The following is a 288358-nucleotide window of genomic DNA, read 5'->3' as shown; positions in this document are numbered from 1 at the left end:
CTATGTAGCGTTTAATCTCAGTGAATACAGTTGGGTATGTAGACTCAGAGCTGTCCATGACAAATGCCATATCGATGTCCACGTCTGTGGTGAAAGACCGCTTATCCCGACTGGTTGTTGGGGGTACATAGTCACATATTTGGTCTGGAGCGCAGATGTCTAGAAAAGGAGAAGACAGAATTTTGATGTAGATATTTTATCATGATTTCTATTATGTCTAAATGGATCAGTCTGAAAACTTTTTTTTCAGAATGCATGAAACTTTCAGGATCGACTGGGGTCATCCATATTTAAGCCATTGTACCAGGGACTTTTTCTATTAACTACGAATTTTTCACAGATATTTTTAAATAGAAACAGCGGTTGTAATACATCAGATCACAGCCACCTGTGAAAAGTACAAAAATTAAAACTCAACTATAATGTCACTGTTACTGCAAAAACATAGAGCTCTTACCGAGGCAGACATGGCAGTTCATAATCTTTTGGAGGACTGAATTGTACTGTGCACCTCCAGGGCTGGGAAGAACAATTACCTGGGCCAGTGCAGTGTTGTTGACCTGGTGTGTAGAAAGTATTTTTTCATTCAATCATGACAGATACGGTAAATATGTCTTTAAAAATATGTGTACTGTATTGTACCCTTTGAGATATGTTATATTTTTACCCGCAATGCTCTGGCAAGTGATGAGTCCTCACGGTTGACTAAGAACAGAGTGGCAATTCCAGAATCATGGAGGCGGAGAGCTGCGTTTGTAACTGCTTGCGTGTCCTTTAGTTCGCTGCCAACAAAGAAGACGGCTACCTTCCTTATGAGGAAACCACTGCGCACCCTCTTGAAGGTGTTCTGGGCCACGAAGCTCATGGCCGAATCCAGTTTGCGCTCCTTGCGGGTCTGCAGGGGCTGCAATCCCTCGATGCGCTGCACCAGGTCACGTTTCTTCATTCTATCAGCGAACCGGACCTCAGTGGTCACTTCGTTGTTGTACAAGGTCAAAGCAACACGAGCTCCTCTTGGACAGTTGCTCTCAGTGATGGTGATATCTCGGACAATACGCAGGACTGTGTCACGCATGTTGTTGAAGATAGGGCGGCCAATACCCTGAGAGGCATCCAGGGCAAAGGCTAGCTCAGTGGGGTAGAGTGGGCATTCCTGCTGACCTAATGGTGAACATACAGAGGATTTAGTTGTCTGTAGAGCAGTGGATGCACATGAACAGTAAATGAACAGTTATATTCTTATTACATTATGACTGTTTTTTATGTACTTACCATAACAGCAAGCTGATGAAGAGAGGGACACAAAACTTGGTGAGATATTTTGTAGCATACAAACACATGACCAGTATTGCTTATCATTTCATCATTTTATTAAATTGTTGATAGACATTGAAATATACTTACGACAGTTGTCTCTGATCTTCTTGACCAGGTCACATTGCTGTGGACAAAGACACATTTTAAGACAAATGTTGAAAGAGACACACAGGCCACAGGCTTGAGCTCTTATGAGCCCTGTTCATCAAATTACAGAAAGATGAATCTATGAGTACATACCACAACACCTGGTCCTCTCGGCCCTTTCTGACCCTGAGGAAACAAAAAGAGATGTGTTAACAGCTGGACAAGACAGGACATATAATAAACTTTGTTTTTTGTAGTCCTGAAATACGATTATTTATGTCAAATGTTGTGCAGTATAATTAATATATAATGTGCTGTGTGTACTAAGTTTGGAATCCATGAAAAGACATCAGCATGAACAGCCCACTCAAGATAGTATATATTGTAAATCATGAATGAACATATTTTGCAATGGTGGCACTTGTCATTTATAAGGAATGCACACTGTTTATAAGATTTTAAGTTGCTTACATTTGGTCCGGAATATCCAACCTCTCCTTTCTGTCCAGATGGACCACTTTCTCCAGAGACACCCTGAAAAGAGTAAATGGTTAGAAAAATATAATTCACTTTGAGAACTATTCAACTGTCAGTAGAACTTCAAGAGACTTTAAAGATTCACTCTCTTCAAAGAATAAACACAGGCAACATTAATGCACATGCTTATTCAACTCACTCACTGCCAAGAATCCACACTATATTTGAACCAAAACATCAAAACCAGTCCTCTAGAGTATCATGCATAACAGGTGTCCAGTGTTGCTCTTGAACAAGCTGAGTGTTTAAGGACTTTGCAAAATTTACAACATACAATCTGCTTTGTAGCATTTAGAATGTACTCACGTTAACCTAAACTAAAATGGGTCTCAAAGCTTACCCTCTGGCCATTATTTCCTTTACGTCCAGGTCCACCCTTGGTGCCGGAGTCACCAGCTGCTCCCTGCAGTGATGGAAGTAAAGACAATCAATTAAAATGAGGATGTAGGTCACTCGTGAACAAAAAAAATATATATATTTGATGATTCTGGGATTCTGACAATTAGCTGCTTTTCCTTGTCTTACAAATAAGTAATTTTTTCTTTTTTTTAATTGTTGTTTTGATATTTATAGAGTTAGTGTTTTCCATTACCTTTAGTCCTGGGAATCCTGGGAAACCTTCATCACCCTGTAGAGAATCCATACATACTTTAAGTATTATTATAGTTGTCCCACTGAATGAGTCTATAACAGTACATGTCTTGAGATTTGTAATAGTGAAAGGATTCATTAATAATTCTATCTTTAAATGAGCCAAAGCCAGGGCAGTCTTCATAATACTATTCAGTAGCATTGAAGGTGTGTGTGTGTGTGTGTGTGTGTGTGTGTGTGTGTGTGTGTGTGTGTGTGTGTGTGTGTGTGTGTGTGTGTGTGTGTGTGTGTGTGTGTGTGTGTGTGTGTGTGTGTGTGTGTGTGTGTGTGTGTGTGTGTGTGTGTGTGTGTGCGCGTGTGTAGTATAGTTTACGTTAACCTTAATTAAAATTCACTTGCCTTTCTTCCATCAGGCCCTGGAATACCAAACCCATCTCTGCCATCTCCACCCTATAAGGAAATGAAGATAAGGTTTCAGGACTCATATGTTTTTCTTCGTAGAGTGTTAATTAACTCAGCTGCATGCACTTTTGGTAGTAAAAGGAAAACAAGAACAACACCCCACTAACACCACCACCACACCATCCCATCTCCCTCTTTGTCCCAACATAATAGTGTTATGTGATACTATGCTTTGGTATGCTTTAAAGACAGAATACATGGGAGAAGGAAATAACAATAAAAAATACCAATGATTTCATTAAACACATCACATATACATTTTCAGATAGCCACAGCCACATAATTCTTGCTTCAAATCATCCATGATGGTGCAATGCAAACAATAGCTTCTTAAGCTTGCAGCCTTAAATCTTAAGCTTCCATCCAATGTCATTCTTTTTCTTAAGAACAACTATCAAGAAGATAATCATCCTTCGTATTATTTTTTATTATTTTTCTCATTTTCACCAGTTTTACAGTATGGTACATGCTTAAAAAAGGGTTTCATTCTTACAGGCTCTCCACGGGGGCCAAGGGGTCCAATAACACCTTTAGGTCCGGGATCTCCTGGCTCTCCCTACAAAGACACAGACATAGCCATATACAGAGAATGAGACAGAGACAGAAATAGTCAAAGCCTCAGAGAGGATGTCAAAGCTTTAAATTAAGAATGGAATATTTCTTGAAGCTATCACGTCAGTCTCAGTAGAGTTAATTAGGATCATATGCTTTTTTTCCCCTTCTTTTTTGCAGTAGATCTCGAGCGGAACCTTGATGTTTTCTTATAGTGCTTTCATGTTTGCTCAAATAGGCTACACATGTGTGCCCAGTAATGTGAGAGATCTAGGCTTAAGCCATTGTGTTTATAAATGAAACACGCCTGTTATGGAAGAACATAAGCCATGGCAAATTTTGTTCCACTCAATACCTTGCGACCAAGACCGCCTCTTCTGCCGTTTTCTCCAGCAGACCCTGGTTTACCTCCAGGACCCTGGAAAACACAACATCAGGACATTAGAAGATATTCCTTTACTCACAGTAAAGAATATTGTTCACATGACTTTCAGCAGGTTAAACCAGTGTGTGCCCCATTGCTACTGCAATGTGTGGTAGGCACAGTGATAAATGTTCTGTTTCTGCTTTGCTTTTTCTTTTCTTTTCTTTACATTGATTTAAAAGTGATGCTTGTTTCACATGTGCTTTGTAAATATACATGACTACACTGAGTTATTATGTGTTAAGTACGTGACAGACAAACAAAAAGATTTAAGAGGTTCACTCACTCTGGGTCCTGGGTTCCCATCTTCTCCTCTGGGTCCGGGTGCACCATTCGGTCCAGCTGGACCCTTGAAAATGACAAACCACACAGAAATGATGAACCAGTGTCTACCAACCCTTGAGTAAAATGAACACACTTTTATAGATGTATAAATAGTCCAGTCACAGTCCAGTCAAAACAATGTGTCATATGGCAACTGCAGCCAAGAAAAGTGTTAACAGTGAATTCTTATGACAGCATTTGGTATGCCGATGTTTTGGCAAGTGTATTTGTAGATTGAATAAACCCTGAAAAGAGTGACAAACTTACTCTTGATCCTCCAATACCAGGTTCTCCTGCTTCACCATCAGCTCCTGGCTTTCCAGCATTTCCCTTCATGAAATGCAAGAAGCAAAATGTTAAAATGACCATAACCACTGCAATAAAAATTAGACACTGAATGTTATCACTTAAAAAAAGCTTACAGCTGTTCCAGGTGGGCCTCTTCTGCCATCATTTCCCTAATGAAGTCAGAGAATAAATAAGTCTAGGTTAATTTAAAAAAACAGTGGAAATTAGTATACAACAGAGATAATGTATACATAGAAAAATATTTTACCCTTCTTCCAGGTTCTCCAGGTGTTCCCTTCTTTCCATCCACACCAGCCTCTCCCTATAATTTCAGAAAAGACATCTCAGTAAAACAAACTATGACAAACATAAACAGCCATGTTGAAATGCCTAAAGCCTCTGGAAATTTGGCTTGCAGTAGTAAAAATACATGATATTAGAGTTGAATGTGAATGAAAATAAACAATTTTAAACATTACAAAACCAAGCTCAAAACAGCTAATTTTGCTGTTGGTGTGGAGCCATGCTTCTAACTCACTGAGCCTCACTTTCATCACAGTAAATATACTACATTCATTATTACATATACATGTAATAGCTAAATATAAGACACAATGAGCAAGAGAGAGCAAGAGAGCAAGAGGCAGAGAAAGAAGCTAACTGCTAAGCTAAAGTAACTAGCAGATCTGAAATGTTTTTTTACATTGTACATTTAAATGTACAGCAGGTAATTAGCCACAGTAATGAAGAATATAGGAAAATTATTTGGGTTAAGATGCAGAAATTTTACTGTATCATTTTACATGGTAAATGTCCAAGCATAACCATGCTCACTTCAAACCCAATATCAGGAAATGTTTACAAAAACTTAAATGATAAATGTATGTGATGAAATATATTTCGAATTTGGATTGAAACTAATTTCTAATTCTTTTTAGATGGTTAATATTATGCACATCAATCCCTGCACTACATACATGTACATACACAAGGCTATTATAGATATGGGTTTCCAGTGTCTTTAAAAGTAATGCTGTGAGATTTTTCTACAGCAATACTATGTGTGAAGAGGGGCATTACCGCTGGACCAGCATCACCAGGGTCTCCTTTAGGTCCTGCTTGGTTGTTATTCGGTCCACTTGTACCCTATAAAACAGAAATTACTTGTTCAAATTCAGTTACAGTCACAAACCCTGAAAAGAATAAATGAAAGAAAGCTGTCTGGCAGCATGTTGTACATGTTGTACATGCTGCCTGGCAGACTGAGGGACAGTTATATACATCTACATTCTCATATACTAAAGGATCACACACCACTATTTACTATTAGCCATTGTTGAAAGGAATGAGTAGTAACTTAGATTAAGAGTAATTTAATTAATCTACTGACATACAAATCTAATCTAAACTGGTAATTTATAACAGGTGATTAGTAACAACCTGCTTCCCTGATTTTATCACTATCATGTACTGATTGTGCATAATAAATACTCAAGTAATGCATAACACCCCTTTATAATCAGTTGAGAACACTCCATGTTTAAACCCACACTAAGTTATTTTTTGGCCACTTGGGGGTTGTAACAAGTTGCAAATGCAACATTAACACAACATCACCTTTTAAGCTCCTTTGTTGAACTTGTTAGCAAATAGTTGCTTATTTCCACATCCAGCAGTCACAAAGCAACATTATCATTCATTTAGAGATGTATTTTTGTTCACCTGGTGAATGTAAGTCCAATATCAACGCTATTTTAGCTTTGTTTCTGATCTATACAAACTCTAAAGGGAAATATCTGCTAAATACTACATTGTGTTCACCAGCTAGTTGGTCTGTTTCACATTTAGTACTGGGCAGTTATTGTACACAGTGGGGTTTAGAGATTTTCTCTGAGGACGGCTATCTGCTGCAACCAAAAACAACACTAAAAGTACACTAAAAAATGAACCACAATAGTAAAGTTGCAATCACAAAGCTGAACAAGGTGGTGAAACTTGCTATTATGCTTTGTAAAGCCATGGGGAGCTGCAGAGTCGCTGCTAATTCTCTGTAGGTTTATCACTATGAGCCATACCTGGTATTACTGACTTCATTTGATACATTGTTATTATTAAAAATATTGACTATAGTCTCTTTAAAGCAATATGTGATTTTATAAAGTACTATTAATTTGGACATTAAATGGCACTATAATCTGTTAAAGAAAACTCACAGGGTCTCCTCGGATTCCTGTATCTCCTATGTCTCCTGCTTGTCCTTTGGCACCTTTAGGACCCTAAAAGCAAATACAATACTGAGTGAGCATTAATCAGCACTAACACAATGACATAAGAATAGGCTGAAAAATGGAAAAGCTAAAATCACTCACCCTTCCGCCAGGGTTTCCTCTTGCTCCTGGGGGTCCAGCCACTCCACCTTTGCCCTGAAAACATTACATGGATACTACTTAAAGCCCAAAATAATGAATGAGCAACAGCATGTTCGTATGTCCTTGCCACATGAAAAAATTGGTGGAACTCACTTGACACACTGCTACTTACAACAAGAATATTTTATGATGTGTTATATTAAAAGTTCATGACTGAATGAGAAAAAGCTAATATAAAACACACTTACCTCTTCTCCGTTGATGCCGTCAAGGCCAATTTCTCCAAGTTCACCCTGCAACATGGTAGCAGTTGGTTAGGTAGTCAGTTCATTAGACACTTTTATCTGATAATAAAGATTTAAAAAAGAGGAAAAAACTCACCTTATCTCCTGAGTATCCACGGGAACCCTGAACAAAGGTAAAGAATAATCTCATATTAAAATAAAATGTCACTAAAGATAATAGACAGGTAATCATATTTTCAACTTAAATTAGCAGATATGGATGAGGTGAATGTTAGAAATAATATAAACGCCTTTACCTTGACACCCCTTTGTCCAGGACATCCCTGGAAACCCTGAGTTCCATTTACACCAGGGGGACCTCTCTCTCCCTGTCATTGCAGGACAAAACAAATATGTTGACAAAATACAACAAAGGATGAAATCAGAAGGAATATGAAAATGTGGAGAGAAAAACAATGAACAAATGAACTGCTGTAGAGAAGACTGTTTACAGCAAGAGCCTGCAGGTCTTTCATAGAAATATGTCAGATTAGGACCACACAAGTAAGCAAGGTAATCAAACTCACAGGTCCACCCTCATCTCCAGGATGCCCTTGGCTTCCTGATAATCCTGGACTGCCCTGAAAGACAAAACAACCAAGTCTTAGCTTCTGTTAACATTTCATTTCTATTAAAAATTAAGGGCTCTGAAAGAAAATGTATTTTATTCTTTTGACTTTGGATACCTTAGGCCCTGAAGTTCCAACTCCCCCTCGGACTCCTCTGGTGCCAGTACATTTGCATGGCACTGCACAGCACTCCCTCTCTGCAATATTGTCCTACATAGCAAAAGAAAACAAACATGAAGTAATTCATTGGAAAAAAGAAGAGTGATGAAAGTGTTCTGTCTGACTAATTATTAACTCACCAGTTCTTCCATCAGCTCATAGTCCAATTCCATGATATTGATTTGTAGGGGTCTTGTGTACCTGAAACCTCGCCCATATCCCAATAATGAAGCCTCCTCAAATTTGGCCACCCGCTCCATTCCGACAAGAATGAAACTGTTCACTCCTGTTTAGCAGATATAAGAGTTATGGGAATATATTACTCCTCACAGATTACTTATGGTTATGGCATTAACGTAATTTGTTTAAGGGCAGTTTTTCTACATCATCTCCTTACCTGACAGCCGCAGCTCATCAACTCGCCTTTTCATTTCAACATATGGGGCATCAAAGCCATCAGTCAGATGAATGACAACCTTCATGGGAGAAAAACCATATAGTTTAACACTTCCTCACATTTCCACAAATATTTTCAGTATTTTAAACTGTTTTAGTAACCAACCTTCACAACATTATCCGGTCTGCTTTTGAACCTATTTGTGTAAGCTGCGATGGTCTTGCCATTGAGGACAAAGGGGCCACGATTGCGTAGGGCTTTGAAGCCCTCAAAGAGCTCAGCAGCATTGTCTGTGAATTCCAGCAGGACAGGTTCAGAGGCAGAGTCCAATGCCAGCATGCCTACTTGCACGGTGGGAATCTGGCCTGATGAGCAAGTGATAGCTTCCATCTTGGAAATCCTCCTCAGAATGGCATCCATCTTGCTCTGGAGGCTGGTTTGAGCATTGAAGATATTCTGGGCATTAACATCAAAGCCCACCAAAACCTCTACGCTGCAGGCTGCAAAACAGACCATAGTTATGTGTCAAAAAAATCTGCATTTATTGTGAGTCACATAAAACATCTAAAACTTTTAATTCAGTCACAAATTTAAAAAAACATGTGAAGTTGCTGAGGGAAAAAGTCCATTAGCAAGAAGAAAACATTTGTCTCTTACTTTTAGCAGGTTCTGCCGTACCAACACACAGCTTCCCCTTCACTTCATCATCCAAAGTCTCCAGGATTTGCTCATTCAGCTCTGAAAGCTCCTGAAAGGTGCTTGCCCGAGCCACAGTGGACGACTCGCTTGCTATGTTTTCTAACTCATTCCCAGTGTCACCCACTCCTACAGCAAAGATTCTCACACCAGTATTCCTTAGACCAAGTGCTGCTGTTTTGCTGTCATCAGATGAGCGTCCTCCAGTGATAACCATAAGGATCTGAGGAGTACCCTCATCCTTCCGACTGCCCTTTTCTTTGGTGAAATGAACATTTTGAATGTGGCGAATGGCTGCACCAGTATTGATTCTTCGTCCACCTTTGTAATCCGTTCGGCCAATAGCGCTAACAATATCTTGCCTGTTTTTGTAGGTGTTGAGGTAGAAGACATCAGTCACATCTGTGGCATAATGTGCCAGGCCAATCCTCAGGTTGTCTCTCTCATTGAAAAACAGATCAATCAGGTTGATGATAAATGACATCACTTCATTGAAGTTTTCCCTGCCCAAGTTAATGGAGCCATCCACCAAAAACACTATATCAGCCTTTTTAGGTGGAGGAAGGGATGCTATTACAGAGAAGATGAGACATTGAAGAGGACATGATAGAGAAGGGTGGGAACAAAAAAAACAGAAAATGTGACTCATTAGATACTTAAGACATACTTAGGACAGTTGGTTTAGGGTAAAATCTGTATTTTAGTATCTGTAATATGGTCCAATATTATGCACATTTTGGGCACAACTTACTTGGATCCTCATAGTCTGTGGGAAGTTCATCAGGGATAGTCCCACTCAACCTTGCAATAAACCTTTCCTTGATTGCTGGCAGGCCAGGGAATGTAGGAACCTGAAGGACATCCTCTGAGGTAGTAGAAATCTGGGTTAGCTGCCTTGCGTCAGCACCACCAGCTCCAATACCAATGCAATTGACCCTGGAGCCCTTCAGCAGTGGTCCATAGATAGAAACATCTTGGCGGGAGCGTCCACCTGTGAGAACCACAAGATGCTGGGAGGCCTCAGCCATACGAACACCAGCAGCGGGTTTTAACTCATTCTGTATGACATACTCGATGGCATCAGCCAGATCTGATGACCGGCCACCCCTCTGGCGAAGTCTTTTGATAGCAGAGATAACAGCTGGCTTGTTGTTGTGTGAGTTGAGAGAGAACTCAGTTTTAACTTTGTCTGCATACTGGACAACAGCCACACGCACTTGATCAGGTTGGACATCGAGTTGTTGGACAGTGTTGACGATGAAATCACGGATATGAGCAATACCATCCGGACCTGTATTGTCTGAGCCATCAATTAGGAAAATAATGTCCTTTCTCCCGAGATTTGAGAGATCTGCAAAATAGGCACAAGAGACAGAGAAATATATTGAATTGTGAAATACATAAGAAAAAGTATTTGTTGTTTATGTTTGTTTGTTTTGTTTTGTTTTGTTCTTTCTTTAATTCTGTCAAATAGAATTGAAACCTAGAGCTTTGCAGTGGTGTACAGAAACTTTAACCCCCTCACCACCCATGCACCCTGAATCATGCACTTTAATTTTCAGTTATATGAAGAATGAAAAACAAAGATAGGAACCAAATGATAAACCCTGAGGTGTTCCGTTCTCATTTTAATTTTATTTTCTTTAAGTATAGACTTATGCTTAGTAATTATATGTGACACCAACATATACGTCTTATATTGTTTTTTCAAGTTAGGCTATTAGTAAATGCATTTGCTCATTTTGCATGTCAGTGGTACTATACATGTTCTAGGAGAGGTTTTATGAAAGAAAAAAATGTAAATTGAAAAAATGTTTCTGTCCATATGTTTTAAATGCAGGACAAATGTATTCATATATGAATAGATAGAGGAAATTGTCAGTGTTTGATAGCAAGTCATGATATCATGTTTTTGGAGTTTTTTCCATCCCAAAGGTATGATTTTCGATACTGTAAAAAATAGAGGCAGAATGTAATCACCCCTATGACTACAATGTAGGTTGCAATGGCAAAGTGGGAAGTAGGAAGTGAAGACTGCAGAAGAAGTGACTCAGTGTTTCTAACTTAGCAGAAAACTTTAGCCAAAACATGAGCCATTCATCTCTTATGAGTGAATGAAACTCACTAGACTTTTCTTTGTTTGAGCTTATATTCATGGTGGTCTTCAGTGACTTTGTTCCTAATGACTATTTAGCTGTGTCTCCACTGTGGTACCTGATGAACAGGTAGACAAAGTGTTAATTGTTTTCTCTCAGAAGTTTTGCCTTGTACCTCTACCTATGTGATCATATTCATAACACATTTTCTGCACAACTAGCAGTTTGTGGGTCTGGTTGGTATTGGGTGCTTGACTGACATTTTTTTGCAGGTTGGGTGGTGCGGACTGGCTTTCATAAGGTGTGAATATAAAAAAATATTGCATCACTACAATACTGTATCATACATGCTACAATGACCCCTATCTTCAGCAGCTCAACTTTGAATAATGTTAGGAATGTAGGTGAAGGTATAGAGAAACAGATACCGCCCAATCCCCAAGACACAGGCATGGATGTTGCCTTAAAATGACTGATTGTGTTATGTTTATTGAAAAAAAATAACACATTTGATGATGATTATGAACCAAAAAGTTACAAGGTGCCTATTTGTTGTATGATTTCTAAGTGGATTTACTGATGCTTATACTTTTAGATTATGGGGGTATGGATTGTCACACAAATTGCTCCAAAAACTGTATTCCTTTAGTTCTTGAAGTTAGCTAATGAAAGTGTTTCTTACTTGGTTCCACAGGTGCAGGAACGTAGCTACTGATGATATCAGCGGTGGATATTGTTGTGACTGAATCAATGAGCTTCTGCTCCACACTTGGAAGCTGCTGGAAACTGTCAACTGTATATACAAGTTCAGGCTTCAGGGAAATCTGTCTCAGTTCATTAGGGTCAGCATTCCTTGAGCCAATAGCAAGAGGTGCAATGTAGTTTCTCTTAAGTTGGTCTGCTGGAGTGGATACATCATCTGTAGACTTGCCACCTGTAACTAAAATGAGGAACTGAGGCACACCATCTTCAATGCGGCTTCCTGCTGACCTCTGGTAAATGTTTCTGGAGACCCATTCAAGAGCACGACCTGTGTTTAGACTGTTCCCACCTTTGCTACGGAGTCTCGCCACAGCCTGGCGTACCTCCTCTTTGGTGGAGTGTTGATTCAGAAGAAATTCTAATTTTGCATCATCACTGTACTGTACCACTGAAACTCTGACTTTTTCCAGGCCTACATCCAACTTCTCCACAACTCTTCTTATCATTTCAAGGATTGAAGGGAACTCTCTACGCCCTGCTGTGGTGCCATCAATTAGAAACACGACATCTCTCTTTCCTCCTCCTGTAGTGACTGTTGTGATTACTGTTAAAAAAATGTAAACACAGAAACAAGGTATGAATACTACTGAAATCTCAATATATGAGGACATAAGGTAAACATCCCTATTTAAGCCCATGTACCATATAGGCCCACTTGCAACTGTCACAACATCATTTTTTTCTGTGTGATGTTTCTTTCAATGAAGCTGCTTGTTACATAAATAAACACTTTTCATTGTAATCCAATGAGATTTGTTGACATTCAATTATCGGAGTACGTGTGACATGTGCCTGCTGGTCACAGAAGAAGTTGCAAAAAACTTTTTTTCATTATTTCCAGTCCTGCTTTTGGTAAATACTCATTTGATATCAAAATTTAAAATATTATTTTTTTGAATAAGGCATGTTAGAATATTATCTGAATTATAAATATTGTTTATTTTTAAATTAAAATATGAATTTTAGCATGCCAGCAAAAATACCGTTATGCTGCATCAATACAGTAGCTGCATAGTATGGTTCAATGCAATGACATAAAGCATGATAAGAATCTATAGTTTACATTTTCGTATGCAGTTTATATTATCATACCGCTAAATAGATAATAAATGTGTATGTTTATTTTTTTATTAATATTTGAAGGGGATACTAGCATAAAGAATCATGCTCGAGTCTGAGATGGACATAAATAAGTATAAGTGTAGCTAATTATTTCTCTGCACATTTCATGTTATGTTAGTGCACCATATGTAAATATGTACATTTAGTTGTTTTTTTATTTAATGTGCATAAAATGTCATGCATAAAAAATATCCTGTCCTAACCCTTCCCTTTAAACCCACCTGCTCCCTTTAAGCTCACTTGACTGTGTTTCAAGGGGATTTTCTGCCTTTTGACCTTTGAATCAATTTCATCCCTAATGAATGAGCTCAATTATTCAGATAATTAATACCTATATTTAAATATCAATGATATTGCATAGGTCAGTTCCTTCTGGATATGCATATGTTCTAAACTAACATTAGCCATGGTAGAGACAAAATGAGAACACATAAGTTGAAGAATTGAACAGTACGTTTTTGTCATTCCAAAGGAGACATGTTGTCAGTTTAGCTTCTTCTGTATTGACAACACAGCAAAATGGCCAGTCACACACACAACAATTGAAAAGCTAAGATTTGAATAGACGAAACTTGTTCTATCCAAATCTGTAATTTCTTAGCTCCCAATAGCTATTTAAATATATTGCAACAAATCATGAAGTGGGCTTATTTGGAACACCCAAAGGCTTACAGGGTACATTAGGCCCATGCCAGATGTTTGACATATTTTGAAGAATTTAACAAAAACAACATTACAAATTGGTATAAATCAATTATTGACACTTTAAATGAGAGATTAGACTTTCATTATAATCAAAAGGTTACCACATAAATTGAGGTATTATATATTAAAAATGTCTGAAAAGTGGATTTGGTGGGCTTAATAGGGATGTTTACCCTATAGTATGACTGAGAAATCTAATCATGTAAAGAAAAAGTCATGTATAAAATGTCAATCATGATTTAAACTATTTTAAATTAAGTACTTAGGGTGTGAGAATATGATTAGGTTATAAATCAGTTTGTTAGACATCATTTAATTACGTAAGAGTAAATATAAAATGACATACAATTATGATTATAAATTATGTAAATATATGAGTAAAATTACCATCAATTTCTGGATATACTGGACGCATCCTTGCGATGTCTTCATCCGACATCTCAGTGAGAGTGTTGATTAAGTTTTCCTGTACTGTGTATAGGCCAGGGAGGTCATCTACTCTGAAGGCAAAGTTAGGCACATATGACACCACCTGGAGCTGTTGAGGATTAACATCCCTGGTCCCAATGCTGAAGGGAAGAACTCTAGATTTTTTGAGGGAAGTTGCTGCACCACTGATGTCATCTGTAGAAGACCCACTGGAGACAACGATTAAAAACTGTGGTACACCTTCTTGCTTCCTACTACCTCGTGCTGCTGTCAGAACATCCTGACTGACAAACTCCAAGGCCTGACCCAGGTTCCGTTGTCTTCCTCCCCGGTGCCTCATTTCCTTGACGGCATTCAAAACACCTTGTTTGGTTGTATGTGTGTTCAGATGCATGTCAGCCTGTGCTGAGTCACCATACTGGACCACTCCAATCCGGATCTTATTCTCGCCCACATTGAGACTCTCGACAACACGGCGGATGAACTCCTGGATGATAGGGAATTCCCGTCCAACACCATCAGATCCATCAACAAGGAAGACAACATCCTTCCGGGGACCCTGCGACTCAACTAAAAGAGAAGGAGAAAATATAATATTAACTTCTGTAGAAGAAATTACAGCTGCAATTACACACTGAGATTTGATATCCTATATCAAACATTGGGCTCTTGATATACAACAATGAGTGAAGTCAAATTTGTGGGCTGACGTTGGATGATGATACTCTGTAGTCATTGTTTCCACAGTAAATCCCAGCCTTCAATGATGAGCTAATCATGACACGAATACATAACTTAAATTCAATCCTCTATATTATAACTGCTTGTGTTGGTTTATAGCATATTGTTGTCACTGCAAGCTCTTGTATTTCAAATATTCCATGTACTGTACCTTTGGGCTGCAGCTAATTCTTCGGAAACAAACATTATTTGCAAAGTGTCTCCAAATATATCTGTGGTCCTAGAGTTTAGAATATCCTGCCAATGAAGATAGGTCGAGCGACTCTGTGTATGCAATGCTCCTTTGAATACTTTTTAAACCATCAGCAGAAAACAACACAAACCCAATTCAAAATAAATACTAGGCAAAATGACATCAGGTAGACACAAAATAGTTTCAATACCACACTTCGGGGGGAAATTATCTTACTATGGGATATTGACACATATTTTGGATATGAATATAAAAAAAAATGATCAAAAGACAAAATATGAATTTGATTAGAAAGGACTCATGAACAAGAATAAGATTAAAAGAGAACCAGCGATTGCTGGCAATGGAAAGAATTCAGGTCAAGATGTCTGTAGGAGTTTGTGAGATGAACACCTGTTGCCTTTGTCTTTAAGAATCAAAAATTGACTCAGAATCAAGAATGTCCTTGTCATTCAAAGAGTGCTGATTTTTGAATACAACTGGCTTCATCTTTTCGCGACCACAAGAAGGAAATAATACATGTTCTTACTTTAAAGAAATACAAGTAGAAAATGTATTGCAATACATTTACCAGTGCAACACATTTATGGAAAGAATGGTCTTGACTCAACATGTTAGGTATAGAAAAAGGACAAAAAGTATTACTAAATGAATAGTGAAACATTAGAGGCAGTATCATGACCAGCTAACAGAGAAGAACAACAAACAATATCCTTATGTACTAAGAATTATCAGTGGACATTGTTATCTATATAAAAGTATGCCACATCCTCATTTCAATTGCAAACATAGATCTCCTAACTAAGGCTGAGTGAAGCTGGAAAAATACGGACACTTTTTGTAATGCAATACAGCATTTTCAGATGATGCATTTCAAGAATAAAACATAAGACGTTGCTTTTATTTAAAAATTTGGAAAGGATGCCATTACGCAAAATCAACCATCTCTTGCATTAACGTTGCAATACTAATAACTGACTGATCTCATTAACTTAAAGTGTGGATATTTTGTTGTTTGGATAGTATGTACATAAATGTGTTTGTTCACGATTTTTTACAAATGTTTTATGATATAATTTCTTGTCATTGGTAACAGAATCATCATCATTTACAAGTGGAAGGATTTTGAAGGAGAAAACAAATCGCCAAATAATTGTTGTGTGCTGCCTTGTTTGATTGAAACATATTGGAACGTCTCCCACCATCGCTGAAAAATGACTAGTTGTAGATAACGGAGGTTATATTTTCACGGTAGGAAGATGTGTTAACATACCGAGGACAGTTGGTGATTCTGGGGTTAAGTCAAAAACCACATAATCCATAGAAGACTGAAGTTGCTGTTGGACACTGGGAAGGTCAGTAAATTCAGAAACAAATAGAGCATAATTGGGACTGTAGGATATTTTCTGCAGTTCGCTTTGAACAGATCTTCTAGATCCAATTGCAAAGGTAAAGACGCCCAGCTGTTTGAGAGCAGAAGCTGGCGCCTCAACACGGTCAAAAGATCTTCCACTGCTTAGTAATATTAGGACCTGAGGGACTCCTTCCAGGAGCCTACTTCCAGCAGAGGATGTGAAGATATTATCCCTCAAATACTGGAGAGCTGCTCCAGTGTTGAGAGGTCTTCCACCCTTGTGCCTCAAGCCTCTGATAGTATCAAGGATCTCACTCTTTGTTGAATACGTGTTCAGATAGAACTGGGCAGCTGGATCTCTGCTGTACTGAACCACTGAGACACGGTCCTTGTTGTCATCCAGACTGAGTGTCTCTACTAATCTCTGGACAAAGTCTCTCATAGCTGGGAATCCAGTTCTAGTACCATCAGTTCCATCCAACAAGAACACAACATCCATTCCTCGTGGCTTTCTGCCCACTAGAGAATACAACATTTGAGACATATTTACCTTAGGAAGATAATGAACTTTTGTGCATGTTTCAAGAACATTCACTGATGTCCCAGTATTAGAAGTGTACTCTATTCTTACTGCCAAGTGGTACTGGATAACACAAACACAAAAATATACACTACAATACTCTTCAATTTGTGACCAACCATGATTTTTGATCGAAAAACTTGTAACATTCTTACCAGTTACAGTTGGTGTCATGGGTGTGACCCTCACTAGCACTTTGCTCATTACAGAAGAGAGCTGTTCTTGAACAGTGGGGAGGTCAGTGAACTCAGATACAGATAGAGCGAGACTAGGGTCATACGATATCTTCTGCAGCTCTCTACTGTCAGAGTTCCTTGTTCCAATGCCAATGGCAAAGACGCCCTGCTGTTTGAGAGCAGAGGCTGGGGTATCTACATTGTCAAAAGACCTTCCACCATTTAGCAGGATCAGTATCTGTGGAACACCTTGCAGGTGCCTACTCCCGGTGGACGTTGTAAAAACATTGTCCCTGACATATTGGAGGGCTGCCCCGGTGTTGAGGGGTCTGCCTCCTCTGTGTCTCAGCCCTCTGACCGAATCCAAAATGTCCTCTCTTTTGGTGTACTTGTCTAGAAAGAACTCGGCAGCTGGATCTCTGCTATACTGAACCACTGAGACACGGTCCGTGTTGTCATCCACACTGAGTGTCTCTACTACTCTCTGGACAAAGTCTCGCATGGCTGGGAAGCCATTCCTTGTGCCATTGGAACCATCCAACAGAAATACGATATCCTTTTTGGTAATGTCAACTGAGAAAACAGATGAAGACAAACAATATAAACCTCTGAAAACAGTCCCTGCATTGACTAATCATTGTGAGGTGGCTATTTTTGATATCATGTAAAGCTACCTGCTCACAATTTTAAACACTTGGAAAGCACAACACCAAAACTCTTTAAATACACATATGGAGCTAAGCAGTCCTAAGATATCATAAGTTTCTTCCCTTCATTAAAGGTTATACAAGCCAGTCGTGCCTTAAAGATAGCGAGCCAGTTTACATACCAGGTAAAGTTGGTGATTCTGGGATCATGTCAACAACAACAGCCTCCACAGAAGACTGAAGTTGTTGTTGGACACTGGGAAGGTCAGTGAATTCAGGCACAGAGTAAGCATAACTGGGGTCGTAAGATATCATCTGAAGTTCTTCGCTATCAGAGCTCTTAGTGCCAACTGCAAAGGTCAGGACTCCCAGCTGTTTGAGAGCAGAGGCTGGTGCATCAACACTGTCAAAGGAACTTTCACCACTTAACAGTATTAGGATCTGTGGAACTCCTTCCAGACGCCTGCTTCCAGCAGAGGCTGTGAAGACATTATCCTTCAAATACTGAAGAGCTGCTCCAGTGTTGACGGTTGTTCCACCTTTGTGACTTAAACCTCTAACAGACTCAAGGATCTCGCCCTTTGTTGTGTACGTGTTCAGATAGAACTGGGCAGCTGGATCTCTGCTGTACTGAACCACTGAGACACGGTCCTTGTTGTCATCCACACTAAGTGACTCTATTACTCTTTCGACAAAGTCTCTCATTGCTGGAAATCCAGTTCTACTACCATCAGATCCATCCAACAAGAACACAACATCCCTTCCTGCTGACTTTCTATCCACTGGGGAAAATAAAACATTATTAGATTTATGGAACTTCATGTGTCAAACATTTCACTTGTCAACGTCAGCTGATGAAAGCTAACCCCTGGGTTAAGGCATGCTCCTATAATACTGGAACACATATTTTATTATAACGAGTACTGGTTGACGAATCAAAAAAGATAGGTTTCAAACACCTCAATTTGTGTTCCAACATATTACTGTGATGGACAAAATTGGTGTTTTTCTTACCACTTAATGTTGGTGTCATAAGCATGGCCCTTACTAGCACTTTGCTCATTACAGAGGAGAGCCGGTCTTGCACAGTGGGGAGGTCAGTGAACTCAGACACAGATAGAGCGTAACTAGGGTCAAACGATATGTTCTGCAGCTCTCTACTGTCAGAGTTCCTTGTTCCAATGCCAATGGCAAAAACGCCCTGCTGTTTGAGAGCAGAGGCTGGGGTATCTACATTGTCAAAAGACCTTCCACCATTTAGCAGGATCAGTATCTGTGGAACACCTTGCAGGTGCCTACTCCCGGAGGAGTTTGTAAAAACGTTGTCCCTGACGTATTGGAGGGCTGCCCCGGTGTTGAGGGGTCTGCCTCCTCTGTGTCTCAGCCCTCTGACCGAATCCAAAATGTCCTCTCTTGTGGTGTACGTGTTCAGATAGAAAAGGACCTCTGCATCTCTGCTGTACTGGACCACAGAGACACGGTCTTTGTTTACTCCCACATTGAGTTTCTCCACCGCTCTCTCAACAAAATCACGCATGGCAGGGAAGCCATTCCTTGTACCATCGGAACCATCCAGAAGGAATACGATATCCTTTTTGGCAGTGTCAACTGAGAAAAGACAGGAAGACAAACAAGATAAACCTCTGCAAAAAGTGTCCTAGTGGCCTATTCATCAAATGGTGGACGTGTGTTTTTACAAACAGCCTAGCACTGCCTACTTCAATTTTAAACACTTGGAAAGCACACCACCACCTCTCTTTAAGTGCACACATGGAGCTAAACAAGTATTGCACATAATTTATTCCTTTCCTTCATTATTGGATAAAACAAATCAGGCAGCCCTTCAAGCCAGCAAGAGGCTGTGCTTGTTAACATACCAGGTACGGTGGGTGCTTCTGGGGTGACGTCAACAACCACAGCCTCCAGGGAAGACTGAAGTTGCTGTTGGACGCTGGGAAGGTCAGTGAATTCAGACACAGAGAGAGCATAACTGGGGTCGTGGGCTATCGTCTGCAGTTCTTTGCTATCAGAGCTCCTGGTTCCGATTGCAAAGGTCAAGACTCCCAGCTGTTTGAGAGCAGAAGCTGGTGCATCAACACTGTCAAAAGACCTTCCACCACTTAGCAATATTAGGACCTGAGGGACTCCTTCCAGGCGCCTGCTTCCGGCAGAGGCCGTGAAGACGTTATCCCTCAAGTACTGGAGAGCTGCTCCAGTGTTGAGGGGTCTTCCGCCTTTGTGCCTCAAACCTCTAATAGCGTCAAGGATCTCGCCCTTTGTGGTGTAAGTGTTCAGATAGAACTGGGCAGCTGGATCTCTGCTGTACTGAACCACTGAGACACGGTCTTGGCTGTCATCCACACTGAGTTTCTCTACTACTCTCTGGACAAAGTCTCGCATGGCTGGGAATCCAGTTCTAGTACCATCAGATCCATCCAACAAGAACACAACATCCCTTCCTTGTGGCTTTCTGTCCACTAGGGAACACAAAATTTGAGACATTTTTAGCTTCATGTGTCAAACATTTACTGTGTCAACGTCAGATGGCGAAAGCTGAACTCAACCTTTACAATCTGCTCTATTCTTACTGGCGCAAATGTTTTGCCCTAAGTGGAACTGGCTGACACAAACTCAGTAAAAGTACACTTTAATACACTTCAGTTTGCCTCCCACCATGATCTTGGGATGGAAAAATGGGTGACTTTCTTACCAGTTACTGTTGGTGTCATGGGCGTGGCCCTCACTAACACTTTGCTCATTACAGAGGAGAGCCGTTCTTGGACAGTGGGGAGGTCAGTGAACTCAGACACAGATAGAGCGTAACTAGGGTCATACGATATCTTCTGCAGCTCTCTACTGTCAGAGTTCCTTGTTCCAATTCCAATGGTAAAGACGCCCTGTTGTTTGAGAGCAGAGGCTGGGGTATCTACATTGTCAAAAGACCTTCCACCATTTAGCAGGATCAGTATCTGTGGAACACCTTGCAGGTGCCTACTCCCGGAGGAGTTTGTAAAAACGTTGTCCTTGACGTATTGGAGGGCTGCCCCGGTGTTGAGGGGTCTGCCTCCTCTGTGTCTCAGCCCTCTGACCGAATCCAAAATGTCCTCTCTTGTGGTGTACGTGTTCAGATAGAAATGGACCTCTGCATCTCTGCTGTACTGGACCACAGAGACACGGTCTTTGTTTACTCCCACATTGAGTTTCTCCACCGCTCTCTCAACAAAATCACGCATGGCAGGGAAGCCATTCCTTGTGCCATCGGAACCATCCAGAAGGAATACGATATCCTTTTTGGCAGTGTCAACTGAGAAAAGACAGGAAGACAAACAAGATAAACCTCTGCAAAAAGTGTCCTAGTGGCCTATTCATCAACTGGTGGACGTGTGTTTTTTACAAAGAGCCTAGCACTGCCTACTTCAATTTTAAACACTTGGAAAGCACACCACCACCTCTCCTTAAGTGCACACATGGAGCTAAACAAGTATTGCACATCATTTATTCCTTTCCTTCATTATTGGATAAAACAAATCAGGCAGCCCTTCAAGCCAGCAAGAGGCTGTGCTTGTTAACATACCAGGTACGGTGGGTGCTTCTGGGGTGACGTCAACAACCACAGCCTCCACGGAAGACTGAAGTTGCTGTTGGACGCTGGGAAGGTCAGTGAATTCAGACACCGAGAGAGCATAACTGGGGTCGTGGGCTATCGTCTGCAGTTCTTTGCTATCAGAGCTCCTGGTTCCGATTGCAAAGGTCAAGACTCCCAGCTGTTTGAGAGCAGAAGCTGGTGCATCAACACTGTCAAAAGACCTTCCACCACTTAGCAATATTAGGACCTGAGGGACTCCTTCCAGGCGCCTGCTTCCGGCAGAGGCCGTGAAGACGTTATCCCTCAAGTACTGGAGAGCTGCTCCAGTGTTGAGGGGTCTTCCGCCTTTGTGCCTCAAACCTGTAATAGCGTCAAGGATCTCGCCCTTTGTGGTGTACGTGTTCAGATAGAACTGGGCAGCTGGATCTCTGCTGTACTGAACCACTGAGACACAGTCCTTGTTGTCATCCAGACTGAGTGTCTCTACTACTCTCTGGACAAAGTCTCGCATGGCTGGGAATCCAGTTCTAGTACCATCAGATCCATCCATCAAGAACACAACATCCCTTCCTTGTGGCTTTCTGTCCACTAGGGAACACAAAATTTGAGACATTTTTAGCTTCATGTGTCAAATATTTACTGTGTCAACGTCAGATGGCGAAAGCTGAACTCAACCTTTACAATCTGCTCTATTCTTACTGGCGCAAATGTTTTACCCTAAGTGGAACTGGCTGACACAAACTCAGTAAAATTACACTTTAATACACTTCAGTTTGCCTCCCACCATGATCTTGGGATGGAAAAATGGGTGACTTTCTTACCAGTTACTGTTGGCGTCATGGGCGTGGCCCTCACTAGCACTTTGCTCATTACAGAGGAGAGCCGTTCTTGGACAGTGGGGAGGTCAGTGAACTCAGACACAGATAGAGCGTAACTAGGGTCATACGATATCTTCTGCAGCTCTCTACTGTCAGAGTTCCTTGTTCCAATGCCAATGGCAAAAACGCCCTGCTGTTTGAGAGCAGAGGCTGGGGTATCTACATTGTCAAAAGACCTTCCACCATTTAGCAGGATCAGTATCTGTGGAACACCTTGCAGGTGCCTACTCCCGGAGGAGTTTGTAAAAACGTTGTCCCTGACGTATTGGAGGGCTGCCCCGGTGTTGAGGGGTCTGCCTCCTCTGTGTCTCAGCCCTCTGACCGAATCCAAAATGTCCTCTCTTGTGGTGTACATGTTCAGATAGAAATTGACCTCTGCATCTCTGCTGTACTGGACCACAGAGACACGGTCTTTGTTTACTCCCACATTGAGTTTCTCCACCGCTCTCTCAACAAAATCACGCATGGCAGGGAAGCCATTCCTTGTGCCATCGGAACCATCCAGAAGGAATACGATATCCTTTTTGGCAGTGTCAACTGAGAAAAGACAGGAAGACAAACAAGATAAACCTCTGCAAAAAGTGTCCTAGTGGCCTATTCATCAACTGGTGGACGTGTTTTTTACAAAGAGCCTAGCACTGCCTACTTCAATTTTAAACACTTGGAAAGCACACCACCACCTCTCCTTAAGTGCACACATGGAGCTAAACAAGTATAGCACATAATTTATTCATTTCCTTCATTATGGATAAAACAAATCAGGCAGCCCTTCAAGCCAGCAAGAGGCTGTGCTTGTTAACATACCAGGTACGGTGGGTGCTTCTGGGGTGACGTCAACAACCACAGCCTCCACGGAAGACTGAAGTTGCTGTTGGACGCTGGGAAGGTCAGTGAATTCAGACACAGAGAGAGCATAACTGGGGTCGTGGGCTATCGTCTGCAGTTCTTTGCTATCAGAGCTCCTGGTTCCGATTGCAAAGGTCAAGACTCCCAGCTGTTTGAGAGCAGAAGCTGGTGCATCAACACTGTCAAAAGACCTTCCACCACTTAGCAATATTAGGACCTGAGGGACTCCTTCCAGGCGCCTGCTTCCGGCAGAGGCCGTGAAGACGTTATCCCTCAAGTACTGGAGAGCTGCTCCAGTGTTGAGGGGTCTTCCGCCTTTGTGCCTCAAACCTGTAATAGCGTCAAGGATCTCGCCCTTTGTGGTGTACGTGTTCAGATAGAACTGGGCAGCTGGATCTCTGCTGTACTGAACCACTGAGACACGGTCCTTGTTGTCATCCAGACTGAGTGTGTCTACTACTCTCTGGACAAAGTCTCGCATGGCTGGGAATCCAGTTCTAGTACCATCAGATCCATCCAACAAGAACACAACATCCCTTCCTTGTGGCTTTCTGTCCACTAGGGAACACAAAATTTGAGACATTTTTAGCTTCATGTGTCAAATATTTACTGTGTCAACGTCAGATGGCGAAAGCTGAACTCAACCTTTACAATCTGCTCTATTCTTACTGGCGCAAATGTTTTGCACTAAGTGGAACTGGCTGACACAAACTCAGTAAAATTACACTTTAATACACTTCAGTTTGCCTCCCACCATGATCTTGGGATGGAAAAATGGGTGACTTTCTTACCAGTTACTGTTGGTGTCATGGGCGTGGCCCTCACTAGCACTTTGCTCATTACAGAGGAGAGCCGTTCTTGGACAGTGGGGAGGTCAGTGAACTCAGACACAGATAGAGCGTAACTAGGGTCATACGATATCTTCTGCAGCTCTCTACTGTCAGAGTTCCTTGTTCCAATGCCAATGGCAAAAACGCCCTGCTGTTTGAGAGCAGAGGCTGGGGTATCTACATTGTCAAAAGACCTTCCACCATTTAGCAGGATCAGTATCTGTGGAACACCTTGCAGGTGCCTACTCCCGGAGGAGTTTGTAAAAACGTTGTCCCTGACGTATTGGAGGGCTGCCCCGGTGTTGAGGGGTCTGCCTCCTCTGTGTCTCAGCCCTCTGACCGAATCCAAAATGTCCTCTCTTGTGGTGTACGTGTTCAGATAGAAATGGACCTCTGCATCTCTGCTGTACTGGACCACAGAGACACGGTCTTTGTTTACTCCCACATTGAGTTTCTCCACCGCTCTCTCAACAAAATCACGCATGGCAGGGAAGCCATTCCTTGTGCCATCGGAACCATCCAGAAGGAATACGATATCCTTTTTGGCAGTGTCAACTGAGAAAAGACAGGAAGACAAACAAGATAAACCTCTGCAAAAAGTGTCCTAGTGGCCTATTCATCAACTGGTGGACGTGTGTTTTTTACAAAGAGCCTAGCACTGCCTACTTCAATTTTAAACACTTGGAAAGCACACCACCACCTCTCCTTAAGTGCACACATGGAACTAAACAAGTATTGCACATAATGTATTCCTTTCCTTCATTATTGGATAAAACAAATCAGGCAGCCCTTCAAGCCAGCAAGAGGCTGTGCTTGTTAACATACCAGGTACGGTGGGTGCTTCTGGGGTGACGTCAACAACCACAGCCTCCACGGAAGACTGAAGTTGCTGTTGGACGCTGGGAAGGTCAGTGAATTCAGACACAGAGAGAGCATAACTGGGGTCGTGGGCTATCGTCTGCAGTTCTTTGCTATCAGAGCTCCTGGTTCCGATTGCAAAGGTCAAGACTCCCAGCTGTTTGAGAGCAGAAGCTGGTGCATCAACACTGTCAAAAGACCTTCCACCACTTAGCAATATTAGGACCTGAGGGACTCCTTCCAGGCGCCTGCTTCCGGCAGAGGCCGTGAAGACGTTATCCCTCAAGTACTGGAGAGCTGCTCCAGTGTTGAGGGGTCTTCCGCCTTTGTGCCTCAAACCTCTAATAGCGTCAAGGATCTCGCCCTTTGTGGTGTAAGTGTTCAGATAGAACTGGGCAGCTGGATCTCTGCTGTACTGAACCACTGAGACACGGTCTTGGCTGTCATCCACACTGAGTGTCTCTACTACTCTCTGGACAAAGTCTCGCATGGCTGGGAATCCAGTTCTAGTACCATCAGATCCATCCAACAAGAACACAACATCCCTTCCTTGTGGCTTTCTGTCCACTAGGGAACACAAAATTTGAGACATTTTTAGCTTCATGTGTCAAACATTTACTGTGTCAACGTCAGATGGCGAAAGCTGAACTCAACCTTTACAATCTGCTCTATTCTTACTGGCGCAAATATTTTGCCCTAAGTGGAACTGGCTGACACAAACTCAGTAAAAGTACACTTTAATACACTTCAGTTTGCCTCCCACCATGATCTTGGGATGGAAAAATGGGTGACTTTCTTACCAGTTACTGTTGGTGTCATGGGCGTGGCCCTCACTAACACTTTGCTCATTACAGAGGAGAGCCGTTCTTGGACAGTGGGGAGGTCAGTGAACTCAGACACAGATAGAGCGTAACTAGGGTCATACGATATCTTCTGCAGCTCTCTACTGTCAGAGTTCCTTGTTCCAATTCCAATGGTAAAGACGCCCTGTTGTTTGAGAGCAGAGGCTGGGGTATCTACATTGTCAAAAGACCTTCCACCATTTAGCAGGATCAGTATCTGTGGAACACCTTGCAGGTGCCTACTCCCGGAGGAGTTTGTAAAAACGTTGTCCCTGACGTATTGGAGGGCTGCCCCGGTGTTGAGGGGTCTGCCTCCTCTGTGTCTCAGCCCTCTGACCGAATCCAAAATGTCCTCTCTTGTGGTGTACGTGTTCAGATAGAAATGGACCTCTGCATCTCTGCTGTACTGGACCACAGAGACACGGTCTTTGTTTACTCCCACATTGAGTTTCTCCACCGCTCTCTCAACAAAATCACGCATGGCAGGGAAGCCATTCCTTGTGCCATCGGAACCATCCAGAAGGAATACGATATCCTTTTTGGCAGTGTCAACTGAGAAAAGACAGGAAGACAAACAAGATAAACCTCTGCAAAAAGTGTCCTAGTGGCCTATTCATCAACTGGTGGACGTGTGTTTTTTACAAAGAGCCTAGCACTGCCTACTTCAATTTTAAACACTTGGAAAGCACACCACCACCTCTCCTTAAGTGCACACATGGAGCTAAACAAGTATTGCACATCATTTATTCCTTTCCTTCATTATTGGATAAAACAAATCAGGCAGCCCTTCAAGCCAGCAAGAGGCTGTGCTTGTTAACATACCAGGTACGGTGGGTGCTTCTGGGGTGACGTCAACAACCACAGCCTCCACGGAAGACTGAAGTTGCTGTTGGACGCTGGGAAGGTCAGTGAATTCAGACACAGAGAGAGCATAACTGGGGTCGTGGGCTATCGTCTGCAGTTCTTTGCTATCAGAGCTCCTGGTTCCGATTGCAAAGGTCAAGACTCCCAGCTGTTTGAGAGCAGAAGCTGGTGCATCAACACTGTCAAAAGACCTTCCACCACTTAGCAATATTAGGACCTGAGGGACTCCTTCCAGGCGCCTGCTTCCGGCAGAGGCCGTGAAGACGTTATCCCTCAAGTACTGGAGAGCTGCTCCAGTGTTGAGGGGTCTTCCGCCTTTGTGCCTCAAACCTGTAATAGCGTCAAGGATCTCGCCCTTTGTGGTGTACCTGTTCAGATAGAACTGGGCAGCTGGATCTCTGCTGTACTGAACCACTGAGACACGGTCTTTGTTGTCATCCACACTGAGTGTCTCTATTACTCTCTGGACAAAGTCTCGCATGGCTGGGAATCCAGTTCTAGTACCATCAGATCCATCCAACAAGAACACAACATCCCTTCCTTGTGGCTTTCTGTCCACTAGGGAACACAAAATTTGAGACATTTTAGCTTCAAGTGTCAAATATTTACTGTGTCAACGTCAGATGGCGAAAGCTGAACTCAACCTTTACAATCTGCTCTATTCTTACTGGCGCAAATGTTTTGCCCTAAGTGGAACTGGCTGACACAAACTCAGTAAAATTACACTTTAATACACTTCAGTTTGCCTCCCACCATGATCTTGGGATGGAAAAATGGGTGACTTTCTTACCAGTTACTGTTGGTGTCATGGGCGTGGCCCTCACTAGCACTTTGCTCATTACAGAGGAGAGCCGTTCTTGGACAGTGGGGAGGTCAGTGAACTCAGACACAGATAGAGCGTAACTAGGGTCATACGATATCTTCTGCAGCTCTCTACTGTCAGAGTTCCTTGTTCCAATGCCAATGGCAAAAACGCCCTGCTGTTTGAGAGCAGAGGCTGGGGTATCTACATTGTCAAAAGACCTTCCACCATTTAGCAGGATCAGTATCTGTGGAACACCTTGCAGGTGCCTACTCCCGGAGGAGTTTGTAAAAACGTTGTCCCTGACGTATTGGAGGGCTGCCCCGGTGTTGAGGGGTCTGCCTCCTCTGTGTCTCAGCCCTCTGACTGAATCCAAAATGTCCTCTCTTGTGGTGTACGTGTTCAGATAGAAATGGACCTCTGCATCTCTGCTGTACTGGACCACAGAGACACGGTCTTTGTTTACTCCCACATTGAGTTTCTCCACCGCTCTCTCAACAAAATCACGCATGGCAGGGAAGCCATTCCTTGTGCCATCGGAACCATCCAGAAGGAATACGATATCCTTTTTGGCAGTGTCAACTGAGAAAAGACAGGAAGACAAACAAGATAAACCTCTGCAAAAAGTGTCCTAGTGGCCTATTCATCAACTGGTGGACGTGTTTTTTACAAAGAGCCTAGCACTGCCTACTTCAATTTTAAACACTTGGAAAGCACACCACCACCTCTCCTTAAGTGCACACATGGAGCTAAACAAGTATAGCACATAATTTATTCATTTCCTTCATTATGGATAAAACAAATCAGGCAGCCCTTCAAGCCAGCAAGAGGCTGTGCTTGTTAACATACCAGGTACGGTGGGTGCTTCTGGGGTGACGTCAACAACCACAGCCTCCACGGAAGACTGAAGTTGCTGTTGGACGCTGGGAAGGTCAGTGAATTCAGACACAGAGAGAGCATAACTGGGGTCGTGGGCTATCGTCTGCAGTTCTTTGCTATCAGAGCTCCTGGTTCCGATTGCAAAGGTCAAGACTCCCAGCTGTTTGAGAGCAGAAGCTGGTGCATCAACACTGTCAAAAGACCTTCCACCACTTAGCAATATTAGGACCTGAGGGACTCCTTCCAGGCGCCTGCTTCCGGCAGAGGCCGTGAAGACGTTATCCCTCAAGTACTGGAGAGCTGCTCCAGTGTTGAGGGGTCTTCCGCCTTTGTGCCTCAAACCTGTAATAGCGTCAAGGATCTCGCCCTTTGTGGTGTACGTGTTCAGATAGAACTGGGCAGCTGGATCTCTGCTGTACTGAACCACTGAGACACGGTCCTTGTTGTCATCCAGACTGAGTGTGTCTACTACTCTCTGGACAAAGTCTCGCATGGCTGGGAATCCAGTTCTAGTACCATCAGATCCATCCAACAAGAACACAACATCCCTTCCTTGTGGCTTTCTGTCCACTAGGGAACACAAAATTTGAGACATTTTTAGCTTCATGTGTCAAATATTTACTGTGTCAACGTCAGATGGCGAAAGCTGAACTCAACCTTTACAATCTGCTCTATTCTTACTGGCGCAAATGTTTTGCCCTAAGTGGAACTGGCTGACACAAACTCAGTAAAATTACACTTTAATACACTTCAGTTTGCCTCCCACCATGATCTTGGGATGGAAAAATGGGTGACTTTCTTACCAGTTACTGTTGGTGTCATGGGCGTGGCCCTCACTAGCACTTTGCTCATTACAGAGGAGAGCCGTTCTTGGACAGTGGGGAGGTCAGTGAACTCAGACACAGATAGAGCGTAACTAGGGTCATACGATATCTTCTGCAGCTCTCTACTGTCAGAGTTCCTTGTTCCAATGCCAATGGCAAAAACGCCCTGCTGTTTGAGAGCAGAGGCTGGGGTATCTACATTGTCAAAAGACCTTCCACCATTTAGCAGGATCAGTATCTGTGGAACACCTTGCAGGTGCCTACTCCCGGAGGAGTTTGTAAAAACGTTGTCCCTGACGTATTGGAGGGCTGCCCCGGTGTTGAGGGGTCTGCCTCCTCTGTGTCTCAGCCCTCTGACCGAATCCAAAATGTCCTCTCTTGTGGTGTACGTGTTCAGATAGAAATGGACCTCTGCATCTCTGCTGTACTGGACCACAGAGACACGGTCTTTGTTTACTCCCACATTGAGTTTCTCCACCGCTCTCTCAACAAAATCACGCATGGCAGGGAAGCCATTCCTTGTGCCATCGGAACCATCCAGAAGGAATACGATATCCTTTTTGGCAGTGTCAACTGAGAAAAGACAGGAAGACAAACAAGATAAACCTCTGCAAAAAGTGTCCTAGTGGCCTATTCATCAACTGGTGGACGTGTGTTTTTTACAAAGAGCCTAGCACTGCCTACTTCAATTTTAAACACTTGGAAAGCACACCACCACCTCTCCTTAAGTGCACACATGGAGCTAAACAAGTATTGCACATCATTTATTCCTTTCCTTCATTATTGGATAAAACAAATCAGGCAGCCCTTCAAGCCAGCAAGAGGCTGTGCTTGTTAACATACCAGGTACGGTGGGTGCTTCTGGGGTGACGTCAACAACCACAGCCTCCACGGAAGACTGAAGTTGCTGTTGGACGCTGGGAAGGTCAGTGAATTCAGACACCGAGAGAGCATAACTGGGGTCGTTGGCTATCGTCTGCAGTTCTTTGCTATCAGAGCTCCTGGTTCCGATTGCAAAGGTCAAGACTCCCAGCTGTTTGAGAGCAGAAGCTGGTGCATCAACACTGTCAAAAGACCTTCCACCACTTAGCAATATTAGGACCTGAGGGACTCCTTCCAGGCGCCTGCTTCCGGCAGAGGCCGTGAAGACGTTATCCCTCAAGTACTGGAGAGCTGCTCCAGTGTTGAGGGGTCTTCCGCCTTTGTGCCTCAAACCTGTAATAGCGTCAAGGATCTCGCCCTTTGTGGTGTACCTGTTCAGATAGAACTGGGCAGCTGGATCTCTGCTGTACTGAACCACTGAGACACGGTCTTTGTTGTCATCCACACTGAGTGTCTCTATTACTCTCTGGACAAAGTCTCGCATGGCTGGGAATCCAGTTCTAGTACCATCAGATCCATCCAACAAGAACACAACATCCCTTCCTTGTGGCTTTCTGTCCACTAGGGAACACAAAATTTGAGACATTTTTAGCTTCATGTGTCAAATATTTACTGTGTCAACGTCAGATGGCGAAAGCTGAACTCAACCTTTACAATCTGCTCTATTCTTACTGGCGCAAATGTTTTACCCTAAGTGGAACTGGCTGACACAAACTCAGTAAAATTACACTTTAATACACTTCAGTTTGCCTCCCACCATGATCTTGGGATGGAAAAATGGGTGACTTTCTTACCAGTTACTGTTGGCGTCATGGGCGTGGCCCTCACTAGCACTTTGCTCATTACAGAGGAGAGCCGTTCTTGGACAGTGGGGAGGTCAGTGAACTCAGACACAGATAGAGCGTAACTAGGGTCATACGATATCTTCTGCAGCTCTCTACTGTCAGAGTTCCTTGTTCCAATGCCAATGGCAAAAACGCCCTGCTGTTTGAGAGCAGAGGCTGGGGTATCTACATTGTCAAAAGACCTTCCACCATTTAGCAGGATCAGTATCTGTGGAACACCTTGCAGGTGCCTACTCCCGGAGGAGTTTGTAAAAACGTTGTCCCTGACGTATTGGAGGGCTGCCCCGGTGTTGAGGGGTCTGCCTCCTCTGTGTCTCAGCCCTCTGACCGAATCCAAAATGTCCTCTCTTGTGGTGTACGTGTTCAGATAGAAATGGACCTCTGCATCTCTGCTGTACTGGACCACAGAGACACGGTCTTTGTTTACTCCCACATTGAGTTTCTCCACCGCTCTCTCAACAAAATCACGCATGGCAGGGAAGCCATTCCTTGTGCCATCGGAACCATCCAGAAGGAATACGATATCCTTTTTGGCAGTGTCAACTGAGAAAAGACAGGAAGACAAACAAGATAAACCTCTGCAAAAAGTGTCCTAGTGGCCTATTCATCAACTGGTGGACGTGTTTTTTACAAAGAGCCTAGCACTACCTACTTCAATTTTAAACACTTGGAAAGCACACCACCACCTCTCCTTAAGTGCACACATGGAGCTAAACAAGTATAGCACATAATTTATTCATTTCCTTCATTATGGATAAAACAAATCAGGCAGCCCTTCAAGCCAGCAAGAGGCTGTGCTTGTTAACATACCAGGTACGGTGGGTGCTTCTGGGGTGACGTCAACAACCACAGCCTCCACGGAAGACTGAAGTTGCTGTTGGACGCTGGGAAGGTCAGTGAATTCAGACACAGAGAGAGCATAACTGGGGTCGTGGGCTATCGTCTGCAGTTCTTTGCTATCAGAGCTCCTGGTTCCGATTGCAAAGGTCAAGACTCCCAGCTGTTTGAGAGCAGAAGCTGGTGCATCAACACTGTCAAAAGACCTTCCACCACTTAGCAATATTAGGACCTGAGGGACTCCTTCCAGGCGCCTGCTTCCGGCAGAGGCCGTGAAGACGTTATCCCTCAAGTACTGGAGAGCTGCTCCAGTGTTGAGGGGTCTTCCGCCTTTGTGCCTCAAACCTGTAATAGCGTCAAGGATCTCGCCCTTTGTGGTGTACGTGTTCAGATAGAACTGGGCAGCTGGATCTCTGCTGTACTGAACCACTGAGACACGGTCCTTGTTGTCATCCAGACTGAGTGTGTCTACTACTCTCTGGACAAAGTCTCGCATGGCTGGGAATCCAGTTCTAGTACCATCAGATCCATCCAACAAGAACACAACATCCCTTCCTTGTGGCTTTCTGTCCACTAGGGAACACAAAATTTGAGACATTTTTAGCTTCATGTGTCAAATATTTACTGTGTCAACGTCAGATGGCGAAAGCTGAACTCAACCTTTACAATCTGCTCTATTCTTACTGGCGCAAATGTTTTGCCCTAAGTGGAACTGGCTGACACAAACTCAGTAAAATTACACTTTAATACACTTCAGTTTGCCTCCCACCATGATCTTGGGATGGAAAAATGGGTGACTTTCTTACCAGTTACTGTTGGCGTCATGGGCGTGGCCCTCACTAGCACTTTGCTCATTACAGAGGAGAGCCGTTCTTGGACAGTGGGGAGGTCAGTGAACTCAGACACAGATAGAGCGTAACTAGGGTCATACGATATCTTCTGCAGCTCTCTACTGTCAGAGTTCCTTGTTCCAATGCCAATGGCAAAAACGCCCTGCTGTTTGAGAGCAGAGGCTGGGGTATCTACATTGTCAAAAGACCTTCCACCATTTAGCAGGATCAGTATCTGTGGAACACCTTGCAGGTGCCTACTCCCGGAGGAGTTTGTAAAAACGTTGTCCCTGACGTATTGGAGGGCTGCCCCGGTGTTGAGGGGTCTGCCTCCTCTGTGTCTCAGCCCTCTGACCGAATCCAAAATGTCCTCTCTTGTGGTGTACGTGTTCAGATAGAAATGGACCTCTGCATCTCTGCTGTACTGGACCACAGAGACACGGTCTTTGTTTACTCCCACATTGAGTTTCTCCACCGCTCTCTCAACAAAATCACGCATGGCAGGGAAGCCATTCCTTGTGCCATCGGAACCATCCAGAAGGAATACGATATCCTTTTTGGCAGTGTCAACTGAGAAAAGACAGGAAGACAAACAAGATAAACCTCTGCAAAAAGTGTCCTAGTGGCCTATTCATCAACTGGTGGACGTGTTTTTTACAAAGAGCCTAGCACTACCTACTTCAATTTTAAACACTTGGAAAGCACACCACCACCTCTCCTTAAGTGCACACATGGAGCTAAACAAGTATAGCACATAATTTATTCATTTCCTTCATTATGGATAAAACAAATCAGGCAGCCCTTCAAGCCAGCAAGAGGCTGTGCTTGTTAACATACCAGGTACGGTGGGTGCTTCTGGGGTGACGTCAACAACCACAGCCTCCACGGAAGACTGAAGTTGCTGTTGGACGCTGGGAAGGTCAGTGAATTCAGACACAGAGAGAGCATAACTGGGGTCGTGGGCTATCGTCTGCAGTTCTTTGCTATCAGAGCTCCTGGTTCCGATTGCAAAGGTCAAGACTCCCAGCTGTTTGAGAGCAGAAGCTGGTGCATCAACACTGTCAAAAGACCTTCCACCACTTAGCAATATTAGGACCTGAGGGACTCCTTCCAGGCGCCTGCTTCCGGCAGAGGCCGTGAAGACGTTATCCCTCAAGTACTGGAGAGCTGCTCCAGTGTTGAGGGGTCTTCCGCCTTTGTGCCTCAAACCTGTAATAGCGTCAAGGATCTCGCCCTTTGTGGTGTACGTGTTCAGATAGAACTGGGCAGCTGGATCTCTGCTGTACTGAACCACTGAGACACGGTCCTTGTTGTCATCCAGACTGAGTGTGTCTACTACTCTCTGGACAAAGTCTCGCATGGCTGGGAATCCAGTTCTAGTACCATCAGATCCATCCAACAAGAACACAACATCCCTTCCTTGTGGCTTTCTGTCCACTAGGGAACACAAAATTTGAGACATTTTTAGCTTCATGTGTCAAATATTTACTGTGTCAACGTCAGATGGCGAAAGCTGAACTCAACCTTTACAATCTGCTCTATTCTTACTGGCGCAAATGTTTTGCCCTAAGTGGAACTGGCTGACACAAACTCAGTAAAATTACACTTTAATACACTTCAGTTTGCCTCCCACCATGATCTTGGGATGGAAAAATGGGTGACTTTCTTACCAGTTACTGTTGGCGTCATGGGCGTGGCCCTCACTAGCACTTTGCTCATTACAGAGGAGAGCCGTTCTTGGACAGTGGGGAGGTCAGTGAACTCAGACACAGATAGAGCGTAACTAGGGTCATACGATATCTTCTGCAGCTCTCTACTGTCAGAGTTCCTTGTTCCAATGCCAATGGCAAAAACGCCCTGCTGTTTGAGAGCAGAGGCTGGGGTATCTACATTGTCAAAAGACCTTCCACCATTTAGCAGGATCAGTATCTGTGGAACACCTTGCAGGTGCCTACTCCCGGAGGAGTTTGTAAAAACGTTGTCCCTGACGTATTGGAGGGCTGCCCCGGTGTTGAGGGGTCTGCCTCCTCTGTGTCTCAGCCCTCTGACCGAATCCAAAATGTCCTCTCTTGTGGTGTACGTGTTCAGATAGAAATGGACCTCTGCATCTCTGCTGTACTGGACCACAGAGACACGGTCTTTGTTTACTCCCACATTGAGTTTCTCCACCGCTCTCTCAACAAAATCACGCATGGCAGGGAAGCCATTCCTTGTGCCATCGGAACCATCCAGAAGGAATACGATATCCTTTTTGGCAGTGTCAACTGAGAAAAGACAGGAAGACAAACAAGATAAACCTCTGCAAAAAGTGTCCTAGTGGCCTATTCATCAACTGGTGGACGTGTGTTTTTTACAAAGAGCCTAGCACTGCCTACTTCAATTTTAAACACTTGGAAAGCACACCACCACCTCTCCTTAAGTGCACACATGGAGCTAAACAAGTATTGCACATCATTTATTCCTTTCCTTCATTATTGGATAAAACAAATCAGGCAGCCCTTCAAGCCAGCAAGAGGCTGTGCTTGTTAACATACCAGGTACGGTGGGTGCTTCTGGGGTGACGTCAACAACCACAGCCTCCACGGAAGACTGAAGTTGCTGTTGGACGCTGGGAAGGTCAGTGAATTCAGACACCGAGAGAGCATAACTGGGGTCGTGGGCTATCGTCTGCAGTTCTTTGCTATCAGAGCTCCTGGTTCCGATTGCAAAGGTCAAGACTCCCAGCTGTTTGAGAGCAGAAGCTGGTGCATCAACACTGTCAAAAGACCTTCCACCACTTAGCAATATTAGGACCTGAGGGACTCCTTCCAGGCGCCTGCTTCCGGCAGAGGCCGTGAAGACGTTATCCCTCAAGTACTGGAGAGCTGCTCCAGTGTTGAGGGGTCTTCCGCCTTTGTGCCTCAAACCTGTAATAGCGTCAAGGATCTCGCCCTTTGTGGTGTACGTGTTCAGATAGAACTGCGCAGCTGGATCTCTGCTGTACTGAACCACTGAGACACGGTCCTTGTTGTCATCCAGACTGAGTGTCTCTACTACTCTCTGGACAAAGTCTCGCATGGCTGGGAATCCAGTTCTAGTACCATCAGATCCATCCAACAAGAACACAACATCCCTTCCTTGTGGCTTTCTGTCCACTAGGGAACACAAAATTTGAGACATTTTTAGCTTCATGTGTCAAATATTTACTGTGTCAACGTCAGATGGCGAAAGCTGAACTCAACCTTTACAATCTGCTCTATTCTTACTGGCGCAAATGTTTTGCCCTAAGTGGAACTGGCTGACACAAACTCAGTAAAATTACACTTTAATACACTTCAGTTTGCCTCCCACCATGATCTTGGGATGGAAAAATGGGTGACTTTCTTACCAGTTACTGTTGGCGTCATGGGCGTGGCCCTCACTAGCACTTTGCTCATTACAGAGGAGAGCCGTTCTTGGACAGTGGGGAGGTCAGTGAACTCAGACACAGATAGAGCGTAACTAGGGTCATACGATATCTTCTGCAGCTCTCTACTGTCAGAGTTCCTTGTTCCAATGCCAATGGCAAAAACGCCCTGCTGTTTGAGAGCAGAGGCTGGGGTATCTACATTGTCAAAAGACCTTCCACCATTTAGCAGGATCAGTATCTGAGGAACACCTTGCAGGTGCCTACTCCCGGAGGAGTTTGTAAAAACGTTGTCCCTGACGTATTGGAGGGCTGCCCCGGTGTTGAGGGGTCTGCCTCCTCTGTGTCTCAGCCCTCTGACCGAATCCAAAATGTCCTCTCTTGTGGTGTACGTGTTCAGATAGAAATGGACCTCTGCATCTCTGCTGTACTGGACCACAGAGACACGGTCTTTGTTTACTCCCACATTGAGTTTCTCCACCGCTCTCTCAACAAAATCACGCATGGCAGGGAAGCCATTCCTTGTGCCATCGGAACCATCCAGAAGGAATACGATATCCTTTTTGGCAGTGTCAACTGAGAAAAGACAGGAAGACAAACAAGATAAACCTCTGCAAAAAGTGTCCTAGTGGCCTATTCATCAACTGGTGGACGTGTGTTTTTTACAAAGAGCCTAGCACTGCCTACTTCAATTTTAAACACTTGGAAAGCACACCACCACCTCTCCTTAAGTGCACACATGGAGCTAAACAAGTATTGCACATCATTTATTCCTTTCCTTCATTATTGGATAAAACAAATCAGGCAGCCCTTCAAGCCAGCAAGAGGCTGTGCTTGTTAACATACCAGGTACGGTGGGTGCTTCTGGGGTGACGTCAACAACCACAGCCTCCACGGAAGACTGAAGTTGCTGTTGGACGCTGGGAAGGTCAGTGAATTCAGACACTGAGAGAGCATAACTGGGGTCGTGGGCTATCGTCTGCAGTTCTTTGCTATCAGAGCTCCTGGTTCCGATTGCAAAGGTCAAGACTCCCAGCTGTTTGAGAGCAGAAGCTGGTGCATCAACACTGTCAAAAGACCTTCCACCACTTAGCAATATTAGGACCTGAGGGACTCCTTCCAGGCGCCTGCTTCCGGCAGAGGCCGTGAAGACGTTATCCCTCAAGTACTGGAGAGCTGCTCCAGTGTTGAGGGGTCTTCCGCCTTTGTGCCTCAAACCTGTAATAGCGTCAAGGATCTCGCCCTTTGTGGTGTACGTGTTCAGATAGAACTGGGCAGCTGGATCTCTGCTGTACTGAACCACTGAGACACGGTCCTTGTTGTCATCCAGACTGAGTGTCTCTACTTCTCTCTGGACAAAGTCTCGCATGGCTGGGAATCCAGTTCTAGTACCATCAGATCCATCCAACAAGAACACAACATCCCTTCCTTGTGGCTTTCTGTCCACTAGGGAACACAAAATTTGAGACATTTTTAGCTTCATGTGTCAAATATTTACTGTGTCAACGTCAGATGGCGAAAGCTGAACTCAACCTTTACAATCTGCTCTATTCTTACTGGCGCAAATGTTTTGCCCTAAGTGGAACTGGCTGACACAAACTCAGTAAAATTACACTTTAATACACTTCAGTTTGCCTCCCACCATGATCTTGGGATGGAAAAATGGGTGACTTTCTTACCAGTTACTGTTGGCGTCATGGGCGTGGCCCTCACTAGCACTTTGCTCATTACAGAGGAGAGCCGTTCTTGGACAGTGGGGAGGTCAGTGAACTCAGACACAGATAGAGCGTAACTAGGGTCATACGATATCTTCTGCAGCTCTCTACTGTCAGAGTTCCTTGTTCCAATGCCAATGGCAAAAACGCCCTGCTGTTTGAGAGCAGAGGCTGGGGTATCTACATTGTCAAAAGACCTTCCACCATTTAGCAGGATCAGTATCTGAGGAACACCTTGCAGGTGCCTACTCCCGGAGGAGTTTGTAAAAACGTTGTCCCTGACGTATTGGAGGGCTGCCCCGGTGTTGAGGGGTCTGCCTCCTCTGTGTCTCAGCCCTCTGACCGAATCCAAAATGTCCTCTCTTGTGGTGTACGTGCTCAGATAGAAATGGACCTCTGCATCTCTGCTGTACTGGACCACAGAGACACGGTCTTTGTTTACTCCCACATTGAGTTTCTCCACCGCTCTCTCAACAAAATCACGCATGGCAGGGAAGCCATTCCTTGTGCCATCGGAACCATCCAGAAGGAATACGATATCCTTTTTGGCAGTGTCAACTGAGAAAAGACAGGAAGACAAACAAGATAAACCTCTGCAAAAAGTGTCCTAGTGGCCTATTCATCAACTGGTGGACGTGTGTTTTTTACAAAGAGCCTAGCACTGCCTACTTCAATTTTAAACACTTGGAAAGCACACCACCACCTCTCCTTAAGTGCACACATGGAGCTAAACAAGTATTGCACATCATTTATTCCTTTCCTTCATTATTGGATAAAACAAATCAGGCAGCCCTTCAAGCCAGCAAGAGGCTGTGCTTGTTAACATACCAGGTACGGTGGGTGCTTCTGGGGTGACGTCAACAACCACAGCCTCCACGGAAGACTGAAGTTGCTGTTGGACGCTGGGAAGGTCAGTGAATTCAGACACCGAGAGAGCATAACTGGGGTCGTGGGCTATCGTCTGCAGTTCTTTGCTATCAGAGCTCCTGGTTCCGATTGCAAAGGTCAAGACTCCCAGCTGTTTGAGAGCAGAAGCTGGTGCATCAACACTGTCAAAAGACCTTCCACCACTTAGCAATATTAGGACCTGAGGGACTCCTTCCAGGCGCCTGCTTCCGGCAGAGGCCGTGAAGACGTTATCCCTCAAGTACTGGAGAGCTGCTCCAGTGTTGAGGGGTCTTCCGCCTTTGTGCCTCAAACCTGTAATAGCGTCAAGGATCTCGCCCTTTGTGGTGTACGTGTTCAGATAGAACTGCGCAGCTGGATCTCTGCTGTACTGAACCACTGAGACACGGTCCTTGTTGTCATCCAGACTGAGTGTCTCTACTACTCTCTGGACAAAGTCTCGCATGGCTGGGAATCCAGTTCTAGTACCATCAGATCCATCCAACAAGAACACAACATCCCTTCCTTGTGGCTTTCTGTCCACTAGGGAACACACAATTTGAGACATTTTTAGCTTCATGTGTCAAATATTTACTGTGTCAACGTCAGATGGCGAAAGCTGAACTCAACCTTTACAATCTGCTCTATTCTTACTGGCGCAAATGTTTTGCCCTAAGTGGAACTGGCTGACACAAACTCAGTAAAATTACACTTTAATACACTTCAGTTTGCCTCCCACCATGATCTTGGGATGGAAAAATGGGTGACTTTCTTACCAGTTACTGTTGGCGTCATGGGCGTGGCCCTCACTAGCACTTTGCTCATTACAGAGGAGAGCCGTTCTTGGACAGTGGGGAGGTCAGTGAACTCAGACACAGATAGAGCGTAACTAGGGTCATACGATATCTTCTGCAGCTCTCTACTGTCAGAGTTCCTTGTTCCAATGCCAATGGCAAAAACGCCCTGCTGTTTGAGAGCAGAGGCTGGGGTATCTACATTGTCAAAAGACCTTCCACCATTTAGCAGGATCAGTATCTGAGGAACACCTTGCAGGTGCCTACTCCCGGAGGAGTTTGTAAAAACGTTGTCCCTGACGTATTGGAGGGCTGCCCCGGTGTTGAGGGGTCTGCCTCCTCTGTGTCTCAGCCCTCTGACCGAATCCAAAATGTCCTCTCTTGTGGTGTACGTGTTCAGATAGAAATGGACCTCTGCATCTCTGCTGTACTGGACCACAGAGACACGGTCTTTGTTTACTCCCACATTGAGTTTCTCCACCGCTCTCTCAACAAAATCACGCATGGCAGGGAAGCCATTCCTTGTGCCATCGGAACCATCCAGAAGGAATACGATATCCTTTTTGGCAGTGTCAACTGAGAAAAGACAGGAAGACAAACAAGATAAACCTCTGCAAAAAGTGTCCTAGTGGCCTATTCATCAACTGGTGGACGTGTGTTTTTTACAAAGAGCCTAGCACTGCCTACTTCAATTTTAAACACTTGGAAAGCACACCACCACCTCTCCTTAAGTGCACACATGGAGCTAAACAAGTATTGCACATCATTTATTCCTTTCCTTCATTATTGGATAAAACAAATCAGGCAGCCCTTCAAGCCAGCAAGAGGCTGTGCTTGTTAACATACCAGGTACGGTGGGTGCTTCTGGGGTGACGTCAACAACCACAGCCTCCACGGAAGACTGAAGTTGCTGTTGGACGCTGGGAAGGTCAGTGAATTCAGACACAGAGAGAGCATAACTGGGGTCGTGGGCTATCGTCTGCAGTTCTTTGCTATCAGAGCTCCTGGTTCCGATTGCAAAGGTCAAGACTCCCAGCTGTTTGAGAGCAGAAGCTGGTGCATCAACACTGTCAAAAGACCTTCCACCACTTAGCAATATTAGGACCTGAGGGACTCCTTCCAGGCGCCTGCTTCCGGCAGAGGCCGTGAAGACGTTATCCCTCAAGTACTGGAGAGCTGCTCCAGTGTTGAGGGGTCTTCCGCCTTTGTGCCTCAAACCTGTAATAGCGTCAAGGATCTCGCCCTTTGTGGTGTACGTGTTCAGATAGAACTGGGCAGCTGGATCTCTGCTGTACTGAACCACTGAGACACGGTCCTTGTTGTCATCCAGACTGAGTGTCTCTACTACTCTCTGGACAAAGTCTCGCATGGCTGGGAATCCAGTTCTAGTACCATCAGATCCATCCAACAAGAACACAACATCCCTTCCTTGTGGCTTTCTGTCCACTAGGGAACACAAAATTTGAGACATTTTTAGCTTCATGTGTCAAATATTTACTGTGTCAACGTCAGATGGCGAAAGCTGAACTCAACCTTTACAATCTGCTCTATTCTTACTGGCGCAAATGTTTTGCCCTAAGTGGAACTGGCTGACACAAACTCAGTAAAATTACACTTTAATACACTTCAGTTTGCCTCCCACCATGATCTTGGGATGGAAAAATGGGTGACTTTCTTACCAGTTACTGTTGGCGTCATGGGCGTGGCCCTCACTAGCACTTTGCTCATTACAGAGGAGAGCCGTTCTTGGACAGTGGGGAGGTCAGTGAACTCAGACACAGATAGAGCGTAACTAGGGTCATACGATATCTTCTGCAGCTCTCTACTGTCAGAGTTCCTTGTTCCAATGCCAATGGCAAAAACGCCCTGCTGTTTGAGAGCAGAGGCTGGGGTATCTACATTGTCAAAAGACCTTCCACCATTTAGCAGGATCAGTATCTGAGGAACACCTTGCAGGTGCCTACTCCCGGAGGAGTTTGTAAAAACGTTGTCCCTGACGTATTGGAGGGCTGCCCCGGTGTTGAGGGGTCTGCCTCCTCTGTGTCTCAGCCCTCTGACCGAATCCAAAATGTCCTCTCTTGTGGTGTACGTGCTCAGATAGAAATGGACCTCTGCATCTCTGCTGTACTGGACCACAGAGACACGGTCTTTGTTTACTCCCACATTGAGTTTCTCCACCGCTCTCTCAACAAAATCACGCATGGCAGGGAAGCCATTCCTTGTGCCATCGGAACCATCCAGAAGGAATACGATATCCTTTTTGGCAGTGTCAACTGAGAAAAGACAGGAAGACAAACAAGATAAACCTCTGCAAAAAGTGTCCTAGTGGCCTATTCATCAACTGGTGGACGTGTGTTTTTTACAAAGAGCCTAGCACTGCCTACTTCAATTTTAAACACTTGGAAAGCACACCACCACCTCTCCTTAAGTGCACACATGGAGCTAAACAAGTATTGCACATCATTTATTCCTTTCCTTCATTATTGGATAAAACAAATCAGGCAGCCCTTCAAGCCAGCAAGAGGCTGTGCTTGTTAACATACCAGGTACGGTGGGTGCTTCTGGGGTGACGTCAACAACCACAGCCTCCACGGAAGACTGAAGTTGCTGTTGGACGCTGGGAAGGTCAGTGAATTCAGACACAGAGAGAGCATAACTGGGGTCGTGGGCTATCGTCTGCAGTTCTTTGCTATCAGAGCTCCTGGTTCCGATTGCAAAGGTCAAGACTCCCAGCTGTTTGAGAGCAGAAGCTGGTGCATCAACACTGTCAAAAGACCTTCCACCACTTAGCAATATTAGGACCTGAGGGACTCCTTCCAGGCGCCTGCTTCCGGCAGAGGCCGTGAAGACGTTATCCCTCAAGTACTGGAGAGCTGCTCCAGTGTTGAGGGGTCTTCCGCCTTTGTGCCTCAAACCTGTAATAGCGTCAAGGATCTCGCCCTTTGTGGTGTACGTGTTCAGATAGAACTGGGCAGCTGGATCTCTGCTGTACTGAACCACTGAGACACGGTCCTTGTTGTCATCCAGACTGAGTGTCTCTACTACTCTCTGGACAAAGTCTCGCATGGCTGGGAATCCAGTTCTAGTACCATCAGATCCATCCAACAAGAACACAACATCCCTTCCTTGTGGCTTTCTGTCCACTAGGGAACACAAAATTTGAGACATTTTTAGCTTCATGTGTCAAATATTTACTGTGTCAACGTCAGATGGCGAAAGCTGAACTCAACCTTTACAATCTGCTCTATTCTTACTGGCGCAAATGTTTTGCCCTAAGTGGAACTGGCTGACACAAACTCAGTAAAATTACACTTTAATACACTTCAGTTTGCCTCCCACCATGATCTTGGGATGGAAAAATGGGTGACTTTCTTACCAGTTACTGTTGGCGTCATGGGCGTGGCCCTCACTAGCACTTTGCTCATTACAGAGGAGAGCCGTTCTTGGACAGTGGGGAGGTCAGTGAACTCAGACACAGATAGAGCGTAACTAGGGTCATACGATATCTTCTGCAGCTCTCTACTGTCAGAGTTCCTTGTTCCAATGCCAATGGCAAAAACGCCCTGCTGTTTGAGAGCAGAGGCTGGGGTATCTACATTGTCAAAAGACCTTCCACCATTTAGCAGGATCAGTATCTGTGGAACACCTTGCAGGTGCCTACTCCCGGAGGAGTTTGTAAAAACGTTGTCCCTGACGTATTGGAGGGCTGCCCCGGTGTTGAGGGGTCTGCCTCCTCTGTGTCTCAGCCCTCTGACCGAATCCAAAATGTCCTCTCTTGTGGTGTACGTGTTCAGATAGAAATGGACCTCTGCATCTCTGCTGTACTGGACCACAGAGACACGGTCTTTGTTTACTCCCACATTGAGTTTCTCCACCGCTCTCTCAACAAAATCACGCATGGCAGGGAAGCCATTCCTTGTGCCATCGGAACCATCCAGAAGGAATACGATATCCTTTTTGGCAGTGTCAACTGAGAAAAGACAGGAAGACAAACAAGATAAACCTCTGCAAAAAGTGTCCTAGTGGCCTATTCATCAACTGGTGGACGTGTGTTTTTTACAAAGAGCCTAGCACTGCCTACTTCAATTTTAAACACTTGGAAAGCACACCACCACCTCTCCTTAAGTGCACACATGGAGCTAAACAAGTATTGCACATCATTTATTCCTTTCCTTCATTATTGGATAAAACAAATCAGGCAGCCCTTCAAGCCAGCAAGAGGCTGTGCTTGTTAACATACCAGGTACGGTGGGTGCTTCTGGGGTGACGTCAACAACCACAGCCTCCACGGAAGACTGAAGTTGCTGTTGGACGCTGGGAAGGTCAGTGAATTCAGACACCGAGAGAGCATAACTGGGGTCGTGGGCTATCGTCTGCAGTTCTTTGCTATCAGAGCTCCTGGTTCCGATTGCAAAGGTCAAGACTCCCAGCTGTTTGAGAGCAGAAGCTGGTGCATCAACACTGTCAAAAGACCTTCCACCACTTAGCAATATTAGGACCTGAGGGACTCCTTCCAGGCGCCTGCTTCCGGCAGAGGCCGTGAAGACGTTATCCCTCAAGTACTGGAGAGCTGCTCCAGTGTTGAGGGGTCTTCCGCCTTTGTGCCTCAAACCTGTAATAGCGTCAAGGATCTCGCCCTTTGTGGTGTACGTGTTCAGATAGAACTGCGCAGCTGGATCTCTGCTGTACTGAACCACTGAGACACGGTCCTTGTTGTCATCCAGACTGAGTGTCTCTACTACTCTCTGGACAAAGTCTCGCATGGCTGGGAATCCAGTTCTAGTACCATCAGATCCATCCAACAAGAACACAACATCCCTTCCTTGTGGCTTTCTGTCCACTAGGGAACACAAAATTTGAGACATTTTTAGCTTCATGTGTCAAATATTTACTGTGTCAACGTCAGATGGCGAAAGCTGAACTCAACCTTTACAATCTGCTCTATTCTTACTGGCGCAAATGTTTTGCCCTAAGTGGAACTGGCTGACACAAACTCAGTAAAATTACACTTTAATACACTTCAGTTTGCCTCCCACCATGATCTTGGGATGGAAAAATGGGTGACTTTCTTACCAGTTACTGTTGGCGTCATGGGCGTGGCCCTCACTAGCACTTTGCTCATTACAGAGGAGAGCCGTTCTTGGACAGTGGGGAGGTCAGTGAACTCAGACACAGATAGAGCGTAACTAGGGTCATACGATATCTTCTGCAGCTCTCTACTGTCAGAGTTCCTTGTTCCAATGCCAATGGCAAAAACGCCCTGCTGTTTGAGAGCAGAGGCTGGGGTATCTACATTGTCAAAAGACCTTCCACCATTTAGCAGGATCAGTATCTGAGGAACACCTTGCAGGTGCCTACTCCCGGAGGAGTTTGTAAAAACGTTGTCCCTGACGTATTGGAGGGCTGCCCCGGTGTTGAGGGGTCTGCCTCCTCTGTGTCTCAGCCCTCTGACCGAATCCAAAATGTCCTCTCTTGTGGTGTACGTGCTCAGATAGAAATGGACCTCTGCATCTCTGCTGTACTGGACCACAGAGACACGGTCTTTGTTTACTCCCACATTGAGTTTCTCCACCGCTCTCTCAACAAAATCACGCATGGCAGGGAAGCCATTCCTTGTGCCATCGGAACCATCCAGAAGGAATACGATATCCTTTTTGGCAGTGTCAACTGAGAAAAGACAGGAAGACAAACAAGATAAACCTCTGCAAAAAGTGTCCTAGTGGCCTATTCATCAACTGGTGGACGTGTGTTTTTTACAAAGAGCCTAGCACTGCCTACTTCAATTTTAAACACTTGGAAAGCACACCACCACCTCTCCTTAAGTGCACACATGGAGCTAAACAAGTATTGCACATCATTTATTCCTTTCCTTCATTATTGGATAAAACAAATCAGGCAGCCCTTCAAGCCAGCAAGAGGCTGTGCTTGTTAACATACCAGGTACGGTGGGTGCTTCTGGGGTGACGTCAACAACCACAGCCTCCACGGAAGACTGAAGTTGCTGTTGGACGCTGGGAAGGTCAGTGAATTCAGACACAGAGAGAGCATAACTGGGGTCGTGGGCTATCGTCTGCAGTTCTTTGCTATCAGAGCTCCTGGTTCCGATTGCAAAGGTCAAGACTCCCAGCTGTTTGAGAGCAGAAGCTGGTGCATCAACACTGTCAAAAGACCTTCCACCACTTAGCAATATTAGGACCTGAGGGACTCCTTCCAGGCGCCTGCTTCCGGCAGAGGCCGTGAAGACGTTATCCCTCAAGTACTGGAGAGCTGCTCCAGTGTTGAGGGGTCTTCCGCCTTTGTGCCTCAAACCTGTAATAGCGTCAAGGATCTCGCCCTTTGTGGTGTACGTGTTCAGATAGAACTGGGCAGCTGGATCTCTGCTGTACTGAACCACTGAGACACGGTCCTTGTTGTCATCCAGACTGAGTGTCTCTACTACTCTCTGGACAAAGTCTCGCATGGCTGGGAATCCAGTTCTAGTACCATCAGATCCATCCAACAAGAACACAACATCCCTTCCTTGTGGCTTTCTGTCCACTAGGGAACACAAAATTTGAGACATTTTTAGCTTCATGTGTCAAATATTTACTGTGTCAACGTCAGATGGCGAAAGCTGAACTCAACCTTTACAATCTGCTCTATTCTTACTGGCGCAAATGTTTTGCCCTAAGTGGAACTGGCTGACACAAACTCAGTAAAATTACACTTTAATACACTTCAGTTTGCCTCCCACCATGATCTTGGGATGGAAAAATGGGTGACTTTCTTACCAGTTACTGTTGGCGTCATGGGCGTGGCCCTCACTAGCACTTTGCTCATTACAGAGGAGAGCCGTTCTTGGACAGTGGGGAGGTCAGTGAACTCAGACACAGATAGAGCGTAACTAGGGTCATACGATATCTTCTGCAGCTCTCTACTGTCAGAGTTCCTTGTTCCAATGCCAATGGCAAAAACGCCCTGCTGTTTGAGAGCAGAGGCTGGGGTATCTACATTGTCAAAAGACCTTCCACCATTTAGCAGGATCAGTATCTGTGGAACACCTTGCAGGTGCCTACTCCCGGAGGAGTTTGTAAAAACGTTGTCCCTGACGTATTGGAGGGCTGCCCCGGTGTTGAGGGGTCTGCCTCCTCTGTGTCTCAGCCCTCTGACCGAATCCAAAATGTCCTCTCTTGTGGTGTACGTGTTCAGATAGAAATGGACCTCTGCATCTCTGCTGTACTGGACCACAGAGACACGGTCTTTGTTTACTCCCACATTGAGTTTCTCCACCGCTCTCTCAACAAAATCACGCATGGCAGGGAAGCCATTCCTTGTGCCATCGGAACCATCCAGAAGGAATACGATATCCTTTTTGGCAGTGTCAACTGAGAAAAGACAGGAAGACAAACAAGATAAACCTCTGCAAAAAGTGTCCTAGTGGCCTATTCATCAACTGGTGGACGTGTGTTTTTTACAAAGAGCCTAGCACTGCCTACTTCAATTTTAAACACTTGGAAAGCACACCACCACCTCTCCTTAAGTGCACACATGGAGCTAAACAAGTATTGCACATCATTTATTCCTTTCCTTCATTATTGGATAAAACAAATCAGGCAGCCCTTCAAGCCAGCAAGAGGCTGTGCTTGTTAACATACCAGGTACGGTGGGTGCTTCTGGGGTGACGTCAACAACCACAGCCTCCACGGAAGACTGAAGTTGCTGTTGGACGCTGGGAAGGTCAGTGAATTCAGACACAGAGAGAGCATAACTGGGGTCGTGGGCTATCGTCTGCAGTTCTTTGCTATCAGAGCTCCTGGTTCCGATTGCAAAGGTCAAGACTCCCAGCTGTTTGAGAGCAGAAGCTGGTGCATCAACACTGTCAAAAGACCTTCCACCACTTAGCAATATTAGGACCTGAGGGACTCCTTCCAGGCGCCTGCTTCCGGCAGAGGCCGTGAAGACGTTATCCCTCAAGTACTGGAGAGCTGCTCCAGTGTTGAGGGGTCTTCCGCCTTTGTGCCTCAAACCTGTAATAGCGTCAAGGATCTCGCCCTTTGTGGTGTACGTGTTCAGATAGAACTGGGCAGCTGGATCTCTGCTGTACTGAACCACTGAGACACGGTCCTTGTTGTCATCCAGACTGAGTGTCTCTACTACTCTCTGGACAAAGTCTCGCATGGCTGGGAATCCAGTTCTAGTACCATCAGATCCATCCAACAAGAACACAACATCCCTTCCTTGTGGCTTTCTGTCCACTAGGGAACACAAAATTTGAGACATTTTTAGCTTCATGTGTCAAATAGTTACTGTGTCAACGTCAGATGGCGAAAGCTGAACTCAACCTTTACAATCTGCTCTATTCTTACTGGCGCAAATGTTTTGCCCTAAGTGGAACTGGCTGACACAAACTCAGTAAAATTACACTTTAATACACTTCAGTTTGCCTCCCACCATGATCTTGGGATGGAAAAATGGGTGACTTTCTTACCAGTTACTGTTGGCGTCATGGGCGTGGCCCTCACTAGCACTTTGCTCATTACAGAGGAGAGCCGTTCTTGGACAGTGGGGAGGTCAGTGAACTCAGACACAGATAGAGCGTAACTAGGGTCATACGATATCTTCTGCAGCTCTCTACTGTCAGAGTTCCTTGTTCCAATGCCAATGGCAAAAACGCCCTGCTGTTTGAGAGCAGAGGCTGGGGTATCTACATTGTCAAAAGACCTTCCACCATTTAGCAGGATCAGTATCTGAGGAACACCTTGCAGGTGCCTACTCCCGGAGGAGTTTGTAAAAACGTTGTCCCTGACGTATTGGAGGGCTGCCCCGGTGTTGAGGGGTCTGCCTCCTCTGTGTCTCAGCCCTCTGACCGAATCCAAAATGTCCTCTCTTGTGGTGTACGTGCTCAGATAGAAATGGACCTCTGCATCTCTGCTGTACTGGACCACAGAGACACGGTCTTTGTTTACTCCCACATTGAGTTTCTCCACCGCTCTCTCAACAAAATCACGCATGGCAGGGAAGCCATTCCTTGTGCCATCGGAACCATCCAGAAGGAATACGATATCCTTTTTGGCAGTGTCAACTGAGAAAAGACAGGAAGACAAACAAGATAAACCTCTGCAAAAAGTGTCCTAGTGGCCTATTCATCAACTGGTGGACGTGTGTTTTTTACAAAGAGCCTAGCACTGCCTACTTCAATTTTAAACACTTGGAAAGCACACCACCACCTCTCCTTAAGTGCACACATGGAGCTAAACAAGTATTGCACATCATTTATTCCTTTCCTTCATTATTGGATAAAACAAATCAGGCAGCCCTTCAAGCCAGCAAGAGGCTGTGCTTGTTAACATACCAGGTACGGTGGGTGCTTCTGGGGTGACGTCAACAACCACAGCCTCCACGGAAGACTGAAGTTGCTGTTGGACGCTGGGAAGGTCAGTGAATTCAGACACCGAGAGAGCATAACTGGGGTCGTGGGCTATCGTCTGCAGTTCTTTGCTATCAGAGCTCCTGGTTCCGATTGCAAAGGTCAAGACTCCCAGCTGTTTGAGAGCAGAAGCTGGTGCATCAACACTGTCAAAAGACCTTCCACCACTTAGCAATATTAGGACCTGAGGGACTCCTTCCAGGCGCCTGCTTCCGGCAGAGGCCGTGAAGACGTTATCCCTCAAGTACTGGAGAGCTGCTCCAGTGTTGAGGGGTCTTCCGCCTTTGTGCCTCAAACCTGTAATAGCGTCAAGGATCTCGCCCTTTGTGGTGTACGTGTTCAGATAGAACTGGGCAGCTGGATCTCTGCTGTACTGAACCACTGAGACACGGTCCTTGTTGTCATCCAGACTGAGTGTCTCTACTACTCTCTGGACAAAGTCTCGCATGGCTGGGAATCCAGTTCTAGTACCATCAGATCCATCCAACAAGAACACAACATCCCTTCCTTGTGGCTTTCTGTCCACTAGGGAACACAAAATTTGAGACATTTTTAGCTTCATGTGTCAAATATTTACTGTGTCAACGTCAGATGGCGAAAGCTGAACTCAACCTTTACAATCTGCTCTATTCTTACTGGCGCAAATGTTTTGCCCTAAGTGGAACTGGCTGACACAAACTCAGTAAAATTACACTTTAATACACTTCAGTTTGCCTCCCACCATGATCTTGGGATGGAAAAATGGGTGACTTTCTTACCAGTTACTGTTGGCGTCATGGGCGTGGCCCTCACTAGCACTTTGCTCATTACAGAGGAGAGCCGTTCTTGGACAGTGGGGAGGTCAGTGAACTCAGACACAGATAGAGCGTAACTAGGGTCATACGATATCTTCTGCAGCTCTCTACTGTCAGAGTTCCTTGTTCCAATGCCAATGGCAAAAACGCCCTGCTGTTTGAGAGCAGAGGCTGGGGTATCTACATTGTCAAAAGACCTTCCACCATTTAGCAGGATCAGTATCTGAGGAACACCTTGCAGGTGCCTACTCCCGGAGGAGTTTGTAAAAACGTTGTCCCTGACGTATTGGAGGGCTGCCCCGGTGTTGAGGGGTCTGCCTCCTCTGTGTCTCAGCCCTCTGACCGAATCCAAAATGTCCTCTCTTGTGGTGTACGTGCTCAGATAGAAATGGACCTCTGCATCTCTGCTGTACTGGACCACAGAGACACGGTCTTTGTTTACTCCCACATTGAGTTTCTCCACCGCTCTCTCAACAAAATCACGCATGGCAGGGAAGCCATTCCTTGTGCCATCGGAACCATCCAGAAGGAATACGATATCCTTTTTGGCAGTGTCAACTGAGAAAAGACAGGAAGACAAACAAGATAAACCTCTGCAAAAAGTGTCCTAGTGGCCTATTCATCAACTGGTGGACGTGTGTTTTTTACAAAGAGCCTAGCACTGCCTACTTCAATTTTAAACACTTGGAAAGCACACCACCACCTCTCCTTAAGTGCACACATGGAGCTAAACAAGTATTGCACATCATTTATTCCTTTCCTTCATTATTGGATAAAACAAATCAGGCAGCCCTTCAAGCCAGCAAGAGGCTGTGCTTGTTAACATACCAGGTACGGTGGGTGCTTCTGGGGTGACGTCAACAACCACAGCCTCCACGGAAGACTGAAGTTGCTGTTGGACGCTGGGAAGGTCAGTGAATTCAGACACCGAGAGAGCATAACTGGGGTCGTGGGCTATCGTCTGCAGTTCTTTGCTATCAGAGCTCCTGGTTCCGATTGCAAAGGTCAAGACTCCCAGCTGTTTGAGAGCAGAAGCTGGTGCATCAACACTGTCAAAAGACCTTCCACCACTTAGCAATATTAGGACCTGAGGGACTCCTTCCAGGCGCCTGCTTCCGGCAGAGGCCGTGAAGACGTTATCCCTCAAGTACTGGAGAGCTGCTCCAGTGTTGAGGGGTCTTCCGCCTTTGTGCCTCAAACCTGTAATAGCGTCAAGGATCTCGCCCTTTGTGGTGTACGTGTTCAGATAGAACTGGGCAGCTGGATCTCTGCTGTACTGAACCACTGAGACACGGTCCTTGTTGTCATCCAGACTGAGTGTCTCTACTACTCTCTGGACAAAGTCTCGCATGGCTGGGAATCCAGTTCTAGTACCATCAGATCCATCCAACAAGAACACAACATCCCTTCCTTGTGGCTTTCTGTCCACTAGGGAACACAAAATTTGAGACATTTTTAGCTTCATGTGTCAAATATTTACTGTGTCAACGTCAGATGGCGAAAGCTGAACTCAACCTTTACAATCTGCTCTATTCTTACTGGCGCAAATGTTTTGCCCTAAGTGGAACTGGCTGACACAAACTCAGTAAAATTACACTTTAATACACTTCAGTTTGCCTCCCACCATGATCTTGGGATGGAAAAATGGGTGACTTTCTTACCAGTTACTGTTGGCGTCATGGGCGTGGCCCTCACTAGCACTTTGCTCATTACAGAGGAGAGCCGTTCTTGGACAGTGGGGAGGTCAGTGAACTCAGACACAGATAGAGCGTAACTAGGGTCATACGATATCTTCTGCAGCTCTCTACTGTCAGAGTTCCTTGTTCCAATGCCAATGGCAAAAACGCCCTGCTGTTTGAGAGCAGAGGCTGGGGTATCTACATTGTCAAAAGACCTTCCACCATTTAGCAGGATCAGTATCTGTGGAACACCTTGCAGGTGCCTACTCCCGGAGGAGTTTGTAAAAACGTTGTCCCTGACGTATTGGAGGGCTGCCCCGGTGTTGAGGGGTCTGCCTCCTCTGTGTCTCAGCCCTCTGACCGAATCCAAAATGTCCTCTCTTGTGGTGTACGTGTTCAGATAGAAATGGACCTCTGCATCTCTGCTGTACTGGACCACAGAGACACGGTCTTTGTTTACTCCCACATTGAGTTTCTCCACCGCTCTCTCAACAAAATCACGCATGGCAGGGAAGCCATTCCTTGTGCCATCGGAACCATCCAGAAGGAATACGATATCCTTTTTGGCAGTGTCAACTGAGAAAAGACAGGAAGACAAACAAGATAAACCTCTGCAAAAAGTGTCCTAGTGGCCTATTCATCAACTGGTGGACGTGTGTTTTTTACAAAGAGCCTAGCACTGCCTACTTCAATTTTAAACACTTGGAAAGCACACCACCACCTCTCCTTAAGTGCACACATGGAGCTAAACAAGTATTGCACATCATTTATTCCTTTCCTTCATTATTGGATAAAACAAATCAGGCAGCCCTTCAAGCCAGCAAGAGGCTGTGCTTGTTAACATACCAGGTACGGTGGGTGCTTCTGGGGTGACGTCAACAACCACAGCCTCCACGGAAGACTGAAGTTGCTGTTGGACGCTGGGAAGGTCAGTGAATTCAGACACCGAGAGAGCATAACTGGGGTCGTGGGCTATCGTCTGCAGTTCTTTGCTATCAGAGCTCCTGGTTCCGATTGCAAAGGTCAAGACTCCCAGCTGTTTGAGAGCAGAAGCTGGTGCATCAACACTGTCAAAAGACCTTCCACCACTTAGCAATATTAGGACCTGAGGGACTCCTTCCAGGCGCCTGCTTCCGGCAGAGGCCGTGAAGACGTTATCCCTCAAGTACTGGAGAGCTGCTCCAGTGTTGAGGGGTCTTCCGCCTTTGTGCCTCAAACCTGTAATAGCGTCAAGGATCTCGCCCTTTGTGGTGTACGTGTTCAGATAGAACTGGGCAGCTGGATCTCTGCTGTACTGAACCACTGAGACACGGTCCTTGTTGTCATCCAGACTGAGTGTGTCTACTACTCTCTGGACAAAGTCTCGCATGGCTGGGAATCCAGTTCTAGTACCATCAGATCCATCCAACAAGAACACAACATCCCTTCCTTGTGGCTTTCTGTCCACTAGGGAACACAAAATTTGAGACATTTTTAGCTTCATGTGTCAAATATTTACTGTGTCAACGTCAGATGGCGAAAGCTGAACTCAACCTTTACAATCTGCTCTATTCTTACTGGCGCAAATGTTTTGCCCTAAGTGGAACTGGCTGACACAAACTCAGTAAAATTACACTTTAATACACTTCAGTTTGCCTCCCACCATGATCTTAGGATGGAAAAATGGGTGACTTTCTTACCAGTTACTGTTGGCGTCATGGGCGTGGCCCTCACTAGCACTTTGCTCATTACAGAGGAGAGCCGTTCTTGGACAGTGGGGAGGTCAGTGAACTCAGACACAGATAGAGCGTAACTAGGGTCATACGATATCTTCTGCAGCTCTCTACTGTCAGAGTTCCTTGTTCCAATGCCAATGGCAAAAACGCCCTGCTGTTTGAGAGCAGAGGCTGGGGTATCTACATTGTCAAAAGACCTTCCACCATTTAGCAGGATCAGTATCTGAGGAACACCTTGCAGGTGCCTACTCCCGGAGGAGTTTGTAAAAACGTTGTCCCTGACGTATTGGAGGGCTGCCCCGGTGTTGAGGGGTCTGCCTCCTCTGTGTCTCAGCCCTCTGACCGAATCCAAAATGTCCTCTCTTGTGGTGTACGTGCTCAGATAGAAATGGACCTCTGCATCTCTGCTGTACTGGACCACAGAGACACGGTCTTTGTTTACTCCCACATTGAGTTTCTCCACCGCTCTCTCAACAAAATCACGCATGGCAGGGAAGCCATTCCTTGTGCCATCGGAACCATCCAGAAGGAATACGATATCCTTTTTGGCAGTGTCAACTGAGAAAAGACAGGAAGACAAACAAGATAAACCTCTGCAAAAAGTGTCCTAGTGGCCTATTCATCAACTGGTGGACGTGTGTTTTTTACAAAGAGCCTAGCACTGCCTACTTCAATTTTAAACACTTGGAAAGCACACCACCACCTCTCCTTAAGTGCACACATGGAGCTAAACAAGTATTGCACATCATTTATTCCTTTCCTTCATTATTGGATAAAACAAATCAGGCAGCCCTTCAAGCCAGCAAGAGGCTGTGCTTGTTAACATACCAGGTACGGTGGGTGCTTCTGGGGTGACGTCAACAACCACAGCCTCCACGGAAGACTGAAGTTGCTGTTGGACGCTGGGAAGGTCAGTGAATTCAGACACCGAGAGAGCATAACTGGGGTCGTGGGCTATCGTCTGCAGTTCTTTGCTATCAGAGCTCCTGGTTCCGATTGCAAAGGTCAAGACTCCCAGCTGTTTGAGAGCAGAAGCTGGTGCATCAACACTGTCAAAAGACCTTCCACCACTTAGCAATATTAGGACCTGAGGGACTCCTTCCAGGCGCCTGCTTCCGGCAGAGGCCGTGAAGACGTTATCCCTCAAGTACTGGAGAGCTGCTCCAGTGTTGAGGGGTCTTCCGCCTTTGTGCCTCAAACCTGTAATAGCGTCAAGGATCTCGCCCTTTGTGGTGTACGTGTTCAGATAGAACTGCGCAGCTGGATCTCTGCTGTACTGAACCACTGAGACACGGTCCTTGTTGTCATCCAGACTGAGTGTCTCTACTACTCTCTGGACAAAGTCTCGCATGGCTGGGAATCCAGTTCTAGTACCATCAGATCCATCCAACAAGAACACAACATCCCTTCCTTGTGGCTTTCTGTCCACTAGGGAACACAAAATTTGAGACATTTTTAGCTTCATGTGTCAAATATTTACTGTGTCAACGTCAGATGGCGAAAGCTGAACTCAACCTTTACAATCTGCTCTATTCTTACTGGCGCAAATGTTTTGCCCTAAGTGGAACTGGCTGACACAAACTCAGTAAAATTACACTTTAATACACTTCAGTTTGCCTCCCACCATGATCTTGGGATGGAAAAATGGGTGACTTTCTTACCAGTTACTGTTGGCGTCATGGGCGTGGCCCTCACTAGCACTTTGCTCATTACAGAGGAGAGCCGTTCTTGGACAGTGGGGAGGTCAGTGAACTCAGACACAGATAGAGCGTAACTAGGGTCATACGATATCTTCTGCAGCTCTCTACTGTCAGAGTTCCTTGTTCCAATGCCAATGGCAAAAACGCCCTGCTGTTTGAGAGCAGAGGCTGGGGTATCTACATTGTCAAAAGACCTTCCACCATTTAGCAGGATCAGTATCTGTGGAACACCTTGCAGGTGCCTACTCCCGGAGGAGTTTGTAAAAACGTTGTCCCTGACGTATTGGAGGGCTGCCCCGGTGTTGAGGGGTCTGCCTCCTCTGTGTCTCAGCCCTCTGACCGAATCCAAAATGTCCTCTCTTGTGGTGTACGTGTTCAGATAGAAATGGACCTCTGCATCTCTGCTGTACTGGACCACAGAGACACGGTCTTTGTTTACTCCCACATTGAGTTTCTCCACCGCTCTCTCAACAAAATCACGCATGGCAGGGAAGCCATTCCTTGTGCCATCGGAACCATCCAGAAGGAATACGATATCCTTTTTGGCAGTGTCAACTGAGAAAAGACAGGAAGACAAACAAGATAAACCTCTGCAAAAAGTGTCCTAGTGGCCTATTCATCAACTGGTGGACGTGTGTTTTTTACAAAGAGCCTAGCACTGCCTACTTCAATTTTAAACACTTGGAAAGCACACCACCACCTCTCCTTAAGTGCACACATGGAGCTAAACAAGTATTGCACATCATTTATTCCTTTCCTTCATTATTGGATAAAACAAATCAGGCAGCCCTTCAAGCCAGCAAGAGGCTGTGCTTGTTAACATACCAGGTACGGTGGGTGCTTCTGGGGTGACGTCAACAACCACAGCCTCCACGGAAGACTGAAGTTGCTGTTGGACGCTGGGAAGGTCAGTGAATTCAGACACCGAGAGAGCATAACTGGGGTCGTGGGCTATCGTCTGCAGTTCTTTGCTATCAGAGCTCCTGGTTCCGATTGCAAAGGTCAAGACTCCCAGCTGTTTGAGAGCAGAAGCTGGTGCATCAACACTGTCAAAAGACCTTCCACCACTTAGCAATATTAGGACCTGAGGGACTCCTTCCAGGCGCCTGCTTCCGGCAGAGGCCGTGAAGACGTTATCCCTCAAGTACTGGAGAGCTGCTCCAGTGTTGAGGGGTCTTCCGCCTTTGTGCCTCAAACCTGTAATAGCGTCAAGGATCTCGCCCTTTGTGGTGTACGTGTTCAGATAGAACTGGGCAGCTGGATCTCTGCTGTACTGAACCACTGAGACACGGTCCTTGTTGTCATCCAGACTGAGTGTCTCTACTACTCTCTGGACAAAGTCTCGCATGGCTGGGAATCCAGTTCTAGTACCATCAGATCCATCCAACAAGAACACAACATCCCTTCCTTGTGGCTTTCTGTCCACTAGGGAACACAAAATTTGAGACATTTTTAGCTTCATGTGTCAAATATTTACTGTGTCAACGTCAGATGGCGAAAGCTGAACTCAACCTTTACAATCTGCTCTATTCTTACTGGCGCAAATGTTTTGCCCTAAGTGGAACTGGCTGACACAAACTCAGTAAAATTACACTTTAATACACTTCAGTTTGCCTCCCACCATGATCTTGGGATGGAAAAATGGGTGACTTTCTTACCAGTTACTGTTGGCGTCATGGGCGTGGCCCTCACTAGCACTTTGCTCATTACAGAGGAGAGCCGTTCTTGGACAGTGGGGAGGTCAGTGAACTCAGACACAGATAGAGCGTAACTAGGGTCATACGATATCTTCTGCAGCTCTCTACTGTCAGAGTTCCTTGTTCCAATGCCAATGGCAAAAACGCCCTGCTGTTTGAGAGCAGAGGCTGGGGTATCTACATTGTCAAAAGACCTTCCACCATTTAGCAGGATCAGTATCTGAGGAACACCTTGCAGGTGCCTACTCCCGGAGGAGTTTGTAAAAACGTTGTCCCTGACGTATTGGAGGGCTGCCCCGGTGTTGAGGGGTCTGCCTCCTCTGTGTCTCAGCCCTCTGACCGAATCCAAAATGTCCTCTCTTGTGGTGTACGTGTTCAGATAGAAATGGACCTCTGCATCTCTGCTGTACTGGACCACAGAGACACGGTCTTTGTTTACTCCCACATTGAGTTTCTCCACCGCTCTCTCAACAAAATCACGCATGGCAGGGAAGCCATTCCTTGTGCCATCGGAACCATCCAGAAGGAATACGATATCCTTTTTGGCAGTGTCAACTGAGAAAAGACAGGAAGACAAACAAGATAAACCTCTGCAAAAAGTGTCCTAGTGGCCTATTCATCAACTGGTGGACGTGTGTTTTTTACAAAGAGCCTAGCACTGCCTACTTCAATTTTAAACACTTGGAAAGCACACCACCACCTCTCCTTAAGTGCACACATGGAGCTAAACAAGTATTGCACATCATTTATTCCTTTCCTTCATTATTGGATAAAACAAATCAGGCAGCCCTTCAAGCCAGCAAGAGGCTGTGCTTGTTAACATACCAGGTACGGTGGGTGCTTCTGGGGTGACGTCAACAACCACAGCCTCCACGGAAGACTGAAGTTGCTGTTGGACGCTGGGAAGGTCAGTGAATTCAGACACCGAGAGAGCATAACTGGGGTCGTGGGCTATCGTCTGCAGTTCTTTGCTATCAGAGCTCCTGGTTCCGATTGCAAAGGTCAAGACTCCCAGCTGTTTGAGAGCAGAAGCTGGTGCATCAACACTGTCAAAAGACCTTCCACCACTTAGCAATATTAGGACCTGAGGGACTCCTTCCAGGCGCCTGCTTCCGGCAGAGGCCGTGAAGACGTTATCCCTCAAGTACTGGAGAGCTGCTCCAGTGTTGAGGGGTCTTCCGCCTTTGTGCCTCAAACCTGTAATAGCGTCAAGGATCTCGCCCTTTGTGGTGTACGTGTTCAGATAGAACTGGGCAGCTGGATCTCTGCTGTACTGAACCACTGAGACACGGTCCTTGTTGTCATCCAGACTGAGTGTCTCTACTACTCTCTGGACAAAGTCTCGCATGGCTGGGAATCCAGTTCTAGTACCATCAGATCCATCCAACAAGAACACAACATCCCTTCCTTGTGGCTTTCTGTCCACTAGGGAACACAAAATTTGAGACATTTTTAGCTTCATGTGTCAAATATTTACTGTGTCAACGTCAGATGGCGAAAGCTGAACTCAACCTTTACAATCTGCTCTATTCTTACTGGCGCAAATGTTTTGCCCTAAGTGGAACTGGCTGACACAAACTCAGTAAAATTACACTTTAATACACTTCAGTTTGCCTCCCACCATGATCTTGGGATGGAAAAATGGGTGACTTTCTTACCAGTTACTGTTGGCGTCATGGGCGTGGCCCTCACTAGCACTTTGCTCATTACAGAGGAGAGCCGTTCTTGGACAGTGGGGAGGTCAGTGAACTCAGACACAGATAGAGCGTAACTAGGGTCATACGATATCTTCTGCAGCTCTCTACTGTCAGAGTTCCTTGTTCCAATGCCAATGGCAAAAACGCCCTGCTGTTTGAGAGCAGAGGCTGGGGTATCTACATTGTCAAAAGACCTTCCACCATTTAGCAGGATCAGTATCTGAGGAACACCTTGCAGGTGCCTACTCCCGGAGGAGTTTGTAAAAACGTTGTCCCTGACGTATTGGAGGGCTGCCCCGGTGTTGAGGGGTCTGCCTCCTCTGTGTCTCAGCCCTCTGACCGAATCCAAAATGTCCTCTCTTGTGGTGTACGTGCTCAGATAGAAATGGACCTCTGCATCTCTGCTGTACTGGACCACAGAGACACGGTCTTTGTTTACTCCCACATTGAGTTTCTCCACCGCTCTCTCAACAAAATCACGCATGGCAGGGAAGCCATTCCTTGTGCCATCGGAACCATCCAGAAGGAATACGATATCCTTTTTGGCAGTGTCAACTGAGAAAAGACAGGAAGACAAACAAGATAAACCTCTGCAAAAAGTGTCCTAGTGGCCTATTCATCAACTGGTGGACGTGTGTTTTTTACAAAGAGCCTAGCACTGCCTAATTCAATTTTAAACACTTGGAAAGCACACCACCACCTCTCCTTAAGTGCACACATGGAGCTAAACAAGTATTGCACATCATTTATTCCTTTCCTTCATTATTGGATAAAACAAATCAGGCAGCCCTTCAAGCCAGCAAGAGGCTGTGCTTGTTAACATACCAGGTACGGTGGGTGCTTCTGGGGTGACGTCAACAACCACAGCCTCCACGGAAGACTGAAGTTGCTGTTGGACGCTGGGAAGGTCAGTGAATTCAGACACCGAGAGAGCATAACTGGGGTCGTGGGCTATCGTCTGCAGTTCTTTGCTATCAGAGCTCCTGGTTCCGATTGCAAAGGTCAAGACTCCCAGCTGTTTGAGAGCAGAAGCTGGTGCATCAACACTGTCAAAAGACCTTCCACCACTTAGCAATATTAGGACCTGAGGGACTCCTTCCAGGCGCCTGCTTCCGGCAGAGGCCGTGAAGACGTTATCCCTCAAGTACTGGAGAGCTGCTCCAGTGTTGAGGGGTCTTCCGCCTTTGTGCCTCAAACCTGTAATAGCGTCAAGGATCTCGCCCTTTGTGGTGTACGTGTTCAGATAGAACTGGGCAGCTGGATCTCTGCTGTACTGAACCACTGAGACACGGTCCTTGTTGTCATCCAGACTGAGTGTCTCTACTACTCTCTGGACAAAGTCTCGCATGGCTGGGAATCCAGTTCTAGTACCATCAGATCCATCCAACAAGAACACAACATCCCTTCCTTGTGGCTTTCTGTCCACTAGGGAACACAAAATTTGAGACATTTTTAGCTTCATGTGTCAAATATTTACTGTGTCAACGTCAGATGGCGAAAGCTGAACTCAACCTTTACAATCTGCTCTATTCTTACTGGCGCAAATGTTTTGCCCTAAGTGGAACTGGCTGACACAAACTCAGTAAAATTACACTTTAATACACTTCAGTTTGCCTCCCACCATGATCTTGGGATGGAAAAATGGGTGACTTTCTTACCAGTTACTGTTGGCGTCATGGGCGTGGCCCTCACTAGCACTTTGCTCATTACAGAGGAGAGCCGTTCTTGGACAGTGGGGAGGTCAGTGAACTCAGACACAGATAGAGCGTAACTAGGGTCATACGATATCTTCTGCAGCTCTCTACTGTCAGAGTTCCTTGTTCCAATGCCAATGGCAAAAACGCCCTGCTGTTTGAGAGCAGAGGCTGGGGTATCTACATTGTCAAAAGACCTTCCACCATTTAGCAGGATCAGTATCTGAGGAACACCTTGCAGGTGCCTACTCCCGGAGGAGTTTGTAAAAACGTTGTCCCTGACGTATTGGAGGGCTGCCCCGGTGTTGAGGGGTCTGCCTCCTCTGTGTCTCAGCCCTCTGACCGAATCCAAAATGTCCTCTCTTGTGGTGTACGTGCTCAGATAGAAATGGACCTCTGCATCTCTGCTGTACTGGACCACAGAGACACGGTCTTTGTTTACTCCCACATTGAGTTTCTCCACCGCTCTCTCAACAAAATCACGCATGGCAGGGAAGCCATTCCTTGTGCCATCGGAACCATCCAGAAGGAATACGATATCCTTTTTGGCAGTGTCAACTGAGAAAAGACAGGAAGACAAACAAGATAAACCTCTGCAAAAAGTGTCCTAGTGGCCTATTCATCAACTGGTGGACGTGTGTTTTTTACAAAGAGCCTAGCACTGCCTACTTCAATTTTAAACACTTGGAAAGCACACCACCACCTCTCCTTAAGTGCACACATGGAGCTAAACAAGTATTGCACATCATTTATTCCTTTCCTTCATTATTGGATAAAACAAATCAGGCAGCCCTTCAAGCCAGCAAGAGGCTGTGCTTGTTAACATACCAGGTACGGTGGGTGCTTCTGGGGTGACGTCAACAACCACAGCCTCCACGGAAGACTGAAGTTGCTGTTGGACGCTGGGAAGGTCAGTGAATTCAGACACCGAGAGAGCATAACTGGGGTCGTGGGCTATCGTCTGCAGTTCTTTGCTATCAGAGCTCCTGGTTCCGATTGCAAAGGTCAAGACTCCCAGCTGTTTGAGAGCAGAAGCTGGTGCATCAACACTGTCAAAAGACCTTCCACCACTTAGCAATATTAGGACCTGAGGGACTCCTTCCAGGCGCCTGCTTCCGGCAGAGGCCGTGAAGACGTTATCCCTCAAGTACTGGAGAGCTGCTCCAGTGTTGAGGGGTCTTCCGCCTTTGTGCCTCAAACCTGTAATAGCGTCAAGGATCTCGCCCTTTGTGGTGTACGTGTTCAGATAGAACTGGGCAGCTGGATCTCTGCTGTACTGAACCACTGAGACACGGTCCTTGTTGTCATCCAGACTGAGTGTCTCTACTACTCTCTGGACAAAGTCTCGCATGGCTGGGAATCCAGTTCTAGTACCATCAGATCCATCCAACAAGAACACAACATCCCTTCCTTGTGGCTTTCTGTCCACTAGGGAACACAAAATTTGAGACATTTTTAGCTTCATGTGTCAAATATTTACTGTGTCAACGTCAGATGGCGAAAGCTGAACTCCAGCTTTACAATCTGCTCTATTCTTACTGGCGCAAATGTTTTGCCCTAAGTGGAACTGGCTGACACAAACTCAGTAAAATTACACTTTAATACACTTCAGTTTGCCTCCCACCATGATCTTGGGATGGAAAAATGGGTGACTTTCTTACCAGTTACTGTTGGCGTCATGGGCGTGGCCCTCACTAGCACTTTGCTCATTACAGAGGAGAGCCGTTCTTGGACAGTGGGGAGGTCAGTGAACTCAGACACAGATAGAGCGTAACTAGGGTCATACGATATCTTCTGCAGCTCTCTACTGTCAGAGTTCCTTGTTCCAATGCCAATGGCAAAAACGCCCTGCTGTTTGAGAGCAGAGGCTGGGGTATCTACATTGTCAAAAGACCTTCCACCATTTAGCAGGATCAGTATCTGAGGAACACCTTGCAGGTGCCTACTCCCGGAGGAGTTTGTAAAAACGTTGTCCCTGACGTATTGGAGGGCTGCCCCGGTGTTGAGGGGTCTGCCTCCTCTGTGTCTCAGCCCTCTGACCGAATCCAAAATGTCCTCTCTTGTGGTGTACGTGCTCAGATAGAAATGGACCTCTGCATCTCTGCTGTACTGGACCACAGAGACACGGTCTTTGTTTACTCCCACATTGAGTTTCTCCACCGCTCTCTCAACAAAATCACGCATGGCAGGGAAGCCATTCCTTGTGCCATCGGAACCATCCAGAAGGAATACGATATCCTTTTTGGCAGTGTCAACTGAGAAAAGACAGGAAGACAAACAAGATAAACCTCTGCAAAAAGTGTCCTAGTGGCCTATTCATCAACTGGTGGACGTGTGTTTTTTTACAAAGAGCCTAGCACTGCCTACTTCAATTTTAAACACTTGGAAAGCACACCACCACCTCTCCTTAAGTGCACACATGGAGCTAAACAAGTATTGCACATCATTTATTCCTTTCCTTCATTATTGGATAAAACAAATCAGGCAGCCCTTCAAGCCAGCAAGAGGCTGTGCTTGTTAACATACCAGGTACGGTGGGTGCTTCTGGGGTGACGTCAACAACCACAGCCTCCACGGAAGACTGAAGTTGCTGTTGGACGCTGGGAAGGTCAGTGAATTCAGACACCGAGAGAGCATAACTGGGGTCGTGGGCTATCGTCTGCAGTTCTTTGCTATCAGAGCTCCTGGTTCCGATTGCAAAGGTCAAGACTCCCAGCTGTTTGAGAGCAGAAGCTGGTGCATCAACACTGTCAAAAGACCTTCCACCACTTAGCAATATTAGGACCTGAGGGACTCCTTCCAGGCGCCTGCTTCCGGCAGAGGCCGTGAAGACGTTATCCCTCAAGTACTGGAGAGCTGCTCCAGTGTTGAGGGGTCTTCCGCCTTTGTGCCTCAAACCTGTAATAGCGTCAAGGATCTCGCCCTTTGTGGTGTACGTGTTCAGATAGAACTGGGCAGCTGGATCTCTGCTGTACTGAACCACTGAGACACGGTCCTTGTTGTCATCCAGACTGAGTGTCTCTACTACTCTCTGGACAAAGTCTCGCATGGCTGGGAATCCAGTTCTAGTACCATCAGATCCATCCAACAAGAACACAACATCCCTTCCTTGTGGCTTTCTGTCCACTAGGGAACACAAAATTTGAGACATTTTTAGCTTCATGTGTCAAATATTTACTGTGTCAACGTCAGATGGCGAAAGCTGAACTCCAGCTTTACAATCTGCTCTATTCTTACTGGCGCAAATGTTTTGCCCTAAGTGGAACTGGCTGACACAAACTCAGTAAAATTACACTTTAATACACTTCAGTTTGCCTCCCACCATGATCTTGGGATGGAAAAATGGGTGACTTTCTTACCAGTTACTGTTGGCGTCATGGGCGTGGCCCTCACTAGCACTTTGCTCATTACAGAGGAGAGCCGTTCTTGGACAGTGGGGAGGTCAGTGAACTCAGACACAGATAGAGCGTAACTAGGGTCATACGATATCTTCTGCAGCTCTCTACTGTCAGAGTTCCTTGTTCCAATGCCAATGGCAAAAACGCCCTGCTGTTTGAGAGCAGAGGCTGGGGTATCTACATTGTCAAAAGACCTTCCACCATTTAGCAGGATCAGTATCTGAGGAACACCTTGCAGGTGCCTACTCCCGGAGGAGTTTGTAAAAACGTTGTCCCTGACGTATTGGAGGGCTGCCCCGGTGTTGAGGGGTCTGCCTCCTCTGTGTCTCAGCCCTCTGACCGAATCCAAAATGTCCTCTCTTGTGGTGTACGTGCTCAGATAGAAATGGACCTCTGCATCTCTGCTGTACTGGACCACAGAGACACGGTCTTTGTTTACTCCCACATTGAGTTTCTCCACCGCTCTCTCAACAAAATCACGCATGGCAGGGAAGCCATTCCTTGTGCCATCGGAACCATCCAGAAGGAATACGATATCCTTTTTGGCAGTGTCAACTGAGAAAAGACAGGAAGACAAACAAGATAAACCTCTGCAAAAAGTGTCCTAGTGGCCTATTCATCAACTGGTGGACGTGTGTTTTTTACAAAGAGCCTAGCACTGCCTACTTCAATTTTAAACACTTGGAAAGCACACCACCACCTCTCCTTAAGTGCACACATGGAGCTAAACAAGTATTGCACATCATTTATTCCTTTCCTTCATTATTGGATAAAACAAATCAGGCAGCCCTTCAAGCCAGCAAGAGGCTGTGCTTGTTAACATACCAGGTACGGTGGGTGCTTCTGGGGTGACGTCAACAACCACAGCCTCCACGGAAGACTGAAGTTGCTGTTGGACGCTGGGAAGGTCAGTGAATTCAGACACAGAGAGAGCATAACTGGGGTCGTGGGCTATCGTCTGCAGTTCTTTGCTATCAGAGCTCCTGGTTCCGATTGCAAAGGTCAAGACTCCCAGCTGTTTGAGAGCAGAAGCTGGTGCATCAACACTGTCAAAAGACCTTCCACCACTTAGCAATATTAGGACCTGAGGGACTCCTTCCAGGCGCCTGCTTCCGGCAGAGGCCGTGAAGACGTTATCCCTCAAGTACTGGAGAGCTGCTCCAGTGTTGAGGGGTCTTCCGCCTTTGTGCCTCAAACCTGTAATAGCGTCAAGGATCTCGCCCTTTGTGGTGTACGTGTTCAGATAGAACTGGGCAGCTGGATCTCTGCTGTACTGAACCACTGAGACACGGTCCTTGTTGTCATCCAGACTGAGTGTCTCTACTACTCTCTGGACAAAGTCTCGCATGGCTGGGAATCCAGTTCTAGTACCATCAGATCCATCCAACAAGAACACAACATCCCTTCCTTGTGGCTTTCTGTCCACTAGGGAACACAAAATTTGAGACATTTTTAGCTTCATGTGTCAAATATTTACTGTGTCAACGTCAGATGGCGAAAGCTGAACTCAACCTTTACAATCTGCTCTATTCTTACTGGCGCAAATGTTTTGCCCTAAGTGGAACTGGCTGACACAAACTCAGTAAAATTACACTTTAATACACTTCAGTTTGCCTCCCACCATGATCTTGGGATGGAAAAATGGGTGACTTTCTTACCAGTTACTGTTGGCGTCATGGGCGTGGCCCTCACTAGCACTTTGCTCATTACAGAGGAGAGCCGTTCTTGGACAGTGGGGAGGTCAGTGAACTCAGACACAGATAGAGCGTAACTAGGGTCATACGATATCTTCTGCAGCTCTCTACTGTCAGAGTTCCTTGTTCCAATGCCAATGGCAAAAACGCCCTGCTGTTTGAGAGCAGAGGCTGGGGTATCTACATTGTCAAAAGACCTTCCACCATTTAGCAGGATCAGTATCTGTGGAACACCTTGCAGGTGCCTACTCCCGGAGGAGTTTGTAAAAACGTTGTCCCTGACGTATTGGAGGGCAGCCCCGGTGTTGAGGGGTCTGCCTCCTCTGTGTCTCAGCCCTCTGACCGAATCCAAAATGTCCTCTCTTGTGGTGTACGTGTTCAGATAGAAATGGACCTCTGCATCTCTGCTGTACTGGACCACAGAGACACGGTCTTTGTTTACTCCCACATTGAGTTTCTCCACCGCTCTCTCAACAAAATCACGCATGGCAGGGAAGCCATTCCTTGTGCCATCGGAACCATCCAGAAGGAATACGATATCCTTTTTGGCAGTGTCAACTGAGAAAAGACAGGAAGACAAACAAGATAAACCTCTGCAAAAAGTGTCCTAGTGGCCTATTCATCAACTGGTGGACGTGTGTTTTTTACAAAGAGCCTAGCACTGCCTACTTCAATTTTAAACACTTGGAAAGCACACCACCACCTCTCCTTAAGTGCACACATGGAGCTAAACAAGTATTGCACATCATTTATTCCTTTCCTTCATTATTGGATAAAACAAATCAGGCAGCCCTTCAAGCCAGCAAGAGGCTGTGCTTGTTAACATACCAGGTACGGTGGGTGCTTCTGGGGTGACGTCAACAACCACAGCCTCCACGGAAGACTGAAGTTGCTGTTGGACGCTGGGAAGGTCAGTGAATTCAGACACAGAGAGAGCATAACTGGGGTCGTGGGCTATCGTCTGCAGTTCTTTGCTATCAGAGCTCCTGGTTCCGATTGCAAAGGTCAAGACTCCCAGCTGTTTGAGAGCAGAAGCTGGTGCATCAACACTGTCAAAAGACCTTCCACCACTTAGCAATATTAGGACCTGAGGGACTCCTTCCAGGCGCCTGCTTCCGGCAGAGGCCGTGAAGACGTTATCCCTCAAGTACTGGAGAGCTGCTCCAGTGTTGAGGGGTCTTCCGCCTTTGTGCCTCAAACCTGTAATAGCGTCAAGGATCTCGCCCTTTGTGGTGTACTGGTTCAGATAGAACTGGGCAGCTGGATCTCTGCTGTACTGAACCACTGAGACACGGTCCTTGTTGTCATCCAGACTGAGTGTCTCTACTACTCTCTGGACAAAGTCTCGCATGGCTGGGAATCCAGTTCTAGTACCATCAGATCCATCCAACAAGAACACAACATCCCTTCCTTGTGGCTTTCTGTCCACTAGGGAACACAAAATTTGAGACATTTTTAGCTTCATGTGTCAAATATTTACTGTGTCAACGTCAGATGGCGAAAGCTGAACTCAACCTTTACAATCTGCTCTATTCTTACTGGCGCAAATGTTTTGCCCTAAGTGGAACTGGCTGACACAAACTCAGTAAAATTACACTTTAATACACTTCAGTTTGCCTCCCACCATGATCTTGGGATGGAAAAATGGGTGACTTTCTTACCAGTTACTGTTGGCGTCATGGGCGTGGCCCTCACTAGCACTTTGCTCATTACAGAGGAGAGCCGTTCTTGGACAGTGGGGAGGTCAGTGAACTCAGACACAGATAGAGCGTAACTAGGGTCATACGATATCTTCTGCAGCTCTCTACTGTCAGAGTTCCTTGTTCCAATGCCAATGGCAAAAACGCCCTGCTGTTTGAGAGCAGAGGCTGGGGTATCTACATTGTCAAAAGACCTTCCACCATTTAGCAGGATCAGTATCTGTGGAACACCTTGCAGGTGCCTACTCCCGGAGGAGTTTGTAAAAACGTTGTCCCTGACGTATTGGAGGGCTGCCCCGGTGTTGAGGGGTCTGCCTCCTCTGTGTCTCAGCCCTCTGACCGAATCCAAAATGTCCTCTCTTGTGGTGTACGTGTTCAGATAGAAATGGACCTCTGCATCTCTGCTGTACTGGACCACAGAGACACGGTCTTTGTTTACTCCCACATTGAGTTTCTCCACCGCTCTCTCAACAAAATCACGCATGGCAGGGAAGCCATTCCTTGTGCCATCGGAACCATCCAGAAGGAATACGATATCCTTTTTGGCAGTGTCAACTGAGAAAAGACAGGAAGACAAACAAGATAAACCTCTGCAAAAAGTGTCCTAGTGGCCTATTCATCAACTGGTGGACGTGTGTTTTTTACAAAGAGCCTAGCACTGCCTACTTCAATTTTAAACACTTGGAAAGCACACCACCACCTCTCCTTAAGTGCACACATGGAGCTAAACAAGTATTGCACATCATTTATTCCTTTCCTTCATTATTGGATAAAACAAATCGGGCAGCCCTTCAAGCCAGCAAGAGGCTGTGCTTGTTAACATACCAGGTACGGTGGGTGCTTCTGGGGTGACGTCAACAACCACAGCCTCCACGGAAGACTGAAGTTGCTGTTGGACGCTGGGAAGGTCAGTGAATTCAGACACCGAGAGAGCATAACTGGGGTCGTGGGCTATCGTCTGCAGTTCTTTGCTATCAGAGCTCCTGGTTCCGATTGCAAAGGTCAAGACTCCCAGCTGTTTGAGAGCAGAAGCTGGTGCATCAACACTGTCAAAAGACCTTCCACCACTTAGCAATATTAGGACCTGAGGGACTCCTTCCAGGCGCCTGCTTCCGGCAGAGGCCGTGAAGACGTTATCCCTCAAGTACTGGAGAGCTGCTCCAGTGTTGAGGGGTCTTCCGCCTTTGTGCCTCAAACCTGTAATAGCGTCAAGGATCTCGCCCTTTGTGGTGTACGTGTTCAGATAGAACTGCGCAGCTGGATCTCTGCTGTACTGAACCACTGAGACACGGTCCTTGTTGTCATCCAGACTGAGTGTCTCTACTACTCTCTGGACAAAGTCTCGCATGGCTGGGAATCCAGTTCTAGTACCATCAGATCCATCCAACAAGAACACAACATCCCTTCCTTGTGGCTTTCTGTCCACTAGGGAACACAAAATTTGAGACATTTTTAGCTTCATGTGTCAAATATTTACTGTGTCAACGTCAGATGGCGAAAGCTGAACTCAACCTTTACAATCTGCTCTATTCTTACTGGCGCAAATGTTTTGCCCTAAGTGGAACTGGCTGACACAAACTCAGTAAAATTACACTTTAATACACTTCAGTTTGCCTCCCACCATGATCTTGGGATGGAAAAATGGGTGACTTTCTTACCAGTTACTGTTGGCGTCATGGGCGTGGCCCTCACTAGCACTTTGCTCATTACAGAGGAGAGCCGTTCTTGGACAGTGGGGAGGTCAGTGAACTCAGACACAGATAGAGCGTAACTAGGGTCATACGATATCTTCTGCAGCTCTCTACTGTCAGAGTTCCTTGTTCCAATGCCAATGGCAAAAACGCCCTGCTGTTTGAGAGCAGAGGCTGGGGTATCTACATTGTCAAAAGACCTTCCACCATTTAGCAGGATCAGTATCTGTGGAACACCTTGCAGGTGCCTACTCCCGGAGGAGTTTGTAAAAACGTTGTCCCTGACGTATTGGAGGGCAGCCCCGGTGTTGAGGGGTCTGCCTCCTCTGTGTCTCAGCCCTCTGACCGAATCCAAAATGTCCTCTCTTGTGGTGTACGTGTTCAGATAGAAATGGACCTCTGCATCTCTGCTGTACTGGACCACAGAGACACGGTCTTTGTTTACTCCCACATTGAGTTTCTCCACCGCTCTCTCAACAAAATCACGCATGGCAGGGAAGCCATTCCTTGTGCCATCGGAACCATCCAGAAGGAATACGATATCCTTTTTGGCAGTGTCAACTGAGAAAAGACAGGAAGACAAACAAGATAAACCTCTGCAAAAAGTGTCCTAGTGGCCTATTCATCAACTGGTGGACGTGTGTTTTTTACAAAGAGCCTAGCACTGCCTACTTCAATTTTAAACACTTGGAAAGCACACCACCACCTCTCCTTAAGTGCACACATGGAGCTAAACAAGTATTGCACATCATTTATTCCTTTCCTTCATTATTGGATAAAACAAATCAGGCAGCCCTTCAAGCCAGCAAGAGGCTGTGCTTGTTAACATACCAGGTACGGTGGGTGCTTCTGGGGTGACGTCAACAACCACAGCCTCCACGGAAGACTGAAGTTGCTGTTGGACGCTGGGAAGGTCAGTGAATTCAGACACCGAGAGAGCATAACTGGGGTCGTGGGCTATCGTCTGCAGTTCTTTGCTATCAGAGCTCCTGGTTCCGATTGCAAAGGTCAAGACTCCCAGCTGTTTGAGAGCAGAAGCTGGTGCATCAACACTGTCAAAAGACCTTCCACCACTTAGCAATATTAGGACCTGAGGGACTCCTTCCAGGCGCCTGCTTCCGGCAGAGGCCGTGAAGACGTTATCCCTCAAGTACTGGAGAGCTGCTCCAGTGTTGAGGGGTCTTCCGCCTTTGTGCCTCAAACCTGTAATAGCGTCAAGGATCTCGCCCTTTGTGGTGTACGTGTTCAGATAGAACTGGGCAGCTGGATCTCTGCTGTACTGAACCACTGAGACACGGTCCTTGTTGTCATCCAGACTGAGTGTCTCTACTACTCTCTGGACAAAGTCTCGCATGGCTGGGAATCCAGTTCTAGTACCATCAGATCCATCCAACAAGAACACAACATCCCTTCCTTGTGGCTTTCTGTCCACTAGGGAACACAAAATTTGAGACATTTTTAGCTTCATGTGTCAAATATTTACTGTGTCAACGTCAGATGGCGAAAGCTGAACTCCAGCTTTACAATCTGCTCTATTCTTACTGGCGCAAATGTTTTGCCCTAAGTGGAACTGGCTGACACAAACTCAGTAAAATTACACTTTAATACACTTCAGTTTGCCTCCCACCATGATCTTGGGATGGAAAAATGGGTGACTTTCTTACCAGTTACTGTTGGCGTCATGGGCGTGGCCCTCACTAGCACTTTGCTCATTACAGAGGAGAGCCGTTCTTGGACAGTGGGGAGGTCAGTGAACTCAGACACAGATAGAGCGTAACTAGGGTCATACGATATCTTCTGCAGCTCTCTACTGTCAGAGTTCCTTGTTCCAATGCCAATGGCAAAAACGCCCTGCTGTTTGAGAGCAGAGGCTGGGGTATCTACATTGTCAAAAGACCTTCCACCATTTAGCAGGATCAGTATCTGAGGAACACCTTGCAGGTGCCTACTCCCGGAGGAGTTTGTAAAAACGTTGTCCCTGACGTATTGGAGGGCTGCCCCGGTGTTGAGGGGTCTGCCTCCTCTGTGTCTCAGCCCTCTGACCGAATCCAAAATGTCCTCTCTTGTGGTGTACGTGCTCAGATAGAAATGGACCTCTGCATCTCTGCTGTACTGGACCACAGAGACACGGTCTTTGTTTACTCCCACATTGAGTTTCTCCACCGCTCTCTCAACAAAATCACGCATGGCAGGGAAGCCATTCCTTGTGCCATCGGAACCATCCAGAAGGAATACGATATCCTTTTTGGCAGTGTCAACTGAGAAAAGACAGGAAGACAAACAAGATAAACCTCTGCAAAAAGTGTCCTAGTGGCCTATTCATCAACTGGTGGACGTGTGTTTTTTACAAAGAGCCTAGCACTGCCTACTTCAATTTTAAACACTTGGAAAGCACACCACCACCTCTCCTTAAGTGCACACATGGAGCTAAACAAGTATTGCACATCATTTATTCCTTTCCTTCATTATTGGATAAAACAAATCAGGCAGCCCTTCAAGCCAGCAAGAGGCTGTGCTTGTTAACATACCAGGTACGGTGGGTGCTTCTGGGGTGACGTCAACAACCACAGCCTCCACGGAAGACTGAAGTTGCTGTTGGACGCTGGGAAGGTCAGTGAATTCAGACACCGAGAGAGCATAACTGGGGTCGTGGGCTATCGTCTGCAGTTCTTTGCTATCAGAGCTCCTGGTTCCGATTGCAAAGGTCAAGACTCCCAGCTGTTTGAGAGCAGAAGCTGGTGCATCAACACTGTCAAAAGACCTTCCACCACTTAGCAATATTAGGACCTGAGGGACTCCTTTCAGGCGCCTGCTTCCGGCAGAGGCCGTGAAGACGTTATCCCTCAAGTACTGGAGAGCTGCTCCAGTGTTGAGGGGTCTTCCGCCTTTGTGCCTCAAACCTGTAATAGCGTCAAGGATCTCGCCCTTTGTGGTGTACGTGTTCAGATAGAACTGGGCAGCTGGATCTCTGCTGTACTGAACCACTGAGACACGGTCCTTGTTGTCATCCAGACTGAGTGTCTCTACTACTCTCTGGACAAAGTCTCGCATGGCTGGGAATCCAGTTCTAGTACCATCAGATCCATCCAACAAGAACACAACATCCCTTCCTTGTGGCTTTCTGTCCACTAGGGAACACAAAATTTGAGACATTTTTAGCTTCATGTGTCAAATATTTACTGTGTCAACGTCAGATGGCGAAAGCTGAACTCAACCTTTACAATCTGCTCTATTCTTACTGGCGCAAATGTTTTGCCCTAAGTGGAACTGGCTGACACAAACTCAGTAAAATTACACTTTAATACACTTCAGTTTGCCTCCCACCATGATCTTGGGATGGAAAAATGGGTGACTTTCTTACCAGTTACTGTTGGCGTCATGGGCGTGGCCCTCACTAGCACTTTGCTCATTACAGAGGAGAGCCGTTCTTGGACAGTGGGGAGGTCAGTGAACTCAGACACAGATAGAGCGTAACTAGGGTCATACGATATCTTCTGCAGCTCTCTACTGTCAGAGTTCCTTGTTCCAATGCCAATGGCAAAAACGCCCTGCTGTTTGAGAGCAGAGGCTGGGGTATCTACATTGTCAAAAGACCTTCCACCATTTAGCAGGATCAGTATCTGTGGAACACCTTGCAGGTGCCTACTCCCGGAGGAGTTTGTAAAAACGTTGTCCCTGACGTATTGGAGGGCTGCCCCGGTGTTGAGGGGTCTGCCTCCTCTGTGTCTCAGCCCTCTGACCGAATCCAAAATGTCCTCTCTTGTGGTGTACGTGTTCAGATAGAAATGGACCTCTGCATCTCTGCTGTACTGGACCACAGAGACACGGTCTTTGTTTACTCCCACATTGAGTTTCTCCACCGCTCTCTCAACAAAATCACGCATGGCAGGGAAGCCATTCCTTGTGCCATCGGAACCATCCAGAAGGAATACGATATCCTTTTTGGCAGTGTCAACTGAGAAAAGACAGGAAGACAAACAAGATAAACCTCTGCAAAAAGTGTCCTAGTGGCCTATTCATCAACTGGTGGACGTGTGTTTTTTACAAAGAGCCTAGCACTGCCTACTTCAATTTTAAACACTTGGAAAGCACACCACCACCTCTCCTTAAGTGCACACATGGAGCTAAACAAGTATTGCACATCATTTATTCCTTTCCTTCATTATTGGATAAAACAAATCGGGCAGCCCTTCAAGCCAGCAAGAGGCTGTGCTTGTTAACATACCAGGTACGGTGGGTGCTTCTGGGGTGACGTCAACAACCACAGCCTCCACGGAAGACTGAAGTTGCTGTTGGACGCTGGGAAGGTCAGTGAATTCAGACACCGAGAGAGCATAACTGGGGTCGTGGGCTATCGTCTGCAGTTCTTTGCTATCAGAGCTCCTGGTTCCGATTGCAAAGGTCAAGACTCCCAGCTGTTTGAGAGCAGAAGCTGGTGCATCAACACTGTCAAAAGACCTTCCACCACTTAGCAATATTAGGACCTGAGGGACTCCTTCCAGGCGCCTGCTTCCGGCAGAGGCCGTGAAGACGTTATCCCTCAAGTACTGGAGAGCTGCTCCAGTGTTGAGGGGTCTTCCGCCTTTGTGCCTCAAACCTGTAATAGCGTCAAGGATCTCGCCCTTTGTGGTGTACGTGTTCAGATAGAACTGCGCAGCTGGATCTCTGCTGTACTGAACCACTGAGACACGGTCCTTGTTGTCATCCAGACTGAGTGTCTCTACTACTCTCTGGACAAAGTCTCGCATGGCTGGGAATCCAGTTCTAGTACCATCAGATCCATCCAACAAGAACACAACATCCCTTCCTTGTGGCTTTCTGTCCACTAGGGAACACAAAATTTGAGACATTTTTAGCTTCATGTGTCAAATATTTACTGTGTCAACGTCAGATGGCGAAAGCTGAACTCAACCTTTACAATCTGCTCTATTCTTACTGGCGCAAATGTTTTGCCCTAAGTGGAACTGGCTGACACAAACTCAGTAAAATTACACTTTAATACACTTCAGTTTGCCTCCCACCATGATCTTGGGATGGAAAAATGGGTGACTTTCTTACCAGTTACTGTTGGCGTCATGGGCGTGGCCCTCACTAGCACTTTGCTCATTACAGAGGAGAGCCGTTCTTGGACAGTGGGGAGGTCAGTGAACTCAGACACAGATAGAGCGTAACTAGGGTCATACGATATCTTCTGCAGCTCTCTACTGTCAGAGTTCCTTGTTCCAATGCCAATGGCAAAAACGCCCTGCTGTTTGAGAGCAGAGGCTGGGGTATCTACATTGTCAAAAGACCTTCCACCATTTAGCAGGATCAGTATCTGTGGAACACCTTGCAGGTGCCTACTCCCGGAGGAGTTTGTAAAAACGTTGTCCCTGACGTATTGGAGGGCAGCCCCGGTGTTGAGGGGTCTGCCTCCTCTGTGTCTCAGCCCTCTGACCGAATCCAAAATGTCCTCTCTTGTGGTGTACGTGTTCAGATAGAAATGGACCTCTGCATCTCTGCTGTACTGGACCACAGAGACACGGTCTTTGTTTACTCCCACATTGAGTTTCTCCACCGCTCTCTCAACAAAATCACGCATGGCAGGGAAGCCATTCCTTGTGCCATCGGAACCATCCAGAAGGAATACGATATCCTTTTTGGCAGTGTCAACTGAGAAAAGACAGGAAGACAAACAAGATAAACCTCTGCAAAAAGTGTCCTAGTGGCCTATTCATCAACTGGTGGACGTGTGTTTTTTACAAAGAGCCTAGCACTGCCTACTTCAATTTTAAACACTTGGAAAGCACACCACCACCTCTCCTTAAGTGCACACATGGAGCTAAACAAGTATTGCACATCATTTATTCCTTTCCTTCATTATTGGATAAAACAAATCAGGCAGCCCTTCAAGCCAGCAAGAGGCTGTGCTTGTTAACATACCAGGTACGGTGGGTGCTTCTGGGGTGACGTCAACAACCACAGCCTCCACGGAAGACTGAAGTTGCTGTTGGACGCTGGGAAGGTCAGTGAATTCAGACACCGAGAGAGCATAACTGGGGTCGTGGGCTATCGTCTGCAGTTCTTTGCTATCAGAGCTCCTGGTTCCGATTGCAAAGGTCAAGACTCCCAGCTGTTTGAGAGCAGAAGCTGGTGCATCAACACTGTCAAAAGACCTTCCACCACTTAGCAATATTAGGACCTGAGGGACTCCTTCCAGGCGCCTGCTTCCGGCAGAGGCCGTGAAGACGTTATCCCTCAAGTACTGGAGAGCTGCTCCAGTGTTGAGGGGTCTTCCGCCTTTGTGCCTCAAACCTGTAATAGCGTCAAGGATCTCGCCCTTTGTGGTGTACGTGTTCAGATAGAACTGGGCAGCTGGATCTCTGCTGTACTGAACCACTGAGACACGGTCCTTGTTGTCATCCAGACTGAGTGTCTCTACTACTCTCTGGACAAAGTCTCGCATGGCTGGGAATCCAGTTCTAGTACCATCAGATCCATCCAACAAGAACACAACATCCCTTCCTTGTGGCTTTCTGTCCACTAGGGAACACAAAATTTGAGACATTTTTAGCTTCATGTGTCAAATATTTACTGTGTCAACGTCAGATGGCGAAAGCTGAACTCCAGCTTTACAATCTGCTCTATTCTTACTGGCGCAAATGTTTTGCCCTAAGTGGAACTGGCTGACACAAACTCAGTAAAATTACACTTTAATACACTTCAGTTTGCCTCCCACCATGATCTTGGGATGGAAAAATGGGTGACTTTCTTACCAGTTACTGTTGGCGTCATGGGCGTGGCCCTCACTAGCACTTTGCTCATTACAGAGGAGAGCCGTTCTTGGACAGTGGGGAGGTCAGTGAACTCAGACACAGATAGAGCGTAACTAGGGTCATACGATATCTTCTGCAGCTCTCTACTGTCAGAGTTCCTTGTTCCAATGCCAATGGCAAAAACGCCCTGCTGTTTGAGAGCAGAGGCTGGGGTATCTACATTGTCAAAAGACCTTCCACCATTTAGCAGGATCAGTATCTGAGGAACACCTTGCAGGTGCCTACTCCCGGAGGAGTTTGTAAAAACGTTGTCCCTGACGTATTGGAGGGCTGCCCCGGTGTTGAGGGGTCTGCCTCCTCTGTGTCTCAGCCCTCTGACCGAATCCAAAATGTCCTCTCTTGTGGTGTACGTGCTCAGATAGAAATGGACCTCTGCATCTCTGCTGTACTGGACCACAGAGACACGGTCTTTGTTTACTCCCACATTGAGTTTCTCCACCGCTCTCTCAACAAAATCACGCATGGCAGGGAAGCCATTCCTTGTGCCATCGGAACCATCCAGAAGGAATACGATATCCTTTTTGGCAGTGTCAACTGAGAAAAGACAGGAAGACAAACAAGATAAACCTCTGCAAAAAGTGTCCTAGTGGCCTATTCATCAACTGGTGGACGTGTGTTTTTTACAAAGAGCCTAGCACTGCCTACTTCAATTTTAAACACTTGGAAAGCACACCACCACCTCTCCTTAAGTGCACACATGGAGCTAAACAAGTATTGCACATCATTTATTCCTTTCCTTCATTATTGGATAAAACAAATCAGGCAGCCCTTCAAGCCAGCAAGAGGCTGTGCTTGTTAACATACCAGGTACGGTGGGTGCTTCTGGGGTGACGTCAACAACCACAGCCTCCACGGAAGACTGAAGTTGCTGTTGGACGCTGGGAAGGTCAGTGAATTCAGACACCGAGAGAGCATAACTGGGGTCGTGGGCTATCGTCTGCAGTTCTTTGCTATCAGAGCTCCTGGTTCCGATTGCAAAGGTCAAGACTCCCAGCTGTTTGAGAGCAGAAGCTGGTGCATCAACACTGTCAAAAGACCTTCCACCACTTAGCAATATTAGGACCTGAGGGACTCCTTTCAGGCGCCTGCTTCCGGCAGAGGCCGTGAAGACGTTATCCCTCAAGTACTGGAGAGCTGCTCCAGTGTTGAGGGGTCTTCCGCCTTTGTGCCTCAAACCTGTAATAGCGTCAAGGATCTCGCCCTTTGTGGTGTACGTGTTCAGATAGAACTGGGCAGCTGGATCTCTGCTGTACTGAACCACTGAGACACGGTCCTTGTTGTCATCCAGACTGAGTGTCTCTACTACTCTCTGGACAAAGTCTCGCATGGCTGGGAATCCAGTTCTAGTACCATCAGATCCATCCAACAAGAACACAACATCCCTTCCTTGTGGCTTTCTGTCCACTAGGGAACACAAAATTTGAGACATTTTTAGCTTCATGTGTCAAATATTTACTGTGTCAACGTCAGATGGCGAAAGCTGAACTCAACCTTTACAATCTGCTCTATTCTTACTGGCGCAAATGTTTTGCCCTAAGTGGAACTGGCTGACACAAACTCAGTAAAATTACACTTTAATACACTTCAGTTTGCCTCCCACCATGATCTTGGGATGGAAAAATGGGTGACTTTCTTACCAGTTACTGTTGGCGTCATGGGCGTGGCCCTCACTAGCACTTTGCTCATTACAGAGGAGAGCCGTTCTTGGACAGTGGGGAGGTCAGTGAACTCAGACACAGATAGAGCGTAACTAGGGTCATACGATATCTTCTGCAGCTCTCTACTGTCAGAGTTCCTTGTTCCAATGCCAATGGCAAAAACGCCCTGCTGTTTGAGAGCAGAGGCTGGGGTATCTACATTGTCAAAAGACCTTCCACCATTTAGCAGGATCAGTATCTGAGGAACACCTTGCAGGTGCCTACTCCCGGAGGAGTTTGTAAAAACGTTGTCCCTGACGTATTGGAGGGCTGCCCCGGTGTTGAGGGGTCTGCCTCCTCTGTGTCTCAGCCCTCTGACCGAATCCAAAATGTCCTCTCTTGTGGTGTACGTGCTCAGATAGAAATGGACCTCTGCATCTCTGCTGTACTGGACCACAGAGACACGGTCTTTGTTTACTCCCACATTGAGTTTCTCCACCGCTCTCTCAACAAAATCACGCATGGCAGGGAAGCCATTCCTTGTGCCATCGGAACCATCCAGAAGGAATACGATATCCTTTTTGGCAGTGTCAACTGAGAAAAGACAGGAAGACAAACAAGATAAACCTCTGCAAAAAGTGTCCTAGTGGCCTATTCATCAACTGGTGGACGTGTGTTTTTTTACAAAGAGCCTAGCACTGCCTACTTCAATTTTAAACACTTGGAAAGCACACCACCACCTCTCCTTAAGTGCACACATGGAGCTAAACAAGTATTGCACATCATTTATTCCTTTCCTTCATTATTGGATAAAACAAATCAGGCAGCCCTTCAAGCCAGCAAGAGGCTGTGCTTGTTAACATACCAGGTACGGTGGGTGCTTCTGGGGTGACGTCAACAACCACAGCCTCCACGGAAGACTGAAGTTGCTGTTGGACGCTGGGAAGGTCAGTGAATTCAGACACCGAGAGAGCATAACTGGGGTCGTGGGCTATCGTCTGCAGTTCTTTGCTATCAGAGCTCCTGGTTCCGATTGCAAAGGTCAAGACTCCCAGCTGTTTGAGAGCAGAAGCTGGTGCATCAACACTGTCAAAAGACCTTCCACCACTTAGCAATATTAGGACCTGAGGGACTCCTTCCAGGCGCCTGCTTCCGGCAGAGGCCGTGAAGACGTTATCCCTCAAGTACTGGAGAGCTGCTCCAGTGTTGAGGGGTCTTCCGCCTTTGTGCCTCAAACCTGTAATAGCGTCAAGGATCTCGCCCTTTGTGGTGTACGTGTTCAGATAGAACTGGGCAGCTGGATCTCTGCTGTACTGAACCACTGAGACACGGTCCTTGTTGTCATCCAGACTGAGTGTCTCTACTACTCTCTGGACAAAGTCTCGCATGGCTGGGAATCCAGTTCTAGTACCATCAGATCCATCCAACAAGAACACAACATCCCTTCCTTGTGGCTTTCTGTCCACTAGGGAACACAAAATTTGAGACATTTTTAGCTTCATGTGTCAAATATTTACTGTGTCAACGTCAGATGGCGAAAGCTGAACTCAACCTTTACAATCTGCTCTATTCTTACTGGCGCAAATGTTTTGCCCTAAGTGGAACTGGCTGACACAAACTCAGTAAAATTACACTTTAATACACTTCAGTTTGCCTCCCACCATGATCTTGGGATGGAAAAATGGGTGACTTTCTTACCAGTTACTGTTGGCGTCATGGGCGTGGCCCTCACTAGCACTTTGCTCATTACAGAGGAGAGCCGTTCTTGGACAGTGGGGAGGTCAGTGAACTCAGACACAGATAGAGCGTAACTAGGGTCATACGATATCTTCTGCAGCTCTCTACTGTCAGAGTTCCTTGTTCCAATGCCAATGGCAAAAACACCCTGCTGTTTGAGAGCAGAGGCTGGGGTATCTACATTGTCAAAAGACCTTCCACCATTTAGCAGGATCAGTATCTGAGGAACACCTTGCAGGTGCCTACTCCCGGAGGAGTTTGTAAAAACGTTGTCCCTGACGTATTGGAGGGCTGCCCCGGTGTTGAGGGGTCTGCCTCCTCTGTGTCTCAGCCCTCTGACCGAATCCAAAATGTCCTCTCTTGTGGTGTACGTGCTCAGATAGAAATGGACCTCTGCATCTCTGCTGTACTGGACCACAGAGACACGGTCTTTGTTTACTCCCACATTGAGTTTCTCCACCGCTCTCTCAACAAAATCACGCATGGCAGGGAAGCCATTCCTTGTGCCATCGGAACCATCCAGAAGGAATACGATATCCTTTTTGGCAGTGTCAACTGAGAAAAGACAGGAAGACAAACAAGATAAACCTCTGCAAAAAGTGTCCTAGTGGCCTATTCATCAACTGGTGGACGTGTGTTTTTTACAAAGAGCCTAGCACTGCCTACTTCAATTTTAAACACTTGGAAAGCACACCACCACCTCTCCTTAAGTGCACACATGGAGCTAAACAAGTATTGCACATCATTTATTCCTTTCCTTCATTATTGGATAAAACAAATCAGGCAGCCCTTCAAGCCAGCAAGAGGCTGTGCTTGTTAACATACCAGGTACGGTGGGTGCTTCTGGGGTGACGTCAACAACCACAGCCTCCACGGAAGACTGAAGTTGCTGTTGGACGCTGGGAAGGTCAGTGAATTCAGACACAGAGAGAGCATAACTGGGGTCGTGGGCTATCGTCTGCAGTTCTTTGCTATCAGAGCTCCTGGTTCCGATTGCAAAGGTCAAGACTCCCAGCTGTTTGAGAGCAGAAGCTGGTGCATCAACACTGTCAAAAGACCTTCCACCACTTAGCAATATTAGGACCTGAGGGACTCCTTCCAGGCGCCTGCTTCCGGCAGAGGCCGTGAAGACGTTATCCCTCAAGTACTGGAGAGCTGCTCCAGTGTTGAGGGGTCTTCCGCCTTTGTGCCTCAAACCTGTAATAGCGTCAAGGATCTCGCCCTTTGTGGTGTACGTGTTCAGATAGAACTGGGCAGCTGGATCTCTGCTGTACTGAACCACTGAGACACGGTCCTTGTTGTCATCCAGACTGAGTGTCTCTACTACTCTCTGGACAAAGTCTCGCATGGCTGGGAATCCAGTTCTAGTACCATCAGATCCATCCAACAAGAACACAACATCCCTTCCTTGTGGCTTTCTGTCCACTAGGGAACACAAAATTTGAGACATTTTTAGCTTCATGTGTCAAATATTTACTGTGTCAACGTCAGATGGCGAAAGCTGAACTCAACCTTTACAATCTGCTCTATTCTTACTGGCGCAAATGTTTTGCCCTAAGTGGAACTGGCTGACACAAACTCAGTAAAATTACACTTTAATACACTTCAGTTTGCCTCCCACCATGATCTTGGGATGGAAAAATGGGTGACTTTCTTACCAGTTACTGTTGGCGTCATGGGCGTGGCCCTCACTAGCACTTTGCTCATTACAGAGGAGAGCCGTTCTTGGACAGTGGGGAGGTCAGTGAACTCAGACACAGATAGAGCGTAACTAGGGTCATACGATATCTTCTGCAGCTCTCTACTGTCAGAGTTCCTTGTTCCAATGCCAATGGCAAAAACGCCCTGCTGTTTGAGAGCAGAGGCTGGGGTATCTACATTGTCAAAAGACCTTCCACCATTTAGCAGGATCAGTATCTGTGGAACACCTTGCAGGTGCCTACTCCCGGAGGAGTTTGTAAAAACGTTGTCCCTGACGTATTGGAGGGCAGCCCCGGTGTTGAGGGGTCTGCCTCCTCTGTGTCTCAGCCCTCTGACCGAATCCAAAATGTCCTCTCTTGTGGTGTACGTGTTCAGATAGAAATGGACCTCTGCATCTCTGCTGTACTGGACCACAGAGACACGGTCTTTGTTTACTCCCACATTGAGTTTCTCCACCGCTCTCTCAACAAAATCACGCATGGCAGGGAAGCCATTCCTTGTGCCATCGGAACCATCCAGAAGGAATACGATATCCTTTTTGGCAGTGTCAACTGAGAAAAGACAGGAAGACAAACAAGATAAACCTCTGCAAAAAGTGTCCTAGTGGCCTATTCATCAACTGGTGGACGTGTGTTTTTTACAAAGAGCCTAGCACTGCCTACTTCAATTTTAAACACTTGGAAAGCACACCACCACCTCTCCTTAAGTGCACACATGGAGCTAAACAAGTATTGCACATCATTTATTCCTTTCCTTCATTATTGGATAAAACAAATCAGGCAGCCCTTCAAGCCAGCAAGAGGCTGTGCTTGTTAACATACCAGGTACGGTGGGTGCTTCTGGGGTGACGTCAACAACCACAGCCTCCACGGAAGACTGAAGTTGCTGTTGGACGCTGGGAAGGTCAGTGAATTCAGACACAGAGAGAGCATAACTGGGGTCGTGGGCTATCGTCTGCAGTTCTTTGCTATCGGAGCTCCTGGTTCCGATTGCAAAGGTCAAGACTCCCAGCTGTTTGAGAGCAGAAGCTGGTGCATCAACACTGTCAAAAGACCTTCCACCACTTAGCAATATTAGGACCTGAGGGACTCCTTCCAGGCGCCTGCTTCCGGCAGAGGCCGTGAAGACGTTATCCCTCAAGTACTGGAGAGCTGCTCCAGTGTTGAGGGGTCTTCCGCCTTTGTGCCTCAAACCTGTAATAGCGTCAAGGATCTCGCCCTTTGTGGTGTACGTGTTCAGATAGAACTGGGCAGCTGGATCTCTGCTGTACTGAACCACTGAGACACGGTCCTTGTTGTCATCCAGACTGAGTGTCTCTACTACTCTCTGGACAAAGTCTCGCATGGCTGGGAATCCAGTTCTAGTACCATCAGATCCATCCAACAAGAACACAACATCCCTTCCTTGTGGCTTTCTGTCCACTAGGGAACACAAAATTTGAGACATTTTTAGCTTCATGTGTCAAATATTTACTGTGTCAACGTCAGATGGCGAAAGCTGAACTCAACCTTTACAATCTGCTCTATTCTTACTGGCGCAAATGTTTTGCCCTAAGTGGAACTGGCTGACACAAACTCAGTAAAATTACACTTTAATACACTTCAGTTTGCCTCCCACCATGATCTTGGGATGGAAAAATGGGTGACTTTCTTACCAGTTACTGTTGGCGTCATGGGCGTGGCCCTCACTAGCACTTTGCTCATTACAGAGGAGAGCCGTTCTTGGACAGTGGGGAGGTCAGTGAACTCAGACACAGATAGAGCGTAACTAGGGTCATACGATATCTTCTGCAGCTCTCTACTGTCAGAGTTCCTTGTTCCAATGCCAATGGCAAAAACGCCCTGCTGTTTGAGAGCAGAGGCTGGGGTATCTACATTGTCAAAAGACCTTCCACCATTTAGCAGGATCAGTATCTGTGGAACACCTTGCAGGTGCCTACTCCCGGAGGAGTTTGTAAAAACGTTGTCCCTGACGTATTGGAGGGCTGCCCCGGTGTTGAGGGGTCTGCCTCCTCTGTGTCTCAGCCCTCTGACCGAATCCAAAATGTCCTCTCTTGTGGTGTACGTGTTCAGATAGAAATGGACCTCTGCATCTCTGCTGTACTGGACCACAGAGACACGGTCTTTGTTTACTCCCACATTGAGTTTCTCCACCGCTCTCTCAACAAAATCACGCATGGCAGGGAAGCCATTCCTTGTGCCATCGGAACCATCCAGAAGGAATACGATATCCTTTTTGGCAGTGTCAACTGAGAAAAGACAGGAAGACAAACAAGATAAACCTCTGCAAAAAGTGTCCTAGTGGCCTATTCATCAACTGGTGGACGTGTGTTTTTTACAAAGAGCCTAGCACTGCCTACTTCAATTTTAAACACTTGGAAAGCACACCACCACCTCTCCTTAAGTGCACACATGGAGCTAAACAAGTATTGCACATCATTTATTCCTTTCCTTCATTATTGGATAAAACAAATCAGGCAGCCCTTCAAGCCAGCAAGAGGCTGTGCTTGTTAACATACCAGGTACGGTGGGTGCTTCTGGGGTGACGTCAACAACCACAGCCTCCACGGAAGACTGAAGTTGCTGTTGGACGCTGGGAAGGTCAGTGAATTCAGACACAGAGAGAGCATAACTGGGGTCGTGGGCTATCGTCTGCAGTTCTTTGCTATCGGAGCTCCTGGTTCCGATTGCAAAGGTCAAGACTCCCAGCTGTTTGAGAGCAGAAGCTGGTGCATCAACACTGTCAAAAGACCTTCCACCACTTAGCAATATTAGGACCTGAGGGACTCCTTCCAGGCGCCTGCTTCCGGCAGAGGCCGTGAAGACGTTATCCCTCAAGTACTGGAGAGCTGCTCCAGTGTTGAGGGGTCTTCCGCCTTTGTGCCTCAAACCTGTAATAGCGTCAAGGATCTCGCCCTTTGTGGTGTACGTGTTCAGATAGAACTGGGCAGCTGGATCTCTGCTGTACTGAACCACTGAGACACGGTCCTTGTTGTCATCCAGACTGAGTGTGTCTACTACTCTCTGGACAAAGTCTCGCATGGCTGGGAATCCAGTTCTAGTACCATCAGATCCATCCAACAAGAACACAACATCCCTTCCTTGTGGCTTTCTGTCCACTAGGGAACACAAAATTTGAGACATTTTTAGCTTCATGTGTCAAATATTTACTGTGTCAACGTCAGATGGCGAAAGCTGAACTCAACCTTTACAATCTGCTCTATTCTTACTGGCGCAAATGTTTTGCCCTAAGTGGAACTGGCTGACACAAACTCAGTAAAATTACACTTTAATACACTTCAGTTTGCCTCCCACCATGATCTTGGGATGGAAAAATGGGTGACTTTCTTACCAGTTACTGTTGGCGTCATGGGCGTGGCCCTCACTAGCACTTTGCTCATTACAGAGGAGAGCCGTTCTTGGACAGTGGGGAGGTCAGTGAACTCAGACACAGATAGAGCGTAACTAGGGTCATACGATATCTTCTGCAGCTCTCTACTGTCAGAGTTCCTTGTTCCAATGCCAATGGCAAAAACGCCCTGCTGTTTGAGAGCAGAGGCTGGGGTATCTACATTGTCAAAAGACCTTCCACCATTTAGCAGGATCAGTATCTGTGGAACACCTTGCAGGTGCCTACTCCCGGAGGAGTTTGTAAAAACGTTGTCCCTGACGTATTGGAGGGCTGCCCCGGTGTTGAGGGGTCTGCCTCCTCTGTGTCTCAGCCCTCTGACCGAATCCAAAATGTCCTCTCTTGTGGTGTACGTGTTCAGATAGAAATGGACCTCTGCATCTCTGCTGTACTGGACCACAGAGACACGGTCTTTGTTTACTCCCACATTGAGTTTCTCCACCGCTCTCTCAACAAAATCACGCATGGCAGGGAAGCCATTCCTTGTGCCATCGGAACCATCCAGAAGGAATACGATATCCTTTTTGGCAGTGTCAACTGAGAAAAGACAGGAAGACAAACAAGATAAACTTCTGCAAAAAGTGTCCTAGTGGCCTATTCATCAACTGGTGGACGTGTGTTTTTTACAAAGAGCCTAGCACTGCCTACTTCAATTTTAAACACTTGGAAAGCACACCACCACCTCTCCTTAAGTGCACACATGGAGCTAAACAAGTATTGCACATCATTTATTCCTTTCCTTCATTATTGGATAAAACAAATCAGGCAGCCCTTCAAGCCAGCAAGAGGCTGTGCTTGTTAACATACCAGGTACGGTGGGTGCTTCTGGGGTGACGTCAACAACCACAGCCTCCACGGAAGACTGAAGTTGCTGTTGGACGCTGGGAAGGTCAGTGAATTCAGACACAGAGAGAGCATAACTGGGGTCGTGGGCTATCGTCTGCAGTTCTTTGCTATCGGAGCTCCTGGTTCCGATTGCAAAGGTCAAGACTCCCAGCTGTTTGAGAGCAGAAGCTGGTGCATCAACACTGTCAAAAGACCTTCCACCACTTAGCAATATTAGGACCTGAGGGACTCCTTCCAGGTGCCTGCTTCCGGCAGAGGCCGTGAAGACGTTATCCCTCAAGTACTGGAGAGCTGCTCCAGTGTTGAGGGGTCTTCCGCCTTTGTGCCTCAAACCTGTAATAGCGTCAAGGATCTCGCCCTTTGTGGTGTACGTGTTCAGATAGAACTGGGCAGCTGGATCTCTGCTGTACTGAACCACTGAGACACGGTCCTTGTTGTCATCCAGACTGAGTGTCTCTACTACTCTCTGGACAAAGTCTCGCATGGCTGGGAATCCAGTTCTAGTACCATCAGATCCATCCAACAAGAACACAACATCCCTTCCTTGTGGCTTTCTGTCCACTAGGGAACACAAAATTTGAGACATTTTTAGCTTCATGTGTCAAATATTTACTGTGTCAACGTCAGATGGCGAAAGCTGAACTCAACCTTTACAATCTGCTCTATTCTTACTGGCGCAAATGTTTTGCCCTAAGTGGAACTGGCTGACACAAATTCAGTAAAATTACACTTTAATACACTTCAATTTGCCTCCCACCATGATCTTGGGATGGAAAAATGGGTGACTTTCTTACCAGTTACTGTTGGTGTCATGGGCGTGGCCCTCACTAGCACTTTGCTCATTACAGAGGAGAGCCGTTCTTGGACAGTGGGGAGGTCTGTGAACTCAGACACAGATAGAGCGTAACTGGGGTCATACGATATCTTCTGCAGCTCTCTACTGTCAGAGTTCTTTGTTCCAATGCCAATGGCAATGACGCCCTGCTGTTTGAGAGCAGAGGCTGGGGTATCTACATTGTCAAAAGACCTTCCACCATTTAGCAGGATCAGTATCTGTGGAACACCTTGCAGGTGCCTACTCCCAGTAGAGTTTGTAAAAACGTTGTCCCTGACGTATTGGAGGGCTACCCCAGTGTTAAGAGGTCTCCCACCTTTGTGTGAGAGCCTCCTAACTGTCGTAAGAACATCTTCCTTCTTCAAGAATGAGTTCAAAAAGAAATTGGCTAGTGCCACATTGCTAGACTGAACCACAGCAACTCTGTCTTTATTTGGTCCAATATCAAGCTTTTCTATTACTTTGTACAGGAAGTCTTTGATGGCTGAGAATCCACTCCTGGTATTATCAGATCCGTCCAAAAGAAACACTATATCTCTTTCTTTCGTATCACTTTGCTCTGTTATCAAAAATAGATACAATTCTTCATATTAATCACAGTCATCATGAATTAATTCATGTTCATAGTGATTTATGTATGATTATTAAAACAATCTGGGTTCTTACCTGATTTAGTTTGGTCTTCAATTCTCATTTGAGTAATATGAGTCATCAAATTTTGTTGAATACGAAGAAGGTTTAGAAAGTCGGGGATTGAGTAAGCATAATTGGGGTGAGAGGAAATTACTTGCATCTCAGCTAGATTGGACATTCTTGAACCAATTGCAAACATGACAACCCCTGCAGCCTTGAGCATACTTGCTGGGCCACGGGGCGAATCCCTAGATCTTCCACCAGCCAGTAAAACAAGGATCTGCTTGGCACCTTCGTGATGTCGACTTCCGGCATTTGAAACGAAGACATTATCTCTTACAAACTGCAGAGCTGCTCCAATATACTGAGGCCTTCCGCCTTTTGGTTTGAGGCTTGCGATTTGCTTAAGAACATCATCTTTACTGTTGTAAGCATTCAGATTGAAATTGAGTTCAGCATTGTTGCTATACTGTACAACAGCTACTTGATCTTTCCCTTGGTCCAGGTCAAAGCTGTCAACCACTTTTGCAAGAAATTCACGTATGGCATTGAATTTACTCCTCACATCATCAGATCCATCAATAAGAAAGACAATATCTCTATTCATAATGGATCTTGAACCTAGAAAAGTCCACAATCATGTAAATTGTGTTATTTACAATCAAACAGAACAGTCTGATTACTGTTAATGAAACTGAAATGCATACAGTTTGCAGGATGTGAATATATTTAGATATAATCATTAAAAATGCAAGTAAATTGACTTAATTTCACTCACCTATGTCAGGGCTGACAGTGCCTTTGTGAGATGCAATGACTGAGAGCAACTGTTGTCTCACAAGAGTAAAGTCAGACATCTCCTTGATAAAATAATCTGCTCCAGGTCTGTTTGCTATTCGCTGCATCTCCAACCTATCTGCATTATTCACTCCAACACTGAAAAGGACAATTCCAGCATCTCTCAGTCTGTCCACTGGACCTGAGACATCATCCTCTGACTTTGTCCCACTTAAGAAAATCAGTATCTGTGGGACTCCCTGCTGGGCTCTGCTTCCAGATGAAGCAGTGAACACATTGTTCCTCACATAATCCAGGGCTACACCAGCATTCACAGAGAACCCTCCTTTCAGTTTAACATTGCTCAAATGACTCATGACATCATCTTTCAGTGAATATGTGTTCAGGAGGAAATCAGTTGTAGGCTCTGTGCTGTACTGTATCAAAGCAACTTGTGCTTTGCTTGGCCCAATTTCTATTTGCTTTACAAACTCTCTGACAAAATCCAGGATTTGTCTTTCATTTGCTTGTATATCATCAGATCCATCAAGAAGAAAAACAATATCGGCACTCGGAAGTTCTAATTTTGTAATTGAGGAAGTGTCTGAAATGAACGCAAACAAACATTTTATAAAACCAATTACATCTGTGAATAAAATGTTTTTTTAGAATCTTGTGGTATATAATCATATAACGTTTTCGCACAACAACGTATTTGCATCTTCAGAGATTTCCATTTATCCTCAAAAAAGTTATGCAAATTTGTTTTCTACATCTTACCAGTAACAGTTGTATATTCCGTTGTTTCTTGAGCGCCCCTCAATGTGGCTTCCACAGACGGATGTATGCTTTGCAGAATGTTAAAGCTTGTGACATGAAAATAATGTGCTGGTGTGAAAGAAATGGTCTGCATTTCCAGTGTATCAGCATTTCTTGTTCCAATACTAAAAGTCTTAATTCCATTTTCTTTGAGTGACTGTGCTGGTCCTCTAACATCATCCCCTGATCTTCCACCACTGAAAACATACAGATATTGAGCAACCAATTCTGCACGTCTGCCTCCAACTGAAGCTGCAAAGACATTGTCTCTGACAAACTCCAGTGCTTTGCCAATGTTAAGGGGTCTTCCCAACTTATGTCTCATTGTTCTAATGGAATTGAGCACATCATTCTTAGAAGAATAGGAATTCAAATAGAAATTGACTGTTGCATCACGGCTGTATTGAACAACAGCCACTTGGTCTCTGTTCTCATCTAGATTCAAACTTTCAACAATTTTTTCCACAAAGCTTCGTATTTCATTAAAGCTGTTTCGTGAGTCATATGATCCGTCAATAAGAAATACCACATCACTTTTCTTTGAATCTGCAATAAAGACAAAAATGTAGAAAAAGAGGGAATGTGATTCTCAACATGTAATAGGTAAATGGCTGTAATGAAAGTCATCTAAAATTAAGTCAACCCACTCTCCTTTTTTTTAAGTAAATATTGTTAGCAAGAAATATAGAAACAATACAACGCCGGACATCTTACCAAAACCTTTTGTCGGAGCAGTTTGCTCTACATGGTGGGAAGTCTCTCCTAACAGTGACAATACATCCTGCTTAGCAGAAGGAAGCTCCTCATAATTAGTGATAGAGAGTGCATAGTTGGGTTTGTGAGATATTGTTTGGAGTTCTAAAGTGTCAGCATCACTTGTTCCAAGGGCAATTGAGATTACACCAATCTCATTCAGCAATCTGACAGGGGTTCTTATATCATCTGCAGATCTTCCACTGCTCAGTAGAATTAGGATTTGTGGAACTCCCTCAAGGAGTCTACTTCCTGAGCCAGAAGTAATCACATTGTCCCTCAAATACTGCAGAGCTGCTCCAATATTGTGAGGATAACCTCCCTGGTGACTTAAACCTCGTACTGCATCAAGAACATCATCCTGTGTCGAGTATTGTTTAAAGTTGAAATTGACCTGTGCCATGTTGCTGTACTGGACCACAGCCACACGATCTTTGTTTGCATCAATGTTTAGGTCCGCCACTATTTTCTGCACAAAGTCTCTTATATCAGGGAATCTTCGTTGAGAATCATCAGTGCCATCAAGCAAAAAAACAACATCTCTTTTGTTGTTATCTGTAATCAAAAATGTACATAAAACAAATTGGATGATGATGAAATTGTCAAGAAAGATGTTTTATTCGTATAAACATTCAATAACTCCATGTGCACAACTAGCTCTTCTGTTTTAGCTAACTGTTTTGGTTCATGCAATCCCCACCACTAGAATACCAAGTGGAGCTCTTTTTCAACAGAACTAGATAGAACCAGCAAAATAACACGGAGGGAAGCCTAACACAGTTTGTGCAAATGAGGTCAAAGTATTTTGTTTACAATGGTGCTCCCATCATCAACATTTTACTTCTTGTTGGAGTTTTGAAAAATCCAATGTATCCATGATCTGAGGGTCAGTGGATCGATTGACCACAAGGGGGCACTCATTCTGTCCATCATTCGACTGTCCATCATTCACTTTCAATAACAATGAACTACATGTCTACATTAATCAGACAACAGTTGAAGTTGTGCACAGGGTGTAAAGTCCTGTCATTACAGTCTTACCATATGATGCTGGTTTGATACCAGCAGTTTCACCCTTCTTGATTGCAGAAAATATTTGTTGTTCAATGCTTGAAAGGTCACTGAAATCTGCTGCAAAGAAAGCATGACTGGCTTCCTCTGAAATTGACTGAATCTCAAGGGTATCTGCATTCTTTGTTCCCACCACAAATACCACCACACCAATTTCTTTCAAGTTTTTTACAGCATTTCTGACATCGTCACTGGACTGTCCACCAGTTAAGAGAACCAAAATCTGGGGGACATGCAGGTGGTGCCGACTTCCAGAAGAAGCTGTGAAAACGTTATCTTTGATGTACTGGAGAGCTTCACCCGTATTGAGGGGTCTGCCACCTTTATGCCTCAGACTTCGCACAGCATCACTAACATTCTGCTGTGTTTTGTATGTGGTTAGAAAAAATTCAACAGAAGGTGCTCTGCTGTACTGCACCACTGACACACGATCTTTGTTCTCATCCAAATCAAGTTTCTCCACCATTCTCTCAACAAAGCCACGCATTGCTTCAAATTCATTTTCCATTTCATCCGAGGAGTCCAGTAAAAACACAATATCATGTTCAATGGATTCAGTTGTAACTGCAGAAACTTTGACAGACACAACGATGGTGATCAGTTAGTGTTATACATAAGGTAATCCAATTATGAAAGATAAGAAGATAGATAGATAGATAGATAGATAGATAGATAGATAGATAGATAGATAGATAGATAGATAGATAGATCTTACCTAATACATTTTGTGGTTTTAGTCTTGGCTGACGAGGCACCCTTTTCACAAATGACACAAGTTGTTGATGGATGCTCCCAATATCATCAAACCGAGGCACAGAGAAAGCATAGGAAGGGATATGTGAAATCATCTGGAGCTCAAGTATGTCTGCATTTTTTGTACCTATACAAAATGGAACAACTTTGTCCTGTTTAAGTGCCGCAGCAGCACTTGCAACATCATCTTGAGATCTTCCCCCACTCAACAGAATTAATATCTGAGGGACACCTTCTTGACGCCGACTCCCAGAGGAGTCAGCTAAAGCAGTTTTCCTCACATAGTCAAGAGCTGCCCCAGTGTTGAGGGGTCTTCCACCTTTATGTTTCAACTGCTGGACAGCATCAAGAACATCTTGTTTTTCTGTATAGGTGTTCAAACTGAAATGTGTTTGTTGATCTCTACTATATTGGACCACAGAGACACGGTCTTTGTTCTCACCAACACTGAGTGTTTCTACCACTCTTTGGATAAAACCTTTGATTGCTGGGAAGTCACTCCGTGTGTCATCTGACCCGTCCAACAGAAACATTATGTCTCTTTGAGGGGACTCTAATTCAACTAGAAAAGAAAAGGAAAACCTTCTTTAAGAATCAGATATAGATATCAATTGTGGTGCAATAGTTACACATTACATAGTTGGCAAAGCCATAGAAGCTGGCAATTTCTGAATGTACTGAACATTTAAGTTAGAACATTTAAGAAAACTGGTGAAAAGAAATCTGAATCTGAAAAACTTGGAGATAAGGACAAGATAAGGAGAATATTCCTCTTTCACAAATGAAAGGAGGAGAAAGCAGAAAAAATGACTTTAATATTCTTCAACTCTAAGTGTTCAGTCAATGATGTGATTATCATTGGCTCAAGGAAGAGCATTATAGACAGAGCATTTGCCGATTTGAGGCTGTCGAGACAGACTCTCCAAGGTACAAGAAGAAGAATGAGAGCCAAACAAGAGACAACATAACCAGGAAGTTGCCTCTAGCCAGTGAAGACAGTTTGAGGTTAATGAAACTGATCAATTGACATCCTTTAAAAGATGATGCAGTTTCATTGCAATTCAAACCATGAAAGAGCAAGTCCAAAATCACAAGCAACGAGTCAATTTGATTCTTGATTATGAATCATTGACACTTCTTACCTACAACAGTAGGAGGCTCAATTTGTATTTCCGCCTGGACAAATGCCGCTATCTCCGGCTGAATGGACAAAAGTTCACCAAAGACAGGCAGGTTGAAAAGAAATCTGGAAGAGAAGGCAATTTTCTGTAGCTCCTCCTGTTTTGCATGTTTCAGTCCAATGGCAAAAGATAGAACACCAATTTGTTTTAGGTCCGATGCAGCTCCTGAGACATCATCATTGGATTTCCCTCCAGTCAGTAAAAACAGAATCTGAGGGACTCCCTCCAGTCGTCTGCTTCCAGATGTAGCAGTGAATACATGATCTTGCACAAACTGTAGTGCAGCTCCAGTGTTCCGCGGTCTTCCTCCTTTATGGCGAAGACTTCTTACCGCATAGATGATGGCTCTTTTAGATTTATGAGTTTTCAGGTTGAAGTAAACTGTAGTGTCATTACTATACTGTACAACAGCCACTCGAACTTTATTTTCATCAATCTCCAGCTCTTCTGCCATTCTTCTAATGAACTCTCGAATAGCTGGTAGACCACTTCTGGAGTCATCCGACCCATCAAGGAGAAACACTATATCCCTCTTATTGCTTCCTGTGTCAACAAGGTGATACATGGAAAGATCAAAATAGAATTCACGAAATCCTGGCTCAAGACTTTTCTATGCTCATGCATACTCATCAGCATGAGAAATTAGAACCTCAGAGAGAAAAACTGAGCACGGTATGAAAGATGAGCTATTGCTCTGAAAGCATCACTTCAAGCAGAACTGATAAAGAGCCATCTTTTTTTATCAAAAAGATGTATGAGGTAATTTGTCAACTGATTTTCAAAGTAATATGAAAGTTCACAAGTGGAAAAAAGTCTGAAAGAGGACTGCGTTCTTGAAAGACTAAGAAACATAGAACAATCGAGTAGATTGTCTGGTGAGAGTAACCATTATACATAGTTATAGGTCATGCAAAGCAAATGTGCTAAAAAAAATTCATAACTGCTTGTCAGCTTAACATAAGCATATATTCAAATGTTGTATTCTTACCTATTAAATCAGAGATTCCAGTCATGGTCCCCTCAGTGTCTTTGTTTATGTTCAATGTAGTAACCAGTTGTGTTTGTATTGAGGGCAACATAGAGAAATCAGTGACCTTGTATGTGAAACCAGGTTTGAAGGCAATCATTTCCAAGTCTGAAAGCTTGGCATCTCCAACTCCAACCCCCACAGACACAATTTCGTGCTCTTTAAGAGCAAAAGCTGGGCCTCTTACATTATCAGTGGACGGTTTGCTACTTAACAGAATTAAAATCTGGGGCACATCTTCTAGTCTTCTACTGCCAGTGGAGGAAGTGAAGACACTGTGCCTCACAAATCGGAGAGCTCCCCCAATATTAAGGCGTCTGCCACCCTTGTGCTTTAAATTATCTATGGCATTCATAATGTCATTCTTTGTCTTGTGAGAATTCAGATAAAAGTTGACATCGGGGTTATCAGCAAACTGAACCACAGACACTCTGTCTTGGTTCTCACTGACAGAGAGACTCTCCACTATGCTCTTAACAAAGAGTTTTATCTCTGGGAATCCATTTCTTGTGTTATCAGAGCCATCCAGTAGGAACACAATATCTCTTTTTACAGCATCACTTTGTACTAAGACACAACAAACAAGATTCAGTTATTCTGAACATCAAAAACATCACTAGAAGTGTTGTTTTTTTACAGCAAGTTGAGCACATCAATAAGTAAAGAGATTTCACTTACCTTGCTGTAGGACGATCTGGAGCTCTTGACTTGGAAGGCTCACGTAGGTATTGAGTTTCTGTGGCACGGTGCTAAGCTCACTGAATTCGCTCACACTGAAGGCAAAGGCAGGGTTGTGTGAAATGGCCTCAATCTGCTTTCGGTCCGCATCCTTGACACCAACACCAAATGGTACGACTCCTTCCGTCTTCAGGGCACCAGCAGGTTCCTTCACGTTATCCCTTGATTTGCCTCCAATCAAGACAATCAAGAACTGGGGGACATTTTGTGCAGCCCGGCTACCTTGCCTTTCTGACAAGATGGTGTCCTTCATGTATCTCAGAGCAGCTCCAGTGTTTAGGCTACGTCCACCAGACAGTGTCATTGCATTAACAGCTCTCAACACCTCATCTTTGGTTTGATAACTGTTAAGGAAGAAACTTGGTGTTGGCCTCTCACTGTGTTGAACCACAGAAACTCGTACCTTGTCAATCCCAATATTAAGTGGTTCAATTACTTTAATGATAAAATCCTTTATGTAGGCAAAGTCTGCTCGAACACTGTCCGTGCCATCAATGAGGAAAGCAACATCCCTTTCACCTCCAGGAACAGTGACTGAAAGAAAAAAAAATTGTTACCAGAGAAACCTTTCTTTAAAGAAATTTCTTAAATAGAAAATGAAAAAATACAGAACTCACCAGGATCGCCTGGGAATGGCACTGTCACATCTGTATCGCCAACCACTGTTATCAACTTTGGCATGATTTGTTCAGCCATAGCTGGTAAATTAGCGAAGCTTGTGTCATGGTAAGCCAAATCTGGCACAAAGGCAACTGATCTCAGTAAGGTACTATCTGCTTGTCCAGAACTGACTGTGAAGGTCAAAACACCACCCAGAGCCAATTTATCGGCTACACTTTTAATCTCATCCTGTGCTGGACCACCTGTGATCAGAACCAACACCTGCTGGACTCCATCCCTCCTCCGTGACCCTGTTGATGGCTTGAACATGTTGGCAAGGGCATAATTCATGGCAGCTCCTGTATTCAAGACTGAGCCTCCAGTGAGACTGAGTTGTGAGATTCTATCCACAACTTCTTGCCTGCTACGGAAGGTGTTCAGATAAAATTCAATCTGTGGTTGCTCAGAAAACTGCAGGAGACCAATCTGGACCCTGTCAGGACGTATATCCAGCTGGTTGACCACGTTGATAATGAAGTCCCGCACATAGGGTAGGTTAGTGCTGCCAATGTAGTTTGACCCATCCACAAGGAAGACAATGTCTCGGACCACTTTTTGAGTCTGCACTGTGGTTATCTCTATCACTGAGGAAAAGCACAAAAACAAACAAATGTACATGTAATTCCAGGCTTGAGAAGATGTAAAACATTGTGTGACACATTAAAATGTCATATGGTGCCCACTGAAGCAGTTATCTGTTACTATTATGAAGCTGATTCTTTGTTATGGGCATTTGCAGATGAGTGAAAATTTAAAACAAAAACAACAGCAAGTGTCTTAGTAAAGTGTTGGCCCAGCATAAGCCAAGACAGCTACACAGGCACTTTGGAATGCATTTAGAGTGTGTGTGTGTGTGTGTGTGTGTGTGTGTGTGTGTGTGCGTGCGTGCGTGCGTGCGTGCGTGCGTGCGTGTGAACGTGTGAGTGTGCGTGCGTGTGTGTGTCTGTAGCTCTTTGTTTACCCAGCTATGGCTGTCATGTTTCATCATAGCTCCCTGCAATATTTACTTTAACTTACCTGCTAACTAAATGCTGACACAGTATTGTCAAAACTAACAAAACTTGTCCCCTGAATACATTGCATTTCCTTTAGCTACTTCACAATACAAAAATCCCAGTACTATAACATTACAAAGCTTTTAATGTGAAGCAGCAGGACATGTTTGGTTCACTTTAGCTGTAAATTAACCCAGTTTAAACAAAGAATTGCATTTGTATACAGAGATCCTGATACTTGTAAATGAGAGTTCAAAGGGGGAAATATAAATGAAAGTAAACAACAGAGATTCATTTACAAATTAGATAATACTGGCAGTTGAGCAGATACTTTAATAAAAAAAAGGTTCCTTGGTCACCAGCACAACCACATGTGTTAAGCTAATTAGTTTAGTGTAAAATGCTGCTTTTGTTGAAGGAGGAGGCATCATGGTTTGGACACAATCAGCATTTGCCTTGCTGTGAGGTTGAAGTGGAAATGAGTGTAAAGTAATGATGGCTATGACTACAGCAGGTTATACCAAGCCCACTGAAATATGCCAATAGATTGTAGAAGTCTTTAGGAGTATGCTACAGGGGGCACCATTTTTCCAAAAGACATTCTCCCTTTTGGTGTTTTGATGATGGTTTTGAAGAGCAAAGTCTAACATATTGGTCCAAAGTTACCCATAGTTGCTCAGTTGGGTTGAAATCTGTTCAGTTTTTACATACGTACATATCACAGAGTATAGGATGTCAATGATGTTAATGTTAAAGTATATCATGATGCAGTACACCTTTTTGGAAGCATCTGCATTTAATGTTTTTTCCACTCATTTAATCAAGTTTTTCCTGTAATTTGTCACCCATCTGTATACTTCCATTCCATCAAAGATAAGTCCATTCATTCACTTAATTAGTATTAAAATGTATTTGATGTCCTTAAAGGACAAAGCATTACCTGGTTCAGTGGGTACTTCAGGCGCCACCATCACTCCAGCTAAAGTAGAGAGAGCATCAGTAATTGCCCTTGGGTTGCGAAGCAGAATGCGGAAGTCTTTCAGCATGAACACAAGGCTGTCAGTAAAGGCGATCTCCTGCAGCTCCTGTTCATTTGCAGCCTTGGAACCTGCAGCCAGGGTCAGTACGCCTATCTGCTGCAGGGCCCTAGCAGGTCCTTCCACACTGTCACTGGACTTTTTACTGGTCATCAACAGAACAAGCTGAGGTACTCCCTGTTGCATACGGCTGCCCTTCTCAGGCAGCAGCATGTTTGTCCGCACAAAGTCCAAGGCTGCTCCAATGTTGACTGTCGGTCCTGGTTTTGGTTTAATTCTCCCTAAAGCAGCGGTCACTTCCTCCCTGGATCCATGGGAATTGAGGTCCATCTCAAGTCTAGGAGCATTGCTGAACTGGGCCACACCCACTTGAACTTCATCTGGACCAACTGGCATGGTGTCGACAAACCGTTTGATGAATTCACGCACGGAGTTGATAAGTGTTGAACCCATTGTACTGTCAATGAGGAAAATGATGTCTCTTTTTCCAACTGTCAAGACTGAAAAGAAAAGAAAACAATTAATATGAGATGAAATGCTGATTTTAAGACTAAAGACTGACATAGCCCACCAAGGATGTTTTATAATTAGATTTATAGGATATGGGATACATGTTTAAATGCTATTCATTTATTTAATATTGACATACTACAAAAAAGAATGAGGCCTTCTAAATTATCCATCTTAAAGATGTAGCTTCTTTGATGTTTTGACAGCTGTCACTAAACATAAGAAAATATTTGTTATCCACATGTACTATATAATCAGTTAATCTTAAAATATGAATAGAACAGCCCAATAACTTGTCTCTACAAACCCTGTTGTAAGTAGGCCAATTACTGAAACTGTTTCTTTTGTAAAAACGTGTTCCCTGTGGTACAATCTTTGTTGGAATTTCCAAGAAACTGTACTCACAAGAAAATGCTGTTCTTTAGGAAAAACATTATCAAGGAGTGTTTGATATGCTCACACAATACTGGCATATGAAATGGCTGCCAATTTCTCTAAAGATCAACAACCACCTTAGTAGCCCTATGCAACTATTAAAGTGCTTTCGGATTATTATCACGGGTTACCAGTCTGTATGGTAAGTCACTCACAAAACGCCCATAAAAAGACCTGTGGGGAGTAGGTCCCAGTACCCATGCTCAAACCAGCAAATTGTACCCTACCTGCCAGTGTGGAAATTGTGAACAGCCGGAATAAACAAGTGGCTGATTAAAAGAGTATTCTAGCAAGGCAAGCAGATCAAGATATTTTTTTGACAAATAAAAAAAACAACAACTATCTTTTTGATTTGAAAGTACTGTTTGGCAAGTATTTGATAACATGTTTGCGATAATAACTTGCTAGGCACCTATAGTATGTTAATGCTTGTCTCTGTGAGCTTGTTTTGTCCTTTAGTGACTCTTGTATGCAGCTTCAATTAAATGCCATTTAGTATTTCAAATAGGTCACCTTAAGATTTCATAGGCTTGCCAGTCTATCTATAAACTACACATTTACAATTTCAGATCTTGCTGTATTATTCTGATGCTATTTTTAACCATTTACACTGGCTGACATGATGTTGCATCAAAAAAGCTGTATAATAAAACAGGTTCTTATAGATATTGTTAGGTAGAAATGCATTTTTCAGAATTACTTTTCGTAGAATATCTGATACAATTGATCTGTTTTCTGTTTTCCTTAAAAATAATTCATGGAACTTTGTTGATCTATACATTTGCAGAGGTTTAATCAGCTGATTCAAGATGGACACTAACAAGTGTCAGTACTCCTAATTTTTAGTATACACATCTGTTACAACATGTATTTGGATTGTGAATATAGTTATTTCTAATTGAGATTCATTGATTCATTATGAGCTCTCTTGGGCTTTAAATGAAGTCCCCTTCCACAACTACAGTTTGTAGTTTGTAGTACATTTACAGAGAAGTTACATACCTTCTGTGAACTCATTTTGAACTATAATGGTGCGTTGGACCACCCCATTAATGTATGGGTTCAGCTGGTCACCCAAACTTGCCACTGTTCTGAAATCAGGAGCTGACAGGACAAAACTTTTATCTGTAGCAACTGTTTCCAGATCTGCAGTGGCAGTATCACCAATCGTCACACCAAATGTGATAACGCCAGCCCTCTTAAGGGCCCGGTCACCAGCGCCAGTATCGTCAGTGGATGGCCCAGCACTGATAACCACCAACATCTGGGGAACAGCCTCCTCTGCCCTGCCCCCAGCTGCTTGGCTCAAAAGGCTCTCGGCAACTTCCTCCAAAGCGGCGCCCAGGTTAGATTCATCGCCCCCTGAGTAGGAAAGTCCCTTCACAGCTTCCAGGACTGATGCTTTGCTGTCATAGCTATTAAGATAGAACTTTATCTCTGGGTTGGCGTTGTACAGGGCCAATGCCACCTGAATAGTGTCCCTGCCCACATCAAGGCGCTCAATGATTCTCAAAGCCAAATCACGCACAAATGGGAAGTTTGCGGCTCCAACGTTCTGTGATCCATCAATTAAGAGTACAAGGTCAGCTGAATCTTGCGCTTTAAGGAGAGAGAGAGAAAACAAAACAAAATGGAACTTGTGAAAGTGTTAACACAGTGAGACAGGGACAAAAAATAACTTGTGGTAGTGTATCATTGCATGTGGTAACATAAGGAGACAGAGACAAAAAAGATTTTTTGCCAGTATATCATTGCATGTGTCAAGTAACATTCAAAGTGAACAAATATATAACAACATTGAAAAAACACATCATACTGCATGTAGGCTGAACCAAGGAGATTTCCTGAAGTGATCTAATTTGCTAAATTCTGCTGTAAACTGCCATTTGATATCCTCTATCATAGAATGGATACTTGGTTGGATATGGATTACAGTAACATGAGGATTTATGATCAAGTATAGTAGTTTTGCAGTCAATAAGATTACAAACCATGTATACAACATGTAACTTAGTCAATTCTCTAGATGTCTTGATATGGAACAGTGAAAGCAAAACAAACAAAAAAATTACTGTAAATTCTAAAAAAAAAAAAAAAACTATGTTTTTCCCACATGAAACCCAGATTAGAACTCAGCAACAATATAACATTATGTCACTGACATTTAAAAAAATATATATATTGGAGCCACAACATGGGAAATTGTGAAAAGTCTGCAAAAAAGGCAGAAAACAAGGGTTTAATTGAGTTTAGTTAGATAAATTGATAATAGAAATATATTCCGGCCATGTAAAAGAATTAAAGTAATTAGACATATTGACTCTTTAGACTGGTCATACTGTAATAACAGCAGCAAGTCAGAAGAAAACAACACATAAAAATGTTGTGGCTGTTTTATCACTAATGTTTCTCATTGGATTTGTTTGATATGTCCCTTTTAAAAGCTCCACTGAGTTCAGCCATCCCATGCAGACTCTTGTTACGGACCTCAGATAAAGTGACCAGTCATGACCCTGTGGCCCATTCTTGGTGCCTATAAGTTCCTATTGAGAATGCATTACATGTTATTCCATATAAAATTGGTAAAATCCTTTAAATTGGTGATGCTTCCAGATCATTTATGATTTGATGAACTGAAATTCATCTTTCCCACTAGCTATAGACTGTAATGTATTTGCATATCATTTCTGGATATTTACATATAAAAACATTCTCAAAGTAGTTCCTGTATAGGTCAAGGATGAGTCCAGGCAGGTTCATCACTGTTTCAAATTCAGAATATTGCACATCTTTTACAAAGATAGACATTGTGACTGATAAAGACAAACATACATACGCAAGACACATAAGCAGTTGTGCATGGTTAGCTTTTGTTAAAAGCTCACTGACTGATTTTGAGATGTTAAGTAAGACATCCTTCAGACCATGTTCTCTTCCAAAGGCTTTATAAAGAATTGTTAATCTGAGGAGGCAATGTATGGATATATCGATTTTATTCAGTCACTGTCTATATGAGTATGTCTGCAAAATACAACTGTGTTTTATAATCCAAAACACCTTTTTCAGATGATGCCTACTAGTATGAATGTGATAATGTTATTGCTGTATGTGAACAGACCATTCAAATAACTACATATTTTAGGCCCCTTGGACAGAATGTTTATAATGCCTAAATATCTTTCTTTCAATTCACTCATTTTATTCAATCTGTCTTTGCGGAACAATATATATCTGTGTAGAAACTAAATACTCTAATCTAAGATGCAGTAGGTGTGTCAATCACATGCAAATTGTACTGTGATTTTTAAAGCATTACGGTAAAAAATAAATGTGGTAAGACAAAACAAGTGATGTTATTCTTGCAGGTGGAGAGAGAAAGGTTATTATGGTAAATTTGATTGTGTTAATAGTAAAATCCAGTCACAGCCACATATGCAGCAGTTTCTTCCTGCACATGTAGCCACATTAGTATGGTAGTCACACTGGTCCCATTTCATTACCTGTCCCTTCTCCAGCCACAGGGGCCTCATTTGCCACAGGAGAATCCCCTGACTGGGTCACTGCGCCGCAAAGCGCCACTACTAAATCTTGGATTACATCCCGCAAGTTCAGGAAAGAGTCTACACTAAAAACATAAATGTCATGGGGGTGGCTTGCCATCTCCCTGAGCTCAGAGTCCACTGCATCCTGAACTCCAACTGCAAACACCTCCACGCCTGCCAGCCGCAGCACCTGGGCTGGCTCAGTCACGTCATCCTGGGAGCGCCCGTCTGTTAGCACCACCACCACCTGGGCCACTCCTTCAACAGCACGGCTGCCCGAAGCAGTGTTCAAGTGGGTACGGATCAGGAAATCGAGGCCCAGGCCAGTCCGGGTGCCCCCACCACGATAAGACATAGCCTTGATGTGTGCCAGGACTCCCTGTGTTGTTGGGTAGCTGTTGAGCTGGAACTCAGTTTCAGGCCTGCTATTGTACTGCACAAGGGCAAATTTAAACCTGCCCCCTCCAACCTGGTGCAGTGCCTGTACGATGCTGTACAGAAATTGTCTGACATGCTCAAAGTTCTCCTCTCCCATACTCCAGGATGAATCCACTAGAAAGTATATATCAGCTGGCAACCCTTGTGCACAATCTTCAAAAGAGAAAACTTAGTGTTTGGAGGACGTAATTGAAGACCAGTAAAAAGATGCTTTGTGCTTGATATCAAAGATGTGTTTTGGTACCAAACATGAATACTGTTGCATAACACAACTGTAATGTTTTAGTAATTCATAAACAGCACCATTCTACTTTGTTTATCAAAAGCATCTAACTGGACTTGGCACTCTACTGTCTCCTAAGACCTTTACTTTTTGTCCCATTTCGAGATACAAAGTTTGATTTTCCTTTTTTTAAATAATAATGGAAAAAAAGAACCAGTTTAGCAACAACGCTAAAGAAGTGGAAAATAATTTATTTAGATTAATGTTTTTTTGTTTTTTTTTAGAAGAAGAATACTTGTTCCAATCCCGTTTTTCCTTGCAATATTTGAACAAGTGCAGATGTAGATTACATGGTTTTAGGAAAACAAAAAATAAAAAACATCCCACTGAGCATCGCTGAAAACTGGAAAAAACATTACTGGCTGACAGGTTATCTGCAAATCACAGGTCATCTGATTACAGCAGAGATTAACTTTGTTCAACTTACCTTCCTGAGCATCAAGTTTAGGGAGGAATCCTGTAAACAGGACACCCAGAAGGGCACATAGCGGTAACAACCGATGCCTCCTCATCTTCAGAGGAAAAAAAGAGGACACCTGTAAAAACCAGAAACAAAAAATTATATTCATATGAATCTAATACCACAAGGCATGTCCAGTGCTTTAGACATCAAAATGTATGAGTCTGCAAATAAAGGTTAAATGAGCAAATATTAATTAAAGTAAAATGTTATGATTTGATTCTTATTAAGTAAACATGCCCCTGAGCAAACATGGACTGCTTTAAGGTTTTTTAAAACATCTTATTTTCACAGCGACCGCACATATTGGTGAACACATTTCTCTTGGGAATATCCTAGTTTAAAATGTCTCACTGTCTATATTTTGCTGCACTGCCTCTCTAAATATAACACACAACATTGCATAAGCTTGTTTCATTGGCCAAGAGTGTAACATTTAATCTTCAACAAACCGCAGAAGAGAAAAAAACTACATGCCTCCAGTCTCGTTGGCAGTGTATGCAAGAATATGCAATATCCCACTGCTACTATTCTTTATTCTTTATGTGGATCACCATTAGCTTGTACAAAATGTTGCTAGTATTCCTGCAGCCCATCTTTAGAAGAAAAACAACAGTATAGGTCTAAAATGTAGACTTAGTTATGATTACTCCATCTAGTGGCCATAGTAATTATGACCTGGGGAAGTGTTCAGATAAGGTGATTCAATGTAATGGGACTTGATATGATTAAGTCTGTCAGCAGACTCACAGTGTCTATACAACACACCCAGTTTACAACATGACACACCCACTTGGATAGGTTTAGGTAAGAGGAGGGGAATAGTTAGGGTTACAGTTAGGGGTCAGTGGGGGGTTAGCATGCTGTCAGAGTGACAACATCAGGGGCATGTGTCTGTGTGGATGTGTTGTGTAAGTCTGCAAGACTGCAGATGGACCCTTCGCTGATTTTGCCTTATTATAAGGAGGTGGGTTGGGTGGATTGTTAGTTAGTTAAAAGTGGACTTTGATGCAGGTGAGTGTTATGTTTCCAACTTAAGGAAATATAAACTACTTTTCAAGTGATCGTTTTAACCCAAACCATGGTCTTTCCATGACCCTAACCTAAATGTTTTTATGCCTAAACCTAAGTGCTTGTGCCTACCACAGCATTATCATACCATAAAACATAATTATTTTTTTTAACAGTGACTTGTAACAGGTCTGGAAAGTGGCATATTACGGTCCTATGGGTTGTTCTGGAGCACATTACTATAGCAGCTAGATGGCACAAATGTAACTAAAGGTTGTTTTTTTGCCAGTTGAATTTTAGGCCTGTACAATCATTTAATTATGAAGATGTGTTGCAGTCCCCACACAAATAACAACAATTAAATAAACAATTAAAAGTCACAAAAAAACAAGCCAAATATAATGATTTTAATAAGTAAAATAACTCATATACATATATACACACACATACACATGAGCTGATATATATAGATATATACAGCAAGCATAGACATTTTGCAAAAGCAGACTTCTCTAACCTTTCCTTTTTGTGCATGCAGCCTGCATTACTACCTAGCATCTGTGTAAGCAAGGGAGCTGCAGCATGCATCGGTAGCAGACCTGAGGCACAGAGTGGTGATGATCAGAACCACCTGTTAAATCTACCAGCCAATGTGCTTTAGTAATTAACTCAGCTTGGCAAGAACTGAATTTTCCAACTCTCAGAATAATGTGTTCTTAAGAGGGGTGTTGGACTGGAAGGTCCAGTTTCACAGCAGGGGTATGTTTTCTATTTAGTCAGACTTTCCCCTATTGTGATCTCAAGTAATGTCACAGGAAATGAAAGAAAGGTCACACATGGCTCACCATTGACTTAGCACAAGGAGAAGGTGTGCAAGAGTATTTTGAATCTTCAGATGCCCTTGACCTAGCCCTTCTAGATATTTAATCACAAATATTACTAACTACTTCATGCATCCCCTGTTGTCAGATTTTCTGAATTCAGGAGATTTCTGCAAGTAGGTTATAAACACAATTGTTGATCAGCCATCCAATCTCATGACGTGCACATACATTATTGCTCTGCAGCAAAAAAAGAATGGAGATAACCCAAAAAATCAAGTTGTAGCTCTTTGACAGCTGACATGCACTCACTGTGGCACTCTAAAACCCAGAGAGGTTCTCATAAAGATAAATATATATACAGTACACACAAATACATACAAAGACATTAGTATCTGTCTTAACTGCTTAAATGTCCTCACTCTCATGGTCTAAAACTCAAATTGGTCCTCACAAAGATAGAATTCCATGGTGTGTGCGCACACAAACACACACACCCACACACCTAAAATGTCAGACCACCCTGAGGTGATAATATAGTTCCTGAAAATTACAAGCTGCACAGAACACAATAGCAATTACATTTAAACACAAATGTAAAACTGCAAAAACTCTCATCTGAGAAAAACAAACACCACCCAAATTAACCTAACATCCAACTGGCAGACAGAGCGCTTACCAATTAGGGAAAATTTACAGAGAAGTATAAACACTGATATGCCACAAAAAAAGTGCAAAAATAAAAAAGCCTTAAATGACACATATAGCCTATGACCAATGAAGTCTTCACCATTAAGCTAATAATGAGCAAATGAAAGTAGATGATTGTTTAAGTCCCAGAGGAGCTTCTTTATCAGCTCATGTGCCTGTTGGCAGACACACAATAAAAGCTCAGTGCTGAGTGCAGCTGTAATGTGTACTGTAATAAAATAAGGTAGGACTTGGATAATTAGAGATCTACTGTACAGGAAATAAACTTTTCGGAGAAAAACAAGAGCAAGAGTTTTGCATTCCAACATGAGAGAAAATATACAAGCACTCTTAATGAGAGTTGCACTTTTAGTATTCACAGTGCATTTGTAGTGATGGAAGAGGATCTGCAAGTACTGAAGTAAAGCTGTAACATCATGGAAAATTACTGCCCTCTGGTGGATAATTCAGAAATAACAATATGTAAAAGACCTGATTTTCTAGGATAAAGTGGCCAAAAACTTGTGCTCTGTTCATATATCTTTCATTATGGGTTTATCAAATGGGATATAAAGAACTCAAATGAGGCTTTTGTAATTGAGTAAATATGTTATTGTCTCAGTGGCAAATTTGACTTCCATAGTCCATAAATGAGTATTCCACTCATGAGCCTGCTTCTCTAAACTTTGGGCTACCTCTAGGAGAAACAATGTGATTGATATAAATGATAAAAATCAATCATCGGCATATAGGTTGCTACTGTTGAAGGAGTTTTTCTGCAACTGTTAATTGAGCTTATTATTGCAACCATTTAAAATGAAAATTTAGAGGGAGGAAATTCTGACAAGCAAAACACAGTCCAAATAAGACCAAGGTGTACACCTCACAAGTCTTAGATTGAAGAGCAAAAGGCAAAATAGATTATGCAAAAGTGTGTCTTGCTGATTCTAAACCTTTGATAAGTATTGCTGGCTCAGCTACATTTGAATCAAAGCCATCAGCAGAACACTGCAATAATGAATTATACCCATATAAAACATATGGCTGTTGGATTACATACAACATTGATGCATTGTGTTAACAGAAGTCACTGTGTTTATACATAGCTTTGTTCACTGTTTATGCAGACAGCACTTTACAGATGAGAAAAAAACTCTGAGAAACTAAACTAATGGCAGAAACACACTGACTAAACATAACTAGAGGAATGTTGGTTCAGTTGAGGAAAGTTACTGTACTTCATAAAAAAGGCAGGTGCAGAGTTGTGTCACACAAAATGTCAGTACTAGTTACTCTTTAAAAGCCATAGCAAACACATTCACCATCTTTGAACGCTACCCGAATGCCCAAAGGCCCAAAAAGATCATGTTTCCTGCACATTAATATTCTGTCATAACTTTAACTTTACAAAACAAACATGTAAAGTGCATGCAGAATACACTATACAAGTAAAGGTCATAAGAAGTTATCAGAATTCACACTTGCTGTGAGAAATGTGTCACTCTCCAGATATAAGGTCTAAATCACCAAGTTCTTTCATTTCAAGGAAATCTAAGCTCCCTTGGACACTGTAACAGATGTTTGTGTTCTCCACTCATGCTCATGTGATTTCAGGTCACTCAAAAGCCACTTCTCTCCAAAGTCTGCCAGGCTTGGCCACTGTGTCAACACTCAGGCTTCCCTTCATCGCCACAGAGGAAAACATAGTAGCACAGTGGAGTCCTGTTTGCTGAGATACAAGCAGCCAAAACAATGGCAGCATGGGGGAGAAGGTTGAGACAGAACACTCAGAGAGAAAGTAGAAATGTGCTGTCTGCAAATTAATTCATCCACTAACAGCTGGCTCCACAACAAGCTTAATATCACACACGTTCAAGTTATTATGGTTTTATAAAGTTGACATAGCTAGCTAGTTTGCAAACTGTTGCCTATTTACACACCCAACAGAAATGGATCAACATTAGTATTTGGACTAGTGTGAATGTGAGTCCAGTATTCATTCTGTATTGGTCGTCTCCTCAAAGAAATATCTTTAGATACTAAATGCTCCACTTTGTTCACCAGCTAGCTGCTAACCTGTCTGTCAGCTGCTATTGCTGAGCAGGTAGCATACAGTAGGCTAATCAGAGCTTTTGTACTGGCAACAGCGACCTGCTACTGCTGGAAATGCTGGAAAGTTTAATAACCGAAACAATGACCTGAAAGTTTAGTAGAGCTGAGGGGATTTGAAGGTTTTTCACTACAACCAGCTGCTTTCATTTTCCCAAATTGACACTTTGGGACACTTATTAGGTCTCGGTCTAAATCATCTGCACCAAACATGCTTCAGACAACCCGATACCCCCACTGATTTCACCCCGTTCAGTGTCCACAGATAAAAGCCACTGCTGTCTTTCAGTGGCTCACTGGAAGTCGCCAAAGTCTGAAATCCAAAGCTGCTGGTACACATCCAGGTATATCTGTATCTTATTATATGTCTGAGTCTATCCACAGCAGAGACAGTCATATATGTACATCATTAATGATTAAAAAAAGATGTGTAGAAGAAGTCCCCCCCCGCCCCCAATGTCAACTTGTGCGTGTTTCTCCAGTATGCTGAATCATCATTTCAGCAGCATATGATATCCAGTCACCACAAATACAAATTACAAGCTAAAGTGTCTAAATAGTTGTCAGTTTATGTTACACACTGAACAGAACATGCTGATTTGTACACCATGTATAGCCATAAGTTTTGGTCAGTTTTGTTTTATTTATAATTAACAGTGTCAGTTAGTATTCACAGCACAAGACGCTGCAGTCTACCAATGAAAACTCTAATGCACATTTGCAGCTGGACCTCACACACTCATTTATAGCTAAGACCACACACACACACACACACACACACACACACACACACACACACACACACACACACACACACACACACACACACACACACACACACACACACACACACACACACACACACACACTACCCCAATCAGACCTCCTGTTAAAGGAGGAGGTGCATGGCTCACTCCCTTTACAGAAACAAAGGGGGTCACCCAACTGCTTGGCTTTATATTCAAATTTAAAATTGCATTTTTGAAACATAAAATGAGCAAAATAAGCAAATGACCATAAACACACAGCCAGCCATATTTGACCAGGTTGAGTCTATGTTTTCCAGTAAAGAAAAAATCTGACTTTTCCCTTACAAACTGACACTGTCTGCAGCTGAATTATAGCTGTATCAACAATGAATTATGTAAAAATTCCGATTTTCTCCATTAATGATTTACGTTCAAAGGTAATACCAGATTAGTGACAACATTTTGCAGACACATACTCTCTGTCTGGAATTTGAAGAGTAACATCAATCCAGATACAATTACAATTACATTTCCCCCAAAACACATATTTTCCTAATACCAAAAAGTTGCCTATGAATACATCTGGTAGAGATCCTGCCACATTGGCAGGTTTGCATTTATTTTGGCAACAAACCTCTCAGACAGTGCAGGAGAAATTACATCATATCCCACTCCACAATTTAGGAGAAGTACAATTTCATTCTTTCCACTTGCAAATGCTGCTTATTTTGATGTCAAGCTTGCATACACACACGCACACACATGTGCACAGCGGAAATTACTGTATTGCTCAATTTTCACGCAGCAGTTGGAATTTGACCAAAATTGTATGCATCTACTAATCAACTATAATGTGCAAACCACACAGGATGCCCTGAGCTTAATGAGTCACATGTGCACATGGTCCCTAAACACTTATTAATACTACTAATAACTGACTTACAACCTTGTACATATTGCCGTCAACAATGCAGAAATAAATCATGACAGCCTGTTTTTCTCTATGCACAAGACATCTGTTGACATATGTGAAGCTGAAAGATCAGAAATATACATGAAGTCACAAGGGATGAGATTCCTTTCTGCATTGTAGAGCTGCTTCTTAGTGTGAAAAACCCCATGCTCCCATTCACTGGCATCATACAAGGAAATGTAATCTGTGGGACTTTGTGCCCATTTGCCTCCAAATTTACAAATCACAATCACATTTACAAGACTGTGTGGATCTGTACATCCAACCCTCAACTGGGAGAATGTGACATGTGTGACACAGATGAGAGAAGAAGCTATGACAAAGTTAAAAGAGGAAGGGGAGGCAGGCTGGGCGGGCAGTTCCACAGCTGGTGTGCATTAGTCCGTCTGACACCTAGCAGATGTGTGTTCAAGCATTATGGCCAATGTAAGCATTTGGGCTTGCTAAGATCAAGTATTGAACTTGACACTTATAAAGTATTGGTTAGGATGGCAGAGAAATACATGATGTAATAGCTTACAACAAGGAACTAATTGTTAACAGCTAAGTGAGGTCAGATAATTTATTTTTTTCCTAAAAAAAAACAACCTTAAATACCGTTCAACAGCTCTGTGGTCTAGTAGTTGTACTATGTTTTCTTAATCATCTCTTTAAAGAACACAAAAAATACTCAAAGATGACCAGTTATAATCACACACCCTGTCTGGATCTTTCAATGACCAGTTTGTGACAGTGTGAATGGTTTCTTCCGATAAACCTCCCCTTATTGATAGATGTTTCCTTAAAAAGAGAACTTTGCAGCAGTAGTTTTCTGTGTCTAGACATTTTTAAAGCATTGTTCCAACCTTCCAGACATCTGTGCTGCATCATAGAGAAAAAAAAGACAAAAATCTGGTGGGGGTGGAATGGCAATAAAAACCTACACATGTTGATTTGCACTATATTTCTGAATTTGAGATGCAGCTCTGCCAAAACTGATTAGATACCAGCTAACAAAGGGAGTTGAAGCATTGTGATAATGCTGACAGTAAATTATGTTAAAGAAGTACTTCATTCCAAATACCACATCTGGAGCACACAGGAGTGTGCGCTCCAGAGTTTCCCCCTGCTTTTGAACGAAGACCAAGTTATTGCTCTCTGTATCATAGCAACGGGTTACGTGAAAATATAAAGCTACGTGGAACCAGTAGCTCATGAGAATTTTGTCCGTTTCCAATGTAATCTCATTATGTTATGACTTGACAGAGTAAAATAACTTAATTTGTGCATCAAATCCCGCATGCACACAATAAAACATTGCAATGAAGACACAGCTGAATTCCTCTGTTTGGACAGTCAGAGAAGTGGAAGATTAATGGCTCACACCTGGTCCCCTAAATCCCACAGCCCACTACCACCACCACCACCCATACACCCACCCCACCTCTTTCTTTCAACGGACCAAAACCCTTCTGGTTCTCCTGGTTCATCTGGCCAGTAGTGTGGAAAACCTTTTCTTCACACTTTTCCACTCTTGCACTCATTTCAGAGAGGGTGTGGTTTTGGGCTACTGATGCAGTGGAAACATCTCCACATCCAACTACTCTTCAGTAGAAGTCACTTGTGGGTGTAGAGATTTTGAAACATGGATGCAGCTGCACTTTTGACCACAGATTCCCTCTTTCCATTTACATGTAACTGAGTGACCAACAAAGTGCACAAACAATATGATAATAATGATACACGATTTAAATAATCCACGGTATCTCATGATGCATTAATTACACAAAAGCTCAATTTTTTAATTGAAAGCAGACTGTGATATAGGCTAAGTTAACCAGTGCAAATTAACTCCTTACAGCTCTAATACTGATCTGGAATCACATCTTAAGACTACAGATGCAGCATATCAGGGATTCGACTTTTCACAAGAGCCAAAAATGTCAAACAAAGTAGGAGCATTTTAAGATATATTGAAAAGAAAGACAGAGCGCACACGCCCCTCTTCACTCACATGCATCACTCGCCACTTATCTGAGACATAACATTGCTGAGGTCTCCTCCTTCACCCTAACTGCAGCTCACCTCTTGCCCTTGCAGCACTCTCACCACTAAAGTATAGGTTTAGTTGTCGTTGTGGTTGTTGTCTGATATTTATGAGCTATAAGCCAAAAACTCTGTGTGACCCTGTGATTATGACAAGAATCATAGAGCTTACATGTTATGACTAGAAACTATGCCTTGGTCAGTGCATTATTTATATTCAACATGAAGTGCATGCAAGGGAATAAAAGCTGAGAAATTAAGCAAGCATGCATTTGTAAAAACAAAGAAACAAACTAACAAAAAAGCAGAAACTTCTTTCTGCATCATCCAACCCTTAGAGAACAGCATAGCAGATTTATGACTTACCCTGAGCTGAAGTTGCTGTACTCCACTGTATTTGTATTTGAAGAAAATCTCAGTTTTGTAAAATACAAGCTGGACTTTTGGTCATTATCCTCTTGGTAAATTCCCCTTGCTGGACTTTTCCAGCACCTCCCAAAGGAAGGCAGTGATAAGGTCACTGATATGAGATGTGCAGAAAGGGGGGTCCTGAGTGAAGGGGGAAATGGTTGAGACAGAGAGAGACAGACACCCTCTCGGTCTTAAACCAGAGGAGCTGTGGTGCTGAGTTCAAGGCTGGGATGGGACAAACTTCTAAAATTCTGGAGTTCTGCCACCTCTTTCTTCCTCCTCCCACTTTCTCTAAAGAAAGAAAAAAAAGAGGAGGGAGAAGAGAGGGTGAGCGGGGAAGAAAAGAAGTAAATGAAAACCAGACACATAGCCCTGTTTGGTCTGGATGTGAGCAGTGGGGAGGATGATGTCACAAAGAGCGGGATTTTCTCCTTACCTTTTCATACATTTTGCCATTTCTCCCTGTACCTCTGTAGAGCCCCTTTACAACAGGCAATCATCTCAGACATATGGATATTCTTTTTTTTTTGGCTCTTTTTTTCTAGGATTAGCATTTTTATTGAATATATTTGCTGTTGCATTAAAATGTCAATTGGGTAAAATCTTATAGTATGTAGGATTTTTTTGGTAACGTGATAGGACAAGCAAGCTCCAACTTCTTATTCTTCTTCTTCTTCTTCAGGCTGTTCCCATTAGAGGTCGCCACAGCGGATCCTCCATTTCCATCTCCTCTGTCCTCTGTATCTTTCTCTGTCACACCAACCACCTTTATGTCTTCCCTCACCATATCCATAAACCTCATTTTGGCCCTAATCTTTTCCTTTTGCCTGGCAGCTCCATTTTCAGCATCTTTCTCCTAATATAACCGACATCTCTCCTTTGCACATGTCCACACCAGATGAATCTCACCTCTTTTGCTGTGTCTCTAAACCGTCCAACCTGAGCTGTTCCTCTAATATTGTCATTCCTCATAACTCCCAACAACAATCTTAGCATCTTGAAAAACAAAAGTAATTTAGGCTAAGCAAGTTCCCACCAATTAAATAATAATTGGTTACATATTAAGTTTATTTACATCCCAGTCTGGACGGCTGATTAATATTATGTAGTGTCTGTGAACCTTTTTGGAAGTCCCATTGCATTTAATAAATTACCTCACAAATATCCAACAAAGAAATGTGTTAGAAAGTGTTCTGGCAGAGATTGAAATGCGAATGCTGTTAGAGAAAAGCAATGACACAGTGCCATGAAAGTAATTGTTCCACAACTATAAAATAAAATGAGGATTTGAGATGCTCAGCAGACTATAACGACATTGCTTATGAGTTCCTTTTTATTACCAGCCCCTCACAGAAGCACAGAATATATGGGCTCATGAAAAACTCCATATGCTTGAAGAAGTTCATAAGAAACTGTAGCTGTGTTTCAAATGCATAACAAAACCAACCTTGTATTGTATTGTTGAAAACAGTTGAAACAAAGAATAGGCTATATAAAGCATATTTAAAAATTGTAATCCATCAAGTGATGTATGATGTAACAGACCCACAGATAATTATCACCTGACACTGCACTCCCCTTAAGCTTATTATGAAGCATTTTAGTGTTTGTCAGTTCAAAGCTATGGCTCTAGGGACATGTTTATGTTCACTGCTGTACCAGTCTTGTTTCCAGTTGCAGAATGCAACTGTATTCAGCAAACAAGCTCTGACAAATGCAGTTGTTGGAGACCAAAGCAGCTAAAAGTAGAGTGGATAAACAGTGCATGTCAATAACATGAATATTAATGTTGGCTAAACATCTTTATGAGTTGATAATGTTAATGGCCCCTATCAGACAAAACAACTATCAATGTAGCCATAAATAGGACATGACAGGCATCTTTCCAGGTATATGTTTTTATTCTGGGGCTCTACTGGAATACCGTTGTCTGATTCACAGTAATAAACAACAACAACAACAACAAAAACCCCAAAAAACATATTTATCTTAAACTGGCCCATTATGCAGCCCCTCAGTTCAGCCTCTGTCTGAAACAGGCTGTTTTAGTTCCTGTCTCTTTAAGGCCTCCCTCCAGATTAGCCCACTCTGTTCTGATTGGTCAGCTTCCAGAAGCTTCCACTGACAGCACAATAGAAGTAGGATTTCACTTATCTTTCTTATTCTTTTATTTCAAATATGGAAACTTAAATACATCCGTACATGTTGGAGCAAAAATCCGAAACAACCCTAGCAACAACCTTAGTAACAAATACTATGTAATGAACAGCAATTTGTGGGCATGTGCACAAAAAAACTGATGTCAGTTTGATGGGGAAGTAAAAGTAATTTTGCAGCTCAGTTTGACTGTTTTATATAAACATCCAACATTATTATTGTATTACTAGTATATAAATGACAGAAAACCACAAAAAGCAAAAATACACGGAAGAGAATTAGAAAGAATTATCCCCAACTCTTAAGTTCCCCACAGCTTTACACAGAATTTTAGCCTCTTTTAGCCCACTGTTTCAGTTTTTTGTCCCCTGAAATTTCTGATGAAAACATATGATGAACCCACTATACGACCTATGCTACCTGCCCACCACAAAACAGCAGAAAGATACAGTTTGCAACTAGCTGGTGAACATAATGAAGCATTTAGCAGCTAAGGAACCAAACATGTCCTCAGGAGTTGGTTGTGACCAAAACATAACTGTAAGAAAAGATAATATTTTGCTTACATTTGCCAGGTGTCACTAAATGTCAAGAGGAAATACCCCTTATGTAGCACTTTGCTGTTGAATATTCAAAAATGCTTTAGCTCGAAGGCAAGTAGACAGAGGATTGCTGCAGCATTTTTATGTCAGTGAGCTAAGATGTACTATGTTCCCAGAGGTCACTATGCTCTGAAATTAGCCTCACTCCTCCACATGTGAGTAAAAAGTGAAAAGCTGAGCTCTACCAGCAGTTGACTCTCAGGCAAGCTAACCTCTTACTTATCCAGCAGACCCACACCTGCTATTACACTACATTTCTAAATGTATCAACTGCAAAAAAAGAGAAAGCCTCCAAAATGTTCCACATGGAAGTATTTATAACACTGAGTTGTTGCATTCATGTTCTGTTGTCTGCAGGTCATTACTCACACCATCATATTTCCTGCAAAGCATTGCACTGTTATGGTAATGCTAGGCAACCACTGTTAAACTATGTAGTGAGTTACAAGCTGTTATATGTTCTGGAAGAAAATGACGATCTGATAAGCAGCCAAATTGTCACAAAACACTGAATGAAAATGTTTCTTTAATGACAATTGGTGACTCATTTACTCGTTTTGTATCAACAATGTATGGTCAAATTCATTCAGCTAGCTTGTGATTAGGATCAAAGCGAGAGGTGAGCGGATCCAAATCTTTCGTCATCGTTTAGGAAACATGTCTGACATATATTCACTTGTGTGTGAGCAGTAACCTAACACAGACCTTTCAAAATTAAAACCTCTCACAGTCCCATTGTGACAGGGACTAATAGTTGTACTTTTTGGTGATGTTAATATCACACTCTTTGTCACAGCTTTGAACAACTGTCTGACTTGACATCTGTGGTAAAGGTTTTATTTGATGCATGCCACCAAGGTGACTTCATGTGGGTGGATGAAAGTAAAGGTTTCCTGTTGTGCTCTGACTTTTACTTCCTTAATTAATAACTGCCAGCGTTTATTACAGGAACAGTTGTGTGTGACAGAGGACTGATGAGATTAATTCATCTTTTTATCACATTAAATGTAAAAACTGGAACAATTGGCCATTTTTTTCAGCATCTAACTGATGTCCTGGGTGTGGCTGTAATGTCACCTACACTCCTAAAGTATTTGGAAATTATGAAAAGCATAGAAAATGTGTCATTAAGCCTCATAAAGCTATGAACACACATTCAGTGTTTATTTTATTCTCAAATAAAAGCATGTAACTCCCTTCTATATAACTGGAGTATTCAAACAGGTTTCTTGAGGTTGCTTTACCCGCCTGTGAAGACATTAGGAACAAACTGTTCACTGGCCAGTTTGAGGAAAAATCATGTGTTGATTCCACCAACTCATTCATTTCCACTGGATAATGAGCAAATGAATGGGTGGAGATGGATTTGCCTTAGCTCACTCCTATGTCTGATGAGGAAAGTATTAATATTCCCAGCAACGGTTGATGCTCAACAGAAGGAGGTGTGAATATGGGAGAACACTGAGGAGTCAAGGTTTATTTTTATCCTGAGCTTTTTGATGTTGCCTCCCTTCAGCCATAATCCCAGCATTCATGTGTCCCAATAGAAATACAAAGCGCACATGAGGTTAATCTGCATAACACATTCATTACACTGACAACAGCCTTTTTGTCTTTTTCTTCACCTATTTGATACTGAATGTGAATGAGAGTAGGAAAGTCATTGATTATTAATAAGCAGTGGTGGAAGAGGTACTGATTATTATGTAAATAAAGCAAATGTAAATGTACAAAAGTAATGACAACAAAGGTGTACTGTATCAAAAGTAGATGTGAGAGATATATAAAGTAATTATATTATTGGATTGCTATCGTTGATGCATGGCAGGCAAACAGCATTTTAATGTTAGTGGAAGTGTAGATAATTGTATCTGCTTTACATAGAGTTGGGAAGTTTAATCTGTAACAATGCCTCATCATTTATAAATGTATATGTTTTGTATGTAATATCTGAAAAATAACAAGTTACTATATCTGTCAAAAAATGCAATGGAGTACAACCGTGCAATGTTTCCCACTGAAATGTTATTAAGTCCATTCATTAACCAAAATACCACAAAACCAGAATATTTATTCTTCTAGATAGCTAAGGAACATGAGGAAAGCACATTTCAGAAACTCTAAATTAGCAGTAAGAAGGAAGCAGGATAATAGATGAATACAAAAACAGTGTTAGTTAAGTGCATCATAGTTGGTAAACTATATTCGGTTTACTTAACAGAACTAGACTAAAACCACATAAGAGTTGACGCACTGTACGTATTAGGCCTTAAATTACATCGAGTTTAAATTCAGCTCAGGATGAAACTTTGAGATTTTTTATAGAACCTTGAAATCTGAGCTTGACAGCATAAGTGAAATAACATCCAAGTGCAGTGACAAAGTGAGAAAATGTGTGCATACCGACCTCCAGCAGGGATGCGTTAACAGAGTACAGAATAGGAGGAAGAGGTCATATGTCAAATATTCAGTTCTAGGTTCACCAGGTTCAAAAGTACACCAGAATTCAGCAGAGACTTTAAATGAAAGCCACTGATAAGGCCGGTGAAGCAATCTGTCTTTGTTTTGTTTACTTTTGGGCTGGGATCATATAAGCATTACTGACTCTTTACATGCTGTTCATGATTTACAGTATGAACTGTCACAGACACATGTTCAGGTCCTCCTTGCTATGAGGTAACAGTACGGTACTAACCGTCAGGGAATCACACTGGTCTGTTGTGTTTGACAAATGACCAGCAAAATGGATGTGCTGCAACACAAAGTCATACTTACCATCCTTTCTGTGGTTTTCATATTCCTACTCACTGGCACATTTGCTGTACTTTCCACCTTCTGAATGACTTTGACTCAGTACCACCAAATGACTCATGAAAATATGAGACTCTCATGAAACAAGCTTTTTTTTTTTTTTTTTTTACACAAGGTTCTCTGGTCTCTCTCTTCAAGCCATCATCTACCATGAACCGTAGAAGTGATATTAGCATTGCATTAATACATATCCTCTTGACTTAATTATTGTAACACACTGTTCTCGCGCCTTCCTCACTACAGCATAAACACTTGTCCAGTTTGCAGCTGCCATAACTCATACAGGAATTTAAAAAGTCAAACACATAACACCAAAAGCTATCCCTACTTCACTGGCTCCTCATTTCACCCAGGTCAGACTACAAGCCACTTATTATCATCTACAGAACCTCTTCATGGAGTAGCACTGGTCCAATCCCTACATCCTCCGTGCACACTTAGGTCACAGGATGCAGGCTACCAAACAGTCCATTGGCAGCAGAGCATTTTTATACTGAGCTCCACTACTCCACACTCCTTCAGAGAGGCAAATACACAAAAACCTTAAACTAAAAACCAACAGTTAAAGTATTAAACCCCAGTTGTAAAACGTTATATCTGCAATGAGACTACTGTGATTTTACACTGTGTTCCTTGTTCTGTCATTTGCATAGTGGGACTTTGACTTTCTTCTTGGTGCTTCCAGCAGGTGGCCATTTCCAAAAGCCAAGCTACTGTTCATTTCCTGCAGTGGGATATATAGTGATCACATCTGGACATGCAAGCTGCGGCATCAGTCTAAATATGCAACTTCTCTGAAGACAATTCTTTTGAGCCCAGACTTTAATAAGTGGCTAGATTATAGGCTTCATTCGTCCACAGTAAAATGCTGAGTAATCACTCCAGGTTTGCTTAACACTGTGATGGAAGCCAAGCTAATACTTAGAAAGACAACAATAAAACAAACACTACCTCTATTCAATGAAGCTGTTTTCTAAATGTGTTATATCTGGCTAACAAAGTTGATGTTCTCTAACTTAGATGTCTTGGCTGGATAAATAAAAAACCCATCATAATTTGAACCCTTAGGTCCAATCAAAATCAGTAGGTTTCGAGGAGAGTAAATTAATTCTTCTCATGCATTCATGTGTGTGGGCAGCTCTTTATGCCCAAAAATGTGGAAGCCAGAGGAAGCCTGAAATGGCTTGTGCACCCAATGAGCAGCTTTAAATGGAATTTATGAGGCGCCATCTTGGAACATGTTATCCACTTCTCTTAATACATCCATGGGCAAAGCAGAACCACGTAAAAGGTTTATTGCCCATTAGCCCAAGCCCCCAGGAACAGTACTATTCTGTGAAACCAATATGACATATTGGCCAAATTGTATAATTACAACTTCTGGGTCCGTCATGTGATGCACATTGACCCGAAAAATCTTTTTCGTGCATACAATCATTAGAAAAGGAGCAGCTGTGAAACAGTGAATAAATATTTCCGAGTGTCACACCCCCTATGAAATGATCGTTTTACTATCAGAATTTGATCCATTAGGTCAAATAACACATAAGGTCTAAAAGAGCTGCATGATTTACTCCATACAAGTGAACAAGAAGCCAACCTGAAGTCAGCCGGCTTGGCTAGTAAGAGACTTGAAAGGACTCAAGTGCGCACATACACATGGCTGTCGTTTTACGGCTTCATGCACCACTGAAGGAAAGAATGGGTGCTATCTTTGAATGCGGTATCCAGTTCTTTTTTATACATCCATGCATTAGCCCCATGCATGCTGTCAACTGAGAAAACTGCATAAGTCTGCACTCAGGATACAAGATTTACAACTTGAATGCAATGCATGACAGTAGAACATTGTAAACCATATAATAGATATTGACTGTATTTCAAGACACTAGTTGGGAGTTTTTTGCAGATGCAATGGGTCACATTTAAAGGGCTGATTGCCACTTTGTTCTATAAATGAGTGGATCCAACATTGAAGTTGCAGTGTTATTAAATTCTTAACTTTTTTCATGTATTTTATCTTTTCTTATTCATGTTAATTGATTTGAAACATTTGACTATTTCTGTATCCATTTAGGCTATTTATTATTCCAATGTGGTACATGTTTATTTGTTTATATTTCCCTATATTTGGTCATTTAATTGATTCCATTCTTCCTGTTTCTTGTTTTATTTCCTAAGCAGAAAGGGTAAAAACCCTGTCACTTTGTTATTGTTGTTGTCATGGTTATGTTAGAGGGACTTTTGAAGTGCACAAGAAAAAAAGGGGCTTTTTTCTTGTTGGTTATGAACATGCTTTGTGTAGTTCTATATGAATAAATGTTTGCTATTCTAAAGTCATCTCCCTGAAAAGTATTGCATTAAAATGAGCACATGCATGGTGCAGCAGCAGTCAGTGGATGTTGTGCAGAAAACAGCTCCTGATTGTGTGCATAACTGGAATTTACGGCTCGATTGGCCATAAATCGGATTGCAACAACATATTTCTCCTATCAAGATTTTACAGAGTTGCTGAAATTTCAAAGGATACTTAATGACTGGTTGACAGCTTGCTGCAGTTTATCTAACAAAGATCTACTTGTTGTCATGCCGTAATCATATGATTAGTCACAGAAGTGGAAAAAGAAACATCCTGTCAGCAGACACACCCAAATGTCCAAAACCCACCCAGATCATTTTGTATACCATCATTGAGTCTGCTCTGTTTGATTGACAGGCCTCAAAAGCATATTGTGCTACATAAAATCAATAAATACAGTTGGAGCCAAAATGTGTTTCCATTAACTTCATTAATTTTGTTATGTTTGTCTGTTTATTTTGTCGTGTATGCTGTTGTATGTTACAAATACTCTGTTTAGGTTTAGATTTTTAGAAATTTTAAATGATAATAATACATAATAATAATAAAATATGCATGCAATAAAACAGACATATTAAAAACATAACAGAAACATTAAAAAGAGACTTAAAACGAGATTTTAAAAAACAAATAAAACTGATAATAAACAATCAGGAAATTCACATTGTGGATGATGTTGAAATATAGTAAAAGTGTCTAACTAAAAGCAATTAGAAAGGTTTTAAACTGGGTTTTAACAGTTGTAAGTGAAGTGTGCATGGCAGCTGCAGGGAGACCTTTCCAGAAGAACCACGAAAAAGGAAGAAAAGTATAAACATTGAATAAACCCTTGATTGACTCTATTAATAAATACAGTTGTGCAATAAAGTAAACAATTATCATACTTATAATTCATAGTTGAGTTTTTTTTTTGTTAAATATTGAATAAAATGAGAACACAATTCACAAAGTACACAAAAAAATTAAATAATGTGTCTATATTTCATGTTTCTAGATACACAGAATGGACACCGCCAAGCTGTATTGTATGTAACACTGTAGCAGTGTAAGTATTTCTCAATCAGCACTCCTACCAAGTTTATCCTAATGTCTCTTGCTTGGAGCTGCCATCTCCATTAGGAAGTAAATGCAGAATTACCTCATAACTCTGACAGATGCGCCAGATGTGCACCAGTGTTTGTGTGTGTGTGTGTGTGTGTGTGTGTGTGTGTTTGTGTGTTTGTGTGTTTGTGTGTTTGTGTGTGTGTGTGTGTGTGTGTGTGTGTGTGTGTGTGTGTGTGTGTGTGTGTGTGTGTTCAGGTGTTAAAGTAAACTGCTTACAGATGGCATTGGTAGGGAGCTCAGAGTGGGGATTGAGAGCGGAAGACAGTAGAGAGGAGACACATGGGTCCCTCTGAGTGAGGAAACAGAAACTTAACTCTGCTGTCGGAGAGTTTTCTTGAAAACTTTTCACAATCTACTGTGCTGTCCTGTTGTGTTGTCTCTTTAACTGTTCTAATAGATGTACTGAGGACTAGTGCTGAGGAGCTCTAATGAGTTTGTGTATCGGCTGCAGCTGAGTGTCCCCCAGTTTACGAGTGTTTTGTATTTAATCCAATTAAGGTTTTTGACCTTTGAAATAACATTTTTGTCAAGTGAGATCATGTTGCCCTGACCTTGGTGTTGAGAATAGAATTATGATAAGCCTTTCATTAACACAAGGTTCAAGAGTAGCAGCGTTTTCACAGTACTGAAGTCTGACTTAGTATCTATTTTTCAAAGCACATTGTACTTTTGCCTAAATAGTTTAGGATGTTCTAGATTAAGTCAAATTTGGTGGTTTAGATTTGCTATCTGAATTGCAATGGGCCACATCCTGTCTGTTGTGCAAGGAACCATGATAGGGCAGTAGAGTATCAAACATTCATAGAGTTCAATATCAAATCCAATAGCGCTGAATGTGAATTTTCCTCAAAACATATATTGTACTAATGGTATATCTTTGAAGACCAATTTAAACCATGGGCTTTTTGGAAAGTTTGACCAGAAGATTAGAAATTAGGTTAAGTTTGTGTTGGGTACAAGATGTTTTATCTCAAAAGGTAAAAGCACAGAGCGTATTTAAGAGCATGTACAGAACATGCTCTTACCATGTAAGAAGATCAGACTATATCAGAAATATAACATTACACATAACACATACGTACATCATACGTTACGGCTTTGGGGTTCTGGATGTCAATTGATTATCAGTCATTTATGTTAAATGTGCAAATTGCCACATCTTTGCTTAGGAATGTGAAAAAAAGCAAAGTGCCTTATTATATCTGCATTTCTGTCACTAAAATGGACATCAGCTCTTCGTCAGCTGGAAAACACAGAAAAGGGACTGTTGGAGTTTGGATAATGGCCTCAAAAAATATATGGACGTAATAGCAATAAAGCATCTTAGCAGCTTTTGCCCCACAACAAAATAATGGACAGGGTAACTTGTGGACTCATAGGACCCTAATTGGTAAAGAGAAAAAGTTTCAGTAATGGACAAAAAATTATTGTCTTGATCCAGGAACAAGGATGTGGACATTATACCCCACCACGCGCACACACACACACACACACACACACACACACACACACACACACACACACACACACACACACACACACACACACACACACACACACACACACACACATTTATGTCATAGCATAGGCATCTGATGGTTAGGGTTAAGTCAGTCACGGTCCTTGAGTGTGTGCATGTGACTTTGTACATGTGTGTGTGTGTGTGGTATTGAGGTATTTCTCATGTTGTGGGGACATAAATCTGTTTAAATAATCACATGTGGGTTCTTATCCTTCCTTTTGGGGGAGGCAAGTCCCCACAATGTAAAACACTCTTCTTTTTTTTTTTATGAAGACTTAAGGCAAGGTTAGGGTTAAGTAAGTAATGGTTATGGTAATTCTCCAGGAAATGTGTTGCCAATGTAAAGTCCTTTGAACTTACACGATACATGTGTGTGACTGTGTGTGTGTGTGTGTGTCTGTCTGTGTGTGTGTCTGTGTGTGTGTCTGTGTGTGTGTAACTGTCTGTTATTTTGTATGTTTATGACTTTTTTGCATTCTGTGTGAATGTGTCAGTGCGTGTCAGTGTTTTACCGTTGCTAAGGGACAAGAAACAAGGCCAAAAACTATTTATACAGACCATTTCCTCTGCAGGGATGAACCCAGTCCTTTAAATCTTCCAAAATACTTTGAGACATTAGGTCTCATCATATTGCGCATCTGTTTATTTCCATATCCTCCACAAACTGCACTTATCAGCAGTGTCGATCAGGGAGAGGCTTGTGGCTCGTCCTCTTTTCTGCTTTGTCATCTCAAGTTTCAAAGCATTTTCTCAGCATTTTAGCATCTGAGGACAGACAAACATTGAACCATGTAATCATTACTAAAGTAGGAGGAAGGCATAAAACAGTCTTTTATTTAACTATTTCTGCTCAGTGGGAGGCTTCCATCTACCTCTGCTTTTGGGTTATTATGTCTTTTATGTTGTTTTGTTTGGGAAATAAATAATGGCAACCATAATTGTAACAACATGGATGTTTATGCCTGGTAATTATGCTTTATTTGGCACTGCACTGAGCAGCTAGCCATTTGTAAACTGAATAAGCCTCAGATGCATTGTCACATATCATACTCGCTAATACAATATGATAAAGGGAAAATGGTATGGCACACTACTGAGAGCATTCAGCAGTTTTAAAATACAGAATATTCCTCATGTGATGCACAATGTATTTGCAAGTTGAGCGTATAGTCTACAGCAGGTGATCTTAATGATTTTTTTATCTATTATTTTTGACACCCTGTAAGGGATCAGGGTCACTAAAAAATGGAGGAATTTTGAGAAGACAAATGCTAAATAGGAAGCAGACAAGCATCACAGCTGGCCAAGAGGAAAAAAAGCAAAAGAAAAAATGTTTTGGGGCCATAAGGAGTTATAAAATGGAAATGTGCTGCACACATGAGGAGCACAGCTGCAGAACATCTTTTAGTGATCCCATTTCCTTTGATTTCCCTGACTCTTATCTGGATTAAACACTGATATTCTGGAATGATACCAAGCAGTCCAGATGATCCACACTGGTGGACATCATACTGACGTGGCTATTCAGTACCTGGATTTTCATCTGGCCGAGTGCGTTTGTGCAGACACTGCAAAACAGTAAAGTTGTAAAGTATAGCTAGAGGAAAGGCCAGTAAAGTCAGTTTGAATTTAGCATATAAGTGTCCTATTTGACCTTTTTTTCTTGCTGTGCACTGATGATTAATCAACAATATTTAAAATTATAAAGTGAAAGAGTTCAATCAAAATTATGACATTAAACTTACAAACACTTACAGCAACTTACAGCCTTTGAATGAAAGCATCAAAGCTCATACAAACAGCTGTTTCTTTCACCTCTGCGTGTGCAAAGGCCAATCCAAACAACGTTATGTCATTAGCCAAGACCAAATATCAACACTGTGATTTTAGTGAAAGCTCCAAGTTACACAGTCCAGCCAGTTTCTGAGCAAAAAAACAAAACTACAGTAAGAGTCAACAGCCATGCTAGTGACTCTGTGAGGCTGTCCTTTTGCACAGCAGTGCTTTGAGCTACGAGCTAATGATGGTATTTGCAAGTATCTAGTCATTAAAAAAAGAATTGGAAACATTTCATGGCAATCCATCCAACAGCTGTCAAGATATTTCAAACTGCACCAAACAAATAGACTGACATTACCATCTTTAAAGTCATGCTGCTAGCTAAAAATGGCTACAATCAGCTTTGATGATCTTGAATCCAAAAAGAGCAGCAAAAAGTTACAGGTTTAATTGCGGCTCCAGTAAGTTTTATAGCATCCTTGCACAAAACACTAATCTGCTGTAGGAGCACCACTCCCATCTGCTCTCTACTTTGAGCTCTCTAATAATGTGTGTTAATGTGTATGAACAGTAATCAGTAATATGACACATTCTCCATTGTGATAATTGCATGGTGCCAGTGTCTGGACACAGCAAAGAAAGCAATCTTGTATAAACTGCATATATGTTTTCCAGGATATAGGCAATACAATGAATTTAGCACATGCTATACACTCCAGTTGCTTTTTGAGACATTTATGTGCACATTCTGCATCTGTATTTGATTACTGTGCAAGTAAGCAAAAGGAACAGCATTAAGATATAAAATGAAGCCATTATCTAAAAACTTTTATTGGTATATAGTCCGGACTTTTATTTGGATGAGAGTATTAGTAAGGGCATAGAAAATACAAGCCTCTAAATGTAAAAGAACAAGTCATCTCTGTCCAAGTGTCATTACTCAATTATTTCTCTGAAATGAGTTCACATGGCTCCACTGTATTTTTTTTAACAAACCACTTTAAGCAAAACAGCTCACGAACATGGTTGGTCACATGATGCACACATATTTCCATACCCATTTTGGGTTTGGAGAGCTTTTCTGGAATATTCCCCTCTCTTAGTTTTCCCATGGTCAACCTCAAGCCCCCGTTACACCTCTTCCTACATGATGATGGAGCAACTGACCACACCTCCTTCCCACACCACCCACTCAATCTCACAGGGAGGTATATTCAAAAGTAAGACCAGATACTGCAATTTCGTAATCAAGAACATATTCCTCCAAGTGATCTTGTGGACTGCTTTGAAGAGTTTGCGCTATCATTGGTTTTCCATTAGGCTATTTAGCATTTGGGAAAGTGTAACTTATGGTTCTGATAACTCAAGGGCATACCTAGTTTTTTATACAGGCTTTCCACAAATGTCTATTCTGCAAAAAAAAAAAAAGTAGCTGTAGTTTTTTTGGCTTCCACTCATCCCCACAAAAAAGGGCATGGACTAAATGTCTTTCCAACACTTAACTGTTGCTGTAACTTGCTTCTGGTGTATCACATCTCCCTCTTGCTCTGCCAAGTACAGCCGCACAGTCCCCCACCTCCAGGGCTCGTCTGACTCACCAATCCAACTGAACAATGGCCACCATTGAACTCTCAATGGGTGTCTTTAATTGACAGCTGGAATCTATTAATGCTGTAGCCAGTAGCCATGGCTACTCCACAATAAATTGCCTATGTACATATTCATGAATGAAAATATAGTTTCAGCCGGATTGAAGATGGAAATATGGTCTGCCTCTGTCTCTTAATGCTAAACAGGGTGCGTTGTCCTGAAAAGGCCCTTCAGAGTTGCTGATGTTTAGGAGCTGACTCACTATACTGTCGCCTTTTCCACCCGTGGTCCATGAGTGGTATTTACCTTGAGAGGTTATAATTTCCATGATTTGGATAAGTGACTTGGCTTGTTTGACATCTGGGAATGATTTTTGTTCATCAGGTTTACAGTTTTGTTCTCTCATCTCCTTTAATGTCATGTACAGTGTTGATAGTGTTTCACACTACATAGGCAGGGATTAGGGGTAATTAGTTAACAAGACTTGAGTTCTGACATGTTGAAAATTGATAGTTGTGCAAATTGGCAGCATTACATAATTTTAGCCTTTATGTGATTTCGTAAATGAGCAAAATATGCTGCATTTGCTTAAAAATCAAACTTAAGTTGAGCCAACATGGCTAGTGAACCAGCTGTTTGCAACTGGATACATTTTGCAGCCAAACATGACTCATTTTAAAAGAACATCCAACTCAATGTCGTGACACAAGTGTATCTTACAGTCTTTACCATGTAATCATGAAAACCCATAACTATATACATTGTGGTGGAGGGGATGTAGCCAAGTGTTTGACAGAGTGGGGTTATGTTTAAGACTTTGAATGTTCTGCTTCACAGCTTCACATGGGGGAGCAGTTGTTACGTAATAGCAGAGGCATGACAAACACTTCAACATGGGAGTAAAGCAAACACCACTTTGAAAGGATGGATTACTATATTCCAAGACTGCATATGGCCTCACACTCAGCGCTGTATTTAACAAAGAACAGCCAGGGCCACTGGATAAATGGAAAACTGGACTCAGTAATTGAAACTTGGCCACTCTGAGTCATATAAAATGATTGATCCTAATTGTGGTGCGTACATGTGTCACTGCACATTAATTAGGCAATCAATCTTGAGTGAAGTATGTTTGTTTTCTCCAGCATGTTTCATCTTCCTTCCTTACTGCTCTACAGATGGGGTCTGGAAAAATTAGATATGAAGCACATGATTACAATAAGAGCTTTTAATAAAGGTGCAGTGACCAACATTTTGATATAAAGCATGTCTTCATCAGAAGAAGAAATGTATGGATGAGCTCTGTAAGAAACCTCCTTTCCTGTATGAGTTTGAAACTGATTTTAAGTGCTGCCATTTTTCGAGGTGGACTAATAGGAAAAACATTAAGTACCTTCAAGGTCTCTTTCTTGGAAACCCCTACTGCCATACCCATTAACACCAGGATCACATAATCACACCTCTAAACCTGTACTTTAAAGCTGAATTAAGCAATATTTCTAAACAATAAAACAAATGACTTCTGGTTATGCGGTAGGTCAAGTCCAGTCAGGTTTATTTAGAAGGCACCAAATCACAACAAAATATATCCTATGACACTTTGTTTAAATATAAAGCACGTCAAAACCAGACTTGAATTTAGGGACGTAATATTCCCCCTTGAGCAACCACTAGGTTTGATCATGCTGACAATCTAACAACACCCCATTTTACAGCTTTACACCATTTACAGCCAATGTCAGCTCATTGTTTTGGTTCGGTGAAAGCAAGACAAAGATATTTTTCTGATGGTGCACCAAACCAAGTAATTTTAGGCTAGAGTATCTTTTTTGACAGTGAGACTCCAAAAAGACTGCCTTCTGGCCAATATTAAAGCATAAGCCTAACTGTGGCTTGTAACAACTTGGACCTCATTTTGCTTAGCCTGCAAGTTTCCAGTAATATAACATTGTACTCACCAAAGAAATTCCTGAGGTCTGAAACCACTGCAACACCACAACAATACATTCCAGCAGGTTCTAAAAGTTTATCAAGATAATCTAAACTAATTGATTGTAGGTAAAAAAAAAAAATCTAATGTGAACACTCAAGCAAGTCCAATTGGTTGAAGTTGAACCAGAAGTTGGTCTGTAAACTGTAAGAGATATTTGCAACAAACATTTTAGGTTATATATTTACTGTTAACTTTTGTTTTCTCTTTCAAATAACTTGAGCAATCCTGGGCCTTTGTTTACAGTCCTTCTGGTCTCCAGTCTGCTGTTTCTTGACCATCTAACATATTTTTAGAAAGTTGTGGCATTTGCAGACCTCAGTAACTTGAGTACAGTGTTATCTTAAAATCTGTGAAAATAAGATCCAAGTTGCATTAAACTACCTAAAGCATATCAGCAAGATTAGGTTATTCATTTGCTCATGCTTGCATTTCTATCTCCCAGTATTCCTGACTCAGCAAGAGAAATGTCTCAATCCTGCAGCAAGTGCAAGAAGCTGCTGCCAACCTGTTCACACCCTCTATGAGACTAGATCATATTACTACTCTAATTCTTTAGAGTTGTAGAACCTTCACTGTTTGCTCACCAATTTTAGAATTGATTTTAAGAACACACACAGCCCGCTAGCACTGCAAGAGATCTGGCTGGGCCCTTATGCCAGACAACTTGGAAGGAACACGGTGATGCGCAGCTGTTGCCCTCCGTAACCCAAAGTTTTTGGAGCGAGCATTGATGGGAACGATGGACCCTGAGGACTTTTAGTGATGCAGTGGGTAGAGGGAACTTTTAATTCTTTAAAGACTTTTCCAGTTCGGATGTGTTGCCATAGCACCAGTGCATGCAATCATTTTCAAAACAAAAGCTGGCATAATATTGATATGTATCTGACTAGTCTGATATGCACAGATGTTTCTGCAGCTCTTTCACAGCAGCTGGTTCAAGGTATCCTCAGAAACCCTGCACATGTTGGTGCCCTGCTGTGGCTGTCCACTTCAAGTTCTGGAGATGACTCACAAATATTTGTGCTGCTGCCTACAGTTGGCCGTAAGGATTTAACCAATTGTTTTTGTAAAGTCTAAATTTTCAATTTTTCCAGATTTTACTGGCATTCTTGCTGTAATTGCATTATATGTTCAGCGGTTGGAGCATGTATATTTAAAGTAATAGTTTGACATTTTGGGAAATATGTCTATTAGCTTCTGCTGAGAGTTAATGAGAAGATAGATTCAATTTTATATCTCCAGACTTTGAGGTAAATATAAACTACAACCAGGAGACAATTAGCTTAGCTTAACATAAAGTCTGGAAGCAGGAAGAAACAGCTCTGTTGTGTCCAAAGCTAACTAAATCTTCCTACCAGGTCCTCTTAAATTCACTAATTCACACATAATATCTTGTTTGTTTAATCCATGCAAAACAGAGCAAAGCTAGCTGTTACCAGTCTGTATACTAAGCTAAGCTAACCATTGCCTAGCTGTAGCTATACAGACATGACAGTGATATTGATCTTCTCATCTAACTTTTGGCAAGAAAGCTAATCAGCAATATCTCCCAAAATGTCAAACTATTCTTTTAAGTATTTAAGGACAATTCATTAGCAGTTCAAAACCATTATTCAGCATAGGTACTTTTTCCATCTCATATTTTGCTTGCACTTGCTGATGCAATCACCTCATTGTCAATTCAGCAATTCTGCTTCTCCAGGCTGCGTGCCGGCCATTTCTTTTATACGTGAATTAAGTACGTTTACGTCTTTTTTCATCTCCATTTTGGACCTGACTCCCAAGAGTAATTGAATCAATCAACTTGCTCGAAAAGCGAATCCATACATGTGTTATTGAGATTTGGAAGGTGTGTGGGTTACCGCCTCAGCAAGCCTTTGCAAACCTACTATTGTGCATGTTTTGTTCATTTAACAGGGACATTAACACTCTTCTCTGCTTAGGTTCAAACAGATGTTAACATAATTCGAGCTTTAGATGTTTTCTAACCCAACTTGGTCAGGGCTAAGAAAGGATTGTGGTCATGATTCACAGAAACCAACAATGACCATCAAGTGGAAATGGAAAGTGGACAGTAGTCCAACATCTTACTGAACCATCCAACCACTTTGCTCTCCTCCCTCTACTGTCTGTCACACTACCGCCTCCCTTGGTCCTGACAATTGAGAGTCATAATTACAAAGGCCACTAGAGGGCTTTGTCGTGTATGAAAGTTTTGTTTTTTTAATGTTTAAATGTATGACAGACCTTCATTTCTCAGTATTTGTATCTTTTTCATACACAGAATGAAAAGCACAGAAAACCTTCCACACAAGAAAGGAAAGAGAGCTACAGTTTTAGTTTTTCCTCTATTGTAGGAACATGTGACACTGTAAAAGACCCATGTGTGTGCTGCAGCACTGAAGCTGTCTCTATAATAAGCCTTTGTCGCTCAGTCCAAACTGTTTCACATAAGAAAAAAATGCATTTGACGGCCAGCAGTGCCCAGCTGGATGTGTGAAAGGAAACTTTCTGCATAAAGCTACCAAAGTTTTAAAATGGGGGATTCCCATAAAACTGCTGGCTCTATAATCCACGTTACAAAACACACAAAAAACCTTTGAATATCAAGTTGATATCTCTGTTTCAATCCACATTCTTCACTCAGTGTTTTAAGAATGATTCAAGTACAGTGCAGGGATTCAAAAATGTCAGTGTCATAGCTTGTTGGACTCCAAGATCCAGTATATTTAGCAACAGTAGACAACTGCTACTTATATGAAAAATATGTCTGTAAAAGTACATGATATTGATATTGGCATCTAAAAAAACCCTCTCTTTTATGCGTGCATTTAGTTTCTTCTGTTTTATGTTTCTGTGAAGAATATGTGAAGAATACTGTTTACTGGAAACAGTAAAATGAAATTCTGAAGAACTTGACCACAACACTGCCAATTAATACAAAAAAACTGGTAACCACCTATCATCAAATGCTACATCCTTGAAACAGATTTATGACAAAACCAAGGAAACAGGGATGTTGTCTTAACTGCAAACTGAAAAGTCTTGCGTGATGGTTTGGCTCTGTGTGCTGGTTTTTTTAGTCAAAGGGGAATGTGACCATTTCCTGCTGTTATGGCTTCATCATAGCTTTGTACTAAAAGCAGGCCCTCTTCCTGCTTCTCAATGATTACTGGACGGGAGGGAGAAACTGCCAGTGATAACCCAGGAAGAGCCAATCAGCAAGTCAGTGAATGCTTATAATAGAGGGTCCTAATCTCACAAAAGGGAGAAAAAAATGTCAGGCATGAGAAGATGATGCCAAAACCACACGATAACTAGTCAAGAGAAATAATGCTGATAAAATTTGAGGTTGGGTTGAATTATTTTAGCCATTTGTTGAAATTGTTGCTTCCTCTTGGGGTCAGCGATTTAGTGTGTTTAGGTCAATGCAGCATGTACACCAATAGGGGGAGATTTAAACCGGAGAGCCAATGGTTTCCTGAGTACATGGCTCTCTGTCAGCTTTTTTGTTGTTGTTTTCTGCCAATCTGTTGTTATTACAGATCATTGTTGTGCTGTTTTTGTATTTGCATTACATTTTAAGAAATCAGCAATCAATTCACAACTGCAATTGCCTGACAGTAGTTTTTTTTCTTTTTAATGCCAAGTCTGTTTAAAACTATTAAAAACTGATATATACAATACAAACATTTTGTCCAACACTTTCTTCTATAATGTAATAGCATGTGGATGGGTAACACTTTAACCCTATCATACTATTCAGGCCAAATTAGGCTCAATTTACACTACAATTCTAAGATTTTTCCTACAGTGACCCAGAATATATGAAAAAGGAAATTGTTTAATTCATGAAGACTCGTGGACCTTGAAGGTTCATTCTTGACCCTGACATTTATTCAACATCCACTTAATAAATCTTTCCTGGAGCCTTTAACTGCATCTTTTGACTGCCAGGAAGCAGCCAGAGACACATGCAGGACTCAGGAGCAGCAGGAACTGAAGAATAACTCTTTAGTCACAATGATGCAGGCAACGCAGAATGCAGACAGACAGAACTGAGCACAGCAGTACAGAACAAAACTGAATAAGGCATCCAACAAGACTGAACTCAAAATCAGGATTAAAATAAAAACTGAGAGCTTATTGTCTGGGGAAGACAAAGAAATCAGGGCAGGACTAACAAGACTGATGCAGGTCAGGTGTAGAGAGAATATCAGGCAGGGGGTACAGGAGGAAAAACTCAGAGCAAACAGGAAACTTTACACCCAGAAAACACAATGATGCATATAATATATATTGTGCTTGCAGTGAGCAAAACTGTAAGCACAGTCAGAGTAGTTATAAGCAATCACATGCTTCTATACTTCTCAAAACAAACAGATTAAAGCCCCAAAACAACAGTATATAATGATCTAGTTCTTCTCACATGGCACACTGGGGCTTTAATGCAAATTATTAAAATCTATAGAAATAAATGTTAACAAACTTGTTTTTTCACGACATATTGACAATGAGTTAATTCCAGTCATTGAGCAAACACCTGTCAGTCTCTGGATAACAACATCTGCTAAATGCCCTAAATGTAAACACAGAAGACGTGTAAAATGAACTACCTTGTGTATTAATTGCTGCATCATTGATGTTTAACTAGGTGTGTCAAACTCCTCAGTCACATTAGTATGACTAGTGTGAAAGCAAATTTCAATTTCAACTACAAGAACCTACTGCCACTCACCCCAGTTCAAGAAACTGGGAAAAAGTCAGAGAGCATCTGGTGGAGGGACACAAAGCCAGACTGGGACAGAACCATGGCAGTGGATTGAGCTAGCTTGTGATAGAGAGTGAAAAAGGAATACAAATGAATGAATAAATACTAAAATAATACATATAATACATATTTAGAACTGTGTTGTGTTGTTAGTCATTAATTTTCTGTTCATACACTGTCATAACTGTTGAAAAATACAGCAATAAACCAGGTGGGGAGTTCCAGTCCTCTGAAATGATGCCAACGCGGAAGTGACTTAAAACTGCATTCTATCAAAAGGCCACCAGGGGGCGACCGTTTTGGTGTCAAAAGGACTTCCGTCTCTATACAAGTCAATGGAGAATTCACAAACTTCTCACTTGATTTCTAACCTCAGTAAACGTTTTCAAAATGTGTTTATCGTCTCAATCGCTAGTTTAAAGCCTTGTTCAATGCAGTATGATGTTCATTTGTGAAATTTTGGCCTCCCTAATTTTATATTTGACGATAAAGCAGGGTATGCATTGGGGCGTGGCTACGTCGTGATTGACAGGTTGATTGGTTCACAGGTTCAGGAGGGCGCCTCTTGCCCCTCCTGATGCCCATATAAGTAGAATCCGTGTTTTTTTTTTTTACCCGGCATGCACCTGAAATTTTCAAGATCTGCGCAGATCCGAAACTATTCTCTTCCAAGCAGCAGTCCACTAACCAATGGGTGACGTCACAGATGTTACGTTAATTTGTATATACAGTCTATGCAATAAACACTTCAAAATGTCTTTATATCTGCTTACAACTATATCATAGTGTGTTACAAACTATTCACCAAATGTTAAGTGTTAGAAGAGTTAAGTGGACGTATGAGTGGTGCCTTTTTAATCAATTGTTATTGTTCACCGTGTTATCTTTGCTTATCCGTGTTTAAGTGCACCTGAACAGGTAAGTTGTAGTAAAAGGTGACATTGTTCTGTGTCCTCACATGTTTGACTATTAAACTAAATGGAGCAAACAGGATGTGATGACAAACATGCACATAATGAACAATAAGAGTTCAATATCAACTCAGCACAGTTTTTATTCCATTATCATCAAGTTTTATGTGAGTCTGCAGCACATGCACAGCAAATACCAAAATGTACATTTAACAGAAACAATCAACAAATCCTCTTAAATAAGACCAGAAAATGTAGACTGACACAAAAGCTTATTAAACATATCCCTCTATATTCACCAAGACACCAAAGATAATTCATCAATACATAATCAATCATAACTGTAAAAATCTTTAAACAAAAGGTAATACTATTTCAATGAGCAGTGTAATATCCAAAAACCTAAAAATTATATTTTAGTACTGATTCAATACAATATTTTTGAACATTTTCATGATTTCACATGATTGTTTTACACATTTTTATTCGATCCTCAAGTTTGTTCCATAAATTCAGCAGAAAAACAGAAACACATCTGTTTTTCAAACCTTTTAAGGATCTGGTTGTCTTAAATATATTGGCCTTCTCTTCAAACATGTTTTGTACATTTTTGTGTGTCAGCTTGTAAGAATATCTCAGCAATTTTATAGTCTGCAATATTATCAGATTTCAATATCTGTAATTTTATAAACAGAGGTTTTGAGGGTTCTTGATAAGAACATCAGTTGATCATTCTTATGGCTATCAAAACAATTTGATTAGTTGATGAGTTTTACATTTCCAGAAACCTCAATAAGTGACATATGGAACAAAATTTGATGTTAATAGTTTAGATTTCACAATATTTCTGTGTGGTTTCCAGCAAAGCATGTGATCAATAATGATACCCATAAAATGTTTTTTTATTTACTCTTTAAAATTTCAAAGATCTATTTCCAAAATGAAATATCCACCTTTGAGAAATTTCACATGTATTTTACCAAAGTGAGAGAAATTCAAATATTAAATAGACTTTCAGGTAATTGCTATTGAATTGCTGGTGAATATTTTAGGAGCCATGCTTTTTGCATATATTACCACCTCAATTTGCCACAATTTGCTCTGGTAAAGAATGTAAACTCAGGCCAGAACCAAAAAAGTGAAGATCAAACATTCAAACCGGTTGATCGTGTGCTGTTCAGGATTTTGATACACACCAGTTTGTTTGCACTGGGTGTTATCCAAGATAAAATGGGAGGGATTTAATGTTAACATACGGTACATGGGAAGATAACTGCAGGAATTGACTGTGCTGAAGCCAAACCTTTGTTGTGTTTTTTTCTCTCTCTTTCTTCTGGGATTAAAAGACTCCACGGTTCTTGTTGTTTTGGGGGAAGTTACACCCACTTGGGGATTGAATTCATAGCCAGCTTTCTTCTTTGATCATTTTAAAACGTCTTCAAAAAACAGATATAAAATGTTGTTTGTTTGTATTTTCATCTCTTCATTTTGTAAGTGAATAAAATGTGAAATGAAGGTAATCATCAATGTAAAGCCATGAAAGGCACAAATAGGAGGTCAGTTAGTGTTTAATGTGAGTCATACTCAGTGATGTAACTGTCACATCCTGTCTGTGGTTTCTGTTACGTTTTAGTTGAATTATCCTTATTTTGAAAAATGTTCTCCTGTGTGTGTGTGTGTGTGTGTGTGTGTGTGTGTGCGTGCGTGCGTGCGTGCGTGTGTGTGTGTGTGGTTTGTTTTTCACTTCCTGTGTTTTCCTGCCTTAGTTGAGTTCCTCATGTGTTTCACCTGTGTCCAGTTTGTAATCTCCCCTTGTGTATATAGGTTTTGGTTTTTGGTTCAGTCACTGTTCGATCCTCTGTGTTGGTTTGCATCTGTTTATTCTCATCCTGTTTTGGTTCAGTTTACCCTAGTTTATTCGAGTCTTGTCCTGCTACCTTTTGTACTTCTCTGCCACTTTTTGTTTTGCCTTCTCAGCCCAAAATAAAGTACTTTTTTCAGCCTGTGCCCTATGCAGAATGACTTATGTGCAGAGTTTGTTTTCACATTCATGTGCTGAATGGGGAAATCTGAGTTTAATGAGCATGATTTGTGACATCACAACCAATTTGGAGCCAGTCATGGTCCAGTATGCAACTTTAACAAGTGTGCTCTGGACACTTGAAGCCTCCAGTCTGCAAACACTGAGAATGAAGTAGTTCAACTTTCAAATAAAAAATCTTTATGCATATTTATAAATTCTGGATTTTTTTAAAGAGGGGAGAAGGAGTAGCTGTCTTTTTACGGATATTGTTTACCAGTTAACTAAACTTTTTGTGGATAAACCACATGAGATACAAATTATTATTCCAAGCAGTATTTTATATGTCTTAAAAGTTGTCTGGATTTTACATCCATGTTTACTATCTTGCAGTCTTTTTCTTTGTCTTTGCTGGAGCATCGTTGCGTGTCTTTCTTCTGAACTAGTTTAAAACCAATGTCAGGGCTGTGCATCAAGCCACCCATGAGCAGTGCACATGCACCCTTCCGACAAACAAAACTGGAACCCACACATAAAAGACTGCTGAAAGTCCTCATGATGTCATTTAATATTGCAGGAAAAACATAAAGACAAACAAAAAAACAAGGAAAACACATCTGAATGAGTTGGTAATCCCCTTTGACACAGAAGTGTAATGTGTGATGTTGTGAAGTAAACATTGTGGTGAACATGTTGGACTGTTTGCCACACTGACAGCAACTAGTGGCAACATCGGTCTGTTGGTGCACCACTTTGGTCCAGACTGAAATATCTCAACAACTATTGAATGGATTCCCATGAAATTTGCTAAAGATATCCCAAATCCCCAGAGGATAAAATGAATGACTCAAGTTATCTCCTGACTTTTCCTCTAGCGCCACCAACAGGTAAAAAAATGTAACTTACCCAGTGAAATATCTTGACATCAACCAGACTGATTGTGACAGATTTTGAATGAATGTTCATGTTTCCCAGAGAATATAAATCCAATGATGTTACTGTTCCCCTGAATCTTTAACATGGTAAACATTACACCTGCTGATAGCATGTTAGCACTGACATTGTAAGGATATTAGCATGCTGACGTAAGCATTCATTATCCGTATTGTTGTAGCCTTATTTCAGTAAGAAATATTCTGGCCTTAGTGTTATGTGTAGTAATAATTAATAAATAAGCCACAAATATACAACAATAAGGACACAAGAAAATGTAAAGTGTAAAAAAAAATCTTAGTTACTAACCTACTCCAGACACTATTTGTGTTTATTTATTCCACAAAAAAAGATAACAAGGCCTGGTGGTTGAGCAAACAAGAAAATTGGATTGCCGGACGGGTCACATGGTTCAAATTGACCTCTTTGATAACATAAACCACTGAGGGAGGAGATGGGGGCAAATCCTTATGCTTATGAGAGTGAATAAAATAAATAAATTGAAGGAGAGTGGTCCGCTCAGTTTTTATTTTCACATTCAATTGGACTCAGTTTTCCACTTTCAGTTTTTGAGTGTCCATTTCTGTCAAAATTGATATATAGAATAGAATAGATTAGTTGTAATGATTTTGACACATTAAAACGCTTGAATCTTTTTCTTCCAAGTTGTGAGTCCAAGTGTAAATATCTAGTTAGAGGAACCTGACTCCTGTCCAACAAAGAAAGCTGGCTCACCCACTATGCAAACAACAGTCTTACAACTATACTGTGCTACTCACTACTTTTTAAAACCAGCACTAGGCTACATCAATTATTAACTGGCATGAGAGATGGAAAAAAGGTTTTATAGTCTTATTCTGCTGAGAAGAACTCCCATTTTTGCCCCTAAAAGACATGAATGCAGTATATCTAATAAAGAGGTGTCACTTGTGTTTGAGTAGCTCTGAGGTCATGCATCACCACCTCCTGTAGCATACTGTATGCCATGACATGTGACTCAGGAGTTAAGCCCGACTGACCTCAACATAACCTCATGATCACTGCACATTGGAAACTGTCCAAGCGATGAAATGTCCAAAATTATTGCTTCCAAACCAATTGATTTACAATTCATTATTTATCAAGCATGCAAACTAATAGCAGTTACAATGTCAGTAATAACACTTGAATGAGGCCTGTGTGTGGCAGGGGGGGGGGGGTGGTAGAGGGGGGAGGGAGAACACAGCCTGACACTTTGAAGTACAGTCAAGGAAGGCGGAGAGGAGGCTTGTCTCCAAGCCTTTTTCTTCCTCCTGGTTAACTAGACATGTGATTAGCATTGCTGTCTGCTACTTAGTTTGCCCTGCAGTCAGCCTGGAGCGCTTTCAGAGGAAATACTGTCTGCAGGCTGCTCAGTCAACAAGGTAAGGTACATGCAATACATCTGTCATTGATCTCCTCAGGATGCCAAGAGATGAAAATGTGATGTTAATGCCTACAGTACATGTGTTTATATCCCTACTGTACTGTATTTTAATTCTGTTTCTGCTTCTTTCATGATATTTGTGCTGGTTAAAATGTCAATTGGCGACAGTGGTTTGGCTCATTTCATTGGACCAAATATGAGTCTGATAGTGTTACAACTTATTACAGTACCTTGTTTTTTCTTAAACTTTTCTTAAATCTACTGATAGGAAGTCAAAGTTGCCGTGTCTAAATCCCCATATAGGAGTATGTGATGTGGTTTGAATTGGAATAAAGTAAAAATGTATTTTATAATTGTATTTTTAAGTGTAATTATTCCAGATTTTTGTGTTTCAATGCCTGTTATCAAGCCGTACCTTCCTTGTGCAAACACAAGGAGTCATCCCATTGTGCACCTGTTGAATTTTGTGTATACAGAGCAGATTTGAGACAGAAAATAGACCACATGCTATAAAATAAAGACTTTATTGGCTAAGGAATAAAGACTAAAACACTGTAAGGAATATTAGAATATCATTTTAAAGTGCTTGTTTTCTCATTGGTCCCTTATTACAACAGAACAAAACACCAAGTTGCTAACACCCGCTAAACAAATACAGATATAATGCTGTTTTAGTGTGTGTGTGTTTGACCGTGAGAAAGTTGTCCTCAATATTTCATAGAGCTGGAAAAGTCCAGTCCTAACGTTTAAATGGGACTTGTTGTTTCTTTGTCAAACTTGCTTGCTTGTTTTTTAACATTGGTGTGCGTTTGCAGAAATAGAAATTAGATTAGGCTACCCATTCATTAGAGTTTTTTTTACTTGGCCTGTGAAAAACAAGACAATTAAGTAATGTTCCTGAACACTCTTTTACGCCTCCTCAATTTTGTGAGACTCCTGAGTGTCTATGTGAAATTTTGTATTGGCTGTCTGTGTGTGTGGAGTTGTGTGCGCATGTCCACATTGCTCGGTCAGCTTGCACAGCGTTACCTCATCCTCTGAAACCAACACATTATGAAATTTGACCATGTGAATTATTTGGGCTGGCTCCATTTAACAGAGACCTGATTAAAATCCTGCAGCAATGTGATGCTTGAACTGTGCCAACAGACATGCCCTCAATGATAAACAGCAGCATTTGCTGTTTGTTAAAATATTAACTTGAATTTTTGTGTTTTTGGACAAGTGACCACTTGCAATTACACAAGGATGTCAACAGGATGGATGGTTGATCAATATTGGTTTCTTTAAGCCATAAAACAATGTGTTCCAAACCCTTAAACCTGCAGTAATTATTTTTGGCCACTTGGAGGCAGCAGAAACAAGTAGTGAACACAAAATTACATATAATATTAATGCATCATCGCCTTTTAAGTTGATATGTTGAACTTATTAGCAAACAGTTGCTTATTTCCACATCTAGCAGTTACAGGTCAACATTATTATTCATGTGAAGTCGTGTTTCTGTCCACCTGCTGAATGTAAGTCCAATATTTACTCTGTTTTAGCTCTGTTTGTGCTCTGTACCAAGCGGGTAGTTCCGGCCCTCTGAAATGAGGCCATAGCGGAAGTAACTTAAAACTGCATTCTATCAAAAGGCCACCAGGGGGGGCGACCGTTTTGGTGTCAAAAGGACTTCCGTCTCTATACAAGTCAATGGAGAATTCACCAACTTCTCACTTGATTTCTAACCTCAGTAAACGTTTTCAAAATGTGTTTATCGTCTCAATCGCTAGTTTAAAACCTTCTTCAATGCAGTATGATGTTCATTTGTGAAATTTTGGCCTCCCTGATTTTATATTTGACGATAAAGCAGGGTATGCATTAGGGCGTGGCTACGTCGTGATTGACAGGTTGATTGGTTCACAGATTCAGGAGGGCGCCTCATGCCCCTCCTGATGCCCATATAAGTAGAATCCGTTTTTTTTACCCAGCATGCACCGGAAATGTTCAAGATGGCTCTGCTCAGATCCGAAACTATTCGCTTCCAAGCAGCAGTCCACAAACCAATGGGTGACGTCACGGATGTTACGTCCATTTCATATACAGTCTATGCTCTGTACCAACTCCTGAGAGAAATATATGGCTCTTTAGCTGCTAAATGCTCCACTTTGTTCACCATACAGCTAACTGTATCTGTTTGCCAGTTGGTGCTGAGTAAGTAGTATACAGTGGCTTTTTACATCTTTTTCTCTGAAAACAGTTGCCTGCTGCGGCCAAAAAATAATATGAGAGCAGTGAGACAGAGCCAAAACAGTTAGAGCCAGATAGCTAAACAATGAGCTAAAACTCACTCTAAAGCTCTATAAAGCCCAGAGGAGCAGCAGAGTCAATTGATCATTTTCTCTGTGGAGTATTTTTGCATATTTGAGATTGTTTTACAGTACAAAACTATTCTGGTTCAGTCTGACTGCTCTCATCATCATAGTTTCCAGCAACAGTAGGCATCTGTTTCTAGCAAATAAAAAGCTCTAATAATCCCCTGTTCACTACCTGCCCAGCCCCAAACCGCAGACAGACACAGTTCACGAGTAGCTGATGAACAAAGTTGAACATTTAGCAGCTAAAGAGCAAAATATTTCCCTCAGGTGTTGGTGTTGGACTACAACAGCACTAAAAAGAGAGTAAATATATGGACAAACAAGACCAGAAATGAATGCTGAAGTTGCCCTGTATCTGCTGGATATAAAAAAGCCAACTGTTTGCTGACAAGTTTGCCATAACAACTTGTTGTTAAATGCCAATGCTGTTGTTGAAAATATGCCAATGCTGTTTATATATAGTATAATACCTATAGTATATAGTGGAGTCACACTAGGAATGGATGTCTTTGCTTTCAGACTGGAGAGGAGAAATGACTAATGGGACTAAAAACTTGTGAAAAACATGTGAATATTACTTGAATATAGACTCCAAACACATTCTTTATTTCACAGTGTTATTTTTAAAGAAATTGAGTGAGCAATACATGTCCTACAGGGCCTTTTTTAGCTGTTGATAAAATTGTCTTTGTTAGAAATTCAAAGTCCTTTAACGGCACGTGAATTTGCACCATGACGATGACATGACTATCCCAGATCAACAGATGAACACTCATGTCATGTTGTGAACTTCTGCACCTCATGTTGCTTAAAATTGTTGGCAGTTCAAAACTGATCAATTATTTGGGAAAAGAATGCCAGTGACGGGATTGTGAGTGACTTATTTTCTACCATTTGTTCAAACCATAGTGTTGAGAGTTTCACTGTGAAGAATGATGTATGTGACCCCAGAGGGTTGCTTTCATATTCATCTGCTAAAAGTGGGAACGTTTTTCTGTGTTTATTGAAAATCTTTGTTTAAGACGTGTACCTATGAGAAAAAAGCATATTTATAGGTTTTGAAACACATCCGAAGGGACTTTTTAAATATTAATTTTCATTTAAAGTCCTCCCCCTGTTACTTACACCGCTCTAAACACAATTTTATTTGATGTTTCCAAACTGTAGCCCAGCACCCGGCAGACTACCAGCTCGCAGGCATCAAACTCACAATAATGCCTGGCGCCACTACAGGCCAAAAGCTGGACCTTTCCAAGCTCACAGATGACGAGGCCAAACATGTGTGGGAAGTCGTCCAGCGGGATTTTGACCTGAGGAAGAAAGAGGAAGACAGGCTTGGGTAAGTTAATAAGATTGCAAATTTCTGTTTGATTTCGATTTGATATGGATGAGCCTGTCAGCTGTCTGACAGATAGTCGGCCCCTTAATGCTCACAGTGAATTGCCTGCTCGCTTGCTTTTTTTTCCTTCAAATTTCTTAAAATTTCTTAGGGGATGACATTTATAAAATAGTAACAGTGAATTGATTGTACTCTGTTAAAGTCCCCTTTATATTGTTATGAAAACCATACATTTATATCATATATTTCAGCTTTCTCAGGCCACTGTTAATCTGGTTTAATTTATTGTGGAAAGCTTTTCTTAGTTTAAGTGTTAAATCTCTACCAGCTGTGGTAATTCTGCTCCTTTAATCACCCTTTCTGTGAATTCAGGATTATATATCTAACATTATTGCAAGATTATACTTTTTTTCTCTAGAGTCAGAAATGTATGCAGGAGCATGCTGTTTTGTGTCACCTCAGCGGTTTTTTATTTGGTCATATTATTATTGTTGTTGTATTGCTTTTATTGTTGCTCCTCCCTCATTCTCTCTCAAACCGACTGGTAAAGGCAGATGGCCGCCCACCAGGAGACCAGTTCTGCTTGAGGTTTCTTCCCGTTAATGGGGATTTTTTTCCTTGCACTAAGTGCTTGCTCATGGGGGAATGTTGGGTTTCTGTAATTAAAAGAATACAGTCTAGACCGGCTCTAGAGAATGATTACAAAGAGGTACATTTTTCTAAGTTAATATACTAAATGCCAAAAGTTCCTGTTGCTGGATGAAACATAGAGATAATGGTTGCTTTAAAAAAGATCTTTAATACATTTATAGAAAATTTTATTTTCCATCTGGTAGTAAATATCAGAACACTTGGGTGTTCTATTCAACAGTGTAAACAAAGTTGTGGAGTCTTTAGTGTGGCTCTAGTGTCAGTCGGCCGAGCACTTTTTTCAAGAATGAAATATCTCAACAGCTATTGACAGGAAGGATTGCCATAAAAACCTGTAAAGTTATTTGTTGTTTCTAGAAGATAAATTATTGTGATCACTTGACTTTTTGTCTATCGAGCCTCACATATAGTTGCATGGTCCATACAACCTCCAATCGTGTATGTCAACGACCTATTTCTCTCAATATGCAATCGATATTAACATATGGCACTCATTCAGTCCAACAACAACAACACTGAGTTCTGAATTATGTTTTTTGTCCACTTTGATTTAACTACTTTCACTCACATTCAAAACATGTTTTGCAATGTATCATTATGGTCTCAGTTGCTAAATTCAGACCCCCTAATAAGTGAGTTGGTGGTCATTTTGGAAATGTGTTGCTCTGGTAATAAGCTTTGAAGACTTACAGTAGCTTGGATGTCTGCTGTGTGGACGATTGTTGACAGCTTTAACTGACAGTTCACTCACCTGCTGTTCTCCTCGGCACCAGGAATGAGTCGGACTATTGTTGCAAAGTTCCTTGATTATAATACCTGCCCTGTGAGCACAATTTAGCTAAAGGAGCTAACACTGGCCCAACATTGTGCACCACTTGTTGTTTCCATTAAGCTAGCATTCGCTTCAGTCAGCATGGCATGTTTCCAGAGCATGAAAGGCTAAACCCTGCACTCCTTATTTGGAAGGTCCTGGCTCCAAACGGAAAAGATGGTGCCAACTATAGGCTGCAACTGTGGGCTTCAAACTGGCTACAGTGCAAACTAATGGGTGACATCACACCTCGCTACATCTATCTCACTATGTCTATGGTGCAGAACAATATCTATCTATAATTAAGTAAATAGGTTTTTCTCAAATTAGTTATCATTAGTAATAAGCTTCTGATTACAACAGATCAAAGCTGTATAAATTCTAGAGTCTATTGTAGTGAGAAGTGGTGTGTTTTATTACTTAAGAATACAACCTTTCATTTGTAAAAGAGAGATGAATAAGTTTGTTCTTTTAAAAGTTACAGTCTCAGTCATACTGGACACTTAGAAAAAAATCCCACTTGAATGGAATTACAGTCAGGTATTTGTGTCACATGGTGAATTTTTGCACTTTATATCATCATGTTATCACGTCAGCCTAGACACAACAGCACCCTTACATTTTATAGTCAGCCAGTAATTACGTCCTGTCTTCAAAGCCTGTAATGCCAGGTAATTGGTTATCTGCTGGGTTTTATATTGAAAAAAAAAAGCCTTATCAAATTTGTTGGATTTAAATTTAGTACAACTGAGTAGAAATTACATACTGCACTCTATTCCTGAAGGCTGGGCTAATTGGCTCCACGTCATCAACAGATGATTCATTCAATTTCTCCTAACTCACTGAGCTACTGCTCACATGTCTCCCTGGCAAAAGTGACAGATGAATGATTTAGATATCAGGCTGGAGAGAGGAAGCAAGGTTTAGATGGGATTTCCCCTTGTCCTTGGCTGTAGATGACACAGCTGAAGCAATAGATGTCCCTTTAGGATATTAAGGATGGTCCACAATATGTATAAAACATTCAGTGGTACACTATTGAAGCAAGATTGACACCTACGACGTGCATCTCTTATCTGTCATACTTTCGTTACATATGCAAGCCAACTATAACGTTAGCCATTGCACTTTCTCACATACACTTAGTTAGAAAACAGAATATAATACAATAACAAAGTCCACACAGTGAGGAGGTGGGGGTGGATGAATGAATCAACAAATCATCAGACTTTAACACAGGAGATGACTGTTTTCCATTTCCAACAACAAATCCCCTAACCCTGAACTGCATTACCTGATTTTTGCCATTTGGGACAGCAGAAGCAAGTTGTGAGCACAACACGACCTATCATCTTGCTTAAATTCTTAGCAGCTTAGTTATGTATCCAGCAGTTACAGAGCAACATTATTATTCATTTGTGTTTCTGTCCACCTAATGAATGTAAGTCCAATTTTCACTCTCTTTTAGCTCTGTGGTCTCCACTAACTCCTGAGGGAGCTATTTGCCTCTTTAGCAGCTAAATGCTCCACTATGTTCACCAGCTAGCTGCCAACTGTGCCTGTTTGCCATTTGGTGGTGAGCAGGTAATATACAGTGAGTTTTTAGAACTTCTTCTCTGAAAACAGCTGCCTGTGGTAGCTGAAAGCATCATAATGAGAGCATTGAGAGTAAACCAAAAACAGTAAAGTTGAAGTTGCTGGGCAGCTAAACAATGAGCTGAAACTCTCTATAAACCTCCATAAAGCCTTGGGGAACTGTAGATTCTCTGTGGGTTCATCACTGTGAGTTACACCTCTGACATTACACATTGTTTAATTTTGGGGACTTGTAGGGTAAAACTAACATCAAGTAACTAGGGTCTATGTTGATGTGATGAATCTATGACAACTTGCTTTTGAAGTATTTTTCTAAAAACTCTGTCTGAGACAAATTGATTTCCTGCTTATTTGTACACTGTTATGATCTCAATAGATTTCTAGGGTTTTTTTCAGGACCGCATTTCTCATTTGAACCATTTTAAAATGAGTTTTTTTAATTCCACAAATGCTGCTTTTGCCTGTCTGCATGATGAAAGGGTAATTTTATCCAGATTTAATAACATTATCACTGGAACCTGCTTGTTTCTTTATATTTTCCAAAGAAGACATGGATGGAGGTATAATTTATGTAGATATAAATCTTTAACTATGTACATCAGATGTGTGAAACACATCTTCTTCTGTGCAGTCAACAGAGCATATCATGCATTAAATTAAGCCAAAAGCGACTTACATTTATAATATTATAATATAATATTCCCCCCAAGGGCTAGCTGAGGAGTTGTTCTTCCTATATGGAGCCATGCTGATAGTTTTCGTCTCTTTGTGAGCTTCCTCCACAAAGGACAGCACTGTCCTTCAATTTCCACCACTTAGGTCTAAGCCCCTGCCAAGGTTCCTCTCCAGCTATTTGTTTTCCATTTAAATGAGAAGTTGTTTTCAACCAAGGCCTCTGCAATCTATAAATAGGTACGGATTTTCATGTGGTTTACATACAAAACTGTCACGCCTAAATCCTGTGAAACCACATATTGGCTCATAAAGTGAAATAACTTGTCTTGGCAATAATTTAGACTTTGGTTTGCCATAGCATAGTAAGAAAGACACTTACGTTTCTACGTTTTGTGTGATTTGTCAAAAACTTCCTCTACCAGTTTTTTGTTTCATGTTTAAAGGTATGCTATGTAGGATTTTCCTAAAAATCAGTACATTCACTCATACAAAAGTAACGCCTCTCAATCATCACAATGACCTACCAGAAGTATGTGGCAGTGTATGTATCTACAGAGTCTGCCCTCTGCACAGGTATTTTCTTATTATTTTGCTGTGTTCAGGACGCTTCTAGGCATCAACCTTTGGACAGTGGGTGTGTAGCCCAGAACTAATAACAGCACACAGGTGTGAGGTCTGGACAAGTTACATAGCTTTCTCTCTCCTCTGCTCTGCTCTCTGTGTCTGTTGTATAAAGAGCTGCAGGTCTGTGTGTCTGCTTGACCAAGGGCGTTGCTGAGCTACACAGGCAAAGCAGAGAGGCCACAGCAGACAGGATGAAGCGCTGCATTCACACAAAGTCAATACAGCACCTTCCTGCAGGGCTATGTGGTGATGTGGGCATTTTTATTGGTGCTTTAGAATGTAACCGCCATGAAACAATCAGAAAATAACATTTTATTTATCTGAGTCACAGCTTTGTGGTTTTGGATCAAATGACTATGTCGAATGTAAAGGGGGGTAACATGACTCACAAAGAGCCAAGTCTTTGCAAACACAGCAACCATCAAAATATGTTAGGGTTATGTTTACAGGTTGTTCTGCTGCCAATTTAAGCAGCTTTAAAGACACATTTAATTACACGTACAAACACAGCGGTAACCTAATCCTGTGCTCTTTCTTTTATTCATCATTAAAAATTGCATTTTAAAATTCACCATTATGCATAACAAGGCTTTCTTAATATACTGTATATTCAAACATATAAAGGATAAAAGCCTGCCATGCCATCTCCAACTGGGGTAAGTCTGAAATGGAAAGAAGCTACAGTAGGGAGCGTTTGATTTATGTGAATGGACATTGAGAGATCACCATGTATGGAAACACTCTTACTTAGGTCCCAGCAGCTGTCTGTGAAGAAGTAATTGTCTGGCTGCCACAGTTGGATTCCTGAGCTTTGCTAGTTAAGCAAAACCTCTCTGGTACCTGGTTTTAATCAAATACCAAAGAAAGCGAGGATCTGTTAAAGTGTGCTATTTGTCTAGAACACATTTTTTCTTTCTGAACAAAGGAAATTAAAGTAAAGTAAAAACCTGTTATATGTTAAGAGTCAGGACACCAGGCTGCTTAGACAAGCCTCATTAAACACTTGCTAATCATTGCATATTCCTATATTAGATTAATAGGAACATGCAGTCACATTTGCTCTCTTTGAAGTCTCATTCACAGCGCTGTTGTGCAGTTTCTAGAGTCTATAATTCTTATATGTCAATAAATGTATGTTCTCACCTTGCCAATAAAATTATCTGCTGCACAGGAAGAGGTTTTACATTTACTGATGCAACAACAATAGCTTGTTTGGAAAAACCTGAGAAGGCACAAAAATTATAAGAGGCAGCAGTCTACATATAAAGCTGCACTTACCTGTATTTTATATCCCCAGTGGTCACATAACTATCAGTGATGTGAGAGGTGTTGCTTGTAGCAATTATCATCTAACTTTGCAGTTATTCTCAGCTTTATGCAGTGTTTCAGTACCTAGCTTTTTTTCTTTTTTTCTTTTTTTTTTTTTTGCTTTTACGGTCTGCAACTTTATTGTTTAGGTTCACTCTCAGTGCTCCAATCAATTTAGTTTCCAACAGCAGCAGGCAGCTGTTCTCAGAGAAAACACTCTAAAAATCCACCGTACACTACCTGCCCCAAAGCATAAAACATCAGAGGGACAAAGTTTGAAACAGGCTGATGAACACAGTGAAGTATTTAGAAGCAAAATATTTAAATATGTCCAAAACTTAAGAAATTGTAATCTCACTAAAACACAAAGCTTTCAACAGTCATTCATGGCTTACGTGTTGAAATCAAGTCCAGACCTGTTATTATTATTATTATTATTATTATTATTATTATTATTATTATTATTATTATTATTGAGAAACAGGCTCAGCAGCATCTGTCCTGACTATGTGAACTAAACTTCTCTGGAATCGGGTTAGGGTTAGAAAATGTTGACAACATTTTATTTCCTATTTTATTGAAAGTATTTCAACCTTTTCATTTATTTGCCAATACTGATCAAGAATTCTGGTACCAGAACACTTTAGGGCAAAGATCAGTGAGTTTTCATTGTGTCATTAGATATGCGGCCACATGTCTTGGACAGTTGGGTAAGGTGATGAGCAGAGTCATTAACCGATGACTCTGCTCATCCACTACCTAGTAGTGAGTTGGCTCAGGTGGCGAGGGAGGCTGCCTGTCAGACCTGGGAACGAGTAGTGAGAGTGGACTAGGAATCTCTCTCTCTTTCTGTGAGGTCTTCAACTATCACCTCTGGAGAAATTTTGCTCCAAGTTGTGGCTGGAAGGTCATTGGTGCCTGATGGGGCGGCAACTCAAGAACCCACTGGTGTACATCAGCGATGAAGGAGGGCATCAAGCTGAAGAAGGAGGCCTTTTAGATTTGGCTGGCCCATGGGTCTCCTGAAGCAGCAAACAGTTACCGAAGGGCCAAAAGGGCAGCAGCTCAGGTGGTTGCTGAAGAAAAAACCTGAGTGTGAGAGGAGTTCAGGGAAGCCATGGAGAAGTCTCAAGATTCAGCCGGTGGGAGGAGAATGCCCAGTTTTGGGACCTCAGGACTGCTTCTCTGCTTTTTTGCAGATGATGTGATCCTGTTGACCTCCAGCAGGCACTCGAATGGTTTGCAGCTGAATATAGTAGCTGGGATGAGAGTCAACACCTCCAAATCCAAGTCCATTGTGTTCTTCTGGAAAAAGGTGGACTGCTCCCTCTGGGTTGGGAGTGAGTTGATGCCCCAAGTGGAGGAGTTAGAGATAGGGTGAGGAGCTCTGACATCTGGGGGAGCATGGAGTAGTACCACTGCTGCTTAGCTTCAGAGGGAGCCAGCTGAGGTGGTTTGGGCACCTGGTCAGGATGCTTCCTGGATGCCTCCTTCTGGAGGTGTTCCAGGCACATTCAACTGGTAGGGGGCAGACCCAGAGCAGACTGGAAGGTCTACATATCTCTTCTGGCCTGGAAACCCTTTGGGATCCGCCAAGAGGAGCTGGAAGGCTTTGCCGCAATGAAGGATAAGTGGTGGAAAATGGATGCATGGTTGTTGTAAATTGTGTATATGTATTACCCACTTACTGGAAACATTCCTGAGTTTTCAGCCACATCCCATGGCCTTCATCAGCGGATAGAAAACAATTTTAAAAAACTGTAGCTTATGACATTAATATATCCTTTTCACAGCAGACATTTTGCCTTGTCAAAGCAGGAAAAGCACATGTGGGATTGATAACATTAATGATGGCTGCACTGCATTTAGATGAGCCAGTTCCAGGGCTTTGGCATTGAGCATGCTCTCTCACTGACATGGCTTACTGAGGCATTGGAGCCATTGTTAATGTTGTTATTTGCACCTTTGCTTTTCCTGCTTTGACAAGTCAAACTATCTGCCATGTCACAGCATACATCATCACATTGATAAAGGTGCCACTCAAGGCCACTCCTTGGTTAGCAATTGCACTTGTCTTTGATATTCAACTTTGCAAGCCATGTATCAGTGCTTGGAAGGCCTGGAAGCTGCCTACAGCACACATCTTACTTGAATCATAGAGGAGCATCTTGTATACCAGATCGGTGGGATTTGATGTTTCAGAGGAGGACAGATTTAACAGATATTACTTTTAAATCGCATTGCTAACGGCCAGCAGCTGTATCTGCAAAAGGTTATGGGATATTTACAAAGTATCCCATTTATACTGGGCCATAATTTAAAAAGCATGGCCTAAAAAAGCTTTAATAAACAATAAGCATCCACTCATCCCTTAGTGGGTGTCTTGCCAGACTCCACCCACACTGTGTGACATTTGGGACTTGTTATCTGAATTTTTCCTCTCTCCTACTGTCAGCATCTCCGGGTGCTGAGTGAGGCTGTTACTTTTCCAACATTCGTTGGTTTTCTTTGGTATATAAAATGGTTTGACTCGAAGCAATGAAGTTATTCATAACACACGTGTGTGCATCTGCCAAGTCATACAGGAGAGAGGAACGATGTGTTTGTTTGAAAAGGATTTGGCTTTACTTCTTGAAGCCTTTGAGTACAATTTTGCTCAGGTTATTGCTGCATTCATTGCAATGTGCAATTTCAGCACCCAGAGACATTTCTCTCATTCCAAAAAGACATTCTCTAAAATTAATCTTCTGGAACATTTCAATAGAGAAATTAACTTGTCAAATAAATTTTAGAACAAACATAAATAGTTAGCACTATTTGAGACTAACACACACAAGAGACATAAAAATGTTTTTTTTTTGTAAAAACTAACAAAAAAAAAAGGCAAAACAAAACAAAAAACAACAATAAAATGGATTAAAATAAGAACTACATAAAACAAATAAAACAAATTGACAAATAACATAGTTAAGAGGGAATAAAACATGAATTCAATAAAAATTGATGATTATATAACACAAATAATGCTGATAAAACAACCAAAGGAAGTTTAAACAGAAAAACACTTTCAGGTGCTCACCCAAAGTTTTTGTCCTGCACTTTGGAACAACTGACTCTAAAGGACCTCAGTGTCCTGGTACACACATTGAAAGGATATCAGACAAATAGGTTGGAGCAAGACCAGGAAGTGTTTTAAAAACTAGTAAAATCATTTTAAAATCAATACGGAAATTGACAGGAAACCAGTGTAAGCATGGCCAGATCTATAATACGGTCAATCTGGGCAAGTGCTCAGGGGCACTTGAGCAAAAAGGGCCCTCGATGATGGAAGAAGAAAAATATGTGCCCTTTTTTTGTTTGTTTTTTGTTTTCTTTGCAGGACTTTACAGAAATACAACATTGACCCATTATCTTGATGATGATAATTATGGTCACTGTCAGAAACCTAGTCTGTCCAAAACAAAATATGTGAGTTAAAATATGAGTTACAAGGTTTCTACCCGACAGCAGGGTTATCCAATCACACATTAGTGTCAGTGCCCAGGGGCCCGTAGGGGTACTGATGCAGCATTGAGTGCAAGGACTTCAAAACAGGTGTAATGTTGTCACCTTCTGGCCACAGTCAGCACTTGAGCAACAGAGTTTGTAACTGCAACTGATGAATAATTTGGGCAGACTAGGTAGGAAAACATTACAATAGTCCAGTCCACTGAGTATAAACACGCATTAGTTTGTAACTCTTTTTGAAGAGATAAAGAGCTGATTTGGCATTTCAGTACTTAGTCAAAAGTCAGGAGACAAAGCACAATGAAGCTATATCCTATTAATCTAAATAACTATAACAGAATGGTTCCTGGACAAGCACATCATAATTTTCTGTCTCTGCTGACTTTTCCATGTAACAAGGCTGACATAATATTTACACAAATTTGCCAAAATCAAGCCATGTCTTGCCATCCGTATGCCGACAACCATTCCTTCACTCATTTTTGTAAGCCAGCTCATAAAATCTCTGTTCAGTGAAATGGCATAAAGTTATTTTTTTTTTTTTTAGGCTGTAAAACAATAAACTGAGTAACAAGTTAGAAATTCACGTTCAAATGTTTTCCATGACAGCTCATGAAAATGTACTTTTTCTTTCTCCTTCGTTTCTTAGAGTGAAATGATCGAGTGATCAATCTCATGTCTCTCAATGAGAGTAAAGTATAGAGCTGGACATGTTTAGCCCAGCTTAGCATAAAGACTGGAGTCAGGAGGAAACATTTACCAACTAAAACTTTAAAGCTGTATCATTTGTTTATTTTATTTGTACATAAACAGAAATGTTATAGCTCCAATTTCAGGGTTAGTTTCATGTTGGAGCTACAGTATTTCATGACTATCCATCTGCTCCACACTTTTGTGTATCATCTGTCAAATTTCAACAGTGTAAATTATGATCATATTTTTATGGCAAACCCCTGAGCCAGTTTCTAATAGAAAACAAGCGCTTGCCTGTTGATGTGCATTCACAAACATGATTTACTATAACAGAACAGAATTGTTAGTGTGGATCCATCTGGGAACCACAGCCCTATCTTCTGTATTACTATACAAAATATATGAGTGAGGAGTAGATTTACAGTAAACAGCCATGCTTCAGTGTCACATATAGACATCGGTCAAAGGCCATTTGCAAATATTCAGTGTCAGTGCCACAAATCCTGTTCAAAAGACAATGTAGGGTCACTCTTCTGTGATGCTGTATGGGTTCTTAAAGTGAAATGTATTATCTTTTGTTTGCCGATATCAGCAGATAAACTAAAAGACAACACATTTAATCTCATTTCTGCTATCACAGCTCTGATGTTGTTTCATGCTTTATAATAAATGGTTTGTTTCTTCATAAATGCGCAAAAACATGACATGGCATGATTTTGGCCCTAGGCTATTTTATTAACTCCCTTTGGAGAGATAGAGCTCAATGATAGGATCCATTTGGGTAGCGTTTGCTGTTTATATGACAGCAGATGTTAGGGAAAGTTGGCCAAGAATATGTTTGTTCTCTTGCCTTCTTTAACTACTTGATAGCTTCCCTACCTTTGCACTGATTTATTGCAGTATTTCTAATAAGTGTATGTATCCTTTACGTCGTGTAACTTACTTAATCATTTCCTAAAAAGAATAATTTTGTGCAGTTGTTTAACCATGATCTTGCTCTTACTCTTCCATAGAGATCTGAAGACCAAGATTGAGAAGGAAGACACCAAAAGAGAGTTGTTGGGCAACCAGACCAGCCTGACTGAGTCTCACTGTATTCGATGTCTCGAGCCCTTTAAGTTCCTGGTCAACAGCAAGCGTCAATGTCTGGACTGCCAGCTGTACATCTGCAAGTCCTGCAGTCGCTACAACAAGAAGGAGCTCGGCTGGGTGTGTGATCCATGTCGCATGGCCAGGTAGGAAATTAAAAATATGAAAGATGAAGTGATTCAAAGAAAGGCCAGCTCCAAAGTCTTGCCAAAATATCTGTGGTTCTCATGGCGCTCGGGTCATCTAATGGTCAAGGCGCATACCACATAACTGCAATGTCCATGATTCAACTCCCGACTGTGGGACCCTTGTTATGTGTCAATCCCCTTTCTCTCTCTCCCTTTGTTTCCTATCTCTCACAACTAATGGACTTTGAAATAAAGGCAAAACGCCAAAAAACTCTCTTAAAAAAATCTGTGGTTCTGGTAGAGATCAATTCAAAAACTTCTTTCTCAAAACAAAAAGGCAATGTTGTTTTCCTCACATGACATTAGATGTTGGTGTCGAACGGAAAGAGACGAGTAAATCTCAGCAGTAGCTTTAGGTTTGCCAGTGGCTTTTTTTGATTGGTTGCATTAATGCACCATTTTCAATCTGAGACATTCTTTAAAGTTGCATTCATCTTCCAAGCCATAGTGCACAGCGCTGTAGTTCAGTCCTTTAGGATCATTGTACACTAAAAATATCACCCATAAATCTGAGGTTCCCTCCTCTTTTTGGCTTGGAAACACATTTCTTTCCTATGCAATCCTTCATTAATAACAAACAGGGATTTTACCTCTATGCAACTAAGGTCCCCATATGTTTTAAGACATATAAAATATATGTGTCTTATATGGGTTTTCCACATAAAACAGTGAATTTCTTTGAAAAAAAAAGAACTGTTAAAGTAAATACTTTCTCCCTCATTAAAAGACTGAGAATCTATGAATATGCAAAGTTTAAAAGTTTAAAGTTTAACTGCAGGATTCAAGATGTCTCCTTCCTCACAGAAAAGTCCATTCTCGGAGAATGTGCACTTGAGGCTTCAAGTTTCCACATTACATTTGTGTAAGTTTAATATTGAGCCACAGTTGTGATGTATCAAATCATGCTTTTACACTTCAAACTCAGATTTAAACAAGGAGAAACACATTTCTGAATGGAGGTAGACTTTAAAGTAGATGTCGTGTTTGCATGTCACAGTTCTGCCTTTGTCAGGGGTTTAATCTCATTTCATCTGCCACACACAGCCTGGACCAGTACTAAAGCGCTAAATCCACCTTCACAACATCTAAGAGAATGCAACCATGTGTTTTAAAGTGTGTCGTGACACCTTTGGTCAATCCACTGGTGCTCTGAACTTGAAATCCTTGCAGCGCTTGTTTACATGAAAGTTCAACCAGATGCTAGATGCGGCTGGTTTGCAAAACCACAGAGTTCACATAACAGCTGAATGAGTCACTCAGTCAAATGTTTTACCAGCTTGGTATCTTCCACTAAGCTTAAGGCTCAACATAATGCAGCTTTGTGAGAAGATACTTGCATATCAGTTCACCTCACATGGGGTCACAACCCCAAAACTGAGAAAGGACGACTTTAATCCATGGCCTTTTATACTTAAATTGTGATGCGGCCTTGGCTGTGGCTTATGCATTAAATATTTGCTAGACTGCCTTTAACCTTTCTAAAAAATAAAAAACAAAAAAAGCAATATAACTCATGAATGTTTCCTGGCTGTGAATAAACTGAAAATGAAACTTTAGAGGCTGATGGGATTATTTTGGGGGCTCATTGATCTATCGGGACAGTTTTAGAGCACTGTTGAGCTATACAGCTTGGGTGAAATGACCTGGGTCAAAGCTCCTCTGTGGTTTTTACTGCAAAACCTTTCTCCCTTTTTCTGTAATCATGTAATAAAATGTAATAAATATAAAATCATGCTGTTTCATAGTGCATCCACGTCCATTGCACCGTTAGGGTCTGAAGTAAAGTTACTGATGGCATTTTGATTTTAGTTACTGCGATGAAAAATGACAGCAAACTACAGTCTAGGTCAAAGTTTTTCAGTGCAGTAGTGTTGATTTAAAAAAAAAAAAACAATGTTAGGAACAAACTCAAGAAAGCAAACAGCTGATGTGTACCTTAATGTGAGCAGACTTCCTCAGTACATGTGTGAGCTTTCAGCTGCTTGTGAACAAATACTTTGACATTATGTCAACTGAAAACTATATATGTATTTAGAGTTCAGTATATGAGTCATGTGTTTCTGAAGCAGCCTAAACATGCTCAGCCTGGGTAGAATGAATCACAAATACAAGCTATAGATAACTAACACTGAGTTCCTCAAGCAAAGTGCTTTTCTGGTCCCTGCGTACATGAATGTGTTTATATTTTATGCATTAGCTATCATCTTGTCCAAACCAACTTATAATTTATCACCGGTAGGAGGTTCAGGGTTTTGCACAAACAGTATTTGATGGACATTTTGGCAAATGTAATCTCCTCCTTTATTCTTCAAGATTTGAATATAATTAAATGCATCCATCACATTCCAGCTCCATATGCAACCATTGCACTTTTGTTTTCTCAGATGAGGCTGAGTGCTGAAAAGGCCTTTTCCCTGAGTTCAGCCAAGGTCCAGAAAATATCAAGCTGTGAAAAAATATTCCATACTGTGTTATTAATTTCTTTCTCTTGCTACGTGGAAAAACAAGGTATATGAAGGCCTTGTTGTTGAAATATTTATATTCCCACAGGTATTTTCTCTATTACATCTGGTATGTGTATGAATTCATCAGTCTCTTTTTTGTCCCCTCCATTTCCTCCAACAGGGTCCTCAAGATCGGCACTTTGGAGTGGTTCCATGAAAACGTCCGTGCCCGTTTCAAGCGCTTCGGCAGTGCTAAGGTGATGCGATCACTGTTCAAAAGGCTGAGTGGAGATCACGACTGCTCTCCGGATGATCTTGGAGGTGAATTTTTTTATTATAAAGATGCCTTACGGTTTAGAAAGTAAATGTAAAGGTGTGTTAAATTAGTTTTTTGAAAGATTTGAAGGGTTTTGTTTTTTTTATAGCAGCCTGTCAAACAGCTTGTGTCTGGAATGTTTCAATCCAAGATCCTTCTGTGATAATATGTATTGGGATTACTTCACAAATACTGTCATGATGGTCTTTCAGCAATGATATTAAACCTCACTGATTGAAGCTCAGCAGGCAACAGTCAAAAAATGGTTATTCTGGGCAGCTGCCAAGCGGGAACGTCTTGATGAATGTGAAGCAAATCAAAGGTTGCGAACGTGCTAGAATGTCAGCTCCCAAGTCAAGGTTTCTTTGAACCCTCACAAATTTCCATCTGCTCCACTCATTTCTCCACGAGCCCTCTGGAGGTGCTGCAGGTCAGATGTGGAGTCTGCCAGAGTTGCAGAGCATTGCTAGAAGTCTGCTTGGGCTTACCATAAGAAATCCCCAATAAATGAAAGGCTTCAAGGAGATTCTACAGCTGCATGCTATACTGTAACTGCATGGAAAATATGTTTCAGCCTTTTGAATCACACTATGGCTTCTTCTAGCTGGCAAAAAATCTCCATGACAAGTGCATCACATGTGTGATTTGGGTGAGTTTTCAATTTCAAGTTAAAAAGTCTCCTGCTTTTTGTCTAAGTAAGTGAAGACAGCCCACATAATCTAATGAACAAAGGAATGCAGGCTCTTTAAGGCCATGCACTGTGTTTTGGACACTTTCAATGCTATGTCAAGATCTCAACACCTATGGGAGAATTTGGAGCGACTTAACATTTCTAAGAATGATGTTCACATCTCCAGTAGCGTTCACAGACTTAGAGACTCTTTAACAAGAATCACTGAAGCTGTTCTGGCAACTAATGGTGGAACAAAACTTGACTAAAAACACTTTAAGATCAGATTGAACTTCATTGATTCATCACCCAAACTGGTAGGTATAAATATATGTGTGTAACCAATACTGCAAATATGTAAAATACAGGTCAAAGTGGCATAGTAGGTGTTTGGAATGGATATTAGTAAAGTCTGTTAGCATGTGTGCATTGATTAGTATATATGCATATGTGATATAATGGATGCTATTGACCCATCCATTTCCTCGCCAGTTCAAATTCCAGTTTGTCTCCAAACCTCCAGTTGCTGTTGCTAGTTATAGTTAAGCAATAATCATCCTGATCAGGTCACACAGCCTGCAATACATTTCTTAAAGTTGGAAACACATGTCCTCATATTTGAGGAGGTCATACAGCCTGACACAACCACATCCATCACAGACATCAGATGAAAGAGACGATCCCATGTTGCTTAGTTTGTGTTGCTGTAGCTGTTTCTATGGTGAAAAGTTTCAGGAGTAACTAAATGATAACTAAACATTCTTACTTTATTGTTCTGTTATATGATTCATCCACCTTTACATTAAAACATTCAACTATGTAATATAGCATGAATGTTATACATGATATAAGTTTGAATAAATAGCTTGTTACACAACTAAAAGCCCATGCCAAGCCGCAGATGTCAATGCACACAACGTCTCCTGATGTCAACGTCTAGACATCAAGTTCAAAGAGAAGATGACAGAGATGAGATAATGGAATAAAACAGTTTAATAGCATATTATAAGAGTGACATAATATAAGATGTAATAGTGATGTAATAGTAGCAATGATAATATAATGAGATGTTCATGGTGGTTATAAAATTTATGTTGGTGTTTTCCTTTAATTTGCCTCCATCTGTCTGTGAGACCCCACATTTTTGTGATACTAAATCACAGGAATGAAGTTTCCTATCTCTTTTTCATATAGTAAGCCGTCATCAGCGGGCTGCCAGATCTGTCAGGGGGATTTAATCTCTTCCATTTTTCCTGTTATTCCGGCGTTGGCTCCTCACAGCTGTTGTCACAGACTACTTATCTCAGGCGTTGGATACAGCTTGGGCCAGGTCCTCCAATGGCAGGTTTTTTTGTCATGTAGAAACTCTGCATCTCAGGAAACATAATCACCCAGACCAGAGATACTAATGTGATGACTGCTCTTGTTTATGTTTGCTGCTTGTGTTTAAAGTCTGATGCAGTGATGATATGAAGCTTCATCAAAACCTTCCCAGAACTTTTTCTTCTCTTTTTGAAGTTGTTCATGAACTTCCCACAGCATTGCCATCATGCCCTGGCCACACCCAGAGCATATAAAACAAGGATCCTTGAGGCACACTGTATATTAGCTTTGAGCATTATTATACACAGCAGGTCTCCAAGTGAGATCATAGCATCAGGCGATCAATGAATTATGAGGACTCCTGGTACTGCTTACGTTGAGTCACCCTCAAGGATTTTGGGAAAGGATACAGAGTGAGTTGGTTTGCTGGCTTAGCCCAGCGGCCCTTGTGATCATCCAGTCACATGTCTCCCATTCTGTGCCTGGAATTGAAGGATCCAGAGCTGCAGAGACAGGGGGAGAGAAAGAGACAGAAAAGGGGGGAGGGAGGGAGAACAAAACCTTTGTTTGACGTGTGTGCATGTGGAATCCAGCTCGCAGAGTGCGCACAGATGCAAGTTGTAGTTATGAAACATGGCTATAAATATGTATGTTAGCAGATGCATTATGTTTGAACTGATCAGCAACTCATCACATGTAGGCTTTCATGTGACCACCTGGATTAAATTCAACATGCATGACTGGGCACACATTCACACACACACACACACACACTCTGAAACACACACACACACACACATTCTTTTGCTGTCGTTTTACTGTATGTATGCTGCTGTGGTCCGTCGGGCCCCCAAAGCTCGGAGGGTGTCATCATATGTGCACACTGGGAGATGTAACACTGATGCTTACAACTGGGTTTTTGTTCACATAAGAGTTGAGTTGGCTGACTCTAGCTCTGCTCCTCAGCCTTAAGCTGCTACGACTGCTTCTGCTTTTGATTAATATTTTATGTGGAAACTAAGATTGACCTGAATTATCTCAATTTGCTCAGCTATTTATTGTCGTTAATGCATGGCACAATTGCAAAGCTGACCATTTCTTTCATTGTGTAAGATGACAGTGAGAGGGTTATTAAAACAATCAAGTTCATTTCTGGATATAATTTACATGATGTTGTAATGAAACACAAATACATAACTCATCTCTTTCCCCCCTTTTTCTTGTTTTCCAGAGGGCCAGGAATATGACACCCAGAGCAACCCTGAGGTCCACAGTAAGTAGACTTTTAATTATCATCAGGAACGTTTCTTTAGCAAATCGTATCCTACAGAAAAAGACAATTGGAGGCCGTCTCTTGTTCTTATGTCTTACTATCTAATAATTAAGGGAGAAAAGATTTCATAATCACACAAAAAATGTCTCTAAATTAAGAAATATAACATTATGTGACTTAAATGTGAATCTCAGCTGTCAAATTAAGGCAAAAGCTGTGGCTTCATAGTTCTGTCTGTGTAGCGCTACCACTTCACAGTGTTAATCATTTTTGAGTTGACCTTTTATTACCACAGATCCTGGTCTTATTACATCCTTTCTTGAAATTGTAAGAATTGGAATTTTTTTTAAATCTTTAGTGAAGACAGTATGCTTTTCTAGTAAAGTAGCTAAAAGGCAATTAGAGTTTTATCCAAGTTTATCATTATCTATTATAGCTAACAGACAATACTAAAAAAATCATTTTCTGTTATCCACAGTCCTAAAGTATGCTTCCACACTCATCATCCTGCACACAAACCATTCGTGCAATAACTTTCAGAAAGTTGGAGCCCTTTTCTGTGAGTCTGTGTGGTCTAGGCTGGATTAGCAACCAGGCAAAGCTTTGGGGCCCAGAAAGCCCGCAGATACATTTATATGAGTTGGTCTGTTGTTTGATTAAATGCATAGTTTCTACCACTTTATAAGCTGCAAAGATGAATACCTGGTCCTACTTTGTTACCTATTTTGTTTAACAAATATTAATAAGGCTGTCAAAAATGAACCATATGTCAACCCCTGAATTAATTTGTTTTTTAACCAGATTACTACAAACAAACGTCAGCGGTGGACTCAGTTTAATTCTTTGCTCTGCAGCCCCTAAGAAGGTTAATCCAGCCATGTGTGTGGTCCTCCTCAGCATTATTTTACAATCAATGTTCCTTAGCTTATTCTTAATGCAGGTGGTGAGTGTCATGATAAATCAGGATCATTTGAAATTAAATCAGGGCATTTCATATAATCATTAATACACCGCATTATATTAAATTACATGATTAAAATGAACCCTTTGCACTCTGTAGCATTGGATGTCTCATACAGTGGTTGCAGTGGTTTGGGAAAAGAAGTTCTGGTTTAACTGGTGCGGTTTGCAGAGCCAGGGAAGTTTTAGTCAGAGACAGTCTCCAAGACCCCAGTTTAATTATTATCATAAGAGTTAGTAGTGTTCTTATAGTAGTATTGATCATAGTAATTGAGTGTTTTGTTCTCTCTGGAGATTATTCCTGTTGAGCGATGTGGAAAAATGAATGTTGGAAATTAGACAGAAGTGTTACTGTAACTGTTTATGACCTTAATCTGTTGTGTTGTTGTTCTGCATTAGCTTCAAACATCATCACTTTATCTGTTGATCTGAGAAGCTCATACTTGAACTTTTACTTCTCTCTGCAGCTTTTCTTGTTCCCAGTCTCCCCCTCCTCACTCTCACTCTCTCTCTCTCTCTCTCTCTCTCTCTCTCTCTCTCTCTCTCTCTCTCTCTCTCTCTCTCTCTCTCTCTCTATTACGAATAAACGAAACTCACTCATAAACACTCTCTTAAAAAGTGAAAAACACACAATGTTCCTGCTGTTGCCTTCCTGTGCTGTCTACTTGCTCTGCCAGGTGGAAATAAATGTGATTGCTGCAAGATGTACAGCGCGCTATGGGGAACTGTCACATGACTTCCTGAAATTATTCTTCATTTATTGTACAGTATGTTCTCATTCAGTGAAAAGCTGTAGTATAACACTAACATGTCTGTCTCCTTTATCAGCAGATGGATATGAGGAGCACAGTATTGATGCCACAGAGTCACTACAACACTACCAAGGGGTATGGAAAATCATTTTTTAATCATTTCATTTACAGTAAGTAGTATATGTGTTTCTTTCCCATGCTTATCTTTTCCTATCATACCTCATATTTATTTTTTTCTGCATCTTGCAGATATTTTTAGGTGCAAAAATGTTTGTTTGTGTTTGCAGCCAGCTGAGAGCATTAATCTGATAGTTATCATAAAATAAGAATCATAGATATCATATTCATTACTCAGACAGCAGAACATAAAGGGCTCTGTTTTTTTTCCCACTGCTAATTCATGTTGAGACCCTGACACGTGGAAACCCACAAACAAGAAGGGATTCACTTCAGTTCTGTTGATTTATTGGCCACACCTGACATGTTTCCTGTTCCTTGATTAAGAGATGTTTTGGTGAGGGAAATGAAAGCTCATCTGCAGGACAGACACTTCCATTCAAATGAAATTCAGCGTTTGTGCATGGATGTTTTCTGAAACAAGCCAGTGTTTGAAAGACTCTGCTGTGCTCAGCACTGATCTTTGTCATATTGACGGGTCCTTCCTCTGTTGAAAAGCAGAGGCCTTATCTACATGATCTCGACCAGCCTTCATGAACAGCTGGAATTCCTTTGACAGCTGGTGACGTCTAAGGTTAGGTACGGTCGAGCCGGCACTCACTCGCTGTGTATTGTGGGTAAATACCAGGCTGTCATACATAATTGTGCACATAAAAAATGTCAGAGCAAAGTTGAAAGAGCCTTTGGTTCAAGTCCTGAGATTGTAAACGAGGCACCAAGTCCACTGGAATTTGTCATAAAACCGAGGCTACTATTGTTTATACCACAGTCTCTGTGTAATTTAGGAGCTAAGCATTGTTTATTTTCAATCACTGCAGCAACTATTGAGGGGAAAAAATGTTGACTGCACTCGTGTGGGCTCTGGAAGACTTTCTTTCTGTTTCCAGTGTGACCTGATTAAGGTTTTATTTACATCTGCTAAGACTGAGACCTTTGATGGATGTTACAGAAAGACAGACTACAAGAGGGCCAAGTGGTGCTTCCTGCACCCCCTGTTTGTTTTACATTTAGACAGAGTGCCCCCTACTGTTCCACATAGAGTAGTGCCCTGTGAAACGCCTCACTGATTTATGTTGGGAAACTTTCCTGACATTTTTGCCCACTCAGAGATAATAAAATGGAGCTGCTGGGATTCAGGGTCTTACGTAAGGATTCTTGGGTCAGGTGCATGCTCTGATGACACAGAGACTGAGCATGAATCTTAAAGCCTTTTTTTTCCATCCAGTGGAGCAGAAATGACTTGATGCATAAATACAGTAATTAATTGTTAAATGACATTTGTTCTTGATACTTGAGGACATTCTGATTGGTTTTCCTCCTGTAACACTAAGAAGACAACTGTGTTTTTTTTATTACAGGTAATTTGCAGTGTTAAGAATGTCCTTTCTTGTCCTTTTTTTATATTCATAGTTTGTTTACTTCAGGGGCGATTTTAGACTCTTTTTAGGGGTGCTCTAGCACCTCTAAATTTGATCTCAGCACCCTTAAATATAAATAAATTGTGGTTTTGTTGTAAAATTTATGTCAAATTCTCATTATGAGCTGAGCCCCCCTAAAGGTCTGATCGTACAATCGCCCCTGGTTTAGTTACAAAACAAAATATTACATTATAAGTTCCAAAACATGAGGTGAACACATGTATAAAAAAAAGAAAATGCCACTTTCAAGTCAGAAGCCAGACTTCAGTCTGCTCTGAATGCTCTGTATAAAAAGTTACCTCTAATTCCCATCGAACTGGTATCAGATTATAGTTGCGTCCCCACAAACGGTTTATAATTTGTGTTGCTAAGTTTGTTCCACGGGATGTTTCATATTGTATTTGTGCTCAAATGTGTACAGATATATTTGAGAAGTTTCAATTTTGAGTAAAGAACAAGAAAAAGAAGCAAAATGTACTGTTTGATTACATAGCCTCTGCAGCCAGATGCTGAACTGAGGGGCTGCATAAGGACCCAGTATACGATAAATGATGAGTTTTTGTTTTACTGTAAATAATGTTTTCAGTCTGTAATACTGTTCCAATGCAAGCTGGATGGAGAAGTAGGCATTGGGCGCTGCACAAGTTAATGATCAATACATATTGGCAGCTGCACAATTGGCCATGTTCTGAGCCACAGGCAGTGGAAACAGAATCCTTCTTAAACATTCATGATAATTGTATGTAAGAAAAGAAGAATCAGTCAGACCAATTTGTTGTTTAATTTGTTCAAAAGTGAACATCATACAAGAACTTTTCAGGGCTGAATACTTCATCTCCTCTCTTCAAGTCAACTTAGTATTTATCTCCTCTGAATCCTCTTTCTTTCTCTTTCTTTACTGCCTCTTTTCTGTTGGTGACGGTGTTTCCTTTTCTGCCCTTCAAAGATGAAAAAGACCAAAAGGCGGTTAACTGTCGATCCCTTTGATTTGGATCTGGACTACTCCATCGACTCAAGAAGACAATCCCATCAGGTAGAAGCTGGACAACCACACAGAACCAGCTTTTCCCAGAACCAAACTAATCTGCATGCAGTTATGAAAGGAGCTGTCTGTCTGCCTCTTCTTCAGCTTGTCTCTGTTTTCATTCTTTGCTAAACAGCTTTGGCAAGACAATATTGTATTAGTGTTGAGCACAGACATTATCACATCGTTCAATCATTCTTCTTCAATATGGTCACAGTAGAGTCATTGTGTACATCCAGATGTTGATGCTTGCATGCGCAGACACTAACAGCACATTAACAGAACGATCAGACAATATTTTGTCAAATTCAAAGAGACTAAAGTGGCATGAAACCAAGTCACAATGGAAATCTTCAGTGTTTTATATTGTGAGTTATATTATCAAAGCAAATTTGATTACCGCTGCGACAATTGGCCAATTGACAAAAAATGAATCAGCAACTATTTAGATAATCATATAATCATTTTTGGGTTTTTTTTAAGCGAAAAAATGCCACATAGCTATTTGCTGGTTGGGGCTTCTCAAACAAAGGAGTTGAAGCTTTTCTGTGTCACATGATGGTAAACTGAATTTCTTTGGATTTTGGACTGTTTATCAAACCCAAAAGGACATTTTCTGATGTCACCATGGGCTGTAAGAAATTCCAAAGGACATATTTTCCTATTTTTTGACATTTATAGACCAAGCAAATCATCACTTAATTGACTAAATAAATAGGTCATTTAATCAATAATGAAAATAATTGTTAATGCAAAATGAATGCCAGTATAAAACCAAATAAAGAGGTTCTTGGTTTGAATTTTATGACCCAAAATAAATGTGGTCATAGTATTAAAACTGGACATTATCATCCGCTGCTGTGCCACCAGTGGAAGCAGCTCAACTGTGTATTGTATTGAAGCCCATAGCGCTTTATTATCTTTGTTTAATCACATTAGTGCTATCAAAAATAATTTAATTTGTATGCAGAGAATGTATTCCACCATTAATGATTTGATTGATAACATCCTTTACTTAGCTAACACATAACCAGTTTCTCTTGTACTTTAAAAGTTGTAGCTCGGAATAAATGATAAGTAACGGTAAGTTTGGAAATTCTTAAATTATTGTGTCCAGGTGAATAATGAATTAGTTATTATTTCTTTACTACTGCTTTCACCCCACTTTTTCTCAGAAATAGTGTTATATATTTTCCCTGTATGTTAAGTTTCTAGCAAACCTAAGAGTGAGCGGTTTAATAGAGAGCTGAAGTCATGATGTCATTTCCTGTCTAGCCTCTGTTCCACTTGCTTCTGTAACTCAAAGCAATCTCTCGTTCATCAGTTTCTTTCAACATCTGCCTTTTGTGAAAATATTGAAAACATTCTGACAAATTGGCTCGACGGCAGAACTCGCTCATGGACGAGTCATGATGTTTAACTCATGATGGTGTAGAGCTCATGGGAAATGCTGCTCTTTATAGGTCGCTGAAAAGACAGAGAACGCTGAGCAAAAAAAACCTTTATCGTCTTTGTCCTCCAATAAAGATATGGAGAAAATAATACAATAGGCTGTTGCGTTAGGCCATGTTTCAAGGCTGGATTTTTAGTTCTTTATATTATCACAGGTTTTTTCACTTCTGGATCAGAGCACAGACAGTCCCACTGGTCTTCAGCTCTCTGTAGCACTAACCTCTCTTCATCTCACTCTTAGGCCCCAGGCTCCCACGACATCACGGTCACGGATGTAGCTGTGAGGGAGTCGATGCTTGCTGAGGCTGACATGGCCTTTGTTTTCCAACAGATTTTGGACGATCAATGCAGAAGTCTGGAGTTCAATACGGATGTTGGACTTGACCTCAGCCGGAGGATGGACCTTAGATTGGCTCCGCAACAGGGTAAAAAAAAGGACAAAATCCCAACTTCTACAAGGAAAATCTTGATCTTCCAGCCAGTTTTCAATTGCTAGTTTAGAGAATGTGGTCTTTTTCCTCTCATAAACTTCCTCAACACCATCTTCCCATGGTAGCCTACTGTCAGTTCCACATTATAAACCAGCTTGGCCATGGTGGACCACAGAACCATGCCTGGCCGGAGCGTTGTAGCCAAAATGTCTGGGGGAAACACAATCCAATATTCTGTTAATATTGGATTGGTCTGACTCAAATGTGGTTTTATTATTTTTATTTTTGCCTATGATACATCTTTGGTTTTTTGTGCAGCCATGAAGGTATCTTTTGCCTCTACTGAGAACTCAGTTTATTTATCAAACACATTATTGTACAATTCTTTCTAGATGACCTTGTGTACCCGGACAACCGAACTATCCCATCTCGCTCCATCTCCCGACTCAGCTACTCTTCATGTGGCAGCGGAAGTGCTGGAGGCGCCCGAGGAAGCAGCATCTATCTGCCCGGCCCTGATTACTCGGAGGAAGAGGACGTCCACAGCCAGCTCTACCCGTTCTACCAGTCTCATCCTGGTGCTTACAGCCACACATCCCAGGAGAGCCTGAACTCAGCCAACCCTCCACCACAGGTCTTATTAATATCTCTCAGTCATTACATGAAATCCTTATTATATTACATTCATCTGGCAGATGCTTTGGGACAGTCATAAATCCAGTTTTGATGTTTTCTTTTTGATTGAATTTGACATTGAAACTTATAAAATGGCATGGTTACAGTGAAAAAAGTTCTGGCTTCTTACATAATCGATTCCCACCACTGCAAAAATATTATGTCTGATATCAATCAGTTTTATTGAAGCGCATACAACCCATATGGTTTTTAATGGTGGTTTATAAAAGTTTACTGTTCAGGATTATTTTCCCCTTGGCGCAGTTTAAAAGTCAAGACTTGTTGGTAGGGAACAAAAGAACTAAACATGTTATGATCATGAGACATTTTGAAATATTACTATATCACAATAGCACGATTGAACTTGAAGGTTTTGAAGTCCCTATCTACTCAAGAATGTGTTTTGCTTTTCATTGCTTCATTTGGATGTTTGAGCTTCACTGTGCAGAATAATGTATGTGCAGAATCTGTTCTCCCATTCATCTGCTGAAGGGGAAAAACTTTCCTGTGCTCACCTTAAATTAAAGATTAAGGCATGTACATACAAGCATGTGACATCACAACTAGATATTCCCTTCTCAGGTTTTTTACCTTCAAACCAATCAGAGGAAGCCAAAGTCAGGGGAGGAATATCACGGCTTTGAATCAATACATGAACGTACCTCTGGCCTGCTGCTCCTTTTCTACCAAAGCTCCAAGCTAGCATTAGAAGTTGGAAGATGTCACTATGGTTTAATCACAGGCTATAGCAAGCTCCCAAGATCTGCAGTTAAAGAGCTTCGTATTTCCAAATTAATACATCTGATGGGCAGGATCACGCTGGTTTTCGGGTGACATGCTAACACTGGCTTGATTTTAAGAACTTGAATATTGTGGCTTTAGCAAATATGATGTGGAAGTAAGAATTGACTTTTCATGAAGTAGCAGACATCTTGTGTCCAGCACTTAAACTTTTGAAATAAATATACTTGCATATTTACAGATGTTGTTTTCTTCACTAAGGAAGAAAGAGTAGATGTGAATCCATAGACTGTATATAAGAAATGGACGTAACATCCGTGACGTCACCCATTGGTTTGTGGACTGCTGCTCGGAGGCCAATAGTTTCGGATCTGAGCAGCGCCATCTTGAAAATTTCAGGTGCATACCGGGAAAAATAAAAACACGGATTCTGTTTATATGGGCATCAGGAGGGGCATGAGGCGGAGCGGGGGAGGTTGCGAGAGCTGGATCTACCACAGTCTACACCGGCAACCTGGTGATGCTAACCGAGTTAGCTGTTACGACTATAACCACAAAACTCAGGAGAAAACTGTCGGTGTGAAACAAGTTCACGGCAGACTATCTGTCCGCCCTGAGGTTAGAAATCAAGTGAGAAGTTGGTAAATTCTCCATTGACTTGTATAGAGACGGAAGTCCTTTTGACACCAAAACGGTCGCCCCCTGGTGGCCTTTTGATAGAATGCAGTTTTAAGTTACTTCCGCGTTGGCATCATTTCAGAGGACTGGAACTCCCCGCCTGTGTGAATCTAGAGATTTATTTAATGAGGTAATTGAACTTTTTTGTGGAGAAAAGAAATATATCAGACAAGGGGAAAAAGTTTAGACTTGTCTATTCACTAGATTTTTTCAATGTTTTTTGCTTTACCATATAACATATTCAAGGTATGTTCACCACAACATGGAGTAATGTAAGCATTTTATTATCATTTTAAATATAGGGAATAAAATATGAGACAATAAACAGTACTGTTATATATTGTATGATTACATTATTTGGTTTGGAGTCATATTTTTGAAAGCAGACTTATTTTTCGTTTTGATATTCGAGGCCAACACTCGAAGTGAAACACATACACACACACACAAAAACACACACACACACACACACACACAAGAGTTTATCAGGATGACATGTTGAGTGATGTAGGGGAGACAGCTGCAAGATCAGAGGGAGGTAACACACATCACATCATCAGTATCTATTTATGTGATAGCATACAACTCAGTCCCTGGAAAGGATCACAGCAACTGTTGCTGATCTGTTCACGAGGAGCAAATAAAAACCAGATTTTGTTTACCATTAGTTTGACCGACTTTTAGTGAGCTACTTCCCTTACTGCTTTCAGAAACCCTCATACATCCTCTAGTTTTGAGTTCAAGTGTCTCTGAGTGGATTCAGACACACTCTTGAACTCTATGTTATAACAGGAACTATTCGAATAAAAAAAACTCCCTTTGTTGTCGTTAAAGATAAGGAATATCAAAACAAAGGAGGTGATTAAGCTCGGTGGTGGAAGGCAGCCATGACAAAAACAGGACTGGTGTTATCAGCCCTCGCCTGGCCCCCTGTTAATTTACACCTTTGATATTTCGTCATGGTAAATTTGAAGCCAGGCAACACAAACAAGATACAAGAAGAAAACAAGCATCTCAGACATGTGCCTGTCAGACATCAAAAACAGCCGTGACATTTCTTGTTGGCGGCTTCATCCAAGCTCACTGCATGCTGGCTCGATTTCTGATTTGGAAAACGTTCAAGCTGACAAGTGAGTTTGATAGTCAAGTGACGTACATGCAGTTGGATAATGTTTGTGGAACGTGATGTCAAGATGAGTCAAAAACAAGCACAGACTGTGGACAAAGCCAAGACACACATGAAGCTAAAATGGAGCAGAGTGAAGTTATGTAGTATGTTTACTTGTTTGATAAACACATAAGTGAAACATTAAAGGAAAATGTGAATAAATGAACAGATTAATACTGCAAATGCGGATGCAACATCAGATTTTGATTGATATATTAATAAAATCTGATCTTTCTTTAGAAGGTGCTGAGTCCAAAACAAATAGACACTTTCTGTCCCTCAAAAGACTCCTAAAGTCAAACAAAACTGTAAAATAATTCTTTATTACATATTAGTAATGGAGTAAAGAAGTATAACATTTCACATCTTCATCAGTTACAATGGCGAAATGTTTATTATGGATTAAATTGTGATAGTGAAACAGAGCCACCAAACCTGCTCAAGAATATACAACGTGAGGACAAACTCTGCTTATAAACCTTACCACAATAATCAATAACCAATATAATCAAGAAATAAAGTTAAGGGATAAAATGTTATTGAAAGATCACTGAAAAAAATCACAACCTTTTTGACTTTTGACATCTTACAAAAACCAGTGTGTAGTCAGAGTCACATTTCAGATGTCTATGAGTTGTTAACAGCTCCACCAAATAGGGATTTTTCCCTCTAAACCTCTCACATGGTTTCTTTTCAATAAATGTTCCAGTGGGAATCCCAGGAAGGAAGGTAGGATTTAGAGATACTCTTGAAGGAAATGTTGTCTGAGAGGCGAAGAAAGTTTCTTTGAAATCAAAAATCATCAAAGATCAGACTGTCTGCCGTACTTCTGACTAGATTATGACTATTTCTGCTCCTAGAGGCAGCTTAGGAAAAGTAAAATTACATTACTGTTCTCTAAGTGAACATTTCTTACATTTCACATTTTCCTGAAAAAAAATTGCATAGTAATAGTGTAATTTTATTTCTTTTCTCCTTTTTTTAAACTTCCAGTCAGGATGGACTCTGTACTGTTGTGGTTTCATTCATTTCATTTTAGAGAAGAACCTCTCAATTATAGTGAAATCAGATTTGGGGATGAGGTGATTTGGCTCAGAGCTCAGACTCTGATGAGAACATGTGAAAGTGCAGCATGAACTTTATCAAGTGCAAAATAAATTGAAAGCCATCTGTGTTTGAAAGTCTTATTTCGGTGCCAATTTGACTTTTGATTTGTTCAGCATGAGTGAAATTTATATCATATGACATGCTGTTACATAAAGATCAAATCCTCCAGTGTCATGTAAACTATGGACTATACAGTACGTCATGTTTTTATTATTTCATCCTCCTCATTTTACAATAGTCTGTCTGTCTTTCTTCAGGTCACTGACTTGAACAGACGCATGTCAGCCATTGAGGCCCTCTTGAACCGCTTAGAACAGAAGGTCACCCCGACATACGACCAGGTAAACCCATTAAAAAAAACAACTTTTTTTTAATGGTCATCTTTATTTATATAAGTCAACATCACAAATTCCCCTCAAGGAATTTTATAATCTGTACAACATTCAACACCCTCTACCCCCTAGACCCATAATGCAATTTGGATAACGTGTGTTTCAGACATCTGTTCAATTAGTCAATCAAACTTGATTTGTACTGTACCATTCCTACAGGTTAGTGCAATTTAAAGTGTGTCACAGATGACTTACATACTGATAACAAGACAATATAAACAGTTTCAGACTAAAGCACATGAGAAAAAAATGAGCAAATTGTTATTATAAAACCAACAGAAAACCATAAAAAATAAAAAGTTGATAATTAGATTTAGCCAGAAACAAAACTCCAAACAAGTGGTATGCCACGTCTGCTAGATTTAAAAGGCCTAGTTTGTTAAAATGTCAGCCAGATGAACTTTATATCCTCCCAGTGTAGCTTTACAACAGTCAACAGTTCAATCTTGTGCATGCACGTGGCCCTTCCTCTAACTTTCTGGTAAAGATAAACAGGATGTGGGTTTTTTTAATTTATTTGTTTAGTTACTTAAGATTTTTCTATCCTAAAAATAAATTATTGTATCTGAAACTCATTGTTCAAGCCTTCTGATAATAAGGAGAGGCACATAGTTACTCCTACTCGTCCCTGCCTTAGCACTGGTGGTGTCTTATGTGGGTTTGATGTCTGTTTTTAATTGGGATGTGAGCTTTGAAATCCACACCAATACCATCATTATAATTAGTGGGTATTTGGCTTCAAATGAGAGCAATATTTGATAGAGTCATGGTTTTTTCGTCTCTCTTGCGGCGAACCACAGCTTAAATCAATTTCCATGTAGCGAATGTTGTGCTGGTATTGTCAGAGCAGAGTCTGCACACAACACAGGTCTGTGTTAATGTCCATTATTCTCATCATGCTTTTGTGTATCTATCTACTATATGATCTATTCTTCTTCCATGTATGCTAGCTCTCAAGATCACAGAGATCTCAGTGGCATGGTGGGGAGAGAGGTCTATCCCAGCATACATTGGGCAGAAAGTAGAGCAACACAGCTGGACAATTTAACAGTCTAACACAGTTGGTCACTACGGGCCTATTCACTATGCCCTGCCACTGCTAGTGTTGCTAGCAGTAGCAGTTTACAAGGCTAACAGTAGCAGATTTACCACTCGAAAAGTTTAAAACCTCTTTAAAACAATGGGTCTTCTTCAATTTCATAATTAAACAGAATAAGCAAAAGCAGGCTTCTTGTGTTAGCCGATGAACATTGATTTTGACAGCTGGAACAAACGGTCTTCTCACCATCTGGATTTAAAAAATATTCTGTCGGCTGCATGATTTTCCAGGTTGGGCCTCTGTTTGCAAATCTGAGCAAAATGGCAGCCAGTCAGCTACCTGGGTGGGAAGCAGTTATGTTTTAAACCTTCTTCAACAAAACAATGAACAACACTGACATACAAACTCGATAAAAACTAGTTACAGTATCATCATGGTTTCAACACAGTGTATGTCCTCAAAAAGAATCTGTAATCCCAAAAATGTAATGTAGTCAGCCAATGATATGCTCCTTGCCTTTGGAGGTAACATTGATGCTAGAATACTACTGTACTGTAGGTAGCAAGACATCCATTTTAAACTCTTTTTTACAATTCTGCCCTTGTATTGTTGGTTTTAGAAAGGCAAAACAAGGACACCATCATCCAAATGACTCATTTACTGATTGTCTCTCTCACTACAGCCCATAGACTGTATATAAAGATGGATGTAGCAAGGTGTTACATCACCAGTTGGTTTGCATTGGAGCAGGTTTGAAGCCCAGAGTGGCTGCTAAAGTTCAGTGCTTTTATTTGGAAGGTTCTGGCTCTTTCCAAATCAGGAGTGCAGGGTGTTGCCTTTCTCACTCTGGAAACATGCCTCGCTAGCTTGAATCCAACTGGGAGCATTGAGCACTTGCACCAATGTCAGCTACTTTAGTCAAATTGTGCCAACAGGGCAGGTATCATAATCAAGTAACATTAAACTTAGTGAAATGTTGTAAGAATAGTCTGATTCGGTGCAATTCCAGGTGCCTGGGAGGACAGCAGGTGAGTTAAATGTCAATCACAGCTGTCAATCAAAGCCCACATGGCAGACAGCCATGCCATGATAAGTCTTCAGGTGTCATTAGCGGAGCAATAATTTCCCAAATGACCACCAACGCACAACTAAAGGGCCTGATTTCAGCGATTGAAACCATGACACGTCAGAAAAACTTGTTGACTTAGTATTTCTAATGTGAGTTAAAAAGAGCCAGAGTTTTTTTGGAGCCAGCATCTAGTAGCAGTCGGAGGCATTGCACTTTAAGGTTCCTCCGAACAACTGGTAGTTGTCACTAGCTACAGTCCCATGCACATTGCCTCAGCAAAATCCAAGCTTAATAGGCTGGCGGTGACTAGTTACAGTTGCTATGATTGTTTCTGGAAGGGGGTTAGGCCATTAAATTGGACTCTCCAGATCTCCAAGTATTCTTTGGGGCATTTTACGCTTTTATTGAATAGCAGACAGTAGAGACCTTACAGGATATGAGGGAAATAAGAACCGGGGAGGTTGCGATTACAAGGACAGTTTCCTTGGCTGCAAAAGTGTCCCATCATCTATTTGTCTTTGGGCTGTGGACCCAGAAGAAACCCACAAAAAACAATCAGTAATGAATTTCTGAGGCATTATGCGATCTTCTTTTACCTAAGAAATATATTTTAAATCTCACTAATGATGAGGTTGACTGTGAAGTCTAATGGCATAGTTAATTTCTCTCAGCCACATATTCTTGGCTTTGTTCTTACAGACCAACAAGTTTTTTCAGACTCCAGACAGCGCCTCTCCTCTTCCTCAGTGGGAGGAAGTGGACCTAGAGGAGCAGCAGCTAAGACAGAAGCTGCACGAGATGACGGACAACATCAGCGACCACAGCCTCTCTGATGAGGAAGAATCAGAGAAGGTAAACATGCCAGTAAAATCCCAGGAGATCCAAGCATGGAGGAGTCCAGAGAGAGAAGCCAAGCCTTCTAGGATACCTTCCAGACCCACATCCAGAACAAGTATCGTGCTCTCCCGAGTCGGGGAGAGGCAGCCTGAGCAGACTCTCTCTCTGAAGGTAGACATATGAATAAGTTACACATCAGCAGAGGAACAAATCCGTATTCACACAAGCACTCATACTTGGATTAACACTTCATTTTATGCCAGGACATTTATCAGAAATTTACTCACTGCACATCTGGTTTGCTGCACATTTTGTACTTTTAAAAGACCCTGATTGATGAAATTCCATACCATCTCCGCTAGAAACCAGTTCAAGCACATACTGTAGTAATAAATCAAGTAACTGAGCCCTGATGTTTAGATTTCCTCTGCAACCATCTTTCCCAGATTTTCTAAAGCAGGGATTGGATTAGGAAAATTACTCTTTCTTAGCTGCTGTGGTGGGTTGCCTTATTTGTTTTTACTGGCATTTTCCCCTCTAAAGTTCCACATCTACAATGCCTTAGTGAGTAATGATATATTTTTTTATACCACTTGCAAACAGCATGCCTCATTTTTACACAAAACTGCAAGAATTTAAAGTATCATGTAAGACTGACTCATAGTTGCATGAAAACATACATGCTAAATTATAACACATACACTCCTGTGGATTTCTAATCTGATAAGGAACAGACTTGTGAAACTGGTTGGCAGTCTGACAGTCTTGTTCCTGGTTTGAACCTTTTGATTCCCCAGAAGCCCATGTTTTCTGTTCTGCTTATTATCAAACCCCTTCTGCTTCATTGGCTAAAGTAAACTATGAGGGACAACATGCCACTTCAGGATATGCAGTTTAAGGAAGCATGACTCTCTTAAGTCTCTTTTTTTAAACTAATAATGTTAAGTTAACTAAACGGCTACTAAGATCGATGTTTAAGCCCATCTTAAATCATTAGCCCTTACATATTTACATTTGAGAGCAGTAAAAACACCCTAAACACATTTTTTTTAAACCTGAAATGTTATGACTTGGCAGAATATACAAACGTTTTTTTTATGTGAGAAACCATTAAACACAGAATGTCCTCAACATTTCTTTTGCAGACAAACTATTCAACAAACAGCCTGGATAGGAGGCGGCCCCCCCGGGAGGAGGGAATGAAGTCAAGCATCAAAGGCTCAACAGCCTTACTTGTTGAGCTGTCGGACAAGGTAGCCCAAGCAGCTGCTGATGTCCAGAATGCCCAGAGTGAGGTAAAGCGAAACCAGAGGCTGAGTTAAAATTAGCTGGCATGTTAGTTTTATTCTATGAATACAAACAAAAAAGGTACAACTATGCAGAGTTACTTTTTTCTTTTCATCCAAAGGTCTCTTACATCGAGGATAGGATTGCTGCTCTGAACGCTGCTGGTATGCCAACGGATAAAAAGAGAAGGGTAAAGACATTTCACTTCTATGTTTATTTCAATCTGAAGACACATTCAGATGGGAATTACATTACAGTGAAAGGTGGGGCATTAAAGATTTGCTTTGCTTTCCTGTGCTTAACTGATTATTCAAGACTTGACTTTCACCATTGGGGAAACAACAGGATATTCACCAGAACAAAGCCAGAAAAGAGTGCCAAAAACCTCCCCTGTGGAGCGTGGGAGAGTTGAAATGAGGCAAAGATGCTGAGTGAGATGAGAAAGAGTCATCTCCTCCTATGAGTCATCCCTGAGTCAAATATTAACACAGTTGTTTTATTTAAAAATGTTTTCTTTTAATCTTTTAATCTTTGTTTAAAGCAGTTGTAATCAAGAGTTTTTATGATAACAATCTATCAACCAATAATGCGTGTGTGTCAGAGGCGTTGTTCATAGTGATGAACCTGTAGCGGATGATCAATTTCCTTTAGCAACTTTACTGTTTCGGTTTACTCTCAGCACTCTGATAGTGTTGTTTTCAGCCACAGTAGGCAGCTGTTCAGAGAAGAAGCTCAGGAGCTGGTAAAGAGCAAAAACAGAGCTTAAAGAGAGAGTGAGTATTGGACTTATATTCACCAGGTGGACAGACTCCAAATGAATGATAATGTTGCCTCGTAACTGGTGGATGTGGAAATAAGCAGCTGTTTGCTAACAAGCTCATGTCAACTCGAAAAGGTGATGATATGTTAATCTTATGTTCACAACTTGTTTCATACCTGCTCAGTTAATGCAGGTCTAACCAGGTAAATCCCACTGAAGTCAGAAACCTCTTAATAGTGATGGGTATCGTTTGGGGTTTTTCCAATATTGATGTATGAAAGGATACAAAACTTTAGCTAGCGACATTAAAGAACGACATTATTTAATTGCAAAGGTACATTTGAACCCTTTAATTGAACAATACGCTAACTCAAGTTTAACATTAAATAACAGTAACAGTACTAATGACAGCAAAATACATTTTGAGTTGGTATTTCTACAAACTCAAACTTCAGTAATTCTTTTACACATAAATATGAATGAATTAATGGATAAATGAAAATACAGCACCTCTCCTGACTAATAGCATTGTTCTGCACATTCAACCCTGAGGAAAAGCTGCTGTCAAAGGTCTCCACATTGCAAGGGATCAATAATTTACTCCCCATCCCTAGTGTGGGCCCAAGACACTCACACTGCTGGCTGATGTAATTGGCATTTGTTCACACAAGCAGTTCAAATCTATAACCAGATGCTTCTCTGCTTATTGATTGCACTTTTTGATTTTACTGAAGAGCTGCTAAACAGATTTTCATTGTATTTTTGTACAATGACAAAAAATCTATCTATCTATCTATCTATCTATCTATCTATCTATCTATCTATCTATCTATCTATCTATCTATCTATCTATCTATCTATCTATCTATCTATCTATCTATCTATCTATCTATCTATCTATCTATCTATCTATCTATCTATCTCTCTATCCATCCATCCATCCATCCATCCATCCATCCATCCATCCATCCATCTATCTATCTTTATATTTATATTTCCATCATCGTGGCACTGAAATGAGGCACGAAATCTGGGTTTTAATTCGGTCCAGTAGCTACCAGTCTTATAGTAACTAGTGCCATATTGCCTTAAATCACAGATGTTTCATATCATGATAAAATATCTTTCTTTAAGTAAAATACCTTTCGCATACTGTAGTGCACTCTGGAGTTATTTTTGGAGGCAGAGATTTATTCCTATTGCTTGTCTTATATATGACTTGCAGTTTTGTAGCCCCTCCCTCTTAGATTAGATAGCAGGCCTGTCTCTAATAAACTTTTCTACTTCTTCAGGTGCCAAAAGAAAAAAGAAAAAAAAGATGATAGGTCATAAATTGTCCCACATTCTCACTGTTATCCTTTTTTGTGTGTGTTTTTCTGTTTGTCTCCTTCTTTGTATGTCTTCCAGTCTGCAATCCCGGTCCAAGCAAGAAGGCCTTCCCACAACTTTCCCACAAGTAAGCACCAACACTGCTGCCCCTGAGCGTGATCCCCAGGGCCTCCCGACTCACTCAAAACATCTTAACCTTGTTAAACTCAGAGAACATGATGATCTGTTTTGTGCACCGGGTTAAGTCAGATGAACACTGTGTCCTATTGTATGTATGAGCTTGATTTTCTCAGCAGGATATCAGATACTTAAACTCTCTAGATGCAGAATTCCAACAAGCGTATTGTACTATATATAGTAAGATATTTTGAGGCAGAATAGTGATATAACACAACATTTTCAGGGTTTTAAGTTATTTTAAAACCCATGAATCTTGGCCATCAAATGACCGACTATACCTTGCCTACTTTTCCAATAACGCCTGTTGTTTGTGACCCTCATTTGAAATTCCCAAACCTCCACTGGCACCAAATATGCTTCCAGCTTTTAGGTTTGTAACAAAACGACATCCCAGTCAAATCCCAGTCTGACTTCATAATTGTACTACATTTTTAAAAAGAGACAGTAGAATATGGATGTACTGTATGTTTGCAGGCCAGGTGGACAGGTTTGAGAGGAACTCCCTCTACAGGGGCTCCCTGACACAGAGGAACCCAGTGGCCAAGCCCAAGACCACGGCCCCCTGTGCGGTATGACCCCCCGCTGTGTGGTGCTGAGTGCAGTACTGAAGAGTTTATTTCCAATATTTTATAGCTACCATTCGGAGAAAAGCAACAACAAAAAAAGAAAATTAAAACATGTGAAAGTGAAAGTTGATTTAGCGTTGATTATCTTAAACATGTTGGATGTTAAATTTACAGGAATAGTTTGACATTTTAGGAAATAGGCTTGCTCGAAAGGGTTAGATGAGAATATAAATATCACTGTCATGTTTGTCTGTTAGATATGAAGCTACAGCTAGCAGCCAGTTAGCTTAGCTTAGCAAGAGGGAAACAACAGGGGAAAAGTTCACTAATTAATACATCAGGAAGTCACTGCCCCCAGCCGAGAAATATGAGTAAGTAAGTAAAAAAGTATTCATATGACACCCTACAAGCATTATATTATTACAAAACTATTAAACCAACTATACTATAAAGTTTAGGGACAACTACAGCTAACGCTTTTCATCTTCAATCCAATAGAGTCTGATCAGCTGTTCTCACAATCTACGTTCAAACAACATATTTTTTATGCTTTTGAATTGTATGAGGTGCATGCGACATAGTCCAGTTTTGCTTGCAAGTGGCACGCCAATTTAATACCACATTTGTAACCCTTTCCCTGTCATTTAGCACAGTTGGTTTAGTTTAAGGCCAAAAAACACTTGGCTAGTTTTAGGGAAAGATCATAGTTTTGGTTAAAATGCTACAAATCAGCAGTTAAGATGTCTATTATGTGGTCTTGAACACATATCTCCTGCTGCTTTTGAAACATTTTGCCAACCAGTTATTTAGCCATCTAACACCCTTCCCACTAATACTCCAAAAATCACCTCATAAAATAAAACAAAGCCGCATTATATTGACGTTTGGCGTATCACATGCATGCAAAATTGGACTTTGTATACAGTGCACTAGGTTTGAAAGTGTAGTGTTGTGTTATTTGTACACACATTGAAGCAATAAATCTGAGAGACTTTCAGTTACTTTAAGGACACAACACTTGAGAGATGTAGTCGGGGGCTGATGAGTAATAACCAAAACAAAGTTGTTTCCTTCTGTTTCCATTCTTTATACAAAGCTCAGATAACCGCGCTGCTGGCTGTAGCTTCATATTTATCACACTGACATTATATTATGATATTAATCCTCTCATCTAACTCTCGGCAGGAACGTGAATTAGCATATTTCCAAAAATGTCAAACTATTCCTTTAAGAAAATGCTTTCCTTTCAAGTGGATCCATTGTTGGAAATGAAGTCTTCATTCACTGGGAACACTGGGTTTTGGCTTCTCTTACTGGTGGTTGGCTTCCAATCAGGCTTTGTAGTGGTTAGAAATAGCTTCTTCTCTATTAATATACACATGCTGTGCAAATCTTGCATTTGTGAGAGCATATGCCAAATGTGCCACGCCTTGCTTTTTAAAGTTTTCATTTGTGGGAGAGGTAAGGACCAATTTATTTTGTTCATTTTTATGCAAGCACCAAAACTATCCATATGATGATTTCTTATGTTTTGTTGTAATTCAAATAAACCAGCACATGAATCCTGCCAAGAAAACTGGGGACTATTAAAGGCTGAATGAGATGGAAAAATAACAAGATATATAAATATATGGATGTTTACTCTGATCTTAAATACCCTGATGTGTTTTCTACTTTCAGTATTATATAAAAGTCTAGTTTAGCAGCTCTACTTTAAGCTAACGACAAAGATTTGAAAGGCAGCCATGTAATATCATTCTCAGGTGTAACTTGTTAAACAAGAAGAAAACAACCAAACTATGAATGAGACGCCTCCGAGTCTGTCCATGCTGAGTAGTATTTCTTAGCTGTTATTTAATTTTAACAGACTGGGAGCCAAATGCAATAAGTAGGTCTTCATCCAGTCAACAGTGAAAAAAACAAAAACAAACTCCAGCAGTACAAACATAGCAACACTGCTCAACAAGAGCTGTGATCTTCTTTTGGTGATCACTGTTTGCTTCATATCCATCTTCCGAAGAACTTGGGGATGAATATTAGAGATATTTTCTGCTGAAATTAAAAAAATGTTGATTTTCCCTTTAATGTGCTTTGAATATGTGATTAATTGTGATGCTTTCAAAACCTTTAAATCTCAATCGCCAACAGTTCTATTAATTTTATTGATTTCTTTTCTCTCAGTTGCTCTTAATGATTTCACAGCTTTCATAAATCCAATCGACGCATGGAATGATTCATCACCCTACGTAGCTATTGATGAAGCAGCCAATCATTGTCTTTCTGTGTGTCTCCCTTTTGTCTCTCTTTGCAGAAGCCAGTAATGACGCAGGGTTCATGAGGCGGCTGAGCATAGTGTGACCGAGAAGTTTGGAATTCAGCTGGAATGGATTTAAGTCTCCTTAAAGAGTTTCACATTTACATTTCAAAGACTTTCATCAGCTTGAGTTTATATTTAAAAATGTGTCGTTGTGATATTGTGTTATTTTTACTGGGCTAGATCCACATTGTATTTATACTATGTGTTTGAGTTACACATTATATGCACTAACTTTTCTAGACCTACATCTTAGGTTTAGAAGCATTAAGTTAATCTGAAATATACAGTTAGTTATTTCAATATTCACACAGTACAAATGAAACCAGGTTTTAAAGCGTTTGATTTGTCTTCTTCTGATAATCATACTGTCCAAAAACAATGTTAGAGCTGCAAATAACAGTTATTTTCACTATCAATTAATCAGTTAAAGATTTTCTCAATTAATCAATTAGTCGCTTGGTTTATAAAATGTCAGTAGAACGACAAATATGTGATGTCCTCAAATGTTTTGTTTTGTCCCCATCAACAGCCCACAACCAAAAGATATTTGATCTATACTAATAAATCTCATATTTGAAGCTAGAAGCAAAAGAAAAGAAGACATTTTTCTTTAAAAATGACTCAAAACGATTATCAAAAAAACTCTGTCAATCGACTAATTGATTAATTTACTGATCATTGCAGATCCACAATCCAACTATACGAATCAAACTTCAAATAGTTTCACATTTTCATATTTTTATGCTTTTTGATGTTTTTTGATTTGTTAATGATTTTAATTATCAATAGAAAACACTTGAAAGTAGTGTAAATGTATTTCGATACATGAATTGAATGAACACAGAATATACACATCTACAGTATAAACAAATATTATGGCATAATATCTCAAACGTATTTATATTAGACTTGTAAATCTTGTACATCTCGCTGTTATGTTGCAGATTGCGGCTTTAACGGAATATTACTTTTACTGCTCATTCATAATCAATAGTTTTATATTGACTTTTTGCATATTATAATAAAGAATAGTGGTATGTTCAAATTGCAGCTAAAAATGTTACCCAAATTGGGACTTGGTTAATTCTTTTTAATTGACATGTCTCTTTTATTTTTATTTATTTAGGGGGGGGGGGGGAGATTTTGCAATAAAATAAATGCATTTTAACAGTTATTTGAAATTCAGTGAAGGATATCATACATATTTGGGTACAGTGGTTGATAAAGGAATATAAAAAACAATTTCCTGATTGTAATTTATTATATGCACATACAGGTGGACACAATCTAAAGGATAATACTAAATGTAAGAGTGGAGAAACGCTTCAAATGCAGATGCTTCCACTCAGGACACAAAGAGTCACTAAGTGGTTGGATATGAATGACAAGGATATGAATCTCATCTCGTGGCCTCCGCTGTCCTTGAATTTGTACGTCATCTGTAGATTTCTTAAAGATTATTTTTCCATTTTATTGTTTGTATGATGTCAAATCTTCAGTTTCACAATTGGAGCCAAGAGAAATGAACCATATCAGTGGAAAATCTGAGGTGTGTGTGTGTGTGTGTGTGTGTGTGTGTGTGTGTGTGTGTGTGTGTGTGTGTGTGTGTGTGTGTGTGTGTGTGTGTGTGTGTGTGTGTGTGTGTGTGTGTGTGTGTCGTCACTAAACACATTACTTCAAGCCTGGGTTAAATTATTAGCATTATTTTAGTCATGTAATAACATACTTTGTTTCATTAGTCTTATTAAATTATTTACAAACTAAACTGATGCTGTTGTTTTATCTTCTTTTTTTGTGTGGTAGACACTTATGTAGTTTGTGACCTTATAAATATAATTTTACCCAACGTAATCGCTTTTGTTGCCTGTGTCTGTGGCAGAATCACATTAAGTCAGTGTAACCTCAGAAAATCATGTATTCATAGTCGATACAGTGTCAGCGGCTTCAAATAGGAATTCATATTTGCCTGTCGTGGTGACAGACTGGACATTTGCCCCGTTGGTTTCTTAAATCGGCAGGAAAGATTGCATCAGTGTGCTCTCACAAGCTGCTGTCATGGTCGTTAAACTTTAAATGTTTTGGCAAATGGACGTTAAAGGAAGGTTATTCCAAATTAAACTAATATTAAAGTAGAAATACCAATTATTTCCACATTTAAACATGTTTTTGTCTTATATATTGTTGCTTTTAATGACATAGAGATGTTACAGTATCTTAATAATGAGGATCTCTTGGATGACCTATTTAAGGATTTATTTTGTCATAGGATCTGACAGCACCCTAAAAATATGAAATAAGCTCCTTGATCTACTTTTAATGTTTTTTTTCAACTTTGTTTTTATTGTTTTGGCAATAATTTTTCATAAAAACACAAAATACATATGCGTAGGGTCTTCTACTGCAGTGTGAAATGTTAGATATCATGCAAAAAGAAAATGGGCGTAGATGGGGAATAGATTGGGTTCGTCCACATCTGTCCTTTGAGAGACCCTCAATCAGAGGGAGTGTTCCTCCGTAAATCCACAACGTCCACTTTAAAACTCCCAGTCCAGTTTGGAAAAATAAAAAAATAAAAGATAAAATTCTCCAACCAAAGCAAACATACTGTAATGCAATCATCTCAGATCCAAGTACCATCTCCATTTCTTCCCAAATCTGTTACCCTTCTCTGTATCATGTCTCAGGGAAAATGTTAATCTTTCCATGTTGTAAATGTCTTTTATTTCCATCCGGTCTGAGACTGTCGGACACTCACTGCTCAGCCAATTCCTGCTTATTGCTTTATTTTGCTACTTGCTAATAATTTTTGTAATAAATGCCTGTGTTGTTTACTCATTCTGATCCATTGTTAATGTTTGAAAGTTAAGCAGCACATGTGTTGAGTTGAGACATGGAGCAGCTGGAAGGAATTTCCTTGATTTGATGCTGCAAATAATGCTAAATAATAATCAGTCAGTCAGTGCATGTCACGTGTATCATAAGAGCAGTATACATTGTTGTTGAGGAGTGGGTGACATCAGCATGTCAACATATTGCTGCCCCTCCTGCTGGAATATAAAGAGATGATGAATCACTGATCAACTCAAACTGACAACCAGGAACCTCAGAGGTGCATCCACCACCTAGTGCAGGTAAGAACACGATTATTAGTCTATTACTCTTTTTATTGTGTCCAGTCTTTTGGGATTATAATAAGATGTCATTTCATACTTAGAAGGAGAAAAGGATTCACACCTGTGGCTTTTACTGAGTGCGAAACAAGCAAGTGAAGTTTGGTGCTGCTGCTGCTCAAACCATCTGACAAACATTGTTACTCACGGTAAGTTTTAATTTAAATGTTCAATATTCCTGTGATGAAAACTAGGTCAGATATAGTTTGGATAAGAGATAATGCAACTGTGTAATCAAGGCAAAGTGGAGCCAAAACGTCTGTTGGGATTAAGGAAAGGAAAAAATGATTCAGACTGCTGCTTTAGCAACTCTGGCTCATGTACTCTGACACAGTTTATTCATCTATGCTTGAATTTTAAAACAGTTGGAACAAATTCATTTTCATTTTGAGGCCAGAGAAGATTTACAAGTCACTTCGAAACAGGCAACTCTCCAACTTCCATTTATTTGGCTTGATGGAGACATTAATATCTGCTGTAAAAATAATCATTGTAATCTTCTTTATCAGCAGAGATCACATATCAATTGATCAAAACTGCATTTCCTATTAAAAGTGTCAGCTCCGATGCTCCTCTATCAGCTGAATTTGGACGCTGGTTGTAGATGTGATTGGTTTCATGTTTCTCTTTGATGCAGGTCGAGCTGCAATGAGGCTGTGTGCAGTACTCTGTGCTGTCGTTCTGTTGCTGAGTCAAGCTCTATGTGGACCTCATCGAGGCGGGTCCATGATCATCAGAAGTAAGAGATACTTAACTGATGACACAATTATATGGAGACCCAAAGTGCTTATGACATGATAAAACCATGCATTCTTTAAAACCCATCTGATTGTAATGAAATGCTATTTCATTGTGTTTCTTGTGACATCTCTGGAGTTTATTACCAGTCATTTGTATTTAATTCAGTACACAGTTTATATTTTCTAATGTTTGCTTATGTATCCAAAGCTTTCCCCAATTACAATTAGCAATTTATTTATGCAGTAAAGCGATCAGTGAGTAAATGTGAATGTTTTAAAATGCTGGAACAAATTGTGTTTTATTTATTTATTCATGTATTTATTTATTGTTTTTTGTAGAAGCATATTAGTGGTTTCTGGTACAACTTCAACTTATTTAAAGCTGCATGGAGAAGAGAAAAAAGTCAAAGCTCCTTCTCTTTATTGTTGTATTTAACATGGACAGGACATGTTAATAACCACTGATATAAATGCACCACAGTTAGACTATTTTTCATCTGCATTCCCTATGATTTTTTTCATTCTGAAGTTATTGAGATCCTTTGTAAGCATTATATTATTATTTAATTTTTAAAACGAGAACAAATGCTACCTATGTGTTCTTAAAATTCAAACTAATTTCCATTTAACGCCATTGTTTTGGGGAAATCTCAGACACAGATACGTCAAAACCTGATTAAATAAAATGGCTAGATACCACTGGGGTTAAATGGGAAAGTATGGAGGGTTTTTTTGGGGTTGGGGGTTGTAATATGGGTGAACTGACCCTCTTAGATAATTATCTCAGATCTCCTAAGATCCAGCTACATGTATAAAGTGCACCTTTAAATACCTTTAAAGTTACTATTTCTCTTTATTTCTTTTCAGCATACTAACACTCAAACCATTTGTTGGCAGTTTTAATTAGTAGCACATTAGATCAGGTTACAGTATTATTATATCATGTGTGTTGGAGGTTAAAGGTCCAGGGTGTATGTGGTCCCGAGGTATCTAACAAAACAGACTTGGCAGATATGGAAGATGATATTACATTAGTTATATAATGTTGCCTTAGCATGACCACTTTATATCTACATAGGATGTTGCATGTTGCACCACTGTGTTTCTACAGTAGCCCAGAACGGCTACCTGGCTCTAGAGAAGGCCTTTTCAATTTTTCGTCAGTTTTGGGTTACCGTAGATTCTCCTACATGTTTGAAAAGGGAGTGTGGGAGTTGGATGCAATCTCACCACTAGATGCCACTAAATCGTACACACTGGTCCTTTAACTGAGTAATCGTTGCCTGTTCTTTTTGTCCAGATCCAGATATCGATGCCTCATGGTATACAGGCAGAGGGATCAGACCCGTGGGACGATTTGGCCGAAAAGTTGTGAGGAGAAACGAGCATCTGGCTTTTATCACAGCCAGAGTTTATAGACCAACAGCTGACAGTGAGAACAATGTTTGAATCACACAGTAAAAAATGCTTTTGGGTGTCTTATTGTTCACATTTGTTTTGTTCATTTTTGGGGGTTTTACTGATGGCTCAGACCGATTTTAGAGTTTTCTAAACACACATATGAGTCACTGAGAAAATGTAATGTAAGTTATTTGTATTGGTTTTATTTTATTCTTTAATTGCATGTATTTTTTTTAAGAAGGCAGACATAAGAATGTGATTGTTGACTTGTACTTTAGAAAGTCTGGGAAAATGTTTTGTATGCTAATTACATGAAAGATCACATAAAAAAAATTACATAAAAGAATAAAGTCAGAATGCAATATCAAACATTACTTTTTGTATCCCTCAGTTTTAAGGACAACTTCATACTGAATGCTGTATGGAGGAAAAATATTCCTGCAATGACCTCGATGAGTGAAAAAGCTGTAAAGTAGTGTTGCACTGTATTGAAATGTGAAGAGGCATCACATTTACTCCAATGAAAGTTACTCAACAGGTGCATATGCTGAAAAAGTTTGTCAGGCTTCTAAAATTTTGAACGCATTGCTTTTTAGCATTACAGTCCATCTCATGAATAAAGGGCTGATACCACATACACACGGATGGCAAACTGTAGAACACGTTAAACTGCTTCAACTTAGAAAACTGCCTTAAAAATGTGACTTGACAAAGATGTATCATGAGTTTAAAAACTGTAAAATTAACTGAGATAAACTACAGATACCAAGTTCAAAACACACAACATTAATGTCAGATTTGCTTAAAATTTCGATTTCTCCACTTTGAAGACTTTGCAGCTGCGGTTGTTGCAGCAGAGTCAGTATAAACACGTTCGGCTGTTCACAGCAGCTTGGTTAAAATATTCAGTGTGTGTTTACTGTTTTTCAGCCAAATAGTTGTTGGAAAAAGTCTTTCTGGTCTAAAGCGTTTAACATGACCTACAATTTTAACTGTGGCTGTTACACCGCAATGTAGACTCTTTAGGGACTACTGTGATGTGCAAGACAAGGTTTACGCAGTCAAAGGCATTGGTAGGCTACTTTTATTTAGCCTTAATTGCTAACGAGGTTACTCTTACTGTTCTTTTACCTTCATTTAGTTTGGAGGAATTTTGTTTTGAATTTAATTATCAGCAAAACATATAAACAATTACTATGAAACTAACTTATTGGACACCCTTCCAAAATAAATAACATAAGTTTCCATAATGATTTCATACCAACATACAGGCATTTTAAGATTTTAATGAAAACACAAAGGATAACACTGTTAAGCCTACAGCTAATGGTGACCATGCTAGCAAATTATCCAGTCAGGGCTAGCTTAGCTCCTACGATGTCATGACAGCTCCCCAAAAGTGAAGCCAAAACATCTTGATCACCCCCTGGTGGCTGGCTGCAGTATAGGTCAAAAATCCCAGCCCCTTCCATGTTAGCAGATGGTACATGAGTGAAATTTTAAAAATACAGTACAGATTTGTGTCATTTTTCATTTTTTATATAGTTATTTGACAATAAGAAAAGGGTGTGTGATGTCATGATTGACAGCTTTAACAGACGCTCTCAAAAAAGCCATCTGTCGGACGACCCTCGGTCCGACTCTAGTGCTCAGACTCTGGCTCCAAAAGATGTCACACAAGCAAGATGGAAGCTCCCTGAATGGAGATATTTTGGCTTCACTTTTGTATCATGGTATGAAGTGGAAATGCTTATCCATATTTAAATACAATGAAGGGTTTAAGTATAGGCCTACATCGCGCAGCCTGGTTCTGCTCCTTGGCTTGGCTGTCGAGCATGGAGCAGCTAGTAAATGGCAGAACAATCAGGATAATTAGCCAGGTTGTAGTTACTCCCCAAACTCTGTTTTACCTTCCAATCATTGTGTTGACATGTGTTGTCAAAATAGAGCATTTCATAACCTCTATGCCCCCCAGAAATAAAAATTAAACTCAATCAAGAATGGAGAATGAGTATCTTCACTTTTGCATCTTTTGAATATGTAACAGACTCCAGTTTTCATTGTTTTATTTTCACATTGGTTGTATTAACAGCTCAACAGTTAAACTCTGAGAAACACATTCGACTGAGTTCGCTCCAGAGGTTTACACAACATCTGCAAGATGTGAAATAGCAGAATTGAAGGTTGCTTTTTATTCACAAGATTTATACGCTCATAATGACAACCAAACTTTGTTTTACTTTTACTGCATTTTATCTCCTCAGCGTGAGGTGTTCCTTTGTTTCTGAGAAGCATCCCAAGTCAAAACCAGGGCCAGCAGCTCCTCCGGTCGTACAGAAGCTTGGTTTCAATCAGCACACTAAAGCCTCTTTTGAGTGACAATTTATCATCTATGATCTCAGCGATGTTTTAAATCATTGAGCAGCAAAAAAGTCCACACTTGGAGCCATGCATCAGACAAGCAGATTGTTATGTGAGTATGGAGAAAAATGAAGGAGAATATTGTGCAAAGACCAAGTGACTGACTGCAGGGGAGACAGTCACTTGCACATGTGGCTCTAGCTGGCCTGAATGCAAAATGTTAGAGCAAGACTGGCGCCCTAGGAGATTGTATTTGTGCTAATTTAATACCATTTCAGAGCACGGCATATTAAAACATACTGAAGTTTTGAAAAAACACATTTACAAATCAAAGAAAATAAAATCTCTAAGGTCAAGTAACAGCAGAATTTATAGTTCTAAACAAGTGATTTCAGTCAGCTATAAAAATGTTTTCAGGGACAGAAACTGTTTCGAAATTTAAAACAGTCCAAAATTTCATTTAAAAAAAATAAAAAATGAAACTGGCTTTGTCCAAAGTTAAAAAATACACATATTGACACCAAGTTGTGTGCAGTCTCTCCAGCTGCACTGAGGATTCCTGGATGTGGTTGATGAGCGCAGATGTTGTTTTTTTGTCTCTGGACATACTGGCACTCTTCATGTGATGAAAAGACTCTGCTGTGCATAGCCTGTTTGGAGCTGCGTCATTATCATGCTTAATTAGACATTAGTCTGATAAACAAATAGAATTGACAAAGTGAATTTCATGTAATCTTCTCACAGTATGAACAGTAAGAAAAGTAAAAGGGTTTTTAGGTCAGCTGGTGCTGGTTTACTGGTGGTTTATAAAGTTATACAGTTATAAAGTACTAAACATGATGAAGCTGCTTTTAGTTTCTGTGCTTTTCACATCAGGAAGAAACCACCTGACAATTTCCACTTCTCTTAAATCTACAATGAAGAGCTAACTTTAGAGCTACACTTTGTCATTTTTATCCTTTATGCTGCCTTTTAATGCTTTTTTACTAGTCTTGTTTTTGTATTGGTCTTATTCTTGTTCTTTTAATCTTTTGCATTATGTAAATCACTTTAAATGTTCTTGCGTATGAAATGTCCTATATAAAACATAGCCTGACTCCAGCTCCATTCTTAATGGACAGATGTGAAATTTATTTCAAATTTCTCATCTCGCTCTTCACAAAAAGTGTATTTTCCAAAATGAACTATTCCTTTAAATGCAAAACCTTCATTCATTTAGTTTACCATAAGTTGTCAGAACTAAACACTAAGACTGACAGCCAGTAAAAACATGTTTTAATGCTGTTTCTTTACTATTTAAGTTCTCATTTCTGCCTCCAGAACAACAGCCTGCAGCATATTGTTGCATAATGGAAACACATCCAAAGTTTACACTGTCATAATATTTTTTATCTATTATTATCGCTATGAACCTTGACAGGGTCTCTATTGTGCATAAGGAAATTTGGCAACCAGACACGACCGAACGCTGCCTTTTCTGAGGGATCTCCGCTCAGTGTGATCACATGCAGACAGTCACAAGAGGAGGAGCAGGAGACACTGAATGAAGGTAATTTGTATCAGTTAACATCTGGCAAAGAGTCCGAGCATTTACAGCCTGCTGGAAGCTGATCCAGAAACCAACTGAGGAAAATGAGAACGACCAGCGTGGGATCATCAACAAACGATGTTAAAAGCAAACTGTAACCCCGAAGCCAAGCACTCCTACATGTATGATACCGAATAGCTTGAAGCCTTATTTCTTCCCTGGCAAATAAGTGAAATTGCATTCCTTAATTGTTCTCTTAAGGATCAAAGAAGTGTTGCATTGGATCAGGAATCAAAAAAAGCCTTTTAGTGCTCTGAAATATTCAAGATATCCACCTTCAGCTGCTTTGTGCAGCTTCTAACTGATTAAGACAGAGAGAAAATGAGACAGACAGTGATGAAACGGATAGACTTGTAGAGGTTAGGGTCCAACTTTGCAGCAGGATGCAAAAGGATTAGATGTGTCTCTATGTTGCAGTTCCACAATTGGTGTCTCCTGCCACTCTGACAGCCCACCCTGATGCCCTCCAATACTCTCGTACACCCTGTGGGCTGAAACACAGCTCTGTTAAAGAAGGTCCGACACAGGAACATGAAGACATTTCAGCAGCCAGGAGCTCAAACAGTAAAAGAGAACTGACACCTTTTATTTTTGGCAGCAGGAACCAATCTCAGACTCGTACACAGTTGTTTTGTACGTTTCTTACTGCACATAAATACTTTTAGATTCATGATGATGAAGTACGTTTGATGATGTTTGTATATACTGCCCTCTAGTGGTAGGTAATTGCACTTTTCTTAGTTTTTCAGGCAGATCTCTTCTCTAACTGAGTTTTAATCCTACTTTAAAGCATTTCATTGCAGGGACGCTGACTTGTGGTAATAAATATCCCAGTCCAGCTTTCTTATTTTAATTGCTCTTAGATATATAGACATGCCACATCCAGGCTGTGGGTCATGTCTCAGATATTGCCACATTGCAGCCTTTGTGCTGCATTTGGATCTTATATGAAAAGAAAGGCTCAAGATCAAGGCTCAAGCAATAATTTCATGGGTGAGTAATTATTACACACACTCTGCTGTCATCACCATGTTGCATTTAATATAGAGTTATCACTAAAAGCAACACTGAGTAGCTATTAATCTTTGCAGGAGACTGTTTCTGTTGTGAATTTATGTCCGCTCTCATTTTTTTAAATTATTCTTTATTGTTTTGTTTGTTGACAGAAAAACTGGATACAGCCACATGCAGACATACTGTGGAAGCCAACCAGCAAACCTCAAAGAATGAATACTGCTTTTATTGTTGACTTCTTAGGGCCACATTTATATTGATTGCGTCTTTTAAACTCAAACATGCAGCCTTCAACTCATTTTCATTTCCCTAATGCTTACACTGGAATGACTCACACACACTCTTAACTTGTGAAGGAAATATCTGTTTGTGAAAATATGAATATCATTAACATTTGACATTTTTAATTATAATAGATATTCAAGAGTTACTTTAAAAGTTTTTGAGTCCTTATCCTGTGTTTTTCATAATAATTTGAATAATAATAATTGTTTCATAGTAGCCATATTACAGAATATAATAAATAATATAAATGAAAACAGAACAATTACAAAACATAGGCTCCCTTTTAACCCTCCTGTTGTCCTTGAGTCAAGAAAGGAAGGGAGGAAAAAGGAAGAAAAGGTGCGAGGAAGGAAGGAAAGGAGGAAGAAGGAAGGAAAGGAGGGAGCAAGGAAGGAGGGAAGGACGGAAGGAAGGAAGGAAAGGAGGGAGGAAAGGAAAGAAGGAAGGGAGGAAGGAAGGAAGGGAGGAAGGATGGAGGAAAGAAGGAAGGTAGGAAGGAAGGAGGGAGGGAGGAAAGAAGGAAGGAGGGAGGGAGGGAGGAAGGAAGGAAAGAAGGAAGGGAGGAAGGGAAGGAAGGAGGGAAGGGAGGAAGGAAGGAAAGAAGGACAGAGGAAAGAAGGAAGGGAGGAAGGAAGGGAAGGAGGGAAGGAAATAAGGAGGGAGGGAGGAAGGAAGGAAAGAAGGAAGAAAGGGGGATGGAGGAAGGAAAGGAGGAAAGAGAGAGGAAGGAAAGAAAGAGAGAAGGAGGGAGGAAGGGAGGAAAGAAGGAACAGTCAAAACAGACTGGGTCAATTTGACTCGGGAGGACTACACAAAGGTTAATTTATCATAGCTGTAAGAGCAAATAGACCTTTTTTTAAAATACATGTGGTGACTGCACTGATACATCAATAGAATGACTATATGTCTATCAGTGTATATATTTGCATATTTATATCTGTATATATGGTATTTGCTTATTTATATTTGCCTTTACTTACCCACAGATTGCAGCAGCTCACTGATATGTTCTCCTGACAGAGCTGATGTCTCTATAAAGAATAAACCTTTATGACTGGCTAGACTCTGTCCTTCCTGTGTGATGACATACAGAAATCAGAATTGTACAGTTCAATCATTCGGATTGATGAAGTTTATTATTTTCTGAGTCTGTACCTGCACTGAGACTTGCCGATTCTGAGCCAGATCTCCCTTGTTGCCCACCAGCCATATGACAGTAGATCCTTGGATGTACTGGTTCTCCAGCTCTTTGAGCCACATTTGAGCTCTGATGAATGTTTCCTATGGTGAGAGTAAGACATAAATATACACAATGGCTCATAAACCAGTCAAGAAACGACAAGATAAGTCTTCCTATAAGTCAGGGGGTCTGGTTTTTTTTTACCCTTTTGCTGATATCATAGACCAGGAGTGCAGCGTGGGCTCCTCTGTAGTAAAGTGGGGTGACACTGTGGTATTTTTCCTGCCCTGCAGTGTCCCATATCTCAAAGCGAAGTGTGACATCACTCAGATGCACCACTCGGGTCATATATGCACCTGGGGAGGGGGATGGGGGGGGGGCAGACAGCACAGTTTCACCAGACGGGGTTCATTCATACATTCACAGCTGAAACTTACAGAAACTTACAATTCAGCAGAAAATCAGAACATGTGTATGAAATTGTAAGATGTAATAGTGCTGATGCCAGACAGTAGATCAAATAATGATGAATGACAAACGGTAAAGGAATAGTTTAACACATCTTGCCCAGAGTTAGATGAGAAGGTTAACACCATATAAAAGTTATAGTTGCCTTCCAGGTGAGACGTGTTTCTTTCTGTCTCAGTCAGACTCTGAAACTTATCCACGCTTTTGTCACCTGCAGAAGAGATTATTGTAATGATCTTTTCTCTCCTGTCTCCCTGTAAAAGCCATTTAACAGCTTCAGTTTATTGGAATTGCAGCTGCCCATATCCTGACAAGGACCAAGAAGTAAAAGTGCCAACACGGCAAAAATGAAAAAATACTTCCCTACAAGTAAAAGTCCTGCATGAAAAATCCTATTAGAAGCTAGATGTACAGTACTGTCTGTATGAAAGTAGGAGTAGCCGTTCTGCAATATCTGATATATTATTCAGTGTTAGAGCAGCATGTTACTGCTGTAGCTGCTGGAGCTGGAGCTAGTATGAATTACCTAACATACAGTTATCTATTTTAGTCCAGTGGTTCCCAGACTAGGGGTCAAGACCCTCCAAAGGGTCAGCAGATAAATCTGAGGGGTCGTGAGATGACTAATGGGAGAGGAAAGAAGAAAAATCTGGACAACATTCTTGCTTTGTTTTGTGACATAGTGGATCATTTGACCTCTTTCAGCATTAAGCAGGTATTTGAATGAAACCAGAGAAGTTTAGAGTGAAAATCGCTATTTAGTGGAGCTTTTAACAACTCGTTGACATCTGAGATGGAACAAGGAGCCCTAAACAACTGTAGACTTTGCTTTTATACAAGTGGTCACAAGCCAAAACAGCTGGGAACCACTGGTTTAATCTTTAACAATGTGTTGTATTTTATGAGCCGAGCGTATATTCCTTCCAAGGTAACTAGTGACTAAAACTGTCAAATAAATGTAGGGCAATAGAAAGTGCAATATTTTCCACTGAAATGTAGTAGAGTGGAGGTATAAAGTTGCAAAGAAAATTGGAAATACATGAGTAGAAGTAGCTCAAACAGCTAACCTGGTTCTGCCTAAAGCTCTTTAATTAACATGTGATATCTCAATTGTTTAATCCATCCAAAACCAAGGTGTTGTTGTCTTACAGGAGCAAGTCAATGAAAAGACATACTGCTGCTTCTGGTGTTTTTATACTAAGCTCTACTAACTGTCTCCTGTTGCTTAATATGAAACAGACAAATATGAGGATGCTGTCAATCTTTTTATCTAACTCCTGGCGAGGAAGCAAGTAAGCATATTTCCCAAAGTTTGAAACTATTCCTTCAACATTAATCTTATGAGACGTTTTTAGTTTGAGTAAATGTTATTCCAGTGTCATGAACTCACAGCCCACAGTAGGTGATGTAGTGTAGAACTCATCCCTGCCAAATCTCATAGCCAAACTGGACTTTCCCACTCCAGAGCCTCCCAGAAGTACCATCTTAACCCTAAGAGTCTGGACATGTCTTTTCAAAGTGTCACTCTGGAGGTGAGCTGCTCCTGGCACCCTTGGAAGAGTTTCCCCCATTAAAAGATTCACTTATAAATCCAAACCAGTGAGAGATTTAAAAAAAAAAACATGCAGGAAAGGCAAGAAAAACAAAAGTCTGAGAAAGTCCTCTTGTCCTGATCCAGGAAAAGGCAAACAGCTACTCCAAACTGCTGAGACGATTTAATGCGTGCTGTTTGTTGTCTCAAGCTTCACCTTGCTTTACCGAAAATAGAAGTAAAACCAAAGTCCAGTCCTGACTTGTAAAAGGTCGACATAATTTCACTTCCTTATGTGCACCCACACTGCTGAGCCGTAAAAACCTTGCAGCACATATATTTTTATCATTTGTGCTCATCAGATCTCGTACAGGATGACTAACATTGTACATCATTGGCCATGTTTCCTGGCAGTGACACTGGGGAAGATTTATCTGGTGGGCAAACAGAAACCAAAAGAACAATGGGATTTTTTTTATTTTTTTCCCCATTTTTTTTTTTACAAAGTTTGGTGTCGTTTTCCGTCTACTCAGCTAAATGTCAGATTCAAACAGAGACTGAGTTCAGTTTCTTTCTATCACACTGATGTATTCATACATCACATAAAGAAAACAAGTCATTTTCAAACTGTTGTTACTTTGCACAGCATGCTTTTAACTTAATCCCCTTTTATCAGCATGTATTGTTGAGTATGTTCTATGAATGGATGAATAACTAGTATAAATCATTAGAAACCCACTGTGTCCACTCTGTCTGTGTATATATATCCTTACTGTAGGCTGAAGGCTGTGATTAGTTTGTGTGTTTCCTGCAGTTAAACAGTATCAACACAAGAGGGCGGCATTGTATATATTAAATTGTTGCTGTAATAATAATCTGTCAGGCTCACAGTTTAAGAGCATTTGTCTGTATTAAACTGATCCTGTTGATATTGTTTTGTGATTATGATCACATCGACAGAAAACTATAACTGGCTTAATAAGAACCTCAAATACAAAATGTAATTATTAATTGGATAATACAAACTATATTATTGTACACTAATAATCCTAATTTAACCCCCTAAAGAAACTGTAAACATGAATGATGTGTGTCTTGGCATATGCAATCAATAAACTATTGATAACACATTAAAATGTATTAAATGTGTTGGTTTGGGAATGCAGTATAAATAATAATAATAAGATTATTTTAAAGCATCCTAACATCCTGTCTCTCAGTTTCTTTTAGTTTTGTTAGTTGTGTTAGTTAATGGTAGACGTGTAATTCAGCCTTAATTAAATAAAATGTTATGTGTATTCCAGTTATAGAATAAAAAGAATATATGGTGCCTTTCTGTAAAGATTGCGATTCAAAATATTTCACATAGGAATGATTAAAACACAACATAATAAAACAATGTATGTTTGGGAATCCCATATTTCCTTATATAATAATTCCACCTTAATTTAGCTGGTGACTGTAAAAGTAACACAATATGAAAGGGGTGGTTAATGAGTTTACAACACTGGATCATGACCTCAGCATGCTGTGATCTACATTGTGAGGAGTTGACTGGCAGTGAAAAGCCATTCAAAGTTTGAACACTTGTGTATCTCTTTAAGAAACACGTCGCTGTTTTTAGAGCTCGGTGATCATCATTAAAAATAGCAAAGGGGAGTGAGAGAGTTAGATAGCCCATGCAGGAGCTGTGGTTTCTGGCTGAAACTGAACCCCTGAACATGTATGGAGTCCAGAGGTTGATGGTGCATTCAAGTGCTGCTTGTAAACGCCTGATACTTAAATTAATTGAAGTGCCTTAGTGGGTGTGGAATACTGTGGTGGGAAAAGTTTTTGAGGGTGTAATTAAGAAGTTAAGAGAAGCAGATGGTGCTCTTTCATTCATGTATCTTTCCTCACTGGTATAAAATAATATACAGGGGTGGAATAAAAAGTACAATTCTCAAAAGTACTTAGGATAGAAGTTAATTTATTCTATTCAATTGTCATTGTGCAAGTACAACGGAATTGAAGTGCAGTCCTTAAAAGTGCAAGCAAAATAAATAAATGAATAATTGCTTCTAAAAGGAAAAATAAAACACCTACCACACATAAAACATTCACAATGGTCGTAATTATTTTATATTTATCTACACAGTAATGTTTAATTTAATATGACTAAATCTATGATTGTGTTTATAATAGCACAATAAAAAAATATTACAATTTACATTTATGTAACATTTACGACATTTAAATGCAACTGAATGCATATTTAAATGTCCAATAACAATGTGAAGCATGAACATGAACTAATTCATACTATATATTAATTTAAAGTCCTATATTTAGAATCAGCAACAGGTTTATTGCTAAGTAGTAGTAGTGTTTCCCTTAGTGCTGTGGTGCATAACAGTAAAAAAAATATGCACAAAATTAACTAAACCTAAATAATATTAAAAAGACAGAGATGATTTACAATAAAAAAGAGGAGAACATGCAAGAAGAAGAAGAAGAAGAAGATGAAAACTCCACACAGAGTGGCATCAGCCAGCTGGTGGGTTCAAATGGCCCATAGGTGTGAATGTGAGTGTGAATGGATGCCTGTCGCTATATATGTTAGCCTTGTGATTGACTGGCGACCTAACCACAGTATACCTCACCCTAACCAAGTGTCAGCTGAGCGGTAAAGAAAATGAATGAATGAATGAATATATTCTACATGAGAAAAGCTGCCACAGGTTTAAATTTGAAATTGATGACATTTTGAACAGATGAAGGAAGAATTTTAAAATCCTTAAAGGTATACTATACAGGATGCATCAGTTGGTAAGTAAACATTCAAAGTTGGCCCCTCCTCTTCGGCTCAGAGAGGGAGCAACACTGGTCGAGCGAGCTAGAGAATGAATGAAGAGAGGGAGCAGCACTGGTGAGAACAAAGCTGTGAATCAACTGTGAAATACTTATTTTCTGATTGTTTAACTGTTGTTAACGCTCTGATGCATAAAATAAACATGCTCACACCTCTGCACAGCCCTGCGGGGAAGGTGCTGCAGTGCTGCAATAATACCAGTGCTATGAGTCTTGATGTCAGATCCTGCATGCTATTGACTGAAGGCTACACACCCACTGCCCAAAGGTTGACGCCCAGAAACATCCAAACACAGCAAAAATAATAAGAAAATACAGGCAGGCAGAGGGAAGAGCCTCTGCAGATAAATACACTGCTACACACTTCTAGTTGGTCATTCTGATGATTCAGAGGGATTACTTTTGTATGAGTCTATCCATTGTTTTGATTTGTGGGGCCAAGGACATTTTTTTGTGTCCATGTGGTTTATAGTCAAATTTAAACGAGTTAAAATGTGAAAATAAACGTATGAATAACTTGCACACATTCTTTTTTTGTGGACCCAGCATCAAATTTCTGCTTTTAATCCATTTTGAGAGAATATATCAGAGGATTATGGTAAAAATGTCTAAGTGGTGTAACCATAAAAACTTTGTACCAAATAATTCAACTTGCTTAAAAACACTAAATTCTCAATAAAACACCATATCAACTAGTTTGGCATGATCTTACAGTATAACTTTTTATATTAAATAAAGGTAATGGAATACAATTGTTCAGAATATTACATTTAATCTGGGTAATCATGTCAATCAACATAAAAAAAAATGAAGTCATTATTAGTATAAGTCCACTTAAATACACTGTAGGTGGATAAAATATTTAATATTCATCATTCTTTTGTGGTTACACCATTTGACACATCTATTGTAGTCTAATTTTATTTATTTATTTATATTTTTATTATTAGTGTGTGTGTGGGGGGGGGGGGGGGGTATTTTTAATTTTCAAATTGTATGTTTTTATGTTTTTTGTTTCCAATTCTTACTGTTAAATGTTTAGTTTTTATGTAAAGCACATTGAGTTGTCCCTGGGTATGAAATGCACTATATAAATAAAGCTGCTTTGCCTTACTTTTGTTTGTTTTTTAAAATGGTGCAAATGTCATTTCAAATCACATAAAACCAACAAAAATACTAAAAAGTACATTTTAACAAACCTGATGCTGCTTTTAAAACTATTTTTTAACATATTTGTTTAATTGCTCATCTTGCCAACCCTCATTTATCAGTGACTCTTATATATTAAATCCTGCATAGTACACCTTTAAACAGTCCAAAGAAACACACTAAAAAACACAGTTGTTCTTTTATAGTTAGGCTACTTGAATCTAGTGGCTGAGATGTGTTTTTTTGGAGGTCCCTCCCACTGCACAGGGACCCTGCCACTTTTCACATGGCGTTTACCACACACTGATTGTGCGCCGTATATCCGACAGCCCCTGAAGGCATCATGATTGAGTACAGACTTTGAAGTTCGTCAGTGTGACAGCTCCGGGTCTGTAGCTGAGTATCCGTCTGCTGGAAGAGTTACACTGTTGCCAATCAACACAGGGGGGCAGATTAAGACGTGTTTACGGTGGGGGGGTTTTGGTTAAAAGTACTATCATATCTTAATTTTTATTTTTAGCTCAGCGTTTGTTTGTTTAATTCGTCAGTAAACGCGTCAGAAACACACGTGCTCGCTGCTACTTTTGAGATATTCGCGTCGTTGCAGAAAACACAGGAAGAAGTGTGAAGACGGATGTATGACAATGAGCCACGGGGTTTGTTTCATCTCCTCTGAGAAGTCTGTGAATCTGAACATCTCAGCGACACATGAGAGCCACTAAACTAGTACTGCTCTGTGTTTGTGTGGATTATTCGGTGCCTGGCTGGACCACAAGTGTGAGTGTATTGACATTGTGAGTGTTTGGTATAAGAAAAGAAACAAACATGGGGACCCAGGGCACAGGACGAAAAAGATCCACCAAGAAGGAGAGGTCGACGGCAGAGGACGATGCCCTAAATCTGATAGCGAGAGAGGTGAGTGGAGAGTTTGTCTCTGTGTGTTGAATAAGACAAAAACTCATCAGGTCTTCCTCCTCAGCTCTGTGTAGTGGTGAAGAGTCACTATTCATTCAAGTACTGCACTTAAGAACAATTTTGAGGTATAAATGCTACTTTATATACTTCAACTCTACAACATTTCAAAGGGAAATATTATACTTTCTACTCCACTTCTTTATTTAACAGCTTTAGTTACTTTTTTTTTTAAGACACTAGAGAATATAAGAAGCTTTTAAAATGCAACACATTATTAAAAGGTTAAAGGATCATGTGTGTAGGATTTTGGTGACATCTAGTGGCGAGGTTTCAAATTGCAACGACATGAATATACATCCCCCCTCCTCTTCTGAGTGTGTAGGTGAATTTAGGTGAGAACGAAACTCGCAAAAAAACATGAAAGGCGCTCATCTAGAGGCGGTGTTTTGTCCGTTCTGGGCTACTGTAGAAACATGGCGAGCTCCATGAAAGAGGAGACTATGTAGGGCTTATTCTAAGGTATCAAAAAAAAAAGTTTCTTATATTCGGGTGATTATATGCTAATTAAAACTTAGTCCGGTCCTTTAAACTGGTGTTTTCAAACATTTTGTCTTTTGTCGTCTTACAAAAAGCAGTGTGTAGTCAGGCTCACATTTCAGATTGTTGTTAACAGCTCCACCAAATAGTGATTTTTCCCTCTAAACTTCTCACATGGTTTCATTTCAATAAATGTTCAAATGATCCAATATTTCAGCAAAAAATCAAAGATTAGAGAAAAAGTCCAACAACTGAAAACAACTGAACTTAGTTTTTTCTTCTTTCCTCTCCCATTAATCATCTCACCACCCCTCACATTTATCTGCTGACCCTTTGGAGGGGCCCCACCCCTAGGTTGGGAACCACTGGACTAAACTAGCTAACTGTATATAAAGTAGTGTAAACTAGCTCCACCTCCAGCAGCTACAACAGTAACATGCTGCTCTAACACTGATGCTTCACTATTAATAATCTAATGATGTCATATATAATAATATATCAGTCAGAGGGACCAAACCACTACTTTTACTGTAATACTGCATACTACATCACTCATAATACTGCAGTACTTTTACTGTAATACTGCATACTACATCACTCATAATACTGCATTACTTTTACTGTAATACTGCATACTACATCACTCCTAATACTGCAGTACTTTTACTGCAATACTGCATACTACATCACTCATAATACTGCAGTACTTTTACTGTAATACTGCATACTACATCGCTCATAATACTGCAGTACTTTTACTGTAATACTGCATACTACATCGCTCATAATACTGCAGTACTTTTACTGTAATACTGCATACTACATCGCTCATAATACTGCAGTACTTTTACTGTAATACTGCATACTACATCACTCATAATACTGCAGTACTTTTACTGTAATACTGCATACTACATCACTCATAATACTGCAGTACTTTTACTGTAATACTGCATACTACATCACTCATAATACTGCAGTACTTTTACTGTAATACTACATACTACATCACTCGTAATACTGCAGTACTTTTACTGTATTACTGCATACTACATCACTCATAATACTGCAGTACTTTTACTGTAATACTACATACTACATCACTCATAATACTGCAGTACTTTTACTGAATTAAAGTGTCTACATACTTCCTCCCCCACTGGTAACATTTGACCACAAAACCTACATACTGGTAGATGTGCTGTTAATGCCTCTCCTCTAGTTTTTGTGGTTAGACATGACAGTTTCTGACATTTAGTGACTTTTCTAATTTTCTGTTTTTATGCCTCAAATCATAATTTGGGTCTTTTAAGAGAAGGAGGTGTTTGAAACAACCCCAAATATGGCCATTACTATGTAAACTCCAAAATTCTCCATACCTTGGAATAATGTGTAACAACGTTAATCATTAAGTCTTGATAGATTACACATTGCCATTGCCAGCTTATAATCATCTACCTTGCTGGCAGCCATAATACAGTAGTTCCATTTAATGTCAACAATGACAATAATAAACCATGTAGTCTGCTATTGTACTTATTAGGAAATATATATTATTGTTGCCTGGTAGTAACAGCTGCAATGATTAGTCGATTAAGTGATTAGTCAATCAGCAGAAAATTACTTGACAACATTTTGAGAATTGTTTATGCAATTTTCAAACAGAAATGGCAAATAATGATAAGTTCCAGCTCCTTATATTAGTTATTTTTGTATTATATGATGGTAAACTGAATATCTTTCGGTTTTGGACAAAACAAGACATTTGAACACGTAATGAAACATTGATTAATCAAGAAATTAAGTGGCAATGAAATGATCATTAGTTGCAGCCCAACTGGTAGAATATAAACTCATTAAATTAAAAAGCTGAAGAAGAAGAGTTCTTTTATGAGTGACAATAACACAAAGTTATTACTTTTTATATGGTCCCATATCACTAATCACAAACTTACCTCAAGGGATTCTACAATCTGCTTTACAACATAAGAACTCCCTCCAAAAAAGTAATTTAACAGTGAAAGAATTTGGAAGAAACCTCAGAGGAGCGGCATGACAGACACACAGGAAGTGGTGTGTGTACAGAGTAATGCAAAATGACTAAATGGAAAATCAGGATGATACAATTATATATAGATTGATGTCAGGCTGCAAGTATTTGTTTTATTTGATGAGCAAAAATATGATAAAATGAGAAAGAATAGTCCTTTAAATTAAGTAGAAGCTGAATACTATTATTATTGTTGATGTTAGTATTTGGTAGTGTAAATAAAACATATATAAGCAGGTTTTAACAGCTTCAGGGATGTTTATGATTTATATGTAGGTGTGCAACAGCTGGATAATAACCTAAACTGACGTTTCTGTCAACCAAACTGTTTATTACAGCTGCTATTTTTTGCACTTCCACATTATACTCTGCTCACTGTTCTTTCCAGAAATATCTATCCGTGCTTTCAAAGTGTGCGAAACACATAAACATGACCCCCCGCTGATTTTAAAACCAGTTTACTGAACTCAATAATAGGCCTTTCATGTGCAAACCTGCAGGAATGGTTGGGCTTCCCCTCAATAAAGCAGGACTGGTCTTGGCAGCAGTCGCACACAGTTGTCTCTAACAGGTGCTGAAGTCGTGTTGTGACATATCGCACCGTTTCAAGGTTTCTAATCTCTTTTATTATGATGAGCCCAGTGGAGGATAAATTGAGGTTTTTTGTGGGAGGAATCATGTCTGGTGTGTCTTTAGGGCTTAAGTCACACTGGTTTGAAGTGTGAAGCCCTGAAAGCTTTTTGTCTACACTTACATGAGGGCTGAAAATCAATATTTAGAGTTTTATGTCAAAGGAAAATCATCTACAACCCAATGCAAAACCTGACACTTAACCTTAGAAAGCAGCTGTGTGCATCAGTATTTGAGGATGTAATCATTTATATTAGTGGAGTATTAACAGAAACATTATTTATTGTTTAAAAATGCATTTCTTTAAATAAATTGACGATCCTGCTGCAAGATCAAAAGGCCTCAGAAGTTGAGCTATGTCTGCCATCATAACCATACACCATTTCTTCAGCAGAGAGGAAGTTGGGTCTGAGCTAACCCCCGGATGTTACAGACATTTGCATAGTACCGTTAACTGACAAACACTCACACACGCACTCATCATTTCCTAGCTGTGAATTGGCCCTCATCCCAGTACCCTACACAGATTGAATTTTTAATCTTTCCTTCACTGCTTTGCTGACTATTTACTCTGCAGTGATAGGTCTGAGGTTTGCACATTCCTGCCACTGGTAATGGTTTCTTGTTGTGCTATCTGCAGGCTACATTTGCAGCGGTAGGAATGTTTAGCGGCTGAGGTTTTTGAGGAGGAGTCGAGGAGTTTGACCTGCAGAGTCAGTCACTCAGCAGCAGCAGCAGCAGCAGCAGCAGATACACTATATCCAAACAGGAGACTCCTTTTTCTGATGAATGAATCCTCATCTGTTTTCTTGCTGTAGTTAGTTAGGCACAAGTCCAATGACGAGAGCGTCACCGTGGCCTGTTTTCTGTCACATCACATCTTTGCACAGGGAGAGAGAGAGAAAGTCTGTGCCTTTAAGTAGCAGAGAGGGTCAAGTCCCTCACTGGCACTCTTCTGACAGGATGGTATGTCAGCCCTGATGAGTTGGCCTGTTCTGTAATAGAGTTTTATAAATAGACAAGCCTGAAAGATCAGCTGTTGCTGCACCCCAGTTTTAGATTGAGACTAGGGGGATGGGAGGATGGGGGATGGAGGAGGAGGATGTGGCTCACCAGCTGGTCATCCTGCCAGCATGAAAATGTAAAAAAGTCGCTGCAGGGGCTTGATAAGCATTGTTTTATAAATGTAGTCTGTGAGAAGCAGATGTGTGAAGATGCTGGTGGTAGATTCAGGTCTATTAGTGTAATGTTACGTTCATTTCTTCTCTCCTCCTGCTATCACAGGGTTCAGAGACACTGTCAGTGCTGTAAACCGGACTAATCTCTGACTGAAGACCACACAGCAGGAAAGAATGCCAGCTCTGAATACCAGAGAGTTAGTAATTCTGTACTTTAGGGAGTTAGTAGCTTTCCTCTGTCAAACAATTTTAAATCCACCTGTAAACAGTCATTTGTAGGCAGTGAGGATTGCACACTGTGGTTGGCCTGCACTACTCTGTATATGGAATTGCAATGTGAAGAAGTTGGGTGTGGCTGCGACTAGATTTAAGAGATTAATTGTGGAATATTTATGAGTATGCATCTCAGAAATAACACGCACCAGAGCCAAATCACAAACATTGTTCTGTGTTTATTCATTCATTGATGGATGGTATCGATTTATCTGGCGTCTTCTGCACTATTACACACCGTATAATCCATGAATGCAACAGTATTATTATGTCATCCCACTTTGTAAAATGGAGCTGCTAAAGGACATAATTTACAACATGTTTTTACAAAAAGTGAATCATTCTGTAAATATTTAATCAAAGCAAAGTATCAGCAGAAAAACAATATTTCACATGAGGACCTCACGTTCTCGTAGCCTGATGATGTCATTCGTTTTTTTTTTTTATGTTTCTGGCTGATTAGACCTCAGCTCAGGTTGAAGGTGCGGATAACGAAGGAATCTAATGAGATCACCAAACTTCATGCACTAATAAGGAAAATAAAGGTATAATTAGCCTTTTACACAGAGGATAGTTTGACATGCAGCAGGAAAGGAAAAGCGCAGGTGTAAATAATAAATTAATGATGCTGACTTAAATTTAGCTGCTTCAGTTTGGTATCATGTAGGCTGGCTCACTGCCATGACCTATTGAGACAGCGGTATTTGTAATGTCAGTGGGTTTCTTGCTGTTACAAATAAAAATGTTGGTTGTCTACTAGTCCACAGTCAGGCAGGGCTAGGCAGTATAATGATATTATATCAATATCATGATATTAGACTTAGATATCGTCTTAGATTTTGGATATGGTGATATGATATAAATGTTGTCTTTTCCTATTTTAAAGGCTGCATTGCAGTAAAGTGATTTTCTAAACATACCACACTGTTCTATCTGTTCTATGATTTGCCTTTACCCACTTTATTATATCCATATTAATGATGAATATTTATCAAAAAACTCTTTGTGAAAGCACCAAAAGTCATTCCCACAATATCGATTTGGTCAAAAATATTGTGATATTTGATTTTGTTCATATTGCCCAGCACTAGAGTCAGGTACATGTCAATAAAGACAGTGAGTACACACCAACACCGTCCTGACAGAAGGTCTAATCAGACAAAACTAAAAACACCTGCATTGGTTATTAAATCGATGATCTTGATTAAATTTGGTGAATTTGTCAAAGGATTTTGTAAAAAAAAAAAAAAAAAAAAAAAAAGATCTCTTAGTGTGGATTAACATAGTAGCTAGTAACTCATCCATTTCACCTTAAAGAGGAAGAACAGCAGCAGTTTATGGCCAATAGTTCTAGACATCAACCACTAGATAGAAGCTGACGATATGGCCGTATATCAAGATACTGCATGTTTCTTGAGTTAAATATGTTTTTAATGAGACGTCAAAATGATCTACAGAACACAATCAATGTGGTCAGAGTTATACAGTCAGCTCCTGTGTGACAGATGGAGTCACAGATATTTTAGAGGAGCAGAGGAGCGTTTGTGCTCTGATCACAGTCACTGATGTAAATAGACTTTCTATACTGACAGTAGGCAGAAGTCCAGCTAATTATTGAACTTTAAACTCACTTCCACTCAGTGCAGACCTTGTTGGGTCAAACTTGTCCAGCTGGTGATTGTCAGAGACTAACTTCAGCTTGATATCTAATCGGCAGCTGTCTGCTGGCCTCAGCTTTGTTCATACCTAAATAGAGACGTGGAAACAGACCGATGTGGATGAACTACTACAATCAGAGTTCACATGCACACTAGAAAAAAGAAAGTTAGGTGCCACAGCTTAATAATGACAGGATGAGGTAAACGGCACATACAGAACATGAATCAAGTGTCCAGTTTCCCTTCTAGCACATGTGTGTTTGCAGTGGTTCAGTCTATGTATCATCAGATTTGAAGCAGGGATGCATGTGGACCACATACATTAACAGATGACTAAACCTGAATCATGTTGCAACCTCGAATCGCCCTTTAAGGTGTGACTATGTCCTCACAGATCCTCACCTGACTGTGACTCGAGGGGCTGTTTTTGCGGACATGCTGTTCTGATAAATTACCACAGTGTGAATGTACGATGATGTCATGATTAATCAACCTTCGTCACCTGAGCTGAATCCGACCTGGAGGCTACTTGGTTCATGTAGATACAAGATGACTCATTATTTTGTATGATGTAGCACTTTTTCTTTTAAGGGTTCACTCCTTGTGACTGAAGGTTTTTAAAAGCTCCACATTCACTTTTATCCATGTGTGCTGCTACTGTACATTAGACTGCAGCTTTGTATCAGTCAATCAACAGAAAATGAATCTGCTTTTATTTTCAAAACCAAATAGTCATCTTAGTCATATTTGAAGCGAAAAATATCTTGTTCCAGCTTCTCAAATGTGATGATTTGCTGTTTTTCTTTGTCATAGATGACAGAGGATTGAATATTTAAGGTTTGAGACTGTTAATAAGTCAAAATAAGCCAACTGAAGACATCACTGTGGCCTCCAAAGAAGCTGTGAATGCTAGACTCAATGGTTAATCAAATAAATGGAAAAATAATCATTAGATGAATTAATAGAGATAAGTGTTAGCCCCTTCTAATGCCCTATTGCAGCCATACTGGTCATAGTCATGTCAATATGTCACAATAATTTATATCAAAGTTTTAATTTTTAATACAAGTCAGGAATGTAGAAATGTGCAGTCAACATGATAAGTGTGTGCTTTTAACACTAGTGCAGCATTTTTTCGAACCTCATAATCACTTTCTTCATTTTTATGCTTGTTTTGGTTCCAGGAAAAATCTCTCTCTGTGTTTGTTGAGTCAGTCAGCTGAAATATCCGACTGCAGCTTCTGGTTCTGGTGATTATTTACCAGTCGGTTACTCATAAAGCTGTGAGGACAGTTTGGTTTAAAAAAAAAAAAAAAAAAAAAAAGGATTAATCAAATCCCCACATGTTACATCTTGCTGTTGGGGATTTCAGCTTGTTTATGTACTTCCTGTATGTTTGTTCAGAGTGCTTGTCCATATGTGCTAATCCATATTTAAACTTGCTTTAGGCCTTTTTAAACCAGAATTACCTGTAATTCAATCTCCTTACATAAACTCACAATTACTTTCAGTTTCCTGGATATGTCAGACACTCCTTTTATGGTTTTTGTTTTTCTTAAAGCTCCTGACAGTATCATTCAGTGTCTCCATGAATTTTAATATAATGGAGATTGAGTAGTTGAACCACAAATCTCCAAACAGGCAGATTGGATTCCAGTATTGTCATCAAATTTTATGTGTCTGTATTCAAAACTACCTCAGAATGATACTTTGATTTAAGTATTGGTTATTTATGTAGAGGGAAAAAGCAAAGTGAGAGCCAAAGTCATGATGTCATGACGTTAAGCCTCTGTTTCAATAGCTTCTGTAACTATTTCATCAGTATTTCTAAAAGAAACTGAGGCTTGTTCCTGGAGTTAACTTTTAATATTCTAAGACAATACATTATCCACCACAGCAGCTGCTATCACGAGTTGAAACAAACTTAAGCGATTAGTTTCATGCTACAGTCAGCACTCATGTCATTGTAACTTGCTTTCTTTTAAAAATGTCTAGCTTCCTAATTGTAATATCTTCAGTGTAGAAACTTGTACATTGTTCCCTCCTTTCTGTTCATTATTCTGTAAGCCATGACTCCTCAAGTGCCTCTTCAGTTGAGCAGTGACGTTTAGCCTTCGAGCATCAAGGGCTTATTGGAAATAGTGTTCATTAAAGGCAGCTAAAAAACAATATTAAATCATTTTCTATAAAACTACTGTACTTACCTAGACATATGAAGTGAGTAACATGTCATACTGTTGAGAAACGTTCTGTTGCAAGGCTGGATCTTTAGTTATTAGCATAGTTACACATGTCAGTGTGATTTTCTTACTTATGGGACAGAATCTTGGGTGTTTTACTTTGGTTTCATTGGGCTCTTTATAATAAAAACATAAGATTTGTTCAGTAGGAATCTATAAGTCATTTGATGCTAATGTCTCCTGTAAATCACAGTTCTTTAACTGAGTAAAGAAAGATCATTACACCTAAAGAAACTGTTGGGTTCTGATTGCAAACTCACTTGCCAGCAGTCAAATTTGGCAATTTAACCAGTGCTTATGCTAAATAGCTTGTAGCCACTTACTACGACATTAACATTAGCTTCTAGTGGATTCATACAGATACATATAACCATAGCCAAGCTGCAGACTAACATTGGCTCAATGGCAAAGAGATGATAATGTTCCTTCTCTAGAAACTGCAAAGAAACAAAGTTGATAACATTTAAAAGCACACAAGAGTAACAGCGTCACAATGAGGTTAATATTAACAATATTAATCTGTTTCTAAGCCTTTTTTCCACTGGAGAAATGTTTTTTCAGGCTTAACCGTTCATTACCGGTTATGGTCAGATGTTTACCTTTAAAGCTCAGTGTTTTCTCCTCAGTTTGGTGTCAGGTATTGATTATCACAGTTATGATTACAGTCCTGGAATTTGGGGCTGAAAGGAAGCTCCCTTTCTTGGAAGCTTGTGGTAAAGGTTCAGACCTGGTATGAATTACACCCAAATATCACACTCAGTCATAGTTTATTTCCAGCTGAGTCTGTTCGCGAGCACATAGTTGGCATGTGAATGTTGTTAAATTTAACTTGACAGGATCTTGATAAATATTGACGATTAACTGAAGAAGTATGTTCCTAAATGTCTTCCATGTGTTAGACAGTCAAAACAAATGGAAAATAGATTATAATTAAGGTTATTTAATCCTCACACACACTTCTCTTCACATAGAAACACTGTTAATAACACAATCACAGTATAGATTTATATAAAAGTCAGACATTTGTAATCGTGACTTTAATGATGGAGCATCTGTCAATGTATAAAATCACAGACTCACTTCTGAAACCTAATCTGACCCACATATATCTAGGTCATTACTACACATGAATGAAAAATGGCCCACATGGTTGAGACACAAACAACTTTATTTTAAATTCTTCCACAGATCATGAATAATAATATTTAATAGGATCCAATCAGGCCATTTTTGGTTTGTTGATGATCAAAATTCCAGATTTATTTGATGGATTATTTCAGCTCACCACTCGCTGTTTATCCAATGTTGTCTAAACATGAAGTAGACCAACTGTTCCATGAAAATGTACAAACACAAAATAAGAGAAAGAGGAAGGTTGTGCAGCATGAGCACAATCAACAGCTTAATCCCTCTCTCACAACTCAACCTTTGAAATCTCACTCTCAACTGTCCCAAAACACGGAACCTCCGCCTTATTGGAGGTGTAAACATAAATATGTGTTATTAATTTCATAAAAGCAGGATCAAGACATACCTAATGTTCTGCACAAGGCATCTTTTTTAAAAATATTTTTTCCTTAAAGGAATAACTACCAGATTTATCTGACAGACAGATAAAGAATATATAAAGAATATGCATGTATGTAACATCATCATCATCATACAGTGCAAATAATTAATTTTATCTAATTTTATAGTGTATATAAAGGTTGGAGAACATCAATGTAACCTATCTAATCCTGTTTTTAGATGCTATTAGTTACATTTACTTGCATCATAGATGATACACAATCCCTGATTAGGTTTTGATTGGTTTAACATGAAGAGTTACTGCGAGCAATGACTTGGTTGGTACCAAACATGACTTGTTGGTACCAAACATGACTTAAAGTATAAAGCCTACAGTAACACAGCTTGAGAAGTGGCAGCACCTTCACATCACATACGAACAGTTGGACATGAAAATCAACATACTGATGTCTTCGTTGGTCTTGGTGCGTTGCCAGTAGTACAGCTAAAAAAAATGCATATTGTTCTGTTGTTGGTGTGGCAGTAGAGGAAAGGCCATGGGGGCTTTTTGGGGCATAATGTGCTCAACAGATGCCATGGCAACTGTTTCATTTTTTTATTGTTCGTGAAAGTGAAACTGTTTAGCAAGAGTGTTGATCAGATAGGAAATATGTGATGTGTGTCAAAGTAAATAAAGGTAAGAGGGTTGCAAAAACACAATAAGAATGATCTTCTAGTGACAATGAAAGAGACTCTAGAGGTTTTGCTGTTGGGATTATAATGTCGTCTGGATCAGATGCTTCAGACTAAAATATCTCGACAACTTCCTCGTAGATTCCCATGAAATTCATGGAACATTGATGGTACCCAGAGGAATAATTGTAATAACATTGGTGAACCTCCTAACTTTTCATCCAGCGCCAACATCAGGTCAACATTTTCTTTTGTCCAGTATTTATCGGTTTGGTGCTTAAAGGCCTTAACTCTTTCAATTGCTCACTCGTCTAAAATGCTCTTACCAAAACTATTTAAATTCCCATCAGCCTCAGCTGTGCTTGCTAAACTAAAATGGTGAAGACGGGAAGCATATCGTCATTGTCCTGGTGAGCATGTTGTTGTCACAGAGCTGCCAGCATCCCCATTTTAACAACAGCTGTGTGGCACTAGTTCAAAATGCAGTGATGAAAAACCTATCCAGATACCATCATTATAATCAGGACCTCTGTGTATAAGCCATTGTTTCGCCTTTGACTAACAGATAAAAGGACAAGGATTGGCTTTTCATAGATGTGATGTTATCAGAATTAGCCAGAATTTGCCCCACAGAGATTAAATATTTGAAAAGATGACGACATTTCCACATTTTCCAGAATATAAATATGGAACACATCTTTGTTTTGTACCAGCACAGTTGAGGATCTGGGTATAGGAAGAGGTTATAATCATGAATTAGATAATTTGTATGATTTTCGTAGTGTTTAGCTTCAGCAGACCCTCAGCAGCGGCTCCCTCAGGTGTCTGTTGACGGTCTGTTTTGTCTGCGTGAGTTTGAGAAAATAATTTAAACCCGGGATTAAGTTGGTAGGTTGTGAGCTGGGTGGCTGTCAAAAGCTCAGTCAAGCGTTGAGGAGAATTAAGTATTAAGAGCGGCTTAGTCTGGCGCTTGACGGGCTAGGAAGGGGAAGCCCACCACACAATCCCCTTTTCATTCTTCCAGTCATGAGCCAGAAATCTACAGTCCCTCAAGCAGTCGCAGCCTAGTTAATCTATAATGCAGGAGAACAAGCAACAGACATTTACACAATGTACTAGTATGAACTAATGGCAATGCTTGGTAACTTTGTCCCTGTCCAGTCCAAAAACTTTCATTTGGATGTTGTTAATGTGCTGCACTTGTAAACGGGACATTTTGAGTTTCCTGCACTGCGTTTAAATGAATGAAACAGCTGTGCCACCCTGATTTTGGCTAGAACCAATGACATTTTCCAGTGAACACCCATTATGCCGTGAAGTGCTTAAACAAACATTAATTGTCCAAACAATCACTTGTGTATTTCCTTGTGTGTGTGTATGTGTGTGTGTGTGTGTGTGTGTGTGTATACACAAACTGCCGGCTTCAGTTCGCCTTTGCCTGGCTGACTCACGTCTCCTTAAAAGGAAGTGGAGGCTGTGTGTGTGTGTGTGTGTTGGCTTCCTCTTGATGACATCATTACGTGCATAGCCCATACAGATTGTTATCACAAACTCCTTCCTGTTTATTCTTCCAAAGCTTAGGGAACAGTGGGGGGAAGGGCTTGCATGGGGGTTGAGTGCAGGTATTACCATCCATCCAATCAGGTACACCGAGGCTGGTGATGCACTTTCACACCAAATATCTAGAGGCAAAATACCTTAATAAAGCAGTGATGCTGTTAACTAGTTAAGGCAAAGACAGATAGTTATGACTTATTCAGACAATTAAAACCAAAGCAGTAATTTAACACCACTATAAAAAGTTAATTACTTTTTTCACATAAATATCTTGAGTATTGTCCATCCTCACATGATACATCGCTTTATGATGGTGTGAACATGCTTCCCAAAGTTCAGCTATATCAACATGGGCATGTCTAGTTTGATGCTTATTGTGTTTTAAACCAACATGTTATAGGCTGCTGGCCTTCTTTACATATCTTTTTATTTTTTTGTTGTATTAGATATGTTGCTCTCTGGCCTCTCAGCTCAAGCTCAGCGTCTCAAGTGGGAATAACATGGACATGCCAGATTAAGTGTTATTTTTAGATTTATCTTTGGGCATTTTTGCCTTTATTTGATAGTGGATGGCATAGAGACTGACAGGAAACAGGGAGAGAGAGAAGAATGACCTGCAGCAAAGATCTCTAGCTGGAATCAAACCAGGGGACGCTGCCATTATGTGGCATGTGCAGTAACCACTCGGCTACCAATGTGCTACTTAAGTCAATGTTTAGGAAAAATGTGTCGTCAATAGGGCTGGACAATTGGCAATAATTAAATATTGTATTCATATTGTGATATAAGACTAGATATCGTCTTAGATTTTACATATCGTAATATCACAATTCTGTATAATCGTTGACTTTTCTTGGTTTTAAAGTCTGCATTACAGTAAAGTGATGTATGTATATGATTTTACCCACAACACTGATATTATTTACCAAAAATCTCACTCTGTAAATATTTCTTGAAAGCACCAATAGTCATCCCTACAATATCATTGCAATATCAATATCGAGGTATTTGGTAAAAAGAAAAAAAAATAATAAAATGTGTCTATGCAACCCAGCTCTAGTAGTAGACATGAAGCAGATATTCAGGTCTGGTAAATTTTTTAAATGTTCGTCTTTAACAACATGCCATAAGACATGCATACAGCCAACTGCAACCACCCACAAGTACATGATGGTTATACAATCAACCCTACAGTACCAAGCTCCTTTTCAGTACACTCTATTGGTGGCTTTTGTCCAAAGCATTCAAACTCAACAGGAACTACAGTTAGATGACATGAAAAACTGGAAGTGCAGCCTTTGCAAACAAACAACGAAAACGGCTCAACTGCTCAGAGATTATATTTTTGTTATGAGAAATTAAATGGAAGGAAGTGCTAGCAGGAAAAGGCCAGCTTTCAGCCCGCAGCGACTCTACTGTCCAGACTTCAGTGAAGAGTTTATTCCACCTCTGCAGGGACGGGAACATGGAAGACTCACTGACTGAGATGAGTAACCGCAACATCCGCAGAGTGACTAAATGTCAGTGTGGTCAGTTGTGCAGTGGTAGCATTGGAGTTTAGGGTTTGACCATTGTTTGGAGTTAGGAATGAGCAGCACCAGAGTTACTTAAGTGGATGCAAGCTGCTCGGCAACAGGGAGTCATTGTAGTGAGCGGAGAAGAGGGGTGTTGTGCAAAAAGATGCTTCTGCTATTTTTCTCAAAGTTTAGAAAGTTCTTGCAGAGTCACTGAAGAGTTGATGCTCCTTTTTTCTTTTTTTCTTTTTTTACTTTACAGGCTCAGTAATACCTCCTGTGATCAGTAAATAAACCCCATGTTTAAAATCAGCAGGGGTTCTTCTTGAAGTCATAATATCCCTTTACCAAACCCTGTCAGTGAGCCTGTGAGCGAGCCATCCAATCCTCCTCTACTCTGGTGTTAACGCCCAGAGGCGAGGAAAATAACCGCATTTGTTCTAATGTGTGTGTGTGTGTGTGTGTGACGCCATCATAGTAGGATGAAGAAAATAAATCATCTTTTTGGAAATAAACATGTCACACAAATTCCTCTTCTGCAACCGATCTCCTGTTATTCACTGCTCTCCGTGAGCTCCTTGTGTAACTTCCTGTAAGGTATTGCTTACTCCCATGATGCCTCAGTAGCAGGGAGAGTTGCAACATAAACTGCTGCTGCCCTGAAGCATAGCGTCCAAGCTACAAGAAGCTTCATATTACTTCCATAAGGAACACAAGCATATAAGCAATATGAAACATGTGGGTAGCATAATGTTTCTTTCTCATATGGAAGGTCACATACTTTACATTACAGACACAGAGCTTCCTGAGAAGAAAAATGTCAGCGTCATGCCTGGTAATTGAATGATTGAGGATTTCCTGGTCTCCATAGTTTGCTGTCTTCATTGTGAAAATATGAATGTGCCGTCACCACAGAGCTCACACACACATTTTCTTGATATTTCCATGTTTGGATCTCAGGAGAAGCTCAAATCGTTGAGGAAAACTTTTGACGTATAGCTTCGCTGGTTGCATTTCTTCACTGTTTAAACCCAGCTGCTTCGCTTTTTGTTGTATTTTTAGAAATGTCTGAAGTGTACTATTTATTTTAATCTTGGCCTGTTCCACATGTTTACAGTGCTGTCTGAGGTTGACTGGCATGGCTGTGTGAGCGGAGGCAAGCAGAAGGAGTCAACTCACAGTCTATCTGTTCAAATCGTACCATCCTCTCAATAGATTACCATTGTTTTTTGGGGCGTAGTGAGTGAAGCAAATCTAGCAGCCACTTGCATATTTTAGCATTTAGCTGATGGCTAGTGCTAATTCTGTGCGCTGGAATCTATATCATGTAACTCATACATTACTGGTCAAAAGTTGTAGAACACCTACATTTTTCCAGTTTTTATTGACCGCTCTTCACTTGCAGGTTGCTTTGCTTTCACCCTTCTTTCCAGTCCATCCCAGTTCATGCCACTCTGAGGAAAAATGGGGCCTGTTATGAAATGTTTGACCAGTAGTGTGTATAGTATGTATTGGGTTCAGGAGGCTGAGCATTAGATGCTTTCAGTAGGGCAACACAAGTCCACCTTCTCCCCCATTACTACCAATGAAGTACATTTAACATAACCCATAACTGAAGTGAAGCTGCTGTGGTTATAGTGGGCAGGATTCGGGTGTGAAAGCTTCACTGTGATTGGGGGTAGCTTATGAAATCTGGGACAAAAGCTGTGCCCCCAATTGGTAAAAAGCTGACTTTTGGGTCAGTGGTTACAGTTACAGCAAGGGTTAAGTTTAAGCAAGTGATGCTTATAGTTGGGGTAAGTCTCCAGGAAATGAATGTAAGTGACATAGTAAAAACTGTGTGTGTGTGTGTGTGTGTGTGTGTGTGTGTGTGTGTGTGTGTGTGTGTGTGTGTGTGTGTGTGTGTGTGTGTGTGTGTGTGTGTGTGTGTGTGTGTGTGTGTGTGTGTGTGTGTGTGTTGTCATAGGCTACTTTTAGGGACACATTTTAGACTTAAGACCTCTTAATTGGGGATGGTTTGCACAATTGGGGACAAAAACGGTGTCCTCAATTGGGAAAAGGCAGATTTTTAGGTTCAGTGGTTCAGGTTAGGGTTAGTGTAAGTCTCCAGAAAATGAATGTAAGTCTATGTAAAGTCCCCAAGACTGACAATGGTCTGATATGTGTGTGTACGTGTCTGTGTGTGAACAACTGTCACTTTAGAAAGGATCAGTAAAGAACCGCTGATATAAAATTCTTGTTTAATACGTAACATTGCTGGTTTCTCCTGTCTGTTGAAGTGATTTGTCTTTTTGTCATTTATTCAGACATGACAGGTTATTTTACAGAAAGAGACAATGTTTGCACAGTGAGATAGAGACAGATAGAGAGAGAAATAGGAAAGGAGGGAGAGTGGTGAGTTAAAATGTTATGACGGCAAAGAAAAAGCCTTTTTGAGCCTTTGTGACAATCGTGAGTGTGAGAGATGCTCACCACCTCTTCTCACAGTCAATCCACTGCTACTGTCAGCTTCATCATTTAACATTAATAGAGAGTGAGTCCTGCCGTCTTGTTTATGTACAGGCATTGACTGACAGGACGTTAATGCTGCTCTCAGAAACTGTGTGTAAAGCATGTTGCTCTGTGGGTGTTAATGTATGCAACAGTTGGTGTTAATGCAACCCTAATACACACTGATCTGACATGAGAAGATCGATCTCACGCCTGAAAATGGTCTCTTTCACAGTGTTTCCTAGTTTATTGCACCAGTTTTGTACATTACAGATGATGATGATGATGATGAGATATTAAATTTACAGTGATGTAAGAAGGTAAAAAGGAAGCATTAGTTTCTCTCTCTGCTTGTTTGGCCTTGTGCTGCTGCAGCCTGACAGCATTCAGTTCAGACTTGTTTATTGTGTTAAAAATATAATAGAAGTGTTCCAGATTCAACCTCGAAATATATCGGTTGTGACGTCAACATAAAAGCGACTTGGGTGCTTATTTAGAAATGAGACCGACACGTTAAATTGCCACCAGATTAACATAGAATGAGTGCATGACTGAAAAGAGGGCTATAGATTATGAATAGAGTACCCAAAGTTATTAAGAACAAACCATAAGATGGCCTTTTTTAGTCTTAATGATGAGAGGATGTCTGTCAGTCCTGCTCTGTTCATCACTATCCTGAATCTTCCTGATACTGAGGAGGAAATTTGTTGTCTTTTTGAGTGTTATTTGTGTTTTAGGCTGTTGTTTTAGGTCCTATCTCTTGCTGACAAACTTTATATTAATATATATAATTTGGCTCAATCGGTAGACATTTGCTTTAATAACCAAACTGAGAACCCAGCTGAAGATCCACTCACTTGCTTTTTAGTGATTCTTAAACTTTACTTAGTTTGTTTTTTTTTGGTCAAACTAACATTTTCCAAAGAACGTTCATTCTTAATCTTAAAGCCAACGTGACGGCGATAAATCCTTAAAATGCTTCGGATGAAATTATAGCATCGACTCCACATGAGCTCACATGTCAACAAAGCCGTCTCCATGACAACTGCACAAACTCCATCCACTAATGAATGATGTGTTTATATAGCTGAAAGCTCTGAAGAAAGACTTTAAGTAAATGGACCTTGAGATGTGATGTTGTCAGTTTTTCAAATATCAAGGAGACACTTGTTTGCTTAAATGAAATCTACTAAATACTTTAATTATAGTGAGATATTAACATCAGTATTGGCCTTTTTTTATTTTGTTTTTTCATTTTATATTGCTCTGTGTGCAATCCTTGAACTTTTTTTTTTGTAAGATTTTTTTAAGCGTTTTGGGGAACAAGGGCTTCTTTATGCGTTTCTGCTCTCTGTGAAGAAAAGACGTCGTTCAGCTGACTCATGTCTCTGGCTGTAAGACGGAGCCGAGCTTTTTCGGCACACCACACCCTTTCAGGCAACATCTGTGAGGTTTATACGGTTCTGCAAAGAGGAAACGAGCTTTTTTTCACTTAGTCATCATCACCACCCTCAACTGGATAATAAGTAATAGAAGTGTGTGAATCCACTTAATGTTTCCAGCTCGTTTTAAGTGAGTCAAACCTCCAGCTGCTCAGAAATCAGAGTTATTTCTGTGTGCTCTCTTTGTCCCGCCCGCAAGCTCTTATGGTCATTAAAATACCCGTCCATTTTGGTTACTTGAAGACTGGCATTCAGGGCGTGGGAACTCTGCTCTCTGGAGACAGACTCAGACCAGGCTGGCATTTAGTCACTGTGGTGCTGGAAAACTTGGTACACAAGGAGATTGTCGGTAGTGACGTGATCAGTTTGACAGGAGCCAGGCCAACACATCTGTCACATCTGTCACCTCAGTGTGTTTCACACAAGTTCAGGTTAAAATTACTCTGTCTAGAGTGTTCTGTGACTAAAGCATCTTTGAAACAAGTGTGATATCAGGTTTTCTAGAGAAAGTTGGACTATTCATCATCAAAAAATCTCTTGCATACCTGAGTAATCTTCTTGATAGTTGTGTTGGCGGAGTAAATGTACTAAAAAGGAAAAAGAGAACACATGCAAACTGTCTTACTTTAATAAATACAACATTTGGTCACTGACCATCTTCAGGTATCTGCTGACAAATAAAAATATATTGTTCTTAAATACAAAATGCAGAGTTCACAGCGACCCATTATCACAAACATTTCATTAGTAGCAACATGCTGTAGCTTGTGGATCAGAGTGAACTCCTCCTCCTCCTTACTTGGACTTTAATGCAAATGAATTAATTCAAATCACATTTATCAGCTCAATAATCATCTGAGACAGTCAATGATATTATCCGTGAACACTAGAAAATGTGAAAATTGTCCAAAATATAGAAAACATCAAAGACACAAAGATCAATTCATCAATATTAGATCAGGGCAGATTAACAAATGAACAAAGGACAATATCAGAATAAAGACATCATATAACTTCATCATTAGTAGTAGTTTTATTGCTATAAATAAATATAGAAAAATGTAGTTTTTGGTTGAAGTAGGCGGCTGCTTTACTTGCTCAGCACCAAATGACAAACAGACACAGTTAGCTGTAGACTAGCTGGTGAACATAGTGGAGCATTTAGCAGCTAAAGAGCCAGATATTTCCCTCAGGAGCTGGTGGAGAACAAAAACAAAGCTAAAAGAGAGTGAGTATAGGACTTTGACTAAATGGACCGAAGTATGACTCCAGATGAATGATAATGTTGCTGCGTAACTGCTGGATGTGGAAATAAGCAACTGTTTGCTAACGAATGATGATATGTCAATGTTGTGTTCACGACTTGTTTCTGCTGCCCCCAAGAGGCCAAAAAATCAACTAATGCAGGTTTAAAGAAGAATAAACTTTGGTTTATGTGTTTTAAAATCTAATGAAGTAGATTTTAGCAGCGTTAGATTTTATAGTTTAGTAATATTGAAGTAAGTTATTTCTCTTGCTTGATAAAATGACACATGTTAAGAGAAAGGAGAACATACACTGTGTTACATAATCCACCTTTGCACAATATGTTTGAAATCAACCTTCCCTTCAACGCTTATCTTTTCTTTTTATTTCTTTTTTTGTACTTTTGTCAGCATTTAAACCATTTCAAAGGTTGTGCCCATGTGATACTCCTTGTTAGAGCGTCCGCTTTCACAATGAACTAGCTCACATACTCTCAGGAGGAAGAGTCACCCCATTGAAAATGTGCTGAATTAGAACCCGAGTCCATGTAGGTCATTATAAATAGCCATAATGGAGGAGAGGGAAAAAAAAAGACATGCAGTTCTGTCTTTTGGCCTAGTTAGGTGCATGTTTCTGAGTGGAGGCAGCTACAATAAAAATAAACCCAACAGCAACAACATGATCCAGGTTTCCAGTGCTTACACTTACTGATATCATGGTGTGTGTGTTTTGACTGCAGTTTAAACGCCTGACTCACATAACTTGGCGTATTTGTCTTGGTGTTTATAACCGTTAAATAGACCAGATGGGTGGAGCTGAAGGCAGCACAGGTATTGTCAGGTAAGTCATTATTTTCTGGAAAGAATGATGATGAGTCAACTTTTTGATTCGGCGCCATTTGATGTTATTTGAGGTAGATAAAAGGTAGATTCATCCGCTAAATGCAGATTTTGCTGGCATGTATTCGTTTAAATGGGTTTCTAATCATCTTTTAATAAGTGCAGCAGACAGGCAGAGCTGCAGGATGAAAGAAGACATCATTACAAGGAGCAATGCAGAGCAATGAGCAATGTGGTTACTGTCTTCTTCTAGTCAGTGTGTTTTTTTTTTTTAATAGCCTCAAATTAAACGCATCTGTTGCAAAGAAGTACCCCGAGCATGCATATATTCAGCCCACTAAAGAGGAAGTGCAACGTGTGTGTGTGTGTGTGTGTGTGTGTATACATGATCAAAATCATCACCTCTCAGTTTCAGAGCGTCTAAAGGGGGCTGCTACAGTCAAACGTTTAGTACTGAAATGAGCAAACAGCAGGCTGACAGTTTATAAAAGGGTGAGAGTCTAACTGTCATGTCTGTTGTCTTTTTAATAACAGTTAATTTACTGTTTTTTGGATTCTCACTTTGTTAGTGTAACATTTAATATTGCACGTATCATCTGCAGCCATGCACCAATGCCTGTGACTGATTCCTGTTACATGTGTGTAGCAATGAAGCTCACATATAGTATGATAATGAAATGATGATGTGTCATCCAACCCAAAACACACTATGCATTGTGTCAGAATTTATTCAGAAGGATTTAAGATTGACAACATATTAAATACTTTTCCTTCCCAACCTGACTTCACTTTCTCTCCATTAGATGATACAACAAGTTATAGTTTCAGTTTAATGGTTCACAATGTGTCTTTTATGTGTCTGTTGGTAATTATTTAACTGACAGCCACACTTAATAAAACACGTCTTATTAAGATTACGTTATCAACATCATCAGGCCTATATATGGACTTATTGTTTGATACATGGACATGACCTTTGAACTCAGTATTGCTACACTTCACACTAGCAGCTACTGTAAGAGTAAGTGTCCTCCATTCCTCACTGTGCTCGTCCTGAGTGGAGACTGCAGAAGAATTAAAGGTAAATAACTCTGTCTCTGCCTATAATGGCAGTCTGTGATATGTTATTAAATCATCATTATATCAGTGGTATAAAATGATCTATCGTGATTATTTCTGAGATAATATATCGTCCAATAAAGAAGTCATCGTGACAGACCTACAAACAAGTAATGAGACTCATAGCAGTGAGGCAGGGCAGAAACGCAGGAACAAGGTGACAGTAATTACAATAATTAAATAGCTCAACCTCTTTGAAGATGCCAGCCAGTCAGAGAAAAGAGGATGTATTCTGGTCTATTCTGGTCACTGCTGTCATTCATAGTTCTCCAACTTTTAGAGCCGCAATGAATCATCTTTTTCGTGCTTTGTTGTTGTTTGTTTTTACTGTTGCTGTTGTTGTTGTGTGGACTCCAGGGCGACCAGCGATCGCTGGCGGGAAGCTAAAAGTTTTGACAGTTGAATAAGAAAAATGCAGCTCATTTTGTGGTTTCAAATGTAATCTAATGTTTTATATGTGACGGTCAACTGAATATCTGGTTTTTGGACTGTTGCTTTGACATAAAACAACTGAATACGTCACCTTTGACCAAATAATTAATAATAACAGTCCGACTTGCAACGTTCCTCATATTTTTAGTGTTTGCTTTGACTTGTGAATATTTTCTCAGCTATGTGGTGTTCCTGAAAATGGAGATGACAAACCTGTCAACTCAGTAATAGACCTGGAAATAACTTCACTAAGTAAAGTTGCTGTTGTTGGGCGGAGAGGTTTCAGTTTCCGGACAATGCAGAGAGTGTGAAGTAAGCTTTCTTTCACAGGAAAATCTTATTCACGGTGATATGATTGTCTGAAGGAGCTCACACATGCTGTATTGTGTTGTGTTGAATTGTATGTGGCGCTCCCACCTCACCACCAAGTTAAACAGGGCAGTAAAAGTGTTTTGCTAATCTGTCCTTGAATTAATGTTGGGTTTTTTTGCTCTTTACTCAAACAGTTTTAAGTATGTTAATATCTTCTTATGCAAATGATGTTAAATGGAGGAAGAGTGGAAGCGCTCCGTCTTCCTCAAAGCAAGGTGGTCGTTTTATTGGATGTTTTCAGTTGTATTTGTGCTGCTGGAAACCAAAATACTGAAGTTATGGTCATAGATATTAAGACTTATTGACAGTGAGCCTCAGAGACAACATTAATAAGTGAGAAATATTACTGAATTACTCAGATTGCTGCTTTTCGTGACTTTTTAGTTGAAATATTAACTTTTTTCTATACGTCCTGCTACACACTCACACACATGGTCACAAGCAGGAGATGTTCAGTACACACACAGTTCACTGCAGGGTGAAAAGCGTCTCTACTGATGCAGCAACAAGCCTGCTGTTCTAATATATTAGTGGTCTGTCGCCGGTTTCTCCCCCTCTGAGACATCAAAGTAGAGATTCAAGCAGATGGTCGTCGCATAAATCATCCTGAAGACGTCGCAGCTCGCAGCTTCAATCCTGAGACTATTACTTAGAGTAGAGAAAGTAAGATAGAGGACAACTAAACAGAGACTGCCTTTTAACACCATACCTGCTACAGTGATGGTGATGGCTGCTGAGGTGGTTACGGGTGCAGTAAAGCGCCCAAGTAGGAGTGGAAATTCTTTGGGAATCTCACAGTGTGATTCAATTCAGATTCTTGGCGTCACGATTCACATCAAAACTCTTTTTTTTTTCTCTCTGCTGAGTAAATAGAAAGAGAGGCTCTATTTTTAACCTCTCACTCCTGTGAACTGTGCGCCAGACCATTCACTCCTGTCCACTGCAATAATAAACAAAACCGTCAGTGAAGCTAACTGGTCTTGCGTCTCCTCCCACACACACACACACACACACACACACACACACACACCAGAGCTGTTTGTTAGTCTGCTGGACTTGTTTGTTAGTGTTAGAGTTCACTCTTCCTCTCCACTACTGTTACTCAAAATACTTCACTTGCCTTACAAGGCTATTTATAAGGCTGAATTATAATGCAATGATCATTTTCTCATATTATGCATGTTATTAATAGGGTATTGAGATGTTTTGATGTGCACATGTGCTGTCAACTAGTATTTAAACTGATCAACAGATGAGAGGACCTGCCTGCTTCAGCTGAGGTGACACTGATGGATTGATCAGCTCATAACGTCCACCATTATAAACATTTGGCGTTATACAAATAGGCAAACAGCTGTCAGGCAATCAGGTGTTACCAGAAACTCACCAGACAAGCAGAGGAGAGTAAACGCTGCTGCCAGTCAGTAATCTCTTAATGACATGACATATGTAAACCAATAGTATGTTCAGTGTCAATTAACTTGCCCTTTATCTTGGTTAATCCTTCAGTCCATCAAATGAAAAGTGAAAAGATTGCATTACAAATTCATCAGAGGTCACACTGATGCCTGCAGTTTATGTGTTCTGTCTAAATGACCAGTCAGATATTCACTTCACTGTCTGATATGACTAAGACGAGCAGGAAATTGCTCCATTTGAGCAGCTGAAACTAGAACATGCAGGGAGTGTTCTACTTGAAAGTGATTAAAATGATCACTGGATTATAAAAATAGTCCATTTTCCATCCATGGACTTAATAGATAAGTTATTACAGCTCTAATAAGTTGTAATATAAGACTTTAACATTCACCCACAGGATTTACAACATGGTTGTAGTTACTGTGTAAGTGTAAAATGACTCTTAGGTCTGTAACAGGGAGTGAACTCAGGTAGAGGACAGACAAACCTCTTAGTTTTCTAAAATGCTAAATGTGGAAAAAGAATCTAGAAATGTGCATATTTTAAGGTTGGAAAAAAGTACAAAAATGAATTTTTCACTCATCCGGTGAGAGTTTGGTGTATCTGGAACAGGACATGACAGGCTTGTGTGTCAACAGGGTTAAATGTTGCAGGCCTGTGTGTGTGTGTGAGGGTGAAACTCACTCTTTTCTTTTCTTTGTCTGTTTTCCTGTTGCTTGGTAATGCTGATTGACATTGGGGGGGAAATGCATTAGTGCGATGGAAGGAGGGTTTTCAGTGACCCCGCCTAGAGGCGACCGAGCTGCAGTCGCATACTGTCTACCACAGAGCGAGAGGAAGGAAATGCTTACACACACACACACACACACACGCTGTTACGCACACACACACATACAGTACACGCTCTGAGAGAAATCCTTTTAAGGAAAAGGCCTCGCTCTCGCCCGAGCGCCGAGTGGAGCAAAGGCAATGCCCTCAAATACAGAAATATAAATACATCCACACATTTACACACTGTTGTGGCTGCGTGCCTAAATGGGTTTTAAGATTTTCACAGGATTGCGAGCTGATGAATACAATCCACTACCTCTATTCAGACTTTAATGGACACTTGATCTTCTACGTTTATAGACATCAGTGTGACATACAGCAGTGTACAGTCTGTGAAGGCTTCAAATGAACTGCTGTGATATGAATCTGTTGTTTGATTTGTCTGACAGCTGCAACACTGATGAAAACAGGTCAATTTATTCTCATGAGTTTATATTTACTTTCTAACAATGAGTCACAAAGTTCACAGGAGCCCTGTCGAGGAACTGGACCTCTGCTCAGAGTTTACAGATGTATAAATGTCTACAACAAATGAGTCCAACTATATGTGCTTCTGTCTCACTTCTCCTTTTTTTTTTTCTTCTTTCTTTGTTTCTATTTGCCCTTCAGGCCGAGGCCCGGCTGGCAGCGAAGAGGGCAGCCAGGGCAGAGGCCAGAGAGATCCGCATGAAGGAGCTGGAGAGACAACAGAAAGAGGTATCACTCCCATTGAAATCCATGATACATAAATACACCTTATGCCTAACTCGACATGGAATATTTTCAAATAAAGGAAGTTTTCCGTGTATGAGTTTGTTTTTTGGAAGAGTCACAAAGCTGAAAAATGCATTAGGGGATTTCAGCAGTCCTGTTGGTACTCCTGTTGGACCTGAGGCATTTCCTGTCTACATGGCTTTCTTTACGCTCTTAAGCTGGGACTCTTTGATCTTGTGGGTCAGGGTTCAGAGGTGTAATCAGGGTGGACACCGCGGGGCTGTTGGGGCTTTCTACCAGTACCATGTTGTTGTTGTTGTTGTTGTTGTTGTCTGTGGAAAAGTGCACGACGATCAAGTGTGTCAAAAAATGTACAAATCACATTAACAGGAAATGAACATTTGGGATAAAGGGGACACATAAAAGACTAAACTAAACTTGTTCCACATGCTTTTTTTCCAAGTCCCTTTGTATTAAAATAGTTACTGTACAAGATTATTTTTACATATTTCCTCCAGACATGTTTTAACATAGAAAAAATGTCCTGCTTTAAATAAAAATAGTCCAAAAACCCCTGGTTGATTACCTGCTGAGAAATTCCTAAAATAGCATCCACTCCTTCTTCCTGGTGGAAAAATACAGAATCCTATAAATATGCACATCAATTCATTTCAAACATTTTTAACTTCTGGACACAATATATCTCCTAGTTCACTGTTAAGTCCATCCAGAGTATTTGTGCACAGCAGGCTTCATATCACACTAGTTGAGAAGCTCAATCATCCAACAACAACAAGCAGACCACATGTCTGAGCCCAGCCAGACTTTAAATAAGTGAAGCTCAAGTAGAACTAAGTGAATCTTTGTATTGTGAGGGTTTTTTTGTTTTAGGGCAGAATAAACAAGTTAAATTGGGGTTAAGTGACGTTTCTTACAGTGTGGCTTATCGCTGTGTGGTTTAGTCTGGCAATGAAATGAGACGGAAGTCCTCAGAGGCTCGCTGATTACTCCTTCAAAGGGTTTGAACCCTTTTTCCACTTCATCTCAGGCCAAATTTGGAAAAAAAACGTTTAATTGGACTTCCTCTTAAAATGAAAAAAACAAGAGATTCTGTAGATGAATGTGCCACACTGTTTAAACACCTGCTTTGTCGTTTAACCCTCAAACTTTCACCAGTTCATACAAAACAAAATGCTACACAGATGTTTCCCAACGCATCACAAAACTCACAGTTTGGGTCATATCACAGTTTTAAGTCACAGATTGGATTATTTTACAGACAAATATAACTTTTCTTTCCATTTATTCTGTAAAACACTTAAAGCAAAGAAATGTTTCTCATGGTCTTAAATGAAAACAACATTCAATATTTAGTTGTTAAAATGCAGTATGAGGCATGATACCTTCATCCTTTAAACATGGTAGTACATGTGTCCACATCATTAAAACCTGAAGATCACCTATAAACATGAACACACGTCTTGTCCTGCAGCTTAGCGTGTTGAACGAGCCTCCAAACATAACATTCATTGTGTTAAATGCAACACTAACGTCAGGTAGCAGCTGCATAGCTAAACAGCATGTAAACATACCTGCAAGTGTCTCTTTGGACCCGTTAGATGCTGGTTTGGTTGTTGATAGTGACACAGTGTGGGACTATGACATGCAGCTACAGCAGTTTTAGTTTGTCTGCAATAAGACATTTACTTTTACAATTAATCTGCATTTCACGTGTGCTGAACCGTGGAGGCCGATCAATATAGATCAACTATGTTCAATTATGCAAGCAGCAAAAGTGGGGCAGCTGCTTTTATCTGGTTATTTTTGTGCAGCCTGCCTCTGTAGATAACTATAGTACATACACACAGTAGTATAGCTGCACTAGTAGCATGCGCTGTCTCTATTGGACACCTCTAACTTTTAAGGTCTTAATCAGAAGCAGCAAATAGAAAGAAGTTAAATGTGTATATTTGTATTGAAAAGAAATAAAATGCTAATATGTTGTGCAGAACCAACACATCCAGACTAAAGATACCTTAAAAATGTGTGTTCCCTCGTCCAGCACCTCTCCTGCTGGTGTTGGCAGCAGCAGCAGCAGCACATTCTGCTGTGTGTTGAAACAGGTGCAGATCTGGACAGTCTGTGTGTGTTTGGGCTGCCGGTCAGTGGTGTGTTACTTAAGTTTTTCTTTCTCTAGTTTAGCACCTCTGATCTGCACCATGGGGAGTTGCGCTTTTCACAGCTCCCTATTCTTAGCTTGGCAGTAATCCCATACTCACAAAAAGACTCCTGCTTCTCACCTGTCACAACTCAACTAGTAAAGTTTGCCCAATTTAGGAGCCAAGGCCCCGAAAACGGTATTTCTTGTTGTTTCAAACCAAATAGAATTACACGTCATCTGTTGGCAATGCGAATACAATCGTCAATCACAGGATATGGAATGAGTTGTTGTGATAGCGATTGCTGTAAATTCAATCGAGACACATTTACACACACAATACCATAAAAATAAAGGTAGTTCTTCACATTAAAGCAACAATCCTGTGAATGAAATACTGGCATAAAGCAGCCCTGCCCATTGATTTACAACATTAGCCATTATGTCCTAATATAGAAGCGTCCAAACTATTCCATAAACGTCCATAATGTGGCTGCACGTTTTCATTCCAACCTAGCAGCAGCACACCAGCCTCCACTCATTTAATCAGCTGATCTCAGTCTTCTTCAGACAGCTGATTGGTCGAATCGTGTGTTCTTGATTGGTTGGATCAAAAACCTGCAAAACCCACATTATGGCCCTTTATGGGATAGTTTGGACATGTCTGGCCTAATACCATGAATACATTACATTAGTATACCTACTGTATCTCAGGTAAAAATCATATAGCCAAATTTATGATGATCGACACATTTCCATCCTTTTATGGTATATACCAATTACAGCTGCAGCCATTAGTCCATTTTTTTACAGTTTATTACAAGTTTTGGGGATTTTGGATGTTATTTTGGACAAAACAGGATATTTCAAGATGTTATATTGGTTCTTTTTGTTCTCCATTAATCAATGAATTAGGAAAATAGTCAGCAGATTAATCGATAATTGAAATAATCATTCCAAAACTGGGATAATCAGTATTCCAGCAGCCTTCAATTAATCAGCAATCAAAACACAGGTGTGAGCCCAAACAACAACAATCTACATGTGCGCACACACACATACAAGCGAGTCATACCCACTGGATTAACGCTCATTGTTAAGCTGAGTCTGGGCAGTGTGTTCGTGTGTGTTAATGTGTGTGTGTGTCCTTTAAACCCTTTAGCCGAGTTTCAAAGTAGCTTAGCAGGTTGTGCTCCTTGGTCCAGCCTGCAGTGGAGCAGTCGTTGTTTTGTTGCCGCGAGCGATGGGTCGCCGCTCTCTCAGCCACCTCCGGGTCGTCGACTTTTGGATGTTTTCTCGCACACTGAAGACTGGACTTAATGGTGGATTACTGGCTTTATAGCGGCGAGAACCCTCTAGTCGCTTCTCTTGTTCTGAGCTCGAAACCTCAGCGCTCCGTCCTGCCGTGACCCTGCCTGCATGACTAACCCTGGTCTCACCTGCTGACTGTTGGAGGATGAGACCTTTCCTGGTACCGTGAGGGGCAGCAGGACGGCCGGACGTCGGCTGGCAGGTAGGAGGCTGAGGGCTGCCCTCACCGGGCGCCCAAATACCCCCCCATTTAAAAAGTGGAGCTCGGTGAGTTGAATAGAACAAGAAGAAACATATAAGCTGCTTGTGCAACTTATTCGATGAATGGGCTTATGACGGTGCTTGGCTCACTTACTAATTGAGTGTCCAGACACGTACTGTGGGATAAGTACATAGACAGGATCAGATATATCTATTCTACACTGTGCATTGATACGTCTTGTACCATAATATGCTTTAGTAGTTGTCACAGTTGTCTGTAAAAGTGGAAAATTAGCTTTTTCACTGATGGTACATTTTTTGGCAGGGTGTCAAAGGTCAAAACCGAGAGTGCTGGAAAACCTGAGCTCTTGTAGAGAGCAGTTAGAGCAGTTAGCCGAGGAGATTAAAGGCATTAGAGTTATTTATTTAGGTCGATTTGGTTACTATTAAGGTCTTTTCTTTCAGAGCAATTGGGGTATTTAATGCAGGAATAATGTCAAACGGTGAACTACTTTATTGCTGTTCTTGTGACACGTTTACACAAGTATGACTTTGCTGTTCACAGTCGTCCGGTAGGGGAACGAGTTCTCCGTCACGCCCGAACATTAACGGTGTGAGGATTTTATAAATAAATGTGACCTCTACAACCTTCTTGGAATTAAGGACGGCTGTGTTTTCATGACTGGGCAGCAATAAGAGGTCATCAGTGTGAGGACAGGACCTCTCATTTTTCAACTGAGCCTATAAATTAGTATCGGCGAACTCGCGAGGGGCAACGCCATCGATTATCCAGGAGTGCTGTCGCTGCCGAAGTCATGCAGTGGAGGTGGAGGTCAGCTGCAAATCAATTTCTGAAAGCCAGAATTACAAAGCAGCCAATGCATTTATTGGGCAAGCATACAAGGGAGACAGTGGTAGTAAATCTGGATTAAAGTGCTGGACCGATGGGATGGAAAGTGCAACAGTAATGGTGGTGTTTGTTTTTGGATAAGCTCGTAAAAAAAAGGCAGCAGATTTGAATGTAACAGTAACTGTGTTGAGGTCTCATTAGCAGAAGGAACTGCTGTGAAATACACAACCAAATCTCTCTCCATCTCATTTTAACACCTCCTACGTCCCTCTGGTTCCACTTACTTCTCCATTCCCCAGAATTCACAAAAAATATCGTCTGGTTTCAGAGCATTTTCACACCCATTAATAATAGAAAAGTCCTTCTCTGGAAACCTCTCTAGGTTACTCAAGTTACTCAACTTACTGTAAGCACCTGGCTGGTCCAACACCTGCTTGTCTTTAACCTTCTCTTGGCAGCCGGTTGGTTTTATTTCCATCTTTCTAAAGGTTTTATATCTGTCTGTTTTAATTTTGGTTGCTATGAGTTGTGTTGTTTGATAGGCGTGAAGCTGCTTTCATAGTTTTTTGTCAAATATGTTGAAACACTGGTGTGATAATGCACTTTAAAGGGTACATATCATGCTTTTTGTGAGGCTCTGATGATTATATTCTGTTATAATGTCAGATGTGTATATTAAACATGGTCAAAGTTTTAAAAAACATGAGGTGAACTTGTAATCAACTTATAATCAAGTCAAAAGCCAGGTCTGAATGCTCCGTTTGCCAAGTTACATCTACTTCCTCCTTGTGATGATGTCAGATGGTTGCCAACAAGCGGCCGTCCATTATGTAGTCTGTGTTGTTAAGGTGGTTCTTATTGTCCACTCTCGTGTCTGATCAGATTCAGGCTTGAATATGTACGGATATATTTGAAAAGTTTCCATTTTGAGTAAAAAAAACCAAGAAAAATAAGTAAAATCCAGCCATTATTGTTTGTTTATGTTGCCTCTAGAGTGGCTGGACCAATCAGAACAGACTGGGCTCATTAGGAGGATGAGGATTGTAAAGAGACAGGAGTTAAAAAGGCCTTTTTTGAGACAGAGGCTGAACTGAAGGAGCTGCACAAGGATCCAGTATAAGATAAATGAGTTTATAACCTTAAGTCAAGCTAAGATATTCCAGCTGAGCTCCAGAACATAAATATAGACCTGGAAATGTGCAAGTTATGTCCTCCTTAAAATAAATCTGGACATGGCAAAAAGAAAACATGATTTGGTGGCTGATTCTGGCTGACTTGGCCGAGACGGGTGTTTGTCACACGACTCTGCTGCAGTCATGTGTAGTCAGGCTTGAAAGTGACTCTGTGGCACTGAGCCTTTAAAGAACCATGGGAAAAAAATGCCTGACAGCCCAGTTTCATAAGTCTTAAGGAAAAAACTCCAATGAACTCCCTTGTTTGGGTCACTTACTGTTGGTCCTGACGTGCAGCGTGGGTACTTCACATTCCTGAGAAGCTCATTAGTAGAAAACTGCCTCACTATGTTTTTTTTTCTACATGCTGTCTGCCTTCATCTATCACTCCCTGCAGCTGATTCTTCTTTTTTAAAAGCTTTAATTTCATTTCTGTCTTCAACTCATTTTTTCTCTTTCCCATTTTCATGTTTACCTTCCCATCTTTCTCCTCTTCCCCTCCATCGGTGTTGGTGTTGGTGTTGTAGATCTTTCAGGTGCAGAAGGTAGGCCTCCCTTTTCCTCATTTCCATCTCAGACATTATTTGATTAAAGCAAATAATGAAGAAAACAATGTCAATCTGTTACCTTTCCTCTGTTTTCTCAACTTTTTTCTTTGTTTTTTTTTCCCTTGCCCACACATCGAATCTCTTCTTAGAAATATTATGGCTTGAACACCAAAGTAGACGACCGAGCGGACAGCAAATGGGGAGATATTGAACAATGGATGGTACAGTTTCTGTTGCTGTGATAACAATAACAACACTAAAAAAAAACAAAAAACGTCCTTTTGACTAAATACTGTGCATGTGCGGTTTCTCTCCGTCCATATTCCTGTTTGCGAGAGGCTTTCACAGTTTATCGAGTGTGTGCTTTTGAATTCCAGATAAATCCTGTTAAGCCTTTTTAGAAAATGACGGATTATGATGAATCAAAGCTTGACCATTAATGATAATCCACTTATTCAAAGGAGCAGGGTGCCCTGTCTGGCTTTGTATCAGCATGACCATCTGCCCCATTAGTGTTACCACTGCATGGGATTTACTGGGCTGAATTTCCCAGTTTAGTCCCAGTTTAGTTTGAATTGCTTAAGATCCTGCAAGAGGTTTAAACTATGCAATGAATATTATCAGTGTGCGTGACTTTAAATTCTACTAACCAGGGTGTTGTTTGACTTGTGCAGTGATGAGATAATATGCTTTGATTTGAGGTGATAACAAGCAACAGTCATTCGTAGCATATGTTGAAGCTAACTACGTAAGTTTGTGCTACATGCATGTTTCGGTGTATTATTGATTTAAATCTTAATGTTTTAAGAACAAGAGCATGGCTGATTCTGTGAGTGAGTGTCCTTCAACTACAAGCCTTGGAAAAAAAATGGAAACTAGATATGTGAGTTCATATGTTTAATAACGATTTGTACAATTGTGTTCATATTAACCAAAAAGCAAAGGTTGTTTTTTGTATCGTGAAGCTCAAACTCATCTTCCTCATGTGGTGTCCAGTCACGTTTTCATTCCCACCAAATATCATCATGTGTAAATATGTAAATGTTTGAGTATCGTGGCCAAAATATCCCAATATATCTGAATATCATGATCCCAAAATGAAATGAAATGAAACAATTGTTCAGTTCATCCTGTTGAACTGTACACCACTGAACCAGTAGGAAGACTAAACTGCATGGCTGATTCTGTGAATGAATGTCCTTCAACTTCAAGCCTTGGAACAAAAGGAAACTAGATATTACGTCAGTTCCTTTGTTTAATAATTCTGCATAAATGTGTTCAAATTAACCCAAAAGCAGATATCGTGAGGCTCAAACTCTTCCTCACATGGTGTCCAGTCACGTTTTCATTCCTACCAAATATCACAATCTGATTTCATGTGTAAATATGTAAATGTTTGAGTATCTTAGTAGCTAAAATATCACAAAATATCTGAATATCATGATCCCATGCAACAAATGTTCAGTTACTTTAAAAACCTCCTCATGGACTCTACACCATCAGACCTTTGGGAAGACTAAAGTCATTGTGTACCTTCGTCATCCTTCTGTCTCATTGATCTTTGACATCTTTCCTCCTTTCATCTTCCATCTTCACCGCTCCCTCCTCCCTTCTTCACCTCCTCCAGGAGGACAGTGAGAGATACTCACGCCCTTCACGCACACAAACGGTTTGTATCCCTACCTCTGTTTTTCATTCCTTCCTCATGCCTTTCCTTCTGTTATCTTCTCCTCCGCTCCGCCCCTCCCTTTTTCTTTGAGAGGGGTAACATGGAAACCATCAATCCTGACTGAAGACAGCAGGGAGTAATTCAGTGTACTGTGTTGGCTTCAGGGTTTACATTTAGAAATGTGTGAGCACAAATAATGTGGCCACAAATTCTCTCCCTGCGGTCAGGTGAGGAGAAGACTTTATTTAGAACAGAAAAGGGGCTTTTATGAGTTTATTTTACCACATTTTAGTAAGACACTTTATTCTTTTCTGAGCTGAACTTCAACTTTAATAGACTGTTGATGCATTTGACTGTTAATGCAAACTCAAAACTTACTCCGAGTTTACTGATAATGTTTATTTCCACCTCATTAATCTCATCTCAACAACAACAGGCAAGGAATTTAAGGTGAAACTGGAGCTTAATGAACCGGTTACTGTACTGATTGACTGAATTAGTGCTTTGGAAATATACTTAATGCTAAATGTATTATATCACCTGTTCAAAGTCATTTCAGCCCCTGTTTTCACCTGGCGTTAATTATTGACCAGTCTAAGCCAACCAGCATACCACATGACTAGTTTTTGAATACCAGCTTTAATGTGAGAACAAACAGCATCACAAAGTACTGCAGAAAATCATTATAACTTGGAGATGAGGAGTTTTATTATTGCACAAGAGAATTTCTTTTTTTTGTTGTTTCAAATGCATAAAAACACAAATCTGATGAAATCTTAAACAGAAACACTGTTAATCCCTGCCCTAATGTTGCTGCCATTGTTTCCATTAATCATACATGTGTGAGTGTCATCAATCCTAATCATCCATTTCCATCTCTCACGCAGCTCTCAGACGAAGATGAGCGGATGTCAGTTGGAAGCCGGGGCAGTGTCAGGGTCAGTATCAAAAATCCAAAAAAATCTCTCCTTTTCTTTTATTCTTCTAAATTGCTTATTTCTTGATACACAAAGACGAACTTTGTCGTCTTGAAGCTTTTGTGTAGAGACAGTGTGTGTCTAACCTTGGTGATGTCAGTGTTGGTAGCACTTCCCTGATGTTGTCGTGTCTTTTGCACAGTCGGACTTTGATGCCGCCTATGGTGGAGGGGTAAGGGTTCATACTCCTGACAAACACAGTGGAAGTGTGCGTGCGTGTGTGTGTGTGTGAAGATTTGTTGTGTTGTTGGACTAACAGCTGGTTTGGAGCATGAAGTAAATTATTCCTCATTCCTGTAACCAGATTAGATCATCTTTTATTATTCAAAGCATGATTGTTCGTGTGCTCAAATTTTCATCCAATGATTTAATTAAATAGATTTTTTGAATCTGTCGTCTGTTAAATGGATGTTTGTGAGCTTAGAGGAACATTTATGATACATTTATTGACTTAATTGAATTGTTGCTGTACTGTATGAAGGAATGAAGGAAAGATGATTAAAGTTCCTCCTTCCTGCTTTGACATTTTTGGGTTGATGAAAGTTGACAATCGTGACAGAAATGTGATCAAATCTTTGGCAACCAAACACAACCTGAGGCAAAAATTTGACAGTGACAGAAATTTAAGACCAATTTATCACAATGTAACCGCTGCTATGACCCGCGTCTGCAAACAAACCAATCAGAGTATAAGAATAAAGTTTAGGGGGGTAAAAAAAAGGACAAAGTAAAACATTTGTTATTGTCAACAAATCTCATGTTTGGAGCCAAACCCAACCATAACTCATCTTCTTAAAAAGTAGGCCTGATGTATCTTATTCCTCTGTGTCATAGACCGCCATTGTTGTCCGAAACCTATTAAAAACACATCAGTGATCCACATCGCTGCTCTGAGAGACAAGTTCCTTCACCACAAAGATTATGGTTTGGGGACTTGGTGGTATAGCCCTTACACAGAACTACTCTCTGGAGACTGAAAATATGATCGCTGCTTTTCATTCTCAGAGTCATTTTTAAACTAATGTAAGAGGAGATTTATTTTTGTGAAGAATTGTTTTGAATGTTATCTTATTTTGATATTGGTTGGATGTTTAACATGATTAATTACTTTATATTTTTATATAAATGTGGAACTACTTCACATTAGCTCGTCTGTAGTGTTTTGGGATAGTTCATATTGGGGCGGAGTGATACGCCACACAGTGAAGTCATGTATTAAGTTTGTTGTCTGTGTTCTGGCGGATCTACTTTTCCTCTGAACAGACTTTAAAAATACACAAGTCACTCTCTGAAGAAGCTGTCTCCATGCTGTTTCTAACGCACGACACCATGTAGATATAATAAAGGTAACGCTAACATACACCAGCATTACACTACAGTGACCGACTGTAATCTTCAGGGTAAAGGAACATGTCATCCAGTGCAGCTGTGTGGCTTATTGATGTGTTTTTAATAGTTTTTGGTTTACAGCACAGAGGAATAAAAATATATCAAACTTTGGATACACACATAATACATACAAGTAAATCAGAATCAGTTTTATTGTCACTTCCATAATACACACTCCTCATATAAGCAAAATGAGGTTCTCGGCAGATCAGACACATGAAAAGAAAAGACATATTTAACACCTTTAAAAACATAAAATCATAAAAACGAGCACTTTTTAAGGTAAAGTGCTGATGCAATAAGCAATAGCAGCATATGTATCAGTCTATTAAAAGACAGATTGTGCTGATGTAATTACTTAAAGTGCTGCTGCATTCAAATCAATATAAGAAAATAAAGGAAAATCACAGCATACGTCCATGGCAACCACACACACACACACACACACACACACACACACACACACACACACACACACACACACACACACACACACACACACACACACACACACACACACACACACACACACACAAACCATAATAATGGAGGCGAAAAGATAAATGATTTGTTTAACTTTGCAGCTTGAGTTTTGATGACCTTGCTCTGCTTTAATGACTTTTTTTCCTTTTCATATCATAGTAAAGTTCACCACACATTCATCAAACAGTCTGGCAGCCTCAAACTGACATCTTTCAGTCTGACACAGATTGTCAAAAGGCGCCTTAACACCGACTTAATCTAGAGGTGATTCAGTAAAGTTGATTATGTACTGGTTGCTGTTGTTAAGGAAGGAGTATTGACGTCTGTTAGATTTGATTGCTACAAAAAGAACACAGTGTATTTTTATTTTTTTTTGTTAGAGATGCGTATCTTTCTCCAACCCAAACACAGTCTGCACTATTTTAGAGCCTGTTATGTTTCTAAATGTTAACTGCTTATTTCTTCTGAGCTGTGTCATTGTGGAACATTTCTGCATATTTTCCACTCTGATATCTGGCTTTCGTCTGTCGATTTGGCTGAATCGTTTTTTTTTAGTGTTTTTTCTTGTTGAATGCATGTGAAGAAGTGTGAAGAATCTGCTGTGCATGTTGGGTTTTTATCTGGAGTTACATCTTTGCTTTTTAAAAAACGTTTACATAGTTGTAAAACGATCATATACCTTCATTTTTCTCCCTTCTTCTCCCCCTCGAAGGGCTCCTCCTCTTCACTCTCACACAAGAAGTCAAAGAAAAAGAAGAAACATAAGCACAAAGATAAAGATGTATGTAAAAAGCTTAAAAAATGGCCGTCACAGAAATGGCGTATACGTGTTTTTTTCCTCACTCTTCGTCTTCTTTATCCCGCAGAGGAACGGCTATGACGATGAGTACAGTGTGATATCCAGCAGGGTTAGTAGCAGCTGATCATACAGAATAAATGAGCGCATGATATCAGCTGGTGAAGGGAGGATGAAATAAACTGCGTCATGACTCTTTTTCTCTCTCTCCTGCTGTCAGAGCTCAAGACTCAGTGATGAAAGCCGAGTGTCTCGCTCCTCCAGGGTTGACTTAACGGTGCGTCACATGTTGGCGTCTGATCCATATTACTCAGTAGCTGTCTGCTAACTCTAATCCCCCCAAAATAATATGGCTTCAGTTTAGGTTTGAGGGACCAGACACAGTCAAACTGTTCGTTTTTGGGGGCAGAAATAGTGTCAATGATTCAAATTCAGCTGCAGTGTGTGAAGCCAGAGGAAGTGCATGAATTGTAGACATGGCATGAAATTGTGTGTGTGGCTAGTTTGATACAGGATATCACTTTTTTCTATTAGGGAATCTGCATGAGGAATAATTGGCTACTTGAAATGACAAATAAATAAATAAATGTGGCGCTGCAATGATGAATCGATATCTGCAAGCACAGATTATTCATCTCAACTGTTTTGATCATCAGTTTTTAGTCTTTTTTCTAAGCAAGAATGCTTAAATCATCTGTTCCAGCAACTTTAATGCGTATATTTTCTGTTTTTTGTTGCCTTCTGTGACAGTTAAATGAATATTTTTGGGTTGTGGACTGTTGGTTGAGATTAGATAAAACAGTTCAGGTTGCATCTTGGGCTTTTGGAAACAGTGATCGACAGTTTTCGCCGTTTTCTGCCTAATCAGTTACTCCAGAAAATGATCAACTGATTAATTGACAGGGGAAATAATCGTTAGCTGTAGAATATATGTATTTAAATCTCTGCTGTGCTGTTGAGTGCTGTTATTTCTTCCTGTGACTCAAAGATTTCACCAGTTCTCTGTTAAACCCAAATCACATAACAGCATGTGACGATGAGACGGAGCTGTGTGCTGATGGATGTGTTGAAGGTGGCGTTGAGGTATTGGAGGTGTCGGCGTGTAATGTTGTCGTTTTGCTCCCCGACTCTCAGAGCTCCAGACTGAGTGATGACAGCCGGGTGTCTCGTGCCTCCAGATTAGACCTGCAGCCGGTGGGTTGTTGATGCTGCACTGCAAAACTGTGATTTCTCACCCTGCTAACATCCTGTCTATTTCACTTCTGTCGCTGTCAGAAGTTATCAGTTAACAAACTGAGTTGTATAAACAGTTTATAGCATGTGGAAGCTGTGTTTGGTTTGAGTGACCGGTAGAATAGGGAGTGTGGTGCATGAACATGTTCTAACCAGGCTGTCTGATGCTGGACTCAGTTCATTAAGACAATAGGAAACTCGCTCCAGGAAATCACAATAATTAGTTATTCAAATTCAGCGAATGTGCAGTATTTCTCCTCATTAAAGGTGCTACTAGGAAGATTTTGACATCAATATGTCATCATAAATGTAATGTCCATACTTTGCAATTAGAATCGATATTAATAGTCAAACTCTTTTCCTAATGAATTAACTGCAAAAGACCATGCAACAACACTAAGATGCAACATTGTGGTGGATTACAACATGAAAATGTCACTCTACATTTAAAAAAAATTGCAATTTTCTTTCTTCAACTTGCAATTTTTGTCAATTCCTGCAATTTTACAGCAAAGAACATAAAACTTTGCAAATTGCAGGATCTTACAATGTTGCAAAATTGCTGCGATTTCTCCACATTAAAGGTGCCACAAGGAAGATTTTAATATCAATGTGTCATCATACATTTAACGTCCATACTTTGCAATGAGATTGAAAGACAGTTGCAGTAGAAGTCCATCAATATAGAGAGAAAATTAAATCAATTCTCAAATGGACAGTTAAAAATCCTTGAATTTAAATTTTTGACAGTGTTTACTGCAAAAAAGCATAAAACTTGGTAAATTTCATCACAATTAAAAAAAAAAAAAAAAACACTGTATATCAAGTCATATTGATCATAAAAATAATATACGACTAAAGAATATGGGCATGTATTTAGTTTTTTTCACAACACAGCCACAGTACTGCTGTATGACATGAGTTTGAGTGGAATTAAGTTTAAAGAAGTACCTTGTCAGTTTTTTTATAATTATCAGTTCAGGCATGTTGACTAACACACTATTTGCATCGATGTTCTTGTGTCTAACAAAAAACAAGCTACACTTAAATTTACTTGTATTCATTTGACAGATGCTTTTGACTAAAGTGACATTATGTAGAAATGAGGCTCCACCAGCTGCAGTAGATCCAGGAGAAGCTTTTCAGAATAAATGCCTCGATATTCAGTTTAACAATCATCTGACATGAGAACCACAAGGCTTCAGGTGCTTCAAGTAGCATTTACTGTTTGTTCTCAGCAGAAACAAACATCTGTGCACTCTCACACTTTATCTGGGAGGACTCACTGAACACCAAGAGTGTGGAAAACAGCTCTTTTAGTTTTAGTTGAAGTAGTTTGTGTTTGTACTTTTTGTTATTTGCTGAGTAAGAAATCATCACTAACAGGCATGAGTTCACATTTCTGGTGAGAAGTTGTGTGACTTTAGTAGAAACGTGTTATTTCTGAACTTCCCCCTTTTTTTTGTGGGTTCATTCTCATCTTCCTTCCTCTCTCTCGGCTTAAACTGAGCTCCCTCCCTCACTCCTGTCTCCTTCTTTCAGACCTCTTATGCTTCCTCTGACTTGTACAGTCTCAATGGTCTGTCATCCTCCAGACCTGCAGGTTCAACTTACAATGGTTACCAGGTCTGTACACAAACAGACACATAAACACAGTTACTGCTACCTCTTCTATCACCACACAGAGGAGAGTTTCTCTGCACCATTCAGTAAAGTTAAATCATCATTTTTCCATCTCGCTGCCTTCTTTCTTTGACTTCACACTCCATCATCTGTTACAGTTTCACAGGTCACTCAGTCATTTCAGCCAGCAGCTCTATCACAGGGTTGGTTCATTTCATCTCCACTGATCTTTCACCCACAATAACATCCACTCACAGTGTTTTCTGACACCTGTAATTATCATTTATCCCCACCAGTGTTTCCTATGAGCACCTAACACTGAGCTAGAGCAAAGGATTAAGTGATTTAATGGCTTTATTTAACTCGCTGACTGAGCACTTCACCTCTGTGTTTACACCTGGGGTTAAAATGCATCTCAGACGGGTTTAAGCACAGCTGTCAGTGCACTTAAGATGCATTCAGGGCATCACACTCAACAGCATCAGTTTTAAAGTGAGCCTCACACTCAGGCACTGAAGGCAGGTCGTCATAAACTCTGTATTAAAGAATATGTCATTGATCAAGCTGCTCATACTCTGTGATGTGTCACATGTACAGAGCTCCTTGTATGAAGAAAGTCTCAGCGGGTCGCGGCGAGTCGTCGGATCCAGCTGCCTTGTAAGATTGGTTTTGGCATCGTGATTTTTGGTTTGGACACGACTAATAGAGTGTGAAACGTGTTGTAAAAGTGTCTGGACTGATAGTACTAACAGTGACTGAACAGAAGAGTGCATGTGAATCTGCTGTGAAAGCATTCAGTGGGTCATGTGTGAATGTATGAGTTTGGTTTTGTTTTCATAAATAAGACCATCACTGAATTTTAAGTGAGTGGCATGAAGGTCTTTTGCTTCTTCATGGCAGATATTTTAAGTTTGTTGTGTGTTTTAATTCAAGTTTTAAAACAAAATCTTAAATTCTGAGTTGTTGGAAAGATGTTTGACTCCAGATGTGGCTTCAGTCGTCACCAGCATGCCTTTTTCTCCTCCTACTGTGTGTGTGTGTGTGTGTGTGTGTGTGTGTGTGTGTGCATGCATGCTAGTTTCTGTTTGACTCCACATGGAGACAGAAGCATAACGGTGTGTTTTCTCCTCAGCCTTTAGATTACACTAGTTACCGCGGCTCCAGCTCCAGAGCCTCCAGCAGGGCCAGTTCAGCCCGTGCCAGCCCAGTGGTGAGCCCCCCCACCCCACCCCCACCCTCCTCAGACAGCCTGATCCCCGCCCTGCAGTTTATAAGGGATTAGCCCAGTCAGTGGTTCCCAATTTGTGGGTTGCAGTCCAAAAGTAGATTTCAGGTTCTTTCTGTCTGGGACACAAACATTAGGGTCTACTTTTTAAAAAAAACCTCAACTTTAACATATACATCATTTCCAGAGCAGTGTTTTGTTCAGTTTTTGTTTTGAAATACAATTAATGATATGAGAAAATACTGACATGATTAGGGTTAGGGTAAGGCTGACTAAAATAATCACAATTAATGATATTATTCCGATAATCAGTAAAATATGCGTAAGAATCTAAAAATGGCATTAAAACATACTGAAATCACTTTACTTGAGATTTGGTTAAGAAACAAATATTTTTATTACATCATGGGACACATCTTTTTTTCCCCCTCATAAACACAGCAGGTGATCACATGAGAGAAAAAAAGTCCCAAAATCTACACATCAACCTGATTTCCAAGCATTCACATGTTGAGCCTTCAACCATGATGATGAATGACTGTAGAGATGCAGCTCCCATTTGTTGTTATTCAGAATAAATCAAATGACTGTTTGTTAGTGAGCTGAACAGATTAGTCAAGTCACTCGTGAGAAGATTCACATTTATCCTTATAATGGAAATTCACCACGATGACATTAGTGAGTCTTTTAATCCTGATATAAAAGATAACATTTTGCATCCTCCCATCCATATTTTACAGCACAGGTAACCTATCACTGCTGGCTTTGTGGGTCATGTGACCTGCTTCTTGCTATTAATGGCAGCAGAAGAAGAAGCTCACTTTACAACAGGCTGAATAAAACTTACACAAAATATATCAAGCAAAACATACAAAAAACAAAGCCTGTAAAAGTCTTGAAATGTAAAATGAAAACAACTTTTCTTCTCTTCTATCATTTTTCAACACTGCAGCTGTTGTATAGCCCTTCTCTTTGAATCCCTGCTTTTTAATGTTTTTTTAAATGTCTTCTCGCGGCCTTAATTGCTGCAGTGATTCATATTTTATTGATCTTTAAGTTGAATTTTCTTTTTGTGAATTAAAATAGAAGCTTAGTGTTGAGCAGTTTACTCCTCACAGGTTCTGGTTTTAGACTGTGATGTTTGGACCTGATGTCTGAGGGAAAACCTACCTGGACCAGTTGGGAACCACTAAATTAACTTACTTAATAGTTGTGAACAATGCAGCACTGTGCAGCCATCACGTACTCACTCTGCAACATTTTATTGATGAAACAGTGATTGACAGTCTGTTTTCATTACTTGTTAAAATGAAAACATTATTTGTTCAGTCTGAAGAATAGAAGCAGGTATTAGCTGGTGGTAGCAGTGTAGCTCAGTGTGTTATTTTAAATATAATGTTAGTGAGCCATGAAGTGAAGCTCAGTCCACCAACTAACTTACTGCAAGTCAGTTAATGCCTAAAAGGTAAATATTAAACAGTGAATCCAGTTCAGTGAGTTTTCAACGGTCACTTATCTGAACCATCTGTCACGAGCCTGCATCACCTCAGAGACGACTTCAGATGTTAGATAATGAAACAATGTGCAGATTTCAGAGTAAATCTTGTAGTGAATTGTTTATTTTTTACTAATCATTTTGCTATGTTGTCTGTAATTGACAAAAAAGCTCATCTTGATGAATCCTCCACTTCTCTACATTCTAGTTTGTGGATAATATAATGAAAATATGTCTATAAGATGCATTTATATCTGATTGGCTGCTGGCTATATGCAAATTGTTTCACTTTCTCTCTATGTGGGGAAAATGCTAAATATAGATGTTAAAATGTGATTGTGTTTCTCTGCTGGTGCTGCAGGAGCCAAACAATGCAATCAAACAGGAAAGTTAGAGCATTAAGAAACATCAGGGAAGCAAAGAGTCATGTGTCATTTTAGTCCATGAGTGCATTCACTATGAGTTACTCAGTCTTTTCTATAAGTCTCATCTTCTTCATGAGTTTTCTGACTGGCTGATTTTTGTCTCACACTGAGCGACTGACTTCTTTGTTGTTGTGTTTCGCCCCCTGGTGGCCGACGTAGGACAACTGCAGCAGCTCTGTTGCCAGTTTTTTGAGGAGTGCTGCGAGCAGCAGCAGCCTCCACAGAGACCTGGACGACGTCACTATTCCTGACTTCTCTGATGTGAGTCGGTTTGCAGCCGCAGCCGATGTGTGTTTTCACTTCCTTTCATGCACGAGGATGGAATATAGTAGTGTGTAGTTTGTGTCAGAGGTTGATTTGTGTGCTGACTGTGGAGACTACCAGCTTGTCTTGTAACAGAGATGTTTTAATGTGTGAAAGGGAATTAAAACTGATGCGTTTGAAGTGTTTTGAAACATAATCTGCTGTTGAATGATCTGCTGTGTCAGTACAATGTTTGACCTGCCTGTCATTTTGATTTCTGAAGGAGTGTTTCTGGCTGTTAACTTATTATTTGCACGGTGTTGTTGTTTCTTAATGTGATAATAATGACTTTTACTTGGAAATAACGTATCTCCTGTGGCTCTTTTGTTCAGAGGTTTAAAGGTAAATTTTGTTATCAGTGCTGAGCTGCCTGCAGTGATGATTTTGGTACTTCCTTCCTTCCTCGTCTTGGCCCTGCGGCCGCCACATCAGCCTCTGGTGTCTCTGACTGTGTTTTTATTTGTCTCAACAGGTGGAGGACAGAGATTATCTTGAGAAGGTGAGGATGTGGAATAATAACGGGGAGGGATTTTATAATATTTTGGAAGATATTCTGTACTAAAAGAGGATTTTCTCTCCTTTTTTCCCCCAAAGGGATCTCGAGCGGCTTCAGCCTTAACAGCAGCGACACTCACGTCTTTAGGTGGGACGTCCTCGCGGAGAGGAAGCGGGGAGACGGCTCTAACTGTAGACGCTGAGACGTCCATACGAGAAATCAAGGTACGGCTAAAAAGACGGAGCTTCCTAAAAACAGTGAGGATGTTTCTGGATAGATTATGGTTTTATTGTGAAGCCGACACAGGAAGATTTTAATACTATTGTTATTTAAATGTAAAAATCACCTCACTATTCAGGTGTGCAGAGGAAAGTGCATCCTGGAAAATGAATGCTTTGGTCTTTGATATGCCTGATGATGGTCAGATAGTTGAAACATTGTGATTTAATAAACATAAAACAGTGAGCGTGACAGAGTTCAAGATCTTTTTTTATTTTATGCACAAGTTTATGATGAAAACAAGAATTTATAAAGAAAGTCAGTCAAAAAAAATGACTTTTAAACTCAATTAAAGTCATATCAAAATGATCTCTCAATTGTGAATTAAAATCTAATTAAGATCATAATGAATCAAACTTGCTTACTCTGGTTCGTCAAATCGATCTCTCTTTTTTCAGAAGAAAGTCTAGTTTAAATGTATTTGATATGATTTTAAACACATTTTGTATTGGTTTATGTATGTATAACGAAAATGAATGCTTGTTATCTGCTTCAATTTAAAATGCTCAAGACCAGATATTTTTATTTTAAGTCCAAAGCTGGATAAACAGTATTGATCATGATCATGATATTAACCAGAACTGATGATCATTATTCATTTGGCCGCTTTTTCAAAACAGATAACAGAGAAGTTTTGAGTAGTAAAATAAACAGTTGTATATCAGAGCTGTCAATCAGCAGTAAACACTGTTTCTTCACTTAAATACAAAACTACATTAAGTCTCAGTTTCAAGGAAAACTTTTTTATGTATGTAAAGAAAGAAATGCATCTCATCTGTTTCCTTCCTGTGCTTCGTCTCTGTTGCTTTTTCTCGTCGTCCTGTCGCCAAACTTTCTGTTTCACCTTTTCCTGACGCTGTCACGCTGCGCTTCTCTGCTCTCCGCCTACGCTACCTCCACCTCCGCCCCCGCTGCTGCTGCTGCTGCTGCTGCTGCTGCACTCTTCACCAGGAGATCCATGAACTCAAGGATCAGATTCAAGATGTGGAATCCAAGTACACACAGAACCTAAAAGAAGCCAAGGTACAAAGCCGAGACCCTCACAGAACCTCCAGACTGTGTGCTGATGGGTTTGCTGTGCTGCCCCTAACTTACACATCTGTTACTCACAATAGATCAAATATGCACATTTTTTAACCAACTTACTGTTATTTTTACCCAAACCGTGCTTTTTCCACTACAGATCAATAAACCAAATAACAATTAAATAACTTTAAAAAGGTTAAGAATTGAGACTGGAATTGGAAAGTGGAACATTTCATACTTTTCAATGATATATCCTAAGTATGAAAAAAACTTTAGAAGCAGTAATCGTGCCTCAGGCCCAACACACAAATATTCAGATGCACTGACAGCAGTATAACTACTTTATTTAATGTAGTAGTATTACTTCAGAACAGTGTGAGAAAGGCACAATCACTTATTCACATCTGCTGGGAAGATGATTTATAATATGTGCATCAACTTGCAAACTGACAATCTAACTGTTGGTGATGCATCTGCATGTCTTTCTTCATCATGTGTGTGTCTTAGCCTTTACTTCTTAGCTTTAATTTCCCACTTGCGAGCATTTACAGCTGTAATATACAGATAAGTATTCAGGTTTGACTTCCAATTACCTTCTTGCTTTGTCTGGACTTCTTATTAGCTTCATCCATCTCATAATCCAATATGATAGAGGGAATATGAGTCTGTTGTTTTGTTTGAGTGCACGTCACACCTGAGCGTGCACCTGCTGTATTGTTTACATCCTGTACATCTCGTGACATTAGGTTGCATTAGCTGAAGTGGAGGAGAAGTATCGTAAGGCCATGGTGTCCAACGCCCAGCTGGACAATGAGAAGAATAACCTGATGTACCAGGTGGACACGCTGAAGGACTCGCTGATGGAGATGGAGGAGCTGCTGGCAGAGTCACGCCGAGGATATGATGACAAAGTCAAGGTACAGCGTGCAGTGAGACCTGAATGACTTATATCTGAAGGGTTTTTGATGAATAAACCATCGATATGTAAAGTAATATACCAATCTGAAGGTATTGTTCTATTGAGAAATGTAAATTAACATATTGTGGCTTATTAAGTCACATTTTTTCTTGCTTAAGGCCAATGACGTCTGCTCAAAACACAGTGGAAGTGACACATCTTACAGCATGTTTCAATCATAAGTACACTAGTGTTGCTGTTTGTTAGTTTTGCAATGATTGATTCACATAATGACTGGCTTCCACAACTCATCCATCATATTTATTTACAGAGCACTTTTCAAAACCCACATTACAAAGTGCTTCACAAAATGCAGAAAATTCAAATAGACCATTTATAAAGTCATCAGAATTCATGATTAAACAGATAAAACCACATCTTGTGATGTTAAATCAATAAAATGACAGGGTATTTACAGTGGACAGAGGCTCACACACGACTGGATGTTTTGCTTTCCATTACGCCATCAGAAGGAAAATAAACATGCAGAGGTTTGATACTTGTTGGAGCACGTAGTCAGTCACAATGAACCAAAGCTGCCTTTTTCTATACTTACATTATTGTTGCATTGTAATGCAGATGTGAGCAGAGACTGAAACACAGATTCAATAAAGGATAATGTGAATTTGGTTGTTAGTAGATTACAAAGGTTGCATTATGGTTGGTTTCTCCTCAGGCTCTTCAGTGCATAAACCAGGACGAGGCTTCGAAACACTTTACTTAAAGCCTTTATAATATAATATTTATTATAACAATGTGTGAAGTAATGTGAAAGCACCAGGGTTTAAATACTCTGACCAACATCTGGAATGTCACCTTTAACCTGTGTCTGACTCTTAGGACTCTTTTCTCTTCCCTGTTATTACCTTCATCAAAGAGCGTCCCATCGTTATCAGTCAATAAATCTCTGGAGTCTTTCAGCTATTAAAATCAGATGTGGCTCCGATCCCGAAAGTAGATAAGTAGATAGGGATCAACTCTACCTTTACTGAGGTCAACATGCATACATAGCTCTCAGGATCAACACCATAAATTCCTTACCTTATAGATATTGTTAATCTATAAGGTTATGCTTTTTTACGATTATGCTTTTTTTTAACTCTATAACTTCATAAGTGCAGCAAACAGAAATATCCTGGTACATAAAGACACTAAATATGTTTTTTACAGAAACAGACACACAGATTAATGTTCTCACAACAGGACCAGGTGAAGACGTCACACCTGACAGCGACAGACTTTGGCTTCCTGTCATGAGATTGACATTTAAGACAAAAAGAAACCAGTTGTCAAGCTTTCCTTTTTTTTTCCCCACAGGAATTTGAGCGTGAGAAACACTCCCACAGTGTGCTGCAGTTCCAGTTCAATGAAATGAAAGAGACGCTAAAACAAAGTGAAGAGCTGCTAAATGTGAGTATCCGTCCCGCAGTGTGAACGGGTGTCATTATGAGAGTGGAACAGGGTGCAGAAATACAGCTTCCTCTGGTTTAGTTATGTACAAAAAAAAAGGCCTCAGTCTGTCCCTCTAAAAGGCTGCATGTCGGGTGCTTTTCACACCTTTCTTTTCACACACAGTAAATACTTCCACTGCTTTTCATCTTTTTTACTGTCTCGCTCTCCTTCCTCCAAACTTGTTTTCCTCCTTTTTCCTGCTGTGTAGGAGATCCGTCAGCTTCGTTTGAAACAGGACGGTTTTGTTAGAGAGGTAGCTGACCTGCAGGAGACGGTCGAGTGGAAGGATAAAAAAATTGGGGTACGGCTTACGAGCCCTCGGTGCAGCAAGTTTTATCAAATTGAATCTTTCACGTTCAGCATCCTTTGCATGACACTGCTTTTACTTTCACTTCTTCTTGTACACTTTTTCTCTTCACTTTCTTTTGCACTCTGCCACTCGGGGGGGTTTGGCTCCGCTCAGGCCTTAGAGCGACAGAAAGAATACACAGATGCGATCCGAATTGAGCGAGATGAGCTCAGAGAAGAGGTGGTGCAGCTGAAAGACATTTTGAAGGTATTCAAGTCAGCGTGTGGATGCTTATTTGTCCTGTGATTCATGACGACACTAATCAAACTCCAATTTAAGTCTGCTGTGTTGTTTCTGAAGCAAATGTGAGTGAAAGTTTTATTGAAGTTAGAAAGTATTTGCTTCAGTAAATGTGTGATATTAATCATACTCACAGTGCAAATATGTCTCAGGTCTACTTCTTTAGCATTGTTTGAAATGTTATTTTCATATATGTTTCTAGATTTAAGCTTTTCTTGGTGCAAATTATTTGTATGAGTGTTTTTTCCCCAAAAAAACAAATGAACAGCATTTGCTAGAAAGTTGAACCATTTACAATTTTCTCTATCCATGCACAAATGTGTAAATTTGGATTATTTCGTCAATAAATAAACAAGTTTTGTCTCATTTATTTAACTGATGTCTCTTTATCTAGTTTTAGGACTTGAGTAAAAATCTAATCACATTTTGGTCATATTGATGCAGAAATAGAGAAAATTGTTGTTCACAAACTTTCATGCAGCATATTGTAACTTATTTTAAAGTTATGTTATCTATAGAGTTTATATTTGAGTGTTTTATTTTGTCCAGAAACATGGAATAGTTTTGGGACCTGATCTGAGCGTCAACGGGGACGTTGCTGAGACAGAAACCGAGGGCGGAGTTCCTGCTGCACAGTCGGCTCAGAATTCACAGCCTACATCGACGGAGGGGAACAGCATGCTAGGTAAACACACTGATTAAAAAAAACTTCCTTTCTTCTTCCTGCATGGCTCGGCGTAAAAGTAACTGAGGACTTTCATTCCAAAATGTTTCAGATTTGTGCCAAAACAGAAAATAAATCAGTAATCATTTCATTAGATCTTTAGTCATAAGATAAAAGTCATAAGATAAAAGTTTCGGTCTGAATTTTCTAAAAGTGAACATCTTTGTCATTTTGGAGTGAATTTTTCAGTTTGCATTTTGTTCATCACTAACTCTGATTTGCACCAACCTTTAAGGATACAGCTTGTGGTTTTCTATATTTTTCTTATTATCAACAAATCTCATGTGTAAATCCAAACCAACAATGAACTGATCCACTTACAAGTATTGTGTGTGTGTGACCAAAGTCTGATATATCTTATACCTCTCCGTGCTGCAGACCTGCGTTGTCCAAAAACTATTTAAAACCCATCAATGAATCACTCTGTACAGGAACACAGCTCAGTTTACAGCCTCATTAGCTTGATTTGCTTCATATCACAAGCTCTTGACTTTGTCCTGAAGCTTTTTGAGAAATGAATAATGTAGTTCAAAGTGAAGAGGCTGGTCAAGAGCTCTGTAACCTGAACCGTGTTCCTGCACATGCTCAGTGGCGCCTGTCTTAAAGGAACTACTCTCTAACTAGGCGGTGAAGCAGTGTGGCTCACTGATGTGTTTCTTAAAGGTTTTTGGACAACAACAGAGGTTTATGACACAGAGGAATAAGATATATCCGGCTTTAGATACACACACAATACTTTTAAGTAGGAGGAGTTGATTGTTGGTTTGTCTCTGCACATGAGATTTGATGACAGAAAGAAAAATAAAGAAGAACAACATCCTTACCCTTTAAAGCACCATCTTCTGCACATCTTGCTTGCCTGTAGAAACTTAGATTCCATTAACAATCACGAGCACCTCACTTTTATCTTTGTCACTAATGTTTTGATGTTTTGGCTTTTGTTTTTTTTCTGTCACACCTCAATCTTAGTTCAAAATGAAAATAAACTGTTCATTTGAGTGTTGACAAATATCTCGTGATTTAGTTAAATGGTATAAATCATTAATTTAGAGGTTCTTTTTCAAAGTAGACACTAAAACTTGCATTGACATACTGAAATCATACAGATTTTTTTTTCTTTGTCAAAACCAGCATCGTATCGTGATTTCCAGACTCACTTTTCTCAAGCCGGTGGCCTCTCGCTTCTCCTCTTTGGCGTTGATGTACTGGGAACCAAGAACTTTGGGTTGTTCCTCCTGCATTTCTTCTACTTTTTCTTCTGGTGCTTCTCTTGGTCATCTTGGCTCTGTGCTTCTCTTTCTGGCCACTGAACCAATCAGGTGTTCTGCCTAACTTTACCTTGACTTCTGCTGCTGCTCTTTCTTGCTGAAGGTTACACTTTCTTTTAAAAATCTTCTATCACCGTCTGCTCTTCACGATCTCTCAGGCAGCACAGAGGAGACTCAATTGAGAAGTAGCGGAGAGGAAGAAGTGGATCCAAAGCAGCATCAAGAAATTGATGAGGAAGCCGATAAGAATGACTTGAGCTCTGAGATGATCTGTAATGTGTCCGCTGAGGAAACATCAAGCAAAGAAAAGCCGTCAGAAGAGCAACAGACATGCTTACCCACAGAGGAAGATGGCGTTGGAGAAACTAAAAGCAACGATTTACAAGTTGACATTAACGAAAATCCGATCACAGAAGCCAAAGATGAAATCGTTTGCAGCCCTGAGCTTGAAGAAACTGTAACAAGTCCTGAGGAAAATGCTCCAGCAACAGAAATACTTAAGGAAGGAGATTTAGAGGAGACAGACAATGTTGTTGAAGTGCAAGAAAACAAACAGGAAGAAGTTGAGGAAAGTAATTTGAGGAGTACAGAATCGTGTCATCAGCAAAAAGTCGTAGAAGATGTGACAAAAGAACCTGAAGAGACCATCAGAGCGGCATCGAACACTGAACCTCCTCAAGAGCCTGAGAACGCTGAAGAGGCTGAGAACGATGAGGCAGAGGGGGTATCGGCTAAATCTCAGCCTCAGGGAACACCTGCTTCTGGGAAAAAGAAGAAAAAGAAGAAGAGAGGTAAAAAGAAAGGAGGGTCCAATGAGGAGAAAAAGCAACAAAAAGATGCAAAGGAGGAAAATGGAAAAGATAAAGAAACCAGTCAAAAAGAAAAAGATGTAAAAGTGGCTGCAGGAGATAATGGGTCAACAACAGAACCTGATATTGAACCTGCCACTAAAACCCTCAAAGAATCAAAGATAGATGAAGTTATGAATGATGCCGCAAAAGAAGTAGAGCCCTCTGAAACCTCTTCTCAGACTGAAACTCTTAAAGAATCGACAGTTACGGATGAACAGAAGGAGGAACAGAGTCTGGAAACTGAGACAGTACAGACAGTAGAGGCAGTAGAGGCGCCCACTGAAAATGCTTCTCTCAATGAAACGCTCAATGAATCTAAATCAGATCACTTAAAGGATGAGCAGGACAAGGATCAGACTGCAGAAACAGAGAAAGTAGAAGAAGAAGTTGGATCTAAAACGAGTCCTGATACAGACGCCAACGTTCCTGCATCTGATCATATTGACAACGCCGAAGGTATCGAGAGCACCGAAGGCCTTGACAAAGAGTACACTCCCGGTGTAGATAACTCTAAAAGTGAAGACGTTACAACCGAAGGCGATGTCCAAACTGAGTCAGGAACTGTTAATAGTGAAGAGGATAAAAATGGGTCTGTTGATGAGATGAAACCTGAATGCGCATCTGAAAACCCTGAAAACACCATTGAGACCACAGACAAAGACACTGAAGCTGAATCACATGTTCCAAGCAATGACGACGCTGCTGTTGACAAATCTGAATCTGCAAACGATTCGGAGACTAACAATAACACATCTGTGGCCCTGTCGTCTACTGATGACTCGTCGTCTGCTGCCACCGACTCAAAGAGCGACGACACACCCATCGAGGTTTCTGATAAAAGTCCTGAGGAGGCGACTGAGACCGCCAAAGATGAGGAGCCAGCAGCAGAGGCTGACCAAGAATCCATTTCTCCAAGTCAGCAGGATGATGATAATTCAGAGCTTAACCTCAACAAATCAGAAAAGGAGGAGCTGAACGAAGATTTGAAGGAAACTGAGGATTTAGTGGAGCCAGACAACTCCTCACATGATGAAAAAAGTGACGATGCATCAATAACAAAACAATCTGATGCTCTTGAAACTGAAAAGAGTCTTTTGGAGACTGTGGCTCAGGCTGAACATTTGGATAATGTAGAAAGTCAAACGGTAGAGTGTGCGGATCAGACTGATGCATCAAATGCTGTAGTTTCCCCAGAAACAGAGCAGATCGTTAGCAGTGAGATAACAGAGACACCAGACTCTCCAAAAGAAGCTTCTGAGATTGCTTCCTCAGGTGAGCAGGACCATAACGGTGAAGAATCAGCTGCTGCAGAAGATCCTGAACATAAAATCTGTCAAAATTATCAAGAAAGTGAGAAATGTCAGCCGGAATCCAGTAAAGACAAGTCTGAGGATGATGATAACTCACCTCGACCCACCCAGCAGGACGGTGATGAAGATGACGGTGATGATGATGATAATGATGAAGGACAGTCTTTTGACTTTGACGACATGGATATGGATGCGGCTATAAAAGCAGAACAGGAAGAAGTTGAGGAGGCTGTTGAAGCCACCTCAGATGAGAACAACGATAGTAGTTCATGTAATACTGAATCAATCGAGAAAACGCAAGAAGAGCCAGTTGATAGCAAAGATGAGAAGTGTACGGTCGACCAGGTAGATGTAACAGATAAAGACTCTGATGTTAACCCGAAAGAGGACCAGAACTCTTCGGCTCATGGGGAAACCACGTCTGACAATGTAGAAAAAGATGTAGCGAATGTAAAAGAAGCAGAGGTTGTGAATGTTGCAGAGTCGGCTGTTGTAGAAAGCAACAGTGCAGAGAACATTAACCAGGCAGAGTCTGCACCGGTGGAGGAAGGATTAGAGGCCATTAAACATGAGCTGCAGAGTGAAGATTTACCAAAGAGTGCGGACCAAGTGGGCAGCAATAAAGAGCCTCCACAGTCAGGGAAAGATGTTAAAAAGAACAGCAAGAAAGGCAAAGGCAAGGGCAAAGAGGACTGTAAGATGTCTTAGCTTTAGAAACTCATGGTATATATCATTTAGATCTACTTCTTTTGCTTTAGCTGTTTACAAAGTGATATAATAAATATCACAGCACTTTGATTACTGTCCCAAATTACAATTGATGTAAGTATGTACATTCTTTTTTAAATTAATTAGGTTAAAACAGTCCCTAGTCTATAAAAAACCCAGAGAGAGATGAAGTTGTTGGGGAGATGACAATGTAAACTACGATTTTACTATTGGATCCCTTGATGTTATGAAGAGATGAAACTGCACTTGATATTGTATACCTGGTAGCATTCATTTAGTTATTCATGCACATTTATCATGCTGCTTGTCATGTTTCATGGATACTTTGCATCCCAGAGTATTTGTTGTACTCGTTCATATATTCACACCAAAGCCGATCAATAAATAAAACATTCATTAGGAATTATCATGAAGACTTTAACTAGCTTCTACTTGTTCTAGCTGTTCTGTTCATGGTTAAAAGGAAGCATGCTTAGAAACGCTTGTGTGTCCACAAGAATGTTTAAGTTCAACAAAAACATTTTCACATTCAAAGATCTTAAGCACATAAATGTTTTAAAAATATGTGTTGCGGTTTGTTGCACTTGATGGATGAGATGAATGTGGTGCCTCTACAAAGAAATCACAATAAACAGCCTTCTGTTACCAGTTGGTAATGTTGTTGTTTTTTAAAATTTCTTTAATTATGTTATAAAAAGTAAAATGTGCCAAGAAATCACCTGATCCCGATAAAAGCTGCAATGATTAATCGATCAACAGAATTTTTGTCAACTATTATTATAGCAAGTTTTGTTCTGAGTCAGTTTTTAAGGGGACATTTCATGCTTTTTGGGATTTTCAGATATTTCTATACTTTTATGTTGGATGTCTATGTTAAACATGGTCAAATGCTCCCTGAAAGTCCAACGTCAGCCTGTTCTGAACACTGTTTGCAGTCTGTCTGCTTCCTTCTTGCGATGACGTCAGAGTTTTTGTGCTGCTCCACAAGCATTTATCTGTTGGCTACTTTTTGTTTAGCACTAAGTTTACGTTGTCTCTTCGCAAATTTCGCCTCCAACATGTTTGGATGTATTTGAGAAGTTGTGAAATACTACTTTTGCTTTTGGGAGCTAACCAATCAGAACAGAGTGGGCTCATCAAGAAGGGGGGCCTTAAAGAGACAGGAGCTAAAACAACCTGTTAGAGACAGAGGCTGAACTGAGGGGCTGCATAAAGGACCAGTATTAGATAAATAAGGAGTTTTTAAATCTGTAAATCATGCAAAAGATATTCCCGTAGAGCCCCAAAATAAAAAGTACAGATCTAGAAATGTACATGATGATTCCCCTTTAAGAAAAACACCCTCATTCTCTGATTCCAGATTCTCTAATGTGAATATTTTCTGTTTCTTTGGTTATCTACAATAAAAGAAAAAATAAGGGATATCACTTTGGCCTTTGGGAATCAATAATCCAAACTTTTTCACCATTTACTACCATTTTATAGAAGAAACGACTAATCAAGATAATAATTGTTAGTTGCAGCAGATTAAACTCCACTCATGGTTCACGTCTTCTTTCATTCAGCACATTTACCTCTGTATTATTTGGTCATATAGTGTGACTGTAGTCCTACGTGCTGTGTTCCCTTGCATTGACCCTCATGTCCACAGTTATGCATGCTAACTTTCCCCCCTCACACTCCGCTCCATCACTCCCTCATGGATGCCTGCTCTGTTGCATGCATCAGCATCCCACCCTGACCCAGCCCCCTCCCACCATCTCCCTGGCTCCTCCCACCCCTGGTATGTTAACTTATTTTATCTTTTTAAACACCAACAGTAACAGTTTGATTAATGTTGTTATTATCTGTATTTTATTATGGCATTGTGATGCATGCTGTCCCATTTGTATTAATGATAAGTGACCAAGACTCAAATGTGAATTAAGCTTTTCTTGTTTTTACTCAAACGTGTGTTTTTATCTTTCAGAGATTCGACTGAGGAAACTGGTGGATGAGCGTGAAAAAATGATAGATCAGGTGAGTCTGTGATTCCTCTGTTATCTGAGACATGCATGTGACTGATGAATTTCACGTGGTGTAACTCATCAGCTGATGTGTTACAGGTAAAGAAGTTGAAGTCCCAGCTGGAACAGAAGACACAGAAAAATGGCACAGAGAGCGGCTCGAGCCCAGAAGGTGAAATCCTTGAAAACGGCAACGATCCAAACATGATAGAAGTGCAGAGTAAGTTCACTCAGTATGCACAGACCCACTACTGTGGAAGTGTGCTACTTTAAAGACAGGTGCACAGTTTAAGTCGGGTCAGGTGTGCATATGAACAGTGAAAGAGGTTTTTCCTCACTGCAATCATTCCTCCTGTTCATACTGACTATTAAAAGATCTCTTTAAAATGTGCTTTCAATGTGAAGTGATGGAGGATAAAGTCCACAGTGTGTCCACACAGTCATTTAAAAGTATATGTGAAACTTCTATTCAGCTTCATCAGTCTGAGTTAATCATATCAAGTGATATCTGACACATTTACAGTCTTTTTAGCATCAGATTCCCTCTTAGTGTTTCCCTGTTGAGCTGTGGTGGAAGTAAAGGAACAAAAAGAGGGACTTTGGCACCAAAAAGACTGTAATATTGAAACATGTCTCATTTGGACAGATCTGAAGCTTCATATTAGCTTCAGATCAACTTTTAAATACTTTATTTTTGCACAGAAGGAGAAGAAAACATGTTTAAAATTAATCTGACTGTTGCTTTAAGACAGACTTGAAACATTGTGAACCCATCCTTTAACTGTCTCCTAAAACTCAAGATAAATTCTGCTTTTCTTAATGTGTTTCAGGAGATTCCAGCAGACAAATAAGTGAAATGAAGTTCAAACTTGTGAAGGCAGAACAAGAAGTGACGGCTTTAGAACAAAACGTAAGCTGAGAAAAGTATAAATTCACAACACACTTAAAAAACACGACAATATCCACAGCTAAGGAGTCCATTTTTTTGTTTTCCAGGTGACCAGACTCGAGGGTCAGGTGGGACGCTACAAGTCTGCATCAGAGAACTCAGAGAAAGTGGAGGACGAGCTAAAAGCAGAGAAACGGAAACTACAGAGAGAGGTGAAGTGTTGTTTTTGTTACGCTGCAAATATTAGCAGAAAGCATATTTAACAGGCTTTAACATGCTCTTATCTCTTCTTCTTCTTTTTCTTCTTCTTCCTCTTCTCCCCATCTTACCCAACAGTTGCGGACAGCACTGGACAAGGTTGAAGAACTCGAGTCAAACAACAGCCACCTCAATAAACGACTGGAGAAGATGAAGTCGACTCGTGGCATGGCACAGACTCCATAGCAACAAAAAAAAGAAAAAGAAAAACACACTTTCTCTTTATCCAAAACTGGCTGATCACTTGGAAAGGAGTTCTGAGTTTTTGGGGTTTTTTTCTCTTTCATCTGCTGCTTGAGAGCAACCTTAAGAAAAAAAAAAAAGATGAAAAAAAAAATATCAAGAAACTTAGTTATCATATCCACAGAATAGAGAACACAAACAAGCAAATGTGCCATTTCTTTATCTATGTTCTGTCTGATGAGAATGCTGCGTAGCTTTGTGCACTCACACAAACTAAAAAAAAAAAAAAATACATGAAAATGAAGGGAAGCGGATGTTTGTGTACTTCAAGACTTTTGGTTGAACCTCCTGAAGTTTAGCAACGCTCGTGGCCGAAGAAGGAGAAGAAGGGCCTCGTGGAAAGAACTGGGACTGCAAAAAAAAGACTTCTCTGTTAAGTTAAGTGAGAGACTAAATATTGCACTGCCCCTTTTTTTTTTTTTTCTTCTGCTGCCTCTCGTCAAGATTCAAGATATTTTACTTGCCTTGCTCAACATGGAGTGCAGAGAATTCAAGAAAAGACAGAACGCTGTGGGTGCAGTGATCAGTACCGATGTCCAACGTATGGCCCAAGACTTTTTACCTTCAGGGGGGGCATGAGTGCTTTGTGTGTGTTTGTGAATGAAAGAGTAAAATGTATGTGTATTTTTTTTTTCCTCGTTTGCATCCAAAGCCAAAAGTATTTTTAAAGAAAACATGACAAATGTCTGGATGTGTTTTTAGGGAGCATCCCCAACATAATATATCATAACTATCACAGTCAAAGAGTCACCAGCTTTCAATACAGTTGCTAAAGTGGGAGTTACCCCTTTCTGTTCCCCCCATTTCAACATGTTTATCAAACTCATTGTAGTTCAGGGGACACATACAGCCCAGTTTGATCTCAAATCTGAGTCATACAGCGATTTTCACACTTTGCAAAGTTATCCAGTGGGCCGATTGGACCCCCTAGTGAGCCGGTTCAGGCCCGAGAGCTGCATGTTTGACACCCCTGATTTAAACCATATCCTCAACATTTAACATAGAAACACAGGACACTCCTGGATAATGTAATGATCCTATAGGTTCATATTAAGACCGCTGGTATCAATTATTTTAACCTTGTTTCTGAGAACTAATGTTTTATTTGTGATTTTAGCAGATGGCTAAGAATACTACAATACCCATGAGCCTCGGCCTCCGTTGCCATGGAGAGGAAGCCAGTCGGAGGCGCGAATCAGAGCGGTCTAAACACTTAATTGTTGGAAGTTGTAAACAATAGTCATGGTTAATGTTTTTACCCAAAAGTGACCCAATAATTAAAATTAAATCATGATTTATTTTAATTTAATTAAGTTTCTTACTGAAATGCATCTTGGGAGTCGTAGTTAACTAGTTTCCCACCGAAATTTCAGTCTAGAGTCTCGTACCTTTGACTTTTTATCAAACAACCAGATAATATCTAACTTTTCTGTTCTAACTGTGAGTCAGGTGATGTTATTTATGGGAAAAATGAATTAGATTTCCACTTCCTGAACCGGGGGCTCCACTTTGCAACTCTATACTCTTATCAACTCAACTCAACTCTTATATTCATGTAGTTGCAGCCTGGTGCAGATAATTGAATGTTGAACAGCTGATGCCCGACAACAGCTTGTCCCACAGCCTGTAACTTTCCTTCCACTAAGATGCAATAGTACGTCAGAGCTTTTATTTTTTTCCCTGCTTCATATCACTGGTTGGCTTTTGTGCGCACACTTAATTTGCTGAGACTTACTCAAAGAAATGTGACAACGGGGGACTCAAAGCGGTGAAAGCAGGAGATAACTGAACACACTGGGGAGATGCTGCTTCACTGTTTACAAAGCTTTAAAAATGTTTGTAAGGAAACATAAAGAACTGTAATCTTTGTGCAATAAAACTTCAAACTATACTGTATCTGCATGTGTGCGTTTTAGTCCCGGACTCATAAATCTGTGCCTTATTGTAAGGTTTATGCTCCTTATACCAAGCTGTTTCATCAGGGTTGCTGCTTGTTCTGGAGCTTTTGACCATATTCCACAGTCCTCATCCACAGATGGAGTTTGCTCCTCTGTGGTGGATCTGTAGATGATCAAACTTTCCAGGATTCTCCACACTTCCTTCTCCATGTTCATTTAAAAGTTGACACATGTGCAAACTCCTTCTGCTGATGAAGGACATGTGATAGGGTTGAAAGCTTTGGGATAAACTAGTGAGTGGACCTTGAGTTTGGATTATTTGGTCAATATCTGAGGTGGTTTCCAGTTTCATGTGACTTCACAAGTCAAATGTACAACTAAGGATGGGTACTGATACCAACCGAGTACTTTGATACCCATCATGTGAATAGAAGCATTCAATTGTATGAAATGTGACCAATCCTCCACAATGATTTGAGTTTTACACAAATGCATTTTGAAAGTCTTCATATTATTAAGACTTTCAGACAATCACGTGTCGCATTAAATAGAAGAACGCTTGTGTTGATTGGCTGTGAGGAAATCCATACAAGTACTCATATTTTCTAGCTCTGGGTGCAAAAAGGGATGGATTGCAGGTGTTGCTTTATTTCAGTCGATAACTTAAAGGTATTGAGTGCCGATACCCAGCTCTATGTATGACTCACATGACTGATGGATTATATAAAGACACCACTGTGGTTGGAGGTGAGACAGTCACACAGGTTTGGAGAATGAAGCGTGCTATAATGGAGTGATGGTAACTTTAAGGTATTTCACTATAAGTCCTTATTGTAGCATTTTTAAGCAGCATACGAACAGTTAATACATGGTTTTAAACACTATTTTAGTTATAAGTTGTATAATATAAATATATGTATTTTTTACAGTTAATGAATGACAATATAGTAAAACACAGTTGTAATAATGTACAAATCTGTCTTCATAGCAGAGGTTATAATAACTAATACTGTACATTAACAAACTCTTCAAAATATGTTTACATTTACAATTATAGTGTTATAAGTAATTTGTTAAATGTTTATATGCTGCTTATGAATGCTAAATAAGGGGACTTCTAAGTAAAATGTTACTTGAGTGACTGCACCTCATTGTGTGTGTGTGTGTGTGTGTGTTTAAATCAGAGACAAGAGATGCAGAATAACATTCTAAAGAATACTTAAAGATAGATATGTGGAAGTGTTTATGTGCAGAAAGTCTTTTTTCAACATTACAATAAAAGAAACTCAGGAGGAGCGCTGTAGCTGCTGTTAAAGAAACTCTCAAAATATCAACATGTGTTTTTGATTTCTGACAGAGAAAAAAATCTTTAAATCTTTGTAAAAATGTTTTAATCAATATAATAAAGACTTTTTTTCAGCAGGTCAAACTGAACAAAACATGGATGAATTACAGCTGTTTAAAGATTTTCTCCACAGTTGTCTGGACGCTCATCCTGGTCTCTTATATACAGTCTATGATCCTGGTACAGAGGAAGGACTGCTGGGTAAAGTGCTGTTAGAATCCTCCTGCATGTCTGTGTTTGATGGACTCTCACAGTACGTCCGCTTCTGGATACGTTGAATCATTCGTCGGCCGTAGAAGTCTCTATAATCAGGAGGAAGTTCATCCAGAGTGTGCAGTGCTCTCTCCAGCGCCTGAAGGGCTCGTGTTGCATTCACTGGGTCTTTATTACCGTACGGGTCCTTTTTATCGTAGCTGTCTGCAGGTAGGTGGCGCCAGAACACGTTAACGCCGACACCGAACTGCAGCGTCAGGGTGTTGTGGAACCACAGAGCTGAAAGAAAAAAAGGCAGGAAGCATTTATGACCATCTTTAACATTGATATCCAACATTATAACAGCATGTAAATGACAAAAAGCACAATATGTCCCCTTTAGTAAAGATGTAGACTCAACTCACTTCCTTTTTTCTCCTTTCCTCTTCACTAATTCACCCCTAATTGTCCCAATTAAGTTCACCTGGTCTACTCAAGCTATTATTTAAAGACTACACTCCCTCTCACTCTTTTTCACTTTCACATGGGGCGTTAAACCTGGTAAGAGGTTTTATATTATTCTTTAGTTAACATCTTATCCTATATAAAGCTAGTTAACCTTATTTTTAAGACATGGGGATAATTTGATTTATTGTGTAAATTTATCTTTTATCTTTCACACTTGGAAACCCACGTGTCTTTTTCCCCCCTCCATTTATTGCTGCACTGATACAATTCCTAATTAATTGAATTAAACCTTTTTGTTAAGAGTGAAGTGAAGTTTAATGGCCTTCCTCTCCACACATCCTGACTGATGATAATCAACCTTTTCTGAGCCTTCTCCTTCACATCCCCCTTTAAGCTTACTGCAGGAGTTTGTCATGAAGAGAAAACATAATGACGATGTTTTCTGGTGGAATTGGTTAATATGATATGAATAGTAAACCTCACCAGGGATAAAAAGCAGGTCTCCAGGCTCCAGCACACACTCGTATCTCTTTGCTTTCACAAACTCAGGAAACCGTTTCAAATCTGGGGAGTCGATGTCCAGGACCTCTGATTTATCACCTGATGTGTTAAATTATCATTAAACTACATTATAAAATCATACCAAGCTGTAAAACGTCTAGTTCATAGAAACACATGGCAGCAATATCAGAGCTGATTGATTTCGTCAATATGAGAACTCAAACCCACAGACATCTTTCCACAGCTACTCACCTGACAGGTAGAGGTGTAGTGCATCCTGTGGGCTGTACAGAGCAACTCTCTTCCTCCCCGTCACCTGAGCCAGCAGGTTATCCATCACCTGAAGAAATGAACACACAAAGAACAGAAGTGGGAGAGATTATTGAGGCGAGAATCCTAGAAATAGTTTTTAAAAACTCAGGCACTTTTGAATTAGAAGTGAACCTGAGGTGTGAGTCAATGATTTAAGTCATCCATGCTCAATATGTTAATATAAATACATCACAGCACTGACTTTCTGGTCTGTGTGAAGCTTCAGACTCTATTTGCAGCTGATATCTTACTGCTGGCTTATTTTATTTTTTTATATTTAACCTTTGTGCCACCTCACAGCTCCTCCAACACTCACATCGTAGTGCGTCCACAGCTGCAGGCCGCAGGAGCTGATGCGGAAGACGCTGGAGAAAAACTGATCTGGTTCAAAGAAGTTCGGAGTATGAAAATCCTCCGCCAAGTCTGGGAACTGTTTGCTCAGATCAGCAGGTTCCTATAAAAGAGGAGGCACCTGTGTCACTTTTTATTAGAAGGCTCACAAAACATCCTGAGTCTAAAGGTAGCTCCTGACTGGCTGAGGTAGGAGAAATTCAGTTTTTGTCTTGGATGAATTTACAAAGCATTTTAACACTAAAAGTTGCTCTTAAGTCAGAAGTTAAAAAATGTCCTATAAAACTCAGAAGTCACTGAGACCTGCTAACAAGCTGCAGGTATTCAGCAATTCAACAATAATAAACTTTGTAAAGAAATATTTTGATGATTGAGTATATACAGATTGAAGGAGAGAAGTTATACACACATATACATTTAGAAATCCACAAAAAAAATCTGTATTTTAGTTGCTTTACGATGTGAGAAATATACACAGTAATGTTCTATCTTCACAGATTTTATAAGAATTTCTAAATACCTTTCTGACGTCTTCACCCAGAGATCGTAGATAATAACTCTCATCCTGAAACAGAAAAAAGGTTTCTCTCATTATAATAACATCCTGCAAAAAAAATCTAAGAGCCACTTCAGTATATAACTGTATCTTGTATATTGTTTATATTGTTATCACGCCATATACTGTGTGCTATCATATTATTTAAAGTCATACAATAGGTAAGTCATATTTTGAATAGTATATTATAAATGGACTACCTAAGGAAATGCTTAATTGTTCAAGTGCTATAATTATTAGTTATAGAGCAACAATGATTACTTGATTGAAAATTAATCACCAACTATTTAGATAATTGATTCAATGTTTTGAGTCATTTTTTGAGAAAAAAATACCCAAATTCTCTGATTCTCAGCTTCTTAAATGTAATTTTTTTTTCTTCTGACAGTAAACTGACCATCTTTAAATTGTGGACTGTTGCATCTTGGACTTTGGGAAACAGTGATCAACATTTTATAGATCAAACCGCTAATTGATCAATCTAGAAACTATCCACCAGATCAATTAATAATGAAAATAAACATTAGTTGCAGCTATAACTGGTTATTTATTACAGCTGTTAGGGATTTAAGGCAGTTTTAATATGCATGTGTAAAAAGGTTTAGCAACAATGTGCTGCTAAGATGTAGAGAAGTCTGCAAGAAACCTTAAAACAAGCTTTTAATTGTGTGATAACATATGGTGTGGTGTTACAGTGTAGGAACAGAACATGAAGTCAGTAATGAACCAGACATTGATGTTGTTCTATATAATTTCCCTTCTGGACTTGTAAGTTCTTTGTTTTCACAAGAAAAGTTGGGTTCAAATCAGTGGAACATGAGTCAAAACTGAGATACATGACAGATAATATCTACTGTAGGAAACATGGTGAAATATATTTACCTCACACAGGAAGAAGTCAGAGTGTTTTTTCTCAGACGCCCTTTTCACAAACTCATTGAAAGGCAGAGTCCTGTGAATATAAGACATTAATGAGACATCTACAAAGAAGGAGGATTTATTTGTAAGAGGAAGACAAAGAGAGGGAGAACTCACTTATATGCAAAGTTTTTGTGAAGGAAGTCCATCTGTGGCACAGTGGACACATGAATCTTCACATCCTTGTTTCCTCCTTTTTGTCCCAAATACTCGACGGTCCACTTTTCCAGACACGGACCGAGACAAACACCTCTCAGCACGGCTGGCCTTCGCTGGAAAACAACACACAAACATAAGATTAGATAAGATGTGTCTTTATTGATCACCCTTGGGAGAAATGCAAATTGACACAGCAGAGTGAGGATGAAAGTGTACTAAATAAGACAAAATAGGACAGTACTTTATACAGTTACCTGGATTTCTAGCAAATAATCTGCAATATAAATGTGCAAATATGCTGAATTTCCTGAGATTTACATACAGAATAAACCCTCATACAGATAAAAATAAATGTGCAGAAAATCTGATATAAATACATGTGCAATGTTCCTGGGATTTATATAGTCAGGTACTTAAAACATCTGCAGCTTCAGTGTGTTTTAATTGTTAGTGAGGGATGTATGTATAAAAAAAAAAGTTTAAAGGTTCACATTTGCTGTTATCATTCCTCCTGTTCATACTGACCATTAGAAGATCCCTTCATAATGTACTTATAACGTAAGTCTGTGCAAAAATAATGTATTTAAAAGTTGATCTGAAGCTAATATGAAGCTTCAGTCGTCCAAATGAGTCAAATCAAGTCTTCTATGTTTCAACGTTACAGTGTTTTTAGTGCCACAGCTCAACAGGGAAACACTAAGAGGGAATTTGATGCTAAAAAGACTGTAAATGTGTCAGATATCACTTGATATGACTAACTCAGACTGATGAAGCTGAATAGAAGCTTCACATCTGCTTTTAAATGATTTTCTCCTCCATTATTTACACTGAAAGCACATTAGAAGATCTTATTATAGTATGAACAGGAGGAATGATTGACTGTAATCTCTTTTTCGCTATAACAAAACAAATATAATCTTACCTTTGGATAAATATCTTGCAGGAAAACATCTCTGTCTACTTCTGTAAATATCTGCACAGGTATTTTCTCCTGCAGCTCCATTTTTTAACATGATCAGCTGTGCAACTTTAACATGCTGCTGCAGGTAAACAGAAAAGCTGGTGTCACATTATTAGCGCTCCGCATAGAAACAAGACGATAAGAGGATTTTATATACATGCATACAAGTTGTTTCCAATCGGAAGATAAAAGTACAAGGACAGGAAGTGTTGCATGGTAGAAAACATGGCGGTGTTATTCAGAGGTTGTTGCAGGTTTCCGTCAACATTAAGCATCAGTCGTGTGGTGCTGACCGGCTCCGGTAAAGCACGGCTCCCCCGGTCTGCAGGGGCCGGTGTGGTGTCTGCAGCAGCCCGGCAGTACACCTCGGAGCCCGGCGGGAGCAAGCAGAAGGTCGTGTTTGTGGGAATCCCAAACCCAGTCATCTGGTTCCGCACCAAGATCTACTACTTTCTGATCAGAGCTTACTTTGATAAAGAGTTTAATATAGAAGAGTTTACAGAGGGAGCGAAACAGGTGTGTAAAAATACAACAATATATGAGTTTATTGTGTCATTAAACCTAAAAGTAACAATACTGCAATGTGTAAATACTACAAGTAAAAGTACTGCATGACAAATACTTCTGCAGTAAAAGTACACAAGTATTATGAGCATGATGCAGTAAAAGTACTGCAGTATTATGAGTGATGTAGTATGCAGTATTACAGTAAAAGTACTGCAGTATTACAGTAAAAGTACTGCAGTATTATGAGTGATGTAGTATGCAGTATTACAGTAAAAGTACTGCAGTATTATGAGTGATGTAGTATGCAGTATTACAGTAAAAGTACTGCAGTACTATGAGTGATGTAGTATGCAGTAATACAGTAAAAGTACTGCAGTATTATGAATGATGTAGTATGCAGTATTACAGTAAAAGTACTGCAGTATTATGAGTGATGTAGTATGCAGTAATACAGTAAAAGTACTGCAGTATTATGAGTGATGTAGTATGCAGTAATACAGTAAAAGTACTGCAGTATTATGAGTGATGTAGTATGCAGTAATACAGTAAAAGTACTGCAGTATTATGAGTGACTGACTACACACTAGTTTCATCTTTAACAATGTGTTGTATTTTAAAAGCTTGTTATATTATCCATTGTGTCAAATCTTCATCTGAAAAGTAACTAAAGCTGTTAAATAAATGTAGTGGAGTAAAAAGTAGAAAGTAACATCAAATTAAAGTACTCAAGGTACACATACCTTACATTTGCATGTAAATACAGTAATTGAGTAAAGCTACTTTACTGTACTGGGCGGGATCAGTGGGTGATTTATGGTTTTGTAATCTGGCTACTTTGGGCGTTAATCTAATCTCAATCCCCAACAACCTGGCACCCGTCCTGACAGACAGACAGGTGTTATTTATAGAAAGCCATTCAGGATTTCTGTCATCACAAACATTTTCGAGCCAATTGTGGTCCAGTATAGAAGTGTACATTTTGTAAACTTGAAGCCTATTTCTCATTATGACCTGAATTTATATTGTATCATGTGTCTGTTGTTGTTGATTTATGTTTGTTTAACTCTTGCAGGCCTTCATACATGTTTCCAGGCTGCTGTCACAATGTCAGTTTCAAGCACTGGAGGGGTTGGTGGCAAAAGATGTGAGTACGAGAAAAATCCTATAATATATAAAAGGCATGGAGGCTCTGGTGCCTTACTAGCTGCCCACATGCAACCTATAAAGGCTCTCAAGTAAAAACAGTATCAACCAGTGGTTTATGACTGGATAACGATTCATAATAACTGTACTAAAAAACAAGAGGAGTTCAATTTTATAGTCAAAAAGACAATATCTAAAAAGATAATGTGATAACAAATATGACGTTAATGCATATTGTTTGTAACATAAGATCAAGATATGAATATGTCTGATGTGTTAAAGGATAAACTGGCAGTATTTTGATACTTGTATATACTTTATTTTGTTCTTTTTTTCTTTCTTGCTAAGTTCATCATGTATTTTTCTTCTACGAGTCTGTGTTACTATGTTGTACATGATCTGTGTGAACCCCAGGAAGAGTAGCTATCACCATTTATCTTAATAGCTAATGGGGATCCTAATAAACTAAGCTTAACAGGTGTAATCTCTTTGCTGAACTTTTCATTTTCCCTGCAGTTGATCGGGAAGCTGGAGGATAAATGCAGCCTGCTGCCGCTGAGCTCCATGCAGGCGCTGTCCGCTGATCCAGATGAGATCATGCACAGCACACCTGGAGACGTAGGAATCTACTACGATGATAACGGTCAGCCAACACAATCATGGAGAACTCTTATTATACCTTATGACGCCACGTTACAGGAAACACATTAATCAGAGTGTGTCTTTTTCAGGGAGGAAGTTTGTGAGTATTTTGATGCGTTTCTGGTATCTGACAAACGCACGTCTTCCTGAAGACTCCGTGGAGGGAAGTCACATCTTCAAGGTGACCATAGGTGAAGAAGGAGAGACAGAATCCAAGAGGCTGCTAACTGCACATTATGAGTGAGCGAACATATCATTTACATATCATTTCTAGCCTGTTTGATGCTTATTTGACTCTTCTAATCTTTCTTTTTTTGCTTTGCCGACAGATTCCAAAGGGAGTTTACTAAAGGAGTGGCACCAGACTGGACTATCACGAGGATAGAGCACTCCAAGCTTTTAGATTAAGGCTGTTCTGATTTGAGGTCGATATACTGGAGGAAACCAGTCAAAGACACTAAATTCCCCTTTTTAGTATTTGTTTTCATGAAATCAAAGAAGAAACTGTTCAAGGAAGGAAAAAAAAAACCAAGACGCAGATGAGATGAGAGCAACATGACATTGGATTCATCCACTATGTGCACTCTTCAAGTCTGTTCAGATGCTTCCCAGAACTGTCTGCAGTATTTCTGTGTTGCAGGTTGTTTTTCTTCACTATGTAATATCACAGAAATCAATAATCAGAAGGTTGTTAAGTCTCACTCTTGAAGGCTTTGTACATTCGGGAATGGAGCCAGAGGAGTCAAATGCTATTTTCAAATAATTCTTAGCCTTATTATTATAACTATTGTGTAATATCAGAGAGGAGGGAGCTGTTGTTACTGCAAAAGACTCAACAGCAAGATAAAAAAACAACATATTCTGAGTTGTCCAGATGTAATAAATATCTCCAGTTTAATATTCCAAGCAAATACTTGATTATTTGACTTCTATCTGATGGCCTGATTCATGACTGAAGCTGTTATGAGATTTTTAGATCTGCTGCTGCGCATACTGTCAAATGTAGATGCAGAATGTGTTAAAAGGTACAAACACAGGGTGTAGAGTTTTTAGTTTTGACTTCATAAACAAAATGTGAAATCATTTCCTTGAAGATCACACATGTTTTTGCACAGAACTCTCACACCTTGATTAAAGGTGATAAATGCTGTATTAAAGACATCTTACCTCTCTGTTGAGAGCCGTGTGGCATAAAGATGTTCAACTTCAATGTGCCAGATCAGAAAAACAATGTTTTTCTGTTATTGTTGTTTTTTTGTCCACCCTAAATATTTGACCTGTTGCAGTGTCATGGCTCTGACACACACGCTGTATACAATATGAAATAAACTGAATGTGTGTACATGTGTTTGTAATGGTGAATGCAGCTTCATGCAGCTGCAGCAAACTTCTGATTGTTTTATTAAATATTAGAAAAATGAAGAATGTGGTCATTTCCTGTAGCATCTTCCCTCACTCACTGCAGTATATCGACAATATTTAGGTTTTTTTAAAATGCAATCCTGGAAATCACAGTACAGCCAATGGCACTTGTCTCTACAATTATTATTATGTTTTTTGACATGACCCTCACCACTCCTCTCATGTCCTGTTTTCCCTCCTGCCGACTGGAAAGAGGTAGAGGAGCATCTGCTGCAGATCTAGAAGGATGCTGAACAGCTTCAGCCCACAAGCTGTAAGGCTTGTAAACAGACTGTGCCCCCTCCCCCCCTACACACACACACACACACAAACACTTCCTCACCTATTAAAGATGATCTCAAACAGACTGACAGCAGCACTTTACTGACACTGACTGGAGCTAGTGAAAAACAGCATTTCTTTCTGAATGTGCAAATACTCAGAAACAAATGACAATAAATACATCTTCTAATATTTGAAAGAAACAAATGTACAAACTACAGGCAAAGCTTCACAGCTTTTCAAGTCTATCTTGAAACAATTTTCACGTGCTCAAATGAACATTGAAACAGGCTTTTCTTGCTTTAATCATGCAGTCAAAGTCTCTTTTTGTTACTATACTTCCACCACAGCTTAACAGGGAAACACAAAGAGTTAATTTTAATTAAAAATAATAATAATATGTATCAGTTGCACTCAAATGTTTTAAGGACAAGTCATGAAATTTTAAAGTAAGAAGTATTTAGAGTTTATTTACAGTTTTCAAATGTTAAGATGGGTCAAATTTGACACTGAACAGTAGGCTATGTAAGGCTTAAGACACACTTGGAAAAATTGTGAGCTTTTCCTTTCAAGTAAAGGGCATTTAAGGGGTTATGTAAAGAGTTTCTAAAGTTGGAAGAAGGATTTTAACAAGATAATTGAACTATTTTTGTGTCAAAAACCATATAAAACACAAAACATTCAGAGTTTTTTATATGCATTAAAAACATGTACAACCAAATAGACTGAAATCCTTAAAGATAAGTAAAAAATCAAATTACCTAAAAAGCTTTATAACAAATTAAATTTAGCACAACCAACTTAATTTAGCAATTCCTAGTAGACAAACAATGTCTTACTCACTCCTCGCGCTCCTATTGGTCAGCCTTCTTAACTCCTCTCCTCTGATTGGCTGAGCCGCCTGTCAATCACCTAGTGTTTGTATAGTAAGTGGTTCCTGTTGTGGGGTTGAGCAGCAGAAGCAGCAGCAGCAAGCAGTCTATATTCATCCTACCTCCTCTACAGGCTGGCAGAGGAGTTTAACTCATAAGAAAATGGACACATGGAGATTGCACAGCTGTAAAAAATAAAAAATAAGTCGCTGTTGAAACCATGAAACTCGCCACTGTGATATTTTACGGGTTATCTCTGGGGCTGCTGGCTGTCGGCCTGCGAGAGTTGCTGACTGGCTTCGAGGAGAACAGATGCAGTATGACCTATATGTTTGAATACCCGGAGTACCGCGTAAGTATCCAGGCTAATTATCACCTTTCACACACTGACAAACACCCATAAATCATTTTCTAGCGTGCAGTATCGCGTTACACGGATCAATTACATCATTAACTGGGCTATTTCCTGCAACACTGCTACCTGCAAGAGCACGTACAACGTCAGGTGCACATGGCTCTCTGTGTTAATGTACTGAATGGGTTTCTATGAATTACACCTGTGTGTGTGTGTGTGTGTGTGTGTGTGTGTGTGTGTGTGTGTGTGTGTGTGTGTGTGTGTGTGTGTGTGTGTGTGTGTGTGTGTGTGTGTGTGTGTGTGTTGTTGGGGAGTGAGATTGAGATTAGCGCCCAAAATAGCCAGATTACAAAACCATAAATCACCTACTGATCCCATCCAATAGAGTAAAGTAGCTTTACTCTAATACTGTATTTACATGCAATTTTAAGGTAAGTGTACTGGTGTTTACATTTGGTGCTACTACTTTCTACATCTCAGAGGGAAATATTGTACTTCCTACTCCACTGCATTTATTTAACAGCTTTAGTTACTTTTCAGATGAAGATTTGACACAATGGATAATATAACAAGCTTTTAAAATACAACACATTGTTAAAGATGAAACCAGTGTGTAGTCAGGCTCACATGTCAGATGTCTATGAGTTGTTAACAGCTCCATCAAATAGTGATGTTTCCCTCTAAACTTCTCACATGGTTTCATTTCAATAAATGTTCAAATGATCCAATATTTCACCAAAAATCAAAGATTTGTGTATCAGAACATAGTTTTTTGTTCTTTCCTCTCCCATTAATCATCTTACCACCCCTCACATTTATCTGCTGACCCTTTCGAGGGGCCCCACCCCTAGGTTGGGAACCACTGGACTAAACTCGATAACTGTATATAAAGTAGTGTAAACTAGCTCCACCTCCAGCAGCTACAACAGTAACATGCTGCTCTAACACTGATGCTTCACTATTAATAATCTAATGATGTCATATATAATAATATATCAGTCAGAGGGACCAAACCACTACTTTTACTGTAATACTGCATACTACATCACTCATAATACTGCAGTACTTTTACTGTAATACTGCATACTACATCACTCATAATACTGCAGTACTTTTACTGTAATACTGCATACTACATCACTCATAATACTGCAGTACTTTTACTGTAATACTGCATACTACATCACTCATAATACCGCAGTACTTTTACTGTAATACTGCATACTACATCACTCATAATACTGCAGTACTTTTACTGTAATACTGCATACTACATCACTCATAATACTGCAGTACTTTTACTGTAATACTGCATACTACATCGCTCATAATACTGCAGTACTTTTACTGTAATACTGCATACTACATCACTCATAATACTGCAGTACTTTTACTGTAATACTGCATACTACATCGCTCATAATACTGCAGTACTTTTACTGTAATACTGCATACTACATCACTCATAATACTGCAGTACTTTTACTGTAATACTGCATACTACATCACTCATAATACTGCAGTACTTTTACTGTAATACTGCATACTACATCACTTATAACACTGCAGTACTTTTATGTACTTAAATATCATTTTAATGCGGAACTTTTCCTCTTAAGTATTTTCACATTGCTGTATTCATACTTTAAAATTATCTGAATACTTCTTCCTCCTCTACTGATCTCTGAATCCTTGCTTCAGGTCAGCTTAGTAAGACACACAGACGTATATTAATTCCCCCCTAAAGTCCGGTGAAGATGTTCTAATGTAATGTAGGTCGTCCTCTTCTGCTCTTCATGCTCACTAATGTGCTCATCTGTCCAGAAGTGGAGCACAGCTGGAGGCGATTGCACAGTATGGATATCAACCTGAGTTCAGACAGGAGTGTATTTGTTGTGGTGAAAAGAGCAGCATATATCTTGTTTATGTGGTTAATGGAGCAGCTCTCATGTAGGGCTGAAACTAACAGATTATTTTCCTGTAACAGCTCATCTTCCATTATTTTCTCTATTAATCATTTAGTCTATGAAATGTGGGATTCATAATGTCTCAGAGGCAACAATTATATCTTCACTGTGTTTGTTTTGTTTGACTAACAGTCTAAGATGTGAAGATATATTTAATTGACTGTCTTATATGAAGACACATTATCACAGTTGAGAAGCTGGAATCAGAAGATGTTTGCTTTAATGTAACTGAAATGGTCACATTGATTAAAATAGTTGCTGATTAATTGTCTGTATTATTTGCAGCTCTCTCGTGATCAGGACTAGCTGATTATACGGGGCAGATGAGTAAAAAATATAGTTATTCAATACATTTTCCAAAACAAAAATGTACTGATAGGGCTGATATAATAGTGTAAAATATCATTATGTCATGTGTATATCAGATGGGAGCAGCTTAAGTATTTTTCTGATCTGCTTTACAGTTAAGTGAAAGAGTAGGGTAAACTTTATTGATCCCATTGGGGAAATTCAAACAGTACTCCTTGAATAAGTGATTTAAAAATAAATATAATACATGTTGGTATTCAATCAGGAATATTATGATTAGCAGTTGTGTCCATATTCCTCAGTCCTAAAGGTGATCATACACCTGTACAGTGTATATAAGACTTTTAATAGTGAATGCATGGATATCACTTGGGTTCATTAAAGGTCATCTGTACCAGAAAACAGTCACTATTCAAGGTTTCTACCAACACAGTGAACACATCTCTATGAGCTGTAGAGGAAAAGCCTCTCTTAAACACAGCTAAAAGCCACTGAATGTAATGTTCGGATATTTTTCAGGCCAGTGATTTCTAACAAGAGGAACTACTGCTGTTCATAGCTCAACTAATTCAATTTTGATTTGACTGATATAATAAATCCACATAGTCTTGTTAAGAAGGAAAATAGACAGCCAAATAGGATTAAATGATAAGTATGATGCTGCTCTTTTACAAATGTACAATAAACCAGTAAAAAGCTGCATCAACCTGAGTCATTACATATCACATCATACAGATGAAAGTGCTTTAAAACTAGTTAGCAAGAGAGCAGAGACGTTTAAATAGTTTGATAAAAGTGATAAAAGGTTGAAAGATTATTTAAAAAATGGATTAAACAGTTTGCAATAGTTAAGCTGCAGTGATGTATAGTTTGTTAAAAGTAATGTGGAAATTATTTAACTAAAAGTAATGTAAACAGATGAAATATTCAGCTAAAAATAATGAATAAAACACTTTAAATTGTTAGATAGAAATAGTGTATAAACTGTCGAAATAGTTAGCTATATGTAACGTAAACAGGTGAAATGATCAGCTAAAAATAGCTGTAATAGATAGTTAAAAGTAATGTATAAACCAGTTGAAAGGCCAAGCTTCTGCCACTTAAAACGGTTGTAATGCAAACTTGACCAAAGCAACATAAACATTAACAATTCAGCTGTATGAAAAATAAGCATTGTAACAATATAAATCTAATTAGTAGTATTAAATAATATCCAGTTTATAATGCATTCATAAGAACATTTTTTGGTGCAGGTGAAGGGGAACTTTAGTTCATTTTAAAGGGCTGTGGGGGTTTATCGGACATCGAACATCGTCTAAACTGATGCATAATGATCTGGTTGTTTTTAACACCTCAGCTGAACTTTTTTGAGGGTAACCAGCTGTTGATGTGATATAAAGTCACAGCAGTTTATCATTAGATTCAGAAATATCTGCCAGGATGTTTATCAATATTAGAGAGTTTAAATGATCAGATATCAGTGTCATCCTACTTATCCACCTTTTCAGCCTCTCATTATTATCATCATTACTTTTAACATAAAACCAGAATATAGTAGGTGTGAGTTGGAGAGTGAGCAGCTGCAGAGTGAGTCTGTTATGTGAAATGTTTTCAGGCGTAGCAAAAGATAATTGAACCGTTTAAAACTGAATCTGTGAATCTGTTCAGTACACTGCCTAATCCCTGTGTGTGTGTGTGTGTGTGTGTGTCTTTCTGTGGTTGTGTGTGTTGTGTGTTTACAGCGCGTGGCCCTGCCTCGCCGCGTGGCCAGACTTTACCCAGCGTACGGACTCTACCTGTACGGAGAGGGTCTGTACGCCCAGGAGACCCGTTCCCTTAAACTCACCGGTGCCCCTGTGCTCTTCTTGCCTGGAAATGCAGGCAGCTATAAACAAGGTAGGTGCACCAAATAAATGAAGGGTTTAATATTTTATATTTTAAACCAGCAATAGAGGAAAAATGTGGATTTAATGTTTCCCAAAGCTCAAGGGGACGTCCTCAAATGTCCACAATTGAAACATACTCAGTTCACTACCATAGAAACCAGAGAGTTTTTTAAATTAAAGAATGAATCAAAACTATTTAGCAATTATCAAAGTAGTAGCAGATTAATTTAATAATAATAAACTAACAGGTAAAATTACTAATTGTAATTAGTAATAACTCTACTATCGACAGTTTGCCTGATATATATTACTCCTCTTTGCCATAAAGCTCCACTTTTATCCAAAAAGTATTAAAAACATATCATGAACCACAACGCTGCACTCTGTGACATGTCGCTTCATTACCATGAACACACACTGTAGTTTATTTTGAGTCTCACACACACACACACACACAGACACACAAACAACGTCCTGCTTGCCAGAGATACTCACTTCAGCACCATGTATGGATTAATCCGCAGCTGAAAATAGTTTCTGATGAGTTTCCTAGAAAGGTTTGTGTTCGCAGAATAGACGTCTATCCTGGACAGACTGTAAAAACCCCCACTGAGGTCAAATGTATCATTCAAATTGAATAGACTATAAATAAAATTGACCTCCTTTTGTTGGATATAAACTAAAGTGCCCAGAAAATAACTGGACTTTTTTTTTTTTTTTTTCAACCTGGTTTTAAACATTTACATCTTCAGTCAAAAAGTATTTAGTGCCAAAGTCATGTTAGTTCAGAGGCCACATACAGCCCAGTTTGATCTCAAAGGGGCCGCACCAGTAAAACCATTGCATAATAACATACATAATACATATCATAACTTTACTATAATAAATAGTCTAGGGTTACCCTGGTAAGAAATACTGTTAAATGTGTCCAAACCCACTGAGGAGAGTTTTGTCCCTTTTTAAATATGAATCACATTGAGAGTCAATTATCTCAAGTTGGACGATCAGAAGCTTTGACTGTGAAAATAAGGAAGAATAGCAGCACATTTTATTTAAAAACTGGAGTTACTTTTCTGCAATTTTCACACTTTGCAAAGTTATCCAGTGGGCTGGTTCTGGCCTGCAGGCAGTTTGTTTGACACCCCTAATTTAGATAGTGGGTTTTGATCTTTTAATGGTATTTGTTGAGCAGCAGCAGCAGCCTATAAAAAAAAGGAATAAAAAAGCTGTTGAGTTGTACATGATTAAGTAGCCTAAATTTAAATTTATGATGAGCAGTGTTTATTTTGGAGTCAGAAATAAAACTGTCTTGAGTAATCAAACCTGGGACCTTCCAGTGATACGGATCCATCCTGATATCCTGCCGGCCTCCTGTTTTTGCTATCAGTGTCTGTGTGTGTGTCTGTGTATGTGTGTGTGTGTGTGTGTGTGTAGGAGGATAACACCCTCTCTTTTATTCATGTATAAAAACAAACACCTTTCTTTTTTTTAACAGTAACACCGTCTGTTGTTTGTAATGACAACGGTCCACACTCACCGTTCTTTAACGCTTCTTTAAGCCGATGTATTTTTAACCACAGCTGCTGTTTGATAATCTTAACAACTTCACACTTTATAACAGCTCCAATAAGAGACGTATGAAGTGTTTGAGTGTTTTAGTCGTCCTCCATACAGGAGTATAGTAGACTTCATGTAAATTTAATGAGATTTTTTGAGGTGTAAACTGAGAGTTTTCCTTTTTTTAGGTCATGAAAAGCTGCCCTGAGGATCTGAAGAAGCACAATAGGCGTTGACTCTTATCAATAATTCAAAAAATAAAATAATAATTTGCACATAAAGGCTGCATAAATGATTCTAGCAGAGCAGAATTACAGCTGGTGTTTAATGGGTTTAGGACTAATTCAACTGTAAAATGCTCTTCCTCCAGCACCTGTACGATAACTAAATCTGTCTTTTCCAAATATTTAAAAGCAGCTTTGTCCATTGCGGTTGACTCTAATTCACTCATCTGTATCTGAATCACATTTTTCACTTCTCTATAAAAACACTCAGCCTAATAACACCTCTCTGAATGTCTTCCTGAAGCTCGCTCACTGGGCTCTGTGGCCTTAAGGAAGGCTGAAAACATGGAGGGAGGTCTCCACTTCAACGTGTTCACGGTGGACTTCAACGAGGAGCTGGTGGCTCTTTACGGAGGCAGCTTGCTCCGACAGACGCACTTCCTGCACGAGAGCATCAAAGCCATCCTGAAGCTCTACAAGGTCAGGCCTCAAATATCATCCGCTCGTCAAGACTTGTGTTACTTATCTTTCGCTGTGTGACAGATGTTGGCCAGTGGAGTAATATTTCAGCGTGGTGGGATACATATCACACTCGTATCGCTTTCTATCACCTTCCACATTTAACCTCAAGGCATGTTGTAAGTGCTTCGGATTAGAGAGCGTCTCATAATAGTAAAGAGGTTTGTCATTGCCACAATAACACAATGTCAGATACCTCAATTGCAAACATGACAAGCAGCCAACAGGATCAGAAAATACAGTTAACATTAGTCCACAGATAAATATTTAATCAGTAGATAAAGTGGATTTAACCTGTAATATATGCAGTTATAAACAGCTACAGAGGTGTTTATAGTCAGTTGAATGCCAGCAGCCTTTTCTAGCTGTTCTCTTTGACGTGAACTTTAAAAGCAGCATGAGACAACTAAACAGAGCGACAGGGAGGTCTGATCGTTTGAGCCCAAACTGCAGGTGCACCGGTTAAAAAAACAAGTGCACCTGCTATTATAGTAATATAATTATCAAAAGAAGCAGTCCTTCAAAAATCATGACAACTAACACAAAGTGTAACATCAAAAAGGAGAAACATGTCTATATAAAAATGTGTATTTTTGTCTAACACTACTTTTTTGGTACATGCAGTGGATATATAAAGAATTGAGACTCTTTAACCCTTTTTTGGAAACTTTATTGTAGTTTAGATTTGATTTTAAATGTATAAAATTACAAGCATTCAGTCAAGACAGTGCTGGAGAGAGCTGAAGAGTCCCATTCAAAGCTGTAATTGCTGCCAAAGGGTCTTCTACCAAATACTGAATTAAGAGTCTGAATACTTACATGAATTGAAGATTTCTGTTTTTGATTTTTAATAAATTCTAAAAACATGTTTTCACTTTATTCTAGGTTCTAGTGTAAAGTTAATGGCAATTTTATCCATTTAAAACAAAATCTACAGCACAATAAAGTGTGCAAAAAGTGAAGTGGGTGTGAATAATTTGTTAATTGACTGTATATAACCAGGCCGTAACATAATGAATGGATTGTCTTGTGTTCACGTAAAGATTCCCATGTTTACAGGTTTTTGTTTACGTCATAATGCACGTTATTAGAGTTGGCCCAGTGAAATTTGGGTCTTGACACCATGAACGACAGACTTTGGCTGATACGAGGTTTCCCTATTTACTACATTTTCACTTATTTCTGTATTATGAAGAGCAAAGTCAGATACATTGGCGATTTCAGAACAGTTGGATTTTCCCAGTAAATGACTCTGATGTGAATGCAGCATTATGATTTTGACTGTTAGTCTGTTTTCTGTATTTTCTTGTCTTGCCAGCACCTGAAGGCCCCCCCTCAGAGTGTGGTGCTGGTGGGTCACTCCATGGGAGGAGTGGTGGCCCGGGCGCTGTACACGTTACCCCGCTTCAACACTAACCTGGTCAGCCTCATCATCACCCAGGCCTCCCCTCACCTGGCTCCAGTGCTGGTCCTGGACCCCTACCTGCTGGGTAAGAACGGCTCCTAAACGTTACATTGATACTTGGTGTCTGATTTAAATGAAAACTCAACAGTCAACAGAGAGCGGTGTCTCAATCCTCATTCCAAGCTAACGTGACACCTGCTGATCTCACTGATAACGTGCATACTTTCAACCAGAAACGAGGAACTAATCAGTAAAATCAGGAAGAACCTGCTTACTTACTAAATGGAGCTTGAACTGGCGCTGGACTTTTACCTTAAAGTTCCCTGTAATTTTGCTTTGCAGTCCACACCCTTTTAGATTAAGTGATAAGGTCGGTGCTACAGATAACAAGATATTGGAGGCCAACAAGAGTCAGTGACAAATAAGGGTTGGTAAGATGAACAATTCATAAATATCTTTAAAATAGTTGTAAAAGCAGCATCAGGTTTGTTTAAATGTACATTTAGTATTTTTGTTGGTTTTATATCATTTAAAATGACATTTGCACCATTTCTTTTAACCAAAAGTAAGACTGAATGCTCCTGAAAATGTCAAATGGTGTAACCACAAAATAATGATAAATATTAAATATTTTATCCACCTACAGTGTATTTAAGTGGACTTATACAAATAATTACTTCATTTAAAACAATGTAAATGTTTCCTGATTGACATGATTCTCCAAATTAAAAGTAATATGTAGAACAATTGTATTTCATTACCTTTATTTAATATAAAAAGTTATAATGTAAGATCATGCCAAACTAGTTGATATGGTGTTTTATTCAGAAGTTTTTTATGGTTACACCACTTACACATTTTTGCCATAATCCTCTAATATATATTTTCTCAAAATGGATTAAAAGCAGAAAAACATTTATTCTGCTCCGTGTAGATTTCTACTCTACTGTGCGACAGAAGTGGGTGAGCCAGGCGAAAAGGCTCAGGAACGTCACGGTCCTGTCAGTCGGTGGTGGTTACCGTGACTACCAGGTCCGCTCCGGTCTGACATCCCTACCTTGTCCCCCAGGAGACCCCAATAAGTTGTCACTGGTGGTAAGTGTCATGGGTTTGTGTGGAGTTTTACCAAATAACTGAGCCTTTTTTCTACAAGCTCTACTCTTTATTCTTTCTGCTAGAAACAGGGAGTCATTTAATGTTCAGTATGGAAACAATCACAATGTTTGTTTCCAATAACACCCATGTAGAAAACCCCTGTGCAACATGCATATAATTTAAAAGCACAGAGCAAAAATTAGTGTCAGTTTAAGCAAGTAAATAAGTAAACAAAGAAGCATAATGTATAAGCAGTAAGTAGTAAAAGTAATCAAAAGTAAGTATAAGTTGTTTTTATGCTTGTCTATGCTTATTATTTATGGTTCTTTTTTCATTTTTTATTGATGCTCATTCTATTTTTACTATCCACTTGTCCCCATCGTGGGACTAATAAAGGAATATCTTATCTTAGATTTTAATGTCCTCTTGTATTTTTCCAAGGCAACTGCAGTTCCAAGGACATGGGTGTCCACTGACCATCTGTCCATCGTTTGGTAAGAAAACATAGCTTTCTATTTTGGTCGATTTTTAGTTGTTTATCTGGGACTATATTTAAATATTCATGCAGATGAGGAAAGAGTGTGTTTGTCTTTGTGTTCCAGGTGCAAAGAGCTTGTTCTCGCTTCTGTCCGAGCCTTTTTTGACCTCATCGATCCTGAAACCAGACAGGTCAGAACAACAAACAGCGACTCTGCCTTATTAAAGCTGATGAGATGATGCATGAAATATGTTATATGAGCAAACATGGAGGGATGTCTTCATATAATATTATCCATCCTGAGATGAATGAGAGTTTATGTCATCCCAAAAACATCTAACCCTGTGAAATATTGCAATTATTTTAAGCATGTCATCTGTTTTCAAGCTCATCAGTGTGTTTTATTTTAGTTCACAGACGACCCAGAGAAGAAAATGACTGTTCTGAACCATCACTTCATTAGACACCCTGTCAGGATGTTGGAAGAAACTCAAGACACTTCCATCTCCATCCTAGGTTAGTGTTCTGTTTACAGTGTCCAATCCACATGTTTTTTTTATCATATATCAGTAGGTCATAGGGCTGGGCAATTAATCGAAAAATAATCAAAACCAACATTTAGAAACTCTCATCAACTTAATCTTGCTCATGTCAATTAATCGTGGTGTTCACTGTTGCCATGACAGCAAAGGTTGCATATCTTTAAGGAATTTGAAAACTTGTCTCCAGTGATCATTTTAACCCAAACCATGATCTTTTCATAGTTCTAATCAAGTAAACTAGACATTAACCACAGCGTCACACCTTAAAACATCATTATTTTCACTCCCTAAAGATCCTCATGTGTGAGGGCAGCAGTGTAAAATACAAAACAAAAGTAACTGTGAAAATACATAATTTTTCATCAAGGGTGGAGATAATCGTTCATTAATCATAATCGAGGTTAAAAGTTCAATTAATCGGGATTTAGATTTTTGCCATAATCGCCCAGCCCTTTTTCTTAATTGAATTCTTGATTGTGTTCTCCACTTTTTTTAGCATCATAAATCAAAATGACTTAAATTGTGATGGAGTGATACTATTTTAAAATAACACTAATTTATGGTTTATACCCTTTTTGTAATTTTCCAGATTTTCCTGAAGCGTGGAGTGAAGTAAACACACTGCGTCTGGCTTACACAACACCGAAGGTACCATTCTTTACACCAACATCATAAAGAAACTCTTTATTTACAGTCTAACAAGAATACGGATTAATAATTAAGGACTGCACTTAAGTTTTTCTGCTCTCTACTTTTTGTATTCATCGTCTTACTGAAGCCCTTTTTATTCAGTTGTAAGTGGCGTAGTTATTTTAATAATTATCCAAGAGAACAAAGCTCCAGTACAGACATATGTTACATTACTTATAATAAAGAAAGCTCAGTTGTTTGTAGCTGTAGGTGCTCAGTGTTTCTCTCTGCCTGCAGGAAGGACAAGTCAAATACTTTGTGTTTGCACTGTCGAGTCGAAGGAAAGCTTACAGTCATTTCTACTGCAGGAGCAACAACATGGTGAGTCTCAAGAATTGTGATGATGTTGGTTTGAGGTTTGTGTGTGTTTATCCAAAGCTCCGTTTATATGTTTGGACTTTAAATATTGTGTTGAACAAGGTGGTGAGTAGGAGTGGGCGATATGGCCTTAAAATAATAACTTTATTTGAGGGTACAAGGAGATTTTTTTTGTTTCTCCTCGTTCTCAGCCAAGTGTTTCTGCTTGAGGTGCTGAAATAAGTTTGTTGTATTGTCGCCTTTTGTTGTCTCAGTCTTCTTGCACTTCTTACATTTTACTGTGGTTTGTTGTACATCTGATGTTTTGTAACCAAACCACCTCCACACTACTGAAGTCGCTCCTGTTTTTGGAACTAACTCCTCCACCGTGGACTCAATAGCAATCTTACTTTCACTGTCAGACATGCGTTGTTGTTGCTGACCCTAACAGTATGACATCATTACATCAACAAGCCTGAATATTGCCACTATCAATTAATAGTTTTTACATATTCAAAGTTATGCCAACATTATCATGGACTATATGACATGGCACTCCCTAGTGGTGAGGAATTAAGTGCAACAGCCACTCCTTAAGTAAAGTATAAAATCACAATAGTTCATCTGGTCAGAAACTATTATAAAAGTTCATGGACTTAAATGAAGTAAAGGAAGCCCTGCAGTCATCAGGGTGCATTTATTGTTGTGTATATAGATCTATTACACAACCCTGAGCCCCTGCTTGTACTTTTAAATTATTACTGGGACTTTAATGCTGAGTTTAAATATATATAAAACTAATTTATGGTAAATTTTTTCCAGCATGTGTCCTAGTTTTTCTAATGACTAGGATTCCTCTGTACTCCTCTTATGTTGATTTGACAGAAATAGGTCCACAAGCATATGTGTAGCCATATATGACTGAAATATGTGAGGTATTGTCTGTTTATGTCAACAACTTTGCAATATCTTCGCCACCCAAAAACAAGCTTAAAAGAAAAGGTTGATTTTAATGTATTATTGTCTAACAGGAGATGAGCAGCTGGGTGTACGGCTGCGTGCAGAGGAACGGCTCTTCATGGTAGGAAGATGATTAATACCTCCTTTTAGTCTTTATCAACATTTTGGTGTCATTTCTATACACAGAAAGTCGTGTTTTTCTTCCAGTGTGCATGCAGTGGATCTGTCCATGGAGACTGAGCTTCTGCCTCCATACAAGGTGATTTATCTTCTAAAGAGACAAAGTCCTGTCCAGTCTGAGCTGCTGCTGGTTTCTCTGAACTGTCTCTTTATTTCACCTCAGGTCCTGATTCTGAGTCTCAGTGATTTGTCTTCAGTTAGTCATCTGGTTGTTTCGGCCTCCAACCTCAACGGCAAACAGGTAATCAAGACTTCATCACTTCTTCCAATCAAACAAAGTTGCTCCATAGCATTTAAAGTTGTCAAATACTCAGCAGGGTATCTGGTAAACAATTTAAAAAACTCTTCGTTTTACTGATTGAAAAGTTGTTGACAAGCTGGCAAAAGTGACCAGAAGAATTCAGTCAAACCTTCATTAAAATGATCAAAAATGTTACTTAATTTCTTATGACACATGTTTGTTTGTTTATCTCACAGTTCACGGTGGAGTGCGAGTGGCAGAGACAAGAATCACAAACCCTTACTCTCCCAGTCCCACATGTCCTCTCCTTCGGTAGGTTGTCTTTCTGTTAATTAGAGCTACAAGGATTACTATATCAGCTATTTTGATAATCAAGAACTCATATTTAGTTTTTTTATTTAAGAAGGAGAAGTCAAAAGTATCTGGTTTCAGTCTCTTAAATGAATATGATACAATAAGAATGAATATTTTCTGGTTTCTTTGACAGCAAACTGCTTGTTTGTAACCCAAAAATAAACACTTTACTGTTGTTTGGCCGAAACTAATCATTTAAGAATGTTACCTTGAACTTTGGGAATCAACATGGACATTTTATATAGACTTTATAACAACTAATCCATTATAACTAATCCAAATATATCATAAAGTATTCATAGCTGCAGCCTTACTTTTAACTCTAAACCCCCCAAATGAACAGACGCACGTACCAACTCAATATGTATATATATTTCCAGGTTTGACTGCCAGCGATATTACAGTCAACTCTTCTGGTCTTCTTCACACCATCGTGCTGCAGCATTTTCACCAAGTATGTGACATTATTTTTAATTTTGTGCTGCCATCATCATCTCTGTATGTCACTACTGTGTCATTAAACTTTAAACACTTCTGTATCTTCAGGTCTATCAAGCTTTCAGAATCACTGTTACCAGCCAGTGTAAAGTATATAAAGGTAAGTTTTCCTCCTGTAATGTAGACACATGTAAACAAGCTCAAATGTAATAATGATCAGTGTTTGTCTGTCTACAGATAGATTATCCAACGTGTACAGAATAAAGGTCCCGTGGTTTCGGGAGGACTCTTTAACCACAGTGAGGTGAGTTATTGTCAAAGTCTCCACTATGTTGTTTCCACCTGTTTTAACATCAGATTAACACGTCATATTCTCTCACTGTTTCCACCAGTGTGCCATCAGTGACCGAGATCTCAGGGATGCTCCACACAAGTCGTCTAGACAACACCTCAGGCGTCCTCCTCCAGCTCCACACTGCCCCCAACTGCCAGTATAAGGTACTACACCTCCTCAGTGTCTAGAAAGAACTGCAGCCTCGTTTTCCTCCATATCTTAATGACATGTATTTAAAGGACCAGTGTGTAGGATTTTAGCAGCATCTAGTGGTGAAGTTGAATATTGTAAACAAATGAATACGCCTCCCTTCACCCTCCCCTTTCAAGTGTGTATGACTGTTAAAAACCCAAAAGTCCCTCTCTAGAGGCAGTGTTTGGTTTGTCCGTTCTGGGCTACTGTAGAAACATTGACCTGCTTCCCATATAGATATAAAGGCTCATTCTAAGGTAATGAAAACACAATAGTTCTTATTTTCAGGTGTTTTTAACCTAATGAAAACCTACATATAAGTATTATATTTAATTTCTGCCACGTCTGTTCCGCTAGATGCCGTTAAATCTTACATACTGGTCCTTTTAACATCAATAAGGACATGATATAATAAATAATGATGTGTTTACTCTGATTTTAATCTCAGGTGTCAGTCAGGACTTCATTACCCAGGGTGCTGGGACAGGTAAAACAACTTTATTCTCTCTTGTGTGTGTGTGATCAGAATATCACCATCTTCTGATTATCACTGAGACATTTTAAATCATAGCAGCTCAATCATGTCAAACCATCTCGTCTCTGTAGTGAAGCAAAGGCGGCACTTATGCATACATAACATTCATCATGACATGAAGTTGCAGCCATTAAAACAGTAAAAAGTCTGACCTGCTCTCTCATATTTGGCAGATACTGAGGTTCTGTGGTCCCATGGTGCCAGTGTACACAGCTGTAACTCTCCTCCTGGCCTGCGGGGGGCAGCTGTCCTCCATCAGGAAGTCTGGCAGAGCTGCAGCCATGGGCCAGGTGGTTGGCAAAGGCCTGCAGCCTCATAAAGTCAACCTGCCTGTTTTCACCCTGCATATTTTACTCAGGTAGGTAAAAGTGATCTAAACTCAATGTATACTTCCTAGACGTTTTGTGGAGCTTTCATTCATATCCCCAAAACCTTCTGACTAATAGAGATGTTTTATGAAAATGTTCTCAAACTGCTTTTTTCTCCTCCTCTCTCCCTTCAGCTGTAGCTGGTTTAAAGAGGTCTGGTCATTTCTTTACCTCCCTCCTGTGGATGCTCTCCCCCCGACATTCCCCGATGCAACGTTTTATGAGGGTGAAGTCCCCGTCGAAGAGTGGCCTCGCCTCATGTCCCCACTCCTCTACCTCTTCGGGGCAGCCGTGGCATATTGGGGCAGTGCAATCCTCCGTCTCATCATACGCCTGATCTCTTTAGTATTAGCTGCACTACACAGGTAAAGTTTCTACAAAGAAGAGTGATAATTGAAACTGTAATTATATGATCTATTGGCACATTTAAAGCAGCTATAATCAATATTCTGCATGATAATTGTAGGCAATGGAAATATGTGATGTGAGAGGCATTTTGTTGATTACCTGTTCAGCATCAAAGACGGCCAGTTGGCAAATAGCTGGTGAACAAAGTGGACTATTTAGCAGCTAAAGAATCAGATATTTCTCTTTTTTAGAGAACAATAGTAATTAAAAGCGAGTGAATATTGGACTTACATTTACCAGATTGAGAGAAACACGACTCTAAATGAGCGTTAATATTGCTTTGCTATTGCTTTAACTGCTGAATGTGGAATTAAGCAGCTGTTGGTTTAAAAGGAGATCAAATGTCACAGCTTGTGCCCCCAAGTGGCCTAAAAATGAGTTACTGCAGGTTTAATAGAAAAAAATGTGTAACCCTCCTTTTTAAAGATGATTTTCTGGCTGTGTTATTTACAGACCATCAGTCTCTAGAGACTGCGGAACCCTGCAGCTGCGGCCCCAGCTCCTCATCACTCTGTCTCTGGCTGTTTTTGGCGGAGTGTCCTGCGGGGCGATGTCACTGTCTGTCGCCTTTATGCTCCACCTTTACAGAGTGAGTGTCAGCACATGTAAAAAAACATAAAAAATGAAGCCATTCTCAGTCGTTTTACTCTACTATCACAATTTTAAAACAATTCTGTGACTGTGTTTTTGTCTCTGCTGCATGTTCAGGTACTCAGACTACAGATGACAGAAAGATCTTTGAGTCACATGCTGAATCTGGTAAGACTCAGGTTTAACTGTATCACTGCAGTCACAGCTAAAGCACCCTGAGGGGCCAACATCTGATCATCAGTGCATGGTTGCAGTTGGTGTGAATGCAGAGCAAAGGATAATAATCTTTTAATTCTTTCTAAATTACACTTTTTAACAATAATAATGAAACTTTTCCTCATTATTTTCAGGCTCCCGGGAAGCACAAAGAAACCGAGAACGGCAAAGTCGATGTCGAGACTTCAGCCAAGTCCAGGGAATGTAATGGCGCCCCCTTTCTGTCTGAGTGCGCTCTGCAGGAGGTGAGGGATGATCTGCAGCTCCACCTCTGCCTGTCATCTGTCCTCACTCTACCCGTCATGCTCAGCGCACCATCACTTATCCACTGGATCCGCAACCTGAGGTACAGTATTAAAACCACAGTGAGTATGTGAGAGCCCTGCTGAATTTATTAGTATCACATATTCAATAAATATTCTAATTAATTCCACATATTTATCAAGGAAAACGCTAAATAAACTACATGTAGAAGTAGACAACAGCTGTAGCATTTCCAGTTTAAGTACTTAATTTGTTAAACAACTCAATTACAGTTTCCGCTACCTGAGGTGAAGCAGAGAGAGAGCACGCTGTGATTTCTCGCTGTATGCCGAAGAGGCCAAAGCATGAAGGGCTGGCAGATGTTTGGTGTTTTTTGGTCCATTACACAACTCTTTAGGGTACATTCAGACTGTGCCAGGGCAATTTGTAGAAGCATCTTTTTCTCTCCCCAAAAACTGAGGTTGAGAAAACAGAGATTTAAACTGTGCATGGAAAACTGAGCTTTTGGAAAACAATGATTTGGTCGTTCAAATAAGTCAAATCAAGTCTTCTATGTTTCAACTTTACAGTAAGTCCCTCTATGTGTTACTATACTTCCATCACAACTCAACAGGGAAACACTAAGAGGGAATTCAATGCTAAAAAGACTGTAAATGTGTCAGATATCACTTGATATGACTAACTCAGACTGCTGAAGCTGAGTATAAAGCTTCACATCAAGTTTTAAATGACTGTGTGGACACACTGTGGATTTTTTCCTCCATTATTTACATTGAAAGCACATTTGAAGGAATGATTACAGTGAGGAAAACCTCTTTCACTGCTCATATAGACGCTAGAAAAATTGTGTCCTTTTAATTTCAAGTTTACTTCATGCTCATTTGTTTAAAATATCTTCATGATATGGCGGCAATTCAATACAAAAGACTGTATTAGTAAGATTATGTTATATTACTACATGGTAAATGTGTGCAATAATACAGAGTTGAGGGGGTATATGTGGAAATGTTTGTTTGTTTTTAACCTAAGCTATGATTTTTTTTTTTTTTTTTTTGCAGATATTCCGCCCAGTTGGATCCTGACCCTTGTTGGCCGCACATTGTGCCTCTAATCATCGTCTACATGCTGCTTATTAACTGTAACACTTTAAAACTCAGCAACAGGTAGGAGCATCACCAACACACACAGTCACTTTATTATCTTATAGCAGTTAACGGAAGAATTCAGCTGTGATTTTATCTTCTATCTCTTTCAGTAAACTTCTGCCTCTGACGTCCTGCCTCCCTCTGCCCCTGTCCATCGCCATGGTGATGTTCTCTCCCCTCCACCTCTACAGAGTCACCTACTTCCTGTTGGCGACGCTCGTCCCTCTGGCTTTGTGCTGTCTGCTCTGACGGTATCTGGCTGCTGTCAGCCCTCATCTCTACCATAACAAGCCTTTCTCTAAGTTACAGCTTGACTCACTGGAGCCGGTTGAGACTGAACCGCGTTCGTTCCCCGGGAGGACTTGCTGTGGAGCAGAGCCATAGACATACATAGCTTGGGGAACTGGCTTGCTCGATGTTAGCACTAAAAGCTCCACGGTGATTACGCTTATGTTTTTAAAATGAGAAGATGTAATGGCCCTGGAACATTTAGTGCGAATATGGCTCTGTTTTATTGATCTGAAAACCAAGTTTGCCTTACTCTGTATATCTATAGCTCTGCCTTCAAGGAGCAAGAACTCCGTTACCAGTGAAGCTACTGATACTAGAGATTCTCAACAGGGTGTTACTGTTAAAAAACTTTGTCATTTTTTGTTTTGTTTGTTTTTTTATTTTCACTCGTGTACAGTGGCATTGTTCACTGTGGTCACGACACTGTAAACTCCTACACTGCCTACAGCTTAGCCATGATTTCTAGTTGTGTGTTTTATCTTTGCCTACTGACTGTTTGAGCACTGCCACAGAAGCGGATGGCAGTGTCTTACGTCCATTCCCACAAGAAAATCCCAAAGTGAACATGTTTACATTCTCAGTTAATTACCTTTTCTTTTTTTTTTAAATACAGTAGAATTAGAATAATTAAAGGTGAAATTAAGGTCTGTCCTGGAAAAGGCTTTAGGAGGTTTTAACTAGAGCTGCAACTACAGTAACAATCATTTGATTTTCATTATTGATTAATATGTGTATTATTTTCTCAATTAATCATTTTTTCTATAAAATGCTTAAAAAATTGTGAAAAATTGCAGTTTTTCACAATTTCTTCGTTTACTTGTTTTGGTTGACCAACAGTCCAAATGAAATTTACCATCACATATGACCAAGAAAACCAGTAAATACTCACATTTGTTCATCTGAAACATGAGAATATTTGACCTGCTTTGCTTGAAAAACGACAAATACGATCATTAAATTATCAAAATAGTCGGCAATTATTTTTCTTTCGATTTGATTTATCGGCTGATTGTTGCAGCTCTAGTTTGAACCTAGTTTCTCAATGTTTAGTCTACTCCAATAGTTCCCATGCAAAAATCCACCACAGCCAGCATAGCAAAATCAGCTTGATAGCACAGCAGCAGCATTGAGTGAAGATCACTTTTATTTTAGTAGCACTCAGAGCTTAACACACATTCACTGTAGCTGAGCACGTAAAACAGAAGAAAAAACACACAAAGCCTAAAATTCAGTTTCACTTGCACAGTCTGTGTAGATAGATGTGTTGATTAAAATAGAAACTGTTCAGAGATACAAGTGTTTTGCAGTCGTCCGTCTCAAGCGTGTCTGATGGGAATGAAAAAGCGGCTGATATGACACTAGTCTTCATGTTAAGGTGGCACTGTGTCTTAAGGGGACCTGAAAGCAGTGCTGGGGGGTGGGGCTTTCAACACCTGTCTATACCAGATCTACCTGCTAACCTTTAATTTGCTTTGAAGAGCCGAGCAACCTTAAACATTTTGAAACCACCGTGACTCAGTAACAAGAAACCTTTAGCTCAAAATTAGCATCTGGCTGCAGAGGAATGTTACATCCCATAATATATAACTCATCTTATTATTGGCTGTGTTATATATCAACAAGCTTAGACACTTGGAGAGAGGTCCAGGAGTTGTATCAAGCTTCTGTTGCATGTCTGTTTGCACATAAAAACATCATATTATACTTTCAGAGTGTTAGATTGACTTTTTAAGTGAGGTTTTTCAGTGTCATAAAAATCTGAATTACTCATGATTGATTAATGCTGTAAAAACATGAAAAAGTACAAGGCGGATGAAAACTCTATAATCGCTGCTGTAAAGTATGATTCAGCAACATCTATGTCAGAAGCCTCCTCTAATCTGTCTTTATGTACCAAATGAAATGATGAAGGGTCAAATGTTAACGAGCTGAAGGTGAGATAAATATAAAAAGACACATTAACATCTGGGGACACAGCAAATCATAAATACAATGACAAAGCTCATCCTTTAAGTTTATATGTGTAACAGGGTTATTCAGATCAATTCTGGGCTGTCAGACATCAATAATTATATTGAGTAATATAATTTACCTTAAATTCATGTCGGAGCACCAGCCTTAAATAAGGGTTAACAAGAGCCAATTCAGTCTTAAAAATGATTCACCATACATTTTGGTGTCTTCGTCCTTTATAAACCAAAAAATAATAATATCCTATCACATACCAGAACACTATGATAGACACTTTTTATTAACATATTACCTTAAAAAACAGAACAGAGTGAACCACACGCTTCACATGTTGCTTCTTCAGATTCATTTTGTGCTTGAATGCCATCAGATGTGTCTTTAAATGATCAGTAAATGCATTTCAGAAAAAGTTCAATAATAGACATTAGCAAACAAAATTAGATGTAAACATTACATTCTTGTGGCTTCAACAAATATCCAGACTAAAACCACCAATGATGACTTCTGGTGATAATATGACAGGGTTTATTACACTTTAACAGCAGTCACTGTACAGTCAATATTATTTAAATATAACAAACATGAGGCACAATTTGTAAATCTTGGCTAGCGGTGTAACTATACAGGTCTGATTGTGGTTGTGGTTGTGTGTTATAAGGGGAGATTAAGAGAAATAGCAGGATTTGGACCCAAAATGGTTGGTGGGTGGTGGGACCACGTGTGTTTGTGGAAGGAGATAGACAAAAGGGAAGATGGTGGAATTGGACCCTAAATGGTGGAATTGGACCCAAAATTGCAGGAATGAAACTACACATGTGTGGAAGCGATGAGACAAAAGGAAATAGCGACTAGGCAGGAGAATTTGAAATCAGCCAGGGTCTAAAATGTACCTTTTGTGTTTCTGAGTCCCTTCTTATGCCAACGTTCGAATACTGAGGCAAGGATGAGAGAGAGAGAGAGAGAGGAAAACATACAAGGTCTAATCTGAATGAAAACCACTACAGTGATCAGATAACTCATTCAGAGTTTTGATCAGAAGAAAAACAATCTGAATAGTTTTAATTCTGCGATTGTGAAGATGTTAGCATTCATGAGTATCGATGTACAGTAATCAACATATTATGGAAGGTTAAGCCTCGGATTTATGTTCAGTGGAGGATTGTCGGATGTTTGTTCAGTATTGATCGGCTGATGTTAATTTTGACTTTTTTAAAAATTATTGAGATTAATTATTTTGCTTTGCACTACTACTGCATTGGGGTCATTGACACAGATACACAGATACTGTTAATTAAGAGATGGTCAGCTTTCGTGATGGCTGGTGTTCACCTTCTGTAGTTGGACTGGTTTTTCTTTTTAATACTCTTAATTTTTAACTAAAGCAGATCACAAAACGGCGTGTGTGATTTAACTGTACATCAGTTTAACGTCGACCACACGGAGCAGCATAGCAAGTCTTTATGTTACTAAATATTTAAATTACTCTTTTGATTTATTGTGGTGTCAGATTTGAGCCTTTTTTAGGAGCTACGTACAAGTATTTACAGGCAACAAACTCCATCAAAAGACCAAAAAGAATCTGTTGGTCCACCTAACTTACATATTCCTTGAGGGATGAGGTTGTGATTTTCTATATTTTTCTGAATGCAAACAAATCTCATGTGCAGAGCCAAAACAACAATGGACTCATCCTAATTACAAGTATTGCCTGTGTATTAAAGTCTGATATATGTTATTGCTTTGCGCCGTAGACCTCAGCTGTTGTTCAAAAACTATTAAAAACACGTCAATGAGTCACACCGCTGCACTGGGTCACATAAACCTTCATTATAGAGTTTGGGCGTGTTAGTTTGTCTAGAAACGGCTCCAAAGACTAATAACAGTGATCGTGTCTCCAGAGAGTTCGTATCACAGCCTCTTTACTTTATACTTAAGTTATTTATAATGTAGCACAAAGTCAATAAGTTTTAACATGCAGCACAACAGGCTAGATAACGATTGATCGGTGGCTTCATGCTCGGTGGCGTCTGCCTTACACGGGACAACTCTCAGGAGATAAAATCATGATCGCTGTTATTAGTCTTTGGAGCCGTTTCTAAACAAACTAAGACGTCCAAACTCTTAATAATGAAGAAACACGTCAGCCAGAGCAGCGGTGTGACTCATTGATGTGTTTTTAATAGTTTTTGGACAATAACAGAGTTGTGAGGCACAGAGGAATAGGATATATCAGACACAATACTTGCAAGTAGGATGAGTTCATTATTGGTTTCCGTCTTTACATGAGACGTGTTGACAATAACAAAAACAAAAAACCTTATATTTGTGATGCAAGGTGTGGCAAAAAGAGGATGCTTCTGGATTTTAAATGAAAAGAAACTAATTTCTTCAAACTTTCTTGTAGACTGTTGCAGTGAAATCGGTCTCCTGCTGTGTGTGTGTGTGTGTGATCGTGTTTTTGTTACTTCTTGGGGACCGTCTCTGGTATAAACACTAACCTTGTCGGGATCAATAGTCCTTATGGGGACCTTAACCAGGACTTGGGACCTGGGGACTTTGAGGTAAGATGTGACTTAGGTTAAGATTTGGGTTAGACTGTCCTCAATGAATGGAAGTCAATGCAATGTCCCAACAATGATAGCTGTGCAAACCTGTATGTGTGTGTAAACTTTTTGGAGACCTGGTATAAAAACTGACCTTGTTGGGACCCAAGCCTGGTCCTAAAGAGGCAAAACAGAATTTCCAAAGTCCTGGTTACGGTCAGGGGTAAGGTGTAAATTGGCATTAGGTTAAGGTTAAGATTTGGGTTAGACTGTCCACAATGAATGGAGGTCAATGCAATGTCCTCACAAGGATAGCTGTGCAAACCTGTATGTGTGTGTGTGTGACCTTGTTTTTGTGACCTTATGGGGACCTGGTACAAAAACTGACTTTATCGGGACCAGAGCCTGGTCCTAATAAGGCAAAGCGTCATCTTTAAACTCCTTGTTAAGATCAGGGGTAAGGAGTCAATTGAGGTTAGTTAAGTTTTGGGATAGACTGTCCATAATGAATAAATGGAAGTCAATGCAATGTCCTCACAAGGATGGGTACGCAGACGTGTGTGTGTGTTTGCTGTGTTGTTAAGGCATGTAGGCCTAACTTTTTTTTAAAAATTGCAGTAAGTTTTTGTTGCCAATAAGTTATTCATTAAATCTTAAAGGAAGATTTCATGATTTATATGTAGGTGTTGCTACGTCAGCAGAAACACTCCGAGGGTTTCGGTGTCTCTTTTTGTTTTCCATTTCCAGCCTCTCTCTCTCTGGTGTCTTACTATTTTGTCTTTTTTTTGCTTTGTCATACATCCTCCTGCTGTCGCTCACACGCCCTCCTGTCAGTGAAGCAGCTGCTGTGCCTTTCTGCTTTTTCTCGTATATTCAGCAGTGCGTCTGTTTCACACCCGCCTGTCAGTTTCAAACCATTCAATCGTCTGTCAGCCGAGCGGCACGGCAGCGGCCATGTTGCCGGCTAAACGACGAAGGCCTCCGGTAAATGTTAAGTGTACTTCACTGTTCCTCAACACGATAGTAAGATTTTTAGGTATGTGCGACTTTATAAGATAGAGAGATACTAAAGATTAAGTTCATTAGGGACCAATCAACAAGAATCATACATTAAACGTGCTCAAAGGAGACGGCTCTGTTGTCCGCAATGTGAATGTAACTGCACTCTGTGTGTGTGTGTGTGTGTGTGTGTGTGTGTGTGTGTGTGTGTGTGTGTGTGTGTGTGTGTGTGTGTGTGTGTGTGTGTGTGTGTGTGTGTGTGTGTGTGTGTGTGTGTGTGTGTGTGTGTGTGTGTGTGTGTGTGTGTGTATGAATTTATACAACAACTAGTGGTGTAAGTGATCAGCTTTTTTCTGTGCAGTCTGTTGTGCTTTTTTTTTGAAGATGCACATTGTCTGCCTCGGTGTGAAGTTGGTGGCATACACAACTCTGTAGAACAAAAAAACAGTAGAGACGATGAGTTATGTTTTTTTTTAAAATATAAATAATATAATTGTGATTTATATCGGTGTTCACTGTGATCATGATGTAGTTCCAGATGATGGGTTTATTCTCTCCAAACTCAAACAAAAAGATGTTTTGGGATATTAGGAATTTAGATGGAAGTAACGATTTGTGTTTTTTTTGTTTTTTTTATCTATTGTCAAAAATTTAATATATTTAATTTTAGAAAAGGACTTTTTTGTCCAGAATAAGGTTGGAAACTTGAATTGGACTGCAGGAAATCTAAATGTAAGTGTCATATTCACAAAGTCTTAAATATGATCATTTTAAAACCTGTGATCACATAGTAGTGGAGGGATGCACTTTTTTTTCAGACCACTATTTACATATAGGAATAAACTTGGACAAACATGTTTTATTTAATTTGTATTAAACCAGGAGAAATGGCAGCATTATTATTAATAAGAACAGTGCTCATTAAATTGTAATTTCGGCCCAACTGTAAATGACAACTTTATTAATTCTACGTATATATCAGCACCTTGTCTGTCATGCATCTTTATTTAAGTCAA

The 288358-nt window shown here is 40.6% G+C and overlaps 8 protein-coding genes and 1 long non-coding RNA gene across 9 annotated transcripts in view; 5 read left to right on the top strand and 4 right to left on the bottom strand.

Annotated features, from left to right (window-relative positions):
- LOC133992528 (collagen alpha-3(VI) chain-like) overlaps positions 1–18990 on the bottom strand; it is a 25816-nt gene extending 6826 nt beyond the window's left edge. Inside the window, exons 1-35 of the mRNA XM_062431174.1 lie at positions 18876–18990; positions 18044–18643; positions 17194–17787; positions 16378–16977; positions 14129–14740; positions 11835–12458; positions 9808–10407; positions 9018–9626; positions 8526–8860; positions 8361–8439; positions 8104–8249; positions 7922–8014; positions 7763–7816; positions 7493–7564; positions 7333–7359; positions 7200–7244; positions 6952–7005; positions 6796–6858; positions 5663–5728; positions 4851–4904; positions 4717–4752; positions 4562–4624; positions 4257–4319; positions 3902–3964; positions 3488–3550; positions 2932–2982; positions 2534–2569; positions 2282–2344; positions 1876–1938; positions 1558–1590; positions 1405–1441; positions 1273–1284; positions 668–1161; positions 458–560; positions 1–159 (exon numbers count right to left, since the gene is read on the bottom strand). The exon at positions 1–159 is cut by the window's left edge and continues 543 nt beyond it. Of these exons, the coding sequence (XP_062287158.1) occupies positions 1–159; positions 458–560; positions 668–1161; positions 1273–1284; positions 1405–1441; positions 1558–1590; positions 1876–1938; positions 2282–2344; positions 2534–2569; positions 2932–2982; positions 3488–3550; positions 3902–3964; positions 4257–4319; positions 4562–4624; positions 4717–4752; positions 4851–4904; positions 5663–5728; positions 6796–6858; positions 6952–7005; positions 7200–7244; positions 7333–7359; positions 7493–7564; positions 7763–7816; positions 7922–8014; positions 8104–8249; positions 8361–8439; positions 8526–8860; positions 9018–9626; positions 9808–10407; positions 11835–12458; positions 14129–14740; positions 16378–16977; positions 17194–17787; positions 18044–18643; positions 18876–18924 (6715 nt within the window). The 5' untranslated portion in view covers positions 18925–18990. The remainder of the gene's footprint in view (positions 160–457; positions 561–667; positions 1162–1272; positions 1285–1404; positions 1442–1557; positions 1591–1875; positions 1939–2281; positions 2345–2533; positions 2570–2931; positions 2983–3487; positions 3551–3901; positions 3965–4256; positions 4320–4561; positions 4625–4716; positions 4753–4850; positions 4905–5662; positions 5729–6795; positions 6859–6951; positions 7006–7199; positions 7245–7332; positions 7360–7492; positions 7565–7762; positions 7817–7921; positions 8015–8103; positions 8250–8360; positions 8440–8525; positions 8861–9017; positions 9627–9807; positions 10408–11834; positions 12459–14128; positions 14741–16377; positions 16978–17193; positions 17788–18043; positions 18644–18875) is intronic.
- Positions 18991–87846: 68856 nt separating this feature from the next.
- On the bottom strand, positions 87847–110182 carry LOC133992651 (collagen alpha-3(VI) chain). Its single transcript, XM_062431336.1, has 12 exons — positions 109944–110182; positions 101167–101275; positions 97479–98075; positions 95435–96031; positions 93466–94083; positions 92780–93373; positions 92032–92668; positions 91029–91613; positions 90021–90433; positions 89111–89713; positions 88483–88624; positions 87847–87862 (listed from the first exon to the last, which is right to left on the bottom strand). The coding sequence occupies exons 2-12, from the start codon at positions 101249–101251 to the stop codon at positions 87847–87849; spliced, it is 4887 nt and encodes a 1628-aa protein (XP_062287320.1). The 5' UTR covers positions 101252–101275; positions 109944–110182.
- Positions 110183–139519: 29337 nt separating this feature from the next.
- mlphb (melanophilin b) lies at positions 139520–177192 on the top strand. Its single transcript, XM_062431335.1, has 14 exons — positions 139520–139644; positions 150523–150744; positions 153412–153551; positions 158601–158659; positions 161066–161152; positions 162837–163020; positions 163419–163660; positions 167653–167736; positions 170613–170903; positions 171878–172027; positions 172141–172209; positions 174187–174235; positions 174763–174857; positions 177166–177192. Exons 1-14 carry the CDS (start codon positions 139520–139522, stop codon positions 177190–177192), a joined length of 1824 nt encoding a protein of 607 aa, XP_062287319.1.
- A 9592-nt stretch (positions 177193–186784) lies between these two features.
- On the bottom strand, positions 186785–190949 carry LOC133993205 (ras-related protein Rab-17-like). Its single transcript, XM_062432086.1, has 5 exons — positions 190769–190949; positions 189115–189266; positions 188886–189011; positions 188711–188804; positions 186785–186922 (listed from the first exon to the last, which is right to left on the bottom strand). Exons 1-5 carry the CDS (start codon positions 190947–190949, stop codon positions 186792–186794), a joined length of 684 nt encoding a protein of 227 aa, XP_062288070.1. The 3' UTR covers positions 186785–186791.
- Positions 190950–195296: 4347 nt separating this feature from the next.
- Positions 195297–251658, top strand: lrrfip1a (leucine rich repeat (in FLII) interacting protein 1a). The gene is made up of 29 exons (XM_062431334.1): positions 195297–195823; positions 220461–220547; positions 226764–226781; positions 226934–227005; positions 228412–228453; positions 229341–229391; positions 229573–229602; positions 232169–232210; positions 232319–232375; positions 233233–233292; positions 234874–234957; positions 235552–235611; positions 236033–236164; positions 238875–238901; positions 238997–239122; positions 240129–240200; positions 240950–241120; positions 242479–242571; positions 242822–242914; positions 243077–243169; positions 243752–243887; positions 245353–248062; positions 249102–249144; positions 249693–249867; positions 250054–250103; positions 250190–250310; positions 250921–251000; positions 251087–251191; positions 251316–251658. The coding sequence occupies exons 1-29, from the start codon at positions 195734–195736 to the stop codon at positions 251421–251423; spliced, it is 5028 nt and encodes a 1675-aa protein (XP_062287318.1). The 5' UTR covers positions 195297–195733; the 3' UTR covers positions 251424–251658.
- LOC133993199 (uncharacterized) lies at positions 232318–234909 on the top strand. Its single transcript, XR_009927056.1, has 3 exons — positions 232318–232375; positions 233233–233292; positions 234874–234909. It is a non-coding gene; the product is annotated as an uncharacterized LOC133993199 (long non-coding RNA).
- Positions 251659–254752: 3094 nt separating the features above from the next.
- tyw5 (tRNA-yW synthesizing protein 5) lies at positions 254753–259234 on the bottom strand. Its single transcript, XM_062432007.1, has 8 exons — positions 259103–259234; positions 258139–258293; positions 257986–258055; positions 257068–257112; positions 256513–256650; positions 256137–256224; positions 255867–255983; positions 254753–255215 (listed from the first exon to the last, which is right to left on the bottom strand). Exons 1-8 carry the CDS (start codon positions 259181–259183, stop codon positions 254893–254895), a joined length of 1017 nt encoding a protein of 338 aa, XP_062287991.1. The 5' UTR covers positions 259184–259234; the 3' UTR covers positions 254753–254892.
- A 132-nt stretch (positions 259235–259366) lies between these two features.
- Positions 259367–262840, top strand: maip1 (matrix AAA peptidase interacting protein 1). Its single transcript, XM_062431333.1, has 5 exons — positions 259367–259657; positions 260721–260792; positions 261308–261434; positions 261523–261673; positions 261763–262840. The coding sequence occupies exons 1-5, from the start codon at positions 259367–259369 to the stop codon at positions 261839–261841; spliced, it is 720 nt and encodes a 239-aa protein (XP_062287317.1). The 3' UTR covers positions 261842–262840.
- A 1258-nt stretch (positions 262841–264098) lies between these two features.
- On the top strand, positions 264099–281870 carry pgap1 (post-GPI attachment to proteins inositol deacylase 1). The gene is made up of 26 exons (XM_062431833.1): positions 264099–264340; positions 268362–268515; positions 270591–270766; positions 272124–272295; positions 273145–273305; positions 273747–273799; positions 273908–273974; positions 274194–274299; positions 274915–274973; positions 275253–275336; positions 276344–276393; positions 276480–276531; positions 276616–276693; positions 276930–277005; positions 277428–277501; positions 277594–277645; positions 277723–277789; positions 277878–277983; positions 278460–278498; positions 278720–278904; positions 279049–279279; positions 279776–279911; positions 280031–280081; positions 280264–280475; positions 281452–281556; positions 281649–281870. The coding sequence occupies exons 1-26, from the start codon at positions 264209–264211 to the stop codon at positions 281785–281787; spliced, it is 2817 nt and encodes a 938-aa protein (XP_062287817.1). The 5' UTR covers positions 264099–264208; the 3' UTR covers positions 281788–281870.
- Positions 281871–288358: the final 6488 nt, after the last annotated feature.

This window comes from Scomber scombrus, chromosome 13 (genome assembly GCF_963691925.1).
Source record: "Scomber scombrus chromosome 13, fScoSco1.1, whole genome shotgun sequence".
Classification (NCBI taxonomy): domain Eukaryota; kingdom Metazoa; phylum Chordata; class Actinopteri; order Scombriformes; family Scombridae; genus Scomber; species Scomber scombrus.
This window is presented reverse-complemented; position numbering and strand designations above follow the sequence as displayed.

Bases quoted from the DNA above. Each gene is read 5' to 3' on its own strand.
- lrrfip1a (XM_062431334.1), top strand. From the start codon at position 195,734: ATGGGGACCCAGGGCACAGGACGAAAAAGATCCACCAAGAAGGAGAGG. The intron at 248,063-249,101 runs GCTTTAGAAACT...CTTTTTGTTTAG, and splicing joins GAGGACTGTAAGATGTCTTA to CACTAAGTTTACGTTGTCTC. The intron at 249,868-250,053 runs GTATGTTAACTT...TTTATCTTTCAG, and splicing joins CCTGGCTCCTCCCACCCCTG to AGATTCGACTGAGGAAACTG.
- mlphb (XM_062431335.1), top strand. From the start codon at position 139,520: ATGCCTGGCGCCACTACAGGCCAAAAGCTGGACCTTTCCAAGCTCACA. The intron at 139,645-150,522 runs GTAAGTTAATAA...ACTCTTCCATAG, and splicing joins AAAGAGGAAGACAGGCTTGG to AGATCTGAAGACCAAGATTG. The intron at 167,737-170,612 runs GTAAACCCATTA...AAGTTTTTTCAG, and splicing joins TCACCCCGACATACGACCAG to ACTCCAGACAGCGCCTCTCC.
- pgap1 (XM_062431833.1), top strand. From the start codon at position 264,209: ATGAAACTCGCCACTGTGATATTTTACGGGTTATCTCTGGGGCTGCTG. The intron at 272,296-273,144 runs GTAAGAACGGCT...TGCTCCGTGTAG, and splicing joins CCTGGACCCCTACCTGCTGG to ATTTCTACTCTACTGTGCGA. The intron at 277,984-278,459 runs GTACTACACCTC...TTTTAATCTCAG, and splicing joins CCCCCAACTGCCAGTATAAG to GTGTCAGTCAGGACTTCATT.
- maip1 (XM_062431333.1), top strand. From the start codon at position 259,367: ATGGCGGTGTTATTCAGAGGTTGTTGCAGGTTTCCGTCAACATTAAGC. The intron at 260,793-261,307 runs GTGAGTACGAGA...TTTTCCCTGCAG, and splicing joins AGGGGTTGGTGGCAAAAGAT to TTGATCGGGAAGCTGGAGGA. The intron at 261,674-261,762 runs GTGAGCGAACAT...CTTTGCCGACAG, and splicing joins CTGCTAACTGCACATTATGA to ATTCCAAAGGGAGTTTACTA.
- LOC133993205 (XM_062432086.1), bottom strand. From the start codon at position 190,949: ATGGGGGAAACTCTTCCAAGGGTGCCAGGAGCAGCTCACCTCCAGAGT. The intron at 189,267-190,768 runs GTGAGTTCATGA...CCCCCTCCCCAG, and splicing joins TACATCACCTACTGTGGGCT to GTGCATATATGACCCGAGTG. The intron at 189,012-189,114 runs GTAAAAAAAAAC...CTCTCACCATAG, and splicing joins TCTATGATATCAGCAAAAGG to GAAACATTCATCAGAGCTCA.
- tyw5 (XM_062432007.1), bottom strand. From the start codon at position 259,183: ATGGAGCTGCAGGAGAAAATACCTGTGCAGATATTTACAGAAGTAGAC. The intron at 258,294-259,102 runs GTAAGATTATAT...GTTGTTTTCCAG, and splicing joins TGCAAGATATTTATCCAAAG to CGAAGGCCAGCCGTGCTGAG. The intron at 257,113-257,985 runs GTAAATATATTT...TTTCTGTTTCAG, and splicing joins CTGACTTCTTCCTGTGTGAG to GATGAGAGTTATTATCTACG.
- LOC133992651 (XM_062431336.1), bottom strand. From the start codon at position 101,251: ATGAGGAGGCATCGGTTGTTACCGCTATGTGCCCTTCTGGGTGTCCTG. The intron at 91,614-92,031 runs GTTAAGCTGACA...TGACACAGGAAG, and splicing joins ACATTTGAATATATGCTTAT to CAATAAGAGGGATATAGTGT. The intron at 90,434-91,028 runs GTGTCAATGATT...GTCCCCTCAAAG, and splicing joins CCTACTGTTGTAGGTAAGAA to AGACATAATGTTTCTGTTGG.